Below are 288,358 nucleotides of genomic sequence, written 5' to 3'. Positions count from 1 at the left end.
TTGTATTCCTTTGGGACAGTTATTACTTCTTGGTAACCAAAATACAATATTTTGTCTCTTGTGTAAGTAAACAAATATTTATTCACTCCAGATTAAACACTCTATATTCTGATTCAATTTTCTGTTTCTTTTTATCACCCATTTCACAAAGTCACCCCAAAAACTTTAATGTTAGAATCAAGAAATCGCCACAGCTACTGCTCACATACAAAGAAATGCTGAACTGAATGTCTGACCTTGGAGAGAGCTCCAGACACTCAGGTACTTTATGAGGCGACCGCACAGTGAGGGGAGGAAGCGCATTGTTGCCACTCATTGCACAGTGGGCTATGTGGCAGCGCTTACTTTGTCCCTGTTCAACACCAGTAATGACCAAAAGCACAGTGCAGATATATGACTCTCAATCCTCTCAGACTAGAGACAGAGTGACAACGGTTGGTTGTTGTAGGTCATGTAACAAAGCATGAAATGGCAGCCCACCCGCCAATTTACATGACAGGCACAATAGTGAGTGGTGGAAGGTGTGTTAAGCAGGACATGGACAAAGCACTTGTTACATCTTTACTTTCTGTAACGTCCTCTACATTCTTTGCAGGCCCCCTGAAATCCTTTGGCAGGTCGCAAGTGGCCCACAGCTCCTATGTTGTGTAGCCCCGCCATAATTTGTCATTACCTATTTACTTTATGGGACCTTTGTGAAGAAAGCATTTTTTAAAATCTCTTAAAGCATTATATGAATGTAGTTTAAATAATAAATTTTGCTAATCAGAAACAAGAGTTGTAACCTCGTAAGTATTAAATAAAGTAAGTCAGTAGTAAGGAAGCATGAGACATAAAAGTAATTTAGATGTATTTTACTGGAGCAAAAGATGACCCTATGGGGAAAGTGGGAGAGTTGCTATTACAAAGTTCAGAAATCCAGTGGCTGTAGGTAGTCAGATTCTGGAGTGTCAAGGGGTTGGACCCTCCTTTCTCGACATGAGCGCTGTCTTTTTTGGGCTAGCAATTTTGTGCCCTTGGTGGCCTTGGTTTGGGACTGCTCCCTCCCTAAGAGTGAGGAAATGACTTGTTCCCTTAACTACTGGAGAAGCCTGCCTATGTTTAAACAGGACAGCGACTGTATACCTGGGGAAGGAGGAGACTGGTACTCCCTCTTTCCTGTGGAGAGTTAGGAAGACTCTCCAGAGCTTGTTCTCTTGTAGCTTGGTGTTTCCTTCCTGTACTGCCAAGTCTCCCTCTGCCAAGGGAATGAGAGTCACTTGAGAGGAATGTGGAGAAGAGTAGCTTTCCTTTTGCCTTGTTAGAGTGTTCTGACAATGTTTGTAAAAGGAGGAAATTTGGTCTGTCATTTTCACAGCGGGATTTTAATGTCTAATCCCATAAGAATCTGCCTAGTTCATATTTATTTCCTTGAGATTTTCCCTCTAGTCCCCTTTGTTCTCCTGCTCAGTTCTTATTTTCTTCTGTTGTGAAGGATAGTCATTTCCCTCACTGTTTTTTCCTTCAATACTTTCTCACCGCCCCAACTGCTTCAGCAGGACCAACTTGCCCTGTCTGGGGAAGTTAAGGCTCTGTTTTGGGCTTTCCCACAGCAATCCTTCACTCTGTCCCCTCCTCCTCTCCCTCTTCTTCTTGCTTGGTAGCTCCTCTTGCCCACCTCTGCCCTTTGGAAAGTGATTTCCCAGTGCAACATCCACAGAGTATTATGTATTGCTGCTCTGAGCTGGCCCTCCTGTGGCATGACTGGTTGGACCAGATGTCTGCTTTCTGCCGGTTGAACAACTGGAGCTTCTTGAGATGTATTCTCATCTTGGATGGACTTAGTGGTAGTTCTAGTGGTTCTTTAGAGGAGAAACTGTGGTTATCTGGGAATCTTCTTTTGGAAGTGACCCAGGGATGAGTATCTTCTTTCTGAATATCTGTTTCCGTCTTTTGAACAAAACAGTCCATCTCTCCCACAGTCTGGTGTTTATTTCATTCTGGCTTCATGCCTGCCCAGTTATTTTCTCTGTTTAATTTCCAGTCACATATTGAGTCTGGTTGGTCAAGGCCCAGATCAATATCACATACTAGGGTAACTAAGTTTGGAAAATTGTTCTGGACTGGTCTGAACTTGGTTATACCTTCCTTTGGGTCTCCCCATTCTTTCAGTCATCCATGCTCCTTGGATGGGTAGGAGAAAATGGATGAAATCACCCTCTGAGCCTGTTTGCTCACAGGAGTTTATATCCTGTGAGGGAAAATAACCCACAGAGAGGCCGAAATGGGACTCAGAGCTACTAATCTCAGTGTGGGCACTATCACTCTGGGAGGATGAGGATGCCATAGTGTCGAAGGGGTCCCACCTCATGGCCTGGGTCTAGTCTTTCAGACCTTGAGGAAGGTCTGAGAAAACAGCAGAAAGTTGCTAATACTTTGCTCCTACTCCTTGAATAATCATCCATTCCCATACTTCCCATGACTGCTATCCCATACTCATAGGAGTTGCATTCTTCATCTTCCAGGCAAAGGAAGCTATTGCCTTCCTTAAGAAACCGATTGTAGTGTGTAACAGCCCTTCTCCCTAGCACGTTCCTCCTGACGTCTTAACCCTGTTCCTTTTGCTGTACTTTCAAAGCTTAAATACAAGAAAAAACAGTTTACATGTCTTTGATATGCCAATCTCTAGTGGGAGACCACATCAAAGAAAGCAGCCATTAGACTTCTGAGTTATTAACTGTGAGGGGCTACAAATCATTTTGGATCCTGAGAGTCACTTCCTCGAAGTCCAACTGTCACACAGCTAAGTTCTGAGACCATTTGGTTCCCATGGCAACTTACTGACCCATGAAATTAAGCAGTAACTCAGAAGTAGGGCCTGAGAGACAGAGAACAAATCATTGAACTGTTAAGCTATGAGGAACTGGTAGAAGGACATAGCACTGATTCTTTTGTTTCTAGCAGTACTGTCCCTGTACCATCCTAGACTTAGTGGTTAGAGTCTCTTCCTCTTCCTTTGAAGAGAGAACCATTTCATTTACTGATGGGGAGGGAAATGGCAGCTTTGTATCCCCTTGGGGATCCCTGCTGTGTGAAGACAGATTTAAATAATTCTAAGATCCTTCAGTTTGAAAAAGTGAAGATTGATACTGGAAATATATATATATATAAGTTGGACAAAGCCTTATTCATTGAGTCCAGAATAGTAGGATAAGAAGACCTTCTTTGCAACCTGAATGAGGTTAGTTTAGGGAAAATAAGAAATGTTACTTAATATTATCGTTTCCTGTCAGAATTACGTTGCTTCAATCAATGGTTTCTTCAAGTGTGTTATCACTAATTAACAAAATTATTTTTTGGCAGAAATTCTAATCTCTAATAATAGAAACAAATGTGCACGTAGCAATTTAAGTTTATAAGCATTTTATTTTTGTCATGTTAATTTTAATTTTAAATTTAATAATTATTAAAAACATTTCAATAAATAAGAACAAGAGAAGTATATGAATCTGAGAGCTTCTATTACATAGATTTTTTTAGAAGTATGTATTATGTATAACAGGAAAGTAACAAAATCTCACAGTTTATGTTCCCTCTGAACTTATTTTTGTTTTTCTTCTATATATTTAAAACATTTTATTGTTGCTCCTTTTTTGTATGTGTGTCTATCACTGTCCACTAACACACTTGTTGTTCAGTTGTTTTCAGTCATGTCTGACTCTTTGTGAACTGATTTGGGTTTTTCTTGGTAGAGATGCTAAGATGGTTTGCCATTTTCTTCTCTAGCTCATTTTCCTGATGAGGAAACTGAGGCAAACAGGCTTAAGTGACTTGCCAGGTTTACACAGCTAGTAAGTGTCTGAGGACAGATTTGAACTCAGGAAGACGAGTCTTCCTTCCTGTGCCTGGCACTCTATCCACTACCCAACCTGACTGCCCCACTAACCCATCTCTTCCACCAAATAGCAGCTTTTCCTTATAAGAAATAAGTGTAATTAAGTAAAACAAATCAATGCATTGACCATGGCTCAGAAAGTGGAACTTGTTCCGTACCTCTAGTCAATCACGGTCAGCCAAGAGACAGGAGAAATGGAGGAATTCTTCATCATCAGTCTTCTGACATAATTATTTGTCACTGTTTTAATGAGAGTCATCATTACAAAGTAATGAAGATTTTTACATGTATTGTTTCATTTGGTGCTGGGAATAGTTTTTTGTGAAGGTAGATAGATAACTATGGGCATTTTTATTTCCCCCGTTTTATAGGTGAGGAAACTGAAGCCCAGTGACGTGTTACTCAAGTTCGGTAAGTACATGTCAGGAGTGGAATTTAAACCCATTTTCTGCTACGTTTTTGCATTTATGCTTACCAGTAATCATTTAATTGAAATCCTTCATGCTCAAAGTGTTACTAGCAAGAGAATGAATTTCATGGTTAGTGTTCCTTCCTGTCATGCTGAAGACCAAATTGTTTTCACTTGGTGGTAGGGAGGAAAGTGATTAATTTTGGTCTTTCAGGGGAGATTATTGTGTAAGGACAGCTTTAAATACATTAGGATTCTTCAGCTGGGAATAGTTAATGATGAACATGCAGGAATAATGTTCAGTAAGTTCAATGAAATCTTGAGATACTAAGATCAGAAGATTAATCCTGAAATTCAAGTGAGTTGAATTTAGGGAAAATAACAAGAAATGTTACTTCATATATCAGATAATGAGGAATTCCTTCTATTGAAAGGATGAGGTTGTATACAGCAAAGTTAATAGTGGTGAAGCAGTTTATTGTATTGGAAAAAGAAGTGAATATGTGCGGAGAACTAAATCCTCATTCTCTCTTACTGCCTGTGTGATCTCAGGACAAACCACTTCTAAGTTAAAAATCCTGTTTGAAAACATCAAACACCAAAAAAAAATGTTGTCTTGGTTTGTGATGATTCAGCATGAGGTTAACTGTCCTATAATTGTTGTTGTTAAATACAGTATTCACTGATACAATTTGGATAACACATTACTTGAAGCCTCCTGGTTAGTTGCTCATAAACTTGTCCCAGAATCTATTAAAAAAAAATCTACCTTTCAAATTTGGAAGTGGATAGATAAATGGCATGTTAACTAACCACACAGTATCCTAATTACAAAAATGTTATGTAAATAGAGAGTAAGTAGCAGACCTGAAATGAGATTTCACATTCATTGCTCTTGTCATTAGACCAGAATTGGATAAAGTGGATGTAGCTGAGAGAATGTGTGTCTTTGCTGCTTATCTGGGTCTCTCTAAGGGCTTCCAAAAGCTATTGATATTGAGTTGTGTGTGGTGGGAGGGGGTTATGAAGAAGGCTTCAGTCCTCTCTTCTGACCCACTCCCACTTTTAAAAGCTAGCAGTCTCAAGAGGGAAGTCTTTCTATTTAAAGGAATCAGAAAAATTTTGATTCTGTAACCCAAATGGATTTATATTGAGTCAGTTTTATGCATTATATTAATGCATGGCATAAGGGCATGCCCAGGGCAGCTAGTTGGTGTCAGGACTGGGATCAGGAAGACTCATTTTCCTAAGGTCAAATCTCACCTCATACACTTATGTATGACCCTGTTCAAGTCATTTAACCCAGTTTGCCTTAGTTTCCTTATCTGCAAAATGAACTAGGAAGGGAAATTGCGAACCAGTCATTCTAGTATTTTTGCCAAGAAAGCCCCAAATGAAGAGTCAGACACGACTGAAACTATTGAATAACATGGCATATATTAAGACGTTAAGAAGACCATAAATATACTTACATTGATAAGTGGGGTGGAGAGGAGGTGGAAAGTAAGCCCTTCTCCTTATCTCTTATCCTTATCACTCACATATTCAAAAACTAGTTCTAGGTTAATTGCCTCTGAGAACATGTTTTGAATCAAAGTGAAATTGGGTCGTATCACAAAACTGATGGTATTCATAGATACAAATTTGAAACTTGATAAATTCAATACATTCCCCAGAACTTCTTAGAATTCTCAATGAACAATCAGTTACCAAGTTTTTATTTACATGCCAGGTACTAAGACACTAGGGATATGAGTACAAAAACCATCCCACCAAAAGGAAAATTTTAGAGGCCTCTGGGTGGCTCAGTGGGTACAGTGGTAGGCCTGGAATCAAGAAACACTTTCAAAAGGAAGATTTTTCCAGTAGCAGAATTGATATTCATGGAAATAATAGAATGGAGATGATATACTTCATAGTGATGCAGAAATGGGTAGGAGAAACTGCTAATTGTAACTGTCAGAGAGAATATTTTTAAATATTCTTAATTCCAAGGTATAGTATGGTAATGAGTCTGACTCTTACTCCTTTTCATTTTCTTTTCTAAATTCAGATGGTTCCAAGTTTGCCCATTGTACGATTAGTAATAGGGAAAATGAAATTCAAAAAAATTTTAGTTTTCTTAGGGCTTTTAGAAAGAATTGAATCAAATTATTATATATTATGCATAATATATTATATATAATTAATTAAATTTAATATAAATTAAATTAAAGCTATTGATCTCTTTAATTGTTTTAAGCATCACTCTCATTTCGATGTACTACTCTCCTTCCTTACCCTCCTCAGCAAGTGATCCCTTTTCAATCAATCCCCAAACATTTATTAAGCACTTACTTTGTGCCAAGCAATGTACTAGGTGCTTGGGAAACAAAGAAAGTAAAAAATGCCACCTTTAACATAAAATAATTTGAATTCTCCTGGGGAGATTATTCTGGTGATTAGGGAAAGCTGGCATGATGGCATGGAATTAGGAGATGGACTGGTGTGTTTTAAGAAACAACAAATATGGGGTGGGAGAGGGGAGAGATGGGGAGAAAGTTTGGAACTCATAATTTTGTGGAAATGAATGTTGAAAACTAAAAATAAATCAATAAACATTAAAAAAAACAGCAGATAGGACAATGCAGTTGCATCTTAGAAGATATGAAGAGGAAGTGTAGAAGAAAACTGGAAAAGTAGGAAAAGTAAGAAGTAATTAAGTAGGTTATAAAGAGCTTGGTAATAGGGAGCCAGAGGAGTTTGAATTGGAAGAAGGAGCTGAACTACATGTCTGGAAAATCATTTTGGCAGTTGAGTAGAGGATGACTGGTATGGCATAAGACTGGTATGGTAGGGAGACCAGTTAGAGGGATATTGGAACAGTCTAGGTAAAAGTAAGAGTGTATACTGGAATTATGGCTATCTCAATAGGGAGACGGGAATGTTATGATATTATGATGGTAGAAACAAGATTTGAGAATAGATTCTGAATAGATTCTATTTGTCCGGGGAGCAAGATTGAACGGTCCAGGAAAATGTCAAGGTTGTGAATCTGAGTGACTGAAAGGACTACCCTCAACAGTCACTAATAAGAAATCTTGGAAGAGAGGACTGGAGAAGAGAGATGATGAGTTCAGTTTTGGACATGTTGAAAGGAAGATGCCTGCAGGACATGTGGTTTGAAATAACCAAATGGGATTGATGCTCAGGAAAAAAACATAAGAAAGGGAGGAAAATTCATTTTGACAAAACTAACCAAAACATCACTACATCTGACATTAGAAACAGTATTCTATACCCATGTTCTCATCCTACAAAGAAAGGAAGGAGGGTCGTTTTTCTCATCTTCAGGGTCAAATTTCGTTACTATTTATTACACATCATTTTTGTTTTGATGGATATTATTTATATATGTATTGTTGTGGTCATTGTGTTTTAGCATTTTCCTCGTTTTGCTTATGTCACTTTACACCATTCATTTGAATCTTCCCTGGTGCCTCACAATTTCTCCTATTTGTCATGTCTTATAGCACAGTAATATTCCATTATTTTCATGTTCCATAATTTGTTTGAATACCCACTCCCATTACTGAGCATCTATTTTGTTTCCATTTCTTAAGGATGAGTTGTTTAAAAACATATTTTGGTTTTTAAGAAATCAGTACAAAAAAATGGAAAAACCTTGTGAGAATCTGCAACAGGAATAGTACTTTTAAAAACATGCTGCGGATTTAATTTAATTTCAGGGTCTTTTGCCATTTCTAGGAGTACATTTTACTACTCATCTTTGATTTGATCATCTTTGATTCAAGGGCTCAGATCCAACTTGACAGCTGAGTGTGTGTGCTTATGTTCCACACATAAGCCAGATACATAAGCAGCTTTGGTATTATCCTTATCTTCTTGTCCTACAGGTATTTTAGATAATAAAGAGATGGCTGTGGTTAGGGCTGTACCAAGTAAGCTCAGTGTCTAACAACTTCTTTATGATGAAATAAAACAATAGAATCAGAAGAGGTCTTTAAAAGTCACCTGGCCCCAGATAAAAATACTATTTTATAATGACCTCTCAATGGATATGTCATGATTTCCTTTGCAACTTAGGCAGATATGGTAAATAATTGTTATCCTCAAACTACTTTTTTTTCTCCAAATGTGATTTTAAAATAATGGAATTTTTAAAAAAAATTCAGTTTTTTAGTTGATATTCGGCTTGCTTGTGGCCACTGGATATGTGTATATTTTCTGTTTGAAAATTTAATTTGACTTCCCATTCTAGTTTTAGTAAATAGAAAGAAAAACTCTGAACCAAAGCCATTTATAAAACATGCTTGGTGAAAAATTTGTAATGTTTGATCTCTTGTTACCTAATAAATAAGCATATTCCTAAAGGTAGTAGGAGCCTAGTTTGGTGGATGTCATTCTGGACATGGAGTTAAGAAGATGTATGTTGAAGTCCAGACTCTTACTAGTATTAACAGGGTCATCTTCAGTCTTAGGTTTTTATCTCTGTGATCTTTGAGGGAGTTTCCACACTGAGAAGACCCATCCCATGACAAAAGTTTATTTTGATTTCTAATGACAATAATTATCTATCTGTATCTCAGCAGATATTGCAAAGAGCCTGAAAAGCGAACCAAGAATTAACTAGAAAAAGGGTCCTCAAACAGGGCCAAAATGAAGGGCCAGTGGATGCTAAGGATAGGTTACTTTTGCATCAGAAAATTTTAGGTTGGCAAGAGACCTTGGGGGTCTTCTAATCTAGAGCTGTTCTGTTTTTCAAAAGAGGAAAGTGAGGTCCAGAATGTTATTCGGTCAACCATTCAACAAGCATTTATTAGGTCAGTTACTTTGCTCGATGCTGGGGATATAAAAATAGAAATGAAGTAATCCTTGCCCACTAGCAAGTGATTTTTTTGGAAAAATACAGCATAAGAAAAATCAGGATTTGACCTGTGATATTAATGGTATGTAGAACTACAGGACAAAAACACTACCAATACAGAGTGTACAACTTCTGCAAATTCATTTAGTCTCAGAAAGTTGCCAGACCACTGAGAAGTTAAGTAATACTGCTCAGGGTCTCACAGCATGAGTGGAACTAGAACCATCTATCATTCAAAAATGTACAAAATCAGTATGAGGGAATTTTCTAGGGTAGACACTTAAGAGCTGGGGAAAATAGGAAAGACCTCACATACGAACCTGAGTTTAGCTTTGAAAGAAACTCGAGATTCTAAGATGAAGACATGAATAGGAAATGCATCCAAGCACATTGAGCAGACTGCAAAGGGATTAAGACAAGAAGGGATATTCTTTGGTGGGGAAGAGTAAAAAGACCAGTATGGCTAGACTGGACAGTGTGAAGGTGTTGGTGAATATAATAAGGTGGGTTGGAACCAGGTTGTGAAGGGCTTTAAATGTCAGGTTATGATCCTGGAAGTTTCAGGGAGCCACAGCATTATACAGGGGAAAGAACAATGAATTTGGAGTTAGAACATGTGTTCAAATCTCACCTGCCATTGTACTACCAAATGACCTTGTGTAAGGCCAATCACAGGAGCCATCTCCTGCACCACAAAGGGAGTCCAGGCATGTCCTTTCCCAAAAGGCTACTCTCATCTGGCAGAATCTCTTCCCTGTCCTGCTTCCCTTGGACCTTCTCCCAGACAAGCCAGGTATACCTTCTCACCTTTCACAGAGGTCCCAGCAGTCCCAAACATCTGCCTGCTCCTCCCTCCTTACCATTCCTCGATTAAGGCTCTCTATCTCTGGACATTTTCACCAATTGTCCTTGATGCCCCCCCCCCCCCCCCCCCCTCACCTCATCCTTCTGGCTCTCTTCAAGTCCCAAATGAAAACCTACCTTTTACTGAAAACCTTTCTCAATCCCTCTTATTTCTAGTACTTTCCATCTATTGATTACTTCCCAGTTATCTTATTTGTTCTTAGTTATTTGTATGTTGCTTCCCCTATTAGGTTGTGAGTTCCTTGAAGCCTGGGATTGTCTTTACATTTCTGTGTAACTTCAGTGCTCAAGGGACAGTGCATTTCCATCTGCCAGGAAGCTGAATCTCAGAGAAGGACCCAAATCATATCTTGCCTCCCACAACAAATCTCCAACCACTCATACTCTTCTGGTTAGCATATTTTCATTCCCTTTTATTCACTCTATTCCAACAATTCTGAAGCCCTGGCTGCCAGTGTAAAAACTCTTCCTTACCTATCCACAAAAATAGTTGCTCCCTTTATCTCACCATAAGTGTTTCAATCCTTTGTTCACAAACAGTGAAATTCTTTTATTTGATCATAATATTTTACTACTCTGTCTTTCTCTATGCCCTGTGACCTGTCATCTTGCCCTTCTATTTCTTCTACCCTCGTTTTATCCCAGATCATTCATATTACAGGCTTTGTTATCTTCCCTTATCTTAGTTTTCTGGTGAACAACTAATATGTGTTAATTGATTGCTAAGAGATAAGCTCCTTTGCTCAATGAGCAAAGAGGAGTGGAATTCTATATCTTTATGGGTCCTTGTGTCATATTCAACCTTGTACCATCTAAAGTGGGCAGCCTTTGGGATCCGTGGTAGTCAAAGGCTGAGGAATCTTCACCTGACAGGAAAGCCTTACCGGCTAGTGTAGGAATTATACCAAATTCACAAGCGCCCAGATGCCTCCGGGATGGGCCTAAATTAGATCAGCCTTTATTTCATTTATCCTTCCGATGATCCAGGTCATTCCTCTGATGCCAAGTGGCATGATTGTCTTCCAGGTTCCTGGGAGCCTAGAATAGAATATGTAATCTGCTTTCCATGCGGCCGGAGTTGGAGGTGGGGGAAGAAATGTACATTGTAACTTTATCCATGGCAACTAACTCCTATGAACTAAATATAAACATTTGTAGGGAGAAAATGACTTTTAATGTAACTACTACTAAGGCAGGTTTGGAACAAGCCTTTAGGGGAAAAAAAAAGGTAATCTGGGGAGTGATCTCCCCCTCTCCATTTTTCATCTCTTCCCCAACCCTTCAAGAGCCAAACATTTAAAATATATTGTTTATAAAAGGGAATATGTTGCAGTTGCAGTGACTGTGAATAACAGATGAGCATGTTGCATGTAGTTAGCAGTGGTGATGGTGGTGGTGGTGGCAGTAGTAGTAGCTGTTAGTGTTAATAGTAATAGACATATAATGCTTCAAGGTTTGCAAAGCTCTGTACCTATTGGAGCCTTAAAACAACCCTGTAAAGTGAGTCCTTCTCTCTATTTAAAGATGAGGAAATTGAGGCTTATAGCAACCAAGTGGCATTGTCCATACACAGTAAGTGTCAGAGCCAGTGTATTAACCCAGGTCTCTTCTGACTCCAAATTTTTTAATTTTTTTAAAGCTTTCTTAGTCCTTTTTATTTTTTAAAACAGCACAGCCTTCCTCCCTCACATTCTTCCACTGAATAGTAATCTCCCTTCAAATAAAGAAAAATAGTTAAATATTTTGCTAACATATGCAGCAGTAGGTCTGTATGAGTCATCTCCTTGTCTTCCCACAACTGTTTCTCTACCTAGAGCAGGTAGGTTCCTATCATGACTTGTTGTTTGGAATCAGTGTGGGTCACTGCATTTAATCTGAGTCATCTAGGACTCACTCTACCTCACCATGTAGTCTTTGGGTGTTCATAAGTACAATAAAAAAAATCCCTCATTTTGACTTTGTGAGTTTGCCCATTTAAAATTTCATGCATAATTCTTATACTTTTTAATAGACTATTGAAGAGGATAACATTTCCACATGAAAATTCAAGTGACAAGCAAAGGTATGACAACTATACAAATACATGCTTTGTTAAATTCTTTATCCCACCTGGAAGGAAGCCTGTCTTCTAGGCCTGGGAAATGATTTTAGCTTTCTTGGATTGTTCAGTTCTGTATCATGGGCTTTGTTCATTGCTTTACCCATTTATTCCCTACCTCTTATTATGCCGTTTATGACTTCTTGGGTTGCCTTCCAACATGATTCTAAGCAGTGACCTAGCTTCTTTGTGACTGAGGGGTAGTGATACCTCTATCTACCTTTCACATTTTTAGCTTCCAGCAGGACCCCAGCCAACTCCAGCTCCATCACTGGCCATCCCTTACTCCTGCCTTTACCTACCATAAGATCATCTTCCTGGGGCCTCACAGGACACAAAACCATCAGCCAGGCTGAACTTTCTGCCTCTGTCCTCTGGTACTTTGCATAGGTTCATTCACCAATAGTTAGTATATTCCTACCTCCTTATATCAACCTTTTGTAATACCAGTGAGCCTCCAAACGAATAAATTCCCAGCTCCCCTCCTAAGTTTCAGTCTTCTCTACCCCACTGTCATATTCCACTCCAGATCTGCCTGCTTCTTCCTCTGTATCCTCATAATTAGCAAATTTCCTTTCAGCTTAAACTCTTTCCTTTTTCAATCTTTACATCTTCTATCATTCATGGGGACTAGCTCCTTCCCGTTTCCCTGGCCATTATTTCTAGCTTAGGCCAGAGAGGGTCAGAATATTCCTTGTTCCTCATTGCCATTTTCAGACCCTCTCCCTTCCACTATCAATCAGTAACCTCTCCTCCTTTATGGTTCTCACTACTCAAATTTATCAGCTTACCTTGATCCTGGTAGCAGTTATCTATCAGCCTCTGTACTTTCTCTCTTCAGTGCCTTAGTTACATTCTTTCTACCCCAATTCCTTCCTTCATACTGTGGGAACATATTTGGTGATATTCCCTAAAATCTAATATCTTAATTAAGAGTGTGAAGGCAGGTAATATGAAATAAGCCTTAAAAAGAAGATTGCAGCCAGATTTTGGTGGTTTTTGAATTGGATCATCTCTTTAAAAACTCCATAAAGAAGGCAGGGCTGATGGTGATAACTCCATTTTGCAGATTAAAAAAATGAGACTAAATGACTTTTCTAAATTCATGACTAGAGTCATGACTAGAACCCATGTCCTGACCCTCAGTTCAGTTAATCAGTTAACAAACATCTATTAAAGATCAACTGTGGCCGGATATTGTGCCAAGTACTGGGAATACAAAAAAAGGGCCTTTCAGGGGGAGACAACATGCAAATATTTTTGTACAGACAAGATATATACAGAGTAAATCAAGGATAACCTAAGATAAAGGAAGATTGGAAAAAGCTTCTTTTATGGGAGGGAGGCAATCAGGGTTCAAGGACTTACCTAGGGTCACACAGCTAGTAAATGTCTTAAGGCCAAATTTGAACTCAGGTTTTCCTGACTCCGGGGCTGGTGTTCTATCCACTTTGCCAACTAGCTTCCCTGGGAAAGACTTCTTATAGAAGGTAGTACTTTAACTGTGACTTGAAGGAAACCAAGGAAAACTGGAACCAGATATAAGAAGAGAAAATTCTGCTAAAGCCAGTAAAAATGCTTGGAGTTAGGAAATGGAGGATTATGTTTGAGAAACAGCAAAGCATCACTGAGTCACAGAATATGCAGAGGAAAACAAGATGCAAGAAAACTAGAAAAGTAGAAAAAAGCCAGTTTATGAAAGGTCTATTTGATTTGTTTGATTAAAAATCAAACAGGATTTGATCGTGGAGGCATTAGAATTCTTTGAATGGAAAAGCATGGGAAGAATGTTGCTCTACTAAGAACAATTTGAAAGTTGAGTGGAAGATGAGTTGGAATAGGAAGAGAACTGAGGAAGTGAAACCAACCAGCAGGCTATTGTAATAGTTTAGGTGTGAGGTGGTAATGGCCTGCACCAGCGTGGTAGCAGTGTCAGAGGACGGAAGAGGGACATAAACTTGACAACGGATTGCATATGGATGGAATGAGGAGTTGAGGTGACACCAGACTAACTCTAGAGGAAACTTTTTTCTTAATTGCAGTATTTATTCTGTTGCCTATCCCTTCAAATGCGGAGAATTTTCTTTGCTCTCTCTGGTCTCATATTTTGTTATATTCTTGTACACTTATGCAATAGCCTAATTTTATTTTTTGCTTACATGTCCTCTATCCCTGTTAATTGTAAACTTCTTGGGGGTAGGCAGTTTTGTCTTGCACATTATGTACATCAGGCAATAAATATTAATTCAGTTCTTGTGCTGTTAGAAGTGATGAACTGGCAGACTTTAGAAAAACCTGGAAAGACTTGAATGAACTGATGCTGAATGAAGTGAGCAGAACCAGGACGACATTGTATACAGTAACAGCCACAGTGTTTGACAACTAACTTTGATAGGCTTATGTCTTCTTAGCCATGCAAGGATCCATGACAACTCCAAAAGAGTCATGATGGAAAATGCTGTCTCCATCCAGAAAAAGAGCTATGGAGTCTGAATGCAAATTGAAGCATACTATTTACTCTCTCTTTTTTTCTTTCTTTTTTGTTTACATTTTCTTTCTTGTGGTTTCTTCCATTGGTTCTAATTCTTCTTTATAACGTGACTAATGTGAAAATAGGTAATGTGAATGTATATGTAGAGCCTAAGTCAAATTATATGCTATCTAGAGACAAGGGCAGGGGAGAGATGGGGAGAAAATTTGGAACTCAAAACCTTATGGACGTGAGTGTTGAAAACTAAAAATAAAGAAAGAAAAATAAAATTAATATTTATTCATAGGGTCATAGATCTAGAGTTGGGAGGGCCTTTAAACAGCAAGTAGTACAGTTCCCTAAATTAGGACCACTCACTGTACTTGTTGGAATGAAGGATTCATGAGTTTAAGGAATTTGACATTTTGAAAATGACCAAGTGACTTGAAAGTTTCTTCTCCCCACTTCAGTTCTTTCGTTTGGCAGTACATGGCTTTCCAAGTGAGCAGTTATGTGGTAGTGCTGTAACCCGGACTCAAGATTTAAATGCCTCATATAAGGAATTTGTACAAAAAGAAACAGCTATCTCAGAAAGAGGAGGAGCCATTCTGAGGGAGGCTGAATCAAACATAGCATTCTAGCACACGTGAACAAAGGGAGGACTGAGCTATGGCAGAGAAGTGGGATTTTGAAGAGTCATCAAGTTCACAGGCATCTCACAGCATAAGATGCAACTGGAGGGAAGCTCCCAAGAGGTAGGCTTTTTACCAAACTTCTCTCTGTGCCTGTCTATCCACAGACTCTATACTATAATCTGCTACTTCATTACCCAAATGTTTCCAGTAAAGTGAATTTTGCCTCAACCACAAAGAGGCCATGGGTTAGCTAGAGGAAGATATAAATGTAAAGTTAGACAGAGTCCAGTCTCCAAATGTTAGGAATTGTTCTAACTGGGGGCTTAGAGTGAAATTTTTCATTCTGAATAAATTCCCTAAAGCTGAAGAGGAGGTAACGGACTGGACCAGGAGATAACTACTTTCTAGATGCTTTTTAAACATTCCATAAACTAATCTTAGTTGAGAGGTCATTTTTTCTACCTTCTGTTAACATCAAGTCCTTTCAGATTGTAAATGGGCCATTTTTCAGTGACCCCCAAGGTTCCATTATATTGCTCTTGCCTAGGCTGAAAACAAACTAAGTTATCATGACAGGGTGTTACATGGTTATCAAGTAACAGAGTCAGAATTCAAACTTAAGGTCACCTGCCTTAAATTCACTTGAGTGAAAGCTGTCTCTCCAGGTTATTGTTTGGACCATATGTATAGTTCAGGGTTGGGAAGTCTTTTATTTTTTTCCTATAAAAGATGTCAAGGATTAGAATAAATCAGTCATGGCTTCAATAGTCATTAAAGTGAGGGGAGGAATTTACCCTACTTGAACTGTCAATAAAGCATCTTGAACTGGATGTACCATAGACATCTTAAACTCAACACATTGCAAAACTGAATTAATTTTCTTTCCCCTTAAACTAACCTCCTATCTTCCAAATTTTAACATTACTGTCAGGGGCACCACCATCTTCCAAGCCACACAAACTTGTAACCTAGATACCATACTCCTTCATTCACCTCCCCCTCTCCCCCCAATTCCTCATATCTCATATCAGATCTTTTGCCAATGCCTGATGATTTTACCTTTGTAACGTCTTTTGCGTATTTGCCTTTCTCTTCTCTTGATACTGTAGACCCTCATCACCTCATACCTGGACTATTGGAATAGCTTGTTGGTTGCTCTCCCTATCTCAGTTCTATCCCAATTCCAGTTCATTCTTTACTCAGTGGTCAAATTAATCTTGCTAAATACAGATCTGAATATGTGATCCAACCACACTTCCACGAATTCAAAAAATTCCAGTGGTTCTACTCAACTGTTAAAGTGGACTTCCTAAAGTGAAGGTCTAACTATGTCCTCCCATTCCCACCTCTACTCAATGAACTACAGTGGCTCCCTATCACCTCCAGGATCAAGTAAAAAATCCTGTTTGGCAATCCACACCTCCACCCATCCACCCCTTCACCCCTTCCTCTTACCTTTCCAGTCTTCTTATACTTCACGTTTCTTGATATATGATTTTCAATCCAGTGACACTGGTTTTCTTGTTGTTCCTCCAAGACACTACATCTCCTGACTTTAGGAATTTTCACTGGTTGTCTTCCATGTTTGGAATATTCTCCCTTCTCATCTCTGCCTCCTAGCTTCCCTGACTTGAAGAAAGTCCTACAATCCTAACTTCTGCAGGAAGCCTTGTCCCTCCTAATTCTAATGCCTTCCTTCTGCTAATCATTTCCAATTTATCCTGTAGGTGTCTTATTTGTTCATGTTTATTTGCATGTTTTCTACCCCATTAGACTGTGTGGTTCTTGAATGTAGAGACTGTCTTTTGCCTTTCTTTGTACCCCAGTGCTCAGACTAGGTTTATAGAAGGTACTTAGAAAGTATTTATTGACTGACTGAGATTTAGTATGGCATAGAGAATTGATCTTGGAGTCAGCAAAACCTGGGATGGAATTTCCTCCCAAACACAGCCATATGCTACTAGACAAATTATTTAACCTCTTTCAGCCTTAGTTTTCCTATCTATAAAATGGGAAAGATCATAGCATCTTAAAGGGGTATTGTGAAGATCAAAACAGCATTAATAGTTTAAAACTGCCCTGAGACTTTTGGGACCTCTTTTCAATATAAAATGTTTTGTAAACTTTTCAAAGTGCTATGAAAATATGAATTTCTATTTCTGTTAAAATTACAAAAAAACAACATACCTATAATAGCATATAATAGCTTGAGTAAATGAAAAACCAAGGAAACAAAATCATTATATTATATATCTATATCTATTGATCTGTCTCCATCTCAGTAGATAGATAGATAGGTCAATAAATATAAAATCTAGTTACAAGATTTGAGTTTTTTTAACATACTTTTTTAAAACTTTGAGTTCCAAATTCTCTCCTTCCCTCTACCCCTTCCTTCACCTATTGAGAAGGCAAGCAATAGGATACCCATTATCCATGTGAAGTTGTACAAAATATATTTCCATATTAGCCATGTTGGAATAAAAGGCAGGGAAAATAAAGGAAAAAAATATAATGAGCTTGGATCTTTAGGTTTTGGTTTTGTTGTTTAGTTATATTCATTCAGTTGTGTCTGACTCTTTGTGACCCCTTTTTGGGTTTTCTTGTCAAAAATACTGGAGTGGTTTGCTAGATCATTTTACAATTGAGGAAACTGAGGCAAGCAGGGTTTCAGGATTACACAGTAAGTTTTTGAGGCCAGATTTGAACTCAGAAAGCAGAATCTTGCTTGTTCCAAACCTGACACTCCATCTATTGCTCCACCTGGGGTTTGTTATGGTCATTTACTTCTGTGTGCTGTGTACCCAATCTCTTCTGTTGATCAGTCCCTCTATTCCTTAGCCAGGACTAGACTGTCTTGTTGATGACTGCTTTGCAGTATAATTTGAAATCTGGTCCTGTTTATTGTCCTGTGATTTTTTTTCATTGTTTTCCTTGATATTCTTGACCTTTGTTACTTCCAGATAAGTTTTGTCAGTATTTTTTGCCAGTTCTGTAAATTAATTCTTTGGTAGTTTGATTGTTATGGCACTGAATAAATTAATTTAGGTATATTTGTCATTTTACTATATGGCTTAGCCTAACCATGAGTAATGAATATTTCTTCAGTTGTTTAGATCTGTCTTTGTGTGAAAAGCCTTTTGTAATTATGTTGATAGAGTTGCTAGGAGTGTCTTGGCAGATAGACTCCCAGACATTTTGTAAGTTATTTTCAATGGAATTTCATTTTCCATCTCTTCCTGCTGGTTTTTTTCTTTTTGGTAATAGATAGAAATGCTGATGATTTATGGGTATTTATTTTATATCCTGCAACTTTGCTACAGTTGTTAGTTGTTTCAATTAGGTTTTTAGTTGATTTTCTGGGGTTCATATCATCTGAAAAGATGGATAGTTTTGTTTTTTCATTTCCCATTCTTATTCTTGAATTTCTTTTTCTTGTCTTATTGCCATAACTAGCATTTCTAATGCAATATTGAATAATAGTGTGAAAATGGATGTCTGTGCTTCAACCCTGATCTTACTGGGAAGGCTTCTAGCTTATCCTCCTTACAGATAATGCTTAATGTTGTAGATAGATACCACTTAATAATTTTAAGAAAAACTTCATTTATTCACATCTGTTCCACATTTTAAAATAGGAATCAGTGTTCTATTTTTTCAGATGCCTTTTCTGTATCGATTTAATCAAATAATTTTTGTTGTTTTTGTAATCAATGTCACTATTATCAATTATGCTGATGGTTTTCCTAATATTGAACCAGCCTGCATTCCTGGTATAAATCCCACATGATCATAGTGTATAATCTTTGTGATACATTGTTGTAACTTCATTTCTAGTGTTTTTTTTTTTAATTTTGCATCAGTATTCATTAGGGAATTTGGTCTGTAGTTTTCTTTGTTTTTGTTTTTTCTGGTTTATGTATTAAAATCATATACAAGGAATTTCTTAGTACTCCTTTACCTATTTTTGAAACAGTTTGTATATTATTGGAGTTAATTGTTCTTTAAATTTTTGGTAGAATTCATTTTTAAATACATTTGGGCCTGGGGCTTTTATTCTTAGGAACACATTATGGCTTATTCAATTTATTTTTCTAAGACATGGTTATGTAAGAATTCTATTTCCTCTTCTGTTAATCTGGGCAATTCATGTTTTTATAAATATCTATCAATTTCTTTTAGATGGTCAGTTTTATTGGCATATAGTAGGGCAAAATAGCTCCTAATAGTTGCTTTAATTTTATCTTCATTGGTGATATATTCACACTTTTCATTTTTCATGCTGGTAATTTATTTTTCTTTTTTAAATCAAATTAACTAATGGTTTGTCTGTTTTGTTGATTTTTAAAAATAAAGTCTGCTTTTGATTTTATTTCCAATGGTTTTTCTTCTTTCAGTTTTATTAGTCTCTCCTTTGGTTTTTAAGATTTTTTTTGGTGTTTAGTTGGGGATTTCTAATTCTTTTTCTAACCTATATGCCCTATTTATTGATCTGCTCTTTTTCTCTTTTACTAATTGTAAGCTTTTAGGTATACAAAGTTTTTCCTAAGTACTTCTTTGACTGCATCCCACAAATTTTCGTGTGTTATCTCATTGTTGTCATTCTCTTTAATGAAATTGTTGGTTTCTTCTGTGATTTGTTTTTTGACCCACTCATTCTTTATGAGTAGATTATTTAGTTTTATCTCCTTAACTTATTTCATATTTATTTTATGATTAGTTTTATTTACTTTTGAAAGGGGCACGTTGAGGTCTTCTACTGGCATAGTTCAGTTGAAAACCTGTTAAGTTGGAGTTGTGCACATAAATTTTTTTAAGGACTTGATGTCCATGCCTATCATCAAAAATTACACCTTCCAACTATGATGATATAGTTTTGGGGTGATATGAAAAAAATCTAGAAAATGGTATCTCACTGAAATGGCAAACTAGCAAAGCATGTTTTTGAAGCCCTGAAATTTTTGCTTTTCTCCTTTATTCCCCCATAAGTTACAGATGCCCAAACTGGAACATTCTGTATAAACCTACACTTCAACTAAGAAATGGCCCGAGTGACCATTTTGGTTGCCTATGGAGAATGAATGGCTGGCATTCATTGAGTGCCAATTCCCTGTAAGCAAAGCCTTGAAAGTATAACATACTCTGGCCTTAGTGAGTTTAATTGTGCTGTCAACATAAGTATAAAAAGTTATTAGACATCACATGGCAAATGTTCCTCTCATTAGTATCTCCATCTTTTGAAGGGTAAACTTATCATTGTGAAAGCCAATAAGTGGCAGCCTGGGGGCATGACACCATAGTAAGAGAGTTGGTTTTGATGCTAGAGTATCTGAATTCCTGTACTGGATCTGCTGCTTACGTGATCTTGCATGTTCTGAGTTATCCTTGATTCTTCACCTTTCCTCATTCTTTTCCTACCTAGTTGTCAAGTTTTTTTGACTCCAACTTCATATCTCACATTCATTACCTTCAGTTCACTCCCACAGCCATGCTCCTCCTTCTTGCTCTCATCACTTCTTGCTGTGACTTTTGTAACAGCTTCCAAATTGGAATATTTAGAGTCTCCTCTCCAATTCATATCACTGCTGAAGTGATATTGCTAATGTACCGGTCAGACTATGTCATTCCTCTTCTCAAGAAACTCTAGTGGTTCCAGGTTGTCTCTAAAATTAAATATAAACCCTGGCATGTAAAATCCTTCACAGTTTGACTCTTTGCCTGTTCAGGTGTGTTACATATTAACTTTCCAGCAAACTAGCTTACTTGTTGTGCCTCATGCACGTTCCATCTCTTATTTCTGTGGCTTTCTATAAACCCTCCCCTAACCCCCATGCCTGAAATGAACTGCCTACATCTTTCCTACATGAGGACTTTTTTTTTTGGCTCCCCAGTGCTACAAGTGTATCCCTCTATCCCAAAATTACTTTGTTTACTTTCCATATATTTATTCATATATACATGTATACATGTTTTCCATTATAATAAAATAGTAGCTAACATGTAGTGCTTATTATGTTCCAGGCACTGTGCTAAGCGCTTTATAGTTATTATCTCACTTGATCCTCATAACCCTGAGAGGTAGGCACTGTTATCATCCCCATTTTACAGATGAGGAAACAGAAGCAAACAGGGTTAAATGACTTGCCCAAGGTCACATAAGTGTATGTGAGGTAGGATTTGAACTCAGGTCTTTTTGATTCCTGGTCTGGCACTCTGTCCACTGCACCACCTAAAATGTAAACTCTTTTGCAGTGGGGACTGTTTACTTTTTATTTTCTTATGCCTAGTCCCTGGTACATAGCAGGTCCTTAAAAAGTGTTTGTTGATTGATTGTGCTTTGGCATGAGGCACTCAGCCTTTTTGGATCTCAGTTTCCTCTTCTGCAAAAATGAGGGACTAGACCTCTGATGTGCTTGCCACTTGTAAATCTGTGATCCTACGAAAAAGTAATAGTCACTTAATAGAGAAAATAACTAAGCAGAGAATAAAGAAAGGCCGAGACAAAAATCACAGAAGGAGTTTTAGGAAATGGCAGGTGGTTAAATGTCCTAACATTTACTCATTTGGATTCTCACTGGCCTTTCCAACTCCACTCGTTTTCTTTTCTTTGATGTTACATCCTATGGTCCTGGGTAGCATATATTCAATCTCTTTCATTTTCCATATGAGGAAAATGGAGTGTAGAGGTATTTGAATTATTTGCTCAAGGTTACACAAGGTATGTGGCAAAGCCAGGATTTGAGCCTAGGATCTCTGGGTCCAAATTAGCACTTTTTTTTAACCATACCATCCATATTGCCTCTGAAGTAAATCGTCTGAAAGCAAATTACATTTACATTTTTATCATAGGATTTTCATGGGTCAGATATTTATTAAACTAAAGACAATTGAAACTGCAGACAACTAGAATGCCCAATGCTTACAGCATAGCTCATTCAGCTTTTACCTAGGTTTGGATTAAGGCAGATCATTAAATCTCTATTTTTTGCAAGAGAGAAATTAGAATTGTTCTGCTTGATTGTAAGTGGCCAGGGCTAAGACTGGTGCAAATTAAATGAGGCCAAGCTTTGGATCAACATTGGAAAAACATTTTAGCAATTAGATCTGTCCAAAAAAAGGAATGGGATGCCTCAGGAGGGAGTGAATTCCCTATCATTAGAAGTCTTTGGCAGGAGCTAAATGACCACTTGTTGCAGATGCCAGAGATGAGATTCATGAACATAATAATAGTTTGTATCCATGTAGTGTTTTGAGATTCTCAAAACACCTTGTGGATAGGGATTCTGAGGTCTATTTAAATTTCAGGTCTTTGATTCTGTCACTGCAAACTCTGTAGTTTACATCTGTATTGGTCCAGATTGGGGCCAAAAATTGTCTGCCTAATCAAAACTATATTATGGGCACTTCTTAGCTTTGTATAAAGCACCTAGCATAATATGTTGGGAACATAGTGGGTACCCAGTAAAAAGTCTGTTGGTTGACTGGACAAGGATGTTAATAGCTGAGAATGTACAAGTTTGAAAGTATTGGAGGCGACTGATATTCATGGACAATTAGTTATCTCCATGATATGATGAAAATCAGATAAAACAGAACAATTTGCAGCCTAAAAAGAATTTGAATTTACCTGCCAGACAAAAGATAAGCAAAAACTGAATCAAGATCTGAGGCTGTTTCAAGGGGAAATTTTTGTCTTTTTTTAAAATTTTTTTTAAACTCTTGCCCCCAAACTGTCTCTTACAGCCATTTAAGATTCACTCTGTCTTTTGGGTTTTTTCTGGTCCTGTTACGTAACGTGCTTTTTAATAACTGCTTGTGCTGACTTGAAAATGCCTTTTCTTTGTGTGTGGGTTTTTTGTTTTGTTTTCTGTGTCTATGATTGTGATCCCAGGAAATATTTTAGATTGTGGAACAATGTGTTGCTAGTTATAAATAGAGTAGTTTGTTATTTGGTAATGATTTTGTCATGTTCTTTTTTTTACCTGACATCCTATGTTTTAATTCCATAAATGCTACGGTGAATAATAAGGATCAATGATCAATTTTGCAGATAACACAAGGCTGGCAAGCTAAAAAAGGTTCCCTAAAAAAATCAGTATTTTAGATTATCATGACACAGCAAACTGACTGCAAACTAACAAGATGAAGCTTAGAAGCTTAGTAGGAATAAATATAAAGCTTTCTATTTCGGGTTAGGAAGCCAGTTTTACAGATAGAAGGAAGGAAGAAGTCTTTTGGCTCCAAATTTCGGTGATATTTCCACACCAATGAGTGGACTACGTTCCTTCTGAGATTTCACATAAAACTAGATTTTGACCCAGCACGAGAAAGAACTTTCTAACAATTAGAGCTGCACAGTTATGGGTTATGCTACCTTATTAGGTAAGGAGTTTCCCATCATTGGAAATTTGGATGACTGCCTGTCAGGGACACTATAGAAGGAATTCCTGGTTAGTGTAGAGTGAAAACTTGATGACTTCTAACGTCTCTCAGATCCTGATGAGTAAATGGTTTACTAATCTTAGAATGAATTTGTAAAGCTGAGTGGGCTTATCTTATAAGGTAATTCCTTTATTAGCAGAGGGCTTTCAAAAAAAAATTTGATAGCTATTAACCACTGCTTGTGTCATTTCCCCTCCCTATCAAGTGATTATAACTAGGTATTGTGAAATCATCTTCATGATTTTTCAAACTTTATGTATATTCCTCCTCTCTTCCTTTCCCTCCCCCACCATTGCCTCATCACTTCAAAGCACACTTGCTTGGTGCTATGTTGAGTGAAAGTATATCATTTTTACTGTTTGTTATAAATAACTTGGATCTTTTGATATGAATACCTTGTGTTCTGTTGGGATTTAATGTTTGTTGAAATTAAGAAACTTCAACTAGAAAACAGGGTCCTAGACTTGTTAGGGACTGTGGAGGCCATCTAGTCAAAAATCTTCATTTCACAATGAAGGAAACTGAGGCTCTTTCTAATGCTAGAGCCATAGTAGCTTTTGTATCTAATTATGTCAGTCCCTTACCCCTCTGACATTGTCTTTCTTGAGGGATATAAAAGGTAGAGGAGTGGAGGGGGAAATAAGCCCCTAGAAAGTCTTCTATTCTTATTCCTAAAGGGAATTCATAAGAGTGTGCCTTGTACACATTAATAAATGAATTGACTTGAAGATGGCATGAATTGTTCATCTAGAATAACCAATCAAACATTGTGCCTTTGAGTCTGAAACCTGGTAGGAGGACAGTCAATCCCAGTCTGGCATTAGGAATTATATATAGATAATTGAATATGATGTTGATTTCAGTTTATTGCTTTTAAAACATCCATCAGTCATCATACTGCTTTGCTTTATCTTTTGAGATATCTATTACTAGGAGCTCAGCATGGTGTTTTCCACATAGGAGGAACTCAAAATCTTTTCTAATACGTTTCTTAGAAAGCTTCAGCTTTATCTTTTTAAATTTTTTATAATTAATTTATTTTTAGTTTTCAACATTCATTTCCATAAGAGATTTTGAATTTTAAATTTTCTACTCCTCCCTCTCCTCTCCCCTTCCCAATATAGCGTGCAATCTGGTATAAGATCTGCTTATACATTCATATTAAACATATTTTCACATTTGTCATGATGTAAAGAAGAGTTAGAACTAATTGGGAGGAACCACAAGAAAGAAACAAAGCAGAACAACAAAAGAAAAGGGGAGCAGTTAGTGTGTTTCCATCTGCATTCAGACTCCAAATTTCTTTCTCTGGATGTGGATAGCTTTTTCCATCATGAGTCTTTTGGAGTTGTCTTAGATCCTTGCATGCTTAGATCATTGAAAATTTAAGTGACTTTTCCCAGAATCCCATAGCCAATTGGCAGGATTCAGCATTAGGTCTTTTTTTACTCCAAGGCCAGTTCTGTTTCTCTTCCCTTCCTTCTGAGTCTTATTCCCTATTATTCCCCTTTGTGTATTTTATGCTTGAGCAAGACTGGGCTACCAGCCATTCCTCAGACTCAACATCTCATTTCTTGCCTTTGTACATTTCACAAGCCATCCCAAGGCTTGAAATGCCCTCTATTTTCTTCGTCCATGTTCCAGAATTCTTATCTGTCAAGATTCAACTCAGGTGCTGCCTTCACTGTGACCTTTTTATTCATTCAGTGGTTTCTTCCTCCTCAAATTACTTTGAATTACAATTATTTATATTCACACTGTATTCTCCCCACCTTCATCCTCCTCAAATTTAAGTTTCTTCAGCATAGAAACTCTTTCATTTTTATCTTCCCCATCCCCAGAGTCTACACAGTGCTGTCTCTTGCACTTATTAGGCATTTCATGTTTATTAAGTTGAATTGTAGTGAACACTCCTTTGTTTAGTGAGTGGTAAACTTCTAAGACCACGCATCATTCACTCTGATACAACCAGCATAACTGGTATTTAGGAGTCGTCCTAGAATCAAGAGATTCTGAGTTTTCAACCCTGTTATGCTACTTTGGGAAAATCCCTGGCCTCTGTGGACCTTATCTAAGGAGACCAGATGAAATGTTCTTAAAAATCTTTTTAAAACTGTAATGTTAAGAACTTCCCTGGCCTGGCCCCCTTATGTCAGTACGCATAGTGAATAGAATGCAGAAATTCTGATGGCATTCCCTATCATTTCTTAATTAGCTTCAATTTCTAAGAATTAAGGGGAGGAAGAAATGATGGAGGGTAGGATGCCGGTCATATCAGCAACTTACATTTACGGAACTACTCATGGAACAAATATGGCAAAGTATTCTGGGGATTCTTTTTCAAGGGTCCCCAAATTACAATGGAACTTTTGTTTGCTAAATGGAAGGAACCAGAAAAGGTGAATTAAAGGGGGGATTTTGGGTATTTGGTAGCATATACAGATGGTTTTAAAGCTACTGGAAATGAAGGTTTTGATTGTTTCCTAATCATCTAATCTAAGCAGATTGTCTGAGAAAGCTCATGTATTAATTTTTAGAAAAGATTTAACTAGCATTTTAACAAATGTTAACTGAAGCATTAACAGAGCAAAATTCCACAAAGCCATTAAAAAGCATCTGTCTGTGGACACTATCCCTTGACAACTAATCCAGTTATACATATTGGGTGTCTCCAGTTTGTAACCTGAATGGCTTAACGTTGAGGCATGGTCTTTTGGTTCCTAAGTCCGAAAGAGACTTATTGGCCTGTTTGGATTCTATGATTCAAAGCCAACTTTTGGCAGACCCAGGAAATTAAGACAGATTGCTTGGGATCCTTCTCTATTGATCATAGTCGTTACGGGTTTTCAGCTTGTCTTTATAAGGTCATTATTGAATAACTGTTCTCTCGGTTCTGCTTATTTCATCCTTTATCATTTTATAAATCATCTGCACTTGAAGGGAGGCACTTGACCGAGTGACAGAGTAGTGATACTAGTTGCTTTTTTTTGATTGAAGAGAAGTAAAGATATGGGTCATAAAACCAGAAGTACATTATTCACCTAAGAGAAGCCCTTTGTAACAGTGGAGGTGGCAAAGTAGTCATCTGATCTAATTGTCGTCTTCTTTTTCTTTCCTATTTAAAAAAAAATTCAATAAAAATCATTTTGAAAAATCATTTAAAAATTTTTTGGAAATCAGTATGTTTTGTTTTTACACTACAGACATTTACAGATTACCTCCTTTCTATGAGATCTCTTGTTACAAAGTAAAATGATTAAGAAAAAATAACAATACAGTGACCTCTTCTGAAAGTGCATGCAACATTTCCACATCTATAGCACCTCTTCTCACAATTAAAAAAAAAATTAACAGAAATTTATTTTCTCTCCTTACTTTCTATCCTATTGAAAAAGAAGAAAAAATTCCTTGTGCCAAATATGCAAACAAAACAAAATCCCTCATTGACAGTATTAATAAAAAAAACTATCTTATTCTTTGCCCTAAATCTATCACTTTTCTGTCTAGAGTTGGATAATATGTTTTATCATTGGTTCTCTGGAATCATGGATGGTCATTATATTTATTATAACTCTTATAGCTTTCAAAATTGTCTTTGTAATGTTCTTGAATAATTGTTCTCCTGCTTCTGTTTCACTCTTCATCAGCTCATAAAAGTCTTCAAAATTGTTTGTTTTTATAATATTAGTGTTAATAGTATAAATTATTCTTCGTTTTCTTCTCCCTGCAGTCTATGGGTATAATTGATTCCAAAGTGTTTTTCAGAATGATTGTACCCATTCATAGGTATCCCTACAGTGCAGCATGTACCTGTTTTCCCATAGCTCCTTTGAACACCTATCATTTTCCTTTTTAATCTTTATCACATGAGACATGAGTTTAGTCTGCGGTATACAATGGTTCTTTTCAAATGAGCTTTTTCCATCTTACCATTTAGTAGAAGGCAGAAACTAAGACACAAAGAGGTTAATATGATCTGTGTGTGTGTATGTGTGTGTGTGTGTATTAGTGGTGTATACAAGCAAAACAAAATTAAAGTAATTTCAAACTTCAAAAGTTTGGGGTTTTTTTGGCTCAAACATTGTTTTGCCACATTAGTGTTTTATGGTTAGCCTATAAGTTTCATGAAGGAGACTTGTGCCTGCGTCTTGAATAGCACGCATTCATTCAGTTAGGATGTCTCAAATTTAGCAGTGCTTGATATAAGGTGTTAGAAAATGTGATAGGGATAGTTTAGGAGATAGGAACTGGAATTAGGAATGGGATATATATTTCTATTGCCTGGCTCTAGTCCTGTAGGATGCAGCAGTTAGTATACTTAATGGTTTATCTGGTAGCCCTATTTTATGTGTATGTGTTCATCCTTCATTACCAAAGAAGACCATGCCAGCAGAGAAATAATGACATGACTTGCACTTGACTTTGCTTTGAGTGAGGGAGGGCTGTACAGGTCACCAACCTCACTTTCCCTCGAGCCATCTGTGTCCAGTGACCAGATATTCATCAGGATGACTGGAGATGACCCAGGATGAGGCAATTGGGGTTAAGCGACTTGCCCAAGGTCACACAGCTAGTGAGTGTCAAGTGTCTGAGGTGAGATTTGAACCCAGGTCCTCCTGACTCCTGCACTGGTGTTCTATCCACTGCACCACCTAGCTGCCCCAACTCTACTTTAACTATTGTGATAAATAGCTAAGATTAAATGAGGAAGAGATAAATAAATGCAATATAAATATATAAAATAAAAATATAAAAAAGTGACATGAAAACCTTAGTGCTCTATAGAAATTAATTTTATTACTATTTTTAGAATAATATTTGATTCCTCCCCCATTACATGTAAAAACCATTTTTAACATTTTTTTTTAGTTTGGGGTTTCAAATTCTATCCCTCTTGTTCCTTCCTGAGAAAGTAAGCAATATGAGATAGGTTATCCATGTGCAATCATGTAAAACATTTCCATATTTTATGCAAGAATACTCGAACAAAAATAAAGGAAGAAAGAAAAGAAAGTGAAATTTTCTCTGCTTCTGTTTGTAGGCAGATACCATCAGTTCTTTCTCTGGAGGTGGATAGCATTTTTTCATCATGAATCCTTTGTGATTTCCTTGGATCATTGTATTGCTGAGAATAGCTAAAATCATTCACAGTTGTTTACTGTGAATGTTGCTGTTACTGTATACGATATTCTCTATGGCACTACTTTCCAATCTTTTCTGAAATCACCCTGCTTATCATTTCTTATAGCACAATCACATTACAACCATATGCCATACTTGTTCAACCATTCCCAAATGATGGGCATCCCCTCCATTTCCAATTCTTAGCCACTTCAGAAAGATCTGCTATAAATATAATTGCTATTTTTAAAAGTGAATTTGCAAGTCAATAGAGCCATCTAGCCTTTTCTCCTCCTTCCTTATTCTTTTATCTTTTCTGAAAGTTTTGGACTTGTCAGAAATTTACTAGAAGGAAGAAAAAGTTATGACACTCTGTCTCTATTTCTGTCCTCCATGGCCAGAATGCATTCCTTCCTTATGTCCCCCTCATAGAATCTCTTTTACCATAAGACCCAGATCAATCATAACCTCTCCTACATAAATGAAGCCTTTCCTCATCCCCCAGTTGCTAGTTAGCCCTTCCCAAATAACTTTCATTTGTTTTTGCACTTATTTATTTGTCCGTCCATTCATTCATTAATTCATTAATTTATTTATTGTATGCCGCATATGCGTATATATGTGCTTACTCTCCCTGTCCCCTCCCATAGAATCCTTGTTCATATAGGTTGCTTCATTATTTATTTTCATATCCCTAGTACTTAGCCCAATGCTTAGCTCATAGGAGGGTCTAGAAATGAAGAACCCATTAATTCTTTATGTATGTCCATTAATATCCTATTGCCTTCTCTTTTTATTTTAAATTCTTTGTTACAAGGGAAAACTCTTTGCATAGGGGAGGAAAGGAGGGGTGTATTCAGAAATGAATGAGAGAAATTAATGGCAAGAGGTCCCCAAGCCTTGCATATTGCACATATTTTCAGATTTTTTTGATGTATTGATTGGTTATGCTGGGTTTTTTTCTCTTCCTTTTTTTTTTCTTTGTCTTTAAAAATATTATTTGTTATATGATGGGAGGCGGAAGAGGGACACTGGTAGAAGGTATGGTGATGCAAAGAAATAAAATACACCAATAAAATTTCTTTAAAAATATAAAAAATAAGATGAATGTGATATAAAAAACAAAAGCACCAATTAAAAAATATGCCATTCTCTGCTATGAACCATTCTCTGTGGGATATATGCTTATCACATATAGATATAGATATGTATCACAGAATATCAGAATTGAAGGAATCATTTCCTCCCTCATTTTATCAGTCAAAAGACTGAACTCTAAAAAAGGAAGGCAACTTACCCCGAGTCACAAGAAGTAAGAGGGCAGTATCAGAACTTGAATCAGGATCTTTTGACTGCCAACCAGGGCTCTCTCAACTACATCAAACTTCCTCATTCCTACTTCCACTTTTTCTACATACACCTTCAGAGGTTCATTGAATTTAATCTGCAAGAAATTTCTGTTAGAAAGTAGCATGCATTGGTATTCCTTGTGTTCATGTGGGACATCTACATTCCCCCTGTGCCTTCCATTTGTTCTGTAACAAAGGAAAATAAAGCGTTCGACAAACTTGTGAAGTTCACAGAAAAGTGTTCACTCATGTTTTCAGCCTTCTTTCCCCCTTCTCTGCCCTCCCCCCCCTCAGTTTCCTTTTCTTTTCTGTATAGGCTCCTAGTACCTTCCTGCCTTCTAATATTTTCTGTGCAAAATGGAAAAGATGCGATCTCAATCCCTAGTATTTATTAAAGAGCTTACATTCTGTCAGGAGAAACCATATGTACACATCTAAGGAAATACTAAATAAACTCAAGGTAAATACACATAGCAATTGAGGAGAATATTAGTAACTGGGGACAGGGTGAGAACAGGAAGGGTTTCAGGTAAGTGGGCTTTGAGCTGACCTTAAGGTGGCTGGGATTTCTTAAGATCCAGAGGTGAGGAAGGACAATTATTTCAGATGTGGATGAGAGAAAGGCAAATAAACTGAGATGTAATGCTACCAATGGGTAATTTCAAGCAGGCCAGTTTGTCATGAAGGGTAATAAAGTGGAAGACTTTCTAAGTGGGAGTCTGGAGCCTGGTTGTGAAGGGCTTTAAAATGCAAAACAGGAGTTTGTGTTGTTTTTTTTTTTTATCTTAATTTGGATCACTTACCCTTTGCCAGCACCTTGTCTACAACATTAGCATTTCAAAACTTTTTATCTCTAATCTGGGAATGAAAGGTTTTGTGTGCTATTAAATGAGCCTTTACGGGCAATTGTCTGCTCTGAGATTAGGAATTAATGCCTTTTGCTCCCCAATTCATACTTAAGTCAAAGTTAAGCATGGCCATTATGTAGTAATGATTCAGTGAAACATCCAAGCTGATAGATGCAAACCTTTTCAGATTTTAAAATTTTGAATTACTTAGTCATCGATAGTTTGTCTATTTGCCTAATAGTAAATACTAGATGATTATATCTCTGTGCATATAATAGATATGTATAGTTTGATCCCAACCTGTGATTTCATTATTTTTTTTTTCTGAACTCCCAAGTGAGGAAACACCTTCACCAATGCAGATCTGTGTGTTTTGCAGCTTAATTTTAAAGAGTTCATTGCTTGGGATACTAAGAGATTAAGTGACTTGTCCAGAGCCTCCTTGACAGTATGTATCAGAGGCTGAAATTGAATTTGGTTCAGTCTGACTGCCACAATGATTCCCTGATGTTGGTGGCTTATGGTCCAATACTTAAATTATATCTTTGTGTATGTGTGTACACACTGAGTGGGATAGGTTTAGTGAAGACTTCTCAGATTGTAATTCTTCTCCCAGGGGTGAGGTAAGATTGAGAGGCTCAAGGTTACTATATTTTTAGAACAGAATAATTCCATATAAGGATATAAAACTATGTAGTACATTAGGGTCTCAATGATTGGATAAAGTTTACCTAATTCTTCAATGTCTTCATTTCAAAAGGGATTGGTTAGATTTTGTGTCTAGAATGTAAGATCATATTCTCAGCTAATGAGAATAATGGTCAGTGGCGGGGGAGGGACTTGCGTTAGAGTCTATATAAATCACTGTCTTTTCTTTGTCTTCGGCTCTCCTACTCCAGGTGAACTGCTGTAGGATTGTCCAGATTCTCGAGAATCGAATACATCTCTTTTCTGTCATCACTTTGAGAGGCCTCTGAGTAATTGATTTATGTAGGGACCTGAACCATCCCACACAACACGGACACATGCATACAGTGTATGTGTCTGTGTGTATAGTTCTGAACTTGACAAGTGCCGACAAAGAGAAGCATTTCCACAAAGAACAGGAAAACAGGATTGCATTTGAAGTAATTTTTATTATTTGTGACTTGTTTTTATCTATATAATATCCTAATATTCATCTGCAAATAGCTGTTATTTTGTCCATGTGGGCATGGATATACATAAAATATAAAGGAATAATAGCAGGAAATCTCTCTTATGCTAAGGCAACTTTTATCTGAATATCCTCCTCCCCACCCAAAAAAAGATGATGAGAATGAGATGCTAATGAGAACAACAAAAAAATGGCATTATGACAACCAAATGATGTAGGTATTCTTATTATCCACATTTTGCAGATTAGGAAACTGAGGCTCCGAGATGTTAAATGATTTCCCCATGGTCAAACACTTAGTAATTGGCAGAAGAGGGGTTCGAACCCTTCTCTAATGCCAGAACTGTGTGAGAGCTAAGTGAGCTGTCTCAAAGTCTTTTATTTTGGCTGGGGATGGAATGGGCCAGGGATGAGAAGCCTACAGCCTTGAGGCCTCCCTCATGTATCCTAGGTCCTTGGGTGCTTCCTTTTGACTGAGTCCAAGTTTTACAGAACAAATTCTTTTATTAAGGGGATTTGTTCTGTGAAGCTTGGATTTAGTCAAAGGACCACACTTGAGGATGTAGAGTGCTACATATGACCTTGAGGCCATAGGTTCCCCACTCCTGGAATAGATTATAGAAAAGTGAGGGCAGATTTTTTTTTTAACGTATTGATATACATAGCTTTATTAAGTTCATTGTGGTTAAAGCTTAATGCGTATGTATAATTACATATCTGTGTGTATATATAAGCTTTAATATGCTACTAAAGTTTAAAACTGAACTAAGACTTTTGGGATACCTTGTATATAAGACATACAAACATACATACATACATACATACATACATATGACCTTGAGGCCATAGGTTCCCCACTCCTGGAATAGATTATAGAAAAGTGAGGGCAGATTTTTTTTTAACATATTGATATACATAGCTTTATTAAGTTCATTGTGGTTAAAGCTTAATGCATATGTATAATTACATATCTGTGTGTATATATAAGCTTTAATATGCTACTAAAGTTTAAAACTGAACTAAGACTTTTGGGATACCTTGTATATAAGACATACAAACATACATACATACATACATACATACATACATACATACCTATATACATACATACACACCTCCATATGTACATATTGTATTGCCAGGATCTAGTTTTCATTTTTTCTTTTTCTTTTCTTTTTTTTAACCACATGAAAATTCAGTTTAATTATGAAATTTTTATTTTTCATGTTTTGATAGGTATTTTTATTTTCTTGCAGTTTTTACTTATCAAGAACAAGTAACAGGGAAAGTTGTCTTAACTAGTGCATAAATTTACCTTTCTAGCCTTATTGCATGTAACCCACATTCAGCTAAACTGGCCTTTGTGTGCTCTATCACAGAAAATGCTGGCTCCTGGCTCTGTGCCTTTGCAGTGGCTGTCCTCCACTTTTGGAATGCCTTTCTTCCTCCTCTTGGCTTCTTAGAATCTCTAGTTTCCTTCAAGATTCAGATGCTATCTTCTGCTGGAAGCTTTTCCTGATCCTGTCTTTCCCCCAGCTACTGGCACCTTATTCCCCTAAATTACCTGCATGTATTATATATTTTTGTATATACCTATACATAAACATTGTCTCCCCTGAAAGGACTTTGAGATCAGCGACTGTCTTACTCTTTTTTGTGGTTGTTTCCCTAGCACCTAGCATGATGCCTGGTACCCAGATGGTGCTCGGTAAATGCATGGCAATTGACAGAGAAAATGTAAAAATCTCCATCTGGTATTTGAGGCTTCCACAATTTGCCTCTAAGATAACTTCACACCACTTGACTTCGTGCAGTCTGCATTGCAGCAAACGTGTATTAATAGTTGTTTTCTTATCTCGTCTTGCCCTCCCTTGTCTCTGTACAGGCTTGGAACACACTGTCTCCACCTGTTAAAGTAGTTTGCTTCTTTCAGTGGCTGCATCCGCATAAGACACTGTGCTTGATCTCTTCAGCTATAGCTCTTTTCCTTATTACATCTTGTATTGTGGTTACTTATGTGTGTAACTATTCCCTGTATGAGTTTTAAAATCCTAAAGGGACAGTGCTTTTATCTCAGTTTCCCAAGTTCCCGACAATAGTGCTCAGCACATGACTGGTGCTTAATAAATGATTGTTGAGCTGAATTAAATTTAATCACACATCTTAAGTTACTGTGAAGTTGCCTTCATCTGCTATCTACATTGTTCCCAGCCAGGAAGTTTTTGCTTATCTGACATGAATATATGAGGTCTTGTTTACATGACTAAAACACAAACTTTTGCTGGCAGCCAAGAACTTTCTTGGAATTATAGAAGTTATAATTGTTATATTGGGTATCAGTAGGAAAAGGCAAGATACGTAGAGGTCTTCTAACATGACAGTCTTACTGCTGTAGAATAAACGTGAGCCAGCTACACATTATAACTAATTATTGCACAATAATATTCCTTTACATTAATAGGTATAATGTTAATTAGATCTTCCCCTCCCATTAATAGGCCTCAAGTACCTTTTCTTAATTTCTAATGAAGCACTGGTTCTCAAGGGTTGTGATACCCTCTGGCTCTGATAAGTATAAACTCTGAGATGAGATTTTACTTTGGGATTTACTCATTGGAATTGTTTGTTTGGCCAGATGAGACTCTGGGTAGCCACTAAGGAGCCCCATATTGAAAACCCACATGTTGATGCTTCTCTCTCTGGTAACTGTGTATGTTCCACCAGACAACTGGAAGCCCTGTCTGTTGATTGTTATCTCTTTGTATTTTCTCTGAAATTCAGGGTGCTGACTTTTTTCCCTTGGAATTAAGTGAATGATATATATGCTTGATTAAAGTAATCATTGACCCCTCGAAAGTTGCTTTCCTTTAGAAAAGCAGATCTAAGAACCTGTGTAGCAGGCCCTCCTGTGTATGTCAGAGTCCTTGCTGATACAAGATGCTAATTTCCTAATTAGTGGACACTCATTTTGTCTCCACTTCTTTATTATCACAAAAAGTATCCCTGTGACTATGTTGGTATATATTGGATGTTTCTTTCTATGTTTTTGCCTCTTTGGGGGTGTACGTCTGCCAATGTAGCTCTTTATCAAGAATGAGTAGGGGATGGTATCCTTTTAAGGTTAGTTCTGTTTTAAGCATGATTTCATTTTAGCAGTTGGAGCCAGGAATAATTATTGCTTCCATTGTTTATCCTATGTGTCCTCAGCGAAGTGCAGCTCCAAATGTTGCTGCTAAGTCTTCCCATGAGAGCTCCATTATTTTTCAGTGGGACTGACACCTTTGGTTTAGCCATTGGCTGCAGGGGAGAGAGCACAGGATTTGGAGACCCAGGACTGGGGTTCAAATGCTGACTCTCCAGCTAAGTGACTCTGGGCACTTTGTTTCCCATCTATGCCACTTTTTTCTTTGTGGATGCAGCACTTCTCACAGTGCTTGGCACATCGCACATGCTTCATCATTTTTTTCAGTAAGCACCCCAACATACACAGGGGGACCTGCTACCGTAGTTTCTTAGATCTACATTCATTAAAGGAAAGGCAACTTTTTAGGGGTTAACAATCACTTTAATCAAGTACATTCATCCTTCCTTTCACCAAGCACATATATCATTCACCCAGTTCAGGGGAGTCAGCACCCTGAACTTAAAAGAAAATATAGAGAAATTAAAGATCAACAGACAGTCCAACTATCTGACCATAGTTACCAGAGAGGGAAGTACCAACATCTGGATTCTCAAAGCTGGGAAGGCAGTGGGGGGGTAGGGGGGGAGCTCCTTTAGCAGCTTCCCAGAGCCCTCCTTTGACCAGACAAACACTTCCTGTCGGTAAGCTCCAAAATAAAACCTGCACCTCAGAGTCTTTATGCACTTTTTAGAACTAGGGGGCGTCACATCCCTTGAGAACCAGTGCCTCATTAACAAAAGGTGTGGACTTTTCTACAAATCTTTCCAGGCCCAACCATGGGTGGGAAAGATCCTCCTTAATCACATTCAAATAGAGGCACTTTACTAAGAACATCTACCTACTTCTCTTCTGGAACTTTCTAAGAATTTGAATACCAGGAAGAAGGTGAGGTGATATGGAATCAGAATAACGGATCAAGTAATCAATGAATAAACCTTTATTAAACACTTTCTTTGTGCTAGGCACTAGGGATACAAAAACAGGCAAAAGTGATTTTGTGAATTCCCTCAAGGAATTCGCAATTTAGTTGGGGAGACTGCAAGCAAATATGTATGAAGGAGTTATATATGGGATGAATAAGAAATAATTAAGAGAGGGAAGCCACAAGAATAAAGGGGGAGAGTCAGAGTCGGGATTGGGAAAGACTTCCTGTAGAAGATGGGATTTTAGTTGGGACTTGAAAACCAGAGATCAAGTGTGATAACGTAGCAAAAGAATATACTTGATAGATGGAATTTGTTGTTTTTAAGTGCATGTAGAGAGAGTATGACCTTTATTTGTACCAGAAAAGCTAGCTGGATATTAAATATAAGTTTTAAAAATAAGGAGGAAGGAGGGTAATTCAACCAAAAAACATTTATTAAGGGCTATGTACCAGGCACAGTGCTAAGTATTGGGGATGCAAGGAAAAGTCCCTCCTCTCCAAGAGTTAACATTCTAATGTGGACAAGCAATAGTCTTTCCTGTGGCAAATATGAGTCTGAATTAGCGTCACACCCTTTTTTATTTTGAGCTCTCATCTCCTGCCATTTCACTTTGCTAAATGTTTCCTGAATTAAACCTTCTCTTCTGGCCCAGTATTTTTGTGGACGAGAGAAATGACTATTTTCTGATGCATAGGTTTCAATACAGTCTGTCTCATGGTGTGTCTCCTTCAGGCTCTCTGTTAGGGACAAAATGACTCTCAGTGAGAGAGGCCCTTCCTGTTGTTTTTGTAACCCTGCTGCCCTGCACCCTCTCGTTTTGTATTTATACAGATGGTCTGTCTCTTCACAGGGTCATCTGAGTTGGTCAGTAAATATTTGTTGAGCCCCTGGCGTGAGCATGAGATTATGCTAAGCAAAGTAAAGCATGAAAGATATTAGACATAGTACTTCTGAGAGCTAAAGTTATAGGCAGTTCAACAATCATTTATCAGAAATGACACAAATGTGAGGTATAGGAAATACACAAAATGCATTTTATATAATATTTTAAAATATATTTTGCAAAGTTCATTTTCAGCTCTTAACCAAATCTTCTCAATTCTAACTAGATTTCCTAGGGAAGAATGAGGGTAGGAAGAGGCTTGGCTAGATAAGTGGTGAGGGTCATAGGATCATAGAGCTAGGACGGGAAGGCAACTAAAGGGCCATCTAGCCCAACACCCTCATTTTACAGTTGAGGAAACTGAGGCACATGGAGGTTAAGTGACTTGCTCCAGGTCACAAAGATAGAATGCCATCAGAGTTGGGATCTGAACCTTCATTCTCTTGACTCAGGCTTCTTTTTAAATGGAGTTAGGGAAAAACACTACTCCTGTTCCCTCACCCTCTTGTGGCTACTATATGACTATGTATATTTTTTTTCCTGTCCCAGCCCATCTCCAACACAATCCATTTCTGTCGCTGTTCAGACCATGTGTAACCAACCCCAGGCATGTGTCCAAAGCAGGCCCCTGGTGTTACTTCCATAGTATCTCTCACTCCTTCCATTTTTCTTAGATGTTTTATATTTAGAAAGGAATTCCTTTCCATTTTTAATGTAACTAGTTTATTGAAGCTCAAATTTCTGTGTGTTTCTCACATATTCTAAGAAACAATTTCATTTCAGCCCTCTTAGAAATATGTTAGTAATATATGGGAGGGTTTCACCCTGTTTTTAGCGCTAGGATGCTACATTTAGGCCAACTTACCCAGTCCATCGTATAAGTGAGGGAGGAGCGGATCCCGCCTCCTCTTGGAGACCTTTTCCTCTTCAGTTTACTAGCCCCTAGGTCTGTGTCTGAAGGTAAATCTAGGAAGGAGCATCTCACTTAAAAAGAGAAATGGAGAATCCAGAAAATAATATGTATTCCTATAAACACTGAATATATAATAGTGGATATGTTCTCTACCCCTCCTTTTCCCCCTTGGTCCCTCCCTGACTGGGAGCCTGGGCAGGCGGCCTGAGTTAAACTTCAGTAAGTCATTCACTGAGCTCACAGCTGAGGAGGGGGAGGTGTCCTGTCAACCCTGGAACCACCACACCCTGGGTGGATTTCTCTCCTTTGGGAAGCTGTTTCCAATTCAAGACTACTCCAAATGGTCATGCCTGAAATACACCCTAAGATGACTAATTACGTCCACTGCACGGACACCTTCTTTCTTAAAGTTATTTGGTTTATTGTAAACTTTAAAATTGTCATCAAAAGCAATCGGTCAAAAAAACCACACAAAAACAAAGGACAAAATCCTAAAGCAAGCCTTTCAGCCTTTAAGAAATCTACCAAAATACTTAATAAACAACAAACTAGAAAGTAAGATGTCATTTTTGTGCATTTCTTTCCAGGCCCACAGGGAATTCTAATATTTTTGGCATGGATTTCCTTCCAGTCTGTATCATCTCTTAAGAATTGTTACATGTTTCTTACTATGTTTCATACCGATTGGCTTTTTTCAGTCATTTCAGTCCTCTCTGATTCTCTGTGACCCCATTTAGGGTTTTCTTGGCAAAGATAGTAGAGTGGTTTGCTATTTCCTTCTCCACTTCATTTTATAGATGAGGAAACTGAGGCAAACTGGATGAAGTGACTTGCCCAGTGTCACACAGATAGTAAGTATCTGAGGCCAGATTTGAACTCAGTAAAAGGAGTCAGAAATTTCTAGCTTCCCTAGAGCATCATCATGTTTCGAGACAATGTGGTATGTCAGAGAGCTGGTCTGTGAGGAAGATCTGTCTTTGGGTCTCTTGTAACAAATACAGTCTGTGAGACCCTGGCCAAGAGGATTTCTTGAGATCCAAAGGAAAGAGCACTGATCTTAGAGTCAAAGTCCCTGAGTTCAAATCCTGGTTCTGCTACTTGTGATCTTGGATAAATTCTCGAATTTATTTGATCCTTAGTTTCTTTGTTTGTAAAATGGGGGTGAGTTGGTGCAATTGAACAGAGTTATAGACTGCACAGTACTTTCACTTTAGGTTTGGATCTGAAGATACAATGGCACACGTTCATACAAGCTTAATAGGCAGCTAAGTTTACTCAACAATACAAATAGTGAAAGTTAGCAATTATATGTATATGTATACATATAATCTAATATATAATAAAGATAGAACAGAAAAAGAGAAGAAATACATCACCAGCCAAGTCTGAGTTTGATCACTGTGGTACAACAGGGGAGGCTGAAGGGGGACGGGGGTGGGAGAGAGTAGTTGGCCAAGGTCCTGACTGGGAAAATCAACAGAAGCACTTCTGAAGCAAAGACCTTTCTCCCATTCAGTCCCTTTATACATGTAGCTTCAGGGGAAAACAACCATTAGAACAGAGAGAGCAAGGAAGGAACTTTGGCCAAAGTTCCACTTGTTGACTTTGATGTATGTGCCCAAGGACTGGTCAGATCCTCATACACAGACACCTCCTCCCTTAATGAGTTTTATGACTCTTAAGATAAGGGTCTTTTGGCTCCGACTACGAGATTCGTTAATTCTTCCAAACTTTATGTGCTGCTTCCTTTGGCACTAACAGTTACGCATATCAACTTTAAGTTACATTCCTTATGTTAGGTCATGTGGTGGTCACTCAAGGTGCTGGGAAGACTCTCCTCAGTTTCCCCCACAGTTGGAATGAGGAGTTTGAACGAGATTTCTAATAATTTAATAAACTCCAGTGACTCCCTCTTGTTTCCATAATCAAATATCTCTGGCTTTTTTTCATCACATGGACCCTTCCTACCTTTCTAGTTTTCTGTGATTCAGTGACAGTGGCCTCCTGTCTGTTCATAGACTCTCCATTTTCACTGGCCTTAATCCAAATCTATCATTTGCTCCGTCTTTTATCACCACCTCTTGACTTACCTGTCTTCCTTCAAAAGTTCCAGCTAAAATCCCACCTTCTACAGGAAGCTTTTCTTGATCCCCTTTAATGGTACTGCCTTAGTTTTAAGATTATTCTTAATTTGTCCTGTGTATGTGTTTATACATAGTTGTTTGCATGTTGTCTCTTCCGCGGCACGGACTGTTTTTTTTTCCCCCTTTCATCTTTTTTTTTGGGACCATATTTGGCACAGAGCAGACACTTAGTTAGTGCTTGATTTGACTTGACTTCTCAAGTCTAAGCTCATCTAGCTCAAAGCTATGATCTCTCAAGTGTCCAGGACAACTCTTTAAGAAAATAAGTTACTGCTCTGCATTGGCAGATAGGGAGTTTCCTTACTGGGAGTTCTCTAGACCCAAGAAATTAGAAATCTAGATTTAAAAAAAACCCAACCAGTTCTACTAAATTAATATTCCATAATTTATTCAACCATCTTCCACTTAAGTGTTAGATATAGGGAATGTTTCTATTTATCTATTTTCTATTCTATCTAATTTTTTTTAGCCATTACAAATAGAGAATTTAGTACAGATAGAACAACTGTCCCCCTTTTTAGCAAAGGAATCAAAAGGTATAAAGTTGCTTTGTGACTCTTATTGCATATCAACATGTTGCTCTCTCCAAAATATTTGTAGCAATCTACTCTTCCCAAGGCCTTGCCGACATTGGAATTCCTGATTTTAAAATTATCTTTGCTATTCTAGTGGATGTATGGTTGCATCTTAATGTTGTCTTGCTTTGTAACCTTTCAAGAATTAGCAGTTTATATTTCTGCCTTTAGAAACTGATGGCATCTTTTAATCCTTTTAATATCCATATTCCATTGTGGAGTATATTAATTTTATAGATATGCATAAATTCGTTACGAAAGTCAGACCTTCAGCTGATATATTTTCAAAATGTTTTTCAATCTACTTTTCTTTTAATTTTGTTTTTGTTGTGGCTCAAAATCTCTTAAGCAAATTCTAAGCAAATACATTGAGTTCTGATTTTTGATACAGAAATATCACTCCTTCACAAGTGAGAAAAGTATTTTCTAGTTTATTTTTTTTTTTTACTTAAGATTGCTTATTCAGTTAAATTGTAGTATATAGTATAAATGTTGATTGAAACCCAAATTTTGCCTGCCATTCATTATTCACCTTCTTTCGAAAAGTAACATCTATGCATTTTTTTTGGATATTTCTTTTTTTATGTCCTTGCTAAACTGTATTTTTCATAAAGTATTTAGACTCTGACAATAGCAGAGGATACTCCCCAAAAGAGAGACGGCTCTGCTCCTAAGGAATAGAGGGTCTTCTTTAGACTTAGACCTTGACATTATTACAATTTATGCAGATTATATAGAAATAGTTGTAATACACAGCTTAAAGAATCTGGCTTTGTTAAATTTAATTTTAAGTTTGTCTTCTAAGTTCCAACCTGTTTTATTCTCTGTTCATGCAACCAGTAATTCTATCTCAGTCTTCCCTGAGGAAAATAAGGGCCCAGCTGGTGGGACGTGAGGTATAGCACCTATGTTCTCCTCCCAAAACACCCTGATATCTGGGAATAGTTTCTTTTTCTTCATGTTCTTGACTTTTTTTAAAAGCTAAGTCCTTTTCCCATTTTGCTTTGCTTACCACTACCTAACCCAGGGGTAGGAGGCCATGTGTGTCATTCCAAGTCCTTGGACACAGCCTTTGGACTGAGCGCAAGTTTTACAGAACAAATCCTTGTATTACAGGAACGTGTTCTGTGAAGTTAGGTCTTAACCCCTACCTGTTTTCCTTTTGGCCTGTGTTCTCACCCATTTCTGGCATGATCCGTTACCCAGTATTCTTGTGTCAGCTAAGCAATGGTATAATGTACCATATGTGTTTTTGTGGAGGAAGCGGAAGGGAAGGAGTTATTCAAAGCACAAATCCTTTCTATTACCTTATTCTTTACAACAATAAAGAATGTATGTATATATGTATCTATCTCTCTATATAATGTATATACACACACATACTGTATATATAAACATATGTGAATGTAGATTTCCATTGTTGGCAACAAGCAAGTACACTTCACACAGATTCTTTATATGCCTTATATCATGGCTGTGAATATTCTATTAAAGAGTAAAAAAGACATTATGAGTTGCCATCATTATTGAAAGTAATAGTATTGGTGACATAAGTATTTATGGATATGGCCCATTTATTTATTGCCATATATCAATATTATGGCAAGTTTCTAGAGGGCAGAGACAGTGGGGGTTTTTTTATTTGCTTTTTGCTCTTATACAAATATTTTTTAAGCACTTGTGAGCAAGCCACTGTGACAGGACTAAGATAATACTGAAATAAAGATGTGGACTCTGTACAACACCCAAGTCAGAACCCCATGCAGGGAGATTTGTTTTTATTCTAGATCAGGCCTAACAGTTCCATTTGTTAGGAAACTCTTGTAGGCCCACTTCTCTGTAGAGGAATATCATGGTCCTGAGGGTAATGCAAAAATGTGGCCTTCTGAAGCACCTGGGACAGAAGAAGTAAGGGGGCATGGGTTCCAGTTCTGGCTCTACCATTTGTATGACATTGGCAAGTCATTTAAGTTTTCTGATTCTTAGTTTGTTAACCCATCAGTTAAGGAAAATAATACCTGACCAACCTACCTCATGGAGCCATTGCAAAGTTCAAATGACATGATGGATTATGGAATCACTTTCAAAAGTAGAAAATGCTGTAAAAATGCCAGGGTCATTTTTATGTACTAAATAAAGCCACTCCTTGATCCCATGTTTCCTACCCAGGAATACCCTGGAAATAAAAGAGCCCCCAGGAGCATATTAGCATCAGTACTCTTTACCTCAACTGCTTCAGTCATCTGAATATATAATGAACTTACCAGCCATATAGAATAGAAATGTACTTTGGGTTTTTTTCCCACTGATACTAAATTAGTGCCTGACAAAAGGGTGGAGTTAAGGGCTCAAGTTCTTTTTACTAAGTTAGAAATAGCACAAGCAGTAATTAGGCCAGTGTTCCCCACACCTCCAGTCTTACACTACCTGAAATGTCTCTCAGATTAGAAATAGGAAAGAAATAGAAAGCTGCTACAAATGGAAAGTTTTTCCTACCCCATTTGAAAAACAGGAATTTGTTTGTAAGGGTTGGGCTTGAGATGTATAAGTATTTCTTGTTCTAGTTTTATTTCTAGTGAAATTTGAGTATTCTTTTTCATATCTTTGTTTGTATTTTATGGATGTTGACTATTCATCCAAGTAGATATTATGGGTTTGAGGGGGGTGGAGTTGGGTCATTTTTAATAACTTGTCAAATTTCTCTATACCTCCATGATGTGTTAGTCTTAAAAGAAAAGGGAATTTTTGCTATTTAACTCCATGGAGTCAAGAGATTGAAGGAACTTCAAAGATAGTTCTGCTGTCTTATGCTTTGACTCTTCAAGGATTTCTTCAGGTTTTTAGTTTTTCACTTTAAAGCTTGACATTTAAAATTGTGCTCCCCCTCTTTGCACCATCCAACAACACATTTAACTGGGCTCTAAGCTTGGTTTTACCACTGAGTCGCTATGTGATCTTACTCCTCTGTGCCCTAATTTCAATTGGAGGTAGTATTTGTATGGAGAAACTTCTGTTTACCACAACTACGTGTCATTTGTGAAGCTCAAAGGGATAGGCCCAAATAGCTACCCTTAAACTTTTACAAATTCTCACAGACTCATAGAGACATAGAGTTTTAAAGATGGAAATGTCATTAGTCACAAAATCATTCTAATGTTTTCACTAGGGAAAAAAATCCAACAACCTAGGATAATCCCCTTTTTAAAATTGATACCCAGAAAGGAGAGTTTATTACCCAAAGCTGAACAACTAATTAATGGTATCACTGAAAGAGGAAGAAAACTTTATAGCCTGGCTATGTTGTCAGCCCACATCCCTATTCAATGTTTCAGGACTTCCCTATTTGAAAAGACTCAACTAACTTCATTCATGAATCCAACACTTTATCTCCATCTTGTCTGAAGAATTTACGTGTCATCCAAGTCTGCTTACTTAAGATATTGTGTGCCATCTCATTATAATGACTACATCTATTTCAAGTCATATCAGAACTCCTCCACCTAGCACAGATTAATAAACTTTTACTTAATTCGATGTATATTAAAATCCATGTGAATTCAGTAACCCTGACAGAACCCTCTAAAATAGCTATTCTCAAAGTGTGGTCTTTGGGCCCCCTGATAAAGTCAAACTATTTTCATAATGATCCTAAGACATTGTTTACCTATTAAAATAATCCTCCTCTTTCTAACTGCATGTGTGTGTGATGCCGAATTTTCTCCATATACTTCACAGCCAAAACAACACAGATTGAATGCAAAAGCAGGTATGAGAATCCAATTGTTTTTCATTAAGACAGGCATTAAAGGGGTTTGCAAAAATATATAAAACAATTCTTCTCACTAAATTTTTTAAGAAAATTTTTTAGAAAGTAGCTATTTTTTATAAAAATTATGCTAACATGGAATGAGTTTATAATTACTTTTAAATTAATACATAAATATTAAAAATTTTTGACAATTTTAATTTCTAATATAGTAAATATCAATAGATGCAACCCACAACCAAAAGCTTTTCAGTAATTTTTTTCAGTAAGAAATATTTCTTTACTGCAAACTTCATGCAAATCACTTTACTAGGCAATTATAAAATATAAAATTTAGTTAAAATAGATTATAAGCTCCTTGATTGCATTTATTGTTACATTTTTGTGTATATACATAGTAGGCACTTAATAAATGCTGATTAATTGATAAATTATCCTTTACCTCACAGAACTTATATCTTACTATAAGATACAACAGACAGAATGGTGTGTGTGTGTGTATATATATATATATATATATATATTTTGCACTCAATAGTATTTTTTTCACTTACATATAAAGATAGTTTTCAACATTCATTTTTGTAAGACTTTGAGTTTCAGATTTTTCTCCCTCCCTTCCTTCCTTCCCTCAGCCCCAAGACAGCAAGTAATCTGATATAGGTTATACATGTACAGTCTTGTTAAACATATTTCTGCTTTAGTCATGTTGTGAAAGAAGAATCAGAACGCAAAGGAAAAGCTATGAAAAATGGGGGAAAAGTGAAAATGATATGCTTCATTGCATTCAGACTCCATAGGTCTTTCTCTGGATATGAATAGCATTTTCCATGACTAAGTCTTTTGGATTCATTTTGAACCATTATATTGCTGAGAAGAGCTAACTAAGGCTATCATAGTTGATCATTGCACAATGTTGCTGTTACTATGCACAGTGTTCTCCTGGTTCTGCTCACTTCACTTAGCATCAGTTCATTTAAGTCTTTTCAGCTTTTTCTGAAATGTGCTCATCATTTCTTATAGCACAATAGTATTCTTACAACACAGTACAGTATTCATATGTCACAGGTGGTTCAGCCATTCCCCGATTGATCAATATCCCTTCAGTTTCCAATTTTTTTGCCACCACAAAGGGAATAGTATAACAAGGGTTAGAACGCAAAGTGCTGTGTGAGTCCTTGAGGGGAGATCGTTACCATCCGAGGGATCAGAGATATCTTTACCAGATGTACTTTATAAAATGAGTAGGAATTAAGCAGTCAAAGGAAAGGCATTCTAAGTGTAGAGAATAACATGGACAAAAAGCAAGGAGATGTGAGAATGCAGAATATGTCCCAGGGCCAGAAAGCTTTTCCATTTGGTTGGAGTATAGATTACATAATGATATCCTGAAAGCAGTAGGAGATGGGAGCCTAGAGAGCAGAAGACAGATAAGCAGTGGAGATAAAGATTTGAGAGCCATTTTTATAGAGGTGACAGTTAAAACTGGGGGGAGTTATTTTCCAGAAAGAGAATATAGAGAAAGAAGAGAATGAAGGACAGAGCTCTGACAACCAGCCACCTTACCAGAACTAGGAAGGGGAGCCATTCCTGGAGTCATTAGAGAGGGAGGGAGAGAACATGGGGCATGTGATATTTGTAACTTCAGAGTGGATACTCGATGAAGTAATCACCAGCATCAGAAACCACAGAGGGGTGAAGGAGAGTAGGGATTGGAAAGAGATCATTGGACTTGATGATTACATTGATGACCTTAGAGAAAGCAATTTCAGTGGAGTGGTTCAAGTGCCAGTTCAACTTGCAGTGATTTGGGAGGGTAGCAAGAAAATGGAGGCATTCTATAAGACAACTTAAGAAAAACTACCTCTACCAGCTTATACAACATTCACTGCCTGTAGTTAGTCTACCACCTCTATACCAAGAGGAGAAGGTTCATTCCACCTAAAACCCTGATTAGTCATTGCTTTTAATCTGATTTCTAATTGTAGATGACTTTTCTAGAAATTTATTAATGAAGGGGAAGAAAAGATTGGAGGAATAGCAGCTGGATGATTTAGAATGTTCAGCAGAGGCACTCTAGAATTGTGGAGAACTAAGCATATTTGCAGACAGTTGGGAAAGAATCATTGGTGAAGGACAGACTGAAAATGCATGAGAGTGAGAGAGGAGATGATGCCTTGAGCAAAAATCCAGAAGATGGGAGTGGAAAGGAAAAGCATAGGTGGCATGAAACATCTAGTTGGAGTAGTGAGCAAAGTGCTGGACCTTAGAGTCAGGAAGATTGAGTTCAGATCCTATCTCAGATACCAGTTCTGTGACCCAGGACAACTCATTCAACCTCTGTCTGTCCTAGTCTCTTCATCTGTAAAATAGGGGCTACAATAGCACCTACCCTCCAAGGTTGTTCTAAGGATAAAATCAATCTCTGCAAAGAACTTTGCAAACAAGGCACCACATTGAGGCACTAGTCATTACACTTAGGGAGAAGAGGCACTTAGGAGAGAGGCATAAGGTTTGAGGAATAGAAAAAGGGAAATAAAGCAACTTGCAGAAGGTGAACTCATTTTTCTAAGAAAAGTAGGAGGTTTAAGTCATCTGTTATAGGTGTGGGGATAATAATATCATTGGTAGCAAGAAATGAGAAGATGTTTGGCTTTTGGGGAAGCCTTTACCCCCAAAAGGTATAGTTCAAAAAAGAAAAGGGAAGGAACTATCAACAACTCTATGAAAAATGCTTTCAAATCACAAATAGTGAAAGAAATGTAGACCAGAGCAACTCTAGAAGGTTCATCTCACAGCCTTCAAGTTGGTAAAAATAATTAGACAGAAATTAGTCAGTGCTGGAGGGGCTGTGAGAAGGCAGGCACACTAAAACACCGTTGTTGATGTGAATTGGTCCAACCATTCTGGAAATCAATTTGCAGTTGTGTAAGAAAAGACAGTACATTGTTTGTATCCATATATGACCCAAGTTGGCCAAAGAAAAGGGACACAGGTCCCATTTATTAATGAAGAATTCATAGCAGCCCTTTTTGTGGTAGCGGAAAACTGGAAGCCAAATGGATACCCATCAAGTGGAGAGTGATTGAATAAATTGTTGTACATGAATGCATGGAATATTATTACAACACAGGAAGTGGTGATAGGGAGAATTCAGAGAAAATTTGGATGACTTGTTGAAAAAATGAAGTGAAAATAAAATAAATGTAAAAATTATGACTAAAATAATGCAAATGAAAATACCAGGAGATATCAGAATGCAAATTAAATGCAATGATTCTGATTCCAGAAAATTGATGAAACATTCTCCCTATCAGATGCTTTTGCTGGGACACTTTATCTTTCTTGGCTGCTTTTCTTTGTTACAAGGAAAGGTTCAATGGGGCAGAATTGTAGGAATACACAGGGATATAAAAAATACAAAAAAAAAAATATTACTATAGCATTTTTTAAAAGTGTTACTCCCCAATAGGTTAGTGCTGAAAAAACTATGAGTATATAGTTCTCAAAATAACTATAAACTGTTAACAACAGTATGAAAGAAAATTCGAAGTCACTAATAATAAGGGAAATGCAAATCAAAACAACTCTGAGGTTTCTCTTCATGCCCAGCAAACTGGAAAAGATGGCAGAAAGATAGAAACAGGCAAAGTTAGGGTGCTTGTGGAAAAACAGGCACATAATGCAGGAATTGTGAATTAGTGCAAGCATTCTGGGGGAAAAGATTGGAATGATGCAAAACATGTTACTTAACTGTTACCCTTTGACTCAGAGGTCCCACTAGTAGGCATATACCTTAAGGTAATTAATGACAAAAAATTCTCAGTGATTTTTAAGAGTATAAAGGGATCGTCAAATTAAAATGTTTGAGAACTGATGCCCTAAAACAGGGGTGAGCAAATTAATGCTCAGCCCAGAAAGAGGGACAAGTTCTACCACCTGTTTTTAGACTGCCTTAGAGCTACACATGGTTTTTATATTTTAAAATAGTTTTATTGCATTTTAAAATGTGAAAAGTTGGGTGGTTGGCTAGTTTTGGACTAGATTGTGGACTCTTGCCCAAAAATGTTAAAAATACTTAATAGTTCTATATGTTACCAACTAGACTGAGATGTTGTGTATAGCCTAGTGAATAGAATGCTGGACTGGTCAAGAAGACCTAAATTCAAATTCTGTTACAGACCTGGGCTCTGTATGACAGGGCAAGTCACTTAACCTTTTTCAGCTTCAGTTTCCTTATTTGGAAAATGGAGCAATAAGAGCTTCTGCCTCACAAGGTCAACTATTACTAGTAAAGCAGTACTAATAAGAGTCATCTGTGTCTCCTCCTGAATCTGATCATTATACTTGCAAATAGCATGTGGTCTTTAATAAATATTTATTGAATGAACAAGTGAATAAATGACCTCAGGACTTCTCCCTTAGCATAGAGACTTGAAAACTGAAATCGTAATTTGTCAAGGAGGCGTTGATACTTTTCTGAGTGCAGTTAATAACCCCATCATTTTTTTTTGTTGTTTCAGATCCAGATTTGACTTCATTCCCCACTTGAGAAACTAGAAAAATGATGAGTGATGCCAGCGATATGCTGGCAGCTGCTTTGGAGCAGATGGATGGTATCATAGCAGGTAAGATCAGTCTCCAGCTTCTAAAATCCAGACTCAGTGATGAGTTGTTCCTGTGAAGGAGGAGATTATATTGGTTTGATCAGTTTCATCACACCCTCATAGTAGCTTATCTTGGACATATCAACTCCCATCGCTAAATCTCAGTTTTCCCATATATATGTAAATATGTATATGGGGGTTGGAAAATATCAGTTCCCTTCTTGCTTCCAAATCTTATAATTGATTGATTGACCATTGCAAAGTAGTGTCCATTTGTGGACACTAAGAGGGATTTTGAAAATCTAGAAGAGTTGTTTAGAGGAACGTGTCACAGTGGTGAGATGCATGAGGCAGCCATGCCCTATGAGAAACAGTTAAAGGAAATGAGAATGTTTGGTCTGTAGAAGAGGAGACTTGGGGAAAGAAGGAATGTGATAACTGCCTTAGAACATTTGAAGGGCTGTCTGTCGTATGGAAGGATCAGAGTCAGACTTAGTACACTAGAACAATGACTGGTTCTTTGACTTTTTGGTCTTAGGGCCCCCTTTACGCTCTTTAAAATTATTGAGATCCTCGCCTGCCCAATGAGCTTTTGTGTATGTCGGCTATATCTATCAGTAGTTTCTTGTTAGAGAAAAGAACTTAAATATATTGTATAAAATATTATTATAATGATAGTTTTGACTTCAGCGACTTCCAAGAGCTCCCAAGATCACACTTTGAGAACCAGTTTTAGAATCAGTTCTTCATCAGTTCTAGAATCAGTAGATGAAAATTAAGAGAAGATAGATTTCAGATCAAATTGAACAGTAGTAATCACTCATATTTCTCCAATGTTTTTAAGTTTTTTGCAAAATTGCACTCTCACAGTCTTGTAAAGCAGGCAGTATGAAGATTATTATTATTCTACAGATAAAAAAGCCAAGAGGTTCAGTCCCTGGGTTATAGAGGTAGTTATTGTTGGAATTAGAATGCAAGCTCTGTTCTTCTAACTCTTAAGATCAGTATTTTCTTTATTACATCATGTTTTCCCCAAGTCCAGTTGGACTTTGTTATGGACTCTCTATTCTGTAATTGTGGAATCTCTCTTTGGGGCTGTTTGGCCTCAGAAGTTATTTAGCAATGTTACCATTTCAATACCATACTTATTTCCCCCGTCCCAGAGAATGGCAAATGTCCTTGCTTCATAAAACTTCCTCTGGTGTATCTGGCTGGGTCAGAGGAGGTGTGTATCCCACAGCATCTCCAATTCAGGCTAGGCCTTCATTTTTCTTACTCTCTGCTAGTGAGGAAGAAAGAACTATTTTCTTCAGTGAGCTTTTGAATCTCCTTTTCCATTTGGCTAATTCTGCTTTTGAAAGCATTCTTCTCCTCATTGGCTTTTTGAACCTCTTTTGCCAATTGAGTTAGGCTAGTTTTCAAGGTGTTATTTTCTTCAACATTTTTTTGGGTCTCCTTTAGCAGGGAGCTGATTTGCTGTTCATGCTTTGACTTCATGTCTCTCATTTCTCTTCCCAGCTTTTCCTCCACCTCTCTAACTTGATTTTCAAAATTCTTTTTGAGCTCTTCCATGGCCTGTGCCCATTGAGTGGGCTGGGACACAGAAGCCTTGATTTCTGTGTCTTTGCCTGATGGTAAGCATTGTTCTTCCTCATCAGAAAGGAAGGGAGGAAATGCCTGTTCACCAAGAAAGTAACCTTCTATAGTCTTATTTCTTTTCCCTTTTCTGGGCATTTTCCCAGCCAGTGACTTGACCTCTGAATATTTTTCTAGTGAGGAAACAATATAAAAATGCATTAACTGAGTATAAATCTTTTTGGTGGTGAGCTTTTAGAACTCTGCAGATGTTCTAGGTAAACTACATCCAAAGCATTCTCTCATCTACTATCAAAAAAAGAAATCTGATCAGTTTGGCATGGCTTGTTCTCTATAAAATTGTGTTGGTTCTTTGTAATTACTGCTTTCCTATCTAGATATTCAACAATCATCTCTTTATCTGATCTAGAATTTGACCAGGAAGTGAAGTTAAACTCATCGTCCAAAATTCTGGAGGGTCTGTTCTCCAATATTTTTTAGGCTAGAAGGACTACATTGGGACAACATTTGCCAGTCTCTCCAAACTTATGAACCACTGTTCTAGAGGATACTTCTAGCTTTCCATGATCTTTCAAATATTACTGACAGTAGTGTAGTTTTTGTGTCTGTCAATTTTTTTTTTTTTTTTTAGAACCTGTGGATGGAGTACATCTGGGTCAGGTGATTTGAATTCATCAAGGAAAATTAACTCTCTCCTTATTTATTATAAGTGTCAGCTCAGTGTTAGTAATTTTATAAATAAATTACCTAGGTTAGATTTATAGGACAGTAGATGTTTATTTGATATGAGAAAAAATTTCCCAACAATTAATGTTTGTTGGGGCTATAGTGGAATGAGCTCTCCTGAGAGATAATAAGTGCCCCATCAGTGAAAGTACTCAAGTCAAGACTGGATAGCTACTTATTGGGTCTGTGGTGTGGGGATTTCTATATCAGATTGAGAAGAGATAGATGATAGATTACACAGAGATGAACTCTGAAGTCTTTTCCAACGCTGACATTTTCATTGCCTTATTAGAAATTTATTATTTGCTAAACTGCCTGTCTCAGGGAGTATGGCACCATGGTGGTATTTACAGTATCTAATTGCTTTAGCTCATGAGTTTCACAGCAATTCTGATAAAATGGTTTCCCAGCAAGGCCATAAATATAGCTTTTCTTTTGGCTTTATAAGAACTGGATTTATGTAAACTTCATTGCTTTCATTTCACTTTTTCTAGGCTCTAAAGCCCTGGAATATTCCAATGGGATTTTTGATTGTCAATCTCCAACCTCCCCATTCATGGGGAGCTTGCGAGCCTTGCATCTGGTGGAAGATCTTCGTGGCTTATTAGAAATGATGGAAACGGATGAGAAGGAAGGATTGAGATGTCAAGTCCCTGATTCAACTGCAGAAACTCTGATTGAATGGCTTCAGAGTCAAATGGTAGGGTACTTGTATTTTAATTTAGAATCTTTTATGATCTCAGTAATGGGGAACTTGGCTGATTTCATTTAAAAATTTTTAGAGACCTTTGTTTAGCAGCCTCACTATATTGTTTTCCCACCACTTAGCAGACTCTCTTGAGTTTCTTTTACCTATAATAATAATTTATCATTGTAATAGCTGCATTTCACTAATACCAACAAGCCATTAGATCTCATATATAAAATTCCTATGACCAGACTCTAGCAGAGTGATTGAATAGTTTTTATAATTATATAATATTTGAGAAGATAAGGATTTTTGAGGTTCAAAGATTTGAGAATTAAGTAAAATTTTGCTAAAAGTCAATACATGTTAGAAGATTCATGGTGAGGAAACTTTGCTTAGAAATGTTTCATTTATTGATGGTTTTAGTGTTCTAAGCACCATTGCCATATATCAGTAAACCCGCTAAGGTCTGAATGTCTGTCAAACATGTAAGTTGCAAAGAACCCAGGAAAGACGTAAATCAAAATAGAAAAGATACATGGCATTTACTTTTATTGACATGATAAAACTTCCTAAAAGTTTAAAAAATATTTTTATATATTCATATATTTAATTTTTATTTATTTATTCTTAAATATTTATTGAATTTGTTAATTTTTTAAATTAACTATATTTATTTTAGGTTTTGTTTATTTATTTTTAAATACTTAAATTTCAACATGATAAAACTTCCTAAAAGATTTGATTTTTAAATATCAATAAAAAATTAGGTATACTCTATAAAAATTGGATTTTTAAATGTCAAAATTTTAAATGTTTAAATATCAAATACTGGAGATTACAGCCTTTCTGGTGCAGCTGAATTAGGAAGTGGCATGATGGATCTGGTTTATGACCACATCTGCAGATCAGCATAGGACAGGAAATCACACTGGTCACATTGCAATGACATGTCCACCTGGCTGTGAGTCAGTTTTACTCCTATTCCCCACTGATTCAGTGATGTCACTAAGGCTGTGGGCTTTAGCAGGACTAACTGTTCTTGAGATGAGGATGTTTACATGAAATGTAACTAGAACTGTACAGAATAGGGAGTTTCCATTTGACCCTCAGGGTTCAAAAAATAAACTATTATAATTTCCATAATAATAATATAAATTGCTGCTGGATTATGTTAATTCTGTATTGTAATGATCTAAATACCACTTAGCATCTGTTGAGTCTTATAACTGTATTTTCCATTACCTGTGAGCAGGAAACATTGAATTCAAACTTTTTTGGTGGTGGATGCTGCAGCCATATAGCCTCTACCCAATGATCCTTATTCTTTACTGAGTCTTTGAATTAAACAGATTGATTAAGCTACTTGGGGCTTTTCAAGTTTACTGAAACATCATCAATCTACCAAACTCCTTCTCAGGAACCTAATATGCCAACATGGTTAGAGGAGCCAAACATGTTTTATGTAAAACATTTACCAGCAGCCTGCCTGATATGAATAGCAAGCGATTAATAGGTATGACTGTAGCTTTGTCTGATACCAAAAAAGCCACATCACCACACCCGGCATTCTTAGCACATCACACTGAATGAAAAAGAACATTTGTCTGTTATTAAAGCAGCTGCCATTTGGGGGCCCCAAGTTGTTTACTTGTCTGATTCCTCATAGTCACCTACTGCATGACATTTTTACATCAAACTCAGGCATGTTAAATTCAGGTAAGGAAACCTAGAATGATTATATAAAATTTTAGAGTAGTTAGACTCATTATGATCTTACATTTTTCTCCCTTGTTCCTGTTATGCATCTTGTTGTATGACTTTGGGAAATTCTGCCCAATCTATCCTACAATTTCTTTAACAGTAAAGTGAGACTAATACTCGTTATGCTTCACTAGTATATGTTTGGAGCATATATAAGAACTTCTTAGAGTACTCAGAACATCTTAGATTGCATAAATTCTAGAAAATGTGACTATAAAATAAATTGACATTTCAAGTATGTTTTAGGTATTTTGTTATTTTCTCTGTCGTGAGAATAATTTCTACTTACTAGCAGTAATTGGTAGTGACATGAAAAGGCAGCTATCAATAGCCATGGAAATAGTACTTATTAGTTATTATGTGTGTGTATGTGTGTAATGGGGGTAATCAGACTTGTGATTTCATCAGTGTAGGGAAGTTAAGTAATTTGCCCAAAAGCAAGTAGATAATATATGACAGTATTAAAACTTGAAAGCATATCCTTCTGATTTCCAGACTAGCCCTTCTCCATTATGCCATGCTGCATCTTAGGTATACTCTATAAAACTCTTAAGTACACATATCATTCTGTGTGAAGCCAGCAATGATTAATTTCCTGTTTGGATCTGGAAATTGACTACTTTCCTAATCCTTATTCAAAAATGAGTTCTGTGCCAACACTTAGAAGTTCTATGGCAATCCTTTAATTCATGACAAAAATTACTACCACTTGTTCATTTAAATTTTCTTTTTGCCCCTTTTTCCAAAAAAAAGATTTCTTTCACTTTCTTCCTTATCCGTCTTCTCTTTCTTTGTACTTTAGAACCTCATTCTCTGATTCATCATGCCTATAATCATCTGGTCTCTCTTTTCTCTGTATTATTCATACACTCAAAGTTTCTGAGGTATCCATTCAAGACTTTTCTTTCTAGGTACTTTTTGTCACTGCCTTTTAGGACTTATCCCATGGAATCCTTTCTTCCATTGTGTCTCATTCTCAGAACAATGTTAATTATTGTAAATGTAGAAAGGTCACTACCCTATATTAAGTCCTTTCCCCCCACTATTGATCTATACCCTCTCTTGTTGAACTGTTTTCTACATTTGCTTGGAAATCCCTCTGTGTCCATGCCCTTCTACTCCTCCAGGGGCTAGTTGCCCCCTGGGGTTCCAACTTTCCCCCTCCCAGGACAAGTAGACTTTTCAGGCACCAAGTCCCACAGGTCTCCAGTGCAAAGTCCTTATCTCCTTTCACGTGTAAGAGTATTCCCTAGTGAAACCTCTCCCACTTCCAAAGTAAGACCTCCTTTCTTCCCCTGTCCAATAATTTCTTCATCTTCTCCACTGCCCTAAGACTGCAGAGGTCACCTTCTTCTCATTCATTGCTAGCCCTTGATTTGACCTAGCGTATAATACAATCCTCTATCCTCCTGCTCCCCTCCCCTTCCCTTTCACTTACCTTCCCGTGTTGTAATGTTGTCCCACAAAAGAAACCTTTACCTGTAGGTGGGGTATCACTAGGCGCTATCCAAACTGCCTCCATCTGCCTCTTCACCATTACCTCTGTCAGATTTCTGCTTTCACCCCTTAGCTCTTCATGTACATTTAGAAACAAGTTTCTGTAGTCCCTGTGTTGCTGTTGCTGTCCTTGCCTGCTGCGTTTATTCACTCCCATATTTCCTTTCCCTCTGAAGTATCCCCTTGATTCTTGAAAGTTTGTGCAATTGTGAAAGACATAATAGAATTGGGTTCTTGTTTTGTTTTCAAAGGCACCATCATTTCATGTAAATATGCTTTAAATGGTGTAAAATGAAGAATTCTAGTTAATTTCCCTCTACAGGGTCATAAAAACATCTCTTTGTTCTGTCATTGTATATGCAGGAATCCCTTATGAGTCGTTGATAGACTAGAACTGCTAGCAGAAATGTTGAGAGTAGTGAATGGTCCATGCTGGCAGTGTAGCCACTATATGCACTCTGTAAGACTATTAGTCTTGTGTTTGTTATGTATTGTTCTCGGGATCAACAGTATCTTCTTTCTCCATTCATATCCAACATTCTTTTTTGAAAAACTCAGTCTTTTCTGGTCTTCAAAATGAGAATGAAAGCTCTGTTGGCCACTGATCTGTAGATGTCCTTGGTTATTACAGAGTGGAAGCTGGCATCCTTAGTGTGTTTATTTATATAGATGGTGATAAATTTCCCTACCTCCTTCAGCTTTCTGAAAAGAAGGATAATTTCCTCAGGGCATAAGAAATAAGATAAAAATCTTTCTTACTGACTCCATTTGAAGAAGTTGGTAGTGAACCAGATGGGTTTTTTTTTTTTTAACAGATAAATATGATGAAAGCTATTTTTAAAATTTCATGTTTGAGAGTTTAGGGTAGTTCTATTTATTGGCCTTCAATGTATGCTTATTTAATCAAGCATTAATCTTCAGAGAGATCATTTTAATTATTTGAATTTCCTTTCTATTTAAAAATTCTTTATTAAACTTTTTTCATATTAATTTGTTTTGCAGAAAGCAAGGCTATTTATTGAGTAAAAAGGACTTTAGCTTTATTTATATAACAATTTTTTAAAAAATGAGTACTATAATCAATTTCAAGAACTTATGTTTGAAGTGCCAATATTTCCATTTTACAGGCCAGGTTTACTGCCACAGTTTTAAAAAAAAAATTCCTTTGAAATTTTTAGGATACTGGGAATAAAAATTCCTCTTCCAGATGCCTTGAAGTTCTTTTTGTATGACCTTCTTGATTCAACTGATTACAATGGAAATCTTTCATCTAACCTTTCAATGAAGACATTCCATTTGATTCCAATGATTTCATTGACCTTTATGCCATCATGAGAATATAGCCATCCTGCCACATGCAAGAATCATCTTTTCCATATTTGTTCCTTTAGCTCTGCTCAGGACTACCATGACTTTTGCAATAAAACAGAAATTTTTAACCTTCTTGTGTCAGGGACCCTTTTGACATTCTGGGGAAACTATGAACACCTTCTCAAAATAATGTTTTTTTTTGAAATTCATAATTGAAGAAAATGCTAAACTTTATAAGTGAATATATAAAATAAAGATGGTATTTTTTCCTTATCCAGGTTCACAGCCCCCACAGTTCCTAAGCTAAAGAAAACAGGCTTGAGAATGTAACTAAGTACTCAGACTACGGAGTTACACTCTCCGAAAAACAGAATGCGAAAAAAAAATGTATTTTTATCATTTCTCATCCCAGTAAGGAAAATGGTAGATTTTAGTCATGACGAAAGATATCTTACTGCTGAAGAATGTAAAAGTCATCCCACAATATGTTTAGAAAGACAGAGGAGCAAATTCAACATTCAGAACAAATTCCTAATAATTATTCATAAAACCAATTGCAAGAATTAAAATTTCACTTATTTTTGGTGATTTCTAACTTGAGTGTTTCCATACTTAATGCAGACCTCCCTTGAGATTCATCTTTGTTTTCTCATATAAAATTCAATTCCTCTTTGCTGGTTGGAATGTTTGGTTTCTGACTAACTTCTGTTATTTCTTTAAGAGACTTTGTATCATGAAAAACTTCACAAGTTAAATGGCAAATAATTAAAGACAAGAAGATTTTACATGAAAGAATATTAAACCTCAAGGCTTCAACCTTGAACCTTGAAGGTTTAAGGTTCTATCTAGCCTGTAGGCTTATAGTCTTCATAAAGCATCAGAAGTGAAATTTGAGTCTAGACCATCCAGCTCCAGAGCCACAGCCTGTTGGCTTGATTTATCTCGATGAAGTGATCTTGATTTATCAAGATGAAGTGCCTCTATGTGCCAGGCACTGTGGCTCAGCACTGTGGATATAAAGACAAAAGACAGCTTCTCTTAAGGAGCTTACAGTCTTATGGGGGAGACAATAAGCAAACAAGCTATATGCAGGATCAGTAGGAAATAATCAACAGAGGGAAGAAGGAGGAAGGCACTAGAATTAAGAGGGATTGGGAAAGGCTTCCTATAGGAGGAGGGATTTTAGCTGTTTTTGAAGGAAAGCATGGAAGCTAGGAGGTGGAGAGGAGGAGGGATAGCATTCCAGGCATGGCAGATAAGCAGAGAAAATGCCCTGACAGGATGTTGTCAGAGGAATAGTAAGGAAGCCAGTGACATTGTGTTGAAGAGTATGTGGGAGGAAGACTACATGGCGGAGGTGGGGGCTGTAAGGTGTAAAAAGACTGGAAGGGAGTGGGGTATGTTATGAAGGGCTGTGAATGCCAAGTGGAGAATTTTGATCATAGAAGTGACAAGGAACTATTGGAGTTTATTGATTTGGGGTGAGGAGTGGGGAGGGAGGTAGTATGGTCTGACCATTACTTTATAAAGAAACTTTATGGAGAATGAACTAAAGTGGGGAGAGACTTGTGTCAGGCAGAGCTACCAGCTGGCTATTGCTTTGAACCTTAGTGCTACGATTCCCTACCTGTGTAACTTTGGGCAAATTATTTCCCTTCCTCTGCACCTCAGATTCCTTACCTTTAAAATGAGGAGGTTGGACTAGATGCTGTCTAAGGTCTCTTTCATTTCTAAGTACTCCATCTTGCATAAAGTTGTTTTCCTAAAATGATAGTAAACTCTGTTGACTCCCTATCATCTCATATAGAGGATCAGAATCCTCTGTATGACATTCAAAGCTCTTCATGACTTACTCTCTCCTCTTTTCAGTCTTCTTACATCATATATTCAATAAATCTAGCTATTTTTTAAATCAGTATAAACACTGGGGTTTAAGGTTAGGGTTATGACCTCATAGTTGGATCCAGCTCCTGACATTTAACAAAGAACTAGTTAGAATGACTAGATTTTAATATTCTCAGTTTGCCTCTGCTGATTACTTATTTTATAACACAAATTATTTCACTTTTCTGAGCCTTGTTTCTTTCTTTCTTTCTTTTTTTTTTTTTTTGGTAAAAATTCAGAGTTTCTCTGGCCAACCTATGGAAGACACTTTATTAAAGTATTATTTATGTACTTAAAATTCTTTTGAGTCAAATAAAGAATAAGCCATTTTTCTTTCATTGAGATCATTCCCACTATATATACTCTGATGGGTCAATCTGGCATACAAGTGATCTTGGATTTCTAAGGATTATGCTAGAGAAAACAGAAGTTGTAGTGGGACCTACCAGATTAGAAGAAACAGTGGTTCACCTAGGCAGGCTCATTTCTGATAGGCTAATCACCAGAAGACTCAATGTTTTCATCCACTCTGATCCTTAAAGATTATTTAGTAAGGCACTGCCATGCACACTAGTGAGAAATAATGCCATGAACTGGTTAGATATTTAAGAACTTAATTGTAGCAAATGTGTCTTTTGGGAGCAGTGACAAAGTAGAGAGCTGGATGCCAGCCTGGGTGTTATACAGTGGGGACTTCATGTGACCTGGGATTATAATGAAACTATGATACCTTGTCATTGTGATAATGGTTGGTCCCAAGAGTCAAAGAATTCAAAGGGGAGTCCCAGACAGGATTGTAGACTGGCCCTACTCAAGACAGTCAAAAGGATAAGAATTCCTGCCTCTTCCTCACATTCACTTACAGCAAGAAGGGAAGATACCTCAGAACAAGTTGGAAATACTTGTATTCTACCTGCTGGACATACTCCAGTGCAAATTGCATTGATCACTAATGTGAAATAATGTTCACATTAAATGGATTTAAGATGAAGCTCATTATATACTAGCACAGTATCATAATAAGATTAAAAGTAGATCTTATTAATTATACACAAGAGTATAATGGCAGAGCCAGTGTTTGAACCCAGATCTTTGATTCCAGGTCCTTTACTCTCTGTTAAACCATGTTATGTCTGAAAGAAATCATTTAAGATGAAAGCTGTTTTGCACTTATCCTTCAGGCAGCCTGTAATGAAAAATTTCCTCTGATGCTTAACTGGTCATCTCCTAGGTCATAAAGACCTTAATTATCTCCCGTTGAATTCTCATATGCAGGTCAATCCCTTTGGTATAATAAGAGAGGTTCAGATCTTATGGGATTCCCAAAGGATAGATACTGCTCAAGTTTGTTTCAAGAGATGACTCCCTTTAACTTCCTACAGTAATAGTAACAGGTGAAATTGGAAGAAAGGGATTATTAACTCTTAGACAGCTTCAAACTCTTAAGGAGCTCCTGTTCTATCTCTAGATCTGGGAAACTTTAAAATTCATGCTGGTAGGGTAGAGGTTGGGTCCTTGAGCTGTTGAGACATAGCCAGAGATCCTCTGAATGACTTCTTTTTTCCTCTTCTTCTGTTTCCATAGCCCTTGTCCCATAATTTTAGAAACTTTTCAAAGAGGAGTTGTATTTTGGATAGCCCCTGGAGCCTCATCCCCAAGCAGTATTTCATGTTTAGATTAAGTGAGGATCATAGTGTGATAGACCTAAGACAAGAAGGGACCTTAATGGTCAACTTGTCCAAATCCTTCAATTTAAGAAATGAGGTACATGAAGACCAAAGTGGTAAGGCAATTTTCCCAGGGTCATCCAGGCAATAAGTCGCTGAGCTAGGATTTTAACTCAGGTCCTATGACTCCAGATCCAGCTTGCATCCAGTTGTGGGTGTAATGAGTGGGTAAATTTTATCTACTCTGAACTAATGCTTTGCTGGTGGAAATTGAGGTGTGGAAATGTTTTTTTTTTTTTTAAATTTTTTAAATTGTTTTCGGTTTTCAACAATCACTTCCATAAGTTTTAAATTTTCCTCCCCTCTCTCCTTCCTTCCTGAAAATGTATTTTTTAAGACATTTTTGCCAGCACCTATTCTTCACAAAGCCAGGAAAAAATCCCCATCTCGACTATTCTTGTCTTTTCTTCGGATGAGAAACCTGGTTCCCCTTTCTGCCTAATTCTACCAACCACTACTGTAGCTCTAATATAGATACCACCTCTTGTGAGCATGGGGATGGATATGATGCTAGGCTTGGTTCCTATTGCCTTTATGCTACAGTTATTCTACCTTATGTTGGACATTGGTAAACTGAATGGATAGAATGGTCTTCTTGATTAAAGATAGAATATATTTTTTAATCCCTTACATCAACTTCATACCTGATTATATCCTTCCACCCTCCCCTCCCCAATAAACTGTATCTTAAGAGTAATAAAAAATAAAGGTGTTGGGGGGAGGGTGTAGTTCATACTAGCTAACCAGTTTCTCAGCTCTATCCAACTATATATGCAATCATCCACACCTCTAGTTTTCCACACCTCAAAGAGGGGAGCTCCATATTCTCAGTTCTTTGAGGCAAAATCTGATCAGTATAAGTACACAGCATTCAGTTTTGGCTATTACTGTTTTTCTTCCCACTTTTATTGTAACTGTTGCATATGTGTGTGTGTGTGTGTGTGTGTATACACATAGATGTTTATATATGTATATACGCATAGATGTTTATATGTGTGTATATATACACACATACATATGTTTATATGTGTATGTGGTGTTTGTCTCTGCTTACCTCATTCTGCATCAGTTAATATGAATTTCCCATAGTTTTTCTGTATTCTGAATATTCCTTGTTTCTTAGGGTACTTCATTCATGTTCTACAATTTGTTTTAGCCATTCCCCTATTGATGGGTATCTATTTTGTTCCAATTCTTTGCAACCACAAAAAGTGTTGCTATGAATATTCTGGTGTACCTTGGGCCTCTCTGTCTTTGACGTGCTTTGTGTTGGTTCCAAGTATGTTACCAATTAGATTTCTGGATCGAAGGGTATGGAAATTTGAGTCAGTTTCTTAACATAATTTGTAATTATTTTCTAGAATTCACAGCTCCATTAGCAGTGTATTAGTGTATCTGTCTTTCCCCTGGCATCTTTTGTAATCTGCCAGTTTGCTAGGTGAGAAGTGAATCCTCAAATTTTTTTTGAAAAATATTTTGATATCATTTCTCTTGGTGATTTGAAACAGTAATTATGGTTATTAATAGTTTTCAATTCTTCTTTTGAGATATTTGTTGCTACTCTTTGACCAATTTATACATTGGGGAATGGTTTTTTTTACCTTCTTTATTTGTGTTAATTCCCTATATATCTTGAATATAATACCTTAATTAACAAGTATTTATTAAGCAAGAATTTATGGTGTGCCAGACATTGTACTAAGTGTTGATAATACAAATAAAAAACAAAAACATTATTAAAATAATTTGTGCAGAAATATTTTCTCTAGTTGATACTTTTTCTTTATTGTAGGTTCACTGCAATTTCACTTTCTATTTCATCTTTTTTGATAACCTCCCCCTATGTAAAGTTTTAAAATTTATGTATAGTTAATAATATAATTTATTTTTTTTAAATCATGTGGCCTTTATACAGGATATCTATCCCAGAAGTCTTAGTTCAACTCTTCAGGCTGTGTGTCCATTTTTATCTTTCTGTTTTTTATGATATATTTGGTTTCTTATTTGACTGTGTGACCCCTAGCAAGTGACTTCTAAGTCTTTTAGTTTCCTCATTAGGAATACCCCATACTGATGGCATTTCTTCCACTAACTAGAGATAACATAGTAAACCAGAGGTCTTTGCAGTCTGACTGTATTTTACCTTTTCTTTCATGATAGCGACTTTTTAAAAAAAGAAGCACACAGAATTAGGGAGGGGAATAGGAAACATTTTGAAAATTGGTTTAGGAAGAAGCGTAGACATTTTTAAAGTATATTTTTATTAAGTGAGGTATAATTGATAGGAAATATGGACCAGTTTAATTGCATCTTAACATTTTTAAAGTATCATTTGGTTTTTCATCTAATACTTTACTTTCCTCTCCCATCCCTCTAACCCTCATCCTTATCTCTTCTCTTAACAACCACCATAGCTTAGTTGAGAACAGCATTTTCTTTTTGTTGTTTTGTTTTGCTTTTGTTTTTTATTTTTTCCCACTTAACATTATTTTATTTTTTACAATTACATGTACACATAGTTTTCAACATTCAATTTTATAAGATTTTGAGGTCCACATTTTTTTTCTCCCTTCCTTCTCCCATCTCCACGCAATCTGATATAGGTTATACATATGTAATCATGTTAAACATGTTTCCACATTAGTCATGTTGTGAAGGAAGAATCAGAACAAAAGGGGTAAACTATGAGATGGAAAAACAAGAAAAAAGATAAAATAGTATGCTTTAATCTGCATTCAGATTCCATAGTTCTTTCTCTGATGTGGATAGCATTTTCCATCTTGAGTCTTTTGAATTGTCTTAGATCATTGTATTATTGAGAGGAGCTAAGTCTATCAAAGTTGGTCATGGCATAATGTTGCTGTTACTGTGTACAATGTTCTCCTGGTTCTGCTCACTTCACTTATGTAAGTCTTTGCAGGTTTTTCTGAAATCTACCTGCACAACAGTATTCCATTATATTCATATACCACAATTTGTCAAGCTGTTTCCCAATTGATGGGCATCCCCTCAATTCCCACTTCTTTGCTCCATAAGGAGAGGTACTGTAAATATTTTTATATAAGTAGGTCCTTCTCCAACCTACCCCCCCCTTTTAAAAAATATTTTGGGGTACTGACCATCTATTGCTGGATCAAAGCATATGCAGTTTGATTGCCCTTTGGGCATAATTTCAAATTGCTCTCACAAATGGTTGGATCCATTCACAACTCCAACAGTGTAATTTTCCTACATTCCCTCCAACATTTATCATTTTTCTTTTCCGTCATATTTGCCAGTCTGATAGGTGTGAGATAGTGCCACAAAGCTGTTTTAATTTGTATGTCTCTAATCAATACTGATTGAGAGAATTTTTTTTCCATGTGACTAAAAACAGCTTTGATTTCCTGTTCTGAAAACCCTCTGTTGATACTTTTTGGCCATTTCTCAATTGGAGCATGACTTGTATTCTGAGAATTTGATTCAGTTCTCTGTATATTTAAAAGATGGGGTTTTTATCAGAGACACCTGCTGTATAGATTGTTTTCCAGCTTTCTTTCTAATGTTGGTTGTGTTGGTTTTGTTTTGTGTGAAACATTTTAAATTTAATATAACTAAAATTATTAATTTTATATTTTACAATGCTCTTTGTCTCTTTCTTGCTTGGTCATAAATTCTTCCTTTCCCCATAGATTTGACAGGTAGACTATTCTTTGTTCTCTTAATTTGCTTATGATATCACCCTTTATGTTTACATCATGTATGCATTTTTTGACCTTATCTTGGTATATTATGTAGGATACTATCCTCTACCTTGTTTCTGCTATTCTGTTTCTGGTTTTTCCATTAGCTTTTGTTATTGTGAGTTCTGAGTCCAGAAGCCAGGGCATTTGGGTTTATCAAACCTTGGTTACTATGATCATTTACTGCTGTGTCATTATTATTTTTCTAGCTCTAGAAAATACATTTTTTGTAGTTTGGTATGACATGAAATGGGTAAATTAATTTAGGAAGAATTGTCATTTTTTTAATATTGGCTCAGCCTACCCATGAGCAATTGATATTTTTCCAGTTGTTTAGATTTAATTTTATTTGTGTGAAAAGCATTTCATAACTATTCTCATATAATTCCTAAGTTTGTCTTGGCAAGTAGACTCCCAAGTATTTTATATTGTCTACAATAAATGGAATTTCTCTTTCTCTCTCTTGCTGCTGGGCTTGGTTGGAAATGCTAACAATTTATATACGTTTCTTTTATATCCTGCAACTTTGCTAAAGTTAATTATTTCATTTAGTTTTTTATCTGATTCTCTTGGATTCTCTGTGATAATTGTTTCCTCATTGCCTGTTCTAATTCTTTCCATTTCTTTTTCTTCTCTTATTGCTTTAGCTAGCTTTCCTAGCAGAATATTGAATAATAGTGGTGACAATGAGTGTCCTTGCTTTACCCTTGATCTTATTGGGAAAACTTCTAGCTTATCCACATTATATATAATGCTTGCTGATGGTTTAATACAGATATTATTCATCATTTTAAGGAAATCTCCTTTTATTCCTATGTTCTCTAGTATTTTTTAATAGAAATGGGTGCTGTATTTTGTCTAAAGCATTTTCAGCATCTATTGAGATAACCATGATTTCTGTTGGTTTTGTTATTGATATAGTCCCTGTATTCCTAGAATAAATCCTCCCTGATCCTTGTTATGATCCTTGTGATATATTGCTGTAAATTGTAAAGCCTATTGATAGTATCATATTTAAAATTTTTGTCTCTCTGTTCGTTAGGGAAATTGGTCTATACTTTTCCTTCTGTTTTAGCTCTTCTTGGTTTAGGCATCAGCACCATATTTGTGTCATAAAAGGAATTTGGTAGGTGTCTTCACCTATTTTCCCAAATAGATTATATGATATTGGAATTAAACGCTTGCTGAATTCACTTATGAACTCATCTGGCCTAAGAACAGTTTCTTCTGAAAGTCAATATGCTTTCCTCTAGTATAACCTAAAGTATACCAGCTTGCGGCCGAAGGGATGGATTACTAACTTTCGATCTTCAAATGTATGTATTACTTTGAAGTAAAATAATAACATTATCACTAAAGGTGTTGAATTCTCATACACTGACTTTTCCTGACCCCTTTTCCACTGTGATTATTGATAGTATACTAATGAGTTAGTTAATTCTACTTTGAACTGCTTTTGGTGGAATTAAGTGTGATAAGAAAAACTGGGTACTAAATAAGCATGAATGTTCTCAAATTCATTAAGTTTTTGAGAACATCAGGTCAATTCATCAAATACCTAATGTATAAAGTGCACAAGTGCTGAGCTTTGGGAGAAATCCAGTGCATAGCACAGCACCTGGCACATACTGGGTGCTTAATAAATGTTTACAAAATATTTATCATGAAATTTTAAGTGAGATAATATGCTTTCATGAAACTTAGTCTAGTAAAGAATATGAGATTATTAGATAACTATATTAGAAAATAACATGAGTGCATTAGAAAAATGGGAACAGAATACCGCATGAAGTCAGGGGGTAGATTGTTATTGATGCGGGAGGAAGAAGGATTAAGCGAGGCTTCCTCAAAGAGGTGGAATTTGAATTGGGCTCAAAAATAAAAAATAATGGTAGGGTACGTTTATGTGGTTATTTAATTTATACAAAGATCTAATTTGATTTTCACAGTTGCCATCAAGGTTATATCAGTATTATCACCTTCATGTTATGGATGAGTTAACTCATGGACAAAGCAAAGTGAATTGAGGTTATGCAGTAAGTGAGACTTCCAGGACTTGACCCTATATCTGTTATTCTTTCTGGTACTCCATATTTTTGTACCTCTACAAGGATTATGAGATCTAGAGTCTCTTCCTTCTTAAATTCACTTCCAGATTATAATTTTTGGGAAGACACATTCACAGAAAAATTTGCTTTGATAGCGTTTTTTTCTCACCTTGTTATGTCTTTGTAGTTTTAAATAAATTCTTATTATCTTTTTGTTTTTTTACATCACCAGATTTTTCCCTTTACTTCTACTCTCTCCTTGAGAGCCATCTCATATAAGAAATAATATTTTTTTGCAATTCAATTTTTTATTCTTAATAAACAGAGAAGATAAGCATTTCCATTTACAGAACAGAAAACAAGGGTTGTACATAAAGCTGTGCGAAATAATTATTTTTTTAAAAAATTCTTTAAAAACCATTATCATCACTGTTATTCAGTATGATACTAGAAATATTATCTTCAAAAGTAATAGAAGAAAAAGAAATAGAAAGAATTAGAATAGGCAAAGAAGAAACTAAGTTATCACTCTTTACAGACAATATGATGATATACTTAGAGAATCCTAGAGAATCAAGTAAAAGAATACTTAAAATAATAAACAACTTTAGCAAAGTTGCAGAATATCGGATAAACCCATATAAGTCATCTTCATTTCTATATATTACTAACAAAGCCCAACAGCAAGAGATAGAAAGAGAAATTCCATTTAAAGTTACTGTAGACACTATAAAGTATTTGGGGGTCTACCTGCCAAAACAAACCCAGGGACTATATGAACACAATTACAAAGTACTTTTCACTCAAATAAAATTAGATCTAAATAATGGAAAAGCATCAGTTGCTGGTGGGTAGGCCAAGCTAATATAATAAAAATGACAGTTCTACCTAAATTAATTTACGCAGTGCCATACCAATCAAACTACCAAAAAATTATTTTATAGATCTAGAAAAAATATGAAAATTCATCTGGAATAACAAAAAGTCTGGAATATCTGGGGAATTAATGACAAGAAATGCTAAAAATGCTAGGTTGCCTAGCCCTACCAGATCTTAAATTGTATTATAAAAAAACAATCATCAAAACCACTTGCTACTGGCTAAGAAATAGAGGGGTAGATCAATGGAATAGATAAGGTACACAAGAACAGTAGTCAATGGCTATAGCAGTCTACTATTTGATAAACCCAAAGACCCCAACTTCTGGGATAAGACCTCACTATCTGACAAAAATTGGTGGGAAAACTAGATAACAGTGTGGCAGAAACTGGCCCTACACCAATGCCTGATGTCACATATCAGAATAAAGTCCAAATGGGTACAATGATCTAAGTGTAAAGGCGAATACTATAAACAAACTAGGGGAGCAAGGAATAGTTTATTTGTGAGATTTATAGAGAATGGAGGAATTTATGACCAAACAAGAGATAGAGAACATTATGAAATGCAAAATGGATAACTTTGATTACATTAAATTGAAAAGGTTTTGCACAAACAAACCTAATGCAACCAAGATTAAGATTAGGAGGGAAGCTGAAAACTGGGAAAGAATTTTTACAACTAATGTCTGTGATAAAGGCCTCATTTCTAAAATATGGAGAGAACTGAGTCAAATCTACAAGAATACAAGCCATTCCTCAGTTGAGAAATGGTCAAAGGATATGAACAGGCAGTTTTCAAAGGAAGAAATTAAAGCTATCTATACTCATATGAAAAAATGCTCTAAATCACTATTGATTAGAGAGGTGCAAATCAAAACAACTTTGAGGTACCATATCACATCTATCAGATTGGCTAACATGACAGAACAGGAAAATGATAAATGATGGAGAAGATATGGGAGAATTGGAACACTACTTCATTGCTGATGGAGCTGTGAGCTGATCCACCCATTCTGGAGAACAATTTAGCACTATGCCCAAAGGGCTACATAAGTGTACCTACCCTTTGCCCCAGCAGTACTGCTTCTAGGGCTATGTTCCAAAGAGATCATAAAAATGGGAAAAGGGACCCACATGTACAAAAATATTTATGGCAGCTCTTTTTGTGGTGGCCAAGCACTGGAAACTGAGGAGATGCCCATCAGTTGGGGAATGGCTGAACAAGTTGTGGTATATGAATGTAATGGAATACTATTGTGCTATAAGAAATGATGAACATGCAAACTTCAGAAAATCCTGGAAAGACTTACATGAACTGATGCTGAGTGAAGTGAGCAGAACCAGAAGAACATTATACACAGTAACAGCCACAGTGTGGGAGGTCTGTGTTTGATAAACTTAGCCCTTCACAGTAATGCAAAGACCTAAAATGTTTCCAAAGGACTCTTGATGAAAAATGCCATCCATATCCAGAGAAAGAGCTGTGGAATTGGAACATAGAATGAAACAGACTATTTTCTCTTTTGTTATGTTTTGTTTTGTTTTTCCTATGGTTTCTCCCATTTATTTTAATTCTTCTGTGTAACATGACTAATGTGAAAATGTGTTTAATTAGGAATGTATGTGTAGAGCCCATATAAGATTGCATACCCTCTTGGGGATGAAGGGGGAGAAAATTTGGAACTTATGGAAGTGACTGTTGAAAACTGAAAACAAATAAATTAATTAATTTTGGGGGAGAAATTCTTTAAAAAAAAAAGAGAGAGAGAAAAAACCCCAGCATCAGAAGTTTGATAATAAATTCAATATACCACACTAGTGGATGTCCCTCCTGCAAAGCAGCTGGGGAGATATCTTCTCATTTCTCTTCTTGGGGACTATTATTAATTTTAATGATGCAGTGTTCATTTTTCATTGTTTTGCGATTGTTGTTTCTTTTACTTTACGTCTCTTCATTTCCTACCTGGCTGTACTCCTTTCAACTTCTCCATCCTGCCCCAATGCTGGAATACCTCCCCAGGTTTTGTCTTTTTTTTTTTTTTTTTTGGAGTGTTGTCTTCACCATTAGATTACATTGCAGTGTTCACTTTCGGTTGTTTTGTAATCTTTCTTTTACATTGTGTAGATTGCTTTCATAGATCTGCTTATTTCACTTTTCATCAGTTCATACAAGCCCTTCCATGCTTCTCCCTACTCATTACATTCATAGTTTCCTGCAGTACAACAATATTCCATTACATTCGTATGCCGTAATTTGTTTAGCCATTCCTTAAATCTGTGGGTATCTACTTTGTTTCCATTTCTTTACTACCAGGAAAATTGCTGCTATAAGTATTTTTAGTGTAAATGGAGACTTTCTTCTTGCCAGTGTGTATAAACCTAATAGAATCTCCGGATATGTACACTGTTCACTCATTGTGGTACTTGTAACATGAATATAATACTGGATACCATGATGGAAATCATATGTAGTAGTAGCTGCAGATTATTCCCTCTTCTCAGCAAGACATTTCCTTATTTCCTATTTCTTTGAACTTCTCTATCATGCCCCACCCAGGGATCCTTGCATCCTGCAAGTTCATAGTACCTCAGCAGTAGCATCTACTCCCAAGGCCCCTCTACTTGGAGAACAGAGCAGAGGTATCTTCCTGGAATCTCCTTTTCATGAGAATGCCCAGGTCAGGCATCGTCTGGCTGCACACCTTTTGACTTTTCCATCATACCCCAATGCTGTGTACCTCCCCAGTTGTTTTTTTTTAAGTGTTATCTTCACCATTAGATTATAAGCTCCTTGAGGGTAGGTACTACCTTTCTTTTTGGTGTTTGTATCCCCAGTGCTTTGCATGGTGCCTGGCCAATAGTAGCTATTTAATACATGTTATTGATAGATGGTTTTCTTTGTTGCACAGTGACCCTCTTTTTTGTTGTAACGTTATCATTATTCCCCTTTCCCACCAAGTCTTCCTCCCCATTAAAGATACTTTCACCCATTCTCATAAAGTTGGAATATCTTTTTAATAATTTCCTTCAATCAGAATGAAAGATTTCTGTTTTTAACGGGACTTCCATGTCTTATAAAAAAAAAATTCCAGTGTAATGTGTCTATTCAGAAAACGTGATTCATGTATTTTTTTAAGATGGCAATTAATGCTTGTAATTAAAACTAATCATGCACAACTATATTTAACACATCTGGGCATATTCTCAAATTAAAAACTTGTTTCACATAATCTGGTTCTTTTTCGCAGAGCAAATCCCAAGAGAGACATTTCTCATTTTCTTGGAAGCCCCTAGAGATAATACTTATTCAGACCGTTCCAGGAAAATGCTGAGAATTCAGATAATTTAATTCAGGCCATTATAGTTTTTTTAGAAGGACAAAATTAAGTTGTAATAACTGAAAGGGAGTGTGCTGACAAGTAGTTAGTCCTGATAATTTGATCTCCAAGTACTTATCATATATTTACTAAATTAGGACCTAACTTTGTGAGCTCTTGTCAATTATCATGTAATAGTATTACATTACCTTTTAGAAATATCCTGAATTCATGTAATGATGTAGACAAAAATCTTGGTAAATGTTTTAAAATAATATGCAGAGTATTTCATACTCATGACATATATTCAAGACCTCAGATTTTGTCCTTATCACAAACTTAGTTCATATTTATAATATTAGGAAAAATGACATAATAATATAACTCTTTTTTATGAGACTTCTCCTTAGCAATATTTTGTTGTTTTGTTTCCGTTGGTTATAAAGCTTGATGTGTTCTGTCCTGTTTACTTTTTTGGGGGGGGAGTCAGCGGAAGGGGGTAGCTAGATGGCACAGCTGCTAGGGTGCCAGGCCTGGAGTCAAGAAGAACTGAGTTCTAACCACAGCTTCAGACACTTACTGTGTGACCCTGAGCAACTCACTTACCCTGTTTACCTCAGTTCCTCATCTGTAAAATGAGCTGGAGAAGGAAATGGCAAACCACTCCTGTATCTTTGCCAAGAAAAACTCAAATGGGGTCACAAAGAGTTGGACATGACTAAACAAAATTTAGCTTTTTAGTTATTTTCCAAAGGATTGCATTGGCTGCACCTACCAATTCTGTACTTACAACTCCATCTGGCTTCCATGATCTGAATGGAATTGTGCCTGAATGGAGTTTAAGATGGCATTTATTCAGGAGATGGAAAATGCTAGGTGAGCTCATGTGCTCTATGGAAAAATGTCATATATCATGGTGTATTTGGAAATGTGTGGCATAGTGAATAGAGGGCCAGACTTATAATCAGAAAAATCTGGATTTAAGTCCTGTCTCTAACACAGACTGGCTTGATGTTCATGGATAAATCACTTAAACTTTCAGTGTCTTGGGAATTTAAGGCACTAGGATATTCTCGAGGACTCTTAAGTTATAGAGGAATTGCTGTTCCACATCAGTAGGGGCCATTTCCACAATGGGAATTCCTTCCATTGAAAAAAAATCAGATCATAGTACTCCCTCCTCACTCCAGATGTATCTGAGAAAGTCTTTCTTAGTGATTTTTATTCATTTTCATGAGCTGTAGTCATGTGTAATTGAAAAACAAAACCATAGTTGCCTCACCAAAAGTGTTTTGAAGCCAGATTAATTATTAACACATTTTCTGAACACCTTAAATTCTTGTGATTCTGTGCTAGACATGATGTAGATTTCATTATGAACAAGATATAAACAATGAAAAATATTAACTGTGCTAGTCAAGGGCAGTGATGACTTATTGGCAATATTTGCTTCCAGAAATCAGAGGAAGAAGAGTAGTGAGACTGAGGTGGGTTCGTTGGAAGGTTTGATAGAGGAAGGAGTTAAGATGAGCCTTGAGGGTGGATGAGATTTAGAATTGTCAGGTGATAATTGATGGCCTGTGGGTGCCAGCCATCCTTTTCTTAAGGAAAAATTTCATAAGATTGAATATGAAATTAATATCTTGGTTATCATCTAGATAGACTTAGTAGCAGTACAAAAAACTTGTGGTTTTTAGAGATGACAGCTCACATCTTGCCTTTTCCAAGAGGTCTTTCCCAGTTGTCCCCATCCTCATCCCACCAGAAGTGTTAGTGCTTTCCCACTGAGATTACCATCCCATTCATGGCTTGGCACATCACCAACCCAAATCTTTTCTTAAGTTTCCCAGTCCAATTGAAGCATATCAAATAGAATTCAGTATGACAATGAACCCAATAATATAAGGATTTGAAATCTCCCAACATGTTGCAGAAAATAATCTGCTAGTGCTTGTTCTGTCTCCATGCTTGTTATACTATATAGAGAGAAAGAAAGGTGAGGAGAGGAAAAGAGAAAGGAGGGGAGTGGAGGGGAATAGTATGTATGGTTATTTGCATGTTGTCTTCCCCATAAACTGTAAGCTTTTTGAGGGTAGGAGCTGCTTTTCTTTGTATCCCTAGTACTTAGCACACTGCCAGGCACATAATGAAGGACTGAAAAATGCTTGTTGACTAACTGATGGAGGGGATACTCTGTTAGGTATGGAATAAGTCTCCATGTAGACCTAGAAGAATAATACTATTGCCTATCAATAATGATCAGTAGCAAGGAACGGTTATTAATGTTGGCCAAATTTTTCTGCTTCAGAAGAAGCTGCTTAGACTGGTGGGAAGAAAAAAATTAAATCCTTGGCATGTTTATTCATGCCAACAGAAGCTATTTTGAAATCAAGGGTGTGATGAATCAACTTACACTCCTGTTTGTATGTATTTTGGGTAATGCCAGTAGCAACTGTGTTGCATTTTATTTGAGGTCTGGTTATTCACATTGTGTCACTTTTGAAGGGTCTTCTCCTCTAATCATTTTTTCTCTTTCAGACTAATGGACGTATATCTGGAAATGGAGATGTGTATCAAGAAAGGCTAGCACGTTTAGAAAATGATAAAGAATCTCTGGTTCTTCAGGTAGTAATTTTATGTTAAACTTTTCTTTTCATATATTCACAAAGATTTCATTTTCATTTAGTGCCCAGCTTTCTAGTTTATATTTAGCATATATGTATGCTTATGAAAGTATGTGCACCACGTGTAGTATATAGCATATATGCACACATATAGCCCGTATTTGTAGGTGTATGTTTGTACAAAGCATAAGTTGTTGGCAGTAGCTTCCTCTATATTTTAATGGCAACCTTTTGAACTTCTTTAGAATGAAGGAATGAATATATGCATATATATGTACATATATGTGTATTACACACACATAGATATATGCCATGGTATTGTGAGCCAAGTGGATTTAAGTCCTATTATTTGATGTATGAAAATAACAATAAATTCATAGTGCCTTCACTGAACTTTTAGAATGGAAAACTGAATGCTCAAGCTATTTAATTAGGCTCTAAAAAACACACTTCTAAAAACATTATGATCTTTAATTCCATAAAATCTTTTGAGATCTGAAGCAGCCATTAATTTATCTGACTTGATATTTCCTTTTTAATTTAAGTAATGAAAGCTCCTTTTTCATGTATACCATTCACATCGTAATGCTGAATAAATGATATATCATTTTTTTTAATTTAAGGAAATTAAGGAATAATTGTATATTGTTATGAATTGAGTTGAGAAATAGACAGAAATGTACAATTCTTTTTCCCTTGTATTTTATACTTTGCAGGTGAGTGTATTAACAGATCAAGTGGAAGCTCAGGGAGAAAAGATTCGTGATTTGGAGTTTTGTCTTGAAGAGCACAGGGAGAAATTAAATGCCACAGAAGAAATGTTACAGCAGGTATGGAGAGAGAAATCAGTGAGAGCAGAAGATTTTCTGCTAAATGTGGGGAGAGCGTAAATCTGTTGTGTTGCTGGGTGTGTTGGTATACTGAATTCTATTTGATGTGCTTTAGTTTGCCTACTAAATCTTGAGAAAAGATTTAGGATTGTTGTGTGCCAGACCTTGAGGAAATGAAAAAAGAGGATCTTAAAATAGAATTCTGTTTATATTTTGAAAAATTCTAATTTGTGTATATACTTTGTTTCCTAAATTGTCATATTATTTTCCTACATGGGGATTTTAAAAAAGAATCAGTTATTTTTCTCTTAACATTATCATTTGACAGATCTCAGCTGTTTTGCTAGAGGTTAAATAATTGCAGCCCATCTTCAGAAAGGAACTTTAGTTGATGAAGCAGAGGGAGAAGTTTGGGTCAGTCTTCAACAGCAAGCAAGGAGAGGAATCCCATACAGAAAGAATTCCAAGCCAGCCTTTTCCCATATTTTCCTGTCCATACCATTTATTTAGTCCTCAGTGGTAGAGCCTTACTTGCTGTGTTTTTTGAGGTTAGATAAACCCTTATGGTAGGAAAGGAAGGATGATTGGATTTTAGAAATATAGTTAATCATTACCCAAAAAGTTTTCTTGATAAAAGTGCCCAATTTTAATCTGTCTTAGAAAAATGCTTTATTTTGAGACATTCTTGGGTATACAGCATAGAACTAAATAAAATTGTTTTAAGTATTAAAATGTTTCTTTCTTTTATCAGGAACTTCTGAGTAGAACATCTCTAGAAACTCAGAAATTGGACCTCATGGCAGAAGTATCTAACTTAAAGCTAAAATTGACTTCTGTAGAGAAGGACAGGTTAGACTATGAAGATAGATTCAGAGATACAGAGGTGAGTATACCAATACAATGTATTATTACAAGTCCATTTATCAACTCATTTTAAAGTATCTATTTGGTCTTCAACTCTTTTTTTTTTTAACCTAAGGCATTTATTATTAGTGTCCCATGGCAGTTTTCATTGAGACATTAATTTTTTAGTCATTATTAGATACACCTGGAGTTCACAGCATCTGTGGAATTTTTAGATAATCTCTTATATGCAGTGAACTAATTTACCTTACTTTCTGAATAATGAGTATCAATTTTATTTTTTCACTAGTAGGTAGATTTCAGATAAGGGGAAGAATGGAGTAGCAAATAGAGGACCACCAAGTTCAAGTCTTGCCTGATAAATATTCAATGTCTATTTTCTCCCCCACTTCCACCTTTAATTCTGATCTAAACTAAGTCCCTTACACTATAGTTTTCTATCTTTCCCCTTTGCCCCATCCTACTTGGAGATGGAAATTGATTGCTCAGCATCCTTTCTGTAAAACTGCCTTCATCAATCAGAAAGCTATACAATCATTCCACAGTTCTTTTCAAGGTTAAGTAATTCTATGCCATTTAAATTTAACTTTCTCCTGAGGATTTTATCTTAGAACCCATTAGTCATTTTAGCTCCTCTCTTCTAATTCCTCCTGATGTCATTATTTCACATGCTTTAAATATAAGTTCCATTCCTTCTTTAGCTATGGAAATATATCCCAGCAGATGAGGACAGGATCTATTCCTTTTTTTTCATCTTTGAGTCCCTAAGTACCTACTAGGTGGTTTAATCACCAGCTTGGTTCAGATTTTATTCCACTAGATCCACCATTATCTTTTTTTTTTTTTTTTGGCCACATATATTGTGTTAACTTGATTTTCTAAAACAACTTGAAAAGAAGTAAAACCTCTTCCCAAATTCTTGCCTTCTCCTGGTCTTTCAAAATTGTTTCCTGTTTTCTTCCTCCTTTCATTTCCTTCAACCCCACAGTCACTACATAACTTAATAACAGAACTGAGCCAACAGATGGAGAAGGTGGAGGTGGAACTAGCTCTCTTCCAGGAAAAGAGGTTACGGTATGGGGACCAAGAGGTGACCTTTTGCATTATGAAACAACGCTGGGCCAAGCTTAATCTCTGTGCATGACTACCACTAGATTTCCTGAGGTGCAAAATGAGACTCTAATCAAATGGTCAAACTAAACTGCATTGAAAATGCTTTCATGAGTCCAGTACAACTCTATTGCAACATTTACACTCCTTAAATGTTTGTAATTTTGGTTGAATTTCCTTAACAGTTCTTCTCCACTCACTCAACCTGTCCCTAGTCATATATGGCATGTTCTTTTCCATAAGAGTTCAAATAAACCTAAACTCTTTCAAAATGGCTCAATGAGGAATCGTCCTGCAGTTCTTACTTTAAAACATTTATAACATACTCATGCCTAACAGTGGAGAACTTATGCTGTAAAATAATATAATAAAATATAGAATATAGAATAATGTATCTGAATAACTTTAATAACACATTTCTGTAGTATCTTGAAAGATCCCAACGTAAATATCTATCTATATGAGCTCATTTGAGAAATATTTTTTCCAAATCTCCAGTCAAATGTAAAATAACCTAAGATATTTCTTTTCCTAGTTGTCTCCCTACATTAGAAGCAAAATTGGTTCATGAAAATTTTATGACTCTTAGAACAGTTTGCCTCTTGTGACCAATAGCTTGGGCTGAGGTGAGATGGGAAAAGAGCCGGGTCTGAATTCTAATTTCTGCCACGTTAGCCATAGCAGATAGAAAACCTTTACGATCTGGTAATCTATGAGCTTCTTTTGTTTTTATCATGCACCTAATTTCTCAGAAGATTTTACTTCTGAGTAAGGAAGATATAGAAGCCTAACTATTTCAAAAAACCTTTAGAAAGTTTAGGTTCTATCAGCGTATTTTTAGCAGTGTTTGTGAGGTTGGCTGATAGATGTTTCTTTTCATTGGTCAATAGCTCCACCTGTAGGACAATAACATGAACACCAAAAATTTAGATACTCTTGATAACTTAAAAGAATGAAAAGGCTATGCTAACTTTCATTCATTTATTTATTTATTTTGAGAGAGTCAGCAGTAGGTGAGCTTCCTTAAAGAAATCAATCTTGAAGCAAGCATTTATGAAGCACTTACTCTGAGTCCGTCTCTGAATTAGGGGTGCGAGGGGAGCCATACAATAACTGAAATAAAACAGCCCCTATTCTCAAGGAGCAAATATTATTTTGGAGGTAGATTCCTTTTCCATGGAAACAACTTGCTCTTTAAGGTGCTTTTTTCAGAATTGACCTAAATATATTAAAACATATATCTTGAGATTTATAGGTGTAATCGAAGCTTGGCCTTGATAGAATGTGTTTAAGGATATATTATATAATACTAAAGTCAACTTTCTTGAATTATTTGACCTCTGATAATTTTGTCAGAGTCTTTCTACTTCTAAGGGCAAATGGAATACCACAGAGATATGTAATTTTGTAGCTTAATATATATATATGTATAGAGAGGGTTTATGTATATTAGGGTTTTTAGAGTAAGAGTATATATTTTAACTCATTAAGCACTCATACTGTGCAAGAATAACTACTTTATGTAACACAGTATAAGAAAAACAGTATGATCACAGGATTATACTCAGAATTATGCACTTTAGGTTATGGACTCAGAATGTATTTGTTGTATGTTATTGGTTGTGACCCTAGGCAAATCACCTAACTTTTCTAGTGCCCAGGCAACTTTCTGAGACTATAACTTGCAAAAAAGATGCTGATCTGCATTGGCAGAGATACTCCCTTACAAGAACCTTCCATTACTGATGAAATTCCAAGTCTAATAAGATAGATAGATTGATAGAAAGATGGTACTTTGAGCAATTAGCAAAAAAAAAAAAAGTCTCTTAAAATGGATAGCAACAGCAATGACACAAACACTTAACAAGGCTATGCATTGACAGGCCCAGTTCTCCAGGTTATTCATTTCTAGGCACAGAGAGATACACCTAAATTTATAGAAACTATGTGTTCTCAGGAAACGAATTCCATCAGATGGGGAGAGCTTTACCTTCTTCTTGGTATTAACTTTAAGTAGGATTCTTCACATTACCAAAAGAGGGTCTTAGTGCATTTGCCAATCAGGTGTGGAATAATACATTAAAATTCTACCTATATTCTTGTTCTTGGTCTCCATGACAAAGGGATATGCCTTGAATCACTCAGACTAGTCAGGCTTTTGGTCTTAAGGCTTGGGCAGATTGTGTGGCACCCATAACATTCTACCCCTTGATCTCAGTCCTGGTGTGGTCCCACTAGTACCAAGATCATATTATGAACCCAGTGGAAAATTACCTGGACCTCAGGTTCCAGGTACTAACAGGTGAAATATCCAGAGACAGAAACATGGAAAGCAATCTTAAAACAATCCTAACAAAAACTCCAGCTATCTCCTGAAGTCAGAAAAGTAGTAGTGTTACTAGGGTTATGAAGTGATTGGGAGAACCAGGCGTCAATAAAATGTAGCATTAAGCAGCCAGAAATAGACAACCAGTTACCAGAAGGAGGAGTATAGGAGACAGGGGAGTCCTATGTTCCAAAACATCTGCAAACTTTTATCTGGAAAAAGAAGCTAAGGGTTTATAATGCCCTTGCTTATAACTTGTGCTTTAACATGAGATAATATCTCCCTGCCATTTCTGCCACACATTTCATGTTTTCTGTTCCTTCATAAGGACATGTACTCCTAAGTAAATGGAACCAAATTTTCTGGCCTGTATTTCAGTAATTTCCAAATCTCTCTGGGGTCCCACTGCTCACCTTTTAACTTTGGCCTCTGAGCTGTGCAGAAAGATCACTCAAGCAAAACCTTCCCCCATTTATCACTTCTCCTTTACCCAGATATGCTGGGTCACTTTACTACTCAGAGTCTACTTTCTCTCCCTCCACTTCCAAGCCCTCTTCAGTTTTCAGGGAAGTGGTCTGCCCAAACCATATAGGGAGAAAGGTAAACATGATGTTAGGGGAATGTTTTCCATTTTTCTTAAAAGTCTCTTTTTGCGGTGCTTTCCAGCTCCTAAGGAAAACAACATGGGGACAAATTTTTTTTTCCTAAAATTGTACCAGAACTCTCGTGATTGGTAATTGTAGTAATTGATATTCTTAGCTGGTTGGTCTTCGTGCCTTGTTTCTCCCCCCTCTAGTTCATCCTCCACTCAGCTGCCAGAGATCTTCCATACGCTCCAGTCTGACCATGTTAACCCTCCTTCTTATTCAATAAACTCCAGTGACTCTCCTCTTGTTTTGGCTTTTAAAGCCCTTCACAATTGCAAAGTCTTTTGCTTTTCCAGTCTTCTCATCCTTTACCTTCTACATACTCTATAATCCAGGAACACTGACCGCCTTGCTTGTTGTCATAGTTTGCTCCCTCTCTCATCTCCATGACTTTACTGGCTAGCCACCATGCCTCGAATGTTCTTCCTTCTCATTTGGCTTCTGGCTTTGTTCAAGTCTCAGCTGAAATGTCACCAAGAAGTCTTCCCCAATTCACCTCAAAGACTTCCTTCTGAAGATTACAAAACATACACACACACACACACACACACACACACACACACACACAGCAGGAAGGGTGCAGCAGGAAGAGAGACTGAGGTAGAACTGAGAGAGAGCAGAAAGAGCAGGGCAGCCAGCAATGAGTGAGACAGGGAATGATTTTGCCCAAGGGAGCTTGTTTGTGGGGAGGCTTGATGAGGGGAAGGCTTAGGGATGGCTCCCTTGATTTATGTGTACAAATTTTGTTGTTACCATGGTGGAGTTGGCTTTCTGGTATCTGAATAAATATCTTGTTTTTATCTTTGAGGAAGTTTATATTTTGCAAACATATCCTTTAAGTACGCATGCATATCCATAGCGCTGCGGTGGGTATGGCATTGGCATTACAACGACTCACCATTCACCTCTTTATCTCTATGATCTGGATTAAGGACTGAGCTGGAGAATCACGTAGTAGACTGATGATGGATTAGAGCAGACACTGCCTTCACAAGGAAGTCAGTCCCCTTGGGAAAAATCAGAACCAACAATTAGGTCTTAGAAGTCCATTCTAGTACGCAGTCTATTGGGTTGCTGCCTGAAGGCCAAATCAAAATAAATGCAAGGTGACGTAATGGGATCAGACGAAAAACAAGTAAGATGGATGTAAGGGAAGGGTATTTGTGCAATTACAGTAGTTATAGCTGTAGTGTGCCAAGCAGTCAGAAAGATGTCATTCCCTGAGAAAATGTCAGTGGTATGTGAATTCTGTGGGGAATGTGACAGGACTGGTAGCAACCTCAACAGTCAAAAGCAGTGGCTTTCACCTCATTAGGGGAAAAGGGATAAAATAATCCTGTGCCCAGCAGTACTTAGCATCCCTGCCTCCATGACCAAACTGAATGAGAGACAGAAATGGCATGGGTGAGTTTGTTCACAGCATTATTTCATCCCACCAAAAGACTTGTCTGGGCATTGGGGAGAACTAACATGACCCACTAAAATGAGCAGAGTTCTACCACTGGTCCTGCAGACTCCCAGAAGAGTACTATTGATGGTCCAGTTCTCCACCACTGAGCAAAGCCCATAGCAACAGTCCAGGAATCCCCTATAAATGATGATTTGCTCTTTTTCCATATGTAAGGCAGTGCCACAGATCTATCTGAGCAGCTCAAAGTTCAACCCCCATGTGAATTGCCTGGGGCCTTGGAAATTGTGTTAAGCATGATGGAGAATCAGTGAAGAATCGTAATATGCAAAGCCAGGTATCATGGGTGGATTGTCTGGAATGTTAAAATTCTGCTGTTTCTGTTTATAAATGGGGATAAGCTCACCAGATAGGTAATATGGGTACTCTAAAACCTAACAAGGTAACTGAGCATTTACCTCCCTTATTGACCCATTGACAGGCTTTTATCTCACATCATGTTAGGCATAGACTGTATGTGCCTAATCCACTGGGTCCCCCCTGATCTTGAGGGCTCCTCTGTATTCTGAGGGTAAAGTCTTTCCATCCATGAGACTGGAAATAGGAGACAGCCACCTGTATAGCAGTAGGTAGTCTCAGAAGAATCTCTAGCCACCAGGATGCCATCCATCAGTAGAATGACAAAAGAAAACTTCAGGGGATGGGGGAAGGGTTCACCAGAGGTATACTATAAAAGTATATTGAAGGCAGCTAGGAGACACAGTGGATAGAGAGCACTGGGCATAGAATCAGGAAGACTTATCTTCATGAGTTCAAATACGGCTTCAGATACTTACTAGCTGTGTTCCTCTGGGCAAGTCACTTAATCCTGTTTGCTTCAGTTCCCTATCGGTAAAATGAGCTGGAGCAGAAAATGGCAAACCACTCCAGTATTTTTGCCAAGAAGAGTTGGACGTGACTGAAACAGTTTTAACAAATAAAATATATTAAGTGCCTTTCCATATGAAAATGAATTGTTCTTGACAACCCTGTGTGTTGGGATGGAAAAAACCTTCATTCACTAAGTCACTGACACTGGATCAAAAAACTGAGAAATAGCTGATATCCTTAAACACTACTGCCATATCAAGGAATGGGGAAGTGATAGGAGTGACCACCTTCAATTTCTTAGGCACCAACTCTCATTGATCTTCCACATTGCATTGTTGGAGAGAGAGGAAGTGTCTTTTGTATCTGCCACGATGGTAGAAATTTCATATGATACTGCTGTCCATTGACAGTATGGAGTATGAGCATGGATCATCCTCTCATATTGTCTTAATTTAATCCCATAGGGTGGCTCCCCCCAAACCTCTTACCTCTTTAAGGATTCCTGCTAATCTGAATACAGTCTACAGGGATGGTAGTCATCTGACTTACTGTATCTAACAGACCAATAAACTATCATCTGGTGGCCCCATGGTCTCTGATCTACTTTCAGTCCAATGGTAAAAACATAGTAGATTTGGGAAACTTGCCCCCACCCCTGACAAGTCTAATTTCTGAAGGCCCTACATTATTTTCCTTCCTCTATTACTGATAATTATTAACCAAGGTGCTAAGAGGACCATCAAAATCCCTCTTAGTAAAGTTCTATTTTAATACCAGGTCCATAATGACCACCTAAACAAGGCTTCTTCTTTGCCTGTCTTGTCAACCTAGGCTACCTGAGAGGGCAGTACCTCTTGCATCTTACTTTTTGTTATCAATCGTGAAAAACTAGGAGGGAGATTTGTTATCCAGGAGTACCTGACAAAGAAAGGGATAATTACTTTTCACTTACCTTTTATATTTTATAAATTTTAATATTATTAATAATTTGTGACAGGGGTTGGTAAGATTTTTTTTTTAATTGAGGGAAAACAGATTAATTAAAGAGGAAGATTTTCCCTTCATAATATAACTAGTATCATATTCAGTACTGTAGAAAAGTTAAGAAACAGGACTGAAAATAACTTAGCCTTATAATAGCAACTAGTATTCTGGAAATATATGCTGCCTTATTTCAAAAGATGACAAATCAAATGTTATTCAAAAGATAGAAAAACTAGGTATTTTTGGTGCTTTTTGTTTGTTTGTTTAATTTATTGCTCTATTTTGTGAAATTTTAGAAATCTGTAGCTATTAAGAATCAACAGTAGATAAAATATGGTCTGATTCTCTGAGATCTCTACCAGAAGGAGTATGTGGGCTGTGATCTGCCCAAGGGTGAAATCAAGAAACTATTAAAGTAGTTGTAAGCTTCACAAATAATAGATTCATTTAATTTTAACATAATTGAAGTATTTATTGTCACTTTATACTCTGGTTTGTGTTTCTCTTTTGCTTTGTTCTGTTTTCTTGGTATTTCTTCACCTTAATTTTCAAGATAGACTTCAAAATTAATCATTTTTCCCTCCCTTCCTCCCTTCTTTTTTTATCATAAACTTAATAACTGTCAGTAAATAAAAGAGTATAGTACAATGGAAAGAGATCTAAATTTGGAAACAGTGGATTTAGGTTTAAAATCCAGTTCTGTCATGTACTAGCAATGGGCAAAATTATTTAATGTCTCTGGACTTCAGTTTCTGTTTATGTTCAATGAAGGGATTGGTTGGAGTAGCTGACCTCCAAGGGCCCTTCCAACACTGTTTGTGCCTAATGATAACCATATATAGAATGTGTCAAAATTTTGATACAAATCCTTAGCTTTTAACAAGGCAAAACCAAATGAATTAACAAATGCATTTGTTCTGCCACTTTTGACCTTTCTTTTTCTTTCTTCCTTGATCGATGAATTTTACTTTATTGCTTTTCCATATTTTTTTTTTTTTGTGACAGGGTCTAATGCAGGAAATTAATGACTTGAGATTAAGAGTTGGTGAAATGGACAATGAGAGACTTCAATACGAGAAAAAGCTTAAATCTACCAAAGTAAGTGACTCTGACTAGTTGTACACAGTCCTAAAATGTGTTCATCCAGACCTCACCTTTCCCCAATAATATAAAAAATGGATAATGAAGAATAATGTATGTGAAAAAAAGTTCCCTCAAATGGGAACCTCCTAAATAAAGTTTCCCCTGTGGCACTGAAGGAAAACCGGAATCTGATTTATCACAGAAATCCTAATGTGTCATTTCTCTGATTATCTAACTTCCTTATACACGGATTCTTTTCTCTAAGCTATTTAGCTTTGTTTTTTTTTCTATCTGTAGTTTTCTTTCACTGCTCTATCTCTGTTACCAGTCTTTAATGGCCAAACTTTCTAGCATGAAAATCAAGGTGGGGCAGATGCAGTACGAAAAGCAACGGCTGGAACAAAAATGCCAGACATTGAAGGTGGAGTAGACAATGGATGGTTGGACCTTTGTGTTTCCCGTTAAACTGTGTTTTTGTCTCCATGTGACTGGCATGCTCTCTTAATGTGCATTAATTTTGCTTTGTGCCATGTAGCCTGATTATTTTTAAAATCATAAACTACTTATTAAAGTATTCTTAAGCATGATCATATCCTACCTTTTTCAGAAAATTTTTGGAACAAAAATTAAAGCAGTAACACGTGAATAAAGTTGGGGGAGAGAAGAAGGATGGAAGATAATGAATTTGAAAGTTAACTGTAACTTAAACTTGAATTAGACCTAACTTCCCAGTTGTTAGGTTGTTAAGCCATAAAATTTTACCTTCCAAAGAAGTGCATTCATCTTTACAGTAAATGACATTTGTTTCTACCATCTGTGCAACTTGTTGAAAGAGGAAAAAGGGGGGAATGCAGTGTGGGAGACAGGTTAGATGCTCTTGGTCTGACAAAATTATTTCATACCATAGAGAATGGCATTCTTTTTCTTTCTACTCTCTTTTAACCATTCTTTTTCTATGCTCCTGCTATTACCTTTAATAAAATTAAAAAAAAAAATTAAACCGGGCCTTCTTTGAGGGGCTCTGAATATCTTCTTTACCTTGATTATATGAGGAGTGTCCCATTACGTATACCTACTGGGTACTCAACAAAAGCACTTTCCTATCAAGAGGCTTTTTCAAAGTGATGAATATAAAGATAAAGCTTAGTGTCCCAAGTTTCAGTTTTTGAGTTTAAATTTCCTCCCCCACCAAAAAACTACCCATCAATCTTAGCGTTAATAGAGTCCAGTTTAAGAGCTTTTCCCTAAAATGCTATACAAAGGAAACAGTCAAGCAGGTGAGAAACTTGAGAAGTGACCACTTGCGAAGTGCTGGCTGTCATTTTAACCTCGTTTTCTTTTTAAAAATACATTTTATTGATATTTTTAACATTGCCTAAATTTCTTCCAGTACCTTCTCCCTTCTCAGCAGTTGTCCCATATAACAAAGAACATTTTTAACAAGAGAAAATAGAAGAAAGGAAAAGGGGAAGCAGAGGAGTGAAATCAGTAAAACTGATCAATACATCAAAAAAATTTGAAGACATATACAATGTTCCATTGCCCATTAATTATCATTATTATTATATTTTCTCCATTGTTATGTTTGCTTTTATTCTTTTGCTTTGGTTATGAGTGTTAATTGGTCTCATGTTCTGATGAAGTTGGCCTGATGTGTGAAAGAGTGCTGTTTCTGTATAAGTATAGATGTCACCTTGTTCTGATGAAATGGCATGTACATTAGCATCTGTCGATTATATTTTGCCTTCCTGACTTAAAAATCAAATCTGTTTATCTTTTCTTACCAAAAATCTTTTTTTCCCAAAAAAATAAACCTTTATCCAGTATGAGATTCAAACTTTGGAGAGACCTGATCTATCACTTTTATTTTCTCTGTCTCCCATTTGATAAATCATTTTGTAAAATTGTAGCTATATTATCTTTAATTGATCATACTTTAATTGGCCTGTCTTTTATGCAATTGACTGGCTTCTGAGATTTGACTTTAATTCTTGGAAAGTTTTCATTTGAATATAATATTAAAACATATGTGATACATATTTTTAAATAATCTCTAAGACGTATAAATACAGGTAAATAAAGTTAAAGAACTTTAGCCAAGTTACTCTATATTTTATTCAGGATGAACTTACATCTTTAAAAGAACAGCTGGAAGAAAAAGAATCTGAAGTGAAACGATTACAAGAAAAACTGGTTTGCAAAATGAAAGGAGAAGGAATTGAAGTGATTGATAGAGGTAAGAAAGAACTTTTAGAACAGAAACTGGAAAAGACTTTCAGAGGTCAGATAGTTCTGTTCTATCATGAAATCCTCCAAGGTATATAGAGCCAGAGAAATGTGCCAGAAAAATGTTTAACAACAGGCTCCTAATTTTAAAAAAAAGATATGCACAACACACTTCAATTTAATTTATTAACATTTTCTCCATCAGTTTCTTAAGATTAGAAAATTGCCCACACACACACACACACACACACACACACACACACACACACACATACATACTTGTGTGTGCATTATATATATAATATACACATGCATATATATATATATATATATATATATATATATATATATATATATATATACACTTAAAAATCAAGGCTTGATTATATTTTATATATATTATATACATTTGTATATTGTGTGTGTATGTGTATGTGTATATGTATCATTGGTGCATATATAATACAAAACAGTGTTAAAGGGCTGGAGACTGTTATCGTGCCTCAAAATTGTTCCTAGGGGTGCAGAACCCTCTTCTGTCCTTGGGGAAGAAAGTACAGATATTCTTCCTTACCCTTGACAATCCCATGAGCCATTTCTGGCTCATTGAGTACAACTTGGCAAGATGGAACCAGCCTGACTTAGAAAAGGTGATTATTGCACAAAATAATGCCTTCCAACTGTAACATGTTCTTTGTTCATTATGAACAAATCATTGGAAGTTCATAATGCACATATAAGCTGTATGAGAATGATCAAGTAGAACGTTCAGTTAATCGAACCATCCCATTTCCCAGCTTTTCTTGTAAAATGTCAGTTTACTATACCTTCTATTGTGACTTGTTTAGAGTTGTGCTGGAGATACACCCACACCTGGGAAAAAGATACACATGCATATGTATATGTGTATGAAGTTTATCCCACTTCTAAGAGAGTTTACCAAATCATGGAATGTTAAATCCTTAGATGTCATGTCATAGAACCCCTTTCATCATATAGATGAGGAAAAAAAAATTTAGTGATTGATTCCAAGGCCAATGATCTTTTTACTGTGATACATTGAATGATATTTTGGCTGCCCCAGGACTGAAGTGTTGGCATAGAACAGACTCATGGGATAGAAGCAGATAAGAAGTTAGTTTGATTGAATTTAGTGTCATGTTTCTAGTACTCCCTAGAAACTGATAATGGTCACAAAATAGAAAAGGCTAAAAATCCAGTTTCCTCTTATAACTTGAGCTAATTTCTAATCCACTGGGTTTTCCTGTACAGATGAAAACTGTAAAAAGAAGCTCAAAGAAAAAAGTAAGGTTTTTGGAATTTTTACATCAACATTTACCCATTTCAGAAGTGCAATCCATATAACTTTGCATGTGTATTAAAATGTTGCTTGTACCAAACTTGTCAAATTGCTTCATCAATAAGCTTTCTGGGTCTTTGTAGCATTAAACAAATAAACCAGAACATAGAGAATTGTTGTGTACGTTCAAGCTCATCTTTTTGTTCTGCCTCAGGAATGTATGATTCACAATGAACCACCACCACAATAACTAACTCATTTATAATAACACTTTAAAGTTTACAAAATAGATTATTAACCCCATTTTATAGTGAAGGAAACTAAGGTCCAAAGAGGACTTTGGTTCTCAAACTCGGACTCCTACTTCAAAACCCAGAAGTCTTTCTGGTACTGAAACTCCTTTAGATAGCAAATCATACTTGACTTAAGAATTTGCCTGAAAAAGACAGATTTGTAAGCACCGCATATACTCTTAACCTCATCATTCCACAAGAGCAACATACTCCCTTCAGGACTATTATGGTTGTATGTATAGGGAAGGACACTTAGAATGAAGACAAAATGATAGGAATGGGTCTAGGGACTGGATGAAGGCTAGACCTGGAATGTCTAGCATCTAGGGAGCTCCCAGGTGAATAACCTCCACTAATTCAGGTTGATGCCTAGTCTTGCAAGACTGCATAGAGCAACAGAGGTTATGTGAGTTACCTAAGGTCACATATCCATTATGTTCATAGGCAGGACTTGGACCTAGGTGTCCCTGGCTTCATGGCCAGCTCTCCATTCATTACATCATATTGCCTCAGGCAGGAAGATTTACTGGAAAAAATACAAAGATTAGAATGAGGAGAACAGGATTCAGATCCCAGCTTGGACACTGCCGGACAGTAGCTAAATCCTTCTCTGAGATTAAGTTTCCTCACCTATAAATGGGGCTAATAATATTTGCCCTTTCTATCTCATATGAGAGGCACCAAAAAGGATGATTATAGAGTTAGGAAAACTTGGGTTCAGGTTTTTGTCTCTGACGTATATGAGCTGTGACCATGAATAAGTCACTTAGGCTTTCAGTGCCTCAGGTAGCTGAGTTACAGACTAGTTGCCAGTTGGTATTGGTGGAGGGGTTTCTGTGCTAGTACCAATAAAATCAAAGGTTAAGACCCCATCCACAACCCTCCGAAATTTATATCATTGTATTGTTATAGAAAAAAAGCACTTTGTAAACCTTGAAATGATACATACATATGAACTATTTTTGTGGTAAACTTGGAGTGCTGGAAGCATCTGCCCTATTTACTTTGATCCTTGTTCTTTAAAATCTTTTTAAATAGTCTGGAAGTTTATAGATGAAGCAAAATATTTATTATCTTTTTCTATGGAGCATTAATAATAGTTCACTTTTTCAAGAAATCATCATTCAGCATGTATGTTTATCTCAGTGCTCACCTCTCCCACTGCACCAAGCTGTCATTCATATGTTTGTGATGGTTATGACTAAAAATCATTAGCCCTTAACTTCATCCTGGACACAATCCATCACCTTCATCCATTGCCTATTACAGATGGCTTTGCTTTCCGGGGGGGCTTAAAAAAACAAGTCTGTTATTGTTGTAACAGTTGAAGTTTGTTTTCATTCTTTTGGGTAGACTTTTGTAGCTCTCATGTTTTGGGAGAGGCAGTAATAGATGGGGAAGGAGGGAAGGGACGTGGGGGGGTGTGCAAACTGAATGTATTCCTTTTTTGACTTTTCAGATTTTGTTTACCATAATGTGTGTATGTATATATTTTAAGCTCAATTTTTTGTAAGTCAAAGGAATCATTTAATAGGTTTATATTAAAACATTTTCATCTGAAAGCTGAAAAAGTTGTATGTGTCTTGTTTGCCAACAGTCCATCCATATTATAGTAGTAGGACCTAGATTGACGCTTGGGATATTTGTATATTTCCAGATGTTGAAGTACAGAAAATGAAAAAATCTGTGGAATCCCTGATGGCAGCAAATGAGGAAAAGGTAGATATGGACAAAATTAAATATTTGTTTGATGCCATTACAAGTGCCTCCCTTTTCATTCACAGTATTCTTTTGTACAAGTGAATGACAGGATATACTTGAAGCTTAGTCAGAGAAACTAACTTTTATGAGTCAAACTTGGCCGTATCTCCAATCTGATGTTAATTTTTTTGAGTGCAGAAAGATTTGTCATAAAAATCTACCTGTTAACTGAGAGATTGAGCAAAAATAACATTTTAAAGCACAATATGGCCAGCATGCGACGTAATTTTGCTAATCTTTGCTAATTTTTTTTTTTTTGCTAATAAACATTGAGTTGGTCATATTATGTTTTATCTTGTATTTATCTTATCTGTTTCCAATCTATTTATTTTCTGATTCTTGCCTGTTCTTTCATTTTCCTCCTTAATTTTTCTCTTACTTCTTCATATTCACAATTTTTATTCCACTGAAACAAAATGAGCTATTTTTCCTTTCTTACGATGTCCCATTTTTCTTCTTCCTACTCTTCTGTTGCCTCCTAAGTTATTTTGGCCATTGACTGAATTCACATACGATGCTTGCATGTGTGCATACACACAAACATTTTTTTTTGTGAAGATTTAATAAGCCTTTATTGAAAAGTATGAATAACTGTCCAAGTTCACTCCTTAAATAGGGCTTTAGTACCATACATACTCTTTCTCATAGTAACAAAATTGCCAATATTATTTTCTCACAGGATCGAAAAATTGAAGATCTTAGACAATGTTTGAGCAGATACAAGAAAGTACAGGATATGGTGATACTGTCTCAAGGGAAAAAAGGTAGAGTATTTTCTAATATGCTTAATTAAAGGTGTTTATTACTATCTTATCTATGCATTTTGCCTCAGTTCTTTTGATTGCCTATGTATCTAGAGAGTCCCTAGTTGAACACATTGAATACTTCCTGTGATGGGGAGCACACTGCCTATCAAGGTAGCTTATTCTATTGTTGGACAGCTTAGAAAGCTCATCTTCAAATTGATCCAAAATATGTCTCCATATAACTTCTATTCAGTATTTACTATATGGGGAGGGAATACTAAAATGCTTTCTTAGAAGCCATTTGACAGCACTTGGCATCTTTCGTCTATGAGTTCTTTCTCTGCTTTTAGGACTCAGCATCATACTCACAATGGATATTTATTTGGCTTCAAAGGTGTAAACTATTCATTAATCTCTTAATCACAGATTTATAAAATTAGAGAGCTACAAGATATCTAGTTTACCCCCACATCTGCCATATTTTCAGTAGGATTCTACTCTTCTTGAATTTAATCATATTAGATTTGGCCCATCAAAATCTCTTTATGTCCTTAGTCTTTCATTTAACATCTCAGCTATGCCTTTCTACACTTTGCCAATTGTACATTTTATAAACCATCTGTGTTATGCCTTCAGTCACTGATAAAAGTATTAAATAGCAGAGGACAAAGTAGAGCTTCCTGGGTTTTCCTAAGTTGACATCAAACTGTTAATGACTACTCTTTAGTCCAGGCCATTCAAAAAGTTCTGATCCAAGTGGCTGTACTGTTATCTGGCCTATATGTCCCTATCTTGTCCACAAGGTTAGAGAATATTTAGTGTTTTTCTGAAATCTAGATAAATTTTATCTAAAACTTTCTCATCTACCATTCTAGTGCCATGTCAAAAAAAAAAAAAGCAAATGAGGTTATTTTGGTATGAGCTGGTTTTTTTAAACATTTTTCTTGTTTCTTTATTAATATAGAAAAGGGCCCCAAGATGAATGAGCTGGTACAAAGCATCAGGTACAAATACTATTGAAATACATGGCTAAAAGCAAAAACATGTAAAGGCAGGGGTAGATGGAAGATGCTCTGCATTAAGTAGTCACTCTCATTGACACTACCTGCCATCCCAGGGTAAGGACCTACATCAATACTCCCTTGAGACTTGTGATGTTGATAGATCAGTAGCAGGACTAGACTGGCAACATGAGAGGCTTCAATGCCAAGGCTCAGATGGAAACTCCAAGGCCTCCAAGAGAATATTCAGAAGGAAAAAGCACAACACTGGGCTTAGTCTGTGGTTTAATAGCGAGATGTAGTGGAACAAGGAGGGAAACTGATGCTCATAGGTAGGGGTTGAACATTGAGATGTGAATAAGCTGATAGATGTGTCCATATGTATGTCAGCTTGACCAATTTCATTCTACAAGAATTTTGAAAATTGGATATATAGACTCACAGAGATACTCGGAGACCTGGTCTCCTAGTTCCCACTTTTCCACCAACTTTATGCTCTTAGATGTCACTTTATTTAGGCCTCAGTTTCCTCCTGTATAAGATAAAGAGACTAGAGTAGAATAGAAGAGTTTATCATTCTGAGGAACCCAAGGAAATAAGGATTTCAGACTTCAGGATAGGTTCAATGTAATGAAAGTATGTCTGTGCAACAGGGGACCCAGAGAAAAAGGTGAGAAAATATGAAGAAAGGAACCTATTCCATACAGGGCCTATTCCTAGACATAGTCAATCTTCTCCTTCCGTAAAAGACTTGCTAACTCTGTATTATGTGTATTCTGTTTCTATGTTCTAGATGAGGAGAGATGACCCCTATCCTTTGGCACAGTATGTGTAAGGAAAGTAGAGAGTAGAATACATTAAGAGATCTTTGGGTTTATGCAACACTTAAAACCAACTCGTTGCTTTGGCATGAGAGAACAAGATGGGATCTAAGAGCCTTTATGGAACTCCCTAGGGTAGGGAGCTCAAGATCACTACTGCCTGTCATCTCTAGGTTGTGTTCAGCAGGGGCTGTTCATGACCGTTGTCCTACCCCATCCCTCTGAAGAATATGAAGACTCTTACTAAGTAGCAACTAATGTTGGTTAGGGTAAGGAGAGAGGGAAGCAGAGAGGGAAATGAGGGCTGAATCTCTGTGCTCTCTTTTTCCCTTCCTCTGAAAATGGCAGCTCAAGTCAACTGATTCTTCCACCATAGTATTGAAGATGTGTGGTTGGGCAATAGAGATATGGTGTGAGTCTCCCTCCATAGCCACATATCAGACTTAAAAGCCTGAAGTTTTACTTTCTCATGTTGACCCCATAGATCATAGTAATAGACACATGTTTCCAAATTAGGTGAATTTGCTCCAGCATGGGGCCCATCCAAAGGACTCCATCATGCTTTTTCACCCCTTTGATTCTGGGCATTACAGTGGTATATATACTCTGATGCTACCATCATTAAAGAAATCAGCAATCTTGTTTAAAGTCAGGATGGAGTCACTACCAGGCTAGGCCCCTAGGCTCTAGCCACCTTTAAAACAGTTAATGGTTTGGAATGCCTACAGTTTCCCACCAGGTCTCTGATGAGGTCACAAACTCATCCTCAGCACTCTGGGCACAACAGGGAAAAAATGGTCTTGAGCTTCTCCCAAAGCCCAGTAGGTTGTAGGTTTGCAAGTGTACTCAGTGTGCCAAGTACTCAGTGAGTACATGTTTGAGCTCCAGAGAATCATGCCACCCCCAAAACCATGCACTATCACTAAGGATACGTAGTCCTCCAAGTCTCTGGACTCACTGTAGTGGTCTAGATCTTATTATGATTTGGAAGGAATCTTGGACTGCTGTCCAAGAACTTATTTTGGAGACTCTGTAGGATGCTGGTTCCCCCATTCTACAGCTGAGATATGGAAGTTGGATGCCACATAGGTATCCAGCTACTCAACCCGCCTTGAGGCTGCTGCTTCAGAGCATTGGCCCTAGTAAACTAGTCTGGCAGGGTTTTTGGTTATCATTGATTGCTTTTCTAGATGCTCACTAATAATACTTTGTAGAGATTTCCTAGGAATCTAAATCAAACTCTCTGGCCTATGGTTTACAGAGTCCATTGCCGTTTCTGCTTTGAATATTAAGACATTTGTTCTTTTTCCCAAACTAAAGTACCTCTCCCATTCTCCACAGTCTCTTTCAGAGATTATTGATAATGCCTTAGAAATCTGATCTCTACGATAGTTTTACACACACACACACACACACACACACACACACACACACACACACACACATACACTGGAAAAGAGAAGTATGAACAAATCATTTAACATGCAATGTACACATTTTATGTATGAAATACATGTTTTATATCCGTAGTCATTTTTCCGTTTCACAAATCTGGTCACCTTGCTAGTATAGGATGATTAATGTAGTGTATATGAAATGCAACTTTAGAAAGAAATAACAGGCTAAAATTGTGGTGCTATTATGTGTACTGCATATGAATGTTTTTACTGTGTCACCTATGTGTAAGCCTTTCTCAGGAGTCCAACATTATTCCAATGTGAAAAAACTCACACATTCCTATTTAATTTTACTTTTAAATGGAGGAAGTAGGTTATAGTAGAAAGTCAGAAAGTCTGAATTGATGTTGCCTCTTATTGTCTGACCTTAGTCAACCCATTTAATCTCACAGATCCTCAGTTTCCTTATTATAAAATCTGAGGATTGCCCAATCCTCTATGTTATCTCTGATAATCCTTTTCAGCTCTAAATTTAGGATCTTAAAAATATTCCTGATAATGAAATTGGAATACTCATATTTTAATGAGGTAGATTGCCACCCAAAAATGGTAGGTGTTTGCTTAGGGGGGTTGGGGCAAGAGGGAATATTAACTTCTCATTGATATTTACACTGATAACTTTCACTTTATATTTTACTATCCTTTTCATACAATTTCAGAAAACTCAAGTTGTGTTTGTTAAGAAGCTTTAGGCATAGACTCAAATAGAACAAATGTTTTTTAGTGTAAATCTATTCACTGTGTGTAGAAGGGATTTATTTTTTAATCCAACAAGTTAGCTGAATGACTATGGGGGAGATACTTCACTTCTCTGGTCACAGTGCTATGTCTTCAGTAAGCAGGAGTTAGAGTAGATCCTTTGTAAAATTCCTCCCACCTCTTAACTTCAGTGAGTGTGATTCTACAGGAGAGTCTCTAAGATGGAAAGGATGCAGTCACTATTGCAACTGAAAATACATTTGCATGTCCTTTAGTATGCTAGATTTAAATAATTGCATGGCTCCACTGTTAGTATAGGGCAGCTGTGTGGTACAGTGGAGTGCAAGGTCTGGAGTCAAGAAGACTCATCTTATTGAGTTCAAATCTGGTCTCAGACTATAGCTGTGTGACCCTGGGCAAGTCACTTGACCCTGTTTGCCTCAGTTTCTTCATCTGTAAAATCAGCTGGAAAAGAAAATGGCAAACCATGCAAGTGTCTTTGCCAAAAAAAACCCCAAACAAAAACTATTAGTATAGCTCACAGGTTATAGTTTCAATGATCACTCTTCCCTTTTGTTGAGTAACTTTTCTAATATATTTCTCTTAGGTAATTTACTGCTTAACCCTGGGCAATTCTGGGAAAATTTTGTCAAAAAAAATGTTTTACAGTTTTCCCAAATTGTTTTGATATTTGTATTTGACATTTGTATGTTTAAAGAATTGACTGTTTCTTGGATCACAGACAGAAACAGACCATTTTCTTTTATATTATGTTATCTTTTGTTTTGTTTTATGGTTTCCCCCATTCATTTTAATTCTTCTATGCAACATGCATTTAATAGGAATGTACATGTAGAACCTATATAAGATTGTACACCGTCTCAGGGAGGGACTGGGGAGGAGGGGGGGAATAAGAGGGAGAGAGTGGGAAAAATTAAGATATATGGAAGTGATTGTCAAACACTGAAGACAAATAAAATAATTCTATTAAAAAAAATAATTGACTGTTTCTTTTTCCAGTTTCATATTTCAAAATTTTGAAAACATCTTCAACTCTTTGCCCTGGTCAAGGTCACCCTTTTTGGTGTGATCCTTGTTTCTTGCCTTTTTAGAAATCTCTTAGAGAGGGGAAGGTCCTCAATTTATTGGAGCCCTTTCTCTTGTTCTTTTAATATACTGTGGATATCCCTCTGACTCTGTTTGCTCTCCCTCACTCTTTCTGTGGTGACAAGCTCAATGGTGCCTTTTCTGCTTCTATCACAGTGACATCTTTTGGCTCACAGAAAGCGCTGCAGAGCGAACTGACTGGATTTAGAGAACTCTGTTTAACCTTCACCTCCTATGACTATTCTGTTTCCTCAGCCTCGCTTTCCTCATTTATCAAGTGATAGGCTTATCCTTACAGATTTAGATCTCTAATCTCCCATTATTCTCGCTTCTATTTACCATACATTCCCCTTTCCTTCGGGATTGCCTGTAATATTTTATTCTCGATATTATATGATATATAGCCATAGCAGTTATGAAAATTAAAAGATTTTTAATAGAATAATAATTATTTCTTAGAGTTTGATATGTTCTCAGTCAGTATATTATGTCACTTTGAGGTGAATGCTGATTAGTTATTTCTAAATAAAAATTATAGATCAGTCTATACTCAAGGAATGTTTAGACTCAGGTTCTTCACTTGTTTGTGTCACATACCCCTTTGGCAGTCTAATGAAGTATGTTGTTCACTTCTCAGAATGTTTTTATTATTGTAATTATTTAATTGAAGAAATTGCCAAATTTCACTTCAAGGTTAGGGAAAATAAAAATGTAATTTTTTTTCCTTCATTCAATTTCACAGACACCCTGAAATCCAGCCATAGCATTTTTGGAGGTTTGTGGACCTCAGGTTAAGACCCCTGGTTTAAACTGAGTTTGAAACTCGTAAGGTACCCAATCCTAAAATATAAATGTCTTTTTCAAAATCAAAATTGCCCATTCATGATAATAAAACTTACGCAATGGATAGAGTGCCAGACCTGAGTCAGGAAGACTCATCTTCTTGAGTTCAAACCTGAACTCAGATACTTACTAGCTGTGTGACCCTGGGCAAGTTACTTGGCCTTATTTGCCTCAGTTTCTTCATCTTTAGAATCAACTGGAGAAGAAAATGGCAAACCACTCCAGTATCTTTTGCCAAGGAAACTCCAGAAGGGTACAGAGAGTCAGCTATGACTAAAACCAACTGAACAATGACATGCAGAATAGGATCTCTGTCCAAAGATCATAGCACTATGCTTTGTTCCAGCTATTGTGAAGTTTTCATTCAGTGCCAAGAAATGTAGACTCTTAGAATTTGGGAAGTTGGGTAAAGTTTTCATCCTCCTGAAATGAAGAGAGGCAACATAGCTCAGGGGATGAAGGGCTAGCGTGTGTTTTCATCCTTCATTGCCAAAGAAGACCATGCTATCAGAGAAATGATGACATGACTTGCACTTGACTTTGTTTTGAGTGAGGGAGGGCTGTGCAGGTCACCAGCCTCACTTCTCCTCCAGAGCCATCTGAATCCAGTGACCAGATATTTATCAGGTTGACTGGTGGTGACCCAGGATGAGGTAATTGGGGTTAAGTGACTTGCCCAAGGTCAGCTAGTGAGTGTCAAGTGTCTGAGGTGAGATTTGAACTCAGGTCCTCCTGACTCCTGCACTGGTGCTCTATCCGCTGTACCACCTAGCTTCCCAGAGGGCTAGTGGAAGAGTTGGGAAGCCATGGCTTCATGCCTTCTTTCTGAGGTACCTTTCAGTACCCCAGACAATTCTAAGATAAAAATCACAGAGGAGTTTCTATTTGCATCTCTGGAGGGATGTTGCACACTGGAAATTCTAAGCACTAATGAAATCCTAGATCTAGGGGAGGAAAAAGTTGAATCTACAATGATTATTTTCATCTCTTTTATTCTTCCTCCAGGAATTAGCAGTCATTTATTTAAGTATTGACCTGAAGTTATGCTTTGTCTTTACGCAGGCAAAGAAGGTGAATATGAAGAATTACCTAGCTCAATTTCAGCCTTGCTGGAAATGCAGAGTGTCAGTGATCTGGAGAAAAGTTCACCTTCTACTCCAGTTACAGGATCTCCCAGCCATGATGTATTGAACACAAGTGATCCAGAGGAGGTATTGTTTTTCAAAATATCATTTAGCATAACCTGCCTTTGGAGCTGAGAGATTTAGGGGAGGGGCTGACTCACAAGTTCCTCCCTCAACCTTGGAAAAAGGAGTTTTGGGAGAAATGGAAGAAATTAGGACAAGGCAAAGAGGAAGAAGGAACTAGAGCTGGGCATTCAAATATACAGCTACCCCAGAGACTAACCATGAGTGTGTAACAGAAGAGCCTTTCCCTTTTCTCATTAGCTAGGTATGTAAATTTATCAGTTCCTTATCTGTTGCTTTCAGATAAAGATTCAGATGTAGATCTGATTTATCAACTATAAAATCCTGTTAGCCTGCAGAAATGCTAAGCTATTTGTGTATTCTACATGTGCGTGTGTATGTGTTTGTCCTTCTTGCCAAAGAAGACCGTGCCATCAGAGAAATGATGACATGACTTGCACTTGACTTTGTTTTGAGTGAGGGAGGGCTGTGCAGGTCACCAGCCTCACTTCTCCTCCAGAGCCATCTGAATCCAGTGACCAGATATTCATCAGGTTGACTGGAGATGACCCAGGATGAGGCAAATGGGGTTAAGTGACTTGCCCAAGGTCACACAGCTAGTGAGTGTCAAGTGTCTGAGGTGAGATGTGAACTCAGGTCCCCCTGACTCCTGCACTGGTGCTCTATCCACTGCACCACCTAGTTGTCCTATGTATTCTATGTAAGCTTAAGAGAAAGAGCAAAGACATTCTTTTATTATAGGGAAACAAAAGGTGTGATCAGCAGGAGAAGATCTGGGGGAGCAATTAGGCCAAAGTATTAAACTCTACAATTCTGATCTATGAATTAAATTATATGCTGGTGAGATCAGCAACCTTATATGATAAAATAAAAAACAAATTTTATTTCATTTTAAAAATTATTCTCCTTTACTTTCAAATCAGTTTTCATGTGTTTCCATTTAGCATTAGTTCTAATTTTCCTTTTCTTAATATCTTTGTATACTTTTCTCTCTATTGTACTAATGCTTTCAAAAAATAAACCCCCATTTATATATTTTCCATATTCCCATTTATGTATATTTATGTGTGTATATATGTGTGTGTACATATATATACATAAACATATACACATACACATATATATACATATACATATATGTGAATTAACTTTCATTTTTTGGCAGGTTAGCTTCCCCTGACTGGGAAGGGAATGGAAAGAAAGCTATACTTCCACAAAAGAGGAAGAGAAAGAGGGCTTTTCTCTTCCCTCCATTCTCCTCCACCTCCAGGGTGGAGAAGCCAAGTAGGCTTTGTTCACTAGTGCTACTTGCTGTCTGCAAAAGAGGGGCAGGGAGAAGTCCTTTCCTCCGCTGTGGAAGCATGGTGTTCTTTCATCTCCCTCCTCCCTCAAAAGAGTAAAACCCTTTAAACCCGGCCCATCCACCCTTGGCTGGAAACTGAAAATCTGTCTAGTACAAGGAACACAGGAACACACTCTCTCTTATCCTCCCTCTCTATTTGTTTGCCCAGAATAAAACATATATACACACGTAACATTTCTGTTGGCCAACTGGGCTTTAGAGTAGGCAATTGAGATTTAAGTTGACAGCGATAAATAAGGAACTGATAAACTTGCAGGCCCAGCTTAGAGGGAAAAGTGGCTAGGAGGTAAAGGGGAGGTCACCATCTCTCATTGCCAGGAAGGCGTGGATCCTGGCACTCTTTCACTTGGATCATACATAGCACAATCCACATCTCCAGGTTGCCTTTCTCTTGTTACTTTTTTCTCAGCAACTGTTTACTTCTATACTTGGTTCTCAAGCTCCTTTGCCCAGTTATCATGTCCTGATTTTCCCATCTTCTCCCTATTATCTCCTTTTTCTAAAAATTATAGTTGGAGTGTGAGGGTGACAAACCAATACCTCCCAGAAAACTATGGTCCCAAAGGCAAGTTTATTTAGAATGTTTTTTTTCAGTTTTCAGAGGTTAAGGGACATCAGGTATGGTAGAAAGCATTTGGAGTCAGAAGACTTGAGTTCAAATCTTACCTCTTGTGAGGTTGGGCAAGTCACTTAATTTCCATAGGCCTCAGTTACCTTGTCTGTAAAATAAGAGGTTTGTACTTGATAACCTCTGAGGTGTTTTTCAAGTCTGGAGCTAGGATTCTATGACTTAAGTAAGGGAAGTCTTATCTCAGTTCAGTTACTGATTTGCTTTACAATCCTAAATCTGATCATGATTACTTTGATTACTTAATGTTTGTTGAACACTTAATTCTTCATTTTTTTTTAACCTCTCAAAAGTTTTTGTACTGTTTACCAAAAACCAACTGTTGATATACTATGGGATAATGTTTATGCATGCATTAATCAGCAGGAGCGTCATGTCCACCAGACAAATATTTCTACTATAAAATGGCTCTTATTATGAATTATTATGAATTAATAAGTTTGTATAACATTCACATCAAAGCAGATACAACCTCTTAATGCATCTCATTCTAGGTATTATTCCCAAATTTTAACAGCACAGCTTTATAATGTCTTTGAAAATTATAGTGGTGGAAACTTTTAAGTCAATATAAATATAATATCAATATAAAACAATCTTAGGAACATTTAGAATATAAAATGTAAAGTAGAACTTATTGCCATTAATCCAGTAACACTAGTCTTACTGAATGTGTCTCAAAATTATCTACATGGAAAGATATCCATCATACTTTTTTTTTTTCAATCCATGGCAGAATGCCAATATTTATGAAGTTAAGCTTGAAAATCATTACAAATTTCTTAGCACCTTGGAGAAGAGTCTCACACACACCACTTCCATTTTGATCTTTTCAGTTTTCTGAATCTTGGAATTCAGACAGGTTCAAATTGTTATCTTTTTTTATTTGAAAATATGAATATATTATACAAATTACTATATTTTTCCTTTAAATTTTATCTCATTTTTAAGTATACTGCTGATATTGTTCTGCTTTACTTTCAAATCAGATTTCATGTATTTCCATATAGCATTAGTTCTAATTTTCCTACCATTCATCTAAATTTTTTTTGTATTTTACTCTCTATTGTATTAATACTTTCAAAAAATATGCCCTCCACCATTTATATATTTTCCATATTCCCATGTATATGTATATACACATATATATGTGTGTGTGTATATATGTGTACACACTCACATAAATAAAATTAACCTCTATTTTTACATAGCGCACGCTCGTGCTCTGGCTATACTACATTATGGAAAATGTGTCTTGCAGAATTTTTTATCAGCTATATAATTTTGTGTTTGAGTTTTCAGAAGTGAAAACTTGTGGGAGATTTCCAATCAAAATTTGCCTTTTCCACCTAATTACATTTATGTGCTTGAAGAATTACAGCTAGATCTGTAAATTCTTTGCTTCAATTTTCTAAATAAGGGCATTCACCAAAAATCATTTGTTGAGCTGTCTGTCTTCTGGAAGCAATTGAAAATTCTTCCTACTATTAAGTATATAGTCACATTTTCCCAGTCACCTCTTTCCCTATGGCAACTTTTAAGGATTTAAAGAAGGATAAATTGCCTTGATTATAATTTGCCTAAGAGAAGACAAAGCCTTTTGCTGCCCAGGGCTTAATCTGTACAGAAGGCGTCTCTATCAAATAAGAGATGAACAAAGTCAGTGCAAGGACTGAGGAAACTTCTGTAGCCTACAGTCTCCATTGATAGAGAAATTAAAAGAATGTTTGTAAGTGTTTTCTTAATGACCAACTTTAAAATCTTTAGTAAACCCAGAGAAACTTCACTGTGAAGATTCAGTATAAGCTTGATTTTTGTTCCCATCATAATCTACAAGTATATAATTCAAAAGATCATATTTGATTTGGTATATTTTCTATTTCTATGTAGTCAGAAAAATACTGTGATCTTTTTTCTACAAATTTCAAACACAAGAAAGATGGTTTGTTTTTTGTTTTTGTTCATGTTCATTATCTTTGTCTTCTAATTTCACCAGATCAGAGGGAAAGGGGAAGGAAAGAAAATGTTGAAAGTAAAATTCAGTTTTTGAATTGAAGCAAGTTTCTCGGAGCAAGATAACATTTTTATTAGTAGGGCTTGAACCTACCAAGAGAGTAGGTCTTTGACTGCCTCAGTTTCTAGGCCAAAGACTCTGAGGTGAAGCTTTAACTCATTTTTACAAGGTTAGAATTAAGAACAGAGCAGCACAGGGTGACATCATGGGGCTGAGGTTGTTGTTATGTTTGTCCTTCATTTTCGAAGAGGACCATGACAGCAGGGAAGATGGTGGCATGACCTGCAGTTGACTTTGATTTGAGTGAGGGAGGGCTGTGCAAGGTCACCAGCCTTTGTCCTCCAGAGCTATCTAGGTTCAGTGGCCAGATATATTCATCAGGATGCAATGGGAGACCTTGGCCATTTTAGGCTAAGGCCTTTTCAGGTTCTCACTTTGAGTGAGGTAATGCCCATTCTGTGAATAGACCTCTTTAAGAAATGAGTCAAGGGATGGTCTCTTTAATTAAAAAAAAAAAATCAAACTGGGAGGGGAAACCCTCATAGGTGCTGGCCAAAAGAGAGTTACTATTTAGTTTTTACATTCTCTGTGCCAGGAGGGCAGGAACCTACTGTTGTCTAATCTGTGAGTTCTAAGACGGAATTGGGTTTAAGGCTTCGTCTTTGAGAAAGAAATCTAGCCAGTCAACCCCAAGTTAATGAGATACCTTTCAGCCAAAAAAGTGTACCTTCTTTTGGGCAGAGCATCTTCAAGTGAAGAGAGGTAGAGGGGGAGGGTGGAGACTCATATTTACCAAGGAAAACAGATTTTTTTCCTTGAGGCAAAAATCTAACAATGATTAGTAAGATAACTGGATTTCTAAAATTATTTCATTACAAGGCCAGATGAATCTGAACTAAGTTCAGAAACAAAGAACCATGACTGAGGTAATTACAGGATAAAATCATATTATAGGACAAACTGTCAATGGGATCAGTGATGCAGAATCAATTTTAATTCTCTTAGAAACAAGCATTTATTAAATACTTCCTATTTGCCAGGTATTGTATTAAGTGATTTGAGTCCCTATCATATGAAGATCAATTAATTTAGCCTAAAGAAGGGAAGACATAGGGAACAAGATAACTGTCTTTAAGTATTTGAAGGGCTATCACTTGAAGAAGATTTAGACTTTTTCGGGTGTGGCCCCAGTGACCAGAGCTAGGAACAATAGGTGGAATTTTCAGAGAGGCAGGTTTTGGCTTGATGTCAGGAAAAACTTCCTAAGAATTAGAGCTATCCAAGAGTGGAATGGCTTTCCTTAGGAGGTGGTGGTCTTTGGAATTCTTTAAAGAGAAGCTAGATGACCTTTTGTCAGGTACGTTACCGTTCCTTTTACCAATGGTTTGGATGGGATCACTGCTGAGGTTCCATTACAAGTCTCAGATTCTGTGACTGCTTTGGCCACAGATGGAATATAATAAATGTTGATGACTAAGCACTTATTTTTTTATTGATATAGACTGCTATATTTTTATTTACATTTTTTTCTTTTTTGTGATTATATTGCAGCTCCATATGAGCGTCTTACAAGTTTCAATGCCTTCGTTTTCATCAGTATCTAAAGACTTAGAAACATCTGACAACTCGAAATCCCCACCCAAATCAGAGACTTCGCCTGATGTGAAGTATGTCACCTTTAAAGTACACTTTAGATTATAAGTCTACTGGTATGGTGATAGACTAGGTCATCCAAAGGTTGTGTTTCATTTTTAAAGTGCGAAAGAAACAAATAAGGTTATTTTGTAATATGTTTCCAAATAAAATTATTTTAAAAATTAAAAAGTAAATTTTTAAAAGTAACACTATACTTAGGAATAGAAATATAATTTATGTATCATGCAATTAAATTTCCTTTAAAAAGGTGTAAAGATTATTAGCATTTCAGATCTCTATAAAAATGCCAGTTTAGAGGTGCTGGGAGAATTCTTCAGCCTGGAGATCCTAAGATCCTCCTGGGGAGTAATTTAGTCAGTTAGACTAGAGGTCAATAAACCCAGACTCAAGTTTAAAAGATAAAATGTTAAATTAGCATCAGCCTTTGCCAGGTGGCCATCTCCTCTTCAAAATAAAGAGAGATCCACACATATGTAGGATTTTACATAGCCTTAGGACAATGTTACTGTAAAAGAGTCTATCAAGTGTGGCTACTCAGCCATTTTCCTTATTTGGGAGATTGAGTAATAGGGGGTGCCAGATGATTTGATTTAGGGGGTGGGGAAGAAGAATAACAACCTTGGGGTTGTAATTTGCTAAACTCCTCTCAGGAGTTGCCAAAGATCAGGTGTATTCTGGTGGGGATATTTATCTGTATTTAATTCCATCAGACCTTGGTGGGGCCAAGAAGTTTCTTGTTAATCTCTTCAGAATATCTAGATGAGATGGTGGAGACCTACTTGAATCAGTGGGCTGAGCCTGTTATTGAATAAAATAACAACTGAGGGTCTGTCTACTTATTCTACCTTGTAGCTCCCTTTCTTTGTTTTAATGTGGTGAAAGTGTTTCTTCCAAAATCTCAGAACAGATTTTATCTATTTTCTCCACAGTTTGATCTAGTTTGTGACCTGAGTCAGAGGATTCATTAATAATCTAAAAACTATTTTCCTTTCAGTGATGGAAAAACAATTGATGCTGCTTTAGAGGTGCAAATGTGTGATAATCTGTTGTAAGTAATACATTAAATTAATGCTGTTTTATTAGAGGAAATATATTTTTCCCCTCAGGTCAGACATTAATACAGATAAGAACTTGATAATTTAACAGTGAATATTTTTTTGACCAAGTAAGTTAGTAGTCACAGAGTTTGAGTAATTGTTTTACAGGCCTGGTTATCAGGGACAAATATATCTTCCTGTGTCATTGCCAGTTGCTGAGTGATAATGAAATATGTAACCACCCTGCCAGCTCATTGCAAAATAAATATATCCATTTGAGATTCATTATTATATGATTTCATTTTAATCTGAATTTTAATCATCTAATTTTAAAATGTGAAAACTGCAATGAAAATATAAAAACCTAAAGCAAATTGAGATTTGTCAAAGGGATATCTTTTTCCAAAGACAGAATTCAATTGTCAAACAGGGTGATCCATTCATGTGCTACTCAGTCATAGAAAATTTAATACCCTGTCTTCTGCCCTTGACCTACTAAGTAGTATGACATTTATCCCACTTCTGAGTTAGGTTAAGCACCTTGCTTTGGGGTTTCTCAAATTTTCCTTTCTGAGTGCTAGTTTTGTTGCAATTCAGGAAAAGCTGAGTCAATTCCCCTTCCCAATTCCCTCCCAGCCAAACAAAAGTGGCTACGTTTCACCTATCTTCCAAGCCATGTCTGTCCTGCAACAGTAGACACTGTTAAAGAATGTGGCTTATAAACCAGACTTGGTGCTTCCCTCCTTTCTGTGTCTCCCCCCCACTACCCTCGATTTCACTTTCTCTCTTTGTCTCTGTCTCTACCTCTCTGTGTCTCTCCTTCTGTTTCTCTGTCTCTCTCTGATGTTTCTATGTAGTTAGCTCATGGACCTTCTTGGTGGGGCCCAAGGTCTCCTGTTAATCTCATCAGGATCTCTGGAGGGGATAGAGATCTCCAAGATAGTGGAGATCTCCTTGAAGATAGAATCTGTAGGCTAATTTGTCTACTCAACTCTGTAGTTCCCTTTCTTTGACCTGGTATTCTTTCCAGCTATTAGTCTTCCAGTGCTCCATTTTGCCTTCTGGGTGCATGCTGAATGCTTGTCCAGAATAGTAGTCACCCCCTTTGTGGATATCCAGGGACTGATTTGCAGACCAAATTATTCCCTTAAAATGGTTTAGTATATTAGAAAAGGAACCATTCAAATGGTCTCAAAATAGACTAAAAAAAATAGAGTCAAAAAAAGACTCAAATAGAAGACCTTGGTTCTATTACTGGCTCTGCCACTTCAAAGGTTTATGAGCTTGGTCAATTTGAAGATGAGTATATCTACCTGTGTGCTGCATGGATATTGCTTGGACAGCTATAAATAGATATATTCCTCTGACATCACAAAGTATTCCTTTGAAAATGTGACATTGGGTGAAACATTTCAGGAGATTTTAGTTCCATAGGAAGGCTGTTTGGGCAAAAGTAGACAGCCAGCACTGTGGTCAGGGTCACTGGGGCTCAGTTTGTGCTCTTATGGTTGCTCTCCATTTGATTTGTATCATCAGTGACTAGGAAAAACATCACAATTGGGATTCATAAGATTAAGGATTTTTTAAGATAAATCCATTCAAAATATTATTATTAATAATAGCTCACTTCTCACACTCTAGACTTTTCACAATTATTCTGTAAAGTAAGGGGAATTTGAATCAATGAAACAATATAATTTCAACACTTAGGAATCTTCTTCCAATTAATATTTATTAAGCATCTACTATGTACTAGGCCAGGCACAGTGCTAAGCGCTGTGAAATAAAAGATAGTCCCTGCTCACAGGGAGCTCGCAATCTAATGGGGGAGACTACATACAAACCAATATATACAAAGCAAGCTATGTACAGATTAAACAGAAAATAATTAACAAAGGGAAGGCAATAAGAGAGGTTGGGAAAGCCTTCCGATAGAAGGTAGAATTTTAGTTGGGACTTACAGGAAGCCAGGGAAGACAGTAGGGAGAGAAGAAGAGAGAAAACATCTCAGACATGGGGGACAATCAGAGAAAATGCCCAGAGCCAAAAGATGGAGTATCTTATTTATAGAACAGCAAAGTGACCAGTGTTAATGGATCTGAGTACATGGTGTGAAGTGAGGTGTAAGAAGACTGGAAAGGTAAGAAGGAGCTAGTTTAGAGCATTGGAATTTGAGTGGGGTTGGGATGGGGCATGATTGGACCTGCTCTTTAGGAAAATCATTTTGGTGACTGAATGGAGGATGGATTGTGGTGGGAGAGACTTGAGACAGGCAGATCCACCAGCTGGCTATTGTAACAGTCTGGGTGTGAGATGATGAAGTTGGAAGACAATGTCAGAAGAGATAAGGGAAACATTCAAGAAAGGTTCTTGGTGGTGCTGACAGACCCCCTCCTTCCCTCTCCATTCTCTCCTTTATTCTCCTTAGCTATTGCTTCTCCTTCTTCTGACTTCACAGCTAAAGTTTTAGAAATGATGCCATCACCCAGAAGCCTGAGAGCAATCTGTGGATGTTCTCCATTACACAAATGATGTTTAACCTCTGCAAAGCTTTCCAGTCTTGGTGGAGACTTGACATGCCCTTGTCCCCTTCTGGTGGGTAAATGCTGTGTTGTTAGGATCAAGGCTGGCCTTCTTTCTGGAGGGCTACCACTCCTGTCTGAAGGCCTGAACTGGTCAGGAGAATGAACTTTCCCCAGTGAGAGACAGTGCAGAGACTAAGGTGATCTGGGTATGTGCTCAGGAAGGCCCCTGGGGGCCTGGCCCCTTCTTCAAGCCCAAGATGGTATTAATCTCCTCTGGTCCTGGGAAGTGTGGGGGTTCTCTGGGCAAGCTGGGCTTTCCTACCCAGCCATTGCCCTGGTCTTTTCTGAGCCAGGTTGGCTGGGAATGTTGCAGTTTCTTCTTCTTTCTTACCTTGAACCTCTGCCCTGTTATTTAATTGTTCTTCGTTTCAACACTTTCCTTCCTGGGAGGAGCTGTGTTCTTGGGCCCACCAATGTGCTGAGTGCCTCCTGGGTTCAAAGTCCCATTCTGCTATTGCTAAATCCCTTCTCCCAACTCACTTCCCTAGGAGATGTTGGTAGAAGCTGGCAAGCTGAAGTGGGAGGGGCATTAGGTTGGTAATGACCTCACTGCACAGTTGGTTATGCTTTGCAGTTATCCTGTCATATCGTACAGTGGTATAGAGCCATGTTAGGCCCTTCTGCCACCTGGCCTGTGGTTCATTGAGGACCTGCTCTGATCTGCACCTAATACTCTAGCACCTTGTCTATCCACCCTTGCTCTCTCTTTTCTAGCCATCATATTGTTGAGAGTTCATCTGAGCAGAAAAAGGTTCTCTGTGCAATGTCTTTCTCATGGGTTAGTCTGCCTCCCACATTCCACAGGCACGGATGGACAGACAAGGATGGACGGATGGATGTCACTCATCAGCATTAGGAAGTTTTTCTCCCCAGAAGCCAGAGTTTGCAAAGCCGTTTGTCTGTTCCTACCCCTGCTCTCTGTGGTGGAGCCGAATATCCTCCAGTCCTCATGATGGCATTTCAGATACAACCATCCCAACCCACCCTCCTTAAGTCTTTATTTCTGTAGGCAAAACAACTGCATCCTGGGCTATCTCCAGCCATCCTGATGAATGTCAGGCCACTGGACCCAGATGGCTCAGGAGAAGAAAGTGAAATTGATGACGTTGCACAGCCCTCCCTCACTTCACTCAAAGTCAACTGCAAGTCATGTCATGACAAAGGTGAAATTGACTGGCCGTGGCAACAGATTGGATATGGAGGATATGGAGACATAGTGAAGAATTAAAGATAATTTCTAGGTTGTAAGCCTGAGAGACTGGGAGGATGATGTTTGGTTTTGGGCAGGTTTAGTTTAAGAAGTCTACTGGACATCCAATTAAAGATGTCTGAGAGGCAGATTGGGGCAGGGCAGGTAGATCTGATGACAGTTTGATATGGTAACCCTGTGAGACAGGTAGTGCAAACTTTTATCAGTTTTGATGAAGACACCGAAGCTAGGGCAGGTTAAAGACATTGCTTCAAATCACCAAGCTTCAGGTAGAACTGGGACATGAACCCAGGTCTTTTGGTTCTAAATTCAATCCTGTCACTCAAATGGAGATCATTGAAGGTGTTCTTTTTGCTCTCTAGAATCAAATGATTTCTATGATAAATAATGGGGGATCTCACTTTTTAAGAAAAGAAACGAATGAGCAAGATATGGAAGGAGGTCCACATTTTATACTGCATAACTGTATAAAAGGAAAACGTATTTGTGAGGAAATCCAACAAATCAGAGGATGGAAACATGGAAGGAGAATAAATGGGTGAAGATAGAGGAGGTAGAAACAGAAGTGAGCTTGTTGTCAGAGTGTGCTACTTAATACTTGACCAGAAGAATAAAATTGATGAGGTGTTCTGGAAATGTACATAGCAGAACACATAAAGGGACTTGTACATGAAACTGAATTTCTATTTCATACTGCTTACTTAAAAAAAAACAAAACCATACAATAAATTACCCACATTACTTTCAAAACTATCCTACTCATCAGTGCTTTTCTCTGAACTTTTGTCTCTTCTATACATTTTAAAAAATGTTTCAATGGTCCTCTTTTTTTCATGCGTATTTCTATTGCTAAATCCCTTCTTCTCCCAACTCCTCTTCCAATTTGAAAAAAAACCAAGAGGAAAGAAAAAAATACCTTGTAACAAATAAGCATAGCCAACAAAATTAATCCACATAGTATCCTTGTTGAACAATGTGAGTTTTGGGGTTTTTCTTTTTTGTTTTTGGGGTTTTTTTTTTGGTTACACCTTGAGCCTATCACCTTTCTCTCAGAAGGTGGATGACATGTCATTATACGTCCTCTTGAGACATGATTGGTCATAACTTGATCAGTTTCTTTACAATATTATTCTCATATGAATTGTTCTAATTCTGCTTATTTTACTGCAGCAGTTCATCCTATCTAAGATTTTCTGCAATCATCTCTTTCATTGTTTTTGTTCATTTACCTCAATTTGTTCAGCCATTGATGGATACCCCATGTAAATTCTAATACTTTGTTTTTTTTTTCTTTTTATGCATAGTTCCCCTTTTAGAGGCAGGAAGTTTGTTTTGCTTCCTTCACTGGAATTATCCTCCATTTTAGCTTCCCTCTCCCATTCTCACTTGTTTCTCTGTTAAGTTTGGTGTATTTCTATACTAAACTACATTGTTCAATTATTTGCTTCAAATAAAAGGAAGGTTCATGTAATACTTTCTCCCTCCACCACTTCTTCCATGTTTATTTATTCATCTGGCCTCAGACACCAGCTGTATGGGCAAATCACTTAAATTCTACCTCAGTTCCCTCAACTGTAAAATGGAGATAATTGTGACACCTATCTCACTGGATTATTGTGCAGATCAAATGAGATAATAATTTATAAGGTCCATAAACACAGTGCCAGGCACCTAGGGTGTGCTTAATAAATGCATTTTTTCTCCTACCCCTTTCACACTCTTATATGGAGAGCAAATTCTACCCTCTTCTTCATCCTTTCTATACAAGTGAATTCCTCAAAAGAGGAAGAAATCCACCCTTGGGTTCTCTTCATTCCTGGTCCACTCTTTTATGCTTCAGATACATTTAAGATCAATAGAAATAATAATTGTTTTATTACTAGTTTACTTCTAGATGTTAACACTGGAAAGGTTACCTTGCAACAAATAAGCATAGTCAAGCAAAATTAATCCACCCAGTGGCCATGTTGAACAATGTATGTTGTTTTTTGGGTTTTTTGCTGAAATTCTGACTATATGATTCCACAAATCACTTTACCTCTCAGTGCCCCCAGGCAGCACTCTGAGAGCATGTTAAAGAATAGCTGGCCATCCACAGAGTACCTTTTCCAGACATTCTGAAACGTGCATGATATATGAGACGTTTGGCAGGAGGATTTTCCAACCAGTCCTCGTTAGTAAGATGCTTAAAAAAAAAAAAAGCTAAATGTTTTAACTAAATTAAATATGTAGTAAATTCCCAATTTCAGAATTTCTCTAGCCCACATACAATTTTAAGGTTTTTTTCCCCATGTGATGTTTTACATGAGAAGAGGAAAAATAGATTTATTTGTTATTGATCTCTTCTCTTTGTAATTTTTAGATCTTCAACTCTGCAAAAATCCAGCAGTCTGGGCAATTTGAAGAAAGAAGTATCTGATATGGTTGGTTCCTGAGTAGTTTCTCTTACTTCCTGAAAAGAGGAATATTTCTCCCATGTTACAAGTGAAAGTTACAAGGGGTATCTGTAGTGTTACCACTCTATCTTGTACCTGAGTTGAGGAGAGGGTTGACAAGTATGAATATGGAAAGTCACTCATTTATTTGGAAGGGAGGGAAGTTGAAAGCAATCTCTCAGCAGGCTTTCTTACCCATTGAAGGGAATGTTATTATAACATCTCTTCCAGGCACTTCTTTAGAAACTGTGCTGGGATTTTGTTGACAGGTAGCACAGAGCTATAGAAGAGAAGTTTTATCAATGGGATTCTATACAATGAATGCTGACAATTGCATGCTTTTTTGTAATACTATTTGGTTTTTTTTCTCATACAGGAAAAGGAGCCTCCTCAGAAGCCTCCAGAGGTGATTTTATTTCTGGCTTAGTATAAGTGATAACTAAAGAGATTAAATCAGTAAACTTGAAAGAGTCAGGAGGCAAACACTTTTGTCAGAAAGTAAAATTGGGGACAGGAGAGGGGGGAAATGATCTTGACCTTGGACATTTTTAAATGTCATGATAGAAAGCAAACACATACTCATGTCATCGTGTTTAGATTGAGCATAACTGGGCTTCCTTATTTTACAAACCCCTTCACTACCCCCAACCCCTATCCCTTGTATGACCATCTTCAGTAGAGATATTCCCAGAGTCCATGTGTCCTATGCTTATTAAATTTAGCTGTGACAAGTTACTCCCTTTCTAGTTTCTCCCTGATGTTAATCTTTGGTCCGTTAGTATTCATAATTGTTTTTAAGAAGGCTTTATATAGTATAAGGTAATCTTCCTATAGAGCTCTTTATATAGTGTAGAGCAATCTTCCTAGAGAGCTCTTTTTCCTGGTTTGACGGAATGAAGGATTGTGAAACGAGTCATTTTTAGCAGTGAGGGGAGAGGGTAGTGGAAAAAGGTTAGAAGCAGCTGGATAGGGGAAGCTTGGGAGTAGCAGAGTGGTGCCTGTCTGCAAAATAGGAGCAGAAGTGTTATGGGGAAGGTGAATGAATAAATGATTAAAGCATTTATCAAATGATTACTATGTGCAAAGCACTGTGTTAAGTTCAGGGGACACAGATAGATTGTCCTTGCTCTGAAAGAGCTTATATTCTGATGGGGTAGACAACACATGTGAACTCTTTCCACTGTGTCAGATAGAAAAGTTTCATGGTCCTTGGGGTCTCTTTCTGATGCTGAACTACTTGACAGTGCCAAGTACTTTGGTAGCAAGACTTTTCTGGCTCTTCAGTAGCTATGACTGGTACCACTGGAGTTGCCAGGCAACATCTCAGGTTGCCTTCCATGGTGATGGCTGAAGGTTCTAAATGGAAAGCATAGCTATTCCCCAAGTTGACAGTCATGGGCTAACTCCACTGGGATCTAAGAAGGTGGTGGTCAGCATGGTGATGTTCATTTAACTTGCATGACACGTGCTGCCTCCTGTCTAGTAGTGCCTTGCCAGCTTGGCTGGCTTGCCTATCCTCTGTGTCTCAGTTGGCAGAAAATGCATTGATCAGATGGCATGGAAGAGGAAAGGGAAGTCCCAATGGCTTTGTCAGCCAAAGGGGAATGATTTGGATGTTGATATGGAAGCATAATTTGCTGAATTGGAGTATATTCAAACATTGAATTGTGTGCTAGTATCCCAATGTAGTAGAATAAAATATTATCATGGAAAGAAAGTTAAATACTTAGCAATTTAAGGTACAAGTCAGTAGCTATCTTTATTGCGTTTGTAGCTATAATCCATGGCATAGAGAAACATCAGGTAGTCCATAGAATAGGAAAGTCTTTATAGAGCAAGCAGGCTTCTGAAGACAAGCCATTTTCCATTGGTTTTTGTAATATACAGAAAAGTTTATATTAATATTCAAATTACAAATAGCCAATGGCTTTGGGAGCATTTTGTTGTATTCCAGGAGAAAGGATAAAGATTTCCTAATCTAATCTTCTGTTGACCTAGGGGTCCAATAACACTGAAGTGGAAGTTAATTCTAAAATGGAATTTTTAACGTCAAGAGAAGGAAAGTACAAGGCTCCTCCCTTTCTGTTACCACAAAATCCACACAATATCTAAGCTACCCCCCAAAAGCAAGAGAAATGAGATATATGAAAAGGAAACAAGTCATTTTTGTGCTAACTAAGCATTATAACATACACCAAAGCACAACAAATTCCTTTTCCACATGCAATCAAAATATTTCTACAAGTATGTTTTTTTCCATAATATTATAGATGGTCTTTGTTACTTAGGATGATGATCCTAAGGCACTTGTGTAGGTCTCAAAATGACTTCTGAGTCACAAAAGATTAAATATGTTTAGCATAATTTCATTTTAAGCATAATTTGCTGTATTCTAATTATTTGAAAAGTAATAATCCATAGGTGGTGTATTCTCAGCAAACATGAGTTGGCAGTACGTGTCTGTAGATTATAAATCTTTGTGATAAATAAAATGGAATTATTTTGAAGTGCAAAACTGTCACACTTACCTTAGAAACTATTCATATTAGAGTGATTTTATTATATTTTGCTTTTGCTTCAGTAATTGAAGGACAAACCTTTGTGATGAGTTGTTATAGCAACCAAGATTCCACCATTATATTCACCCGTGTGTTATATTTTTGCCAGAAGAGGTGTTATGAGTAGATAGGGTCAGGAAGACCTGGGGGTCAAGTAGGGCCTCTGACCATGTGACTCTACAAATCATTTAATTAATGCTGTCCCCAGGCAGCATTCTAAGAGCATGTTAAAAAATAGCTGGCCATCTACATTATTAGTAGGGATTTCCTGACCAGCAATACTAGATACCAGTGAAATCAGGGATCCAGATCCCACCTCTCGATAATTAAAAAAAAAATCTATACCAAAGTATTTTTAAACCCTACATCCATTGTGTGAGACATCCTGGAAAAAGTAATAACCCATCTGTATTCTGGAATCCAATGAAAATAACATTGTTTTCATTGGCTTTCAAAATTAGCTTTTTAGAATCTTAGCCGTATATTTGACATTCCATATTAGTGAGTTTGAATTTGTTTTCTTGCTTCTTTAGACAGTGCCTCCTGTGCAAATCAGCAAATTTGGAAGCCTTCCTCCCAAAGTCCAAGGACCTGGACCTTCAGCAGATGACAATGCCTTTGGCACTCGAAAAGCCCGATCCTCCTTTGGACGGGGCTTTTTTAAGATTAAAAACAGCAAGAGGACAGCAAGCGCACCAAACCTGGGTATGTAGTGGCTAAATACACACCTGTTCCTGTCCCTTGTTTGCATCTGTGGATGTTTGGGTCACCCAAACCTGACAGTATGTGAGGAGTGAGGTTTGATTGATATCGATTGCTTATAAATCACAGTTCTTTCCAAATGGACCAGTCCTCTGCCCAGAGACTCTTTCCTTAAACCAAAGATGAAAGAAAATTGTTCAGCATAGGCAGAAAATAAATGCATCCACCATGACGGAGGACATATTCCACACCCACAATCCCTCACCTCTTTAATGAAAGGAGAGATACTTTCCTGCCTCTTCTCCAGGACCAAGCTTGGTCATTACAATTAAACAATTTTAAGTTTATTTTCCCCCATTTACATTGCTGTAGTAACTGTGTATATCATCTTCCTAATTCTGTTTACTTGACTCTTAGCATGTTTCTCTGAATTCCTCATATTCATCATTTTTAATGGTAGAATAGTATTCTATAACATTCATTTACTGCAGTTTGTTTTACCATTCCCCAATTAATGGACACCTGTTTTGTTTCTAATTCTTTGCTACTACAAAAAGTAGTTACTATGAATATTTTGGTATATAGGGGATCTCTTGATATTTATAAGATGTGATATATACATACATACACACACATAAGAAGTATACAAAATGGGCAGCCAGGGACAAGTCATTTAACCCTGTCAGTTTCCTCATCTATAAAATGAGCTGGAGAATGAAATGGCAAACCACTCCAGTATATTCACCAAGAAAACCCCAAATGGGGTCACAAAGAGTCGGACCCCACTGAAGAACAACATACACATTCATATACGTAAAGGCTATGTGTGTGCGTGTGTGTTGTATGGCATATATACATACACACACACACACACACATACATATGTGTAGGTATCTAGATCTCTTTGGGGTATATGCCTAACTGTTGCCCTGCAATTTTTCTTTAAAGTTATAAGGCAGTGAGTATTTCGATACAATATAATCTTTATAATTAGCCCAAAATAGCACAGAAATTCAAATGAAATAGTTGAAGTAGAAATGAATAGTTGAAATAGTTGAGATGTTTGTCGATCAATCTATGCTGAAAGACAAAGTGTTGCTCTTTTAAAATGTCTGTAGAGAGATACTGTGACAGTTCAGCAGTTCATAAGCTTTATAACCTACTTCCTTCTTTGTGATTTAAACTTGACATCAAATAGAAGAAAAACATACCTAACAGCTTTTTCTCTTTCCATCACAAACCCATTTCACATCCATTTTGGTGGTAAATAAAATAACCTCACATTGTTAATCTTAACAATCTTCTTATAACATCAATGCTACATGGAGGGTGGGAGAGAGCCAGTGGGCATGCATTTATTGTATCATTCTTCCCATGGTATGAATTTCTCCAGTAGGAGTTTTGATTTGTATTTTATTTTGTTATCCCTCGTGCTCTCTGCCATTGGGCTGCGTGTGATTTTATGCATTGTTGGGATCACTGAAGATCGTAGCCGAAGTGCAAGTGCACCTACGTTAGGTATAGTACTTCTGCATGCCAGCCTGTGCCAGTGCCGTGCCTTTGAATGTAGCTAACCTCTGATTTTGGCCAGTGCAATTGCTAGAAAGTAGGCTGGCAGTAATCAGAAAATAAGATTCTTCGTGCTGAAATTTTTATTTCTACCCACCTCTTACTAAAAGGAATTTTCTATTTAACTCTCGCCCACAGCTTCAAGCCTACTCTTCTGTTCCATTATAACCTATACTAATGAGACTTCTTGTGAGTGTACCTGTGATAACTTAGAAGCCCACTCTTCTTCTCAGAGGGTGGTAAAGTAGGATGGTAATGTACATTAGGTAGCCTTTACCAGCTTTATCTCCATGTTTTCTTCATCTGGGTGCTTAATATCTTAGATATCATTATGCATTTGTGACTGTCACCAAAAATACTCTTCCTTAATGAGAAGAGAAATTCTTAACTGTTAAACACTCTACCTCCCTGGCTCTGTGATCTTTTCCATGTGTGTTTGATTTCCCAGAGGAATATTGTCACCTGAAGAGAGAAGTCTTTGGAAAATCTCACAACTGATAACTTTTAGATTTATCTCAGATCTTTCAGGGGTTGAATTATTGCAGTATATTTGAGGGATTTTTGAAGAGAGCTTGTGATATGAGTAATCAACTTACTTCAGTGAGTCTGAGAAGATTAGAATCCAAATTCTTATATAACAAAAATAAATGGAATTGGGGAGAGAAGAGAATGAAAGCTACCTTGACTCTCAAATAACAAGACACTACAGAAAGAAAAATAAAGAATAAAAATAAGATTGGCTACTATAGTTGAGAAGGGCAAAGGCAATCTGTTCCAGGGGTACCCTTTAACCTAGTTCAGCTGCAGAGGAGGAACTAAAAGTTTTCTTTATTTTTCCCTAGGATGTTCCCATTTTCATATGTAAACATTCTGATTTTTGTATGTTGATCAGAGAAGTTAGAACATAAATACTCAAAGAGACTCCAAAAGACCTATCTGGTGCTGTATTTTTTAGTAGCCAAACTGAGCATTGCTGCATGTGTTGGGGCCAGAAGTCTGAGAGGAGAGAGGAAGGCACCAACCTGACCCCCTTTTGCCATCTATTTTCAAATGTTTTTGCCCCTTTCTTTACAATACATTCTGGTTTTGCTGAGAGGCATATGCTGCTTATCCATAATAACCTTGCCATCAGAGCTTTGCTTCAATAGAAAATGAACCCCTGCAATCTCTCTGATCTTGTTCAAACAGCTATTGATGTGTTTTCTGGATATTTTCTTTCCTTTGTAAAATGTAAAGTATTACATTGAAGTAGCCATGCTCCTTATGCTCATATGTCTGAAACTCTATTCCACTAGGAGTCCTAAGGCCACTGGGATTGCTAGCATAAGAAGTAGTAGGATGGGTTGCCTTTCCCCAGGCACACGTGCTAGATGTTCACCTTTCCAGTTAACCTTTTATCAAAGGCAAAATCTTGCTTGCATAAGTCAATTTCAAAACAATCCAAGAAATGATTATTTGTATCATTTCAAAGTCTATAGAAATATCAGACACTATATTTCATAGCAATGGTTTATAAGTTAGAAATATGTTGACTGAGAGTTTTCCAGTGAAAAATCACAAATCCAACTGGACCCCCTCCAAAAAACTGCAACAATCAGATAATAGAATTGAGCTTTACTGAAAAATTACTTTTTACATAATTTTTTAAAAGAATATTTTTCAGGAATCATTGAATATGAATTGAGTGGCTGTTAATATGTGAGTCACAGTGGTAGGTACAGGAAGAGTGATAGAAAGATGAAAAAAGGCCCTTGATCTAATAGAAGAGAATAAACTCGTTAAATGCTAGATGGTACAGTGGGTAGATTGCTGGGCCTGGAGTCAGAAAGGCCCAAGTTCAAAGGCAGCATCAGATACTTAACTAGCTGTGTGAACCTTGGACAAGTCACTTAACATCTGTGTGTCTCAAATTCCTCTTCTGTAAAATGTGGATAGTAATGGCACTTACCTCCTAAAGGTAGTTAAACCTCCTAAGGTGGTTGTGAGAATCAAATGAGATGGTAATTGTAAAGTGCTTAAAATAGTTCCTGGTACAAATTCAGCACCATATAAATATTGTGATGATGATACTACTTTCTGCTGCTATAAGGCATTTTATGATAAATACTGTAAGTACAAAGTGCTACAAAAATTAAAGAATTGACTACTTCTAATTGAAGGAATTGACTTTTGGAAGAAGTAGAATTTGAGCTTGGGTCTTAATATATGGTGGCAGATAGGATTCTGGGCAACATGATGTGTCAGCAAAATTGTGGATATGAGAAAGTTCAAGATGTGTTCAGGGAATGGTGGTTGTTTCATTTGGCTAGTGTATATATGTTAGAAGATTAGCCTGACAATGTAGGTTGTACTTATGAATGCCAAGTTAAGAAATTCATACTTGACTTGGTAGGCAGTAGGAAACCGCAGGCTTTTAAGTTAAAGGAGTAACATAATTAATTAGAGCTGGTGGCCTTGGAAGATCCATTTAGGAAGCTACTGCAGTAGTCAGGTCACATGATTAGTGGTAGAAGAAGGATTTGAACCAGGTTCTCCTGATTCCTGGTCCAGTTCCTTCCACACTATGTCATGCTGGTCATCTCCAGTCATCCTGAGGAATATCTGGTCACTGGATTCAGATGGCTCTGGAGGGGAAGTGAGGCTGGTGACCTGCACAGCCCTCCCTCACTCAAAACAAAGTCAAGTGGAAGTCATGTCATTATTTCTCTGATGGCATGGTCTTCTTTGGCAACGAAGGACGAATACACACGGTGGTTAGGACAATAAGTATAAAGCCTGTGCACCAGGGTAGTGGTAGTGACAGCGTTCTGGAAGGGATGAATTTGACACATATCAGACCTAGTATTGAAAGGATTTGGTGACTGATAAAAGCAGCAGAGCCATGGGAGAGAAGAATGAAAGGTGATACTAAGGTTTTGTATAATAGCAATGTTGTTAACAGGGTTGGAAGTCTGAGCTTGTTTTGGGGAGAGAATGAATGAGGGTGTGAGGGTTTGGAACATTTGTTTTTGAAGGATCATGGAAGGTTATTGAAGTACAGACAACTAGGAGGAAATTGAAAATGTGTAAAAGCTTAGAGGAATAGTCTGAGATAGAGGTGGGATTTTAGACTTAACAAAGAGTTGATAGTTGATGCCATAGAAAAGAATGGGATCATTAAAGGAGAGAATAGAGGGGAAAAAGGAAAAGGAAAAAAAAAAACAAAAAAACAAACCCTCAGAACTCAACTTTGGGAATGTCCACAAATGGGAAATAGCAGGAGCAAGAGACAAAGGAGAAAAAGACAGGGCAGTCCAAGAGAAAGGGACGATCAGAATAATGCAATGTCAGGGAAGTTTCCCCAGGAGTGATTTTTGCCAGTAATTAAATGTTGCAGAAAGGATAAAGGCCTAGAAAAGACCATTAGATTTGAAAACTAAAGGAAAGCATTGATGATCTTTAAGAGCACATGGCACCTCTGTAACCCTTTTCATTTAGGGTTTCTGGGTTATTTTCATTTTTAAACTAATTTACTATTCATATGTCTTGTTGACTCTAGATAAAAACTCAAGTTCTTGGTTCATCTTTTGGTAGCTAGAGTGTGGGATGCCAGCAGGAGAGATTGTTATATGTTCCTGAAACTAAATAAACTAACATTGACTGAATTTCTTCCTCAATTCTAAATTCAATGAGTCTTTTTTGTTTTGCTCTTGGAATAGCTGAAACAGAAAAGGAAACTGCTGAGGACCCAGCTCTGGCTGGTTTATCTTCCCTAGGAAAGGATGCAGAATGCACCAGTCCCTTCCAGTTATCACCACCTTCTCCAGACTCCAAAAAGAAATCCAGGGGTATCATGAAGTTATTTGGAAAGTAAGTGAAAGAGGGAAGTTTAGGACTCCTCATGAACAGCTCCAGAACTCAGACTTTTCTATTTCTCCTGAATAGCCAAGAAAATATGTTACATATAGTAGAGTCTCAACAAATATTTGCTAATTTGAATAAGAAAATCTATAAATGGACAATTTAGCTGAGGGTGGATGGGGTAAGGTACCATTTTAGGTGACTTTGAAGCATATTGGAAAAGAATATAGTGGCTTAGAACTCAACCCATCTACTCTCGTGAGCAGCCAGATTTCTAAGTATGCAAAAGAGAGAGGAAGCCACAAGGCACAGATTAATTAAAATATTTTTCTCGAGATCTGCAAGCTGCAAGGACTTGAGACATTTGACATAATCATTATTTGTGTTGTTGATTATTCAGACTGAGGAGGAGCCAATCTACCACTTTCAATCCAGAGGATATGTCTGAGCCTGAGTTCAAAAGAGGAGGAACAAGGGCAACTGCTGGGCCTCGTCTGGGTTGGTCTAGAGACCTGGGACAATCCAACAGGTAAGAAAAACAAGTAGAAGTAGTTCTTTCCAGTCCTGTTCATGAGCAGGTAGGTGGTGCAGTGAATTGAGCACTGAGTCGGGAAGACCTGGGCTCAAATACTCACTAGCTCTGTGACCCTGAGCAAGTCACTTACTCTTTGCCTCAGTTTCCTCTTCTGTAAAATGGGGATAATTATATTCCTACTCATGGTGTTGTTCCAAGGATCGAATAAAACAATAATTGTGAAGTGCTTAGCTCAGTGCCTAGTCCATTATAAATGCTTTATAAATGTTAGTGAGGATATTGTAAATGAATAGAATGTTGTCTTCGATAGCTTTGAAGACATTGTTCAGTGAAGTGGGTGGTGAAATATCCATTCTTACATGCATCATCTTTCACCTATTTCTCTTTGGAGCAGGGTGATAAGAAACTGTGAAAAGGATAAAGATAGTGTGAGCTAGTCCAGGGACTCAGGCTGCCGTAATCAGTGCCCCAAGTATTGGAACATCTCATTGTATGGTACAGTACATTAGCTACTGAAATCTGTGAAAGCAGGAGGATTGAGAGCTTTTTAGGTTCCATAAATTTCTCAACGAGTAGTTCTGTGTCTTTTGAATATTGTAAGGCTGATTAGTTTCTTATACTTCCATTATGGTTCAGGATTCTTTCTTGGGCTATTTAATGGGTTTATTGCAAAAAGAAGGGTGGAATTGGCAACTGCCTGGTCCAAGACAGGAAAACAAAAAGTTTAACAGTGGCAACAGACTAGAAACTCCTGTATTCTTTGTCTCCTCTATGCTTTGTTATGTTTTGTGAGTTGTTTTTTTTTCCTGTATTTAGCACAAGATCTCTTTGTGTTATAAAGGTCCTCTGGTATTTATGGAGTGCAAGTGTACCATAGAAAGAAAGTCATCTTTAAACTTTTTTTTAAATAGGAATTCTATTTGTAAATTTAAATATGTTAAACAAGAATTAAAATATTCTTCCTTGTTGTTCCTTTAAGTGAATATTGTTCTCTTCTAATTTAATTCTTTGTCATTGATGAATATCTGGAGAGGAAAACAAAATTCTGCTAAAGTTGTCACAATTGGATTTAGGTGTATTTCAATCTTCTGAGGGATTTATTTGTTCCTCTTGCTAAAACTCAAACAAGAAATGGAAAGGATTGAGAAAATACCACTCATTTGCTTGACTGCTTTTTTTAAACGATGTGTTTGGCGGCACCACACTTAACTTTCACTGTAACCTATATTGCTTCAGATTTAAGTGACTAGTGTAGGCATAGAAGGCAACTTCTAATTCTACTGGTGCACTTCCTTCCCAAATATGGAATCACATTTTGTTCTTTACCTGGCTATATTACGGGAGTCATAAAAGGGATGCTAGATCATCAGCAAAGATATTGTTTGTGTGCGAACATAAATTTGAAGCTTTTAAATTTGTGATATTTTCATTTTCCTGTTAGTGATTTGGATATGCCATTTGCCAAATGGACAAAAGAGCAGGTTTGCAACTGGCTCGTGGACCAAGGATTAGGTTCATACATGAATTCAGGCAAACACTGGATTGCATCTGGGCAAACTCTCTTGCAGGCTTCTCAGCAAGATCTAGAAAAGGTAAACTTGTTTTATTATTTCATTTTTGCTTACCTGAATTATTCTTTGATTTGTGTGTGTGTGTGTGTGTGTGTGTGTGTGTGTGTGTGTGTGTGTGTATAGGTCCTACCAAGCTGGAAAAGCTTTTTCTATGTGCTCAGTAACCATACCTACAATTGTTCTTTGTCTGTGATTATTGGAAGAAGAGCATTCTACCTAGTGATTTTCATAAAATCCTGTGACCAGAAGAGTGGTTACTAGGTGTTTGTAGGTCACTAAAACATCTAGTAAGGCAAAGAGAAGTTGTAATCTGCACAGGTGGAGGGAGTACCCTTACCAATGAAATCAAATTGAGTAAAATAATGAGGAAAATTTCCATTACATGCATGATAGGTTTTTCTCTGTGAAGGAGACCTAAATAGAAATGAACATCTAAAGTACTTTAATCCTGGTGGGCTTGGTTTTATGAAATATCTTTCTAAGGGCTGAACTATCTGATTCTGTGTAGGTCTGGGATTTTGAAAACTTCACTTTGGGGAAAATGAATTTTCATTCTTTGCCGCAAAGATCCAATTCTTGCAGCTAGAGCTGTGAAGTAAATTTGTTTATTCTTCTAGGAACTTGGAATTAAACATTCACTTCATCGAAAGAAGCTACAGCTAGCTCTACAAGCCCTGGGATCTGAAGAGGAAACTAATCATGGAAAGCTTGATTTCAACTGGGTTACCAGTAAGATTTTATGATTCTCATAAAAGCTCTTGCTAATTTTGTTTCTTGAATTTCAGGGAAGTAGACCTTGTTATACAAATCCTTATTAAATATCACATAGTTTTGTAAGGAAGAACTAATAGTATTGATTTGTTTGTTTTAGGGTGGTTGGATGACATTGGTCTTCCCCAATATAAGACTCAGTTTGATGAAGGAAGGGTAGATGGTCGGATGCTACATTATATGACTATTGTAAGTAATTCTTCCTTTTTTCACCAGCAAAGCTGTCAAAGCCCATTTTGTTATCCTCTTGATACCATTCATTATAGGACTCTTTTATTTCTAGACTTTAGCATTCCTGACATCCTCAAAGAATTATCTTACTCTTTTTAATTCATATTCTGTGACTTGCCCTTGTCTTCATTTTCCACGTGTCCTTTGTGGAGTTTTCTTCACTCCCATGTGAGTCTTTTTAGACAACTCCCCCTTTTTCTTCTCTCTTAGAATTGTTTGTATCTATGTCTTTGTTCTTGAGAGTGGCATATCTCTCGATTCCTGTAGAATACTCCTTACAAAATTTTAGGTTGAGGAATTTACTCACTGACAGTTTTTAATGTGTAATGTTACTTTACTTTAATGGTACTTTTTCCAGTCTGTTGCTCTTGAATAATATATGCCATTTCTTTCTTATAATCTAGTAAAGAGCCACATCTCATCAAGTCTCAATGTATCTAAGGATAACAGATGTACTTCCTTACCTTACATCCTTCTGACAGCATTTAGTAAAATAAAAATAAGGGGATAAATTATAATGTCTTGCCATGGATAATAAAGTCCTTGACTTTGCTAAACGTGCTAAATGTATTTTTGTATATTTATATCCAAATACTATCTTTCAAGAAAATGTATCTTGTTAAACCTAGAATTTCCTTCACTGACAACCACAGGAATTGAAAATAATTGTCACTGTTCCATGCTCTTTCCCTTTTTTTTTAAATATAACAACCCTAAAGCAGTTTAAAAGCTTATTTTCCTCTCCTTTTTACCATATTTGTTATCAGTAAGGTGTGCCTAGTATGACTTTTTCCTTTTCATATACTGCAGGTGTTCTGGGGTGGGTCTGGTGCACTGGCTTCAAAATTACCTTACCTGAAATAAAGTCTTTTCTGTGGCATCTACAATAACAAACAACAACATTTTAGGTCTCTACCTAACTATTATCGTCATCATCATGGCTAACATTTGCACACAGCTTTAAGATTAGCAAAGTGTTATCATCCAGTGATTAATTGACTCATGTAGAGGACATTTTGATAACTTTGACCAATTCCTCCATTCTTCCTAAAGTCTTTACCCTACTTAGCACTATATTTCTAAAATTGTTTCAAAGTGTAGCATGAAAGATTAGAGCCAGATTCTTCAACAGATCTCTTGTGGATTGAATGGGAGGTGGCAAATAGCCAAAAGTGTAGGGGATTTTCATGGAGCAGTGGTAGCAAGCAATAGCTATTGAAATCTTCTTTATCTCCACTAGTTAAGAAATGCCTCTCATTAGGGAATTTCAAAGTATGGCAGTGGACACTCCACTAACTTGAAGGACTTAATTTTGTGAGACAAGAAGAAAGTGGAGAGTTTGACTTTAAAGTCTGATTTTCCTGATAAAGAAAAGATTCTTATTATAATCTAGCATATGTGCTAAGTGTTTCTTCCCCTTTTTCCTCCAAGGATGATTTGTTGTCTTTGAAGGTGGTTAGTGTGCTACATCATCTTAGTATCAAAAGAGCCATCCAGGTGCTAAGGATAAATAACTTTGAACCCAACTGTCTACGGAGGCGACCATCAGATGAGGTAACATTTGAAAAAAAAAAAACTCCAGTATATCTGCTCTTTCAAAGCTTATAAGAAAAAAAAAATCATCATTTTCTCAACTCTATATATAATGGATTTGAAGTTAGAGGACCTAGGTTAGAATCTCAGCCATGCTACTAAATGCCTGTCTCACATATATCACTTAATTTTTCTGAGCCATCTGTAAAGTGAGGATATTGGGAAAGATGACCTTTGTTGTGTTTTCTAACTCTAAATGTATGATCTTATATGACTCTTCTCCATGATGATACTTTAAAAAAAAAATCTGTTCTTTAGAACAGATCATAGCCTGTCATAGATTTTAGAGCTGGAAGAGAGCTTGTAGGTTATCTAAACCAATTCTTACTTTACAGATGTAGAAAATGAATTTACCTCCCCGACCCCCCCAAAAAATCAACTTTTTGCTTTTAGAATATTGGACTAGGGAGTCAGGAGACTCCCTAGGCAGTACTGGGCAATTTCTTTTTCACTAAAGCAATATGTTTAAGAGTAATGATAATGTTCTGCTATAATCTTATACACAGATATGGGATATGTATGTGATGAGTGAAATAATGTGGAATATGTACATATAAAAAATATATAAATATATATAATTTTTAGTAAAGGGAATTTAAATTATCTGTGTCTCTAAAATGCTTTAAAAGATACCTACTTTAATCTTTGTTCGAAGTAGTAAGTACATTTGCAACCCAAAGAGGATGTGTGTCTAGATGTGGGAACAGGGTGGGGATTATTGACAAAATAGGAAGAGTTAATTAGGGCTGGAACCTATATGTAAACCACTAAAAATGTCAACGGTTGCTTGTTCCTGTAGAATAATATTACTCCCTCAGAAGTTTCCCAATGGACCAATCATCGAGTGATGGAATGGCTACGCTCTGTAGATTTGGCAGAGTATGCACCAAATTTGAGAGGCAGTGGTGTGCATGGTGGACTCATGGTAAAGCTGTGTTTCAATTTAACATGTATTTGATATATTTGATGAACACAAACACTAGACATTTAAAAAGTTACCTACATAGCATGTACAACACATTTCCTGTGTTTTGATCGGTAGCATGGTTTGCTAACATGCATTTTCATAGTATTTTAAATCACTTAGTTGTCTATGTTTCTGCTCTTAGGGAGAAATATGACCACTTATCTCAGACAGGTTTTCAATTTTTAGAGATCTTCAGGAAAGAATCATAGAATCTTAAGAGTTGGAAGGGACCTGAGTCTAGTCCAACCCACCATTTACTGAAGGAATGCATGGCCTCTACCCCAGACTTGACAATTGCCATCTGAATGAAGACCTCCAAGGAGAGGAGATCCACCACATCTCCTTGCACAAACTGACTTTGTCTCCTACGTTGCCCTGGCAGACCCTGTCCAGATATTAGAAATTGTGCTGACTCTTAGATTCCTAGAGTGCACCAGGGTATTTACCAGTCAAGTGCTTCTGCCCTCTGCCTTTATCTTCTTGGAGCATTAGGGAGCCAAGGAAGGATGTTTTGGTCTGAGAAGTCAAAGGGAAAGTGAGTAGAATAGTGCCCTTTCCAGAAATAATGCTAGCCTTGATTTGATTGCAGGTCCCAGATGTTATAAATTTCCTTATTGGTTATTTTAGTGGGTAATAATCTTTTACTCTGAAGATGCTCTTTTTATAGCTAGTTTATGTAATTGTAATATAGTTTAAATCCATTTCCTTTTCCTGTCCTATGTGGATCTAGCCACCTTTCTTCATGTAATAATCTTTGCTGTATTTGAAAGCGTTTCTACGGATTATGTATGTATAGATGTTGCACCTTGAATGTTGGTTTTTAGTGCCATTGACAAAAATGTGCTTACAGGTTCTGGAGCCTCGTTTTAATGTTGAAACAATGGCTCAGTTGTTAAACATTCCACCAAATAAAACACTGCTAAGACGACATTTGGCCACCCATTTCAACTTATTGATTGGTGTTGAGGCTCAACGTCAGAAGCGTGAGGCGATGGAGTCACCAGATTATGTACTTCTAACAGCTACTGCCAAAGTGAAAGTAAGTTTAGGTTCCCACCAGTGTGTGTAAGCAACCAAGAGTCTATGGAACCACATCAGGGCATCCTGTTAATAGGACCTTACTCCTTTCATGAGAGAAGAAAATGTTAATCTGTAATTGAGTTACCTAAATAATACATAGAGTGGCATTTGACAAATGTGAATCACCAATCTAAGATCCTTTAGATTGACTAAGATCAGTCGATTAAACATTTGTTATTTCACCAGAATTACAGTGTACAAACATTAAGGGAGCGCTTTTTAATTTCTGTATTGTTAAAGAGGATACTGTATAGCTTAGTACAGAGTATTAGATGATTTCCAGTCTCTTACGTGGACGTATCCAGAAGATAAGGAGGGTGTTTCCCTGTTTAACAGCAGCTGCTAGATGGACTAGTGAACCATCTGTAAGGTTTCAAGAGGCATCAGTGAAATGAAGCGATGCATTTATATTGGAGGAAAGCTAAAAACTATTATAAACTAAAAAACTGTATTAGGAGTACCTGCCAAATTAGGTGGATTTTTAAATGATATCAGATTCATATCCACCCATTCAGGCTATTTCTTTCTCTTCTTATTTTCCAAACAAGGTATTTTAATAAACTTAAATGGAGGTAAAGATCTAATAACAAACCCTTCCTGCTTCCTTGTTTTCACCCCCAAAAGAAAAAAAGATATATCAGATGTTTACCTTGCCCATGTCCATCTAAGGATTATTATGAGATTTATGACAAAAGCTTATTTTTTTATCTTTGGGTGCATGAAGTTAGGGACTTCAGTCATTCTTTTATTGGACCCAGGCTTAATCATCAATTTTCCTATTTGTAAATGACTCATAATTAAATAATGAACCTATCAGGTCTTATGAGCCCCTAAGTGGTTTTACTGAATTACTGGTTTCACATTTTTCTTTTAAAGCCAAAGAAACTTACCTTCAGCAATTTTGGGAATCTAAGAAAAAAGAAACAAGAAGATATGGAAGAATATATATGCCCTATGGAATTGGGACAGGCATCAAGAAATGCAGCCAAGAAGGGATATAGTCCTGGTTTGGATATGCGTCTGTACGATGATGACGATTTGGACAGACTAGAACAGGTAAATGTGAATTGTTGTTGAGATACTAACTGGAATATGAGTTCTAAGATAAGAAGTTAAGATGATATTTATGTTTTGATTAGAGCCGTTAATGACATTTCTTTTGTATCATAATCACAGATCATAATACTACTACTAGCAGATATTATTTCCAGGATAAATCTCAAGGTTATTCTCTCCATCTGACTAAGTTGGTAAATTTCTTGAGATGGCAGCTACTAGGTGGTACTGTGGATAGAGCACTGGGCCTGGAGTCAGAAGACCTGAGTTCCCATCTCACCAGAGACACTTACTATCTGTGTGTCTTTGGGCACATCATTTAACCTGTTTACCTCAGATCAGCAGAAAAATGGGGATAATAATAAGGTGGTTGTGAGAATCAAATGAGATATTTGTAAATCACTTAATATAATGCCTAGAAACATAGTAGAAACTATATAAATGCTATCATCTTCATCACCATTATCATATGATTAGAAATTAAGGGAAGCCAGAGATATTCAGGCTATATCCATGACCTTTTCAGATTAAAATTGAAAAATTATGATCACCCGGCCAAAAAAATAATCTTTTTGGTGTCTGTCGAAGACAGAACAATAAAACAGCGAGTTGAGTGGTCCATCATTCTAATCTTCTTGACTTTCTTATTTATTGATACTTTTCATATTAACCATGTTTTTTTCTAAAGATATTCTTCCTTATATCATTGTGGATAGAGTTTAGGTCCTTTTCCTTATTTCATATTAACCGTATTTTATTATAAAGATATTCTTCCTTATATCATTGTGGATAGAGTTTAAGTCCTTTTCCTTATTTCATATTAACCATATTTTAGTATAAAGATATTCTTCCTTATATCATTGTGGATACAGTTTAAATCCTTTTCCTTTTCCTGCTCTACCTATACATAGCTGGTTAATAGTTGGCCACCTTTCTCTATGTAATGACCTTCACTCAACTCAGTAAACATTTATTAAGTTCCTACTCTGTGCCAGGCACTGGGCTACGTGCTTGGCACATGACTATATTTAAAAGTTCTTCTTAGGATACTAATTATGTGTGTGCATGCGGATGTTTATAGAAGTGATTGCTTGCTGTATGTTAGTTCCAGGAGAAAATACTTGCGTGTTAAGGTAGAGTTTGCTCCATTTGACATTATTATAACATCTTCTGGACCCAAGTATATTGTCATACCTACACCTATTCATTAAGTATAATATGTAGCTTTTCTACTTAGATTATTGGTAATTGCTGCATTTGTCTGAAATCCAAAAAACCTCTGGATGATTTGTTTTATGCAGATGGAAGATTCAGAAGGGACAGTAAGGCAAATCGGAGCTTTTTCAGAAGGCATCAACAATTTAACAGTAAGTATCTAAAATGCCTTTTGGATATCCTGAACTCACCAAATCTGTCTAAGATTATACAGTTCTTGAGCTTTTAATTAACAATATGTATAACTCTCATTCTTTGTTTTCCAGCACATGTTAAAAGAAGATGACATGTTTAAAGACTTTGCCACTCGTTCTCCTAGTGCTAGTATTACAGATGAAGACTCCAACGTGTGACAGTGACAGCTGGGTACCCGTTAGGAGTCCTCTTTTCTGTCCTATTCAGAAATACATTCAGGAGATGTGCTGGGCTACAGATTGTCCTTTCTGTTAGGCTCACTTCTGCTTGTTTAGAAGTGATTTTTTTTTTTCAAGGGGACAAGGGCGGGGTGGGGGAAGGGCCTATTCTGAAGTTGCCAAGAACAATGCAACACTGTTGAGTGGTAGTATAATGGTTTTTACTCTTATTTAATGTACAATTCTGTGACATATTTAAAATATTGCTTTTTAAGGGATGTTACTATAGTATTCCTCATCATGTTAATGGGAGACTTTGGATGAAAATGAGCTATTAAGTAAAGTATTCCATTTTATTTACTGTGGCTTTTTTAAACAAAAATTAAGTGATCAATGCTACATTTCTCAACATCAATCCATAGAATTCCTTCACTATTAAATGTGTTCACCTGAATGTCACAGTTATGTCCTTACATGCCTTTTTACTATTTCTCTCTTATTTTTGTACATTTTTCTAAGCATGTATACACATTTAAATATATTAAGTCATAGCAAATAGAACTTTTATTTTATGCCATAGGAAGATAATGAAAAAGATTGTTGTTTTGTAAACGAGTGTGGATTACCATTTGCATATGTACCAGCTGGTTCCTGGAAAGATTAGACTTTTTGAACTCGGGACTTTCTTATCTTACCAAATGCTGACAGTGTTGACCATTGTGACAAAATTAGTTACAGGTTAAGTTAGTCAATCTGAAATCCCCAAGAATTATTTTTCTACCATGGGTTGGAATATTATACTATTTAAGATTTTGACTTCAAATCTTGGATTCTTTTACCTACAAAGACGAACTTAAGGGCAATTTTTTATTTTGCAACTAGAATAGTTTTTTTTATTCCAAAGGATTCATTTAAAAGGAATTTTAAGAAAACTTTATAGTATTAAACTCCTTTTTTTCCTTCTGTAAGCATATTACCACATCAAAACTCTTTATCAGTAGGTTGCATAGTATATATTAATTGTAAACCCTTCCTGCTACCGATGAATGGAGCTTTTAAAACAGATAACTTCCCTGAAGTTTTATCCCAAAATAAAGTTCCATCCAATCAGTTTAGTATTCTTATATGGAAAAGCAGTTTATGATGCCAATTTCCTGATGTTAAATGGAGCTGTTCTGTAGTCCAGTGGGTCCTATATGTTCTTTGGAAAGAGAAGAGAAAACTACAAATAAAACTATTGCCTACCATGATATTTTTTTTAAGGCTTTTGGAAAGTTTTTGAACCAATAAGGTATGTACATAAATTGTCATTCTAATGAGTACACATTTACTCTTTTCCTCAGTAGGACAACTTAGGAAGTAGTCCTGCTCAAGAATTTTAAGAGAGTTCATAAATACTATTAGGATACGTAAATTGTAAAATTTAAATATCAGAGACACAAATTTTCCATTTGTCGCTAGGAGATACTTCCTAGGTCTTGTAGTTTTAGGTTATTTATTTATACCTACCGTGAGTTGATTAGAATATTGTTATGCTACCTTTAACCCTACCACTCATTATGTGATAATGGCATCAGAAACTGTTATTAATGTACTGTGTTCATATTTTAATATAAATACAAATGGCCATGCATTTTGGAAAATTCCTTATTGGAAAATTCCTTCCCAACTCCCTGTTATGGCCCTAAATAATAATATCTGGAGAATAATATAAATGCCATTTTAGCTTCATTTAGTACAATCTAGCTAACAATTTCTTATGACACTGTTTTTAAAAAGAAAATTGTCAGACTGCGTGCACTACTGGGTATTTCTATGTAATAAAAAAGTCAATTGGAAATTTCCATGTATTCTGATTCTTAATCTTTTTTAAAAAATTGTTTTTTGACAACGTACAGCCTACTCTGACAGCAGTAGAGACATATAATACATGCCAAAGAACAGAAATGTGAGACCATGACTTGGAATGTTTTATTGCCAGTAATAAAAAGACTGTGGACACCTGGGCTAATGATAGGTGGTCATAGTGCAAAGTGGGGGGGTAGAAATAGGACAATAAATTTATTGGCATCACCTGCAATTTCTCGAAGTAAAAACAGATAACTATGAAAGGAAGAGTATAAAAGCAATCAAGGTGCTAATTTGAATTCAACTAAAAATTTGAAACTGTTTAGGAAGCAAATATTAAGAGGATAAAGTAGAAGAAAGCTAAATGTGGAATTCTAGGGAAGACTGGATGCTTTGTGTGGATGTAAGTTAGCAAGCCTTGTTAAACCAGTTTGAGTCAATCCAAACAGAATACACCCAGCTGACAAACCAGGAAGCATAATTTGTTTATCTACCTATGCTAGGCTATATATATAGACCTTTAGGGTTGGAAAACAGATGACCATGTATGATAACAGCGGCTCTAACGACTATCTACCAAACTTATTTTGTGAAAAAGAATCCATCCTGACTGCATCTCATTCTGGAAATTTTGAAGTCGTTATAGATTGCCAATAAGATGGGCCAAAAATCATCATCTCAAGAAGTGACTCGGAAGGACAAGCCTGATCTCATTGTTACGTGTGACATTTTCAGTCGAGCTGTGGTATATGCTGCTCAGAAACTGAAGGACTATGTTGGGTTTGAAGATCCTCAAAGTAAACTGTCCCCAGATGCCAACACACTGAATGAGATCTTTTTAATTCATTTTATTAGTTTCTGCCATGAAAATGGAATGGACGAGAAAATCACTACTAACAAAATGACCAAGAATCAGGCCATGTTGTTTGGGGCTGATTGGATCTGGACTTTCTGGGGATCTCATAAGGAAATCCTGTTTCAGCTGGCTGTACAGACTTTACAGATGTCCACAGCTCTCCATCTTGAACCTAATCCTGGTGACCAGCTCAGCAAGGAAGCAGTACTAGACGTGGGGGGAAATCGGTTTGAGAAGATGGAAGAATTCTGTAATTTGATTGGTGAGGACTGTCTGGGTTTACTTATCATCTTTGGTGTGCCAGGAAAACCTAAAGACATCAGAGGAGTTCTTTTGGACAGTATCAAAACTGAGAAAATTCAAAACTTCTTGTCAGGAGAGAAGGCTGTAAGACATTTTATCTTAAACACAAAGAACTGTCTGTCTACCAAAGAACTGTTAAAGAACTACCTGTGTAAAAGTGATAGTCTGAATGAGATGAGCAAGGTTTATATTAATTTTCTCTGAATTTTAGATAGGGAGGTAAGCCAAGAAAATATAAACCCATATGTCAAGGCAAAGGATTTTATTCTTTCAAGCAGAAGAACATTATTTAACATGACAGCATTATTTAATGCATTTAGTGTGTTAAATGGGTTTAGAACAGCATTGTATAAACTGATAGATGCACTTCTTTTAGTGGCAAAAATTAGCTAAGCCATGCGCCAAATGATTGTACAATTGTGATCAGGAAAAAGAAAAAAGCCATGAAGAAACCTTCAAGGGAAAAAAAACCTCACATTTCCATGCCATATAGCTTTTGTTCATTTGCTTAGGAAGCCAATAAAACAACCCTGAAAGTTTGCTTTGCAATGAAGGTGTGTCTGTTATTTGAAATAAGGTTAGAATTGTATCTAACTGTTAAGTATGTGTATTTGTACTTACTTTGTGGGGAGGTAGGGTGGGTAGTGTGAAACTAGAGCAGGTTTTATTTTAAGAAAAATAGACAAACCAGTTTAAAACTTGGGTTTCCACACAAAACTAGGCAAAGACTTACTTTCTTCCCCCTGTACACCCTGACCTACCCATCGTCAACAGAATGGACCTGGGAAAAGGAGGAATATATTTTTTTGAGGCTACTTGTCTAATGCCTGTGTCTGTTATGCAAATTTAGTAATTTCATTTAATAATGATTACCATAATCATCATAAAATCACAACTCTAGAGCTAAAAGAGAACTTAGAGGTCATCTAGATCAACCTCCTCATTTTACAAATGAAGAAAATGAGGCCTGCAGAGGTTCATTTCCTTCCCAAGATCACACAGGTAATTAGTAACAAGAGATGGAACTTGAACTCAGATCTTGTGACCCCAAGTTCTGGGCTCTTTCCAGTGAACTATGGTATGTAAAATGATGTGAATTTTTAAAATCTCCTTAATACAGATTTCAAGATCTCTGCTTTAAGAGGAATAAGCCAGGACAGCTCTAAATTTGATTGAGAACGAAATGTGAACTCCAAGACCCAAAGTTTTCATAGAACTCCTGAGTATTGTCTTACTTACATCACAGATCTCTGATTTACTCTATGGTGATTTAAACAAATAGCCTAACAAGACTGTAGATCTTTTTATCTTGGTTTAAAAAAAAAAATCTTGAATTATATTCTGAATATTACATTTTATATTTTATTACTTTTGTATATTATATAATGTACATTATGTAATATTATTCTTCATACTCTCTAAATAGGGGGAAATTTTTTATAAATACATTCAATGAAGCACAATAATAACTTGAATTAACCTTTCTTGAATAATGTCCCCATCGACAAGGCCACAGTTTAAGTAATTTCATGTGTCCATATAAAGTAACTTTAAGTGACTGGCTGTTAGAAGTGGTAAATAGCTTGATTTTCTTGCAAAGCTTTATTTATTTGTTTGTTTAGCTAGTAGCTTAATTGCCATGACAGATTGGATCCCCAAGTCCTATAATTGAGTTATCTCAGATCTTGTCAGACATTTTGAAGTGAATCAACTAAGCAGTTAATCATTGAAGAGCCAGCCATATGACTGGTGCTGTGCAGGACATTAGGGACACAAATACAAAAATGAAACATTTCTGTCATTTAACAAGTTCACATTTTACTACTGGGGAAAGAACATGGTATAGTGGAATTGTATAATGGATTTGGAGTGAGTTGCCTTTGTCCTTCATTCTTGAAGAAGACCATGACATTGAGATGATGACATGACTTGCAGTTGACTTGGATTTGAGTGAGGGAGGGCTTTGCAAGGTCACCAACCTCACTTCTCCAGGGCCATCTGGGTCCCATGGCCTGATATTCATCAGAAGGACTGGGAGATGACCCAGAATGCAATGTGAGACCCTGGGCCCTTTAGGGTAAGGTCTTATCACATTCTCACTTTCAGTGAGATACACCCATCCAATGAGTAGGCTTCTTTAATAGTTTCTCAAGGGATGTTTAATAAAAAAAAAAAAAATCAAACTGTAAGGGGAAGACCCTCAGGGTTCCTAGGTAAAAGAAATAGTTACTATTTAGTGCTTGAAGTACTTGCATTCAGATATCAACTCTGCTACTATGTGTATGCTTAAGTAAATCATTTATTCTCTCCAGGCCTCTATAAAGTCCCCTCTAGCACCAAATCTATGATCTTATATTCATAGATAGCAAATATAGTACAGAATCCATACAAAATTAATACAAATAGGGGCAGAAGGAACTTTTTTAACAACCTGCAGTCAGGAAAATCTTCTTAAAAGTAGTCATTTGAATTGAGCCCTGAAAGGAGTTAAAGGTTCCAAGAGGTGTGAGTACAGATTGTGCAAAGGCACACAGTGATAGACTTGTGTATGGGTAACAGCAAGGAGTCCTATTTGACTAGAATATAGAGTGGGGTAAGGGGGTGGGGGTGGGGAGGACTAATAGGTAATCAGTCAGCGTGTGAAAAATTTTAAATGTCAAATGGAAAAAATCGTTTTTTACCATAGAGACAATAGGAAACCACTGTAATAGCATGACCAAACCTGTGCTGCTAGAAAGTGAAATCAGAATTTTTGTTGAGGTTCATTTAATGTTGGTAGTATAGTAATCTTTCATGTTTGGAGGCATCTGGGGCCAGGAGTGAGAGTGGGAAGGGGGATGTCTTAAAGGGGCAGGAAATAAGTGAATTGAGCTAAGGTAATATATTAATGAGAATATTTCTTTTGTCTGTGATCTTAGCAGTAAAGAAATTTTAAGTACTGAATAAAGTGTTTATTACTGAATGTCCTCATCCCTGGAAAACCAAAAGTCAAGTGGCTTTTTCATCAGACCTCCCTTGTCAATACTGGGTTTCATTCACATCAGCCTAGGAGACCTCTTTCTAAAGCTAGTATCTTATATATAGATCCAGCTGTGAAACTACTACAGAGGAAACGAATATAAAGAATAATAAAGAATATAATACACCACGCATTTCTGAGAAGTGAGTGACTGTTGCCTGTTAGCATTATAGAAAAAGAAAAGGAAGGGAAAGTGTGGATTTCAGTTCTTGCTAACCCATAAAACCCCAATAAATAGACCAAAGTTCGTAAAAAGTTGCCTTGAAACAGAAGTGCCATCTCATGACTGTCAGTTTAGAAGTCACAATATCTGCTTTTTTGTGCAGTGGAAAGGCTTTACAAAGCATTTTTTTAAGTATCACTGTATTGATCGTCATAACTCTGTGCCTAAACAAGGCACATTTCCAAAACAAAACCAAAACCTCAGAGAGGTTGTACCTTATCCAAGATCAAGGAAGTCAAGGTCTAGGAAGTGGCATCAATTTTTGATTTTCATGTCCGCTAATTATATTATTATTACTTACGATGCTATAATTTGTCAACGAAATCAAAATGACCACATTGTAGAGCTAAAATGAGCCTTAGGGACCAGTGCAAAACCCAGCTTGACATAGGTACATAAAGTGTCACATCACAATGTGGTTCAGATGAAGGAGCACAGAGCAAGTTCTGAATTCCAACTCTGAACAAATACAGGCTGTGTTCTAGGGGGCAAACGACTTCTCTTTAAACCTCAGTTTCCTCATCTATAGGATGAATACCTATAGTAACTGCGTTATGGAACCATTGTGAGAATCAAATGAGATAATGTGTGTATAGAGATTTGTAAAATTTAAAGCCATGTGTAAAAGTTAGTTTGGATTAATTTTACTCATTTCCTGGGATAAAGATTATGTGAGGGACCATTGATTAGGGTACTGCTGTCAATCACAGTCAGTGACAGATATAGTTAACCACAGTTTTATTCCTCTGATCTCAGGCTCATCTGATTAGACACAAGTCAGTGAGCCCAGAGCATCAGTTCCATCAACCTTATATAAAATGGGAATACATAAGCAGGATGGGTACAGCAGAATTTTACAAGAAGCAGGAGGGGAAGATAAAGGTGTGTGTGGACATAAGTAAAAAAGAAGGGAAAAATAAGGTGGTCTGCATTGGGAAGGTCAGACACTAATGGTCAAAACTGAAGTTGTGGTTTGTTTCCCAGCCTTGGGATTTTTTTCAGACTATAGCAGGGTGGTGTGACCAAGTTTCTAGCAACAATGTCCAGAAGTTCAAGCTAGAGACAGGGGCAGTGTTTTGTTGGGTATAAGGGGCCAGAACCCTTAGCCAGAATTTCTCATTAGGTAGCCAGTGGTAGAATCAGGTCCAGAACTAGGATCTACTAGACCAGTATTCTTCCCATTACATTGCTTTTAGAAATAAATAATACTAAAACTGTAAAGGAACTTCAGCATATGATTCAATTTCTACATTTCCAGATAAACTGATTGAGAAAGATTTGTCACCTCTCCTATGAATTCGTGTACCCAGTACATAGTACTCTCTATAAATTTTTGTCACTGTAAGTGTATTTATTCACAAATACATTGTTTTTGTCCTCTGGTAACATAAAATTAGTTTTATTATTTTTTTATATAATAGGAGAAATAGTTCTGCAGCAAATAGGGAGCCTTGGAACCTGGAGTACTTGGGTTCACATCTCTTACTATGTGACATTGGGTAAGTAAGTCACTTTTTCTCTCAGGAACCTCTGAGAGCCCTCTAAAGCTTCTAAGTTGAAGAAGAGGAGCTCATCTGCTTTAGTAGAGTAATTTCCTCACCAGGAACTCCTATACCAATGAAAGCAGTAATTGATGTAGAGAAAAATAATAGTTGAGTTTATATGGAGCTTAAAGGGTTTCTAAAGTGTTTTATACACATTATCTTATTTGATCTTGACAATTCAACAAAGTAGATATCTTAATTTTACACATGAGGAAACAAAGGTTCAGAGGAAAAGTGACTTCTCCTGAGATCATATATCAAGTGTCACGAGCAAGATTTAAATGGGAGACTCCCATAATCTTTCCACGCTGATGTCAAGAAACAAGCAAATATTTGTTGAAATGAAGTAACATGTTTCTTCCCTCTTTCACCCCATCCATCCCAACTGTCAATCCAGAACATAGTTCTCTGTACAGCTGATAATTAAGACTTGGGCTTTTGTCAGTAATGTATAAAAATGCTAATGATTTAGGTGGCTTTAGTTTATAATACTGAATAACCGTGGTAATAATGGTCACTCCTGATCTTACAGGGAATTCTTCAACCTTATCTCCGTTACATATAATGCTTTCTGATGGTTTTACATAGATGTTACTTTGACATTTTAAGGAACACTCCATTTAGTCCTATGCTCTCTAGTGTTTAATAGGAATGGGTGTTTTATTTTGTCACGCTTTTTCTGCATCTATTGAAATAATTGTGATTTCTGTTAATTTTGTTATTGATATGTTAAATTATGCTGTTAGTTTTCCTGATATTGAACAAAAAATATACGTATATACGTTGATCTGGGAATCAGCTATTTATAAAGATAGTGGCTTAGAGTGATTATCAATAGTAACAGTTTCTCTTTCCCTCTCCGCTTGATTTATTTTTTTTAGGTATTTTTTTTCTTTTTGCTATAAGGGCCATCCCTAACTACTTCTTAAAGAGGCCTATTCACTCAATGGGTATTACCTCCCTCTAAGTGAATACCTGAAAAGGCCAAGTTACCCTAATGCATCCTGGGCTGTCTCCAGTCATCCTGATGAATGGTCACTGGATCCAGGTGGCTCGGGAGGAGAAAGTGAGGCTGGTGACCTTGCACAGCCCTCCCTCACTCAAATCAAAGTCTGGTGCAAGTCATGGCATCATTTCTCTGATGTCATGGTCTTCAAAGATGAAGGACGAACACAGCAACATTAACAGCGACAACAACAATGAAGACAGGGAAAAGAAAGTAATGAGTCAGCAAGAGCAGGAACATCATTGGGAGGGGTGCTTTGCTCTGAATCCATTTGTAGCTGCCCAGAAAAAATGAACCTCAGAGAAGGAAATTAATTTATTCAAAAGAATTGAGATCCATCCCAGAGATTCAAGTAAAAAATTACTTGAATTAATAAACAACTTTGGCAAAGTTGCAGGGTACAAAATAAACCCACACAAATCTTCTGCATTCCTATATATTAGCAACAAAGTCCAACAGCAAGAGATAGAAAGAGAAATCCCATTTAAAGCTAGGGTAGACAGTATAAAATACTTAGGAGTCTACCTGCCAAAACAAACCCAGGGATTATATGAACACAATTACAAGACACTTTTTGCACAAATAAAGTCAGATTTAAGTAAGTGGAAAAACATTAGTTGCTCATGGGTAAGCCGTGCTAATATAATAAAAATGACAATTCTACCCAAATTAATATACTTATTTAGTGCCATACCAATTAAACTATCAGACAATTACTTTCTAGAGCTGGATAAAATAATATCAAAATTCATTTGGAAAAACAAAAGGTCCAGAATATCAAAGGGACTAACGAAAAGAAATGCTTGGGAAGGTGGCCTAGCGCTACCAGACCTCAAACTCTACTATAAAGCAGCAATTATCAAAACCACTTGGTATTGGCTAAGAAACAGAGAGGTAGACAAGTGGAATAGACTTGGCACTCAAGATGCAGTAGGCAAGGAATATAGCAAACTTCTGTTTGATAAACCCAAGGACCCCAGCTTCTGGGATAAGAACTCATTGTTTGACAAAAATTGCTGGGAAAACTGGATAACAGTGTGGCGGAAATTAGGCATAGACCCATACCTGACACCGTACACAAGAATAAAGTCCAAATGGGTACATGATTTAGGTATAAAGATTGATACCATGAATAAACTGGAGAAGCAAGGAGTAGTGAATTTATCAGATCTATGGAGAAGGGAAGAATTCTTTACTAAAGGAGAGATAGAAAGCATTATGAAATGCAAAATGGATAACTTTGATTACATCAAACTGAGAAGTTTTTGCACAACCAAACCCAATGCAACCAAAATCCAGAGGGATGTAGTAAATTGGGAAAGAATTTTTACAGCTAAGCTCGGGGATAAAGGCCTCATTTCTAGAATATATAGAGAACTGACCCAAATGTATAATCATACAAGTCATTCCCCAATTGATAAATGGTCAAAGGATATGAACAGGCAATTTTCAGAGGAAGAAATTAAAGCTATCTATAATCATATAAAAAATGCTCTAAATCACTATTGGTTAGAGAGATGCAAATCAAAACAACTCTGAGGTACCACATCACACCTATAAGATTGGCAAACATGACAGAACAAGAAAATGATAAATGCTGGAGAGGATGTGGGAGAGTTGGAACACTAATTCATTGTTGGTGGAGCTGAGAGCGCATCCAACCATTCTGGAGAGCAATTTGGAACTATGCCCAAAGGGCTACAAAAATGTGCATACCCTTTGACCCAGCAATATCGCTACTAGGACTATATCCCCAAGAGATCATAAAAATGGGAAAGGGTCCCACATGTACAAAAATATTTATAGCAGCACTCTATGTAGTTGCCAAAAACTGGAAGTCAAGGGGATGTCCATCAATTGGGGAATGGCTGAATAAATTATGGTGTATGAATGTAATGGAGTACTATTGTGCCATAAGAAATGATGAACAAGAAGACTTCAGAGAGGCCTGGAAGGATTTATATGACCTGATGCTGAGTGAAAGGAGCAGAACCAGGAGAACTTTATGCACAGCAATGACCACAGTGTGTGAGAGTTTTTTCTGGTAGACTTAGATTTTTGTAATAACACAAGAACTTCTTACCAAAAAAAAAAAAACCCCAATGGTGGATCTCAAGGCAAAATGCCTTACACACTCAGAGAGAGAAATATGGAAGTCACTCACATAATGTAGCAGATCATGTTTGTGTATGTGTATGTGTTTGTGTATCATGTTCTGATTTGTTATACGATTTCTTTCATTTATCTTAGTCTGACTACATAGCATGACTATAGTGAAAATATACTCAATAGGAAAGTATATGTAGAATCTATACAGAATTGTATGCAGTCGTGGGGAGGGAGGGGGGTAGTGGGGAGTAGGTGGGGGGGATAAAATCGCAATTGTATGGCAGTGATTGTTAAACATTAAAAAATAAAAAAAATAAAAAAAATAAAAATAAAAAAAATTTAAAAAAATTAAAAAAAAAAAAAAAGAATTGAGATCCAGAGTACTGTCCTCCCCAAACCACATTACCATGATACATGATACTAGCCTTCATCAGTAGATTGCTATTCAGAATCACTAGGATTAGAGGAGCCAGAAATGCATATTTGCTAGCTATAGTTTTTCAAGTGGTTCTTGCTGATTCACAACCTTTTAGGGGTCCTAGGATGATGGGAAGTGGCATTGGGAAGGTATTACCCCTCCAAATACTGGGAAGTCGAGAGGGGTGGTCTGTTTCAAATTTGGGTTGAAGTCAGTCTTTGCAGTATCAGGCATGGGGTTCAGTCCATTAGACATCTGAAGTCCTTTATCAAGATGTCACACAATCCAGAATCACAGACTCCATTCTGAAGAGCCCTCAGTTCAAACTATGGCAATCTAGTCCACACTATACCTGAGCACCCCCCTGTTCTCTGCAGGAAACTTATTAGCCCCCACCCCTGCATTTACATAGGTGTACATCTTGCTGGGTCCCGACCCTGGCTTTCTCCTAGGCAGAAATACAGTTATCTTCACAGAATATGATCTGCTGCTGGAGAAAACAAAGAGATTATTGCAAAGGTAGCTTTGCACTTAAAGCCGTATGAGATTCAAGGCAGGGTTTGAGTCAGTCGATTCAAAACCACAGCTCCAAGTTCTGACCAGTGCTTCTCTTGGACCAACTGGAGAACTCATTCGTTCAAAGCAGAAAACATTTCCTTAACTTGCACAGCAATAGAGAGAAGCAAAAGCTCTGGAATCTCAGGACAATAAGGGTAAAAGTTAGGAATTAAAGATGAATAGCACTTTTCAACTTTCAATTATAAAATAGTAATCATATCTCTTTAGTACTGGTTACAAAATCAAAAAGTATCAGTGGAATACCCTGGATAAGAGGGTTATTTCTTGGCCCTCTGCTGCCATCTGCTGGCCTCTCATCTAATTGCAGTTACTATGCATCCTTTTCCTCCAAGGGCCTCCTCTTCTGGCTGTTAGCTTATTTGTGTGTATTCTATCCACAACCAACAGAAGCATTTAGGCTTAGGTTAATTCTATATTTTGGACCCTTTTTATTCTTTCCAAGCTGCCATTCTGCGAAATCTCTAATCTTTAAGGAATATTATTTCTTTCAACACCCGTAGCGTCTAAGTGCAATTCACCTTGGGAGCTTTATTTAACAAGACAGGTAAACAGTAATCTCTGAGAAGGAGCATCAAGTTAGCAGGCTGCTTCTCTGAAGATAACCATGAAGGTCTAATGAACATTCTCATAAGGCTAACTGCCCATTTGGAACACTAGAAGAGAAGCAAGGTCACAATAAAGAAGAGTGGGGAATGCACAGGCAAGAGGCCACTCATTCCATGCAGCTGGAAAGGCGATAGGATGTAATAGCAGATAATGCTGTATAGGAGAGAAGCACTAGGAAAGCCTGAGGGAGAGAGGAGGCAGCAAGCAAGGGCTAGTTAAATCAAAACACCATTGTTACCTTAACTGCCATTTCACCTCAGATCATGGTGGAGATAGTCCAGGACCCTGAGCCCAAGAGACCAGGAATAGTAATATCCTCCAGTCCGTAGAGACACGTCCATGATTGAGGGGAGAAATCTTTGTGGAGGGGGACCCACCCTACCCACTGTCATCAAAGGGTAGCTGCAACCCATCTGTCACCAAAGGTAGTATGAATGTAGGAGCCCTAGGGGTTTCAATATCTCTCAGACCATTAGTTCCGCTTCCAGCCCAGCTTTCATGGTCATCATCTGGGGAGGTAACTCCTATGGACAAAAGGCCAGCCATCCCCATACTTAGGGCAGACATGTCAGCCTAGATGGAGCAACAAGTCACCCTTGGGGAGACAATGTGCCCTGCATATCAAACCACCACTGCCCTCTTGATCACAGTCTTGTACCCTCAGCCATTGTCTTGGGAAGCAACCCCTTGGGAGATGCAACCTGGAAACTTCCTCTAGGTGCTACAGCCCCAGCTATTTAAAACCCACAAAAGAAAGTGCTTGTCCCCAAAGTCCTTTGGCAAGGAACATAGTAGGCACTTAATAAATTTATATTGACTTACTGGCACTGTCAATTGATTCAACATCAAAAACTAATATTATGCATTATACGTTGCCACTGCACCCTAAAGACCATAGGATCTTTCCGTCTGATTTGCAGCTGAAACCTTCCAGAAGTATTGTCTCCTTCATTGAGGGCCATCTCCAATGGTTTGTATCTTGCCACTGGACCCAGATAGCTCAAAGGAGAGAATGAGGCTGGTGACTTTGCATAGCCCTCCCTCACTTAAATCCAAATCACTTGCATGTCATGGCATCACTTTCCTGATGTTATGGTCTTCAACAACAACCTCCCTCATTGGAAAATGATCTTCTTTGAAACAGGGACTGTCTATTTTTGTGTCTCCAACACTTAGCACAATGCTTTTGTACACAGCAAGCACTTAATAAATACTTCATTCATTTATGGTGAAACCTCAAAACTAGAATTATATGTGAGACCACTATATGATTTTCGAAGAATGCTGCATGAGTCTGATGTTCCTGGGTGCTTGCCCCATGTCTCAGTTCTGCTTTGCTCTGAATTCACTGGGTATCAAAGTTTACATTAGCTTAGTCAGGAGGATCTTGTCAAGCTCCTCATATACTTTTTCTTCTACACATAATTATTTTCATGGTGCTCATTATGCTTATCTTGCAAGGCAAGATGACCAAGTTTTCCATTAAATATCATTATTATCACCATGCAAATCATGAACACATACATATATAGGCTGGAAAGATGTGTATATGCACAGATACACACATAAATGGATGGATGGATGGATGGATGGATATTGCTAGACCTAGTCTCTCTTCTCTGTTCCAGTCCCACATTACCATTCCAATCAGACATTTTAAACTGTAAGCTCTATTGGCATCTCAAACTCAAGATGTTGAAAAGAGAACTCATTGTCTTTCCTCTCAAACCCACCTGTCATCTGAACTTCCTTGTTATTGACAAGGGCAATACCATCCTTGCAGTCATTTAAGTTTGCAACCATGGAGTCATCCTTGACCAGCCACTCTCCTTCACCACATAGGTCTCCCAAAGCCCTGTCTTGGACCCTCTTTTCTTCTCCTCACTCTCTTGCTTAGTGATCTCTGTTGGTTTCAACAATCACTTCTATGAAGATGATTCCCAGATTTGTATCTCCAGCCCTACTCTTTCTCCTGAGCTCTAGTCCCTTATCACCAACTATCTTTTGGGCATCTTAAATTGAACGTCCTATAAATATCTTAAACTGTATATCCAAAACTGAACTTATTATCTCAACATCCCTCTCCTTCACTCCCCACGTACTTTCTCTCTTTTCTGCTTTCCTATTACTGTTCAGGGTAATAGAGTAATGTCTCATTTGAAACGGGTCATGGAGGTAAACTGAGGCAAATCTCCAAGTAAGACATTGCTTATTATGAGGGGCATGTGACCTGGTAATAAAGGATGGGTCAAATGGTTCTGCTTCTGGCCAAGAAACCCTGAATTGAGGGTGTAATACATTTTTATAAGCATAGGACAAAGAACAGAAATCATCTAATTGGCTAGCATCACAGAGATCAAAGAGCGCTATTGGTTGCATCAAAGAAAGTGGGTATAGCCCCCAAATGTCATGAGGACTACCTCTCATTATCTCTAAGGAATGCCTTTGTAAATTTGCAGGTCCAAACTACTCCCTGAGATTCCTGATACGGGAAGACTTACCGGCAAATGGGGAATTCAGTAAGACTCTCAATTGTTAAAGCTGGGGCAAGGTCAGGTTGTGTAAGCTTCTCAGGAATATCCCACAAACCATGTAGGAGATGCTGAGACTATGTTTTATGAGAGTATTGAAAACAGAATTTTTCTTTAACTATCTGACATGGGGCGTGGGGTGGCAGAGGTTTGGACCTTAGCACACAATAAGCTTCACTACTCAAACGTGAGAGAAGAGGCTTCAGATTTAACAGCATTGTTATAGTATAAAATCAAATGTAAGGTACAGGATAAAAAAATTAATTCCCTCTGTAATAACTGTCCGAGTCACTCAGTTTGAAACCTTATTGTCATCCTTGACTCCTTACTCTCCTTACATTTCCATTTTTTTTTTTTGCTAAGTCTTGTAATTTCCAATTTCAACACATCTCATATATATCCTTACTTCTCCACTCATATAGCTGCCATCCTGGTGCAGACTCTCATAACTTCCTTCTTTGACTATAGCCTCCTGATGTTATCCATCCCTCAAATCTTCTCTATTCCAGTTTATCTTCTACTTGGCGGCCAGGGTGGTTTTCCTAAATCACAGGATGAACCATACCACCTCATACTCAATAAACTCCAGTGGTTTCCTAATGCCTTCAGGATCAAATATAAAATTCTCTCTCATTTGAAGCCTTTCATAATCCTTCAAAACCTCCCTTTCTACATCTCCAATCTTTTTACACTTTCCTCCCTTCCGTGTACTCTACAATCCAGCCACGCAGGTCTGTTTGCTATTCCTAATCCATGTCAGGATTTTGAGCCTTTTCATTGGCTGACCCTCATGCCTCACCTCCATTGCCTACCCTCCTTCCAGAGTCAGTTCAGAGCCTTCTTTCTGCAGATGACTTTTTCCAAGCACTCCTCCCTCTTCCCCCGTTGCTAGTGTCTTCCCAGGGATTACCTTTCATTTACTCTGCATACAAATTATTTCTATGTATGCAGTTATTTGCATGTTGTCTCTTCCACTGAGATGTGTGCTCCTTGACGATGGAGCCTGATTTTTGTCCTTTCCTCTAGCGTATGTGAACTTACTTATTAGTCATTGGACAAGGATTTCACACTTAGAATGTCTACAGTTTAATAACAATCTCAACATTACCACCATCACTTCTTAAGCAGAAGCACAGGACTGAGAGACATTCTTTTCTCTCTTCCATAGGTTGCCATGACTAAAGGTGTCCTCTCACCACCTAGGAGAAAACCTTCGAACAAACAAGCCTGTAGGGGCTTGACTAGTATATAACTCAAAATGCAGACATATCTTGTCACCCAGAAGCTTTTCTGGCTTGACTGACCTTTCCAGTGTTCTCTCCTGAAATAGCCTCTGCAAATACACTCCATGAAGCACTGGAGAATTTTTATTTTAATATAGAAAACCAGAAGTTTCATAAAAGGAGATGGTGCTTTCATCTAAACAATCATAGAACCTAAGTACCTTGAGAGTTGGGACTGTTTCATTTCATTTTATTTTTTGTATTTGTATCCCCAGTGACTGACACATTAAATAGGCACTTAATAAAGGGCAACTAAGTGTTGCAGTGGATAGACTATCAGGCCTGGAGCCAGGAAGACTCATCTTCCTGAGTTCAAATCTCACCTCAGCTACTTATTAATTGTGGGACCCTGGGCAAGTCACTTAACCCTATTTGCCTCACTTTCCTCATCTGTAAAATGAGCTGGAAGAGGAAATGACAAACCACTCTAGTATCTTTTCCAAGAAAACCCCAAATAGAATCAAGAAGAGTTGGATGATGCTGAAACAACAGATGCAACAATGGTATATAGTATAAAGAGCTCTGGAGTCAGAGTATCTGCATTCAAATACTGCTTTTGAGGCTTACTGCTTCTGAGATCTTGGGTGAGTCACTTCAATAGCCCAAGTTTTCTCATCAGCAGAATAACAAGGTTTAACTAGAGGACCTTGGAGATCCTTCTTCTAGCCCTAGATTTATCATGCTATGGGCAGCTAGGTGGTGCAATGGATAGAGCACCAGTGCAGGAGTCAGGAGGACCTTAGTTCAAATCTCACCTCAGACACTTGACACTCGCTAGCTGTGTGACCTTGGGCAAGTCACTTAACCTCAATTGCCTCATCCTGGGTCATCTCCAGTCATCCTGATGAATATCTGGTCACTGGACTCAGATGGCTCTGGAGGAGAAAGTGAGGCTGGTGACCTGCACAGCCCTCTCTCACTCAAAGCAAAGTCCAGTGCAAGTCATGTCATCATTTCTCTGATGGCATGGTCTTCTTCGGCAACGAAGGATGAACACACACAATATCATGCTATGCAATGTTATTCTCACTTTTGCTGCTCTCATACTTTTTTGGTGCTTTTTGATTTGATTTGATTTTTTAAAACAATTTTAAATCCAATTTCTCAAACTCTTTGATCTCTATTTTCCTTTTCTTATCCCTTGATGTTGTTTTTTGTTTGTTTTGCCATGAACACCTTGCCTTGCCTCTCCTCTCTCTAGCCTTCTTCAATACTTTCTCCCCACCTCTCCTCTTCTCTCTGTGTCTCTCTTCCTCTCTTTTTTCCCTCCTTCCCTTCCTGTTCTTCTCTCCTCCTTTCTTTATCTCCCTCTCCCTTTTTTCCTATTTCTCTTCTCCTTCTTCTCTGTACTTCTCTTTCCTCCCTTGCCCCAGCCCCGTGTCTCTCCCTTCTTTCTGATTCCAGGGTTTTCATATGCACAAATGTATTATAAACATACATGTACATATATATGTATATATACACATACACGTATACATCTGTGAATATGATGAGGGCTGAAAAGGGGGTGTGAGGCCCCCACAAAGACTGGGGTACCAGGGGCAGGTCGTCTGGAGAAGAATTAAGGAACGTAAGCATTGTTGAAGTCAATTAAAGATTTATGACGCTTTTCGGCAGACAAGAGTTCTTAGGGAACCTGCAACCTTAAAGGGGTACAGGGAAAAGTTTATGTAGAATATTCTATAGTACCACCAGTGCCAAATATGCTAACTAGGTGTTTGGGGCGGGATTAGGGAGTGGTTAAGGAGTGGTCAGTTCTTAAAGGAACATGCACTTCTGTTATCTGCTGCACAGGTATTTTACCCAGAATTCTTTGGGAAATAGCCCAAGGGGGACTACCTGGAGGTGTGATTTTAGGCCTGAAACGTCACTAAGCCAATCCACGGTCAGCGCCTCTTCTGCCGGTGTTCCCACGGCGGGTCTAAGCTCCGCCCCCCTTCGCTTTGTCCCTACGTGTGTCCCTCACGGCTTGCCGTCCCGGCACTGGGAGAAAACTATGGCGGCGCCCGTGCTCCCTCTGTGGCCCGGCGTGCGGCCCCGGCCCTGGGCTCTGCGCGCCTTCGCCACGGTCGTGTCTCCGGCCAGTGACCCGCACGTTCCCAACACGCGTGAGTGCAATCTCCCTCCCCCCCCAACTCCGTCCCCTCGCCCTCAGTCCCTTTCCAGGGCTGGCCCCGGGCTGGGTAGGGGTCGGGGTGGGAAGTCCTAGAGCAGGACCCGGGTCCGGAGGGGCACGCTAGAGGGCCGGGCCGGAGCTGGGGCCCGGAGCCGGTCAGGCAGCCCCCGCTGTGGCCCGGGCACGGCCCTCCGACGGGAGAGACGTCGCTGCCACAACCACGCACCCGCGGGGTGCGCACCCCGGGCACCCCGGAGGAAGGCGCCGAAGTGGAGCAGGACTGCGGAAGGCTTCCTTCCCGAGAGTGGGCTTGGGCTTGGGCTGGAGGAAGACGGCCCGCGCTCCTGGGGTTACCGACTGCGGTGCCTCCCGTGCGGCGGAGCCTTCGTGCTGGGCCGGAGCGCCGGGGAGGCTTCACGAGGCAGGAGCGTAAAACCCCGGGGAGGGACGGTGTACGAGCGCGTGCGGAGCCGCCGTACCCCGGAGAAGTAGGAACGAAGGAGGGCAGACAGGAAAGGCTAGCCATTGGATACCGGCTTGTGGCTGGGGCTCCGAGGAAGGACGAGAAGTCGGCAGTTAGAGCGCGGCGTCCGGAGGTCCTGGGCCGGCGGGGCTTCGCCGCCGCTTCCCAGCCCTGTACGCCCTCGGGCGCCCGGCAGGCCGCCGGGTGAATAGACTCCGGGGCGCTGGATGAGGGTGGGGCGGTGCGGGATCCGGCCGGAGTGAATCCGGTGCCGCACGTTTTCCTTGCTTTTTGTTGACACGTGTAAACAGCTGTTTAACCTGAAGTTTTGAAAACGGGGCTGGCAGAATTGGACTTTTTTCGATCAAAATGTGTTTGGCGGCCTATATGTAAGACTACTCCTTTGGAGTTCAGTAGGAAAATACGTGAATTTGCAATTCTATTGATGTGGATGTTTCTCTAAAGAATGCAGATGGTAAACCATCCGTGAGTGTCCGTCATGCACTCTTGTTGCTCTTATAAGTTCAGTGCAGGGAAGTCCTCCCAGTGTTATGGATAAATAAGGAACTGATTCAAATCTGTAAGAATAAAGCTGTTCTTCAGTTGATAAGCAGTCAAAGAATATGAAGAGGTTAGTTTCTAAGGAATAAATCCAAGCTATCAATTGCCATGTGAAAAAATGGTACAAGTCACTAATAAGTAGAAGAATATAAATTAAAACCATATTTGTCCATTTTCCTAATTCCAAAAGTGTCTCTGGACTCCTGGGGAGAATTAAACATTGTTCTTTCAAGGGCTTCCACAAGAGGCTTAAGCTAAAGAATCACAACAAAGGCTGTGTGGCAAAATTTTGCCACTAAGCTGGGCCTGAAGTGAGGAAGACTTATCTACCTGAGTTCAAATCTGGCCTCCAGTACTCGCTAGCTGTGTGACCTGGGCAAGTCACTTAACCCTGGTTGCCTCAGTTTGCTTATCTGTAAAATGAGTTGGAAATGGCACACCACTCCAGTATCATTGTCAATAAAACCCCGATGGGGTTACACAGAGCCAGACATGATTGAACAAATTTCTCAATTACCAAATAAAACAAACTCAGTTTATTCCTTTAAATCAATTATTAGGTCACTCTAAAATTCTAGAGATTTGCCTTAGTTTGCATTCTTTTAGTGTTGGGGTCCCACATGCCACTAACTCATTATAGCGCCTGTCTTTTTACTATTGTAGGACTGAGGACTGCTTGTTTAGCTGCAGTGCATTTTTAGAAAAGCCATTCACAACCAAGCAGTTCTTTGCCCATTCACAAATACTCCCTCCTTTAAAGTTGGAAGAGGCCTTCTTTCCATAGTTTTCCCACTGAGAACTTAGGTGATAACCATTAGGATTTCAAAGTCATTAGGTCCTTAGGCACTCTTCCTGCATTTGCCTTTTCTATTTTCTATTCCTTTTGTGTTTTTCCTAATTAGAATATCCCTGTTCTAAAGGATTGAAAATATCTTTCATTCCAAAACATCCAGTTCCCTCCTGGCTGCTTTGTAGGTAAAATGATTTCTGAGGAGATCCCAGGGTAGAACTTGGAGGAGGCTTAAATGACCAAGCTAGTAGGCCAGCACAGCTGGTCAGCCTTAAAGACTATCAGTTATCTTCAGGGTGTCATTCTCATCACATTCACATCAGACTCTGCTTGTTGAATAGCCATAGGCAGTTTCTGCTTCATTCTCCCAGGGATAGGGCAAAGGCACTTCATAGTAAGCCACCACCATCTCTGGAGGCTTTACCAAAAGCACCACCAAAAACATAAACTTCTGAACTGACCTTCTGCACTGCTCATCATCTACTTTGGTAAGATCATTCTGTTCCAGTCTTACAAATTAAGCCAACTGTTCTGGGCTGAACCTGACTCAGGCCAATCCTTTGGTAATCTAGTTTGGATATTGGGATAAAATAAGATAATCCTAGGTCATTCAGCAGTTAACAAGAGGAAATTTACTTAGCCAGAGCAGGAGGATGTTCAACCAGGACAGGCCTTGAGGACATCTTGAGTTCATTCACCTGAGTGAGGTTCCTGTGCCTGAGTTTCTCATGGTTCACCAAACATCTGTTTTGTAGTCAGGTAACCAGGAAGTGATGGCAGCAGTTTGAACTTTTAGTCACCTGAGCCAATCAAGTTTCAAAGGACACTTTTTTTAAAGAAAATAGCTTACATGGAGGAAGGGTTAGAATATTGCACTTACCACACAAGTCCGTTCTTTCTACTTTACCGTAACTACTCCTGCAGTGTACTATAATTATGTTGCAGGTAATTACTAAAAGACCACTGGATTTGGTGTCAGCAGGCCTAGGATATGAATCCACTGACACTATTTGTATAGCTCTCTAGTCTTCAGTTTTCTCATCTGTAAAATGAGAGTGGAAGTTAGAAGAGATGACTTCTATTATCTTTTCCAGTTTTAAATGTATGATTCTGTATGAACAAGAGAACATTTCCTATCTTCCTTTGACTAGATTCCCTCACTAGAGTTTGTGAATTTTAACTCTTGCTCCCAAAGATAATTAACAAAAAACTTTTCCCTTCCTTTAGCTTCCCTTCCTCCAGCTTCCCTCTCCTTTGGAAGAAAAAGAAAAAAGACTCTTGTAACAAATATGCATAGTCAAAACAAATGTCAGTAATAGCTATGTCCAATAAATATATGCCTCATTCTGTACCCTGAGTCCATCACCTCTGTGTCAGGAGATTGGTAGATGTTTTATCATCAGTCTTCTAGATTCCTGGTTGGTTATTACACTGATCACTAGTTTGTTTTTAAATATTGTTATTGTATAGATTTTTCTCCTAGTTTTGCTCACTTTTCTCTGTAATAGTTCATATGCATCCTCCCCAGTTTCTTTCCCTAGGAGAGAGATTAGGGCAGCATGTGCCAGGTAAGGTGGACCACCATCACCACCTTGACCCCCATCTCCCCTCTGATCCCTAAGGAGATGGCATCTGACTCTGAACCCAAAAGCCTTGGGAATAGCTTTGTCCCTCAGATTGCTAGATCTGTTTCCAGTCTAACTTTTACACCCATAATTGAGGTGAAAAATCATTGTGCAGAAGGAGGCCCACATTTGTCATCCCCACCAGTAACAGTTGCTGACCAGTTGCCATCAACAGGCAAATTGTTGCAGAGCCCTGGGAATGGCAGCACCAGTAATCATGCTTCTGACCTAGCCCTTATGGCCATCTTCCAGGGAAGCATCTCTCTTGTGGAGAAGGGACCAGCCATCTTCACCAACTTGCCAACCAGCTGCTACTCTCAGAGCCTTGAGAATATCCGTGCCCCCCAAACTATCAAGACCTACTTCTAGCCTGGCCCCCCCACAGCCATCATTGACAGAAGAAATTATGGAAAAAGGGCCCTTTTCCCCACTGTTCTCATCCCAGTCACTACCACCAGCTTCAGACCAACTAATATGAGCATAGGAGAGCTGGGAGTGGCAACCCAACCCCCAACTACCTGCTTCATTCTTGATCTTAATAGGCATCATCGAAGGAAGCAACTCCTATGGAAAAGGAGAAAACCATCCTTAGCAATTGCCAACCAAGGCACCCTGAGGGAGAAACAGGAGGCAGCATGTGCCAGGCAAGTCAAACCACTACTACCACCTTGAGCACCATCTTATGTTAGACTTGAATGGAGACATTGCAGGATCTGGAGCTGAAGAAAATAGTGAGATTTCCAGCCCTGTACCCTCAGCCATCAACCTGGAAAGCAAGTCTTATGGAGATGCAGCCAGGTAACTGCTGCCGATGCTGCAACTACATCTATTGAAGATCCAAAAAAGAAAATACTTGTCACCAGTCCTTGGCACTGTGAAGTGGTTCAACATCAGAAACTGATGCGCTGTTTTATGCATTGTGTGGCTACTTTAAGTGAGAGTTCTCATTTTATCTTTCTCCTGTTGAAATAAAAAGATGCTGGTAGTTTATGCAGATTTATTTTATATCTGGAAACTTTGCTGGTGTTATTAATTACTGGAGTTAATTTTTAGTTGACTGTCTAGTATTCTTTAATCATATCTACAAAAAGCCATAATTTGGTTTCCTCTTTGCCCGTGCTTATTGGCTTGACTTCTTTTTCTCGTCTTATTCCTGTAGCTTGCATTTCTGTCACTTTATCCAATAATAGTGGTAAAAAAGAACATCCTTGCTTTACTCCTTATCTTATTTGGAAATGCTTCTTGATTTCTCTTGGTTACGTTTAATCCTGGCTCTTGGTTTAGATAGAAACTACTTACAAAATTAAATAGAAACAGCTGAGTTGGTACAGTGACTAGAGTGCTGAACCAGGAAGACCTGACTTCAAATACAGCCTCAGATTCTGGGCTAGTCCTGTAACTCCTGTCTGCCTCATTTTTTTCATTTGTGAAATGGGGATAATAAATAATACCTACCTCTTAGGGTTGGTGTGAGAATCAAATGAGGTAATATTTGTAAAATGCTTTACAAACCTTAAAGCATTATATATGCTAGCAGTTATCATTACTGTTGTTCATTATAATAATGATCCATTTATTCGTAGTGTTTTGAACTGAAATGAGTATTTTGTCAAAAACTTTCTGTATCTCTTGATATAATGTGATTTTTGTTGTTGGCTTATTATGTTATAATTTCCCCAATACATCCTGGTTATTATGCAAAATCTTTTTAATGTGTTGCTGTTGCTGTAGCCTCCTTGATAATTTTTTATTTTAGAACTGTACATCAGCACTCGTTGAGGATGTTCGTCTACTATTTTGTTTCTTTATTTTGACGGCCTTTTTTAGGTATTGATATGATTGTATCATAGAAGGAATTTGGTGTTTTTGCATGCAGTTTAAATAACACTGGAATTATTTGTCTTTTGAATGTTTGGCAGAATACTTTTGCAAATTCCTCTGTCCCTGCTTTTTTCTTTTTTGAGGTGGGTGGGTGGGAATTCATTTTTGGTTTGCTCAATCTCTTTTTCTGAGATTAGGTTATTTAAATTATACAGTTTTTAGCCTCTTAATTTGGATGTTTTATATTTTTGTAAGTATTCACTCATTTCCTTTAAGTTTTGGTTTTATTTTTTTTATTGTATTTTAAACTGAAAAGTCAACACAAATGCAGAATAGAGAAAAGAAACAAAAAAAATACCATAAACTTAAATACAAAATTAAAAAACAAATGTCATGTGCATAGCAAAACATGAGAGGATTCAAATTATGTAATAATATATTTTCATTTCAAGAAAGTCTGTGTGATAAATACTTAATGTTGAAAATTGTCCATCTTTTCTTTGCGTCCTTGTGAGTTCTTTTGTTCTCTGCTGTGCACTTTTTTACATTATTCTTTGTTCCCGTTGCCCACCGTCTCCTCCAAGGCATAAAGTTTAGACATGTTGTTCTATGCCTATAGGTACATATATATCTACGTATATGCCTACATATATAGACATACTTTCCTGAACCTATTCCACACCTGATCTTTGGTTTTTATGTTTGTGCGTATCTCTTGTTTCCTATCCCTCCTGCCTCTTCTATCTACCTTGCACTACCTTGCCCTCCTATTACTTGCCAACCCCCTTCCAAGGATCCCTCCCCTATCCTCCCATTCCCATAAATCCAAATACCCTTCTCTTCCCCTTTGTTACCTGTTTCCTCACCTTCCCCTCTAAAGATCCCCTCTCTTGTCCTTTTCCCCCTCCCTATGCCCATACTGTTTATTTTTTCTGAATTTAGAAGATTTTTATATTCTTCTAAGCATCTATCTAGATATCTAAATATCTGTGTATTCCCTCTTAAACCCATTCCCGATGAAAGTAGGTTACCAGAACTACCGGCCCTCCTCTCCCATCTAATTTCTCTATATCAATTCTTCTTGTACCTCATTTGCATAAAATAATTACTCTTTTTAACTATTCTTAAATGGTTTTACTTTTAAAATTAATATCATAGTCAGGTTTGCCCCAATCATTGTTTTGAGCTACCGAATTATTAATAAGAGTTTTAGATATACATTTTACATGTATAAAAGACTGTTTAATCTATCAGTCCCTTATAATCAGTCTTTTGGTATATACTTTATATTTTTCTTGGTTTTGTATGTCAGATCTTCTGTTAAGTTCAGGATTTTTGTTAATGAAGTCTTCAAAGTCTGAGAGTTTATCAAATGTCCATTTTTTTTATTCCGAATAATACTTAACTTTGCAAGGTATGATATTTTTGGCCAGAGCCCCAGTTCTTTTGCCTTTGGATATATTGTGTTCCAAGACAATAATATCTTTAATGTCTCTGCTGCTAGGTCTTATGTAATTCTCATTGTGGCTCCATCATATTTAAATTGTTTTAATCTTGATGCTTTTAATATTTTATCTTTGAGCATTATTCATATTTTGTTTTATTATTTCTTGATCTCATAATTTCACTGGCCCGATTCTAGTTTTCAAGGTGTCATTTTCTTACGATTCTGGATCTCCTTTTCTAGTTGATTGAATTTCCTTTCATAACCTTGTTTTTCTTGAATTATTCATGTATTTTTTTAGTTTTTCCTCCATCTGTCATTTGATTTTTAAAATCTTTTTTTTTTTTTTAAGATCTTCTGTAGGGGCAGGTGTGTGACCTTGGGCAAGTCACTTGACCCCAATTGCCTTGCCTTACCCCTTCCAAAAAAAATGTTTAAAAAAAATATCTGTGAATTGTTTTTGGGCTGGTGACCATTTGACGTTACTCTTTAGCAGTTTCTTTACTAAAATACCCTTGCCTGAAGATGAGCCCCGTCTTCTCTATGCTCATAGTAGCTTTCTATGGTTGGAGCCTTTCTCCTTTGCCTGTGCATTTTTTGTGATTTAACAGCTTGATTTTTGTAATCACCTCTGGCTCTGAGGTATGGGAAATGGTGCCTCTTACCCCAGGTCTTCAGTTATTTCTGCCCCTTTGCTCTGCACTCACTGCTGGTTCCTTCCCCCCCAGGACTCTTCACAGCACAGCTCCACCTGGCCTTCCTTATCTGCCAAGGTTCTCTCTATCTTCCCAGACTCAAATGTCCAACTACCCCCACTAACTGGGGGTGGGGGTGGGTGTGTAAAAATTCCTGGGGGCTGATGCAGCCTCCCAAACCTAATAACCCTAGGGCTTGCTTCTTGTGTTGAAAAGGAACCTACCCTATCCTGGAGGTGTTTACTCTTCACTAGACAAATCTTCCTGGGATTTTTCTTCAGATCATCTCTCATTGTCCCAGGAAAACCCCTATAGTGCCCCATTCTTATAAATCTCCACCCACTCTTTGTTCGCTCCAAGGTGTTATTTTAACTCTTGTGAGGGAAAATCTTGAGAGCTTGGAATTTTCTGACCTATTCTGCCGTCTTCCCAGAGCCCTCAGTCTAAGTTTCAGTTTTAAAGGCATGTCGATGGGTAAAATGGTTTCTAATTATTTCCTTGAATCTTGTGAATTCTTTTTCACTTTTAATAACAGTACTTTGATTAATTCATGCCGAGGTCTAAATTACCTAACTGCTGCTTTCTGCTTTTCCTTTACCTTGCCCACTGCCTACTCTCATACCTTCCACCTTTAAGGTTTAGATTGCCTCTTCAGTTGGATCTGTGACCCATCTCTGGGGTACAAGCCACAGAGCTGCCAGTTGACACCTGTTCTTGCCCCCTATCAGACTTAACGCAGCTGGATTTGAGGACTACTTCTTATCCTAGCATATAGTCATAGGTTCCAATTCAGTCTTGGTGCTAGGAAGCTCTGCTTGACCTCTTCCTGGCAAGATCCAGTCCCCACTGCCTTCAGACCTCTGTCTGCCTATGCTGATTTCAGCCAGAAACATGACTCCTGATCTTTTCCTTGGATTTCACAATCATATCTTGATTTGATACTCTTTCTAAAATCTTTGTTGTAATGGGTTAGGGAGGAATTGGCTACATTGCCTCATTTCACTCACCATCTTTACTGGTGTCTGCTGCCCTTGAATTTTAAATATTAAGTAACTTTGAGTTGCCATTATGAATTTATAGTTAAAGTTAAGCTACATTAAAAAATGAATTTTAAAAATTCTTCATTTTGCCTTCTAGTTAAAACAGAAAGCAGTAAAACACCAAAAAATGGAAAGCACAGAAAACAGGTAAGCAATATAGGTAATGTTTACCAATAAGTTTTTAAGGAATAATTTTGGGAAACCGAAACGTTTACATATTTGTTGATAATATGGTTACTTCGAGGATTGACCTCCTTGCCTCAAGTAAAGGAAGCTATAACAAGCTAATTGCTAAATATGTTTTCCATAGTGTGAATTAATGAGTGGAGAGGAGAAGGGAGTGAAAGTGAAGCCCTCTGCTTAGGGTTTGAGAAGACAGTGGAAATGTACTTAAAAGAAGTATTTTTCCTCAGTGGGATGGATGAATTCTGATACATTGATTTAGAAAGGCATGTGGTACCTCTTATTCCACAAAATTCCTGAAACTAAAACTCAGTTTACTTCTCTCCATTGCAAATATTTCACTTTACTTTGTTATTGCTTTTTTTTACTTAAAAAAAAAAATGAAACATGAACAAATATACCCTTGTTTAAATACTTATGTTTATTCTTTAGGTTCCAAATCCTAGGACAACAAAAATGACAGTTGATCAGGACTGGATGAGTGTCTACCCTGCTGCAGCACCATTTAAACCCTCGGCAGTGCCTCTTCCTATTCGAATGGGCTATCCTGTGGAAAAAGGGGTGCCCATGGCCAAGGAAGGAAATCTAGAACTTTTAAAGGTAAAATGAATTTTAATTCTATTGGTTAAAGAAAAGAAAAAAAAGCGATTTTCACTTGCATTTAGTAACTGAACTAAGGTATAATATTCACACATTTAATTTTAACATGTGCCCATGTAATAAATGCAATACATTCTTAATTATGGGAGGTAGGGCCAAAGGAATCCAAGTTCAATAAATGGAGTTGCTACCTGAAATACTTATCTAAAGCTATTGCTTTAGCCGTGGGACTAGAAAAATAAAGTATGCAGAATTAAGAAGTTTTATCAGAGACAGTATGAAAATTTTACTCTCAGTCCAGATAGTTCCCTTTTTCTCACCCTCTAGAAAGACAGTAGAGTATTGAAGAGACAAGCAAGCCCCACCTTCTTCAGTTCTGAAACAGTGCAAGGTTCCACACTAATAATCTGGTTAATAGAAAACTATAATATATGAGCAGATCCTTTATTTAATGATATGTGAGGCATAGGATTTTTTATTTTTGTAAAGGGGCTAGGATACTAAGGTGATTGATATTGGAGACCATTTCTTATAAATATTATATGTAACTAACTAGTCTTACATCTGTTATTCCACTAAAGTGGCCCAGCATAGAGCATGTACTTGGCATTGAAAGCGCTGGAATTGAATCTCGCTTTAAATAGTTCATACCTATGTGACCTTCAGTAAGTCATTTCACATTTCATAGCCTGTTTCCTCATTTATAAAGTGGGGATAATAATACTTGTACTATATACCTCACAGGGTTATAGTGATGAAACTTAATGCACTATGCAAATGTGAGTTGTTGTTAGTATTGTTAAATGAGATTCTTTTTGGCTCTTAGAAAAAAAGTTGGCTGAAGGAGAATGCTGGAAATGAACTGTGGAGAAAAATTAATGGTAATTGTTCTGGAAAATTTTGGATTGACTTTTTAAGAGGGAATGTTTGAAGGAATCTAAGGAAATGACATTAGAACTAAAAAATTATAAATGCTCCTGATGACAGGAGAGTTTGATAAGATTTTTTTGCATGTATATGCATATTGGAGAGTATGAATAATGAAAAGAAGCATGGCATAGTAGATAGAAAGCTGACCTCAGAGACTGGAATAGTAGAGTTCAAGTCTTGCCTTTGACACATATTGACCATGTGACCCTGACCTCTCAATGCTGTAGAAAGTGCTCTAAGGACTCTAAACTGAAGAGAAGCTGCTGACTTGCAGTGGGTGAGGGAGTTGCTTCATCTGGGATTTCCCTAGATAGTGAAATCACAAGTCCAGTCCCTGTGAATAGAAATAGATAGGAAATTAGCTTGAACAAGGGACCGGGTGGATGTAACAATAATTAGCACTATATGTAGTGAAAACAGGTGTGACTGCAACTTAACAAGGTTTTCATTTTTAAAACAACATACCGGGATCCATCTGTCATATCTCTCAGGTAATTTGTCACCTTGGTAGACCATATGTTTTATTCAAGTGATGCTGCCGTTGCTGAAAACAGTTTTCAGACATTTCTTTTGGAATTGCCCTCAGAGAGACATTCTTTGGAGTACCCTTAGGGGACAAGTTTTTGCTGTTTGTAAGTGCTTTTGAATTTTACAAATAATCAGAAACAATTTGGGCTGTGTCTGTTGAGAAAGATGGGTTTGGGTTCCTTTGTTCCAAACTGGCTCCACAGATAGTGTTCCATATGCTACAGCATTGGCATTGTGAAGAAGCCAGTTGTGGGTCACAGGTGAGCCTCTTTGTATCACTCAGTATTCTAACTGCTTCAGAATGTTTATTGATGGTTTGATCTAATAGAATAATTTCTACACAAAAGAAGGCAAAAAAAAGCTGTACTAGATTTACCATCTTTCCTTTTTTACCAGGGTTGCCAGACTGATCAGTCATAGGAATGCTGTAGATACAGAATAACTGAATTTCAGCAAAGCATTTGATAAAGTCTGTCCCCATTACCTTGTGGGATAGGTTGGGAGTATCAGGTAGGTTCTGATTTGGTTGAATGACCTAACCCAAACAGTAGAGATTGGGAGCATCTTGTAGGAGAAAAATTGTTGTTTATCAGAAAATTCATTGAGGTAGTATGCTTTAGTTTCCACAAATCTTTAAAAATCTTTTAAAGATATTTTATTAACTTTCTTGAATGTGGATTAATTTCAGATTCCCAATTTCTTGCATTTGACTCCTGTAGCAATTAAAAAGCACTGTGCAGCTCTTAAAGGTGAGTGGTTATTTAAGAAAACAGTGACCTTAATGTTTATGTAAACAGTACAAAAAATATAAATTTCGTAAGTGTAACACATTGTAGAACCTTCTAGCTTTTCTTCATTTTTGTTAAACTTCTCCTTTTCTTTTGATTTGATATTATTTCTCTCATACTTCTTAGCAGTCCTTTATAGTTGCATTTAATGAATTATTGGATGAGGTCTAGATGGCACAGTGGGATAGAGGATGAGACTTGGAGTCAGAAAGACTTGAATTCAAATCCTGCCTCTGATACTTAGCTGGCTGTGTGACCCTGGACAAGTCATTTATCCTCTCTCAACCTTAGTTTCCTCACCTGTAAAATGGGGATAATAATAGCACCTACCTCCTAGGGTTGTTGTGAGGGTCACTTGAATGTATAAGTCTGGAAAACACTTGGAAAACTTGAAAGCACTAAGTGCTTATTATTGTTGTCATTCTTATTAACCACTATTTACTATAGTGTTGTGTTCTAGACCCTGTGAAGAATAAAAAGCATTAGAAATCATGATGCTGCCTTAAGGAAACTAACAGTTTAGTTGATTTAGAAAACCCATATGTGAAAAGGAAAAATACAATATTTAGAGAGTAGCATTACTAAATAAAATTTAACATAGTACAAACTGAAGAAATTGTCAAGGAACAGTCAATATTTAGGCTAAGTGAAGCAAGAATGAAATATTTTGAACCTTCCAAGGGGACAAGGATGTCCAGGTTTAGTTAGTGGACTGGTTATACCCAGGGGGGAATTTGTGAATGGCTTTTGAGAGAAATTGAATTCAAGGATGGTAAAAAATAAAATGTAGTTGAGTTGATAACCAAGTGGAATGACTAGAAGGAACCACCCTTTAGAAGAGCCTGAGGAGCAAAGACCAGAACAAAGCAGAACTTCAAGAGGCAAGGTGTCCTCTTCTCACCTCAGTCTGGGGCAGGCTTTCACTATGGGATTCTGACTTCTCATTGGCTATGATCAGTAGTTTAGGCCCTAGGCCAAACATATCCAGAAAGTAGCACAAAAAAGGACAGAGAATAAACACACTTTTTCCAAAGTTCTACCCTTTCTGAAGGGAAGATCTGGCCTGTAGCTGGAATTTCAACTTTGAAAGGTAAGGAAATGATTACAGGGAGGTGCCTGGAAGAGGCTCTTGATGCTTTAAACCTCTGCCAAGTTAACTAAGCCATGTAAAATAATACTTGTATGCTCCTTTCACTATAATTAGTTTTTATCCCAAAATGCCCGCACAGTCTTGTAAATATTAATTGTGTCCTTGAATTGACTGTGTATTAGACTGTAATTGACTGGGTGGTGGGGAGAAAAGGAAGCGTAAGACTAGGAATGAGGAAAAAATTAAGAAAGGCCATGAACAGAGGGTGAGAGCTCAAAGAGAAGTTCTTTAGCTGAAAGAACACAGAACTGTGAGCCAGGAGGTTCTGGTCAGGGCTCTGCCATTAACATTGCCCAATGAGTAAGTCATTGAATCTTCCCAAGCTTCATTTTCATGGTTAAATGGGGAGAACATCGATTCCTTTGGCTTTCTCACTTCATTGTCCTCATCATCATTTTTGTAGTACTTTAAGGTTTGCAAAGCCTTTTAAATACATTATCTCATGAGTATCAAATAAGATCATGTATATGGAATTATTTTACAAACCAGGTCACTCTTTTATTTTTGCAGTTTGGTAAACTAAACAGTTGGAGTCTAGTGGGGTCTCCATGTTCTCTACATAACCATATTTGAAATAAATTTACTTTAAAATTGCCAGATTTCTGCACTGATTGGCCAAGTGCCCTGGACAGTGATGAGAAATGTGAGAAGCATTTTCCCATCGAAATTGAGACAGCTAATTATATTTCAGCAGGACCATCTCTTTGTAATCCCAAAGCAAGAGTTGTAACATTAAAGGTAAGAGAACTTTTAGAAAAAAATACATTCGTTCCCCCCATCTTATGCTTGTAAAGTTGCTTCTTTTGAGTACAAGTATAAGATTACCTTTATCCCAATTAAATGTTCTCTTATATTCAACTCAACATTCTAATCTTTTAAGATTGTTTTGAAATAACTATCCCTCCCAGGTTTATGTCATTTGCTACGTGTGTGTGTGTGTGTGTGTGTGTGTGTGTGTGTGTGTGTGTGTGTTACATCAGCCATTACACAAATCATTGACAAAAAAATTAAAGAGTAAGGGCCACCCACATATCACTGGGATACTTCAAGACAGACTTTTCTCCTACTTGAAATTTACCCATTCATGTCCATTTTTTTTTTGGTAATTGAACTAGTTCCAAATCTACCTCACTATATTATTGTCTACTCCACATCATTGCATCTTTTCCACTAGAAGGACGTCAAATGCTGTCCTTAAATCTAGATAAACTTTTCTGGATGGCAATTTGGAATTATTTTTAAAAATAATAAAAGTAACTTTTTAAAAAGTGTCTAAGATACTCATACTCAGAGATCTCCCTGCTAGGTACATATATTAGAGAGGTCAAAGACCTCCAAATAAAGATTCCATATACACCAAAATATTTATAACAGTACTTGTGATAACAAAGGACTGAAAATAAAGGATGCTAGCTAGGTAAAGAACAGCTAAACAAAGCGTTGCTTGTGGTAAATGAAGATAAAGCAGTATTACTGTGGTATAAGAAATGATAAATATGAAGAATTCAGAGAACCATAGGAAGACTTATATGAGCCAATGCTGGAAAATATGAATCAATGCAGGGAAATAAGCAGTCAGCCAATAAGCAAGTATTTATTAAACACCCATCGTGTTCTGAGCATTTGAGTAGGCTTTAGAGATACAAAGACAAAAATGAAACAGCCCCCATACTCAAGGGCATTCAGGGACTTGAATTTGGGGCTTGAGACAGGATGGGGGGGGTGGAGGCTACATGTACATATGTTATTAAATGCAAAATGTATACAAAATAAATGCCTTGTAATTTTGGAGTATAAGACACAAGTGTCTGAAGGGATCAGGAAAGACTTCATGTGCAAGGTGATGTTTGAGCTGAGTTCTGAAGGAAATGAGAGCTTCTAAGAGGCAGAGGTGAGTTGAAAGAGCAGCTTCCCGACATGGACATAGAAACAGAAGGCTGTATGTAAGGAACAGAGAGAAGACCCAATTTGGCTATACCATGTGGGAAGGGGAATAATATACAATAAAGTTGGAAAGGTATATTGAGGATAGGCTGTAAAGGGCTTTAAAAACCAACCAAAGAAACATATCTGACCCCAGAGACAGTAGTGAGCCATTAGGTTTTATTGAATATGGAAGTGACATGGTCAGACCTGGGCTTTAGGAAAATAATTTTGTTGTCTATGGTGAGAAAGGACTGGGAAAGAGAGAAACCTGAGGTAGGGAGACCAGTTAGGAAGCTATTGCAATAATCCAAGTGAGTGGTGATTAGGGCCTGAACTAGAATGGTGGCCATGTGAATAGAGAAGAAGGGACAAATGTGAGATGTATTGTGGAGACAGAATGAAAAAGTCTTGTTAACTGATTGAATATGTACATAACATGAATACATCAATGTTAATGGAAAGAACAAAAAAAAAAATGAAAGCTTTGTAATCATAATAACCAAGAAGATTGGCCTTTGACGGAGTTGAAAAAATCCATTTCCTTCCCTAGTTTACAGAGATGGAGAACCTGTGGGTATTAAATATTATATATACTGTTAGACTCAGTTGATTGGTTTTGCTGACCTGCATTTTCCCCCTTTTTAAAAAAATTCTGTGATACAAAGGATTGCTTCGTGTGTGTGTGTGTGTGTGTGTGTGTGTGTGTGTGTGTGTTGGGGGATGGAGGGGTGGGGTGAGCTACGAGGTGCATTGAAATGAAGGTGATATAAAAAAACAAAAGATACCTGATGGCATTCTAGTGTTGTTTTACTTTACATTATTGTGGTCCTTGGGTAAATTGTTTGAGTGTTTTGACCTCTCTTCTCTTTAGTTCATACGAGTTTTCCCAAGTTTCTATGAATTTTTCATATTTTGTCATTTTTTTTGGCACAGTAAACGACCATTTCATTCCTATGCCACACTATGTTCAGCCATTCATCGGTCAGCGGCCACCCACTTTGTCTCCAGTTCTTTGTTACCACAAAAAGTGTTGCTACTAATATTTTTGCATACATAAGTCTTATTTTGGTCTTTGACTTCCATGTGGATTTATGCCTAGTAAAGCTATTTCCAGGGCAAAAGAAAGGTACATTCAGTTTTATGACTTGTCTAATGTAATCTAGATTGTTTTACATACCCTGCATATAATATTGGGCATTATTATATTGATTTGTTTTGCTGATAAGTATTTCTCTCTTTTTTCATTCTTTTTTAAAAAGGGATGATTTTCTTGGATAGGGAGGAACTTTCTGGGTGATATAAAAACAAAAGATATCTTTAGGCATGGGGATGCATGACTATTCATGATGCATGGCAATCCCTGCTCTTAGGGAGGAGGAAACTGATGGATTACTTGAGCTTGAGAGTTCTGAGCTGCAGCAGGGCTAAAATCTGCACTAGGTATCCGTATGAAGTCCAGCATCATTATGGTGAGCTCCTAGAAGTGGCAACACCACCTAACTGTTTAAGGAGGTGGCAAGCCAACCCCAGGTTGGAAATGGAACAAGTCAAAGTCTCTGTGCTAATCAGTAGGGGGCTCAATCCATGAGTGGCAGCTGCAGCCTGAGCAAGATGTTGAGACCTAATCTCAAAACAATAAGCTATCAATAATAAAATTAATGAATCATATATAATAATATGGAAAAAGATGGTTGGGGAAGATGAACTCCATTTTGGACATGTTGAGTTTAAAATGTCTTTTGAACAACCAGTTTGAAATATCCAGTCGGCAGTTGGAGATGTATTACTGGAGCTTAGGAGAGACTAGAGGTTTGAGGATCATTTGCATAGAGATGAAAAATAAAGCCCCCAGAGCTAATAAGGTGACCAAATTAGAGAGAGAATTAAAGTGGATTGAAAACAGTTCCCAAGGGAAAACTTACAGTTAAGGATCATAATATGGATGATAAACTATCAAAAGAAACTGAAAAGGAGAAATATGACAGGTAGAAGAATTCAAGAGAATACATCATGAAAACTCAAGAGATAAGAGAGTCAAGAGAGAAGGTGGTCGCCAGTGTCAGGTGCTGCAGAGTTTGAGAGGGATAAGGATTAGGAAAATGAGGTCTGTCAGCAGCTCCATTTGTACTGTGTATGGGAAGCAGCAGGCATGCAATTCCCAAAACCTGATCCTTTCAGACAGGATTTAGTGGTGGCACTACCACCACTGGGAGATGTCTGGAAATGTGGCTGCTAAATATGCTAATGAGAATAATGGTAAAGAGCCTCTGGATACTTCTTTTATACTTAGTCATTCTGAGCATTTCCAAACATTACTTGATGCTGATTTATTGCAGAAAGTTGCTTTAAAAAAAAAAAAATCGAAAAACTGCAGAAAGTTGCTTTAAAAAAAAATTGAAAAACTAGATGAAATTTATGTTGCAGGTTTAGTTGCTCACAGTGACCTAAGTGTTGAAGTTTTAAAAGAATTTTGTGAAGAAGATGCATTGGCACCATTTCAACAATTTAAAGACTGCTCTCATATTTCTCAGTGATGTTTAGGACAAAAATACCATTTTATATGGAGTCATGGAAACACATAAGTACAGAGAGCAATAGGGAACCAAAATGGCTGATTCTAGCCAAGGATTAGATCTGATAAAAAATTAAGGCAGTCTTGGAAAGACTAGGCTACACAATTAATGTAACCACTGGATAGGGGATCCCTTTTAGATTCATTGTGTTCTGGACAGCAGCCTTTTATTGACTTATAACTGTTTGAAGATTAACTTGTTCCATTATTGGGGAAAGCTAGGCCTCTTTAGGATCTGTACTTAATGATGGATCCCCTGAGTGGTCTAAATAGAGTATTTACTTTTGTAGCTTTCTGTGTGCAAAGCAACTCAGGAAGCTGTTAAACCATATAATATTAACGAAATTTGCTCTGGAAAACATCAGCATTTGCATCTCAGTCCCCAGTAATGGACTTCTTGTTGGATTTATTCCCAAGAGTAAATCTAAGGAGTAGATTCCTGAAGGATTTCTCAAATTACAGAGGGCCTTAGAGATGTCAATTTGTGCCACTGATGGGTTGACAAGCAGAAAGAACCATGAGTATGAAAATCACAGAGTTGTGAATGAGGGACAGATGGGGGCACAGTCTGGATAGGCTTGAGCCAGCTCCTAAAAGGTGAATGTGCTATTTGTATGCATCTCTGCCAAGAAGATGGAAAAAAACATTTTATCAGTTTGGGAGACTGGAATGAGTGAAGCAACTAAAGGATTATGCATTCATTCAATTTAGGTGAGTGAGAGATGGTGCCGTAAAGACAAGGAAACAAATGAAACAGAGGTAAAGGCAATGAAAGCAAGAACAAAGAGGGGTGAAAATGCTGAAATTGTTTTTGCTAAGCCATTTCACAGAAGGTAAGAATGCACAGCCCAGCAGTAAGCAGCTAAAAAACTTGATGGTATATATGATAACTTCTGTTGTTACAGTTCACTTCATATGCTCCCTTCAGTGAGAGGTCAATGCTATGGAGGCAGGGCATGAAGGTATATCCTTCAGGTTATTATGGATATGAGAATTGTTGTGATTATTTTGGCTAGGATCACCATAACTGTCATGGTGGATATGAAGATCTGTACTCTGGCCATGAAGATGTTCAAGTTGGAGATAGAGAAAGGGGTATTAGAAGAGCCCTGGTGCTGCTCTGTGCGGAGAGCAGAGCTGAGAGAGATGGTCCTGTATCAGCAAGGTAGCCAGCAGGAAAGAGGCCCCTGGGCATAAGAGGTCAAGGCTGACCCTCATTTGTTACAGTGAAGCTGGCTTGCTGTGTGAGATTACATCAGAAGCCTGAAGAGGAGGAAAGAGGAACATATACAGATGTGGAAGACCTTTCGTGAAGATCACGAAATCACACAGTGGAACTAATATTTCAACTTTAATAGGAATTTCTTTTAACAAGTTTTTCTACAATGCAAATTATTAAAACTAAAGCTTCTTTATTTTCCCTATGTGTTCTAACACAATTCTTTAAAACATTTTACTGGAGAATAATTCTACTTTAAAAAAAGTCTTTGGTAACTTTGAAAAGAATAGCTTTAGTTGAGGATGTTGATGATGATGACAATGATGATGAAATCTAGATCACAAAGAACCAAAAAGAGAGAAGGGTGAGTAGTTTTTCCAAGAGTTTGTACAAGGAAGGAGAGACATGGAATTTGAGGGAATGATAAGGTAGAACCAGGGTTTATTCTAGGATTGGTCACCTTGGCTTTTTTTGTAAGCAGTAAGAGAGGACCTAGGAGATAGGAAGGGCCTGAAGATTAGTGAGAGGAATCAGTTGTTATAGAAAACAAAATCCACTGGAGAAGATAAAAGAGGATTAAGAGTATACATAATGAAATCTGGCTTTAACTGCTGCATATCAGAAATCAGTAAAGGAAGAATTAGGAATGATACCAAGGGGCTTTCAGAGGTAGAGCTTATGGCAAATGGTCTTGATTTTCTCAGTAAAATATTAGATGAGGTCTTTGGCTGAGAGTATGAGGGTAGAGTGTGGGAGACTTGAGGGGAGAAGAAAAATTTAGAACTATCCCTGTGCTCATGGGATAGAGAAACCATTAGACAGAAGTAAAAGGAATGTCTTTTAAAAACGAAGACCCAGTTGAATTTAGATAACACAAATTTGGGCAGCTAGGTGGCTCAATGGATAGAGCCCTGGACTTGGAACCAGGAAGACTCATCTTCCTGAGGTCAAATCTGGTCTCTGACACTTACTTACTCTATACCCCTGGGCAAGTTCCTTAATCCTCTTTGCATCAGTTCCTTATCTGTAAAAAATGATCTGGAGAAGGAAATGGCAAACCATTCTAGCATCTTTGCCAGGAAAACCCCAGATGGGATCACGAAAAGTTGGACGGGACTGAAATGACTAAACAAAAACAACATACGTTTGTAGTGGACCCAGATGGCACAGCTGCCTGATTTCCTCCAGCTCATTTCACCAGCAGTAGGAGTAAAGCAAGCAGATGTAATAATACAGGATTGGGGTTTGGAGAGACATAAGCATAAAAAAGATAGGGGCAAGGGATTCAAGAGTGGAGGACAGTATAGAGTTGAATTGGTTAACTGTAGGGTTGAGATTAAAAAGAAATGTAAGGGATGTTAGAGCAGGGCTGATGACCCAGAAGAAGACTGAAGGATGGAGGAATTAGTGATCCAGGTGAAGTCAGATCACCTAGGTTTGGGAGGGTCTGTGTATAGGAAGAGATAGAATGATAGGAAGATATGATGTGATAAAGGGATTTTCTAGTTGAAGTGAAATTCTTGTGGATATGACAAGGATGTCCCCATTCCTGTGTTTGACTGAGGTGGAGAGGAGACATAGATCATAGCAGTTGAGGACAATATAGCATAAGGATAGACACGTTGGGGTCCTGAATTATCTAAGAGGCAGAATGACCTGAGAGAAAGATAATTACCATTAGGATATGGATTGTGAGATGGATAGATAGATAAATGGATGGATGTAATAGATAGATGGCATTTATTAAAGACTTGCTCTGTGCTAGGTACTGTGCTAAGTGCTAGGGGTTGTGAAAACAAGAAAACACAGTCCCTGCTCAAGTAGTTTATGTTTTAATACATTGAAGACAAAACATAAAGGGGAGCTGGAAAGCCTGGAGAAGAGTGGAGGGTTCGAAGATCAGGCCATAGGATGAGCTTGAAGTGTAACAGCAGGGCTGGCTGGGCCTTTTCATGATACGACTGTTCATGGAAGGGTCTCACCAGTCACTGGCTTCAGGGTGAGTCATCCAGTGGTGTGAATCTCAAAGAATGGCAGGTTGCTGACTGGTGACAGCAAAAGGAGTGTGAGGAAGTAGCAGGGGAGCAAGAATTCTGATTCCTCCAGGATGAAGATGTCTGGGGAGATGAAAGAAAATGTAGTCAGTGCTGGGTGAGAGTGACTAAGGCTGAATATGATAATGAGAAGATGGAAGGTTCCTGAGGACAAAAATGAAAGGGATTTTATTATTCATGGAAGGGGAGTTCCAGAGTGGTCAATGGAAGGAGTGGGGCGTAGGAAAAGTAGGATTGAGGTGAATGGGATTGAGAAACTAGAGGTGGAGGTTGGGGAGGGGTATGGCTTATTCATCCACTAGGAGGGTGAAGAATAATGTTTTTAAGTGCATAAAATTAAATAAAGAGATTGTAGAGTAAACTAATTACAATGAAATACAGTTATGAAAATATTTTTAAAAATAAGTTCCCAGTCTCCAGTTTGAGACAGTATCATTGTTAGGAACCTGTTGTTGGTAACTACTATAAATAACCCTTGAAACATTAGAACTGTTACTACAGAGGAAGTAATAAATATCTTGTTTCTTAATTCATTCCCTTGACCTTCTGAGTTTTATAGGAGTAGCCTAGAATCAACAAGAAGAAATAATTAAAATATTTTAGCTTTTGTTACACACACACACGTGTGTGTGTGTGTGTGTGTGTGTGTGTGTGTGTGTGTGTGTGTGTGTGTGTGTGTGTGTAGAGACAGAGAGAGATTTGTTTTTCTACATCTTGCTGAATGGCTTTTTTGAAAACAAACACCTGTGTGTATCAAACTTGAGAAGAGTTTGAATGTTCCATATTACCTCTTGTATAATACTAATAAATGAATTTTTATACTCTGAAATAGAGGAACTTTAAAAACTTCTTTGGGAGTAGTTTTGTTAAAATAATGAAAAAGAGATGCTGCCAGTGTGTTCAAGATGAAAGTGATTTTGCAGTGTCTTTTTGTGCCAGCAGGTGGCGTAAGTGTGCCATGAAGCTGTTTTGAAATGTTTATGAGCTTATGGTATAAACTTTATGCAGTTTTGCTGAAACCTTAAAATGTTAATGTGGACATAAATAATACTGTGATAATAAGGATTGCAGCTATACATATACATTTTCTTTATATTTCTTAGATAAATACCCAAATTATGGTGTTTATTAAATATTTTTTTAGAAGTTTTATATTTTCAAAATACTTCAAACATATTCATTGTTCTTGGCTGGCAGATTTTTTAAAGGTCAATATTATTAGTAAGTCCCTTTAAAAACTTTTCATTTTGCCTTTTTTTGTTGTTTCCCCCTTTATTATTTTAAAAGGTGTTTCTAATAAAACCCATTTTATTTAGGCAGTTCTTAACAAACCAAAAAATGTATCCCATCTCTTTTTTAAAATAAAATCTACTAAAACGAATGAAAAATGGTTCATGAAGGTCTAGAGAAGGGCAGTCACTTAATCTTTTTTCCCTTCTTCTACATAAACGTTACCCAAGCCATTCTAGATAGTTAGGAGTCTAGTTTGTTTTTAAAAAATCACTTTGTAAGAAGAATACAGTTGCATTTAGTATCCTTTTCCCAAAGTTTGTCCATATGTCCTCACCAAGGTTTTTTATAGCTTTGAGGCTTTTTTGGTTGGTGTTCAGCCATGAATAGAGAATGACCATATATTTATAAAAATAGTGAGGGTGCCCTTTCTTCAGATTGTTACACCAAGTCTTTTGACTTTTTTCCCCCTTTAGGTTCTATTTCTGACCTTCTTCAAAATCTCACCTATCCTTAAGTGAATGCCTCTGGACTAGATACAGTAATATAATTCTGATTGTCTGGTAATCCGTCAGAGTCAGCAAGCATTTATTAAGCTCCTATGTGTGCCAGGCACTGTGCTGGGGATAAAAAAGCAAGGAATGAAACAGTCTCTACTTCTAGGTCTCTATTCAGAGGACTTGGGTTTGAATCCTACCTCAGGTGCTTATCACTCGTGTAGCCTTGAGCAAATCTCTTTGAGCCTCAATTTCTTCACCTGTAAAATTCGGAAACTGGACTAACTGGCCACTGGGGTCCCTTTCAGTCCTCATTGTATGATCCTGTAACCATGGAATAATGGAACATTTGCTTTTACATATTACCTTTTACTGCTGTATCCTAGTCTTACTGTGCCACCCATGAGAATTAAGTAGATTAACTTCCTGAAGGAAATTCTCAATTTCCTAGAAAACCTGACATTTGATCTTTTGGGAAAAGTACCCAATGCATAGACTAGCCAGAAAACTTAAGGAAACTTGACATGATTTGGCTGTGAGTAATAGGATAAACCTATTATTATGTGCCAAGAGATGATTTTATTTTCGGAACAAGAGTCTGACTGATTCCATTCTAGTTGATTTAAAAATCTAAATCTACTCTTGATTGTTGTTGGTGTTAAAAATATCTAAACTAGTTTTTTCTGAATATATTCTCTCTTGGTCATTTCAGGTTAAACTTTCCAAACTGAATTTAGACGACCATGCAAAGAAGAAATTTATTAAGCTCGTTGGAGAGCGGTACTGCAAGGACACAGATTTGCTTACCATCACTACTGACCGGTAAAGGCAACAACTTCACTCTATCAGCCATTTGTAGGGCTTTTCCTTTCTCCACCAGAAATAATTGTGGCACAGTCATTTTATCTTAACACCAGCCTCAGATTTAGGCTTAGCTAGTACTGCTGTTAATTTGAAGTGTATCTGTTTATTATGCATTAGTCAGTGGGAACATGTTCATTTCATGAAAATGAAAGTAGAATTTATTGGTCATTTTAATTTGTACACTTTTTTCAAAGACAAAAAAATGTAAGAATCATAAAATTTTAAATATATGATAATTTATAAATGTGCCTTCTTGAGGTAATAAAGGATTCAGGGCCAGAATTAAAGTTTTTATCAGCAGTGTTTCTTTTGGCTGAATAAATTTAACTTAGATCAGTTTTGATAGGTAGAAGTAGGGTCAAAGTAGAAGTGATTGTAGTTGATCCTAGAAGGTTTGAATTCAGTATGAAGGTTATGGCTACATTCTGCCAAACATTTGGGTTATAAAGTAGAAAATTGGTCCTATCGTCTGGATTTTTCTGTCTTAAGTCACCAAACATTTGCTTATTTTCAATATGTAGACTAAAGTTGTTAATGATTAATTTTAAAATTCGTGTATGTAGGCATTATAGAAAAAAACTTTTGTTCAATCTGAACTAAATAAAAATATAAATCTTGTGTCACAAATATAAAATAGTCAAGTTTTCTTACTTAAAGTTATTTGAATTTATCATTGACTCATTTTTCTTTGTTAGGGGACATGAATATACAATTAGCTTTGAAAAAGACATCAAAGTATTATTATCCTAGACTGTCATATTGGGAGTACTGGCTAAGGAATGGTTATGTGGCGGATTTTTATTGTATGCTTCATTATCGGCAGTGATTGATTCGTGATATTTTATTTCTGTTTCCTCTCTTGAGGAAAATAAATATGTAGTTATTCATCTTGAATAACTTAGAGAAAAAATTCTTTGAGTTTTAGTGATTAAGTTCTATTAGCTTAATGCTGTATTATTGTGTTTAACGTTACTTTAGTACTTCAAGAATATAACATTTCATATGGGGAAGAAGGGTTGAGGGGTTTCATTCACTGATGCATATATACCAGTCCTTGCCATACCTTAGTAGAAAATCTGTGTTAGTTGTTGTAGTCAGAGATAATCCCTCAAATGATGAATCTCTCCAAATTTAACTAGGCTAGTGTTTGTACAAGAGATGCATAAAGGCCTGTAAGTGAAGTTTTTCTAGCCATTATCACTTTAGCATGATGGGAATATCAGTGTGTTTAAGATTACAAACAAATTATTTGTTTTTCAGTCATTTTTGTCGTGTCTGACACTGTAACCCATTTGAGGTTTTCTTGGCAAACATCCTGGAGTAATTTGCCATTTACTTTTCCAGCTCATTTTTACAGATGAGGAGCTAAGGCCAACAGGGTTACATGACTTGCCCAGGTTCACACAGCGAGAAATGTCTGAGGCTGAATTTGAACTCAGGTCTTTCCTGAGTCCAGGCTTTGCACTCTACTCACTACAACATCTAGCTGCCCTCCAGCATAAATTGTGACAAATTATTTATGGCAATAATTATTTCCAGTAGAAGGCTGTAAATAAACGGAGTAGAGTGATACTGCAATTCAAGCAATTAATTATTTGAGCATAGTGGGCCTCACAGTCAGCAAGACCTGCATTCAAGTTTTGCCTCTGCCATGTACTTGCTGTGTGACCCTGGGCAGATCACTTGCTCCCTCTGTGCCTCGGGCAGTTTTCTTAAGACTGTAAATTGCCTGAGTATTGGTAGGAGGATTATCTTCATCAGGAGTTGTCTACACCAAGAGTGTCAAACACCGCATTTGGCCCACAACACTCCAGAGTGCTGCCCAGACCAGATTAAAAGGTAATTGGGAAATACTTAACAAAATAAATTAATTAATAAAAAAAGAAATATATAAACATAAGTGGTTTTTAAAGTCAATATACAGCCCACAGAGATCCTTAGGTATGGTCTGGTGGTCCCCGTTTCTATTTAAATTTAACACTACTGCTCTACACCAGTGAAACCACAGGCCTGGTTTAAAAAAAAAGTTACATTTCTATTTTTAAATAAATCAAATAATAACTTTATTTCTTTTTCTGTATTGCTTTCTTATACAAAGTTTAACAGGACACACACATCTCGAATTTATGGAAAGGTTACCTAATCCTTGATGGTTATCTACACTACAAAAAATAAGATTATGTATTCCAGTTAATTTTTTAAAGTTAGGTTTGAGGAAAACAATTTTTTTTCAGTATTGAAACTATTAATGGATAGAAGTTTAGTGAATTCACCAGTTTACTCATGTAATTCTGGAGGCAGCCATCACTGAGGAAATGAATGATATGGAATTCCATTTGGAGATTTTTTTTTTTAATTCCATTAAGTCTAAAACAATTACTAGGCAGAGCAGTTTCATTAAAGGAGGAAGCAAGTAGATAACTCTGAATTAAATGACAATAACTCAAGTAAGGAAATACTTTGTCTTATACATAGTATAATAAGCCATATATATAACTATGTAAGAAGTTTCCAAGCACAGGATTGAATTTTAAAATGTTGATGAGGAATAAGAAGTGTAGATTAGTACATACACAGTTGTAAAAATTCAGCTTACTGAGATTTTAATCACTATTTTCTTACTCTTTTAAAGGTGTCCTTTACAGAGACAGAATTATGACTATGCCATGTATCTATTAACAGTTTTATACCATGAATCATGGGTAAGTTATTCTGTTTTGAATATTTAACATTTTAGCAACATTTTAATCATGTTAACTTTTCACAAAGCCTTATAAAGAAATACTCAGTTAAGTGTTTTATGAATATTAATTAACACAAATGTGGTACAAAATTAGTAGCTGTTGCACTGAAAGTAAGGTAGTTAAAACATGCAGGTAAGCCAGTCTACCATGTGAGAGGGGGAGGGAACTAGCATTTATTATGTGCCCAACTTTGCCAAGCACTGTGCTAAGCACTTTTCTACAAATATCTCATTTGATCCTCACAATAACCCTGGGAGGTAGGTGCTATTATCCCCATTTCACAGATGAGGCAAACAAGTGAAATGACTCATTGAAGGTCACACAACTAGTGAGAGTTTTTAAACTCCCCTGGATTTGAATGGCAGCAAAAGTGAATTCTACTCTTGCTTGAGTTATCTTAAAAGTTATCTGAAAAGTAATTTTGGCTTGAGGAAGTAAAATTCCTTTCAGGACTTATAGTATAGTGAATAGAGCTCAGCCTCAAGTTCAGACTAACTCAGAACAATAAATGGCAAGTGGTTTTGTGCCTTTCTCATTTTGCCAATAGTCTATAAAGTAAATTTGTGTCAAAGGAAGTGACTGGCATAAATGCAGTGAAAGTTGACTCAGCAGATTCTTTCTCTGGTTCTCCATCCTAGAATCCAAATAAGCTTGCATTCTGGGTTCCCTTGACAAGCTTTTGATTGAAGGTTAATTGCTTTGGTGCCAGAGTAGCAACATAAGACTGGAGTGAATAGATGGAATTGAAGAATGCCTGTGTTAAACTTGGCTCTTGATCCTTTCTAAGCAAGGTCCATCAGTGAAGAGGCTTTGAGCTGGAGAATCCAGATGAGCCATGAAAATATGCAGGTTAAACAGCATTTTTAATGAATTGAAGTCTTTTCTTCCTTTACTAAAGTGGAATTCCTATTTGAAATTCTATGGCATCACCTAGTATTTGATGGAGAGTCTTGTCTTCTTGTCCTTTTCAATTCATTTTGATGTTTATTCTTAATTGTGTTATCAGTCAATTAATCAGTAGGTCTTTATGAAACACCCACTGTGTCCTAAGCACTATAAATACAAATAACAGTGAATGAATCAGTCCTCACAAGGAGAGTATTTCTAACAGGGGAGACAGCCAGTTGTCTATAAATATACATAAAATAAATTTGAGGAGAGTAAACATAAGTAAATTTATTTACGTATTTAAATAAGGGTAATGTGAAAGGGAGAACATTAGCAATTGAGGGTATGAGCAAAGCTTCATTGAGCAGCTATTACTTGAGCTTTCTTCCAGGAAGGGAGAGTTTTTCTGAGGCAGATGTTAAGAGGATGTACCTTCCAGGTGTGGGGACAGCCAGGTGATGGGAGATGGAGCGTGTATAGTGTATGTTCATCCTTTGTTGCCAGAGAACATCATGTCATCAGAGAAATAATGACATGACTTGCACTTGACTTTGTTTTTTGAGTGAGGGAGGGCTGTGCAGGTCACCAGCCTCACTTCTCCTCCAGAGCTGTCTGAATCCAGTGACCAGATATTCATCAGGATGACTGGAGATGACCCAGGATGAGGCAGTTGAGGTTAAGTGACTTGCCCAAGGTCACACAGCTAGTGAGTGTCAAGTGTCTGAGGTGAGATTTGAACTCAGGTTCTCCTGACTCCTGCACTGTTGCTCTATCCACAGCACCACCTAGCTGCCCCTGGAGTGTGTATAAGGAACAGAGAGAAGGCCAGTTGGACTGGATCACAGAGTTCAAGAGGGGGAATGATTATAATGAATGACTCTGGAAATATACATTTGGACACATTAGTGAAGGCCTTTCTTTATAAGCTAAACATGGAAGTTTATATTTGATCCTAGAGGCAACAGGGACTGACTGAAGTTTTGGGAGTAAGAGAGTGACATTGTTGGAGCTGTACTTAGGACAGTCATGTTGCTACAAGTACAGAAGATGGAACAAAGTGAGGAAAGACCGGGAGGTAGGAAGACCAATTAGGAGGCTATGAAAGTAATGTGGGTGAGAGATAACAAGTGCCTAAACTAACATGTTAACTGTATGAGCAGAGAGAAGCTGTTGGATGCAAGAGATGTTGTAGAAGTAGGAAAAATAAGATTTAGTGATTTTTAAAACGTGAAATGAGAGGGGATAAAGGGTTAAGGAGAAGGCTAAGGTTCTGGACATGCAAGAAGGAGAAACGAGCTCTTCTTGAGAAGTGTTGAGTTTGAGACTTCACTCAGCGTGGAATTGCAGTTAGAGAGCCAGCCTTGAAATCTGAAAGATTTGGGCACGAGTGTCACCTCTGACGTTTACCAGTTTGGTCACCTTGTGCAAGTCTCTTAACCTTTCAGTGCTGTGGACAACTCTTGAGACTTTAAACTGCAAAGAAGCTGCCAGCCTGTTTTGGCATGGTAAGTGTCGTCTCCCGGCAGTTTGCATGTCAGTGTAATAAAAGGTCCAAGCTCTATATACTCTCCCTGAGACATTCAATAAACATTTAGTGATGTGAGATTAAAGCTCAAGGGAAAGACTGGGGCTAGATATACAGGTCTCTTGAGTCATCTGCACAGAGTTAATAATTAAAACCTATAGGATCTGATGAGTTCTCTGAGAAAATAGAGTAGTGAGCATAGGAAGAACCTTAGAGAGCACCCAAGTTAGAGTTAAAGGGTGTGACATGGATGATGTCCAGTCAAGGAGGCTTACAGAGCTTTTAGGCCCAGGAGAGAGCAGAGTCCTGAAAATCCAGAAAGAAGAGACTCTTAAGGAAGCAAGGGTGCTTTTGTCAAATGCTACAGAAAAGTTGATAAGGACTGTCATATCTAACAAGAGATCGTTGGTAACTTGAGAGCATTTTCAGTTAAATAATGAATGAGGTTGGCAGCTAGATCACAAAAGAGTATGAGGAAAGGTAGTGAAATCAACTGTTTCTAATTGTTTGACAGAGGGAGGGAAGGGACACATGGGATGATGGATTGAGAGCATCAGTTGATTCAGCAAGTTATTTATTAGAAGCTGTTGTGTGCCAGGCATTGCTCCAGACTCTAGGTCTACAAGAAAAAAGAATGACATAATCTCTGCTCTCATGAGCTTGCACTCTAATGGAGAAGATAGTAAGTACATATGAAAATCTATACAATCAACGTAAATATAAAGTCAATAAATACAAATATATTAAAAATAGTTAAATATTAGGTAGTTTGGGAGGGAGGGTACTAGCAATTGGCAGAGATCAGGAAAGGCTGTATGTAGAAGGTAGTACCTGAGATGCATCTTAATGGAAGAAAAGGCACCAGTAAGGGTGCATTGCAGCTGTGGAGGATGGCCAGAACAGTAAAGGGGGTTGGCATATGTGTGGGTGGGTATGCTCCTGTGTGAAGAACAGAGAAGGTCAGTTTGGTTGGCTCACACATAGGACAGAGGGATACAGAATTTGAGAGAAGACCGTACAGAGTTAAACTGACTGACTCCAGGGTCGACATTGGAGAAGGGAGGGAAGTAAAATCAGAGTAGGAAATGACCAAAGAATGAGGAGTGGAGGGATTTGAGGTCATAGTGAGGACTATGAAAGGGTTTGGGAAGATGAGGCATTTAATTAGGGAGAGATTTAATCAGGGAAGAGGAACATATGGGTGGTGGCTGGATCAAGGGTGTGACCATGCTAGGTTGAAGTGGAGTCTCAGAGTCCTAGCTTTGGAGGAGACTCAGGAATTAACAGGTTAGACAGTTTAAGAGAGTATCCACTTGGATGTTGAAGTGCCCCAGTCAGGAGATGGGGAGGAGAAGAAAGTGAGTCAGATGCTGAACTACTCAAGAAAGAGTTAATAACCTGGGACACAACAGCCACCATAAGCGTGGAAAGTTTTGATACTGTGAACCTCTAAGGAGGAAGGCTGCTGAGTAATGGTGGTGAAGGGAGTCTGAAAGTAGAAGTAGGCAAGACTAGTGTGTTGGGTGTGTGAGTGTGAAAAGTCAGCCAGGGCAAGCACAGAACTGGGGGTGTGGTGGGAAGGGGAGAGAGGAAAAGGAACCAGGGCTCAGTGAGGGCTAATAGGTGAAATGAGTGTGAGAGAGGCCAGGATGAAAGGAAATTTGTTCATTTGGAAATGAGAATTTCAGAGGATCCGGTGGCCAGGTTTGGAGGAGGATATGTGTGAGAGAGTATGGAGGAGAATGAAGCTTAGAGAACAGGAGGTGGGGGTTGAGGTTAGTCTTCTCTTAAGTGATTGATTAATAAGATAGATACAGAGCAATGAAATACATTTATTTTGTAAAGGGGGAATCTGTTTATTAACACAAAATTAACCTCCATTTCACTTCAAAACATTATGTAAGAGAGCCATAGTGTCTAGAATGATAGTTCTCAGATTATTTATGGTCAGGGCACAGTATTCTTTGTCATGAGGTACCACAGCAGTCTGAACTGTTTAAGTTGGGTAAAGAAAAAATGAGTTCCCCAACAGTGTGGTGTCCCCACCCATCACCCAGACTTTGAGATTGTTCCTCTCTTCCTTTGCTTCCCTTTCTTCTTGCCCTTTTTTCTTTCCTTTCTTCAACTAGACCCTCATCGAAGATGGCATTCCTTTTTATTCCTTCCTCATCCTTCCCTCCCCACCTTTTCTCTTCAAACTTCCCCTTCCTATCATTCTCTTAGCTGAGAATTTCACCTCTTAAACTTCAGCAGAGAAAATTGAGGCTTGTTTATGTGAGCTTCCTTTTCAAAACCCTTCTCTTTGTCTCAGAACCTTAAATATTATCCTCCACTCTGTCTTCCTTTCCTTGCCAAAGCCAAAACCTCTAAATGTGCTCCTCCCATCTTTTCCCGAAGACTGACCCCTCAATCCGCCCCTCCCTCTTTGTAATCTTCGTTCTCTCTCTTTCCACACTGCCTTCAAGCATGCTTAAATTTCCCTCATCTTTAAAAAACTTTCACCAGTCCCTACCATTCTCTCAAGCTGTTTTATTATACTTTTCCTCCCTTTCTCAGCCAGACTTCCTGGAAAAAGCTTTTTATGCTTGCTGATTCTGTTTTCCCTTCCTCTTGGGCTTCTAACCTCCTCACTGAACTGGAACTGCCCCTTTCCAAGTTACCAGTGGTTTTTTAATTGCCTCATCTCATGACCTTTGTTCCATCCTTCTTCAGCATTAGACAGTGCTGTATACTCTCTCTTCCCAGAGACTTTCTTCTCTGCCCTTTACTGACCCTCTTCTCTTCTGACTCTCCTGTTACCTGTATAGTCATTCCTCACTCTCACTTCCAGGTTAATCATCTATGTCACACCCTGCTGTGTGTGTTTCAGCCTTTCTCTACATTCTCTGGGTCGGTACTTTGTGTTTATTTTGTATTTATTCAGCACATCCTTATATATGTACATGTTGAATGTAAGCTTCTTTAGACACATTGGTTTTACTTCTTCCTGTGTGCCCAGCATAGTGCCTGGCACATATTGGTGCTCAGTAATTATTAATGCTTATTAATGAATTGGTTGGTTGATTGATCATGTTGGACCTCATCCAAGGTTTAATTAGTAAAATGGGCCTTCTTAGGTTTTACTTTTAAAAATTATTATCAGGGTTTGTAAACTATTATTACTGTTATAACATCATGACATTACTCTTTCTCAAAGGAAGTGAACCTAGAACTATTGGCATAAATAATCTGATGTTCCGTGCTAACATATACATAATAACAATATAAAATATAACTTAATATTTCATCTTTTCCCAGTGTTTTAATTTTAGCCTTAAATAAAAAATTTTCAAAGACTCTGTCTGCATCCTAAGAAAGAATATTACAATTATATCGGCAGTAAAGACTAAAGACAAGAAAATTCTGTAATATGTAAAAGTTATTTTAACATAACACTTAAGAGATTGGCAGCATTTCCCAGCCAGCTATGTGTTGCATCCTAACTGATCCAGTTACAATCCCTTTTTGTTTCAATGTTGTTACTAGTAGAGTGACAGTACTACCAAGGTTAATTTAGAGATTTAATGCTATGCCAATCCAATTACCAAAGGAACCTTTTATAAATCTAGATGTAATAACAAAATTCATTTAGAGGAACAAAAGATCTAGCCTGTCCAAGGAAGTAATTGAAAAAAAGGTAGAAATGATGGAGGAACAGGATTTTCAGTCTTCAAACTTACTTTGAAGCCACAGTCATTTAATCTGTTTGGTGCTGGTTAAGAAATAGAAAAATAGGTAATTGGAACAGACTTGACAAGGAAGAATAAGAAATATCTATCTTTTCATCTATCCATCTATCTATCTATCCATGTATCCATTTATGCATCTATACACCTATTCATCTATCCACCTATCAATCTATCCATTTATCCATCCACCTATCTATCTATCTATCTATGGAATCTATCTACCTGCTTCCCTGCCCGCCGACCTGCCTCCCTCCCTGTCTGTCTGTTTCTCTATCTAATCTATCTTACTCAGTAACTCAGTAACCCATAAACTGGAAAATACAGATTACCAAGGAAAGAACCCTTTGCTTGATAGAACTTGCTAGAAAAATGAAAAGTAGTTTGGCAGGAATGAGTCTTAGATCAACATTTTAAACCACATTCTACAATAAATTCCATAATGAATTCAAACTGTGCCATAACCTAAAGTTAAGGTCACAACATAAAAAAAATTAGAAAAGAATCCTATGATATGCCTTTTACTTCCATGGTAAGGGGATGAATTTTTTTGTTTGTTTGCATTCAAGGAAAACTTTTATTTTCAAGTGTATCCACAAAACAAGTCAATATTATAATATTTTACAAAAAATATTAAAGTTTTAGGCTACCATTGTTCAGTTTTAAAAATTGTGCTAGAGATTATTTTTTTGCCAGCTTTCATTTTTGGTTAGGGTAAATTCCACATTAAGATTTTAGAGATGAAAAGTTGATGGAAAAATTTTGTTTAATGTATAAATTTGATTTTCTCAACAAGTTTAAAACTATATAACCATTTAGAAAGAATACATATTAAGTTAATATTTAATTTCTTTACTATACAGATGTTATTACAAAGGACTGTTCCATTCACTTAAAACCTAATGAAAACCAGAATCATTTTCTGGTGTTTTTTCTTTAACAACGTTAGTACATAAACATAATTGTGTTACCCTTTTTAAATGCTTAGAAAAATTGCAATTTCATAGTTTACATAAAGCCCTTTAAAATATGGTATCACAAATTTATAGAAGATAAGGGAAAATAATATGATGGCACTATTCTTAAATCCATTTGATAGAAAGATTCAATACTAAGTGGATAATATGAACATGAAAAATCATAATTTTTAGGACCAGAATTCCATTGTCCATTTGCATTAAGTTTTTCATCACATTTTTTAAAAACTAGCTTGAATTTCAGCAGATAACATAGCATAAATTAAAATTTTCATGATTTATTCAGGTAACAAAGTTAGAAACTTCATAAAAGGATGAATTCTTAACAAAATCATAAGAGGCAATTCTGAAAGGTAAAATAGATTTTGATTACATGAAATTGAAAGATTCTTGGTAATAAGGGAAGCAATTGAAAAGAATAAAGAATAAGAAAAATCTTTCTGTCAGAAATCTGTAATAAGGGTTTGGTATTCAACATACTGACAATGAACAGAAATGTGAGACTAAAAGCCATTTTAGTCTTATTTGGTCATTTTCTCCAATAGGTGAGAACAAAAAAGTTTTCAAAAGAAGAATTGCGAACTATTAGGAGCCATGTGAATGAATGTGCCATATCACTAGTACAAAATACAAATCAAAATGACATTTTTTCCATGAAGATTTCCTCTCATGCCCAACAAAATGCCAAAAATGACGAAAGATAGGAGTAGTGAGCAGTTGGACAAGTTGTAGAAAGATAAACACACTGATATTATTGATGGAGGCGCTGTTTGGCTGGTACAGCCATTCTGGAAAGAACTTTATAATTATGCAAATAAAGTAACTAAAACATCCATGCCTTTTGACTTGAGATCCCACTACTAGGTATATAAAACAAATAAAAGCCTTATATAAAATGAAATGTTTGTAGCAACTCTTTTGGTAGCAATGAAATAAAACAGCAGATGTCTATTGATAGGGAAATGAATCATCAAATTGTAATACATAAATCTAATGGGATATTAATATGCTATAATACAAAACAGGTATAATGAGTCCAGAGAAGCATAGAAAGACATATTTGAACTGACGCTAAGTGGAGTTAGGAGAGCCCAAGAAAAGTATGTAGTCAGTGACGACAGTGTTGTGGAATGAACAGCAACCTCAAATCAATTGAAAATAAACATAGCAGTATTATAAAGAACAAACAAAGGGGATATGAGAAATACTCTTTCTGCTCCTTTGCAAAAATCAAGGTCCAAGGTGGAATATTTCAAATAGCATCAAGATTTTTTTTTTTTTTTGGTGTGTTGATCTATTTTGCCTGGCTTTTTCTCTTCCTTTGTTAAAAAAAAAAAAGTTTTTTTGTTAAAAGAGGAGGCTCTCTGGGAGTTGAGAAGAGAAGGAATACAAGGGGAAATCTATGTTATATAAAAATAAAAGATACCTATAAAAACCTATTTGAAAAAAATGTTACAGATTAAAAAGGAAGAGAGGATTTTTCTTAGAAAAGCCCATAATGATTATACTTTTAACTTTTCTCAGCTGAAAAGCCTTAGAGACTCAAAGATGTCTAAGATTTCACAATGATCTTTTTGTTGAAATCAGGACATGACTCCAGAAAATAAGGATAAAATTTGTGTTCTAGTTGTGGCCAGATGCAGCAGTTAGTTTCTATTATGTGTGAGAAACACTATACCTCTATGAGATGCTTGTTGTCTCCATGTCTTGATTAAGAAAAGAAATTCATTTGCCCAGACATGAAAAAGCTGTATGAGATTGTTGGCAGTATCTTAACAATTTTTAAGAACTAAAGTTTGGCAGGGAAAACTGTCCCTAATTTGCAATTTGTGTATTGCATTTCAGTGTGATAGGAGGATAATTTATAAAAAGAAGTCAACTTCTTAGAAGTGTTACCTCAGAACGAAAATGAATAAAGATTTCATGCCAAGTTTCAAACACATTGTCAAGGCTACCAAGTTTCTCATTCACATATACCTGCATTGACTTGGTTATCTGATATCACGTGAATGCTCACCTGGAACATTCTCAACATTACCAGTGCCTCTTTTTCCCTGTTGTCCTACATAATTATAGCACTGAGGCTGGATGACATACAGCCTGGAGGTCATTTCCTACTTCTAAATTCACCCAAAGAATTGTAGACCCTTAAACTTTCCCTCATAGCCACTCTTGCAATGGGTGTGGGAGAGACTGGTAGGAAATCTCTGTGAAAGGGCACACTTGTGACTTTATTTTCTCCTTTCAGTCCCGTATTGCCCCAAGTTTCTGACCATGATAACCTTGGGAGGTAGCTAGTAGAGGTATCATTACCATCATCATTATAATTACTATTATTATCCCCACTTTAAAGATGTAGCATGGAGTTGAAGACTATGCCAGTCATGTGGTCTTTCTTCCAGGTCCTAGCAAGCTTTCAGTTCAGTCCTTGTCAGTTGACTTTATAGGCATGGCTTCAGCACCAGCCTCACCAAGTTAGAAGCAAGACTTGCTGCAGGGTGACAAACTTTTGTCCACATTATTCATAAGAAACATATAATATATGTGGGTGCTCATCCTGAGAGTCACTGATTTTTGAAATACTGTAGCAATACAGATGAGGGAAACTATGGTTCAGAGAGAGATTAAGTGGCTTGCCAATTTTCACAGAATAAGTTTTAAAAATCTGCATTAAGGAATTTTGAATGTTCATAACTGTTTTCTTCCAGAAAACCGAAGACTGGGAGAAAAAGAAGACTGAAGCAGACATGGAGGAATATGTATGGGAGAAGAGTCGCTCAGAAAAAAATATCCTGAATATTCTTCTCCAAATTAAAGCTTCAGAAAAAACTGGTGGAGTTACACAGGAGGAGCTCCTTCATTCTGAAGAAGTTGGGAATTACAAAAAGTCTGTTGTTGCGCTTAAAAATGAGGGTGATACTGAAAATAACCTTTCTCAGTATAAGGAAGCAGTGAAGAAGCTATTGAATTTGATGTGACTGCAATGTTGGGGGGGGGAACCTCTTGCTTACTCATAATGTGTTGTCAGATATTGGGTGGTCTGATCTCTGTGATGATGTATACAAAATTTTAAATAATATATTAAAAACTACTCCTGTATTCTAGATATAGAATTACTTTACACTTTTAGTTATTTTTTTCCTTTAAAAAAAGTTTATTTTTAGTTTTCAACATTCATTTCCACAAAATTTTGAGTTCCAAATTTTCTCCCCATTTCTCCCCTTCCCTCACCCCAAAACTCTGTGCATTCTGATTACCCCTTCCCCCAATTTGCTCTCCCTTCTATCACAGCCCTCCCTTCTCTTATCCCATCTTCTCTCTTTTCTTGTAGGGCAAGATAGATTTCTATCCCTCATTACCTGTATTTCTTATTTCCCAGTTGTATGCAAAAACAATTCTCAACATTCATTCCTAAAACTTTGAGTTCCAATTTCTCTTCCTCCCTCCCTCCCCACCCATCCCCACTGAGAAGACAAGCAATTCAATATAGGCTATATATGTGTAGTTTTGCAAAAGACTTCCATAATAGTCATGTTATATAAGATTAACTATATTTCCCTCCATCCTATCCTGCCCCCCACTTATTCTATTCTCTCTTTTGACTTTGTCCCTCCCCTAGAGTGTTTACTTCTAATTAAACTACTCCCTCCTCCCATTTACCCTCCTTTCTATCGTCCCCTACCCCACTTATCCTCTTCTCCCCTACTTTTCTGTAGTATAAGATAGATTTTCATACCAAATTGAGTGTGCATGTTATTCCTTCCTTAAGCCAAATCTTCACTTTTTCCCTCTCACCTCTCTCCTTTTCCCCTCCATTGAAAAAGCTTTTTCTTGCCTCTTTTATGAGAGATAATTTGCCCCATTCCATTTCTCCCTTTCTCTTCCCAACATATTCCTCTCTTACCCCTTAATTTTATATTTTTAGATATCATCCCTTCCTATTTAATTCACCCTGTGCCCTCTGTGTATATGTGTGTGGGGGTGGGTGGGTGTGTGGGTGTGTGGGTGTGTGTGTGTGTGTGTGTGTGTGTGTGTGTGTGTGTGTGTGTGTGTGTATAATCCCTCCAACTACCCAAATACTGAGAAAAGTTTCAAGAGTTACTAATATTATCTTTCCATGTAGGAATATGAACAGTTCAACTTTTGTGAGTCCCTTATGATTTCTCTTTCCTGTTTACCTTTTCATGCTTCTCTTGATTCTTGTGCTTGAAAGTGAAATTTTCTATTCGACTTTGGTCTTTTCATCAAGAATGCTTGAAAGGCCTCTATTTCATTGAATGACCATTTTTTCCACTGAAGTATTACACTCAGTTTTGCTGGGTAGGTAATTCTTGGTTGTAATCCCAGTTATTTTGACTTCCAAAATATGATATTCCAAGCCCTTCGATCCCTTAATAAGAAGCTGCTCAATCTTGTGTTATCCTGATTGTATTTCCACCATACTTGAGTTGTTTCTTTCTAGCTGCTTTTGCAATGTTTTCTCCATGACCTGGGAACTCTAGAATTTGGCTACAATATTCTCAGGAGTTTCTCTTTTCGAATCCCTTTCAGGAGGTGATCGGTGGATTTTTTCAATATTTGTTTTGCCCTCTGGTTCTAGAATATCAGGGCAGTTTTCCTTGATCAGTTCATGAAAGATGATGTCTAGGCTCTTTTTTTGATCATGGCTTTCAGGTAGTCCCATAATTTTTAAATTGTCTCTCCTGGATTTATTTTCCAGTAACTTTTTACAGGTATTTTATTGGCTGTGGTGGAGCTCCTACAGGTTCATCTTTCTACCTACTTCACACTTTTAAAGATATAAACACTTAGCTAATTGTAATGTCCCGTAAGTAGTAATAATTACAAGTGAAATTGTTATCCCTAATGTTAACTTACATTTCTTCATTATTATTACAGATTATTACCTTTGCAGACTTTGCAGATTACATTTCCTGTCCCTTTATGTGATGTATGTTGCCTGCTTTTGACCTGTGTATTTTTTAAGCTTAAGCTGTTGTCTCTGCCGAATAGTAAGTAAATGATAGAAGGGAGAAATAGTAACTGTATCTAAAATTTGGAATTCAGTTAGCCAACAAGCATTTATTAAGCACCTGCTGTGTGCCAGGTACTGTGCTAGGAGCTGGAGATGCACATAAACTGCATGAAGAGACTTTAACCACTGATAGGAAGAAGATAGAGTTGGTGAGAGACTGTATTTTTTAAATCTTTGAGTATTTCTTGCAAATGCAAAAAAAAGGAGAGTAAGAGTAAGAATGAGGTACTTGTTGACCACAGCCCAGATCTCAGATCTTAAGTATTTCTGACAGAGGAATAGAAAAATGCACAGAAATCAAAGGGGTTTCCAAAATAATTGACCTTAAGATTCATATAAAACGAAGATTTAAGTTGACAAGCTGCAGTTTACATAATGGCCCTGTATTATGACACTGTGCCAAAAGGAGAAAAAAATCAGCACTATATTATATTCCATTAACTTATGTACCACTTGTAAGATAGGATAATTACTTGCCTTGGGTTATATTTTTAAGTAAAATTTAAGAAATATTACATTTCAAAATTTGAAAGAAAAATTGTTAAGTGGTAAAAAGAAGAAATCAAAGGTTTAGAAATAATATAGAAAAGCAAAGTACTGAAAATTGAAAAATTGATAAAAGAACCCAGGGATTGGTAGATTATTATATGATTAGTGCACATACAAGCACACATAGTAATGAATTGATTATTCAGGCAGTACTAATTGAGACTTAATGGGAATTATTTCAAGCTTACAAAAATCATTCAAGATATCCTAAAGAAGGTAACCAAAGTGGCAGGTTCTAGGTTGCATTTGCTAGCAATTAATAGTTATAGTTTCAGGAATAATTAGTTAGTTCATGTTTAAATGTGAAACTCTTATTTTAGAACCTTGACCCTTTAAATATTGTAACTTTGAAACTGAGATCAGATTGAATTGAATTTGGAAAATTCATTGATCCTAAATGCTCACTGCTGCAAAAGCCAATATAGTGACCAGCAAAATTTCCCTAAAGTTCTCCAGCTGTGAATTTTGGAATTCTGGGTTGCTGGAACAATCAAAATTATAAGTAGTACAAAAGACAAAAAAAACCTAGGCATGAGAAGTGTCATAAAGGACATCACTAAAGATGTGTATGATTGAAAAGATTCATCGTGTTTTTGAAAAAGCAGGAATATAATTTTAAGTCCAATATAGTGGGAGAAAAGTTGTGACCTTTATATTGGACCTTTTATTGGGAAGAATGGATTTCAATAAGCTTTTTGTCATTCAGGCTGAATAAGTGAGTTTTTTGCTAGTGAAATGCAAACATTTCTCACATAAATCCTTAATAATTATTGCCTGAACATTTAACATAGTTGCATGGCTGTTGGATAATCAAAACACATAGGAAATATAATCTCCTTAACATAAGTAACTTATGTTTATGCTTAGCATATAGTATGCGCTTAGTAAATGCTTACTGAATCTAATCCAGATAGAGCAAATCATAAAATTTATAATCTGTTTTAATTCCAGATGACACAGAAGTTCTTCATCTGATTTCCTTACGAAAGTTGATAAGCAGGTTTTTTTCTTAATAAACAAATATTTCTTAAATGCCTACTATGACATTGCATCATGTGCTAAGCATACAGATACAAAGATGAAGTAATGCCTGTCCTCAAGAAGCTTACATTTTAATAGGAAGATACAATTCATATAAGGAAGTGATGACCAGAGAAGGGATTTTTAGTTAAAGCAATCAGATTCTGAGTGGAACCATCTGGCGGTAGATTGTCACAAAGTAAAGTAGTAGTAATAGTGATTTGAATATTGTTCTCCAGAACTACAGCTTGGTGGCAGTGCAAGTAACAAGACAGCACCTGGTCCTGCTGTCCGGGTTGGATGACTAGATGGGATATGAACATTGTATGAGCTTGACTAGATGCATAGTGGGTTAGGTGACTTTTCACTCACTCACTCACCCACTAATCACCTACTAGTGTCCTGAAGTGAAGTGGACTAATTCAGAGGAACAGTGAGGTCTAGTCTCTATGAAAGGTCATTTCTTGGTGTGAAGAAAGGTGAAAACAAAGCAGATGGCAGAGTCAAAAGTTAGACTTTTTTTGGTAAACTTTTTTTTAAGTAAATAAATGCCCGACTAGGGAAAATTTTAATTTCTCACTAATAGTTCAGATTGGAATAGTAGCCTAGCCACTTAATTTTAACAATAGTTAATAGTAATGTAAGATAGGAGCTTTTGTACTCCAACTTCTGGCGGGTTCACTCTTGATCTGGACAGCCAGAAGAATGACAGCAGAGACATAATAAGGGGTTAATTACTTTATTCTCACAGAGGCAGGCGAGACATTGATTGGGGCTGGTTGTCAAGACAAGCATACACATTCCACAAATCTCCCTAAGCCTCAATGTGGGCTGGTTGAGGCAAGCACAGCATTCTAGCTTTAATTCTCCACTTACTGACCAGAGCTCACTGGATTTGTAGAGGAACAGACAAAGAAGGCAATTTGCCAGCAATAGCCTCACAAGTGTACATTAACTTTAGCAATATCGTGGTTACTTAACATAGCCCAGGCACAGTGTACTGCTTACAAGTTAAACTGAAATGTTTATATTATCTATGATACACCCGCCACAGTAAGGTTGTTTACAGGCTATGATCCTGGGGACTTGTAGATTGTTTATGGCCGTGGATCCTGGGAACTAGTGTCTTTAAAAAAAGAAAATAAATCTACCTTACATACAAGTAATAACTAGCATTTACATTATTCTTTAAGGTTTACAAAACACTTTACCTATATTATCTCATTTGATCCTCACAACAACCTTGTAAACTAGGTATTATTGTTTGTATTTTATAGATGAGGAAACTGAGCATGAGAAAAGTTAAGTAACTTGCCTCTCTGAGAAAGAATTTCAGCTTAGGTCTTTCTGTCTCCAAAGCCAGCATTCAGTCAGAGGTGTCAGAGAGGTGGAAAATTGCAGCTGTCAACATTCCACCTAGATTAAAATGTAATTGGAAAATATTTAATAAGAAAATACAGTAGAACATAGATAATGCTAACTATTTGAAGGGAATTATTTGAATGCATAGGAAACACCAACCAACTTAGTTTTTTTAAAAGCATGTATGGAAGACATAGGGAAGAGAAAGGAACAAGCATTTATTAAGCACCAGTAGTGCCAGGCACTGCGCTAAGAACTTTACAGATATCTTGTTTGATCCTCACAACAACCTTGGGAGTAAGTGCTATCATTATCTCCATTTTATATAGTTGGGGAAACTGAGGAAGATAGCAATTAAGTGACTGGCTCAGGGTCACATAGCTAGTAAATGTCTGAGTTCAGATTTGAACTCAGGTCTTCCTGACTACAGGTCCAGCCATTTATCTACTGTTGCCACCTAGTGAGGGCAGGTAAAAGAGATTGAACCTAAGAGCAGGATTCAGTGAAAATAGAGTCAGGGGGGTCAAATCTCAGAATGAGCAAGGGAAGCTAAGGACAACAAAAGAAATTGTTCTCTTTATAAATATTGGGGAAAAGAACAAAGAAAGGATAGGACCAAGGGATGATGAGGAGAGGCGAGTCAGAGCCATTGAAGTCTTTTTGTTTCTGTTTGAACTGTTCAGGAGAGTGATCTTTGCACTGGAAATGACAGGACAAAAATGACTTAACAAGGAAGTGATACCCAAGATGAGTAAGGAAATAAAAAAGCACCTACTTGCCCTTCTTAAATTCATGTCCCCTGGAACATATGAAAAGCATCCATGAGTCCTGAAACAACTGGCAGCTGTGATTGCTTAGCCACTTTCAGTGATATTTGGAAGACCATGGAAAATGGGAAAGGTACTGTGGATGGGAGGGGGGGAAATGTCCTAATTCATACACACATGGACCTGTTCCCACCCATACATCTCCCCTTCAAAAAAAAAATTTAAATGAAAAGGGAAGAGAACAGAGTGGGGACTACAGGCTAGTGAGCCTAACTTCTACTCTTGGGGAAATTCTTAAATGAATCACAAAAGAAATGATTAGTGAACATTTAGAAATATCAACTATAATTGTAATGAATCAGGCTTGATGAAGAGCAGACACCAATTTATTGTCTCTTTTTCTTCTTTCATTCCTTCTGACAGTTACTAAATGGTAGATCAGGAAAATACTATAGAGGTAGTTTACTTAGATTTTAGCTAGGCATTTGACAAAGGCTATCATATTATTCTTTTATTTTCTTTTGTTTGTTTTTTTAAATTAAATTATTTTGTTTTCAGTGTTTGACAGTCACTTCTATATATCTTAGATTTTTTTACCCCTCCCTCCCCCTCACTCCTCCATCCTTCCCACTCCCTTCTTGAGACGGCGTACAATCTTATAGGTTCTACAGTACATTTCTATTAAATCCATGTTTCAGTAGAGGAATTAAAATGAATGGGAGAAACCATAAAACAAAACAAAACATTAATACGAAAGAAAATGATCTGCTTCTATTTGTGATCCAATTCCATAGTTCTTTCTCTGGATGTGGAAGGCATTTTGCCTTAAGACTCCATTGGAAATTTTTTAAGTCCTTGCATTGCAATAAAGTACTAAGTCTACCAGAAAAATTCCTCACACACTGTAGTTGTTGCTGTATACAAAGTTTTCCTGGTGCTGCTCCTTTCACTCAGCATCAGTTCATATAAGTCTTTCCAGGCCTCTCTGAAGTCTTCCTACTCATCATTTCTTATAGCACAATAGTATTCCATTACATTCATATACCACAACTTGTGCAGCCATTCCCCAAGTGATGGGCATCCCCTTGATTTCCAGTTTTTGATCACCACAAAGAGAGCTACTATAAATAATTTTGTACATGTGGGACTCTTTCCTGTTTCTGTGAACTCTTTGAGATAGAGTCCCAGAAGTGATATTGTGGGTCAAAGGGTATGCACATTTTTGTAGCCCTTTAGGCATAGTTCCAAATTGCTTTCCAGAATGGTTGGATCATCTCACAGCTCTACCAACAATGAGTTACTGTTCCAACTCTCCCACATCCTCTCCAACATTTATCATCTTCCTGTTTTGTCCTGGTAGCCAATCTGATAGGTGTGATGTGGCACCTCAGAGTTGTTTTGATTTGCATCTCTCTAATCAATAGTGATTTAGAGCATGATTTCATATGATTATAGATATCTTTGAATTTCTTCCTCTGAAAATTCCCTGTTCATATCCTTTGACCATTTATCATTTGGGGAATGACCTGTATTCTTGTACATTTGACTCAGTTCTCTATATGTTGTAGAAATGAGGTCTTTATCACAAACACTAGTTGCAAAAATTCTTTCCCAGTGTTCGGCTTCCCTCCTAATCTTAGTTGCATTGGGTTTGTTTGTGCAAAAACTTTTCAATTTAATGTAATAAAAATTATCCTTTTTGCACTTTATAATGTTCTCTATCTCTTATTTGGTCATAAATTTCTCCATTCTCCATAAATCTGACAAATACACAATTCCTTCCTCCCTAATTTGTTTACAGTATCAATCTTTTATACCTAGATCATGTGTCCATTTGAACTTTATTCTTGTGCACGGTGTCAGGCATTGGTCTATGCCCATTTTCCACCACACTGTTATCCAGTTTTCCCAGCAATTTTTGTCAAACAGTGAGTTCTTATCTCAGAAGCTGGGATCCTTGGGTTTATCAAACAGTAGAGTGCTATATTCAATGACTACTGTGTCTTGAGTACCTAACCTACCCCACTGGTCTACCCCTCTGTTTCTTAGCCAGTACCAAGTGGTTTTGATGATTGCTACTTCATAATACAATTTGAGATCTGGTAAGGCTAGGCCACCTTCCCTAGAATTTCTTTTCATTAGTTCCCTTGATATTCTGGACCTTTTGTTCTTCCAGATGAATTTTGATATTATTTTTTCTAGCTCTGGAAAATAATTATCTGGTAGTTTGATTGGTATGGCACTGAATAAGTAAATTAATTTAGGTAGAATTGTTGTTTTTATTGTATTAGTTTGTTCTACCCATGAGCAACTGTTGTTTTTCCACTTAGATCTGACTTTATTGGTGTGAAAAGTGTTTTGTAATTGTGTTCATATAGTCCCTGGGTTTGTTTTGGCAGGTAGACTCCCATATATTTTATAGTGTCTACCATAGCTTTAAATGGGATTTCTCTTCGAATCTCTTGCTGTTGGGCTTTGTTAGTAATATATAGAAATGCAGATGACTTATCTGGGTTTATTTTGTAACCTGTAACTTTGCCAAAGTTGTTTATTATTTCAAGTAGTTTTTTACTTGATACTCTGGGATTCTTTATCATCATATCACCTGCAAAGAGTGATAACTTAGTTTCTTCTTTGCCTATTCTAATTCCTTCAGTTCCTTTTTATTCTCTTATTGCTTGCTACAGCTAGCATTTCTAATATCATACTGAGTAACATTGGTGATCATGCACATCCTTGTTTCACCCTTGATCTTACTGGAAATGCATCTAGTTTATCCCCATTGCATATAATACTTGCTGATGGTTTTAAGTAGATATCTACTGCTCATTATTTTATGGAATGTTCCATTTATTCCTACGCTTTCCAGTATTTTCAATAGGAATGGGTGTTGTATTTTGTCAAAAGCTTTTTCTGCATCCATTGAGGGAATCATGTGGTTTCTGTTAGTGTTGTTGTTGATGTGATCAATAATGGTAACAGTTTTCCTAATATTGAACCAGCCCTGCATTCCTGGTATAAATCCTACCTGATCATAATGTATTATTCTTGTGATAGGTTGTGGTATTCTTTTTGCTAATATCTTATTTAAAATTTTTGCATCTGTATTCATAGAGAAATTGGTCTATAATTTTCTTTCTCTGTTTTGGCTCTTCCTGGTTTAGGTATCAGAACCATATTTGTATCAGAAAAAGAATTTGGGAGGACTCCTTCATTTGCAATTTTCCCAAATAGTCTATATAGTATTGGAATTAACTATTCTTTAAATGTTTGATAGAATTCACTTGTAAATCCATCTGACCCTGGAGATTTTTTCCTAGGGAGTTCATTGATGGCTTGTTCAATTTCTTTTTCTGAGATGGGGTTATTTAAGTATTCAACTTCCTCTTCTGTTAATCTGGGCAATTTATATTTTTAAAAATAATCATCCATCTCATTTAGATTGTCGAATTTATGGGCACACAGTTGGGCAAAGTAATTTCTAATTATTATTTTAATTTCCTCCTCATTGGAGGTTAGTCCACCCTTTTCATTTTTGATATTGATAATTTGGTTTTCTTTCTTTTTTTTAAATAAAATTGACCAAAGGTTTGTCAATTTTATTGTTTTTTTTTCATAAAACCAACTCTTAGTTTTATTTATTAGTTCAATGGTTTTCTTATTTTCAGTTTTATTAATCTCTCCTATGTTTTTCAGTATTTCTAATTTGGTATTTACTTGGGGATTTTCAATTTGTTCTTTTTCTAGTTTTGTCAGCTGCATACCCAATTCATTGGTCTCCTCTTTTTTATTTTACTCATTTAGGCATTCAAAGATATAAAACTTCCCCTAAGAACTGCAGTATCCCATAAGGTTTGGTAGGTTGTCTCATTATTACCATTCTCTTGAATGAAATTGTTGATTGTTTCTATAATTTGTTGTTTAACCCACTCCTTCTTTAGGATTAGATTGCTTAGTTTCCAATTAATTTTTGGTTTATATTTCCATGGCCTTTGATTACATGCAATTTTTATTGCATTATATCATATTATTCTTGTGGAAAAGATAGATATGTACTACATTATAGTACACTGAGGTGGATTTATAACTGACTGACCAACTCAAATAGTTTTAATGATTCAATGTCAATAAACCAAAGGCCTACAGTGTAATACCTGTAGAGAGAGCAGGCATGATAGAAGTCAATAATAGAATGACACTTGCTCTTATCCTTCTCTTGGTGTTAAATTTGTTCTTATTAATCAGTTCCCTGAATAAATTCCCTTTTCTGCTTATCTACATTTCATCACCTGTTGATATCATCACCTGCTCTCTGCTTTACTCTCATCTGATGAGGAGGTGACCCTTCTCACTAAAGATAAGCCCCTGTTTATATGCCCTTGAATCCATCCAATTCCATTTCTCTTGGCAAGTTGTTCATGTGATTGTGACCCCCTCCCTATTCTTCAGTCTCTTCCTATCTACCAGCTCCTTCCCTGCTGTCTATAGACACAGAGTTCCTCCATACTTAAAAAAATGTCCTTAAGGTATTACCCCCACCTCTCCCTTTTGTAGTCAAACTCCAAAAAAAGATATCTCCACTCATCTCCATTTTTTATCTCCTACTTTTCCCTCAGCCCCTTGCATCAGTATTGGTTTATGGAAGCTGCTCTTTCCAGTGTCACCAAGGATGTCTTTATTGCCAAGTTCATGACCTTTTCCTAGCCCTCATTCACCCAGACCTCTTTGCAGCATTTGACACAGCCACCACCTTGGTTCAGTCTTTCATCACTTCTTACTTGACTATTGTAATTAGTCTAATTGGTCTTGCAGCCTCAAGTCTTTCCCCACACCAATTCTCCCACAATAATTTATCCTCCACACGTGCTGCCGAAGTGCTTTTCCTAAAACTCAGTTCTGATCATGCTATTCCAGTGCTTTATAAACTTTAGTGAAACGCACACAGATCATCAGCATTTCTTTATATTTCTGACAAAACCCAGCAGGAAGAGATAGGAAGGAAAATCCCATTTAAAATAAATACATACAGCATAAAATATTTGGGAGTCTACCTGCCAACATACACAGAGCAACTATATAAATACAATTACAAAACACTTCACAAAAATAAAGACAGAAGTAAATAATTGGAGAAATCAATTAATCATGGGTAGGTTAAACCAATATAATAAAAATGATAATACTATCTAAATTAATTTACTTATTCAGTACCATCCCAATCAAACTACCAAAGAATTACTTTATAGATCCAGAAAAATGACAATTCATCTGGAGGAACAAAAGGTGAAAAATATCGAGAGAATTAATGAAAAAAAATTAGAAAGGAGGGGGTCTAGTAGTACCAGATCTCAAACTATACAACAAAGCTGTAATTGCTAAAACAATTTTTTAATGGCAAAGAGATAGGTTGATCAGTGGAACAGTTTAGGTACATAATATATAAAAGCAAATGAGCACTATAACCTAGCATTTGATAAATCCAGAGTTTCCAGCTATTAGGACAACAACCCATATTTGACAAAACCTGTTGGGAAAACTGGAAAGTAGTCTGGCAAAAACTAGGCATGGACCAACATCCCATACAACTTACCATGATAAAGTCAAAATGAGTACATGATTTAGGCTTAAAAGGTGATACCACAAGCAAATTAGTGGAGTATGGAAGAAATTACCCGTCAGATTTATGGATGGGGGAAGAGTTCATGATCTGATGGGTTCACAAGAGGTAAAATAGATAATTTTGATCATGTAAATTAAAAAGTTTTTACACAAATAAAACCAGTGCTGCTAAGATCAGAAGAAACGTAGGAAACTTAGGGAAAAACATTTTTGTAGCAAGTGTCTCTGACAAAGGTATTTTTTCAAAAAAACTTAATGAACTGAATCAAATTTGCAAGAGCTATTCTCTAGTGATCAAAGGATACGAATAAGCAATTTTCAGACCCATCAGGTTGGCTAAGTTGACAAAAAAGAAAAATAACATATTGGAGAAGATATGAGAAAACAGGCATGCTAATGCACTGTTGGTAATGCAGTTGTGAACAAGTCCCACCTTTCTAAAGAGCAATTAAGTAACCATACCCCAAAAGCTATTATAGTGTGCGTACCCTCTGATCTGGTGATACTACTACTAGGTCTTTGCCCTAAAGATACCAAAGAAAGGAAAAGGACCTGTATTTATAGTAGTTCTTTTTGTGGTGACAAAGAATTGGAAATTGAGGGCATGCCCATCAATTGAGGAATGGCAGAACAAGTTGTGGTATATGAATATAGTGGAATACTATTGTGCTACAAGAAATGATATGCAGACATTTCAGAAAAAGCTGGAAAGACTTAAATGAACTGATGCTGAGTGAAGTGAGCAGAAGCAGGTGAACACTGTACTTAGTAAGAGCAAATTGTACAAAATGAAAGTATGATGATTGATAGCTATTCTTGGCAGTACAGTGATCCAAGGTAATTTCAAAGAACTCATGATGAAACGCGCTATCAGTGTTCAAAGAAAAACTAATGGAGCCTGAATGCGTATCAAAACATACTATTTTCGCTTTATTTTTTTGTGGGGTTTTTTTCTTTTGGTCTATTTTCCTTCACAACATGACTAATATAGAAATATGTTTACATGATTGTATATTTTTAACCTATATCAGTTTGCTTACCATCTTAGGGAGGGGGGAGGAAAGAGGGAGGGAGAAACTTTGGAACTCAAAAAAATTTTTTAATTAATGTTAAAATTTGTCTTTACATGTAATTGGAAAAATAAAATACTATTTAAAAAGAAAAACAGATTTGGAAACTTAGAGGAAGCCCATCAATCGAAGAATGGTTATGGTATGTGGTTATGGTATATGAATATAATGGAATACTGTAGGAAATGATGAAGGGAATGGGTTCAGAAAAACCTGAGGAAACTAGAATGAACTGATACAAAATGAAGTGAGCAGAATCAGGAGAACAGTTTGTATAGTTACAATATTGTAAAGACACTGTGAAAGTCTCCAATCAATAACAATGACCAACCACAATTCCAAAAGACTCATGATGAAGAATCCTACCCACCTCCAGATAGACAACCAATTGACTCAGAATACAGATTGAAGCATATTTTCTTCTCTTTCTTTAAAAAATTTTTTTGAACATGGCTAGTTTGAAAATTTGTTTTGAATGACTATACATGTTTGTTTTTGTTTTTCTTCCTTCTCAACAAGGGAGGGAGGAGAAAGAAGGGAAAGATTTTATAATTGAAAATAAAATAAAATTGAATTAAATAGCAATAAATTTTATTCTGTTTGGCACTTATGACCTCACCCCTTCTTTCCTCTCCAGTATTCTCACATCTTCACTAATGTCCTTGCTTTACTGATCTTCACACACAGTATACCGTGTATGTCCTGTTTCTGTGCTTTTGAACTGGCTGTTCCCCACACCTGGGGTGTTCTCACTTCTTAAAATACTTGGTTTTCTTCAAGAATCAGTTTAAATGCCACCAACAGTTAGTGCCTTTTCATCCAAGGTTACCTTGTTTCTGCTTTTTATATACCTTTTAATCTTTACAATCTCTCCCCCCAGTTAGAATTTAAGGATCAATCAATCAGTCAGTAAACATTATCAGGCATCTACTATGTGCCCAGCACTGTGCCTTAGCACAATCAAAATGAATGAATGAATAAATAAATAAACGCAGGGACTTTCCTTTTTTCTCTCTGTATCCCTAGTGCTCTGCGCACTGCTTGTCATATAGAAGATGCTTAATAAATGCTTGTTGATTGAATGGTGGTGATCTCTTATGACTACTGAGTAATCTGGTATCAAAATATATATGATTTAGTTTGGAGGACTTGGTCAAGTTTTTTATAAAATTCCTCTTTTTCATGTATCGGTAACAAATGTTGAGGACAAAAAATGCAAATATGTTTGTGGTGGCCTTTTTGTTTATTCCTAAACAGTACTGAAAACTGCAGTGTAAAAATGAGCCAAGCATCCCCATGAAATGACTATTATGTTTCTTTTTGAGTGCATAATTAACAAACTCCTCCAACTCTTATTTACAGCTTTGAAGAGAAATGGTAAACTATCCTTTCATTTTGTTGTAACTGCAATATGTCTTCTGTTCTTGTTTACCAAAACAAAATATCAATATTACCATTGTTTAATTCTTCATGCTGACTCATTGGCCCAACCTCCTGGTGAAAATTCTTTCCATATATAGTTAGATTGGTGCTTGGGCAACAAATCCATACTTGAAGGCTTTCTAACTTGGTCCTATCTGCCTGTCATTTGAAAGTACCGTGTCATCTCCATGACATGATGAGAAAAGAGACTATGTCTAAAACTCTATTTTTAGCACTTTAGTAGTGAGATTTTTTATTTCCCTTGAAGCTCACTTTGTCTTTTGGTGGAGGTACAAGGGGTCACATTCTATAAGCTTCTTCTTGGCTCAAATGCCTCAATGGTAGCTCATCTGTCCCTTAGATTTATTCATATCTAACTGGTAATGTTGTTTATATACAGCCTAAACTAGAGACAAAAGAAACTGGTTTTTCATTTGCAGTTCCTCCTTTGGGGCTACCCCCTCAACTCATATGGGGGTATGTTGAGACTCTGGGATGGGGAGATACTGCTCCTCAGTTTCAAAAGTATTCTGGGTCTGTACAACTAAAACTATAACTGATGAGCTTATTTACCTTTAATAGCTGATGAGTTTATTTATGAGCTTATTTGCCTTTAATAGTCAGCCACTAGACACAATTAGTTCAAAGCAGGATAAGACTAGTGCTGGCCACAACTTCTCTAGCTTAAAAGATCAAAAAGAAGAGGAATGCTAAGGACTTGGTCATTGGGTGCAATGAGATGATGATTCACAGGAAGTTCTGTTTAGACAAATGTTGCCAATGGCGTGGGATCCTCATGAGGTAATTACTCCAGCTCAGTATCACACGCCACCATTGGAGTTAGGACTGAACTGGTTCACTGAACAGAGCTGAAAATAGGAATATCACTTTGGGGTGAAGCAGGGTGATGAGGAAAGGAAAGCAGAAACTGAGGGACAGCACCTCACCTGCTTTTTTAGCTCACAGAACCCTGCATTTTGTATTGTGTCTGGTAACTTGAGAAGTGGCTCATTTTTCCAGAAGAATGAACCTAGCTCCTGCTGTTGCCATATTAAGAGGGTGAGAAGAGCCTCAACACACACACACATACCCACCTACACACACGAATTGAGTTATACACACACAAACATATATGTATGTATATATTTCTTGAATAGTGAATGAACAAATAGAAAACCCAAGAGCTTTACTTCTAAATTCTAAAGTTAGGAAGCACTGCTATTTGGTTACTCCTTATTGGTTAAGATAAATCAATTGAGAATGGAAAAGAAACATGGAAACCAAATCATTGTAGAGTACTTCAAAAAAAGAATGGGATATGGAATCATTCAAGCTGTTAGAAGATCTATGCCAATTATAAACAACTTTGACAAACATTTATTAAGCATCCACATTGTATCTTATATTGTATTAAACAGTAAGAAAGATAACGTAGATTATATAAAATATATTTCCTGCTCCAACAGAAATCACAGTCTAGTCAGGGTTGCATGCACACACACACACACACACACACACACACAAATATATAATATATATGTATAATAGAAAGTAATGCATCTGTAGCTAAATAATGTTAATTAATAGATCTATGTCAACCTGGAAAAAATCTCTAGTGGGTTGCCATAGGAATCAGGCTCCTGTTCACTGTTTTTATCCATGGGTTGGGTAAAAACAAAGAAAATATTTTTATCCAATTTGCCAAATATACAAAACTTGGAAAGAGGGCTGACTTGATGACAGAATCAAGGTTTTATCTCAATAATTCATTTTAACAAACATTTATCCATACCATACTGAAGGCTAGACTCTGGGTTAGAGAAAGTTTAAGATATAGTTCCTTCCCTCATGAAGCTTATAGTATAGTAGAGAGATATGGTCTCTCACAGATGACTATAATACAAAAGTTATGTGATAAGATTATAAAAGAGATGTCTATAAAATATTACAGGATATCTGAGCAAGGAAAAGTATAACTGAGAGGATCAGTAAAGCTTCTTGTAGGAGGTGGCATTTGAGCTGGCTTTAAAGCATGAGTGGGATTTCAACAGGGAGAGAGATTGGCCTTCTAGACCTAGGAAAAACAGCAGGGGAACACATAAAATAGGGTAATTTTACTTTGATTAAGATATAAACTCAGTCACCTAATGGACTTTTCTCCCTATCTTTTCCCTGTTTATTGGTAAAACATGGATTTTTAATTATTTTAATTTTTATAGAAGGAATATTTAAAGCTTTGATTGGTTTCGTTTTGTCTTACCAAAAGAGCCATCACTTTAGAGTATAAAAGAGTACCTCTGTAACTTTAAGTTGTGGAGAAAATACCTATCTGCATTGGGTGTTCCTTGTAATGAAATCACGTGTGGTGAGAAAAAATAATTAATGTGATGACTGATAAATTAATAAGCAGGATAATTGGATCAGAGATTTAGAGCTAGAAGGGACATCAGATTTCAATGAGTCCAATTACCTCATTTTACAGATAAGGAAACTGAAGCTCAGAGAGAAAAAAATATTTGCCCACAGTCATACACCTAGCAAATATCTGAAGCAGGACTCAAACTAAAGTTTTACTGACTCCAAATCCAGCATTCTTTCTACTATCTCACATTATGTCTCGCCAATACTGACAATGAAGTAAACTTGAAAAGTTTTTCATCATCCCTGTACCCTTAACTGTTGTCACAACTTTCCCTTTTCAGTGGTGCGTTTCATTGTGTCTTGGCTTATAATAGCCTTGTCGTTTTTGGCAACATCCTAATGCAAGGAAGACCAGACAAGAGCAAAGGAGGATGATGGATGTACTGAGTGCTACAGGAACCAGCCACGTGTTTGAAGCCACAGATTCCCCAACAGTCCTCTCTTCTTGATTTTCAGAAGTGTAGTTCTTGCTGTTGTACCATTTGGTTTCATTCAATAACTGTTTGCTATGGTTGAGATGCTGTGGAATAGGTATATGTGAAAGTATTTTTGTTTCTACAGACTTAAATGCTGGAGAAATTGTCCTGTTACCTGGTCTGTTGAGGAGGTCAGGACTGGGTGAAGCCGTATTTATCTGTGTAGTAACTAAGTCTTTCAGTGGGAAGGATGTCGTCCAAGAGTCTGTGATTGTGGCATTGGAAAAACTGATATTGCTGGTATTTACAACAAGATCTTGATATATGCTTGAAGCTGGAGCTTCTACGGACAGTAACATGGGGCTTACCATAGTAGTTTGGTGTTTTTCTAAATTAGTAATTTTTACATCGTTTAGCCTGTTCCGTCTATTAAATGAAGAACGTGTATTTGGATCTTTGGTAGATGATTTTTGAAAAACAAGCAAATCTGGATCAATACCTGCAAGGCAAATAAGATGTCATTAATTGTCTTTCTGACTCAAAGGAAGAATTGTAGGAGTGTTAAAAGTGGAAAGTTTCTTAGAATTTATCACTGTGTAAATTTACCATTGTGTCTAAAGCTATTTGCAAGTTGCAACTTAAATTCTAAAAGGCTAGAGACATATTGATGAAATTTGAATTCATTGTAACTTATGGAATGATTCCCACATCATCTAAATGCCTCTTCAAATTCAAGTTACCAGACTTACGTGAACTATTATATCTGTGCTGAAAGACCTAATGAATATAATTGCTCAACAACTACTGGTGATCCTTAAAAAAATCATAGAGAGGTTTCACAGGACTGGAGATAGACAAATATTCTGATTTTCAAAAGAGGGAGAGGGCAAATCCTACAAAATAGAAATTTCAGAGCTTGACTTTGATTCCTGAAAAAAAATCTAAGATTTTTAATCTATTAATATTAGGGATGGTTTTTGAGCATTTAGAGAAGAAAACCAATTATGAGTCCCAGCATAGGTTCATAAAAAAAAGATCATATCAAATTAATCTGATTTAATTTTATAACAAGGTTATTAGTAGACTAAAGTAATGCTGTAGTCAGTTTAATGTATTTAAATTTTTTAAAATAATATTTTATTTTTCCTCAATTACATGTTAAAACATTTTTAAACATTTGGATCTTTTCTTAAGTTTTGAGTTTCAAATTCTATTCTTTTCTGCTCTCTTCCCCCACTCCCCAGATGATAAGCAATCTGATATAAGTTATACATATGCAATCATGTAAAACATTCCCCTATTTGTCATTTTGTACAAGATGACTAGAAAAGAAAGAAAAAAAAGAAAAATAGTATGCTTTAGTCTGTATTCAGACAATATCAACTCTTTCTTTTGAGATGGATAGCATGCTTCATCACAAGTCCTTTGAGAATGTCTTGGATCATTGTTTTGTGGAGAATAACTAAGTCATTCACAATTCTTCATTGTACAATATTACCGTTAGTATGTACAATGTTTTCCTGGTTCTGCTCACTTTATTTTGCATCATTTCATATGTCTTTACAGGCTTTTCTGAAGTCATCCTGCTTGTCATTTCTATAGCACAATAATATTCCCTCACAATAATATGCCACATCTCTTTCAGTCATTCACCAATTGATAGGCGTCCCATCGATTTCCAGTTCTTAGCCACCAGTAGTGGTATTTCTGGATCAAAGAATATGTACAATTTTATAGTCCATTGACCATAGTTTCAAATTTCATAGTTCTCCAGAATGGTTGGATCAGTTTACAACTCCGCCAACAGTGCATTAGTGTCCCAGTTTTCCTACATCCCCTCCAACATTTATCATTTTCCATTTTTGTCATATTATATATGTGAGGTGGTATCTCAGAGTTGTTTTAATTTACATTTCTCTAATAAGTAGTGATTCAGAGCTTTCTTCATATGACTTTAGATAACTTTGATTTCCTTATCTGAAAACTGCCTCTTCATATCCTTTGACCATTTATCAACTGAGGAATGGCTTGTAAGTATATCTTAATACAGCAGTTTACCTAAATTGTAGCATTTGAGAAAAATTTCTCATGATATGCTTTTGATCAAGATGGAAAGGTCTGGACAGGATAGAATATAGTTAGGTGGATTTGAGGTAGTTCAATAACTGGAAACAATGAGTTAATGGAAGGGAAAGCCCTATTAATCTGTCTGTTTTTTCAACATTTTTATCATTAACTTTGCAAAAGGCACAGATAGCATACTTATGAAATCTGCAGATTGGCAAAACAGAAACAGATTTTTAGTCTCTTAGAAAATAGAATAAGGAACCAAAATCATCTTAACAGCTTAGAATATAAAGTCAAATGTATTAAGACAAAATGTAAACAGGAAGAAAAAAAGATCAATTCCCCAGCACCTGTTGGGGAGGCCTTAGTTAGACAGTTCATGTGATAAGGATCCAGGTGGGCTTAATAATATACCTCCCATTTCTAGAGTACTCTGAAGGCTTGAACATTTAGGAAAGAAAATAGTGATTACTAAGTACCAGAATGGACTTATAGGTGTTTTTCTTATAATAATTCATTGAAGTCAGCAGTACAGACATTATGAGCCCCATTTAATAGATGAGTAAATAGGCTTGGAGTGACTTGTACAGGATCAAATAGCAGGCAGGATTCAGACTCAGACCCTCTGATTCCAAATCCAATGTCCACCCACCCTCCTCCTAACACTAAAGTTACCTTAGTGAACTGTGAGCTTAATATGAGTAATCAGTTTTACATAGCAGCCCCCAGAAGGCTACATTCAGAGAGATATAATACTTAAAATGAAGAAGGTGACCATTCTGACATATTCTGTTCCTGTCAGACTCCATCTGGAATAATATGTTTAGTTTTGATATCCACACACCAGGGCATATCTAGAGGAAGGCAAACGGTGATGAGAAGACTGGAGACTCTGACATACTGGAGGAAAGAACTGAGCTGCTTAGCCTGAATATGAGAAGACAGTGCCTCAAACTGCCTGTAGGATCCAAGGATCATAAATCATAGGATTATAGATTTAGAGCTGGAAGGAACCTTAGAAGCCAACAGGTTCATCTCTTTTATTTTACAGTTGAAGAAACTGAAGCTGAGTGAAGTTAAGTATCTTGCTCAGGATCACACAACTAGTAAGTGACCGAGATAGGACTTGAATTCAGGAAACAAAGTTCCCTATCTGCTGTATCATCTCATACTGAATATATCCCAACTCAGACTCTTCCTCTATATTGTCCCTAACTCTCACCACACCCAAGACAATTTTCTCTACAAATTTTTCTTTTTAGATAAGTTATCATTACCACTATTCTCTTAGTCATTTAAAACTAGAAATTTATGGCTTATAGTTTTAAAGGTAGAAGGGACCTTATAGGTCATTCCGTTCAACATATTACTTTCTTACAAATGAAATGAATTTCATTCTTAAGATAGAGTAGTATCCTAGGATGAAGAACTAGAAAGGACCTTGGAAATCATCTCTTCTAACCTTTCAATTTAATAGATGAGGAAAAGTACTTTTAAAAATCCTAAATAAGAAAATGGTCTTCATACCATGCCTTCTTGACCTATTACTGATGAAAATTTCATACTTGACTGTGGATACCTTTTCTAAGAGTCTTTCTGGGGTCCATGCTCCAAAGGAGTTCAGAAATAAATCAGAGTAAATAAATGAAAAGGTCTGTGAGTACAAGACAAGACTAGCTTTCACATCTTTAATTCACAAATGATTCATGATTAAAGAATATGTTGCCTGTGTTGCATGGTCTCTACTTTACTTGCGTGTAAAATAAGATGATGTGAGGCCTATGGTGAAGAAGCATGATGAAGTGGAAATAATACTAGAATTAGAGTTAATGGATCTGAGTTCAAAACCTGCCCATGCCACCTGCCAGCTATATGACCTTGAATGAGTGAATGAAAGAAAGAATGAAAGTTATTTTACATTCTCTGGTCTTGAGTTTCTTCATCTTTAAAATGAGAAGGGTTGGATTAAATATTCTCTAAGATTTCTTCCAGCTCTAAATCTATGATTCTATTACATTCCTTCTTATAAGTATTGAATATGAAATATGTCAAAATAGTTATATGTAGAAATTTATTCAATGAACCTAGGCAAATTTCCTCTATTTTGCTCCAAAGTTTTCTCCCCTTTATTTATAGCCTGGATAGTAGTATAATTAGATAGACTCAAAATGGCTAAATGGATGGTCAAGATTGGTTCAGTGGTAGTTTGACAGGAGGTTTCCAATGGAGTACCACAAAGATCTTTGCAGGCATATCTAACTGCGTAGGTGTGCTGTAGGTGGCTACCCAGTATGTGCTTCCCTTACCACTCTCAAACAGCACCGAGATTTTCTCATGGAACCCTTATTTTCATTACATCAAAAAGAAGGGCAAAGGACATTTTGGGTAAAGCTGGTGTAGAATTCCCTATGCCCGCAACATTCTACCTTTCCAGAATTATGGTTTGGATGTTCTACATCCTTCAGAATATCTGTTCAGTTTTTCAACTTGAATTACTAAAATTACATTTAATAATTTAATTAAATGATGATCTAACTGGTTTACTTCCCTCCACCTAAAATAGTTTCTGAATTAAGGTGTTAATAAAATCTTTATCTCCTGCAGTAAAAGTATCAACTTTGGATTTTGTTCAGCTCATTTAGTATAAATGGAGGAGGATTTTATGATTTTAACATTTTAAGCTTTGGAGGAAGAATGCTAGTTGAATATAAGGTTATACTTCAGTGTTTGTGATTTAGTCTTTAAACCTAGCATGGACTTTTTATCATCATATTGAACAAACTAAAGGGAACTTAGATGTTTGATTAAATGCAGTCGTTATTCATTAATTTTTCTCCCTGGATACCTCATAGTTAATGCTTGCTTTAATGGAAAGTAATTCTTTGGAAAACTGTTTTAGGGACACTCTACCACCAGCAACAGTAACCTACTACTATGGTCTCACCAATAGGTTCTTAAAATCAAGAAATACCCTATAAATCTTTACCTGCTGTGATGTTATACAGAATAGCACTATGCCTAGGCTGTAAGATGCAACTCTCCAGGGTCGGGCAGTAAACATGAAGGCAGTTGACATTGTCATGGATGGGATCATGGAAGAAAATAGCCAGATTGCAGGGAGCTGTTTAAAAAATAAAAGAAAAAGACTAAGTATTTGAAACTTTCCTTTATTACCAAAAAGACTTTGACTATAGCCCTGTTTATGCTGCTTCAAAGAACAAAGGATAAGCTCATTTATATAGCAGAGCTCAGTTATTAATGACAGTATGAACCTGATTCTTGTCATAGCCATATTTCTGTGGACCTGAAAGATAAACAAGCTGTTTCACCTTCAAACCTCAGGTTTCTTATCTGGAAAATGAAAGTGTTGGACTATATTTTCTCCAGATTCTTTTTTACATCTAAAGTCTGGCCATCTATGACCTGAGATCACTTTAAGGGGACTTTTAAAGAAATTCTCTAATAAGCTCAGAGAGAAAATGTTCCCCAAATGATGAGTCCTAGGTTGCCTGAGGAAAGAAACAAGAATAGATTAAGCACTTTACAAATATTTCGTTTGGTTCTGCTTTTTTTTCTGCATCAGTTAATACAAAATCTCCTTATGTTTAGCTGAATTCTTTCTATTTGTTACTTTTTAACTCTTTCCAGTTGCAGAGTATTTACATACATTATCTTATTTGAGCTTTACAACAATCCTGTGGTATGTATATTTTCCCATTCTGTATATGGAGAAAATGAGGCTCAGAAAAGCTAAGGGACATATTCATGGTCTCACAGATAGTGTCAGTGGAAGGATTTGAACATAACCCTCCAAGTCCAGCACTCTATCCACTATGTCAAAGCATAGATATGCAAGAAAATTAATTCACTTCAGTCAGTGATGAGTCTACCTTTTTTGGACAAACATTTTTTTAAAATGTCACAGACTCTTATGATTGGAAGGGCTCTTAGGGACCATTTAGTTTATAGTTCAACTTATACTTGACAAAAAATCCCCATACAACATGCCTGACAAGCAGTCATCTAGATGTTGCTTGAAGACTTCCATTGGGAAGGAAGCCGGTTCCTTTGGAATCAGCCTACTCTACCTTTGAATAACACTAAATGTGAGAAAGTTTTCATTTGATCATCCCTAAATTTGCCTCATTACAACTTCTAACTAGTGCTTCTAGATCTACCCTTTTCCACTTGACAGCCTATAATTCCTCCCTCCACAAATCTCTTCTCCAGGCTAACCTCATTAAATGAGTCACCCCTAAAGTTCAAATCTACTTCACTTGAGATAAATAAAAAACTGTCATTCCTTCAATGTAACACAACTTTCTTCCTGTGGCACTTTATCAACCATGCACAAAGCATGAATATTAAACAGGGTAAACCAGAGGTCCTATCACAGGAGGCAAGTTTGATCTCATAGATATCACTTGAGACTTGGTAGAATGGAACTCATGACTAGAATATGTTTTTTTTTCCAAAAGGAGAAAAACAGATAAAAAGAATGCTAGAATAAGACTATATATGAAAATACATACATATACATACATACATACATATATGTATACATATACATACACATAGGAAATCCAGGAACCTAAGGAAAGAAACGTGATAAAGAATATTGAGAGATAGAAGATTTATTCCTGTTAAAGTATACTACACATCACCTGGACTAAAGGAGAAACTAGATGAGCTGAGGAAACATGACAAACTTGTTACAGAAGCATGACATTGCATTAATAGAGGACTCCAACCATCTGGACATCTGCAGGGACTCTCTTTACCAAAAGCAAAATAAACAAACACACTACAATAAAAAACAAACCCTCATAAATTGATTACCTATCCTAATGACAAATTCAACTTTCAAAAGTTGGAGGAGAGGAAAAGGGGAGGTGACATTCCATTGAAGAACTTATTGCAGAAATGAAAAAGCTGAGGGTGGTGGTAAGGGGTAGTGGTGGTAGTGTGTGAAAACTCAAAGTGCATAATAAAGAAGAGGAAGAAAGCTGGACATAGTATGTACTCTAAATTTGTAGATTTCAGAGGATTCCAAAAAAAAGAGAATCTAACGGCCTAGTTAAGAATGAAATCCTGAATATTTTCTGAGATCCTAAAGGAGAAATCAGATGAGGAAGAAAAGATGAGGAAAACTGACTAAAAAATGTAGATTCACAGGAAATTACTGCCCAACTTATATTTTTAAAAGACATTTGTTGAAGATGGGAGCAAGGATAGCAATTGAAAATGAGTACAGAAAAGTAGTCAAATATTTAGAGCTCAGAATAAACTGAGTCTGATTAGTTATTTTTTTAAACTGTATTTGGGAAAAGAAGATTAAAAAAAAAGAAATGCCGTTGCTTGGGGTGAGTGTGATAATCACAGTCGACATTCGTGAGAAGCCTGAATCTCACCATCTACCATAACTCCCTCATTCTTAAAAAAACCTTCACTTGATCTACCTTTCCTACCAACTCCAGTGATTTCCTGTTGTCTCTGACAAACTGTAAACTCATCTGTTTAGCTTTTCAAAGCTCTACACAATCTGTCTTCAGCCTGTCTTTTCCAGTTCAGTTGGACATTACTACTTCTTCCTTATTCTGCATCTAGACAAACTGACCTCCTTTCTATTCCTCACACGGGACACTCCCTCTCCATGTACCTTTGCAATAGCCACCCCCCAAGGCTGGAACTCCCTCTGCTTAACTCTGCTTTATCTCTACCTCTTATCTTAACTCTATCTCTCTTTTCCTTTAAGATACAAGCTCATCCACCACCTTCTGCATGAAGCTTTTCCCCAATCTCCCCAACTGCTAATTACCCTTGTGCCAAACTTTGTGTTTAATTGCTTTATATTTATTCACTTTACATTAATGCTTTATATATTTTTATATGTGCTTATCTCCATCATTCGAATGTAATTGTAATTTTATCCCTAGTGTCTAACACAGTGCCTGGCACATAGTAGACTATTATCATATACTTCTTCATAAATTGATTGATGGTTCCACTCCAAGCTATCATCTTATGTCTTACTCTTTTTCTCAGACAAATTCCTAGGAAAAAAACCCATTTTCTCCAGTTCCTTTCCTCTCACTTCTCAACCCTTTGCAATCTGGCATCCAAACTTATGGTTCAACTGAAATTGTTCTCTAAAGTTATCAGTGATTTTTTAACTGTCAAACCTGATCTTTATTCAGGTCTCATCTTTTTTACCTCTCTGAAACACTTAACACTGTTGACCACCCCCTCCTTCTGAATTTTCTCTCTTCCTTGGATTTTTATGACTTTACTCTCTCTTGATTCTTTTCCTATCCATCTCACCATCATTATTAGTTTCATTTGCTGATTCATCAACCATGTCATATCCCACCCCCAACTGTGGGTATTCCCCAAGGCGCCATTCTGGGTCTTCTCTCTCTGTACTCTCTAACTTGATGTAACTTGATGACCTCATTAGTTCAAAATGGTTAAATTATCATGTCTACGCAGATGGTTCCCAGATCTATGTATTCATTCCCAGACTTTTTCTTGAGTTCCAATTGCATCACCAACTGCCTATTGCATATTTTAAACAAAATGTTCCATGGACATTTTAATTTCAATGTGTCCATCATGATCTTTCCCCCAAACTCCTCTTTGGAACTTCCCTATTTTTTTCAAGGGAACCACTATCCCTCTAGTCTCCTAAGTTTAGTGTTATTCTTTACTCTTCACTTTCTCCCCTTCCATTCAATTAGTTCTCAAATCTTAGGAATTCTCTTTCCACTATATTTCTTGCATCCATTCCTTTCTCACCATTCACTGAGCTGCCACTTTCCTCCTGCCCTTTATCACTTCTCATCTACATTTTGCAACGAAATCCTCACTGATCTCCATGCCTCTTCTTTACCCACAACTAATTCATTCTCCATGGCTGCCAAGAGGATTTTGTTTAAGCACAGGTTAACTATGTCCCTCCCTTAACCAATAAAAATTAGTGGGTCTTTGAATAGAAGCAATATAAACTCCTCTGGTTAACTTTTAAAGCCTATCACTACCTGCCTCCAAACTACTTTTCCGACTTTATTTTACATTGCTTTCCAGTCACTATAGAAGCCATGCCAAAGTGAGGTTCACAGACTTTGAGGATCCCTGAGACCCATTCAGGGGATCAGTAAGGTCAAAACTATTTTTATAATAATATTAAGATGCTATTTGCCTATAAAAATAATCCTGCCTTTTCCATTTATGTATCTGTGTGAGGCTGGATTTTCTTCATATTCTACAACTGAAGCAATATATTGCTTCAATATATGCAGTGCAGAAGCAATGTAAAGGGTTCATTATTGTTATTTTGAAATACATTAAATAGTTTTAAAAGTTGCCTATTTCCATTTCAAATATGGTAACTATAGATAGATAGAACCATTATTAACTAAAGCTCTTTGGAGTCCTCGGTAATTTTTATAAGTCTAAGGGGGTGCTGAGACCAGAATGTTTGAGAACCTCCATTTTACAGACCAACCAAACTTGCCTTTTTGGTGTCAGTATCCCTCACCCTTGACAATCCACTTCCTATCTCTGCACCTTTGAAGTGACAAAGTTCCACATTCCTGGGAAGGATTCTGTCTTTGCCATTGTCTTGAATTATCCCTTATTTCTTTCAAGACTCAGCTCAGTAACTACCTTTTACATGAAACTTTTCTTGATCCCCAGATGCTAGTGGCTACCTTGAATTTATTTAGTATTTATTCTGTATATACCTGTATATGTATGTATTGTCTCCCTCAATAGAATATAAATTCCCTGAGAGTATGGACCATTTCCTTTTGCTTTTTGTATTCCCAGCACCTAGTACAGTTCCTGGAACGTAGCAGGCACTTAATAAATGCTTGTTTATTGATTTATTGCTACCTGTAGATGGCTGGCATTTGGATATGAATTCCCCACTTTGATTTTGCAAAGATGCAGTCTTCTTCCTCCTTCCATAATCTTCTAGCTAAGTGTATTGCAATTAGGAGTACTAGCAAATGAAAACTGGAGGCGTGATTCTATCTATTTTTGACTTCACAACTTGGCATTCTCCTCTTCATCTAAAAATAATCCAGAATTTTAAAAATCCTCATAAGTTATATAGCAACTATATTTATGAGGAACTATCTATTTTCTCTGTTCACGCATTCTACCCACACTTACCATCCTTTGTAAGACAACAGTTCCTCCCACACTTCTGGCCTGTGCTTTCTGAGTAATACTTTAGAAACCGGGCTCCAAACTTCTGAGATTCCTCCAGGTCAATTAGGAAACCTGGAAAGCGTCGGATCCAGCAATCCTTGTAAAACACAGTGGGTGAACAGAGGGCATCTGAATGCCACACCACACTCAGGACCAGCAGCAACTTTGCTGCTGCTGCTTCCACCAAGCCACACATTTCCTCAATATGAAAAGTTCAAGACAAGTCTTTTTTCCAGCATAGAAAGATGTGACAAGTCTTAGTTCAAGAAGGAATTTCTTGTGTGGTAGGGCCACTGCTAAGAAAGGGAGAGTTTCTCTCAGACTTTTCTTGATGCGTGGCTGCCAGCAAGCTCAGTCAGTTTGGGAACCTGCACTTGGTTTTCTTTCTTTCTCTCCAAAACGAACTCCCAAGAGAATAGTGTATTTCCTGCTGTCTCTTTCTGGATAGTTTTCACTTTCGTGTTCTCTTGATGCCTTGTTTTTGACTCAGTCGCAGAGAAATAGAGCCTCTCCTGTGTACTCCCTCTTTCCCTGAAATTGAACAGCCAGAGAAAACCTTTACTATGGAAATATAAGGACAAATGAGGAACACTGGAAAGCTTCTCTCGGAATACGGTATTTTGCTGACTTGAGCTTCAGATAACAGAATGGTCCTGGTGAGATTTCACTTCAGACAAAACGGATGAACTGTCTCTAGTTTTCTGTTTTTCCTTTTGGCAGATTTATTAGCCTTATTTTCTTCCTTGAATTTGTTGCTGTCTCTGCCTTTATAAGTGACTGGGTTTGTTTTCTGCTACAAAAAAAGCACTGCTATCTCATTTATTTAAACAAATGCAAACCAAGAATGAAAAAGCTGACTGTGAACTTCACTCTCTCCAGAGACAACAAACCAAGAAGTACATGGTTCTGTAGCCTCATGTAACAAACCTGCTGAAATGTCCACAGTTCTACAAAGAGGAGTTGTTACTTACCTTGAGAAATGAAGGGAAAGGCAGATTTCTTAATGCCTCCCCATGTGCATTGGACTGCATTTTCTTAATGCCTGCCTGATTTCTGTGTCTGCTGGATGCTGGAAACAAGAGAACAGTACTCCTTTCTTTAGTGCACGCTCATACTTTGGTAGGAACATGGCATATTCCTGACTGAAGAATGAGAGGCCAAAGGCAGCAGGGGAATTAAATTATTATTTAAATGTCTCCTTATTAACAAGGTTTCAATTACATTTTCAAAGGTCATAGGAATGGCCTTCCATCTCATGGTCCCCAAAGCTGATGAACTATAAAGCACTAAAAATATTGCTTTGTTAGTTTCCAGTATGTCTAATAATGATTATAATTGGAATTTTGTTAGTGCTTTAAGATTTACAAAGAGTTACATGCATTATCTCATTAGTGATGCCCAACCTTTTTTTAAAAAATGAGAGTACAGATGCAACATTTTCTCTCTAACCTCCCGTCTAGTGATTCATTTATTCAGAACACAACAAGCAGTTTTTAGAAATCATTCATTACAGCATCTTCTTCCTGCTGTTTACTAACAATGGACAAGTTCACATATAGCATATAGATGTGCAATGCAAAAAGGAGTAATGAAGTTAAACATGCCTGTTTTTAGTTTCCTGTGGTTCTTGTGCTAACTACAAGTGAAAAAAACAAAACATGGTACTTTCCTGTAAATATTGTATCATGCTCAATTACCATATAACTACATCAGAATGATAAGATAAACTTTTTACCCCTATGTTCACTTTAAACAAACCTGTCTTACCTGCAGAAGTCAGACTCTTCCACCTGTTTGAAGGGAAGAGGGAAACGGCATTTTCTAAAGGGAAGGCAAAAAGCTGACATTCAAAATTGACTCCCCATTGTTCATTGTTCTCTATGAGAACAGACTTTCCATTTTCTCATTATTCCTACATCTAACATGATTTACCAAGACTAAAAATACTTATACTAAAAGTACTTTCTCTCTTTATAATAAAAAATACACAGAGATACCCAGTTTCTATTATGATAAGAAAACATTCTTCAAAGTTTTCAACTGCCCTGAAAGGACAATGGAACAATTCAAAACCTTCCTAGAGCTCAGTTATTAACCCCTTAGATGTCTAACAGATTAAAATAATAATAAAAAGCTATTTTTGATAGAATATGTAAGTTCCCAAAGACCAGAGCCATGATTAAGAATATAGGCATACATTACACTCCTTATGATCAGCTATGTTGGAAAGAAAGGAACACAGCTGGACTGGGGTGTGGACATAAGGATAGATATTTCAGTTATGGATAAGTATAATGGGTACATCCAATCTCATAACAAACAAATTATCACAAAAAGCAGCAATACTTAGTGATCATATGTAACAAAATGTAGAAACCAGGAAACAAATGCAACTCAGCGCAAATGATTATGTGCAGCTATTGGATCACAAGGTCATAGAATTAGAGCAAGGAGTCTAGTCCAACTCCCTCATTTTACAGTTGAAGAATTGAGGCCTAGAGAGGTGAAAGTCATACAGGTACAGCAATAAGTGTCTGCGTCAGAATTTGAGCCCAAGTTCTCTGACTCCAAATCTGGAATGCTCCCCTACCATATTGCCTCTCTGTCACACTGCAAGGATCCTGAGAAATATATTCAGACTGCAAATTGCTGTTTGTTCTACTGCTATAATAATAATTCCTTATATTTATACAGAGCCTTCTTGGGAAGAATTCAAAGCTCAGAAGACTATTGCTTCATTAATCATCACAATTTTCCTCTGGTAAAAGTGCAGGTTGTAATTAGATTAATTTTGCAGCTGAGGACTCTGTCCAAGGTCACTTAGAAACTGAGTGGTAGGGTTGGGCTAAAAACCCAAGGTTTCCATAGTTAAATATAAAAACCAAAATAGTATCCAGTAGACTGGACTTATGTGAGAAATGTTAACCTAGGAGACTCAATTTTGCAGTCCATGTAGTTTGAGTTGCAGATATTGACATAAATGAAATAAACATCCAGATGATTGAAGTCAATGGAAGTTTTGCCTGGGTGAAGTCTACAAACTCAAGTCAAAAGGGAAAAAATTTAAGACTGAGTGCTAAATGTAATTGACTTTAGAGTTTCATATGATATCTTTTAATTATGAAACTATGTAATTTTTGTGTTTAAAAACAAACTTAGAAATAAAGTTGTCATAAAAATTCCTTTTCAAAGAACAAAATATGGAACTATAATTTTTGGCAAAATATTTGTAATTTGGAATATGAATAGGTACTCTTTCTAGCACAGTTTTTAAAAATCTCATTTTCCCCTAGGGTTTTATAGCATTTTGGGTAATTATTATCCTATTCAAAGTTCAAAAATTCAAGAGTTTATCTTTTCCCCAAACCTTTCCCACTCTTGCTTTTACTACTTCCGTCAGGGACACCACCTGCCCCCTTGCTGTTCTCTCTGACTCTTCTGTTTCTCTCACCTCTCATATCCTGTGTTAAGGTCCTCTCAGTTCTACCTTTGAGATAGCTCTTGTATCCATCTTTTTAGTCTTTCTGCCATCACACTAATACAGGTCCCTGGAAAGAAGAAAGGAAGGAAGGAAAGAAGGGAAGGGAGGGAGGAAGAAAGAAAACAAGCATTTATTAAGGGGCTACAATGTGCCAGACGTTGTGCCAAGTGTTTTACAAATATCTCATTTGATCATCACAGCAACCCTGGGAGGTAGGTGCTATTATTATCCTCATTTTATACTTGAGGAAACTGAGGCTGGTGGAGGTTAAGTGATTTGCCCAGGGTCACACAGCTAGTTAGTTTCTGAGGCTGAATTTGAACTTAGATCTTCCTGACTACAGGCCCAGGGCTCTAACCACTGCAGCATCTTGTACCCAGTAAGTCATAACTATTTACCTTTAATCACTTCCTAAAAAATTTTCTTGCCTCCAAGATCTCCCTTATCCAGTCAGTTCCTCATATCTGCTCAACTAGTTTTCTTTATGCACAGGTCTGATTAGAGTACTCTTCTTTCCCTGAGATTACTTGGAGATGTTGCAGAGGTGAATCAACAAGCCTTGCCACCATATTGGATTGGGGGGAAGGGGTTTGAGAGAGAGTGAAGAGTCCACAGTGACCCCTAAGTTGGGAGCTTGAGGGTCTGGAAGGATGACGTTGGCCTCCACAGTAATAGGGAAACTAAGAAGAGAGGAGAGATTGGGTGGGTGGAGAAAATGAATTCTATTTTGGACATGTCATATATGAGAGGTCTTCTGGACATCTAGTTTGAAGTGTCCAAGATAGAGTGGGGAACACTCTGGATGGAGAGAAAGAACACTTAGAGGGTTACAAGAGGTGATTGAGAGGACTAAAAGTCTTTCAAGGACACACATTTTGTGGCAGACCCAAGGTCAGTGAGGCTCTGCTTAGCTCCAGGTGTGGGCTGAGCCAAGAGCCAGGACAACCAGTAGAAAAGAGACAGAGTGAGGTTGGATGGTGGAAAGGGCTGCCCAATGCAACTAGCTGTCCCAGACATGGTGCAGGGGCTACCACTCCCCAGCTGAGACCAGATCCCAACTTGCCAGGCATGTTACTGTGGGGTCTGGGGAGTGGGACTCTGTTCTGTTGAGGTCCCTTCTGTCTCTGGGGTCCAGTGAACATGGGATTTAGAACTTCAGGGTATCTCAGAGTTGGACCTCCTGTCCAACTATTTCCATTCTGGGGTGATGGGAGGGGCTCTGGCTGGGAGAAGAGAAGGAACTTGGCTGGAGGCACACAGGCAGTAAGGAGTGGTTATTGGTATACAGCTTTGCCATATTTTCATATTCATTCATCCTCTATTCCTGCCTGGTCCCCATCTTCTGCACATGTCCTTGGAAAATTTCACATCACCTTCCTTTTCAAATGAATTCCTTTCCTTTCCCTACCCAAAGACACAAACCTTGGAGCAAAGAGTGAAAAAGAGAGAGGGGAAGAGATTGGCAGTAAAAAGAGCTAGCCTTTATATTGTGCTTTGTATAGATGATCTCATTTGAATCTCACAACAGTCCTGCGAGGTAGGTGCTATTATTTATCACCATTTTATAGATGAGGAAACGTATTTACAGTTAGGATGTATGGGGTGTGAAGAGAGGACTAGCACTTGTGCTGTGAGGGCTTGCCTAGCCCTTTTCAGGGTTGCTTATCCACTTTTGATATCTACCTTTCACCCAGCTCTCACATGTGTCTCCAAAAAGCTAGGTCACACCCCCGTAAAACCATCTGGACAGATGGGCTAAACTAGGTTGAGGATAACTGACAGGTCTCAAACCCGCTGGTGAGTTAGGGGAATGTCTACCTAAGCATGTTAAGACTTTCCCTGGCAGAATGGGCAGACTGAGGACAATTTGTTCCAACGTCCATTAAAGCAACTGAAGCAGGCCCTATGAATTGCTTAGAGCTTGCTCAGACATGAAAGATAGCTTTTGCATCTACTGCATCCTAGACCATCACTAGTCTCTGGAATTTTATCTTGCTGCTGGACCTAGAGGACTCTGAAAGAGAGAGTGAGGCCAATGTCTTTGTATCACGCTGCCTCACTTAAATCCAATTCAACCACCATGACATCCCATGATATCATTGGTCCTCTTTGAAAACAAAGGATGAACAATGACCATATCATATAGAGTGCCGTGCTACTGTCAGATTGTTTTCAGCTTTATTTCATGTTGCTCCCATACATGTACTCTATCCTCCAATCAAATTGGTCTACTTTCTGTCCCATTAAAACCTTGTAGTTTACTCAGACTATTTCCTGTGCATATCTGACCACTTCTCTCTCTGTCTGTTGACTTCCTATCTAACCTTTAAAGCCCTATTCAACAGCTCTCTGCTCCGGGAATTCTCTGACCCCCCATTGGCAATGTTTTCCTCTATCAAATTAATTTGTGCCTCTCATATATTGTCATGTAATATTTCGCTTTATAGTTATTTGAATAGGCATCCTTTCCCTAGTAAGGACTCTGTGGGCCAGACAAATGCAGCGTGGGTAGAACAATGCTGGGAGAGGGAGGTTCAAAATCAGGAGACTGGTGATGGTGTAGGCATCTGGGCCCATGACCAAGATGTGATCAGAACAATTTGGTAACAAATACTACAAGTTGATCAGTTGATTTTTTTTTCATTGTTCTGCCTAGATTCATCTTGCCACCTTAGCTGCCTTTTAGCTTATCAATTATAACATCATATTTATTCTTCCTATTGCTGGAGAATCTTAATTTAAAGTCACTAGCACTGGATCATAAATACCTGTTGCACACTTAATTGTACTTAATTTCCTTCCCCTCTATGATCTGAGAGTTCCATAGATCATGCCTTTGGGTGGGACTGAAGGTTTCCAGGGAGTATGCCATGAAACAATTCTGACAACTTTCAGGATGTGTGGGGGCTGAATGCAGAAAGGCATGTGCTTAGATATAAAGAAGCAGTCCCCTTCTGGTTCACTATACAAGAACAATCCCTGAACTAATGGTTATTTAAAAGGGACTGATCTGCCCTTGGTCTCTCTGTTCTCTTCCCAGAACTCTGAAAATAGTCTTAGGATTATTTGACCCTATCCCCAGAAGGCCTCGAAGGGCATCTTGGAAGAAATGTAGAAATAAACAGGCATACCTGCCTGGGCCTTAGGTCCCTGCCTTCTTCTTTGGTTTTGTTTCCTTCCTGATGTCCAAGATAGAAATGTTAGCTTGGTAGGCAACCTTTTGAGTTTAAGAGGTCCAGAATTTCTAGGTCCATTGATAGTGGTGTAGGGTAGCCTAGTTTGCCAGAGAACATCGACTTAATAGGAATTATTTGGACAGTTCAGAACCAATATGAAATATAAAATGTCTACTCAATAGTCCTAACAATTGGTTTATATGTTGATGGTTTTAAGTCTCAAGCCCCTTGGAAAGGATAAGTCCAATCAACAAGCATTTATTATGCCCCTACAATGTGCCAGACTCTGTGGTGAACGCTGGGATACAAAGCCAGGTGGTTCAGTTGATTGCTGGTCCTGAAGTCAGGAGGACTTGAGTTCAAATCTGGGCTCACATACTTACTGGCTGTATGAACTTGGGCAAATCACTTAACCTCTCTTTACCTCAGTTTCCTTAACTGAAAATGGAGACCTTGAAAGGGTAGTTGTCAAGATCAAATGAAATAACAGTTGTGAAGCAGTTAGTACAGTGCCTAGCACATGGTAGATACTTAATAAATGCCATTATAATTATTCAATGAAGACAAACCCAGTCCTTGCTCTCAAGGAGTTCACAATCTAATGGAGAAACATGAAAACAACTAAGTATAAACAAGATATATTCAGGATAAATTGGCAATAAGCTCAGAGGGAAGAGATTTCCTCTAATGTTATAGGCTTCTTACAGAAGGTGGGGTTTTAGTTGGTACTTAAGGAAACCAAAGAAGCCTCAGGATAGAGATGAGGAGTGAGATAATTACAGACATGAGGCACAGTCAGTAAAAATGCATGGAGATGGAATGTAAGAAATAACAAAGAAGTCATAACTTACAGTTATCTCTGTTGCTTCTTGAATGTTTTTGTCCTTTAAGTGTGAGCTTGTCTTTTGGATTTAACCTGAGGGTCAGATCCAGCTTGGGCCTGTGCTTTTGTAAACCCTTTGTACTAAGAATGATTAAGAGCCCTGTTTTAGAAATATCCAGAAATTTAGAAATATTCAGGCAAAATTGTCCTGAAGGGAATTAGTCTAGTATCAGGTCTTTTGGTAAATAGGCCAGCTAAGGATAAAGACCAGTGCTTCTGTGTGTTTTGACTTCACAATCCTACCTTAACAGTAAATCCATTGTAAGAGCTTTATAAAGGATCTCATCACTTAAGAACCTTCCATTACTGACTGATGTTATCACCATGTCAAATGACAAAAAGCATGAAGTGCCCGTGATACTCATTGTGGGACAAGCACCCTCATCTAGGTTGATCCTGCTCAGATAATTCTAGTTTACTGCTTTTCTAACACAAGTTTATTCACTGTGACTCTTGGTCCATTTAAAACAGGCTAGAAAACACCAGTCAGGGATGTATCTATGATGGTCAGGGAACAAAAGCTTCCATTAATGAGAGATTCTAAAGAAACAAAGAGGGTTCGCTACTTTCTGATGTCCCTATTTAAACTCTGTTAACTAATACTTTTATCTGGGAAAGGTTGAAGTATCTAGTCCTAAAGGGTAACCAGATATTATACTATGGTAATGAAACACATATACACCTCTCTTTATTTTAATCCTTGAGGTTCCTCTGGTGGTTATAACTTTCATTACCTGTCTAATCATGTCATTTCCCTATTCAAGACACTTCAGTGACTATGGCCTCTAGGATAAGATGGAGTTACCCTCTTCTTTAAGGTTGAATTTTTGGGTATATGAGGACCTATTGAAATTCTTTGTAGTGGTCTTTGTTTTCCTGTTTATTCATCTCTTTAGCTTTAGTTCCTGAAATAAGGCTTTGTGCTTAGCCTGGACTTGGATTATCTGTTTTCCTGCTTTGGGCTCTCTTTCCTAGGGTTAGTCACCCCATCCTACCCACCTTAGATTTTTTAGATTCATAGGATTTTTAGGATCTTCAGGGTCCTTTGTGGAGTATTAGAACAGAGTGCTAGGGAGCTCAGGATCTCAGGACCTAGCACAATAATATCTAGTACACAGTAGATTCTTAATAAGTGCTAACTGACTTGATCTGACTGGGATGTGGCCTATCTCAGTCTAAGCACTGTCTTACCTAAGCACGTTGATGATCTCATTCTTTGATGCTTCCATTGTGCCTAATGTAGGCTTCCAATCTACCTTGAAGGGTTTTCAGGGGACCACTGTGCTACTACTGCCTTGGGATACAGCACCTGTCATGTTGGGAGGCTACCATCTTGTTGGCCTCAGCTAGCACTAGAGGCCCTCCTTTTTTATTTCCTGTGGGTTTCTGAATGAATTTTTGTATAGTTTGGGGGCTAAAGGTAATTTACTAGGCAGCTAAATCCCCATAAGTGCAAGTTATGAGTTCTGTGAAGTGGCTGCATTATTTAAATTCACACTATTCAAAGTTATAACCATTTGTAAAATATAAATCTTCCATGTAGAGAAATGGAAGCCAAAGAAGGCCCAGAGACAAAGCTAAGCTCTGGGAGCCAAGACGCTATCTCTTCTCCAGTTTAGCTGCTTTCTTGGACATTGCATGAATGTAGACTGCTAAAGCCTGAAAGGAGTTTCGAGATACATCATTACATGAAAAAAGAAATATACTGCCCCCCTCCCCCCACAACACTAGCACGCATTTAGTAGTAAATATACATGCTCTATTGTTGGGGGTGTAAGCTCAGTTCCATGTGGACAGTCTTGGGCGGGTAAAGGTGAGGACTTCTAAACCTTAGAGTTCTCATGAGGCCCCCCAGGGAACAGCAGGAAATTGAGGTGTGAGACCGTGCATTTCCGCCTCTTCCCGTGGGAAAAATGCTGGGAGAGAGCATCCCCGCCCTCGCCCTCGAGATTGGCCCCAGTCTGAGCACACCTATTGTTGTCTAACAGGCACGGTATTCAGGTGCAAACTATGCGGCAGGAGAGCTTAAGTAGGGTCAGGAAAGCCTGAAGGCGCTCTTAGTGCTGAGGGGCCATTAGAGGACAGAAGGCCCCTCTTCCCTCTCTCCTCTCTTCTCTCTTCCCTCTCCCCTCTCTCCCTCTCTTCCATTCTCCCATTCTCCCATTCTCCCACTTCCAATCTCTTACTGTAAGATCTTTGCCTCCTTGGGAGATTTCTCTCTCTCCTAAGGAAGAGTTCCCCCTGCACATGTAACCAAGACCCTGAATAAAGCCTAACCCTTGTTCGACTCTGGAAAGTCTCTTCTCTCATACGTTTATCCAGTTTGGCCAGCCGAAGACCTGCGATAGGTAAGGTAAGACTCGGGTAGCCCTCAGGCCTCTAGGCTTGGCACTCTATGGGACTACAGACTCTGATACAACCTGTCTTGACGTTTTGTGAGATGAGCTAAACATTTTTGAGGAACAAGGAACCACAAATTCAGTTTTGTTGCTTTCAAAATGATATTGGGGAATTTCTCAACCCCGAGTTCTCTTGAAGAGTATAATTTCTCCCAATTTGGTCCATTTGACTGGAGGTCAGTAAATCAAGAGGCAAGGCTAGAAGATAAAAAATTTAATTAGCATCAGCTGATGGTCAGTTGTCATATGAATAGCAACCTGGCTATTTATTAAGGGTTTTTAAAGTCATAGGGTTATAGTACAGGTAGGTAAAAAGAGACTGAGGCTGCTCAGTCACGTTGCTTTTCGGGGAGATTGAATGGGATTTGGGGGATCTGACAGGATAGCCAATGATTTGGAGAATGTGTTAACCTGGTGTTAGATGTGTTAACCACAGGGTCTTAGAAGTTGCCAAAGATCAGGTTTTCTAGTTAATCTTATCAGATATCTTGGCAAGAAATCTAGAAAAGAGTGGAAGCCTCCTTCAAGATAGAAATCAGTCAGGCTCATCCTGTCTTTGCCAGCCTGTCTTTCTATATATATAATTCCATAACTCTGTTTCTTTGGCCTCAAAGGTTAGTTTTTTGGGAGAGATGTTTTCTCTAAGTTCACAGTTGGCTTCTTCCTCAATGTTATATCATCCCAAACTTTCTTCATGGATGTGATGACTGATTAAGTGGTCTCATATATTGGAAGGCTTCAGTCATCTGGGCTTGGAGTCAGAAAGCAAAAATTTAATCCTGACTCTACCATTTACTGCTACCTATATGATCTTGGGTTTAACCTTACCTCTCTGAAGCTACTTCTTCATCTGTAAAATGAGAAATTTGGATTAAAATTGTCAATGTGATGCAGTGGGAAGATTGGTGGATTCAGATACAGAAAACTTGAATTTAGATTACACTGTTAATTACCACCTGTATGAACTTGGGCAAACCACTTGACTTCTGTTTCCTCATTTATAAAATAAAGGGGTTGGATTAGATGACTCCCATGACTTTTTCCAACTCTAATTTATGATCCCACGGCTAGGTGATTTCTAAAGTTCAGGTCTAACATTTTTACCTATGATTTTTTGATGAAGGCATACAGAGCAAGAAAAGAATTTCCAGACCTTACTTGTGAAAAGGGTGTTCATGCACATATGTACTGGTTCAAGGCAATAAAATAACGATAATATATGGCTTAGTTTCTCTTACTGATCTAGAGTATAATGCTTGTTTTGCATGCTCTTTCTCCTGTGGAGACCCAGTCTTTCCCCAGACCACCTCAGCTCACAAAGCTAAGGAATAGTATCTCTTGTCTCTTTAAAGGGGAAAAATTTCTTCCTCAAGATACTTGCGTTAAATCATACCAATAGGGATTTAATGGTTCAAACTAAAATTTTTTAAAGATGTTAAACAACTGGAATATTATTGGAATTGGAAGGGTTGTACCACTGACAAAATGTGAGCACAGGCTCCTTTTGGCCAGCAGCCACAGGAAAAGGTTTCTCTGCTTTAAGAAAGATCCTATTTTAAGAACACCCTGAAGGACCAAGATGTGCTAGTTGATACAGTACATTTATTTTATCCGTAAGGCAAGAGAAATAGAGATGGGATAAAAATGTTTGTTTCAAAGTAAAATTATAACATATTTGCATCAATTAGTGTACCAGGTGTTTTTAGTGTTAATTCTACTTCCCCATCAAGAAGAGATCATTCAGTAGCCTATTTAAGCTTTTATCAAGCAAAGACATAAGGACTGTGTAGAGTGTCACCTAAGTACTCCTCTGAGTTGGGGGTTGGGAGAGGGTTGCCACTCCTAATCTTCCAGTCAGATGATTAGCCAACTAGATGTCTAGTGGATAGAGTCAGAGACATGGAGTGAGGAACAGCCAAATTCAAATCTTGTCTCTGACACTCTCTAGCTATGTGATCCTAGGCAAGTCACTTAACCTCTGTCTGCCTCAGTTTTCTCATCTGTAAACTGGGGTTAATAATAGCACTTACCTCATAGGGCTGTTGTGAGGATCTAATGAAATAATACATGTAGAGCACTGTGCCATGCAAACCCTAAGGCATTACACAAATGCTAGCTACTATTAATAATAATTACTATCATCTACAAAAGAAGTTCACAAGTCTTGATGCATAGGAGACACAAAGTCAGGGGAAGAGTACCCCATGCTAGGGCATGCTAACACTTTACCTCAGCTCCACATTTCTTGTTAGCCACTGTTAGGGCTCAGCAAGAGGGATTCTCTCTGTCATGACTCTTTCTCAGAGTTCACAGTGTAAGTTGGGGAACCAAAATATGTTGTGGCCTAGGGGTGCTAGGAACCCTGAAATACAAGGGTTTAGGGCAGGGGTCTGCCTTGAAAGAATGTGACCACTCAAACCTTCTTTCAGTCCAAGTAGTGAGTTTATTAAGACACCAGTTGGGTGGGCAAGATTCCTTGTGAGTCTGCCCTTAATAGGATTGAGAATGAAATTCTTATATAAACAAAGGGAAAATGGGTTAGTGAAAAGATCTTGATGGGATTAAGGAGTGGCAAGTAGCCTGGAGTGGTCCAGAGGTAACAGAGAATGAAGGGCTGGGCTGGGTTAGGAGCCACAATGAAAACGGTTGAAAAGATTATACTGGGATGGGCCTGGATGCCTCGAATCTGGACTGTTGAAATTTGTGGTAAAGTTCAAAGACCCTTTTTAGAGGTTCAGGTCCCATACCCCATCATTAGTATATGATTGTGATGGACTACTACTGATGAGGTACAGCCTCTGGGAACCTCCTTGAATTCTCCTTGAATCTTCCCACTTAATCTGGTTTTTCATACCCAAATCCATTACCCTTAATCTAGCCTGGCCATCCATTGTCTGTTACCTCCCAATTGCCTCCGGCTGTCTCCTGCCCTTGATTACATCACTTGTTGCCCCACTTCCATCAAGATCCTCTTTAGACTCTCCTCCTATCCAGATCCCTCCCACAGTCTTTCTGTATATAAGTTCCATCTGGCCTCCATGAAGGCGCTCTCATTCTGTCTAGCTGAGATTCTGTCTGGTCCACATGTCAATACAAGCATCACAAATAGTTTGGCTTAAGAGTCAACCCAATATGGCCAATCTTTAATAAACTTTGTTTTACTTTGACTGAAAGAAGGCTTGAGTTGAATTCATTTGGCAGGACCCAGTGTGTTGGTATTTTGGGGTCCCAAGCACGCCAAACCTCAACATTATGATTCTCTGACCTGGTCATCGCTACTGTGCCATAAGAAATGATGAGTGTGATGATCTTAGAAAAGCAGGGACAGACTTGCAGGAAATAATGAAGAGGAAAACGAGCAGAACAATGAGAATGCTGAACACTAACAAAAACATTGCTTTAAGAACTATTTTGAGCAAATAAGTCATTTTGACTATTAATACCCAAATTAACTACAAGGGACATAGGAAGATGCTATCTGCAGCTGGAGAAAGAACTGATAGATGTGTAGAATGATTTTACACACACACATTGTACATATATACACATTTGTGTCTAATGGCTGCCATCTTTGGGGGGAGAGGGAAGAAAAATGAAAAAAGAAATTTACATAACTTTATTATATATTAAAAAGGAATACCAAGTTGTATATAATAGATTCACAATTTCATGTGCAATTATTTTTTTAAAAATTAATACCATGTTATGGGAAAAATGCTTATTGATTGGGGGAAAAAAAAGAGAATTTACAGGGCTAAGATGAAACTTGCCTATTTCCATGACTTTGGGCAAACGTCTGTGCGGATGCCACAGGCACCCCTGGTGTCCTCTGTCCTGTGACAGTCTTCGCTATGTGGTCTACCAGAAGGCTGCGCCACATAGAAAGGGCTCACCAGACTTGTGCCAGGTTAACTTAGGGTGACTGTGGGCAGTTCTGGGTGATGTTTGGGGGAGGACGTTGACAGGCCGGGGGGATAACCAGGAGCTGAAGGGTGACTTAAAGGAACAAGAGAAGCCAGGGGAGCTCGGGGGATTCTGGCACGTGAAGAGGGGCCAGACTTCATCCGCCGGGTCCGAGGCCAGCGAGGACAGGGCTGGAAGCTGCAGGGAGAGATTTCAGCCCCATCTAAGGAAAACTATTTTTAGTGTTGGCGCCGTCCTAAAATGGAAGCGGGCTCTTCTTCACCAGAGCCTCCGCAAAGGCTGGAGGGGCTTGCGGGGCCTTCCTGGAGGTCTTAGAGGATGCGGAGGGGATTCCCGCACAGCCACAGACTGGCCTGTCCAGGACCCTCGGAGAAACTGTGCTCAAGGACCCAAGTCCTGGGGCTAAGGTCCCGGTTCGGTCCTGCTTTGTGTCTGCCCCCTTGCTACTGCACAGACCCGCGTTCTCTCCGCACGCCCGCAGAGATGCTAGGGGCTCCAGGGGGCACAGTACTGGGCACGCACGCCTGCCAAGGCGGCCCGGAGACCGGAGGCAGACGCCGCAGAGCCCTGCGGGGCGGTGCCAGCTATGAATGGTGCTTTCTCGGGGCACCGGCTCACGGGGCGTCCGGAGGCAGCTCCGGGCAGCGGAGGCTCGCCTCCCACAGGGGCAGGTCCGGCGTTTCGGGGCTTGGGCTTGGGGGAGGAGGCAGACGAAGGATGTTCGGGGCCCGGGGCCCGGGGCCGGGGGGAGAGCAGAGCCTGGCCTTCTAGGGAGCCAGGAGATGAAACGAGCGGGGGCGGGAGCGGCGGGAGGAGGCCGAGCGGGGGAAGGAGGGGCGGGAGGAGGGGGCGGAGCCAGGCGGGGAGGGGCCCCTCCTCCCCCTCCTCCCCCCACCTCCCCCTCCCCGCCCCTTCCGGGCGGAGCCTGGGCGCTCCCGTGCCCTCCCCCTCGCCGAACCCAGAACCGGGCGGGTGGGGGGCGCTGTCGGGGCCCCTGCCTCCCCCGGCCCGCGGCGGGCGCCTCGGCCATGTCTGCGGAGGAGGTGGTGCAGATCCTGCTGGAGGGCCGCTGCTACCCCGTCAGCAAGAGGAAGCTCATCGAGCAGAGCGACTACTTTCGCGCCCTGTACCGCTCGGGCATGCGGGAAGCCGGGGGGCCGGAGTCGGGGGGCCCCGAGGTGCAGCAGCTGCGGGGGCTCAGCGCCCCGGGCCTGCAGCTGGTGCTGGACTTCATCAACACCGGAGGGACGGGGTCCGGCTGGTCTCTGGGCCCGCAGGGAGACAAGGGGAGTGGAGAGGAGGAGGAGGTGGAGGAAGGCAGCTGGCTGGAGGAGCTGGTGGAAGTGGCCTCCTTCCTGCAGGTCACCTCCTTGCTGCAGCTGCTGCTGTCCCAGGTGCGCCTGGACAACTGCCTCGAGCTGCACCGCCTGGCGCAGGTGTACGGGCTGCAGGACCTCCAGGAGGCCTGCCTCAGCTTCATGGCCGCCCACTACCACCAGGTGCTTCGCAGCCCCCAGTTCCACCTCTTGGTCACCTCCCCTCAGGCTCCGGGCGAGGCCGATCTCAAGCAGAAGCTGAGGGAGGGCAGGATGAAGGGAAAAGCCGTGCTCATCGCCCTGGGAGACTTCCTGGGGGGCCCTCTGGCCCCGCATCCCCACCAGGGAGAGCCCAGGTCCATGCTTAGGTACGACGAGGCCGCCCTGCGCTGGCTGCCTCTGGCCAACCAGCTGCCCCCCGACCTGGTGAACGTCCGGGGCTACGGCTCTGCCGTCCTCGACAACTACCTTTTCCTAGTGGGAGGCTATAGGATCACCAGCCAGGAGATCTCTGCTGCCCACTGCTACAACCCCTGCAAAAATGAGTGGAGTCAGGTGGCCTCGATGAACCAGAAGAGGTAAGCACCAGGTGCAGGGCTCCCACAAGACCCTTCCCAGCTCCCAGGTGATGCTCTGGAGGTGACTTGGGTCCTGGGCCCTGGCAGCAACACGCTTGTCTGTTGTGACTGCACACTGCCTGTGGGCCTCCAAGATCAGGAGTGTTCCCTTACCTTGAGGAGGAACAAGCCAAGGGCTGCAGGACAGAGGAGCTGAGCCAGCTAGGCAGTAGGACCTTTAATGTTAACGGGTCTTTCCATACAAGGTGGCACCTCGCCACTTTCTAAGAAGGACGGTTCATGAGAAAAGTTTAGATTTTCCTTTGATTCAGGCCACTAAAGCCACCCATGATCACTCTAATCCGTTATATTTATCTGAAATTCCCAAAGGGATTACTTCCATCAATTCAGGATCCTCCTAAAGCCTGAACGTTCAGTTCATGGGCTCATAGATTTATATGTTAGATAGGTAAATAAATAAAACGTGCACAATCCCTTCCCTCAAGGAATTTACAATCTAATACAAAAAGGCAAAACATAAAAGAGGAGCTGCCAAGGGATGGAGGCAAGGAGCACTGGGGAGGGAAAGGAAGGCAAGGCGGTGGAGCAAGAAGCAAAGTGAGTCATGGGGCTGGAGTTTCCCATGATACATGGTGCCTCTTGGCTGGGACTCACCAGTTAGTGAGTAGGCCTTAGGGTAGTCATTCTCCAGGGAGGTAGAAAGGACTAGAATGATTTAGTTCATTTTACAGGTGAGGCAACTAGATCCTAGAGAAGTTTAGTGACTTGCCTGCCTGCAAGTCAGTCATACAGGTTTGGTAGTAAGTGGCAGTGGGGGTTCAAATTCAGATCATCTAACTCTCCTACATACCTCACTGTTGTTCTGTCCTGTCTGACTCTTTGTGACTCTATTTGGAGTTTTCTTAGATACTGGAGTGGCTTGCCATTTCCTTCTCCAGCTCATTTTACAGATGAGGACACTGAGGCAGTTTTAAGTGACTTGCTCAGGGTCATACTTCTGAGTTTGGATTTGACCTCAGGAAAGTGTGTTCCTGACTTCCAGGCCCAGTAGTGTATTCATTGGGCAACCTAGGTGTCCCAAATATCCCACCATGCTTACTAGGAAATACGTTAGAATTTTATTAGTTACCCATATTGATGTCTTCTGTTTTTGACACCATTGTAGCTACCCCAGCATCTCTCCCCTTTCTTCTCCCAGAGACCCATTCTATATAACAAATAATATTTTTAAGAGCCCTCCCCCCCCCCAAAAAAAGGGAAACAAAGACTGGGAGACAAGGGAAATAAAGAATAAGAAAAAAATTAGAATTGATTAACATATTGACAAAGTCCCAAAACATGGACAGTGTGTACCTGTGGACCTCCCACCTCCACAAAGAGGTAGGTTGGGGATAGTGTCTCATATCTCTTGATTCATATCATGCTTGATGATTATAATTCAGTTACATTCATGTTGAATTTTTTTGTGTATAGTTCTCGTCATTTATATTATTCACTGTGTATATTGTTTTCTTGGCTCTACTTCACCATATATGCATTACTTCTTGTCGATCTTAATATACTTCATTGTATTCATCACATGTAACATTTCTTGAAGCACAGTAATACTTCATTACCTTTACATACCACAGTTTAGTTAGCCTTTCTCCAATCAGTGAGAATCTACTATGTTTACAATTCTTTGCTATCACAAAAAATGCTTTTATAAACATTTTGGTTTATGTGGAGATCATCTTTTTATTAATGGCTTCCTTGGGTAATAAACACAAAAAAGGAGTCTCTGATTCATAGGATATAGACATTTTAGTCACTTTATTTTCATAACTCTAAATTACTTTCCGAAATGGTTGTACCATTTCACAGCTCAACTAACAATGTATTAGTATATACATAACCCCTTCAACATTGACTATTGCCATTTTTTAAAATTTTTGCCAATTTACAACTTATGGTTGTTTTGATTTGCATTTCTATTAATAATTTGGAGTATTCTTTCGTGTGATTGTGAACACTTCACAATTTTTTTTTTTGGAGGACTGTTTGTTCATAGTCTTTGGCGACTTATTTATTGGAGAATGGCTATTAGACTCATGTTTGTTGTTTGAGTGTCTTGGATACCAAACTCTTATTGGAGAAATTTGATACAAAGATTTTTTTTTTCCCCATTTGATCTCTTCCTTTCTTATTCTAGGTGCATTAATTTTGTTTGTGCAGAAGCTTTTTGGTCTCACAGGATCAAAGTTATCTATTTTCTCTGTTGTAATTGCTTCAGTCTCTTGTTTGATTCAAAATACATCTACTGTCTATCGTTGTGAGAGGTAGAGGTCTGCTTCTCTTCTAGTTTTTTTTTTATGGGATGATTTTTCATAATGTCATGTATCCATTTAGAATGTATTGTAGAATATGTTGTGAAAGTGTTGATCTAAGACTAATTTTTGCCAGATTGCTTTCCAGTTTTCCCAGAAATTTTTATCAAATAAGGAATTATTTCCTTTAGTAATTATGTTTTTCACTTTATCAGACACTGGGTTACAGAGTTCTTTTCATCTTTCTCTCAGTTTTTGAACTAATACCAAATGGTGTTGATGAGTATTACCTTATGATAATAGTCTGAGGCCTAGGAGTGCTAGTTCCCCTTTATCACTACTTTTTTTCATCATTCCCTTGACATTCTAGATCTTTTGTTTTACTAAATGAATTTGGTTATTATTTCATCAAATTCTATAAACCATTCCCTTGATTATTTTATTGATATAGCATTAAATGTATAAATTAACTTTGGAAGTTTTGCCATTTTTATTATATTGGCACAACTTAGCCATGAGTACTGAATATTCTTCCAGCTCTCTAGATTATTATTTTTTCTTTAAGTAACACTTTGTAATTGAATCTATACAAATCTTTTATGTACTTTGGTAGATCAATTCCCCTAATATTTTATGTATTTTGTAGTTATTTAGAGTGAGATTTCCCTTTATATTATTGTTTCTTGTGTTTTGTTATTATTATATAGAAATAGTACTGATTTTTGAGGGTTTATTTTGTAGCCTGCAACTTTGACAGCGTTATTAATTGTCTCAGTATTTTTGATGATTCTTTTGTATTTTCCAACTATACCATCATTTCAACAAACAGATAGTTTTACCTTCTCTTTATTTTTTTAATTTCTTTCTCTAATCTTTTTCTCTTGCTGTTGCTAGCATTTTCAGAACTATATCAAATAATAGTAGGGAAAGTGGGCATCCTTACTTTACTCCCATATTTAAATGGGAAAGGATCTAGTCACAGGGCTGGGGAATCTGCAGCCTCGAGGCCACATGTGATCTGCTAGGTGCTTGAATGTGGCTTTTTGACTGAGTTCAAGTTTTATTTTTTTTTTTAAATTTATTTATTTGACTTTTAACATTCATTTTCACAAAATTTTGGGTTCCAAATTTTCTCCCCATTTCTCCCCTCCCCCCACCCCAAAACACCGAGCATTCTGATTGCCCCTATCACCAATCTGCCCTCTCTTCTATCATCCCTCCTTTCCCTAGTCCCCATCTTCTCTTTTGTCCTGTAGGGCCAGATAACTTTCTATACCCCATTACCTGTATTTCTTATTTCCTAGCAGCAAGAACAGTACTCGACAGTTGTTCCTAAAACTTTGAGTTCCAACTGCTCTTCATCCCTCCCTCCCCAGCCATTCCCTTTGGGGAGGCAAGCAATTCAATATAGGCCATATCTGTGTAATTTTGCAGATGACTTCCATGATAGTCATGTTGTGTAAGACTAACTATATTTCTGTCCATCCTATCCTGCCCCCCATTGCTTCTATTCTCTCTTTTGATCCTGTCCCTCCCCAAGAGTGTTGACTTCAAATTGCTCCCTCCTCCCATTGCCCTCCCTTCCATCATTACCCCCCCCTCCCCGCTTATCCCCTTCTCCCCCACTTTCCTGTATTGTAAGATAGGTTTTCATACCAAAATGAGTGTGCATTTTATTCCTTCCTTTAGTGGAATGTGATGAGAGTAAACTTCATGTTTTTCTCTCACCTCCCCTCTTTTTCCCTCCACTACAAAGTCTTTTGCCTGCCTCTTTTATGGGAGATAATTTGCCCCATTCCATTTCTCCCTTTCTCCTCCCAATGTATTTCTCTCTCATTGCTTAATTTCATTTTTTTAAAGATATGATCCCAACCTATTCAATTCACTCTGTGCTCTGTGTCTCTCTCTGTCTGTGTGTGCATGTGTGTGTGTGTGTATGTAATCCCTCCAACTACCCAGATACTGAAAAGTTTCAAGAGTTACAAATATTGTCTTTCCATGTAGGAATGTAAGCTGTTCAACTTTAGTAAAGTCCCTTATGACTTCTCTTTGCTGTTTACCTTTTCATGCTTCTCTTCATTCTTGTGTTTGAAAGTCAAATTTTCTTTTCAGCTCTGGTCTTTTCATCAAGAATGCTTGAAAGTCCCCAATTTCATTGAAAGACCATTTTTTCCTGAAGTGTTATACTCAGTTTTGCTAGGTAGGTGATTCTTGGTTTTAGTCCTAGTTCCTTTGACTTCTGGAATATCATATTCCAGGCCCTTTGATTCCTTAATGTAGAAGCTGCTAGATCTTATGTTATCCTGATTGTATTCCACAGTACTTGAATTGTTTCTTTCTAGCTGCTTGCAATATTTTCTTCTTGACCAGGGAACTCTGGAATTTGGCCACAATGTTCCTAGGAGTTTCTCTTTTTGGATCTCTTTCAGGCGGTGATCGGTGGATTCCTTGAATACTTATTTTGCCCTCTGGTTCTAGAATATCAGGGCGGTTTTCCTTGATAATTTCATGAAAGATGATATCTAGGCTCTTTTTTTGATCATGGCTTTCAGGTAGTCCCATAATTTTTAAATTGTCTCTCCTGGATCTGTTTTTCAGGTCATTTGTTTTTCCAATGAGATATTTCACATTATCTTCCATTTTTTCATTCTTTTGGTTTTGTTTGTGATTTCTTGGTTTTTCATAAAGTCATTAGCCTCCATGTGTTCCATTCTAATTTTGAAAGAACTATTTTCTTCAGTGAGCTTTTGAGCCTCCTTTTCCATTTGGCTAATTCTGCTTTTGAAAGCATTCTTCTCTTCATTGGCTTTTTGAGCCTCTTGTCAATTGAGTTAGCATGTTTTTCAAGGTGTTATTTTCTTCAGCATTTTTTTGGGTCTCCTTTAGCAAGGTGTTGACCTGCTTTTCATGCTTTTCTTGCATCTCTCTCATTTCTCTTACCAGTTTTTCCTCCACCTCTCTAACTTGATTTTCAAAATCCTTTTTGAGCTCTTCCACGGCCTGAGCCCATTGAATATTTATTTTGGATGTTTGGGATACAGAAGCCTTGATTTCTATGTCTTTCCCTGTTGATAAGCATTGTTCTTCCTCATCCGAAAGGGAGGGAGGAGATATCTGTTCACCAAGAAAGTAACCTTCTATGGTCTTTTTTTTTTTCCCTTTTCTGGGCATTTTCCCAGCCAGTGACTTGACTTCTGAGTGTCCTCTTCACACCCACCATGCCTCCAGAGCTGCCCAGCCAGCGCTTGGGGTCTGAGATTCAAATGCTGCTTCCCAGCCTTAGGGCTTTGGCAGCGGCAGGGCTGCTATTCAGTGTGAGATTAAGTTCAGCTGCTTGGGTGGGGGCAGGGCCACCACACCGGACTCAGTTCCCTCAGGGGGTTTGTGTGGAGACCTTCAACAATGGATCCAGACTCCTGCCTGCTTTGGGAGCCCCTGTCTGCTGCCGCCTCTGCTGCTGCCTCCCAAGGGGGCCTGAGTTATGGGGACACCCCGTTCCCCTCTCGGCGAGCCAGAAAGACTCTCTCACTGACCTTTGCGCCTGTGGGTGGAGGGACCTGTGCAGCTGCTGGAGATTCTGTCCCTGAAGCCTGCTCCGATCTGCTCCTCTCAGTGTGGCGCAGCCAAGGCAGGGCTGGGCTCTGCTCCGGGTCTGGGGCGTGATTGACCTTTCATGTCGGTTTTTTAGGTCTCTCTGTAACAGAAATCTCCTCTGCTCCATTGTTCTGTGGCTTCTGCTGCTCCAGAACTTGTTGGGAGCTCTTCTTCACAGGTATTTTATGGGCTGTGGGTTCGGAGCTAGTATATGCGTATCTTTCTACTCTGCCATCTTGGCTCCTCCCCTCTGAGTTCAAGTTTTACAGAAAAAAATCCTTTTAATAAGGGAATTTGTTCTATGAAATTTGGATTCAGTCAAAGGGTTACACTTGAGGACCTAGAGGGCCACATGTGGCCTCGAGGCTGCAGGTTCCCCACCCCTGAAATAGATCCCCATTGGTTTTACAAAGAGGCTTTTTATGATATTAAAAAAGGTAACCTCTGTGCCTATATTTTGTAGGTTTTTAAAATATATTTAATTAGCTTATTTTTTTGTTTTCAATATTCTCTTCTAAAAGATTTTGAGTTTTGAATTTTCTCTCCCCCCCCAACCTCCCTGTGCAATCCGATGTCACTGCCTCCCTCAGTTTGTCCTCCCTTTTATCAACCCCCTCCCTTTTTTTCCCCTTTACCCTTACTACTTCTTCCCTTTCTTTTATCCACCCTCTCCCTTTTCCTTTTCCCCTCCCACTTCCCTATAAGGTAAGTTATATTTCTATACCTAACTGATTATGTTATTCCCTCTTTGAGCCAAATCTGATGAAAGTAAAGTTCAAATAATGCTCTTCTCCTTCGCCTCTTTTGTGCCTTTTTATGTGATATCATTTACTCTTGTCTGCCTCCTCCTTTCTGCTTCTCTTAGTATAATCCCTTTTTACCAGTTAAGTAGATTTTTTAATCATTACATCAAGAGTCAACTTATACCCATGCCCTCTGTCTATGTGTACCCCTTTTAAATGGTGTAATAACAATATAGTTCTAAAGAGTTAGAAGTGTCATCTTCCCTCATAGGGATGTAAGCAGTTGTGTTTTTTTATTTCCTGTTTACTTTTTTATGCTTCTCTTGAGTCTTGCATTTGAAGATCAAATTTTCTGTTGAGCTCTGGTCTTTTCATCAGGAAGGTTTGGAAGTCCCCAATTTCATTGAATATCCGTCTCCTGCCCTGAAAGATTATGCTCAGTTTCTCTGGGTAGTGGATCTTTGATCCAAGGTCCTTTGCCTTACAGAATATCATATTCCATGCCCTCTGATCTTTTAACGTAGAAGCTGTAGGTCCCTGTGTTCCATTGGTTTCATGATATTTAAATTGTTTCTTTCTGGTTGCTTGCAGTATTTTCTCTTTGACCTGGTAATTTTGGAATGTGGCTACAATATTTCTTGGTGTTTTCAATTTGAGATCTCTTTTAGGAGGTGATCAGTGAATTTTTTTCCATTAAAATAAAATGACAGATTAGATAAAAAAAAGCCTACAATCCATTGCTTACAAAAACATGTATTTTTAAAACAAAATAATACTGTATTACACATCAAATGAATCCAAAAAAGCAAGAGTTGCAATTATACTGTCTGACAAAGCAAAACAAATATTAAAGTATAAAAAAAGGATAAACAAGGAAACTATATTACACTGATAGGAACCATAGACAACAAACCAATACCAGAAATAAATGTATGCTGCAAACACCTTAGCATCTAGATTCACATAGGAAATATTAACTGAACAAGAAGATATCAACAGTAATAGTGACAGGACACTTCAATATACCTCTCTCACTTCTGAATACCTAACAAAAAGATAAACAAATATGAAAATGAGGTGCTGGAGAAACTAGAATTAAAAGACTTATGGTATCTTGTAAAAGGGACTACAAAAGAATATAAATATTTCTCAGCAGTACATGGAGCTTTTACCAAAACTGACACTGTGTTAGGGCAGGGGTAGGGAACCTGCACCTCAAGGCTGCAATTTTTGTAAGCAACAGATTGTAGGCTTTTAAAAAAAATCTAATCTGTTACTTTATTTTAATGGATTGTTTCATTAATTCACATTTAAGGTTTGAGAATAAGTTTATATTTTCCTTCATTTGTCTCTAATATTGTTTTTCTGAAGCTACGATTTTTTTTCTCTTCCACAGTAACTTCATTAACTCCCTTTATTAACTTCAGCTTAATCTTTCTTTAAGGCAGCCTTTTTCTTTCTAGCTCTCTTGTCCTCACTCCTGATCTCCCATTTGTTTCCCTTTGGAGTTTTGCTTATTAGTTCTTTTTTCTTTTCTGTTTTTATGTGGTTATTTCATTTTTTCCCTTTTTTCCCTTTAGTTAGTCTTGTTCATTAGGTTTTTCAGTTTCATTTTTGTACCCCTTTCCAAAGAGGATTTCTTCTCACTTTCTCCATTATTCATCTTCTATCTATTCTAGACCCTCATTCTCTGCTTCATGCCCTCTATAATAATCTAGTCTCTCTGTATTTTCTATATTCCTCCTGTAACCATAGTTTCTGAGATATCCATTCTAGGCTTTCCCTGCCTTTTAGAGCGTGTCCCACAGATTTTCCCTTTTCATTGTGCCTCACTTCTCAGAGCAATCCAAATTCCTGTGGGTAACAGAGAGGACACTGTCCTATAGTAGGAACCCCTCCCCATTATATCCTTGATTATGTGGCCTACCACTCTTCTAGATCCTTCTCCTAGTTATCTTCTTCCTGCATCTGCCTCAAAATCTTCTCCCTGTCTTTTTGCCCAGGTGTCAGTTGCCTCCAGGAGTTCCAACTTTCCCTTTCTCCCCTTTCCTGCTTCCTGAGGTAGAATAGATTCTTTTTTCAAGTACTAAATCTAGACAGTGCCCAGCACAAGATCCTCATCTCCCTTTGTCAAGAACATCTTTCTTCATCCATAGGAGCATTCATCAGTGGAACTTTCTACCACCCTCAGAACAAGAGCTGTCTCTTCCCTTCCTTCCCCCTTTTTGATCCTTCCCACTCTTCCTTACCTACTCCTCTGAAGGCTTCCTGACAGTCCACAGGAGTAATCTTCCCCTCTTTGTTAGCTGTTGATTTGATCCAGGGGCATAACCCTTTCCTCTTTGCTTCTCAACCCTCTTTCATGCACCCTCCCATTTTATGATATAACCCCACAAAAAAACAGGCTCACCTGTAGGGAGGGTGTCACTAGGTTCTGTCTAGCCATCTCTACCTGATTGCTGCATTTACCCATGTCTCCTTTGTGTACATTTGGAAAGAAGTCACTTGTCTCTGTTACTTTCCTTGGCTGTGCATTAGTGCACTTGTGTTGTCTGGGGTCTTTGAGAAATACATAATGTCTTCAGGACTGGTTTTCTTTCTAAGAGTGTTTCAAATGCTTGTTTCAGGGTGGGTCACTCAGGGGTTCCATTGCCCTTCAAAATATATTCCGTTCCCTATTGCATTTTCTGATGGACCTACAGTCGTTTTGCATCATTCGAATGCCCTTTCCTCTTATGTTTGAGTGCTTTCTTTTTTGCAAAATTTGTTGTTTCTGAATTGTCATTAAATAGAACCACAGTATGTCTTGGAAGTTGCAGGCTTGGGTTTTTTTCTGGAGGTGACATATGATTCTTTGAATTCTTATTTCATTTTCTGTGTTCAGAAGTTCTGGATGGTTCTCTTTTATTATTTACTGAATTATGGTGTTAAGATTTTTTGTCCTATCTTGTATTTCTGGGAGACTCATGAACCAAAGGTAGTCTCTACACATCCTGCCTTTGAAATCAGTAGGTTTTGCTTGGATAGTGAGCAAATTTTTAAATATTATTATTATTTCCTCTCTTCTTCTAGACTGTTCTCCACTTCTGAATATTTGCATTCCCGATCAGTTGTTCTCTTTTTAGTTTCTTTGGTGAGACTCAAATTTTTCTATTCTGCCAACTTTTTATTCTGTAGGTCATACATTCTGCTTTCATAATTCTTATTTCTTTTGTGGCCTCACATTCTCCTTAAGTTTCTCAGGGGTCTTTGTCTCTTCAAATGTTGGATCATTTTTCTTTGTTTTGCAATATTTATTCATAGATCCCTGAACTCATTTACTAGATCTGGAGGCCTTGTTTTTTCTTTTGATTTAGCTCCTTACTTTTAAGGTCTTTGAGTTAACTTCTTCCTGATAGCTTGGATAGTTCCATTCTTTTTTTTTCTTGATTTTTCCTAGTTGCATACTTTCTGACTCCCTTCCCTGTGAGGGTGATTTCCCTGGAGGCTGAATCTCACAGTGTGTCAGCTTCTTCTGATGCTGGGCAGTTCACCAGCCCCAGGAAGAGGGAGCAAAATAGGAAAAAGAGACATAAAAGAATGGAGAGATAAAAAGGTCTACTTCCGGACTGGCTCACACCAAAGTGAGAGAATTCAAGTCATCAGAGACTTGTCAGGCAATACCCTTCCTTTGTGATCCCCTTTCTCCATGTTGAGTACTGCTGTAAGTCCCTTACCCAGAAGCCAGGGGTTGTGAGTATGGCAGGGGCTTGTATCCTAAATGTTCTTGGACAGGTCCTTGTTGGAAAACACCTGGTTTTTTTCTGCCAAACTACAAAATTAGACCTTTTGAAACATTCTCTTTAAACTCAGATGCTAATACCTCAGTTGGGCAATAAAAATGCATAAAATAATCTCAGATGTGTTGAACGTAGAGTTGTACTACCACACATTAGCCACACACCTTCAACAAAATTAATGGGTCACAAGGTATTTTCTTGATAATTAAATCCCATATGTTATATATTGAATAGAACTTGGAACCTTGAGTGATTATGATGCTGTAATCAGAGGGTCAATAATTCAAATAAGCTAGAAATCACATAATTCTTCATAATAAGCTATCTTGGTCTAGAGGGAAGGTGGTCTCGCTGGGCTCCACTGGTGTTTTCCCTTTCATCTGACAATAGGGTTATTGAACTCAAAGTAGCTGATTTCCCCCAGGGATCGAACACATTGCAGAAATCCTAGGAATCTTAAAATAACAAGGTAGCTTGTTTCTACCTGGGTTGGTTTGGACATAAAATAAGGTGGCTTTCATCAAACCCTTTGCACCCTGGAAAAAAAGGTGGTATGAATCATACTTTTCCAGGCATGGCCAATGTGTTGATTTGTTTTGATGGCTTGTGTTTAATTTGTTAGGAGGGAGGGCTCCATGTCAGAGGAGGAGGACAGCAAGTTATTGGGAAGTGACGGTGATGTAAAAGAAGGAAAGAAAGACCACCAGCCAAACACAAATGTGTCATATAACTAGCCATGAATAAAGATTTTTGTGCTATGTAAATTCCAGCTCAAAATCATCAGTATTTTAAGTGTACAGTTTCCTTTGAAATGAATTTTCTCTGCCCTAGCAGGAAGCTCTGCATAACAGGTAGGCAGCACCGCCTAGTGGCCTGACTGTGGATCGGAACTCAGAAGAACTGAGTTTATCATTAGATTATTTTGTGTTTGCTTTGTAAACCTGCTCGCTTTCTTCCTTACTACTTTAATTGGGAATCATCTTCACAGATGGTATTGTTTCCACATAAGATAAGCCTTTACACACAGTCATAGAATCTCAGAGTGGAAATTCCCCCTCCATCCACCAATCACCTTTTCTTCACTTATACACGCCCAGGAATCCCCCCCTGCAACACTCCCAACTGGATCATCCAGCCCCCACTTGAACACTTCCATTGAGGGAACTCCTACTATCTCCTGACCCAGCTCTAATTGTTAGAAAACTCTCCCTTCCTTCAAGGTAAAGCCTGCCCCCCTGGAACTGGTTTCCCTCCCTGAGGCCAAATCAGATGCCTTTTTCACATGATGGCCCTTCAGATAATGGAAGGCAGCTGTTAATTTGCTACTTCAGTCTTCTCCGGCTTAAACATCTCTAGTTATTTGAAAAGCATGGTCACTATCCTGCTTACTGGCCTGGTCAAGTTCTTCTGGTAACTAGAACTACTTCTTTTAGATTAAATTTTATATTTTTCAGTTTTATTTTTTCTCCTACCTTCTCCTTTTCTCACCCCAACAAAGAAAGAAAGAAAAACAAAACCCTTCAAAATAAATATACAAAGGCAAGTGAAATAAATTCCCACACCAGCTATGTCTATAAATGTGTCTCATTTAGTCCATCACCTGTCTGTCAGGAAGTGATCTTCAGTTGTCTGAAATAACGATTCTTGTGTTCTTCAGCATTATGAATCAGGAAAACATATACTACTACTTTTTAATTCTTTATTCTTGGGGCCATTGACCTTATCAGTTCATCACCGTCACTATTGCCCAAAACATTTGTCTCTTCAGTAATATTGTGCTAAAGAAATTAAAGCCCTCAATGTAGTACTTGCCTTACTGTCTAAGACTTCAGGGAGACTGAGAATTCCTGTTGGATCTCCAGTTTTTCTCATTGTTCTGCACTGTAATGGATTTGGTGTTAGGGTCAGAGCTAAGTAAATTAACCTAAACACACACCACGCAAGTATATTACTCTTAACTCTGCCCATTAGAGAATTACTGCTTAATTACATGGACTATTTTCGTATGGTAGAGTTCATCTTAAATCAAATTTGACAACTTGAAAAAGCATTTCATAAGAGGCCAAAGTGCACTTGAGCATTTTAGGGGCTAGGTAGAAGGATTGTTTATTTTTTGGCTGCCTTTTAATTCAGCTTTGAAAATAACTACTCACCTATTTGCCCAGGGCAAGTGATTCTGCTGGATGAGTAATAAAATGTCTGTTAATTTTATTTACTTTACTGCCAGTGTACCTTTGGGGAGTAGAGAGTAAAAACAAATTGTGGGCTGGTAAAATCTTAAGCTTATTTACAAGACTGCCTTAATTCTTTCAGTTCTCTATTTTTCATGGACAAAAATGACATCATGATCAGGTTTTATGAATCACTGGCATCAGAAAAATATGACCAAAATGATGCCAGGGGACCCCCTACTAACTAAGCCACCCAGGTGAAGTGTAATGACATACAAAATTGTTCTCAGGGTCTAAAGCACAATATGCAAGTCCCAGTGAAGGGAATATTCTCTTTACTGATTTCTAGGAAACTTAACCCTATTTACACTTCATTATTAACTGTCTCTTAAGTCTGCTTTATAATTTTCATCAGTGCCCTTTTACCCACATGCTTAGTTGCTAACTAGTTCTGCTATGTATATGCATGTGTATATGTATATATATATGTACATATACACACATATATGTGTAAATAGGTGTATGCACACACATTTATATACATGAGTGTGATATATATCTCTGTGTTTAAACTGGTGTGAATGAAGAGATTGGTTTTAAAGCAGAGAGGAAGGAAATTTCCCCCGTCAAACATACTCCCCAGTGTGAATGGGGAGAACTTAGCTCAGGAAGTTCTAAATGAATTTACATAGCACAAAAATCTTTATTCATTGCTAGCTCTATGACACATTTGTGTTTGGTTGGTGGTCTTCCTTTCCTTCTTTTACGTCACTGCCACTTCCTGATAACTTGCTGTCCTCCCCCTCTGATGTGGAGCCCTCCCTCATAACAAATTGAACACAAGCCATCAAAACAAATCAACACATTGGCCATGCCTGGAAAAGTCTTCAATGGAACAGGCAGAATGCTGAATTTTGAGTTGGAAGACTTGGGTGTTCTCTCTCTCTGTCTCTATGTTTATGTTTGTATGTATGCATGCGTATAAATGCTAGCTATTATTATTATCTGTAAAATGACAGAGATAGAATAGATGGTTGCTTCCATCTCTCAATCTATGGCATTGTGGCCCTATGATCTTTAGCATAGTACTGGAGACATAAAAATGTTCAATAAATACTTGTTGAAATGATGCCTTCAACTGTTATCTTTCAGTAAATGTTTTCAGAAATATTACTTGGAGATATTCCTTTTGGGCAGGGAAGGAGCTTAAAGAAATCAGCCAGTTCACCTTTCTCTTTTGAGTTAGGATTACCCTCAGGCTGTCACAGAAAAAAAGAGCCTTTTCTTAAAATCCCAAGAGGAGATTCCAGATTCTGTCTTAGTCATACATATATTCCTGTGTATCCCAGATCTTTCATCTCTCTCTTTCAGGTCAAGCTTCAAGCTTCTGGCTGTGAGTGGAAAACTGTATGCCATTGGTGGGCAGTCTGTTTCCAATGTTGAATGTTACAATCCTGAGCAGGACTGGTGGAATTTTGTGGCCCCGTTACCAAATCCTTTGGCTGAATTCTCTGCCTGTGAGTGTAAGGGAAAAATTTATGTCATAGGAGGATACACTACCAGAGGTAAGTCAAGTGAGCCAGGTGGTTAAAAAAAATAGTCATGTGTAAGAACCTGTGGCTTAGAGAGGGGCAAAGGATGCCAGCAAGAAGTGTCTAGATGTGCCCAAATGTTTGCTTGCCAGTCAAATTGAAGGAATAAAAATATTTATTATGGACCTACTGTGTTCTATTCACAGTTTTAGGTCATGGAAATGCAAAGACTTAAATAGGGTTAGTCTGTAGGGCAAGGTGGTGATAGTTCCCTTATAAATAGGGTCAGAAATTCTATAGAACAAGCTGGGCATTAACTGGGGACGTGTGGGGGAACCATACTTTATGCCTATTTCCTCTGGAAACTATCAGTACATACAGTTAGGTTCCTATTAATGCAAATAATGAATCCTGTGAATTGGTTGCATGTATTTGAATTTGTACTATTCTAAGTTATAATTATGTAAAATGTGGTCATTGGTTCTAGTCCAATGGAAATGTGCATATTAGTAGAATAATGTGACTGGCCAGCTAAGTGGTGCAGGGAATAGAACACTGGTCCTGAAGTCACGAAAACTTAAGTTCAAATCCATCCTCAGACACTGGGTGACCCTGAGCAAGTCACTTAACCCTGTTTGTCTCAGTTTCCTCATCTGTAAAATGAGATGGAGAAGGAAAAGGCAAACCACTCCAGTATCTTGGCCAGGAAAAGCCCAAATGGGATCACAAAGAGTTGAGCATGACTGGAAAATGACAGAACTAGGGAGTGATTTAAAGATCTGGGAATCATCAGCATTAGGTGATAGTTAAACCCATGGAGGCAGATGAAGTCTCCCAGAGTAAGAAGAAAAGAGGGCCCAAGGTAGAGCCTTGGGGGATACTCACCCCTAGGAGATAGTTCCCTAATGGAAGATGAATGGAAAATATGAAATTGATTACTTCTCTGACAAAGGCAGTACTTCTTTCTGGTTACATGTCATTGGAAGACAAAACTCACTGAAAATGTACAACTGGACTGTTAGGACATTCAGAGGTTTGGTCATAGAGGGAGGTCACATTTGACATAAACAGAAAAAGAGGACAGAACACCTTCTTAAATGTTTCATGTGTAGAATAGATAGAATAGAAATGCCATACTAATGGCTTATCTTGGTTGTGTGTGACAACACTTTTAGTTAACTTGCAGTTTTCCCAATGGATAGTCAGCAAGTACTATCGAGCATTCTGTGTGTGGAACACTGTTCTGTGTATTTGTCTTTTCACCAAATAGGTGGGAGAAATTGTGCTGCTTGCCTTAAAAAGTAAAGTTTTTTTGTGGAGCTTTTTTTTTTTTAAGAGGAAAAAATTGTCTATTTTGTGAGCTTCTTTTCAGAGTTGGATTGACATTTCTTGGTTATGGAGAAGAAATCCTCTGAAGTAAAGATCCTTGGAAGAGCTTAAAATGGTTTAGTTGTGTGAATATGCAAATGTTTGTGTGTCTTGGGGAGGATAGTGGGATGTGTGTATGTGTATTTGTGTACTGCAGGGAGGTGGGCGTCAAAGACCATATATTAGCAGTAAAATTGTTTCCTCTCTAGTTTATCAACAGTGTGGTCCCTTCCTTTCATGAATCTATCCCAGGTGTGTTGCATTAGAAGGAGTGTGTCTTTGTACTGTAGAGAAGAAAATTCCCAATTTTTCTTTTATATTTAATTCTAAAATACGGTGCCCAGTGCTCACTCATTTTACCTCCAGCTTAGTTAGGGGGTAAGGTTGCACTAGTCATCTCTGTATTCTAAAAACAGTCCATAGCTCCCAAAGGATTCCTGCAAATGTGTTTTCATGGGAAAGGGAATACTCAGAATCATCCATGTAAGTGAATTTCCAAGAATTCTAATTCCTTTCAAGCTGAGTTCCAGCCAGCAATGCATCATATGCGAATTGGAAGAATGCAAACATTGACACTTAATCTACATTTTCCTAAAGTGATGTCAAATATTCTTCTTTCCTTTTGCTAAATATGTCCATAAAAATATAAGATGACAGGCTAGCACTAAAACTAGGCAAATGATCCACTGAGACATTTCTTTTCTTTCTTTTTATTTTTTTCCACAACCTTGGCTGAGCAAATGTCCTTTAAATTTGACCTGGAAAACACTTGCTAGTGTGTTTCTAGCTTCACACTGCTTCTGCCAATGTACCTTTAGCTTCCCCTGGGCCACCCACTATGATTTCGGTTTTGGAAATTCCAAGCCAGAACACCCATTGTGGGCTGGTTTGGTGCTGTGGATAAATATGTGGGGTTTGAATACAAGTTTGTGAAGATGACAGGGTGGGGTATTCTCTTGTACTCCTTCAGAAATCTCTTCTGCTTAGTTGTTCTTCCTAGCAGGTCTGGTAGTTACCTGCACTTAACCAAGAATTATTAATTATTAAAATAGTCCTTCATAGAAGAGCAAAACTGTCAGCATCTGGAAGTTTGGTTCATATCCTGCTACCTTTTTACGCTGGATGAGACTTTTCAGCAAATTATCAGTAATCCATTCTCTTTTACAATATGTGATTAATTTTCAAAACACCTTTTTGGAGACTCCATATTTTTCTGGATCAGATCTCTTCAGCAGACTACAGGATACACTAAGTTCTAGAATTGAGAAGTATAATGTACCTTTGAAATTCCTTTTATGAGAAGCAATCTTATTAATTAAGGAGACCTTTTGGGCACATTAACAATTAATCTACCTCACATGAGCTCCCAAAGAGAGCTATCTTATGCTGTATTATTGAGTGACTCATAAGGAGACTGGAAAGATAATGTAATCTAAAAAACTGGAACAACTGGGAAGTTTTTCCGTTGAGTTTTGTCTAACTCTTGACATCATTAAAACACTTGTTATGACTTGGTCTCTTTTTGTTTCTCCCTCTATAATTTTAGCATGTAGTTTCCTGGGGACTGGGGCATTTATATGGAAGAACTATATCACAGAAATGTCTTCTGTGCATGGGCCTTGCTTCCATGGTATAATTTCACACGTTTTGTTACCCACTGAATCAATAAGCACATATGAAATGTCTACCAGGTACCAGGCCACCATTACTAGGAAGTAGGGCTAGAAAGGAAAGAAAGAAACCGTCTCTGCCCTCAAGAAGCTTACATTTGATCAGGGGATATGACATATACATAGATAAATATATACAAAATAAATCCAGATCCAAGTTAATTTTTTTGGGTAGGGAGGTGGAAGGTACTAGCAATTAGGATAAGGGGAATCAGTAAATATGCTTCATCTGAGTTTTGAAGGGAGCAAGGATTCTAAGAGACAGAGCTAAAGAGGGTATGCGCCAGTACTTTCCAGACATGGGACATAGCCAGTGAAAAAATATGGAAACAGAAGATGAAGTGTTGTGTAAATGTGTTCAGTAAGGTGGCTAGTTTGGCTGGACCATGCACTGTGTGAAGAGGACTAATTAGTATAACAAGTTGGGAAAGTAAGTTGGAGCCAGGTTGTGAAGGAAATTTAATGCCAAAACAGAAGAATTTGTATTTGATCCTAGAGAAAGTAAGGAGCCAGTGATATTTATTGAACAAGGGAATGGTAGCCATAGTGGTTGCTACTGAGTGTGAGTACTGAGAAGGGTATTGATGCAAGAGATGTTGTGGTGGTAGAACTGACAAGACTTGGCAACTGATTGATTACGTAGGTGGAAAGAGAGGGAAGATTGTAGGAGTACCCTGAGGTTATGACCTTGTATGACTGGAAAAATGGTGATGCTCATGATTGAAATAGGGGAAGGTAATTGGAATATGGCAGTCGAGCTCAGGAGAGATTCTAGGAATGGAAATATAAATTTGGGAGTCATTTATCTAGGAATGGAAATATAAATTTGGGAGTCATTTATCTGGGGATGATCATTAAACTCATGGGATCTGATGAAGTCATCAAGAGAGAGTATAGAAAAAGGAGAGAAGAGAAACTAGGAGAGAATTTGGAAGTTCACCTGAACTATCTACCATGTTTGAAGTCAGTGGAGACAGCACCACCACTTTCACTACAGCTTCTCCTCAGATTCCATTGTAAGCAGCCAAGGACCCTGAGCCCAAGAGCCCTGGAAATAGCAGTTTCTCCACTACTTACTCCCCACCCAAGACCACTGGCCTTACTACCAGCCTGGCCCAGATAGCCACTATTCAGAGAATCAACCCTTGTAGATATGTGACCTGGCAGCTTCTTTAGAAGGTGTCTTCAGCCTTCTCATTAGCTAAAGTGGCTGAAGACCCAGGAAAGAAGGTTCTGTTTACATAAATCTTTAACCTGGTTAGAAGGTTCAACATCAGAAATTGATATAGTCTTATCAGTAGAAGTAACATTAAAGAAATTGTATTACCATCTGTTTTGCTGTTAGATCCTAAGAACCATGGAGGCTTTTGAAACCTTATATGTATTATTTCCTCCTATTAAGTCAATTAACTAATTATTTACTATGTGTGTGGTACTCTGCTAAGTGCTGGGGGTACAAATACAAGCAAAAAGAACAAGAGTTCTTACCTTCAAGGAGCTTATATTCTTTTTTTCCCAATCAATTTATTTTTAGTTTTCAACATTCACTTCCATAAGTTTTCAATTTTCTCCCCTTCTCTTTGCTCTCCCCCCAAGACATCAGGCAATCTGATATAGGCACTACACATACATTTCTACTAAACACATTTTCACATTAGTCATGTTGTATAGAAGAATTATAATGAATGGGAGAAACCATGAGAAAGAAAACAAAAAAAAACAAGAAAATAGTCTGCTTTGCTCTGCATTCCGACTCCTTAGTTCTTTCTCTAGATGTGGATGGCATTTTCCACCCATTTTTTCCATCATTAGAAGGAGCTTATAGTCTAACGGGAAAGACAATGCATAAAAAGAAGCTAAAAACTTGAAGAGTGGAGGAGAGTGTGGTGGCAAAATCTGGAAAGTGAGTCATGTATGGTCTGGTTGCTTCCTCAAAATGGAGGTTCAGGAAAGAACTCAGCATTGGAAGAAGGAAGTTGCAGGAATGAAGGGACAGTGTAGCTGAAGCAGGGTCTGGATAGTAAGGCAGTGAGAAAGGTCTGGGCCTTTTTTAAACATGGAGGTTCATGAAACTCACTGTCTCAAGGAACTGAATTCCTTGAGACAGGGGCTACCTTATTTTTCTTTTTGTACCCCAGTGCTTTGCAGACAGTAAGTGCTTAATAAATGCTTTTTCATTCATTCATGATATTGGTGATGACTGAGCAAAGGGCACCAAGAAAGAGCAGTCAGATGGGAGAACTAGGAGACAGCCATGTCATGAAAATCTAGAGAGGAAAAATTGTCCAGAAGAGGGAGGTCAGCAGTGTTAAATGCTTCAGAGAGATCAGGAAGGGATAAGTATTGAGAAAAAGCTATTGGACTTGGTAATTAATAGATTATTGCTAACTTTAGAAAGAGCTTTTTCAATTAATTGATGAGGACAGAAGCCCACATCCAAACTGTTAAGAAGTAAATGAGAGGAGAAGAGGACATGATAAAGGTATCTTTTTCTAAGGGTTTTGTTATGAAATTGAGAAGAGAGATGGGCCTTACTCAGTTCATGGAACTCTTATGACTCAATATAATCTGTTTTTTGTTAATACTTAATAAGAATTCTTTGGACTAAGTATATAAGTACTAATGATTAATTTCTTTTTCATAACAAATTTTTTCTTAAATATCCATTTCTTGTGAGATTAAGGGACATATCCGGAGTTTCATGTTCAGTTTAGTAAAAGTCAGGTCGTCTGATTTCTGATCTAGTGCTTTTCATCTAAACCACCAAAAACTGTGCTTTGCATGCTGTCCCCATCATGTAAGACCTGGCTGTCATAGAAGAATCATATCCAAATATTCAGCTTGTCTTAAATGAGAAGACTTCTTATACAAGAAAATTTAGTATGAAAAGAATATGTTAGCTTTGTTGCTGTCTAGTGCTGTCTAGCTCTTTCGGATCCCTTTTGCGATTTTCTTGACAAAGATGCTGGAGTGATTTTGCCATTGCCTTCTCCAGCTCTTTTTATGTATGAGGAAACTGACATAAATAGGTTAAGTGACTTGCCCAAGGTCACATAGCTAGTAAATATCTGAGGCTAGATTTGAATTCAATTTCTCCTGACTCTAGGGCTAGCACTCTATCCATTGTATCATCTACCTGTCCCTAATATGATAGCTATCTTGAAGTAATTGAAGAAGTGTTATGTAAAAAAGGGATTAGATTTTTTTTCTGCTTGGCCCAGATGGAAGAACTAGGAACAGTGAGTAGCATTGTAGAGAACAGATTTAAATTCAGTTTACAGAACATGTCTTAACAGTTAGAACTGTACAAATGTGGACTAGACTTCCTTAGGAGGTGAAGTTCTTGGGGTGTTGTTTGTAGTTGTCCTGACTTCAGGTATCTCGATGAGATTGACCCCAACTTCACTGATAGATCAGGTTCCTAGAAAGCAGCTGGATGTTTCCCCTTCAGGGGTCTAGGGGGACTCTTGGGGCAGTTGGATTTTTCTAATGTTACTGACTTAATCCCCTATTCTCACATGTTTCCTTTCAATATCAATAACTAGTGATTAGTACCCCAGTATCAATGAGCTGAAGTCTCCCAACATTTCTCTCCAAACAACTTTAAAATAACACCTCAAATAAAATTTGGTGTGGCAGAGCCAACAAAAGTGAGAGTGAGACATTTTTCTGACCTAAGAAAACTTAAAGAGGTCAAAGGAAAAGTCTTTGACACTGGGGTAGAAGCCTGTCTGGAGGCCACACATGTGCTGGAAACAGTGACTGCAGTAGCAGCAACTTTGGGAGCTCTCAGTCCAGACATGGTAAGGGGGATGGACAACTGGTCAGAAAGAGATTACAGGGGATGCTTTTTTGTCACTGGGAGTGGCTGGCACTGATTGGCAAGACTGTTGTGCATAAAGTAGTTCTGGGTTACACTTCCAGGGTGGAGAGAAGCGTAGGGGATCAGTCCAAGGGAGTAGGGACCCTTGACACAGTTCCAAGAAAAAGAGAGCACTAGACTTTGGTGGCTACAGAGGACCAGGAGCCCTTCCTGGGTAAAGACTGAGGGCCGAACAGGAAAATGGTGACCACACTTCTCCCAGGATCACACCACCTTGGAAGCACCAAAGACTTGAAGATCCCAAGAATTTTTTCTGAAAACAATAGCACAAAAAACCCTGAAACCTAGGGCAGTGCTACCGCACTCCTAGGTGAGGTTACCCAACTTTAACATAAAGTTCAAAGTCAAGAAATAAACTAGAAAAATAATCAAATAGCAAAAAAAGAATTTGATCACCAAAAGCTTCCGTTGTAGCAGGGAAGACTAAGACATCAACTCAGAAGAAAACAATATGAAAATAGCAACAAACAAAGCTTCAAAAGAAAAATGCTAATTGGACCCAATTAGCCCAACAAGAATTCCTGGAGGAGTTAAAGAGATGAGTGGTAGAGGAAAAATTGGGAAAAGAAATGAGAATGATGCAAGAAAATTATGCAAGAAAAACAGCTTGGTAAAAGAGACATATAAAAAAATTCTGAAGAAAATAACAGCTTAAAAAATTGGTAAATGATAAATTGGTAAGTGGTAAAAGAGGCACAATTCCCTGAAGAAAAGAACGCCTTAAAAAGCAGAATAAACCAAACGAAAAAAGAGGTACAAGATCTCACTGAAGAAAATAATTCCTTAAACATTAGAATTAGGCAAGTCAAAGCTAATGACTCCATGAAACATCAAGGAACAATAAAACATAGTCAAAAGAATGAAACAATAGAAGAAAATGTGAAATATTTCATTGGAAGAAAACTTGGACAACCCGAAAGCCATGATCAAAGAAAGAGCCTACACATCATTTTTCAAAAAATTATCAAGGAACGCTGCCCACATATCTTAGACCCAGCATAAAAATGAAAAGAATCTACTGATCACCTCCTCAGAGATCCTAAAAATGAAAATTCCCAGTAATATTATAGCCAAATTTCAGAACTTCCAGGTCAAAGAGAATGTTTCAAGCAGTCACTGAGGATCACACAAGATTTAGTGGTTTCCATGTTAAAGGAGTGGAGGCAAAGGAACGAGGACTGCAACCAAGAATCAATTATCCAGCAAAACTGAGTATAATCCTTCAGGGGAAAAAAAAATGAATATTTCATGAAATAGAGGAATTTCAAGCTTTCTTGATGAAATGACCAGAACTGAATAAAAAATTTGACATTCCAACACAAGACTGAAGAGAAGCAAGGTAAATGTGAAAGAGTGATTATAAGGGAGTTAATAAAATGGGAAGATGATATGTGTAATTCCTGAGAATTTCATCATTATTAAGGTAGTTAAAAGGACTTTATATAGACAGAAGGCATGGGTGCAAGTTGATTGTGTTGCAATAATCTCCCCCCAAAATTGAAGGTATAAGAAAGAGGGATGCACTGGGAGAAGGGAGAGGTAGAAAGGGAGAAATTTTCTCACGTAAAAGAGACAGTCAAAGAAGAACTTTTATAATGGAGGGGAAAATCCAGAGGAAGGATGGCAGACAATGCTTGAACCTTACTTTCATTGGAATTTGTTCAAAAAGGAAAGAATATATATGCACACTCAGATGTGTATAGAAATGTAACTTACCCAATAGAGAAATAGGAGAAGGGGATGATAAAAGGGTAGGTGGATTAAGGGAGGCAGTGATTAGAAGCAAAATAGACTTTTGAGGAGGGACTGGATAAAAAGAGACAGGAAGAAACAGAGTATAATGAAATTAAGGGAGAATACACAATGAGTAATTACAACTGTGAATGTGAATGAGATGAGCTCACTCATAAAATGGAAGCAGATAGCAGAATAGAATCCAGCAATATGTTCTTTACAAGAGACAAACTTGAAACTGAAAGACACACAGCTAAAATAAAGGGCTGGAGCAGAATCTTATACCCTTCCTCTGAAGTAAAAAAAAGTAGATAATTTCACAATCTCAGACAAAGCAAAAGCAAAAACAGATCTATTTAATAATAGATATATAATATATATTATATATCTAATAATAGATATGTAATATATATCTATTTAATAATAGATATATAATCTATTATATCTAATAATAGATATATTAATAATAATACTATATAATATATATTTAATAATAGATAATCAGGGAAACTACATTTTGCTAAAAGGTACCACAGACAATGAAGTAATATAAATTTACAGCAGGTTTCTCTGATAGACTCATTTCTCAAATATATACTGAGTATAGAACTGAATCAAATTTAGAGCCATTCCCCTAATTAACAAATAATCAAAGGATATAAACAGGCAGTTTTCAGAAGAAGAAATTAAAGCTATCTATAGTCATGAAAAAATGCTCTAAATTACTATTAATTAGAGAAATGTAAGTTAAAACAGCTCTGAAGTACCATCTCATACCTATCAGAAATGACAAATATGGAGAAGTGAACTGGTCCAGCCATTCTGGAAAACAATTTGGAACTATGCCTGAAAGGCTATAAAACTGTGTGTACTTTTTGATCTAGCAATACCACTACTAGGTCTGTATCCCAAAAAGATCAAAGAAAAAGTAAAAGGACCTATATGTCCAAAATTTTTTACAGCAGCTCTTTTTGTGGTGGTGAAGAATTGGAAATCAAGGGGATGCTCTCCATTTGGTGAATGACTGAACAAATTGTGGTATATGATTGTGATTATAGCACTGAAATCACGGGGGGTGATTTCAGAAAAACAAGGCAGCAGCTAGATGAACTTATGAAAAGTGAAATGAGAAGAACCAGGACATTATTGGGCATAATTAAAACCAACTACGACAGTCTGGGTTACTCTGATCAATACAATGATCCAAGGCAATTCCAAAGGACTGATGATGAAAAAATGTTATCCACTTTCAGAGAGAACCGATGAACTCTGAGTGCAAACTGAAGTATATTTTCTTTTTTTAATTTTTCTTCCTTTTTTTTTTTTTTGCAATGGACATTTCTTTTGCAGGATTTCACATTTATAACTGACATACTGCTTGCTTTCTTAGTGGGTAGTAGAGGGGTAGAAGGGAGGAGATTTGGAACTCAAAATTTAAAAAGAAAAGAATGCTAAAAATAAATAATAAGCATAAACCAAAAAAGAACATGAAGAATTAAAAGCAAGTCATGGGGCAAGTAGGTATTGCAGTGGATGGAGCACTGACCCTGGAGTCAGGAGCACCTGAGTTTAAATCCTGCCTCAGCCATTTCCAAGCTGTGTGATTCTGGGCAAGTCACTTAACCTGACTGCCTCCAAAAAAAAAAAAAGTGCATCAGAAAGACATGAACTCATGTAGAATGCAAAAAGTAGAACCAGGAGAACAGATTAGAGGACAATCACAATAATGTAAACGATGGCCTCTTTGAAGGACTTCAGAACTCTGAACCATGCAGTGACCAAACGATTTCAGAAGACCTCTTGACAGAGAGGTGTAGATTTGATGCAGAATGAGACATCCATTTTTCACATATTCCCAATACTTTGATCTCTTTTGTTTGACTTGTCTTATCTGAGACAAGGAAAGGCTTCTCTGGGGGGTTGGTAGGTTAGTGAGAATTAAAAGGGGTACAAAAGAGAAAGAAGGAGAAGAGCGTCAGTAAAGAAGGAAAAAAGGACATGGAAAAACCCTCAAAATCATAAAGAAACACATGATGATTTTATTACTTTTTAAATAGTTTTTAAAAATAGGTTGTAATAATAGTATGTAACAGAAACTCATCATTTCAAATAAAATCCTCTTTTTATATATAAAATTTTGGAATATTTGTGTTGATTATGTTCATAATGAAAAGAAAAAATGAAATTCCTGGTATTATTTGTCTTTGGCATGCCAATTCTTCTCAGATATCTAGTTCAAACAATAGATGTATGGCTATTCATTTCAGAAAGTCAGATCATTCTAACAAGCACAGTCAAGTTCTAGATTGCTTATTTAAATTTATTTTCATTCTGAGGCAGGCATACTCTCACAAATAAGGAGAGCAGGGTGGTTGGAATTAGTGCAGTAAGTGTCCAGCTGTTCATGCAGACCCTGGGATATCAGTGCCGTTGCCCTCAGGGTGCTCTTCACATGCCCCACCATCCCAACACCACTCCCTTTTAGCATTGGAAAACGCTAAGGCTCCAATGTGTGGATATCCTTCCCAGACTCAGGCCCAGGCTCTTAGGGAGTGGAATAATTGATGAAGCTCCAGGACTGAGAGGGTTTCCAACACTGAGGAGATTTGGGTGTTAGTGTTCTAGGCTAAGTAGCTGCAGTTAGCTAATTAAAACTGTGGTTCTGCACCTTGAAAGAAAAGAAGAAATTGCTATTAGAGATCTTTGAGCAACACAAAGGAGTCACTTAACATGGTTATGATTGAGTCATTTTAGTTGTATCTGACTCTTTGTGACCCCATTTGGGGTTTTCTTGACAAAGATACTGGAATAGATTACTATTACCTCCTTCAGCTTATTACAGATGAGGAAACTAAAACAAACAGAGTTAAGTGACTTGTCCAGGGTCACACAGCTAGTAGTTATCTGAGGCCAGATTTAAGCTCAGGAAGATGAGTCTTCCTCTGATTCCAGGCCCACTTAGCTGCCAGTTAACATTAATGGACTGAATTAGGTCCTACTACATAGTTTATTCCTAGTTTTTGTTTATACGGTATAGAAATGCCTATAACTTCACGGAATTATTTTATATTCTGCTGTTTTATTGAATCTCGTTTCTTCCTGATTGCTAATATTTTCAAAATATGCCCTCATGTCATGTCATCTGCAAATAGGAATAATTTTATGCAGTGTTTATATCTCTGATATTTGTATAATGGTGTACAATACTAATGGTGAGTAGAAGCATCTTTTGCCACTGTTTGTACTAGGGAAACATTTAATGTTTCTGCATTACAAATAATGCTAGGTCTTGGCATTTTATATATGCTTTTGATCATATTAAAGAAGGCCTCTTCTATGTTTATGCTTTTAAGGGCTTTTAACATGAGTACTATATTTTGTCAAAGGCTTTTCTTGCATCTATTAAAATAATCATATGGCTTTTGTTATTTTTATGGATTATATCATGAATTATGCTTGCCAATTAATGTTGAACGACTTGTAAATCCATCTGGTTCAAAGTTTTTGCTTTGGTAGTTCGTAAATGGCTTGCTTTATTTCCTTTTCTAAGTTTGGGTTAAGATTTCTATTTTTTGCTTTGTTACTTTTGGTATTTTATGTACATATTCAACAATTTCCTTTGAATTCTAAGTTTCACTGGTGTATAATTGTATATAAAATTTTCTGATAATCCTCTTTATTATTTCTCTGCTCTGAATTCCCATTTTCATTTTCATTTTGTAATTTGGCTTTCCTCTTTCTTAGTTTCCTTGGTTAGTTTCTTTTCAAGTTTCTCTGCTTTTCTGATTTTGAAAATTCTTTCCTTTGTGATTATCTTAGGGTTGCTAATTCATTTTTCTAGTCTTTAAAATTATATTTTGAGTTAATTGTTTTTTTTATTTTATGTTTTCAAAGAAACAAATTTTCTTTTTGAAGACTACTTTAGTTATGAACCATAAATTTTGCTATATTGTCTTGTAACTAAAATTATTTTTAGTATAATATTTTTCTTTGTCACTTATTCATCATGCAAGATGCCATTAGTCTTTATTTAGATCTGTATCTTTTGTTCATATATCTTGAATTAATTACTATTTTTGTCTCTAAATAATATATATTATTTATGCCTTTTTACATTTGCTTCTGATTCCTTTGTGCCCATCATGTGATCAATTTTTGTAAAGGTACTATGGATTTCTGGGAAATATATATTATATATATATATATATTTTAAAAAATGTTTCTGTTTATTAGTCACTATAAATCATTAGACAAATCTAATTTTTCCAATAATTCTATTCCACTCTACATTTTATCTTTCTTATAGATTTGTTTAGTTCTACGGGGGAAATAAGAGTTTCCTCGTACTTTTTAGCTGGAGCTATGTAGACTCAATAGTGAACTAACTAGATTCGCATTAAGTTACTCTAGTAACTTTAAAGTGCTGTAGTACAGAGAGATGGGGATGTGCTGTGGGTGGTGAGCAATGTCTGTGATGTTTACAATTTTGCTTATTCTTTTATTTTAGATAGGAATATGAACATTTTGCAGTACTGTCCCTCTTCTGATGCCTGGACTGTTTTTGAAGTATGTGATGTCCACATTCGCAAACAACAGATGCTGTCTGTGGAGGAGACCATCTACTTGGTGGGAGGTTGTCTCCATGAACTTGGAACCAACAAAAGGACCAACCAAAGCGAGGACCAATTAACAGTGCAGTCTTACAATACAATTACCCGGGAATGGCTCTATCTCAAGGAGAACACATCCAAATCAGGTCTTAACTTGACTTGCACCCTTCATAATGATGGAATATATATTATGAGCAGAGACATTACTCTGTCAACTAGCTTGGAACACAGAGTTTTTCTCAAGTATAATATCTTTTCAGAGAGTTGGGAGCCATTTAGGCGTTTTCCGGCTTTTGGACAGAATTTACTGATTTGTTCTCTGTATTTGCCTAGTGAAACAGAAATATGACTGCATTTAATTTAGCATTTTAGAAAATTGAAAGAACCTAATTAGAAAAAGTAAAATCCCATTACAAGAATGATTGGCATTTGCCCAAGGGGATAATGCAAGCTACTTTAGGCCACATATTTAGCATTTATAAATAACCTCACTACTTGAACTTAATTCACTACTTTTAAAGATTTGTGACTTCAATGACATTTGTACTCTTTTCACCAACACTGATAATCCACATCTTAGTAAATAAGTTTTCATTAGTTGCTTTGGACAAAAAATTTATCACCAACCTCTAAGTAGCCTAAATGTCAAAATATGAGTAACTCGGAACTTCACTGGGCTAAATGTTAGGCTACAGACACATATCTGCCTGCCTCCTGCTCAAAGCTGTGGGATCATCCTGGGGATTCCAGAGTGAGTTTGGAGATGTCTTGAGTTCTCTTTATCAATAAACAAGCATTTTTAAAGCACTTATTACATACTATTCCCCATGTTGGGGTTTGGAAATATAATACAAAAAGTGAAACCATGCCCCAGTTAGGCACTGAGCTCCTAGAGGACAGACTTCATGTGTATCTCCAGCACTTAGCACCGTACTTGGTACATAGTAGGCACTTAATAAATGCTTATTGACTGAGAAAAAAAATTCTAGGTTGGAGTTCTCCTGCCTAGGGCTTCAATCTGGGATTTTTATTTAAGTTATTAAATGATATTAATCCCTTTTATTAAGGGTTAGGAAGAAGGAGGAAAGACAGTTGACTCAAGGTTGGGGGCAATTGGGACAGCCCAAAGCCTGAATATACCCATAAGGGAAGAAGTGCCACAGTCTGGTAGATTTTTGAATCCTTTACACCAGAAGAGAGTTTTCCAGCATTACGAGGGGCTCCTGGAGGGATACCAACATCCCTATCAGTCACAATTAAGTAACTTTAAATTCAGACTTCATTAAAGGATGCCCTGGGGCCATCATTCTTCATGGCCAATAATAGCTTTCCATTTGCTGGTCTACCATCATCAAGTTTGGAAACCAGTGAATATAATTGTTAACAGATGAAAAGTTCAGGGATTTGTTAAAAGGAAGAACAACTAGTTTAGATGACTAAATCATTGCACCTCAGTAGGATTTGCTTTTTGGAAATGGGAAGGGGGCATGTTCCAATTTTGAAACAGTGAAGTCAACAGTAAGACCTTGTCTGTGATAAACATGGTACTTTTCACATACTTACATATCTGAAGACATTAATTGTACTTGACCCAATACAACCCTTTTGGGGGACATTGCTGTGTTTGTGTCTAGAACCTTTCTTGTAGGATAGGACCTGCTGGACTTCAAACCTCTCTGACATAGCTTCCAAGAACCCAGGGATACTTCTATGCCAAGTTAAGTTATCACAATAGGACTTTAGTGGAGGCTTACTTGAACTAGTTACTTGAAAATTTAAAAAAAAAAGAGAAACCAACTTTTTAAACCTCAGGGGAACATTCCTGAAAGTATTTTTTATCCAAACATGACATCCATGATCCAATATATATTTTAAGTAATGCGACTAACCAACAATGATTAACTGTGTTTTTTGCTTGATTAAGGACCAAAGTCAATGAAATAACATAAATGACATAATATTTAAATTCTTAAGGCATCTGAAATATTATTAGTATCTTTGAATAGTGACAATTTTCACATTTTAAGCATCCTATTTAAATAATTCCATTCAATAAGAAATTAATTGCTTCCTTTGTACTAGTGGATTCCTAGAATTTGCTAAATTCTAGGAATACAAAGACGAGAAAGAAATAGTCCCAGCCATTAAGCAGCTTACATGAAAGATGTGTTCATGTAGTTGGAGAAGGAAATGGCAAAACACTCCAGTACCTTTGCAAAAAAAATTCCAAATAGGGTCACACAGAGTGACAGAACTGAAACAACTCAACAGCAATTCATATAGTCCCTCAAACATCCAGTCTACCCAAAAGTCTGCCTCTGAAATTCTTAGCTCTGTTCTTTGAGTCTTTTTTTTCCTTTTGCAACTGTGAATTTATTTAAAATGATATAAGTTTTGGTTTAATTCACATAGTAAAATCTTGCCTATCAGATAAAATGTATCCTAAGGTGATTTTTGTTATAAAATAAAAGTGGATATATAAAAGAAGGGTTTGTGTGTTTGAACTTTGCCCTCAAACTTAAAAATGGGGGGAGGGAAGGGGGGAATTCTAAAGAGAAAAATCTTGCCTTGAAATCTTATCATTTTGTTTAGTGTATTTGATGTGGTTCTTATTTTAAAGTTAAAAAAAACCCGAACCCTGAGGTGTAATTCAGGCAGCTTGATGATTTGACCTTTTCCTCTTAATTGATTCTTTATTCTTGTTGGCTAAAGTGAGGACAGCTGCAAAACACATGTGCCATTGAAAAGCTGAGAGGAAGCAGTTGCCTAAAAGTAATAGTCTCTAGTGGTGTTTGCAGTAATAGGAAAGGTGCTAAATTCTTGCCTTGGTTATCTCAGATGGAACATATCTTAATTTAATCAGATTCCTAGACAGTCATTTATTTTTCCTGTGAGAATTCAATTATAAGTTCAAACTGCAGCCAAGGATAGCTCAACATTCTCAAAAATTAGACCACACATACTTTTTTAATGCAAACTGGATTTTGATTGACTAAAGGCCTTCAGTAAGATTGTCCTTTGACACTCCAGGGGAAGCAATAAATTAATAATACAGTGATTGTACAGCTAACTGCTATCCCTTGCTTTTACAGATGAAACCATTCCAACAGCTGTGGCTTACTTTAAGAAAACTTGATTATATCTGTAAAATATTTGCGAGTCAATCTATTTACCAGGGTACACTTGAGACCTATACAGATACAATCTTTAAAGAAATAAAGTATGACTTAAGTAAGTGGAGAGATATTTAGTGTTCATGGTGAAATCACAGCAATAATGAAACTGACTAAACTGTCTAAATTAATTTACAGATGTAGTGCGATAGCCATCAAAATATCAAGGGGATACTTGATAGGGTTAAAGAAAATAAACTTCATTTTGAGGAACAAAAGGTCTAGAATTTCAAGGGAAATTTTTTGAAAAGTAAAAATGAAGGGGAAAGAGCACTCCAAATCACAAGTTGTACTATAAAGCAGCAGTAATAAAAAAAAAAAATAGAAAAAACCCTTTGATACTGGTTAAAGAATAGAAAAGTTGGTCAGTAGAACAGATGTGGTAAGGAAGAATTAGAAACAACTTAAATCAGTTTTTGATAAACCAGAGAATATAAATTGGGGAAGAATTCTCTATTTGCTAATTACTTCAAAAGTTGAAAGAAATCTGGCAAAAATTAGTTTTAAACCAGTGCTTTTATGCCATATGCTACAATGAGTTCAAAATATAGCCTACATATTAAAAGACACACCAGTAAATAAATTAGAAGAGAACTAGATCAGATACCTTTCACAGCTTTGGCTAGGAAGGAAATTCTTAACAAAATAGAGGCTATCACAAAATGTAAAATGGCTTATTCTAGTGCATGAAATGGAAAAGCTTTTGTATGAACAAAATCAACACAATTAAAATAAGATGAAAAATGGTCAAGTTGGGGAAAAATGTTTACATCAAACACCTCTTGTAAGGGACTGAGAACCAAGATATGTAGAGAACAAGCATAATACATAAGACCAAAAACTGTTCTCTGTGAATAACGGGACAAAGGATGTGAACGAATGGCTTTCAGAAGAACTGAAAACTATAACAACCCTATGAAAGATTGTTGCAAATCACTAATAAAAAGAAAATGCAAATTAAAGCAGTTTTGAAATTTCACTTCATATCTAACAAATCAGTATAAATAACAGAAGTTGGAAACAATGAATGTTGAAGAGTTTATGGAGCAAACAAGCACATGCTGTTGGTAGAGATGAACTGATCCAGCAGCTTTGGAAAGTTATGCTGAGAAAGTTACTAAACTACATATTTTTTGACATAGAGATACAGCTGTTTGGTGTGCATTTGAAGAGGTCAGAAATAGAAAAAAGACCCCATGTACATCAAAACATTTATAGGAACACTTTCTGCAATAGTAAAGTATTGGAAATAAAGATACCTATTGATTAGTGGAATGGCTAAGTCAAATTGAGTCAATAAATGTCATTTACTGACAATAAATATTTATCAAACTCCTACTGTGTTCCAGGAACTGTGCTAAGCACTGAATAAATGAATTTGGTAGAATGTTATTACACTGGAAAAATGACAAATATGAAGACAAGTAGAGAAACATGGGAAAACCAATATGAACTTGTGCAAAGTGAAGCACTATCAGGGAAGTAATATGTAGAATGGCTGCTGCAGTGGATAGAACACCAGTGCAGGAATCAGGAGAACCTGAGTTCAAAATCTCACCTCAGACACTTGACACTCACTAGCTGTGTGACCTTGGGCAAGTCACTTAACACCAATTGCCTCATCCTGGGTCATCTCCAGTCACCCTGATGAATATCTGGTCACTGGATTCAGATGGCTCTGGAGGAGAAGTAAGACTGGTGACCTGCACAGCCCTCCCTCCCTCAAAACAAAGTCAAGTGCAAGTCATGTCATCATTTCTCTGATGGCATGCTCTTCTTTAGCAACGAAGGATGAACACACACGTAGAATGACTGCAAACAATGTAAATTGAAATAATGTAATGACCAGTCTTGGTTCCAGAGAAGAGATGTAACGATAACTCATCTTCTTTTCTTTGCAGAGGTGGGAATCACTTCATGTGTAATATTTCATGTAATGTTGAACTTGGTTGAAAGTTTTTCTTTTTCTTTTTTTAAAGCTTTGTTATAAGGGATGGTTCACTTGCTAAGTAATATAACAACAACACTTAAAAAAATTCAAAACCACATGTTTTTGCATAAATTCACAAAACAGACTAATCACAGGGAGGATGAGGGAAATTGTTTACAAAAGGATTTTTTCAATATGTCAAAGGTTTTTCCACATAGTTCCTTTAAATAAAAAGTTCTAGTATGTGTAAAATATGGTATTATTCACAAAATTCAATTTTCAAGAAATGATACATTTATATATTCATTTTGGAAAAGAAGTTGCATCATCAGAACTTATCAGAGAATCCCATTTGTATGCCACTTTCTTCCCTCTTCCCTCTTCCCTCTTCCTTCCTTCCCCACAATGATACCATCTTCTTAGGGGCCTAGCTAGTATGCTTGAAAATGAAATCCTTAACTCTTAGATTGGCCCACTGCTTAACTGAAAAACTGCTGAAGTTTCTCCTTTTGTTTAACATCCTCATGAGTTTGGTTAGCCAGTGAAGCTCTTCCTTTTTTAATCCAATTAAAGAAGGATTTTTCACCTGATGAAGGGATCAGAGGGTGATCTGTGGTGTGGTATCATTGCAGAGTAATTACTCTTGGTTTAGCCTTGGTAATATAATTAAAATGACAATACTTCCTAAATTAATTTGTAAGTTCAGTGCCAATTGAAGACAAAATTATAAGCATAATTTATCTGGAGCAACAGAATATCAAGAATTTCAAAGGAGATAATGAAAAAAAGTCAGAAGGAAGGAGTCCTAGTACATTACAAAGCAGTCATCAATGGAACATTTAAAAATACATAGAAGAAACAGGAGATGCAGGTGAGCAGAGTGATGGTGGTACTATTAGGTTAATTTTTAACATTAAATTTTAAAAAGTCAAAAATCCATGTAATAAATTGATAGTCTGTCTTCTCTCCAATTACCTGTCTTCCTTTTGTAAGGGAAAAGGTTCTATACCAAAATGGAGCCAATCAACAAGGTAAGTTTTTTAAATGTATGAACAAGTACATTTATCGAGCTCTTACTACTCACTAGGCCCTGTGCTATAAGCACTGGGAAGTGGTTTTACATAAAATCATCCTGTTTTGTCCTTCTTTAAATATGTAAATGTTCATGTTGGTCTGTGATTTTCTAGCACAGGATAAAAAGAAAAAAAATAAATCTGGAGGCACCTTTCTGGCTTGCATGGCTTTTATAGTTGCCAAGGACAGAGGATCTAACGTCCACAAGTCCCTCCATATGACTGTAGATATAACCATAGGCAGAAAAGAGAGTAGGATTCTGGGGAGTGGTACCAAGGGTTGATTCAATAATCTTAAAATTATTTAAACCTTAAATTCCTTTTAGGCCTGCACAATCTCCCTTCCCTTCCTTTTTTGTTTAGTTTCCGTAAGAACTTGTGTTGGTAGGGAAATTTGAGATTTGAATATTGGTAAACTATCTTGGAAAGCTTTGGATCAAACGGCGATATGTTTGATCAATGAAGGAGAGGCTGTCAATGAGGAGAAAAGCATAGGTCATGATGTTGGAACTCTGGGACTCCCCTGCTAATACTTGGAGCACAAATCGATGTTCTGATGAGTTAAAACTTTGTCCTGGGTCAGCTTATTTAACAGTATACTAAGTAAAACATTTTACTGCTCTCTGGGGAGAAGTGCAGTATACATTTCTTAAGCTATACCACCAAAGTAAATGTCCTAAGTCATTTCAGGTTCTCTACAGAGCATTGTGAAAGGAAGGCAAGATCATAGCTTGGGAGAAATAAAGAGGAGCCAGGATGATGATTTGGGAGCTATGTTGTATAAGGGATTTCTGTTCAGGTGTGGGCTGCACTAGATGGTCTCTGAGGTCCCTTCCAGTCCTCAGTCTGTGAGTGTGCAAACAACATGTCTGTGGGTACCTCTCAGTGTCTAGTCTCCTCCACAGGCCTACGTTCTGCTAGTTGGAAGAACTAGAGGCTAGAGAGAGGCACTGTAGCTCAGGTGGTTTGTGGTCGGAGGTATTTTTTCTTTTAAATCTGTCTGGTAGACGGGGCAGAGTGTGTTTGCCTGTCTTGTTTTACCTAACACTCTAAAAGGCAATTATTTTGGGAGCCAAGAAATGTGTTCGCTGAAAGGATGGGGGGTGGGGAGGGTACTGAAGCTTGTTTAAGAAACTTTATAAACCTACTACACAGGGTTGCTCATTTAAATGGGCTCTGTTACATTAAATGGGGCCTATTTTGACTCGGCCTGCCTGAATAATGTGGTGAAGTTTAACGCTTTCCATGTGGCTGGGGGAGCAGGGTAGATGAATTCTGCTTTTCTGCATGAGTAGTCACACCTGTGATTTATGGCTTTCAAGTGAAATGCAGGTTTCTTTCCCCCGAGCACCTGTAGTTTGCAGCATTCCTTAGATAACGATTCTGAAACCAGATGCCAGACATCCAATCAGACAATTGTGGAAGCAGCTCTATTGATTCTACCTCCATAGCATCTCTTGCCTTAGCATAGCATCTCTGTCCCGATGGCCACTACTTTAGTATAGTCCTGATCTTTTCTCATCTGAACAATTCCAAGAAACGTCCACTTTCCTCCAGCTGTTCTCCTTTCCAGTCTGTCATCTACACACCTACCAAAATGATATTCCTAAAGCAAAGGTCTGGCCATATCACACCCTTACTAAGGAAACTTCATAGGTTCTTTGTTGCCTCTGGGCTCAAATAAAAACTACTCTGTTTGGCACATAAAATCCTTCAAAATCTGTCTCTAGCCTATCTTTCCAAAATTGTTTACTATATGGGCAAACCACACCTGGCACACAGGAGATGGTTAACAAATAATAGTTGACTGACTGCTTGCTGTTTTCAAAATAATACGTTCCAATTCGTTGCCTCCATGCTGTCCTCTGTACCTAGAATGCTCATTTCCCTTTCTTGGAATTCCTGGCCTCCTTCAGGGTTCAACTCAAATTCCATCTCCTTCAAGATCCTTCCAGCTATTAGTGCTCTCTCACCTCAAATTATCTAGTGTTGTATTTACTTATTTTTAATACCTTGTTTACCACCAGTAGAATGTCAGATCTTTGAGGTCAAGAACAGTTTTAATTTTGGTTTTTGTGTTAACAGGGCCTAGAATAGTGTCTGGCACATAGTAGGCACTTAATAAATTATTGTTGAATCGAATAAGAAATTATTGTTGAAGTGAAGAAGATGCCCTTAGGTGTTGTCCCCATTGAAACAGTATTTTCCATGGCACATACATCATGAGGCAGTATGACATAGTGGATAGAGTTGGAATTAGAAAGTTCTTGGGTTTGAATTCCACTTCATACACTTACTAGCTATGTGACTCTGGGTAAATCACTTAAGCTCTCTGATTCTCAGTTTTCTCATCTATAAAAGGGAGATAGTAATAGCACCCACCTCACAGGGTGGCTGTAAGGATCAAATGATATAATATGCTTTTAAAAACTTGAGGCACTACATAAATGTCAGTTATTTTTATTATCCTAAAAACCAATTTAGTCAATTTTTTTATCATGTTTCTGACTCTGTGACCTTATACTTAATGATTATGTAATTTACAAAAAAAAGTCTATAAATCCAATGAGAGAAAGGCTTACTATATTTTAGTACAAAGCCAACTCCATGATTATTGATTTCATTCATTCTGTATCTGAGGATATTGAGGAAACTATTTTTAAAAAAATTCTGATAATAATGAAGAAGCATGTTGCTTTCCCAGGAGCATTTATCCCAATAAAAACAGACTAACTCTCAACAGTTGGCAAACTTGATGAGTGTGGGAGCTCATGCCTGTCGTGCTGCTAAGGAGACTGAGGCTAGCAGATTGCTGGAGTTTGGGAGTTTTGAGCAGTATAGAGCTAATGCTCATTTGGAAGCACAGCATCTGGTGAGCAGAGGGTCACCAGGCTGCCTAGGGAAGGGGAAAACCAGCTCAGATTAGAAATAGAGCTGCCACAGCTTCTGTTCTGATCAACAGCGGCACTGGCTGGCACCAGTTGGGGTGAGATAGGAAGTCCAAGTCTCAAAACAACCCTCCCCGCCAAAAAAAGGCATATTTCAAATCATATTCCATTTCTGGTAATTCATATGGGTACAAATGATAGTACCTGAAGGAATCTGGAAATCATGTCAAAAAATTAAGTCCTAGGAGAGAAATTGGAGACCTTAGGGCAGATTTCATCACTGTTAATGATCAAAGGCAAGAATTTTAGAAGAAAAAGTGATATTTTGAAAACAAATAGCTAGTTAAGAAAGTGTCCGAGAACAGGATTTGGATTTCTGGACTATGGCTTAAAATATATGAATGACATGCTTTTGGTTAGAGATGGGATATACCTAACAAGAACTACCAACAAGACTATATTGACCAAGTTTCATGCAAATCTTATCAAAAGGATTTTAAGTTTAAAAAGGAAGAGGGAGGTCAGACACTGTAGAGAAAAACAAAAATATAGAATGGAGACTAGCAGAAGAGATGCCTAGAAATTCATAGGAGACAAAACCCAAGAAAGAAGTCCCCAGAATCTCAGTGGCATCAGTTTTCTTTATACAATACACAAAGAATGGTTAGGAATCAAGGGTATCTAGAGACCCTTATGTAAAGAGGCAAATTTGACCTTGTAGGTTTTCCTGAGAGTTGGTAGAAATACGAATCTGGAAGGCTATACTACTTTCAAAAGGAACAGAATTGGTATGGCATATTAAGATATATGAGAAAGAGAGGGAGAAACATAGTGTGGAAAGTATTTGGATGGAGATCAACAGAAACAGAAACAGAAGTAGCATTATCATCAGAGTATACTGTAGACCACCAGGACAGAGAGGGAATAGATGGGGAGTTTGGGAAACATCACACCCCTGGCCTGGTGCCATTGTGTAGTAGTTATGGGGGACTTCAATTACACATACATCTGTTGGAGCTTTTTCTCTGACCAGAGCAGATCAGCTAACAATTTCATAGCTTGCCTTAATGATAATTTTATCCTTTAAGAAGTGGAAGAAATCAATGAGAGCACGTATACCAGAAGATGGAAGTAGGAACAAGTGATGAACAAGGATGAAAAGGAATATATGACACTACCCTGGGAAAAATTGGTTTCAGGAGTACTGAAGCTTAGAATGTGCTGAGGCTAATGAGGAAAGTAAAAGGATAACAAAAAGATCTTTTAATTTATACTAAAAAGATGAGAATCAAAGGAAAATAGGACTGTTGCTCAAGGTGAATGGGACAATGATAGAAGAGAAAGGGAAATCAGAACTGTTTAACAATCATTATGGTTTTTTTTATTCTTCCAAAGAGACTTTATAAAAATGGCTAATGGAGTTTATGCCCAACCTAAGCAAAGGCACAGAGTGCTTAGCTCCCCTTGATGAGTTCACTGGTCATTGTAAAGCATTACTGCAAAAACAGCATCAGGAAAAATGGACAGAATAATTGGCAGCTATACAATTAAGAGATTATATCAATTCTACATGGACACTTGGTAAGTTGGTATGTTGGCATGTCAAAGTTTGAATAGCATCTCTTAGTGTCTCAGATTAGATCTGTTAAAGTTTGGGTGTGAAGAACAAGCTGGTATTTTTTCTCATTTCATTTAAAATTTTTTTTAAAAAATTAGTTTTTCAATGAACAGAAATCTATTTTCTCTCTTCACTTCTCCCCACCCTAATTGGAAGATGAAAGAAAAATAAAATTTTGTAACAAATTCAAGCAAAACAAATTCTGGCATTGTCCATGTCCAAAAAATATGCTTCACCTTCACACTGAGTCGATTATCTCTCTGTTAAAAGGTGAGTAGCATATTTCATCATTAGTCTTCTAAAATCGTATTTGTTCATTTTATTCATCAGAGGTCTTAAGTCTTTTCAAATTGTGTCATCTTCACAATGCTGCTGTTGGTTAAATTGTATAAATTGTTCTGCTGGTTCTTATTCACTTCTCAGTGCATCAAACTGGTTTTAAAAATTGTTTTTTTTTGTCTAAGTCATTAATGAAGCAGGTGGAAAAACTGAGTCTGATTATACCTGTGCAAAAAAAGCACATTTCTCATATTTTTCAAGGAAACAAACTTTCTCTACCTATCTCTGTCTTTCTCTGACTCTGTCTTTTTATCTCATATATACATGTTTTTCTTTTATTAACCCATCCCTCTCACTACCTCCACTCCCATTCAACATAAAAAACAAACAAAAAATTAAGCCCTTAATACATACATTCATAATCTTGCAGAGCAAATTCAAATTCTCACATAGCCAAATCCCAAATTGTATATATGTCTCTGCATTTGAAGTTCATTACTTGTTACACACATGACTCCATTTCCCTACTCTACATTTTCATAGGCTGTGCCCTATGCATGGAATTCTCTCCTTTTTCATCTCTACTTCCTGGCTTCTTTGAATTTCTTCAAGTCTCAGCTAAAATTTCACCTTCAGCTACCACCTCACTCCTATCAGATGGGCTAACATGATAGAAAAGAAAAATGACAAATGCTAGAGGGAATGTGGAAAAATTGGGACACTGAAGTGCTGTTGGTAGAGTTTTGAACTGGTTCAGCCATTCTAGAGAACAATTTAGAACTATGGTCAAAGGGCTATAAATGCATTTTCTTTGACTAACAATACCATTGTCAGGTCTGTATCCCAAAGAGATCAAAGAAAAAGGAAAAGGACCTATATGTATAAATATATTTACAGCAACTGTTTTTATGGTGGCCAAGAATTGAAAATTGAAAATCAAGTAGAAAGTGGTTGAATGAATTATGATATATGATTATGATGGAATTATTAGAAATGATGAACAGGATGGTTTCAGAAAAACTCAGTCAGATATGAACTCCTTCTAAGAACTAGGAGAACACAGTAAGAGCAATATTTTAATGATGATCAACTGTGAAATACTTAACTACTCTGATCAGTATTATAATCTAAGACAATATCAGAGGGCATGAAGAAAAAATGCTATCTTCCTCTAGAGAGAGAACTGATGAATTCTGAGTGCAGTTTGAAGTATAATTTTAAAACATTTTTTCTTACTTTTATTTTGCAACATGGTTAGTATGGAAATATGTTTTGAATAATTTCATATATATAATTGATGTCATATTGCTTGCCTTCTTAATGGGTAGGTGAGAGAGGGAGAAAATTTGGAACTCAAATTTTTTTTTAAAAAAGAATGTTACTAATGAATAATGAATTTATTTTTAAAAATTAAAATTTCCCCTGCTGCAAGAAATCTTTCCTGATCCTTCTTCATGCTAATGCCTTCACTCTGAGATTATCTCCAATTCATCTTGTATTTATCGTTTGTATACATTTGCTTGCATGTTTTCTCCCTCTTTAGATTGTGTGTGTTCCTTGAGAACAGGGTCTGTTTTTGCCTTTCTCTGTATCTGCAGAACTTTGCACAATGCCTGATGCATCATAGGTGCTTAATGAATGTTAATTGACTTGATTTGTTGACTTTCTTGTGAAAAATGAATAGTATTTTTATCTTAATTCTTCTGGGCCTGCAGTTTATCATTGCGTTGATCAAAGTTCCAAAGTCTTTTAATTTTTTTCTCTATAATAATAATATTTTATAAATTGGTCTTCTAGGTCTACTCAATTTACTCTCTTCATTGCAGTCTTTTCAGTTTCCTCAAAAATATCCACTGCATTATTTTTTCTGGCATAATAATATTCCATTGCATTCATATACCATAATTTTTTAACCATTCCCCAGGACACCCCTTTAATTGCAAATGACTTATTGTAAAAAAACAAAACAAAACAAAAAAACAACAAACTGCTCTGAATATTTTTGTATATTGAAGTCCTTTTCTTCTTTCTTTGATTTCTTTGGAATATAGGCCCAGTAGTGGTATAGTTGAGTTAAAGGGTATAAACATTCTAATAATTTTTAGGGGACAGTTCTAACATGTTTTTCAGAATGCACACAATTCACAGCTTCACCAATATAGCACTAATGTACCTGTTACACTTACTTGTAACTGTACCTCCAATATTTGCCACTTTCCTCTTTTGTCATATTTTGACAGCCTGATGGGTGTAATATGGAACCTCAAAATTCTTTTCCATTTCTCTAAATACTAGTGATTTAGAACATTTTTTTCATGTAGTTGTTGATAGATGTATTTTTCTCTTTGAAAATTGTCTATTCACATACTCTGACCTTTTATATATTGGGAAGTGGCCTTTGTTCTTATAAATTTGAATCTGTACCTTATAGTTCCTTACATAGCTTGGAAATGAAACCTTTTACTAAAGAAACTTGCTGCAAACATTTACTCTATTTACCAATTTCCCTCATCGTTTTAATTATATTTGTTTGATCTTTTTAAAAATTTATTTATCTTTAGTTTTCAACATTCATTTCCACAAGATTTTGAGTTCCAAATTTTCCCCCCATCTCTCCCCTCTCCCTCCCCCAAAACTCTGCGCATTCTAATTACCTTTTCCCCCAATCTGCCCTCCTTTCTATCACACCCCTCCCTTTCCTTATTCCCATCTTCTCTCTTTTCTTGTAGGGCAAGACAGATTTCTCTACCCCATTACCTGTATTTCTTATTTCCCAGTTGCATGCAAAAATAATTCTCAACATCAGTTCCTAAAACCTTGAGTTCCAACTTCTCTCCCTTCCTCCCTCCCCACCTATCCCCACAAACAATTCAATATAGGCTATATATGTGTAGTTTTGCAAAAGACTTCCATAATAGTCATGATGTGAAAGACTAACTATATTTCCCTCTATCCTATCCTGCCCTCCATTTATTCTAGTCTCTCTTTTGACCTTCTCCCTCCCCTAGAATGTTTACTTCTAATTAAACTACTCCCTCCTTCCATTTGCCCTCCTTTCTATCATCCCCATCCCACTTATCCTCTTCTCCCCTACTTTCCTGTAGTGTAAGATAGATTTTCACACCAAATTGACTGTGCGTGTTATTCCCTCTTTAAGTCAGATCTGATGAGAGTAAGCTTCACTATTTCCCTCTCACCTCCCCCCTTTTCTCCTCCATTGGAAAAGCTTTTTCTTGCCTCTTTTATGAGAGATAATTTGCCCCATTCCATTTCTCCCTTTCTCCTCCCAATATATTCCTCTCTCACCCCTTAATTTTAATTTTTTAGATATCATCCCTTCCTGTTCAACTCACCCTGTGCTGTGCTGTGCTGTGTGTGTGTGTGTGTGTGTGTGTGTGTGTGTGTGTGTAATCCCACTAACTACCCAGATACTGAAAAAAGTTTCAAGAGTTACAAATATTGTCTTTCCATGTAGGAATGTAAACAATTTAACTTTAGTAAGGCCCTTATGATTTCTCTTTCCTGTTTACCTCTTCATGCTTCTCTTCATTCTTGTGTTTGAAAGTTAAATTTTTTATTCAGTTCTGGTCTTTTCATCAAGAATGCTTGAAAGTTCTCTATTTCACTGAATGACCATTTTTTCCCACTGAAGTATTATACTCAATTTTGCTGGGTAGGTGATTCTTGGTTTTAATCCTAGTTCCTTTGACTTCTGTAATATCATATTCCAAGTCCTTCAATTCTTAATGTAGAAGCTGCTAGATATTGTGTTATCCTGATTTTATTTCCACCATACTTGAATTGTTTCTTTCTGGCTGCTTGCAATATTTTCTCCATGACCTGAGAACTCTGGAATTTGGCTATAATATTTCTAGGAGTTTTTCTTTTGGGATCTCTTTCAGGAGGTGATCAGTGGATTCTTTCAATATTTATGTTACCCTCTGGTTCTAGAATATTAGGGCAGTTTTCCAAGGCTGGACAGTGCTCTGCTCTGAGCCCAGTGCAATAAACCTTTCCTGTTGGCCTTCCAGGCTGTCTTGGGCTGGAAATCTCTTTCACTCTGTTGTTTTGCGTCTTCTACTACTCTAGATTTTGTTTAGAGTCCTTTTTTTTTACAGGTATTTTATGGGTTGTGGGGGGAGAGCTTCTACAGGTCTGTCCTTCTACTCCACCATCTTGTCTCTGCCCCTATTTGTTTGATTTGTGCAAAAACTTTTGAAATTTTTGTAATTAAAATTTTGATTTTATCTTGTGCGATCCTTTCTGTCACTTATTAAGTCATGAACTCTTCCCCTATCCATATGACTGAAAAGCATTTTATTTCTTTCTTTGCTAATTTGTTACTGATGTGACCTTTTATATCTAGGTAATATAATCCATTTTGAATTTATCTAGGAATTATGGTGTGAGGTGCTAGTCTAAATCTAATTTCTGGCAAACTGCTATCAGTTTTTTCCCCAGGAGTTTTTGTCAAACATTGCATCAGTATACCAGTAACTGGGTCTTTGGGATTATTGAACACAGTGCTATTTTGTTTTCTTTGTTTCTGAATGTGTGCCTAAGATGTTTCACTGATTGACCTGTCTCTCTTCTTAAAATAGTTCCAAATTGTTTGGATGATTATTGCTTTGCAGTAGGCTGGGATCTGGTACTGATAGATTCCCCTTCTTTCTCATTTCCCCCCATTATTTCCCTCATGATTCTTGATCCTTTGCTCTTCCATAGAATTCCATTAATATTTATCCTAGCTCCATAAAATATTCCCTTGGTAGTTTGATTAATATAATACTGAATGAATCAATTAATTTAGGTAGTATTGTCATTTTAATAATATTAGCTCAAACTTACCCCTGAGCAACTAATATTTCTTAAAATCTGTCTTCATTTCTGCCAAGAATGTTTAAAGTTGGATTCATATAGTCCCTGGGTGAATATTAGTAGATTTACTCTCAAGTATGTTATGACTTCTATAGTTATTTTGAATTGAATTTATCTATTTCCACTGTTTTGTTTTTTATATATAGGAATTCTGATGATTTATGTGTTTTTATTTTATAATCTGCAACTTTGCTGAGGTTATCAATTATTTCAACTTGTAATTGACTTTCTAATGCTCTTGAAATCTACTATCATATTATCTGCAAAAAGTGATAATCTTATTACCTCCTTGCCTGTATTTATCCCCTTAGTTTCTTTTCCTTGTGTTATCACTATTCCTAGCATTTCTAATACTGTGTTAAATAGAAGTGGTGATAATGGACTGATGCTTTGTCCCAGATTTTGTTGAGATGACCTCTAACTTTTCTGCATTATATATAATGTTTGCTGTTGAATTTAGGTAGATTATTATTTAATGTAATGAGGAAAGTCCATTTATTCCTATAATTCCTATGATTTATTCCTATAATTACTGATCTAATCATGTGGCTTTTATTATTTATATTATTAACAGTTTATTATATTTATTCCTTATGTTGAAGTAAACCTGCATTCCTGTTGTAAACCCAACATAGTCATAGTGTAAAATCTTTCTAATATCTAAAATATTCTAATAGGTCTAATTGCCTGTATCTTATTTATAGTTTTTTAAAAAAATACTACCACTCATTAGGAAAAATTGATCTGATTGGTCTCATCCTGATTTAGGTGTAAAGACTATATTTGTGTGATAGAAATAAATTAGAAGAAGATCTTTCTGCCATCTCTTTATGTAATATTGGAACTAATTGTTCTTTGAATGAATTATCTTGTATTCTTGTAAATATTCATCTATTTCCTACAAGTTATCACTTTTGTCAGCATGTAATTAGGCAAAACAATGTCTGATTAATTTCCTTTATTTCATTTTTCTCTTTCTTTAAATCATATTAGCTGTTTATCTGTTTTATTATTTTTTACCTCAAAAGATCAGCTCCTAGTTTTATTTACCAATGCAATAGCCTTGCTTTTAAGTTTAATTACTCTTTTTTAATATTTTAGAATTTTCATTTTGTTATTTAGCAGGGGATTTTTGATTTATTGTTATTCATGTTATTTTAATCTCATATCTAATTCATTTATTTGTTCTTTCTTTTATCAATGAAAGCATTTAGAGATATAAAGTTTCTCAGAATTGATTTAGCTCCATCACATAAATTTTGTTATGCTATCTCATTATTATAATTTTCTTTGTTAATACATTTTCTGTTGTTTCTATACTTTGTTCTTTGACATACTGGTTCTTTCCAAATATACTATTTAATTTTTAATTACTTTTTCTCTCTTTAGTGGACTTTTGTTTAATATAATTTTTTCAGGAAAGAGACTATCTTTTGCCTTTTTGTTTTCTCTCCTGCTCCTTCTTCTACCCCTCCATACCCTGCCTCCCCACCCCATGTTTCCTACAATACCTGGCACATAGTGGGTGCTTAATCAATGTTTACTGTTTGATTATTTTCTAATCCATTCTACTATCCTCTTCTTTTTTTTTTTTATTATTAAATTTATTTATTTAACTTTTAACATTCATTTTCACAAAATTTTGGGTTACAAATTTTCTCCCCTTTTATCCCCTCCCCCCCCAAACACCAAGCATTCTAATTGCCCCTATGACCAATCTGCTCTCTCTTCTATCATCCCTCTCTGCCCTTGTCTCCATCTTCTCTTTTGTCCTGTAGGGGCAGATAGCTTTCTATACCCCTTTACCTGTTTTTCTTATTTCCTAGTGGCAAGAACATTACTCGACAGTTGATCCTAACACTTTGAGTTCCAACTTCTCTTCCTCCCTCCCTCCCCACCCCTTCCCTTTGGAAGGCAAGCAATTCAATATAGGCCATATCTGTGTAGTTTTGCAAATGACTTCCATAATAGTTGTGTTGTATAGGACTAACTATATTTCCCTCCATCCTATCCTGTCCCCCATTACTTCTATTCTCTTTTGATCCTATCCCTCCCCATGAGTGTCGACCTCGAATTGCACTCTCCTCCTCATGCCCTCCCTTCTATCATCCCCCCCACCCTGCTTGTCCCCTTATCCCCCACTTTCCTGTATTGTGAGATAGGTTTTCCTACCAAAATGAGTGCACTTTATTCTTTTCTTTAGTGGAATGTGATGAGAGTAGACTTCATGTTTTTCTCTCACCTCCCCTCTTTATCCCTCCACTAATGAGTCTTTTGATTGCCTCTTTTATGAGAGATAATTTGCCCCATTCAATTTCTCCCTTTCTCTTCCCAATATATTTCTCTCTCACTGCTTGATTTCATTTTGTTTTAAAGATATGATCCCATCCTATTCAATTCACTCTGTGCACTCTGTCTCTATGTATGTGAGCGTGTGTGCATGTGTAATCCCACCCAGTACCCAGATACTGAAATGTTTCAAGAGTTACAAATATTGTCTTTCCATGTAGGAATGTAAACAGTTCAGCTTTAGTAAGTCCCTTATGACTTCACTTTGCTGTTCACCTTTTCATGGTTCTCTTCATTCTTGTGTTTGAAAGTCAAATTTTCTTTTCAGCTCTGGTCTTTTCATCAAGAATACTTGAAAATCCTCTATTTCATTGAAAGACCGTTTTTTCCCCTGAAGTATTATAGTCAGTTTTGCTGGGTAGGTGATTCTTGGTTTTAGTCCTAGTTCCTTTGACTTCTGGAATATACTGTTCCATGCCCTTCGATCCCTTAATGTAGAGGCTGCTAGATCTTGGGTTATCCTGATTGTATTTCCACAATACTTGAATTGTTTCTTTCTAGCTGCCTGCAGTATTTTCTCCTTGACCTGGGAACTCTGGAATTTGGCCACAATGTTCCTAGGAGTTTCTCTTTTTGGATCTCTTTCAGGCGGTGTTCTGTGGATTCCTTGAATATTTATTTTGCCCTCTGGTTCTAGAATGTCAGGGCAGTTTTCCTTGATAATTTCATGAAAGATGATGTCTAGGCTCTTCTTTTGATCATGGCTTTCAGGTAGTCCCATAATTTTTAAATTGTCTCTCCTGGATCTATTTTCCAGGTCTGTTGTTTTTCCAATGAGATATTTCACATTATCTTCCATTTTTCCATTCTTCTCTCTTTGTTCTGTGATTTCTTGGTTTTGCATAAAGTCATTAGCCTCCATCTGTGCCATTCTAGTTTTGAAAGAACTATTTTCTTCAGTGAGCTTTTGAATCTCCTTTTCCATTTGGCTAATTCTGCTTTTGAAAGCATTCTTCTCCTCATTGGCTTTTTGAACCTCTTTTGCCAATTGAGTTAGGCTAGTTTTCAAGGTGTTAATTTCTTCAACATTTTTTTGGGTCTCCCTTAGCAGGGAGCTGATCTGCTGTTCATGCTTTGACTTCATGTCTCTCATTTCTCTTCCCAGCTTTTCCTCCACCTCTCTAACTTGATTTTCAAAATTCTTTTTGAGCTCTTCCATGGCCTGAGCCCATTGGGTGGGCTGGGACACAGAAGCCTTGATTTCTGTGTCTTTGCCTGATGGTAAGCATTGTTCTTCCTCATCAGAAAGGAAGGGAGGAAATGCCTGTTCGCCAAGAAAGTAACCTTCTATAGTCTTATTTCTTTTCCCTTTTCTGGGCATTTTCCCAGACAGTGACTTGACCTCTGAATATTTTCCTCACACCCACCTCACCTCCTGATCCTCCCAGCCCGTGTTTGTGGTCTGAGATTCAAATGCTGCTTCCAGCCTCAGGGCTTTTGGCGGGGGCAGGGCTGCTATTCAGTATGAGATTATGTTCTGGTGCTGAGGTCGGGGCAGGGCCACCTCTCAAGCTCAGTTCCCTCAGGGGGTTTATGCACAGACCTTCTGCAATGGATTCAGGCTCCCGCCCGCTTGGGGAGCCCCTGTCTGCAGCCGCCTCTCAGCTTCTACCTCCTGGGGGGGGGGGCCTGAATTATGGGGGCACCCCACTCCCCTCTCGACCTGCCAAAGAGACTCTCTCACCCACCCCTGTCACCTGTGGGTGGAGGGACTTGTGCGGCCGCTGGAGATCCCGTCCCTGAAGCCTGCTCGGATCTGTTTCTCTCGGTGCCGCAGCCGTGGCCGCAGCAGGTCTGGGCTGGGCTCTCTTCTTTTTTTATGGGTGAGTTTATTCCATTCACATTCAGTTTGATTGTGAATTGCTTATCTCCCTCTATCAAGTCCTCTAGTACTTTTCTCTCTTGTTGCTCTCATTTCTCAGCTTGCAAATAAGAAGGTGGCAAAAGAGAGGGAGTGTGCTTTCACTTGTGATCTTATAAATGGCACAACTTGTTTCCTCTCTGTTGTAACTCTTCTTTTCTCCATACTTTGCATTTGAGTATATTTTTACTCTTTCTTCCATTTGTTTCAATCCTCCTTCATGTTCTTCTCCTTTAAAATTGAGTTTGTGTTTCTTATGACCATTCCCTTACCTATCCCCTCCCTTGTCCCTGCCCTCCTCAATTTTCTTTTTGAGTTTAATGTATTTTTTCCCCAAATCTTTCTCTCTCTGTCTGTCTCTCCCTCTCTCTGTGTCTCTCCCCCAAATCTCTCTCTCTCTCTCTCTCTCTCTCTCTCTCTCTCTCTCTCTCATTATGTTCAGTTTTCCTTAATCTAGCTCATGAAAGTGAGGCCTATAAGTTGCCATTCTCTTCACCTCTTCCTTTATGACTCTATACTCTTAATTTTATGCATTGGTTATTTCTCTCCCCTTCTTCCTTCTTTCTTTCCCAGTGTAGTCCCCTCTTGCTCTCCTTTTTGTCTTCTATGACCCTTACAACAGAATAAAACTATTCATAGAAATTTACTTTTTTTCAAATCACATTCTATTTCTCTTATCTAGCTCTGAACATTCCTTTGAATCAGAATTATTTCACCATTAAGGTTTGTTTTAACATGGTCTTTTCCCCCTTTTTGGAAAGGCTTGCCAATCAGCAAGTATTTACCAGACAACAACTATGTGCCCAGTACAAATATAAAATAGGTTCTACCCACAAATAACTTATTTAGCTGGGCAAACACGTCATATAACATAAGATCACTAGTGAATGATAGTGACCTATGACAGCATTACATATACTTTTATAACAGAAAACTAAATTGTGTAGTATAAAAAAATTAGAGAACATCAGTATATAACATGCTAATTGTGTGTTGTAGACAATAAATCTATGTGGAGTTAGAGAAAGGGCAGGAATGTAGACTGGGATTGTCAGTGAAAGTTTCACAGAAGAGGTGAGACTTGTTTTGAAGGATGGGTGTGAGATAGATAAAAGGAGAGGACAGAGGACTTGGCAAGTTAGCATGAGTTAAACACATAGGTGGGAGTGAGTTTGGGGCTCAGAGTAGACAGGAAGGAGACTGGCCCCACTAGTCTTGACATTGATAAGTAGTAAAAAATGAGGTTGGAAAAGTAAGGTGGGGCCAGATTATGGAAATATTTGAAAACAAGGCAGTGGAATGTACAGTTAATGCTATAGGCAATAGGGTACTGTTGTAGGTGCTTAAGTAGGGAGTAGCATGGTAGGAGAGGTATTTTAACAAGATTAATTCTTCAGTTAGTGAAATAACATAGGGTGACAGAAAGACTGATGAGGAAGGAATCAATTACAGTCGTCTCCATGTAACATGACTTCTGGATCAAGTCCCTCTTTCGCCCCAGACCTGAAAGGAAGGTTTACTAAGCTAAACTGGAGACTTGGATTTGTTGCTCAGCTTCCTAGCCAAGACCTTGAGACTGTGAAGGATTTACTGAGTTCAACATGAAAATGACAGAAGTTGTGAAGAAGGAAGAAGCTTTGTTGAGGCCATGGTAGGGATGAAAAGCTGAGGACATTGATATTTGGGACTATAAAGGCCCCCCACTAGCCTCAGACTCCTAATGTAGAAGAAAGGAATTCTGACTGTGTTTGCAAGGATTTTGGAGAACCCCTGGGCTTGTTATTTTTCTAACTTTCTTTCCCCCTGAAACAATCTGTTTGCTGAATCAAGCAAACCTTTAACAATCTATTCTCTGATTATCTTTTGGGTAGCTTTTTATCCTCATTGTCTTTTTTTATAAATATTTATGGTTGATCTCAGGCAAGTATATTTCATCATGTATAGTTTAAAAAGCAGGAATGTAACTCTTCAGGTGGTAAAGGATGGAATTCTCTTTTCTCTGGCCTTGAATATTTGTAACAATCACCTGGGGGCAATATTGAGCCAGCTTTGATTTTTACTTTACTCATTAACAGTCTGGTAGATCTCATAAAAAAGCTGAAAATCTGAAAATGATGTCCAGAACCTTTTCTTTCTAGATGGAACACTTAGAGTCTCTAGCATGGTTAGGTACTGGTGGCTGAGCATTTCCCATCCATATTCCTTCTAGACCCTCAGTTTCCAGAAGGAGAAAGTTAAACAGAGGAAAGAGTGAGGTTCTAGGACTAGAAGAGGAAATCCAGCTCCAACTTGTATAGGAGGCAGTCAGGCTTGTCTGTGGAATTTTCTGTTCCTTTTCTTTTTGGTCAAGGTGGGAGTGAGGAGGACACAGGCTACTAGAAGGACTTCAGGACACCTAGAATTTCCACAGGTATCAATCTATCAATACACACTTCTGTTGTTTATTTATGATCTTACAGAGAATGCTTCAACCTTATCCCCATTACATATAATGCTTGCTGATGGTTTTAGATAGATGTTACTTATTTTAAGGTCCACTCCATTTAGTCCTATGCTCTCTAGTGTTTAATAGGAATGGGTGTTTTATTTTGTGGAGTTTTTTCTGCATCTATTGAGATAAATCATGATTTGTTAATTTTGTTACTGACATGTTAAATTATGCTGTTTTCCTAATATTGAACAAACAGAACAAGCAGAATATACAGGGATACATTGATCTGGGAATTAGCTATTTATAAAGATGATAGTGGCTTAGAGTAATTATCAATAGTAACAGTTTCTCTTTCTCTCCCAGCTTGATTTAGTTATTATTTTTTATTTGCTCATTAAAGGGCCATTCCCTGACTACTTCTTAAAGAAGCCTATTCACTCAATGGGCATTACCTCCCTCTAAGTGAATACCTGAAAAGGCCAAGGTCCCCCACTGCATCCTAGGTCATCTCCAGTCATCCTGATGAATATCTGGTCACTGGATCCAGATGGCTCAGGAGGAGAAAGTGAGGTTAGTGACCTTTTGCAGCCCTCCCTCACTCAAAACAAGGTCTGGTGCAAGTCATGTCATCATTTCTCTGATGTCATGGTCTTCTTCGAAAATGAAGGATGAACACAACAACAACAACAAGCACTGCAAAGTCCTGGGGAATGAAAAGAAAGACAGTTCCTACCTTCAAAGAGCATAAATTCTAATGGGGAAGATGTCATGTAAATAGGTAACACAGTATTTATTATATCCAGAGTAGATGAAAATGGATGAAAGTGGGAGGGGCATATTAATAGCTGAGAGGAATTCATAAGGATGTGGACTATATGGTAGTCAGTCTGGACAGGAAGACATAAGTCCCTAGACATCATGAAAGGAGTGGAAGGAGGAATTTAAAGATGAGAAGTTAGGAGTGGCATAATTAATGGAAATGGAACAATTGGGAAGGCAGTGTTATTTGGTGGGGAAGGTTGGCTTTTTGGTGTCTTGTGGAAGAAAAACTGTTCCCTGTATTTTTAGCTAATATCTGTCAGAAACAATCTTTTGCTATCCAGGAATTCCTGTTTGGAGAAAGAGATCCAAAGGAACCTAATGTCCCACTAAATCTCTCTGTCCCAATCAATGTTTACTTGTAATTTATGATAATAATGAAACAAAATACAAAATTTTGTATTGTATGTACAAAATGCAAAAATACAACAAGATAAAATCTAGGTACAAAGTGAAATATAGTCTCTGCACTGAAGGAGTATACATTCTGATAGAGAAGACATGTAAATAACTAGTGAATACAAGCTATATATAAATAGATGAAGGTAACCTTGAAAGGAAAGGCATTATTAAGCTTTTGATTTATTTGAACAGAATAACAATAATATCAATATCAAAGAACCTTGGAAAAATAACTCCCCCAAATTATGACTCCCTCTTAAACAACTCTCTCTAAGGATTCCTCTTTTAAAAGGTGCCTCTGAATTTGGTTGGGTTGTTGTCCTTCATTTTCCAAGAGGACCACAATGACATCACCATGATGAAGTGAAGTTTCAGTGTGTCCGACTGTGACTGATCAGACCAGTACGAGCCAGGTTGGGCACAGATAGTCCGTATGAACATTTGGGGTGGATGCTCCAAATTTGCACATCCTATGTTTACTTTGTGCTATCTCGATTCTGCTTTGCTCATAGAGCACAGCACCTTTTCTTGTGTGGGCATGCTATGCTGAGCTGTCCTGTGCCAGTGTCTCTCATGTTGCACAGTCAAATCCAAAGTTCTTGGGAGAGACCTTGAGAATGTCCTTGCATCACTTCTTCTGACCACCATGTGCTCTGCCCCATGTGAATTTTCCATAAAACAGTCTTTTTGGCAAGTGTATATTTTGCATTTGAATAACATGGCCACCCCATCGGAGTTGCGTTCTCTGAAGCATAGATTGAATTCTTGGCAGTTCAGCTCGAGCAAGGACTTCAGTGTCTGGTACCTTATCCTGCCAGGTGATCCTCAGAATCTTCCTAAGACAGTTCAAATGGAAGTGATTCAGTTTCCTGGCATGGCTCTGTTAGACTATCCATGTTTCACAGGCATACAACAATGAGGTCAACACAACAGCACATGGAACCATTGATTACAACAAATGGAGAAGTTTTGAATGCTGTGGATAAGTTCACTTACCTTGGTAGTATACTTTCCAGGGATGTACACATTGACAATGAGGTTGATGCACGCATTGCCTCTGAGTTAAAGAAGACATTCCCACTCTTCCTAAAGACGTCTAAGTCTTTTAGTTTCAGGGAATCAAGGTCCCTCCCTGTAATATATTAAGTCTTCCTTCAGAAACTGATTAGGTCTTTAAGTGAAACAAAGAATTTTTGAGAAGCAATAATATCATTTCTTAATATTTTCTCAAAAGACTGAGACCTTAATGGATGTTTCCACAGTTTGAGGGATATTTTTTAAGGTAGAACAACCCATACATGGCTGAAGATAGTCAGTTGATCAACAGACATTTATTATTATCTTACTATGTGTCAATTGTTGAGTTGAATCATCCATGACCCACTCTTTGTGATCTCATTTGGGATTTTTTTTTTGGCAAAGATATTGAAATTGTTTGCCATGTTTTTCTCTAGCTCATTTTACAGATGAGGATCTGAGACAAATAGGGTTAAGTGACTTGGCCAGGGTCACACAGCTAGTAAGTATCTGAAGCAAGATTTGAAATCAGGTAGATGAGTCTTTCTGACTTCAGGTTTGACACTCTATCCACAGTTCCACCTAGCTGCCCTGCTATGTATTAGGCATAGAGTAAATACAAGCAAAAAAACAGTCTCTGCTCTCAAGGAGTTTATGTTTTAGTGAGGAAGACAATACATAAAGAAATCTGAAAAGGGGAGGGGGATTAAAAAATGGCTGGCCTGTGCAGCCTCCTTAAATGAAGATTCAGAGAGGAACTCTCTACCCTCCAATCTGAGGGAGGGTACCCCATGGACATAGGGTAGTTCTGAGATGTGAGTTCCCAGACTGAAGTGATCTTCCAGGACAAAGAGGTTTCTGGGGCATGATGGAGGGTAGTCTGTGGGAACTGTAGAATGGAAGGAACCTGTAGAGAGGAGGATACTGAAGTTGGTAAGGAAAGAATGGTTTATTAGAGAGGCAAAGTTCTAGAAGTGGTCAAGAGTATAGCTGAAACCAAAATGAAACTTGAACACTGGGAGGCACCTCTTCAAAACTGGTAGGAAGGAATGAAGGGAGAACAGTTACAGAAATGAAGTGAAGTTGAGAGTCGTTGAGGGGACCTGAATCTTTGACCTTAATATTTTCAGGAAAGTAAGTGGCATAGTTATCTATTGCAGGGGAGAGGGAGGAGAGGAGAGATGGAATGATTGATGACAAAGGAAAGGATAATTGTCATGAGAAGAGAACTGGTAGCATCAGACATGAATGTCATGTCCAAATGGGAGCAAATGCCAAGTGGAAGTTATAAAGCATAACCTTGTAAGAACTAAAGCCTGATCACTTAGGTGGCTTCCTTTAGTAGATTTTGGTGGCTCTGTAACAGAAGAGGAGAAAAGAAGAAGCTATCTAAGATGGCTGGTTTTGGAGAGGGTGAATGAAGTTAAAACTGGTGGAGGCAGGTGATGAAGAGAACCCTCCTTGCAGGTCCAACTTGGAGTTACCCGTGGTTGTCAGGGCTGCGCTCAAGGCTTTTCGTTTTCCCATCTAGATTATAAATTCAAATCTCACCTCAATTCCCTCTTACTTATGTGACCTTGAGCAAATGTGGACAAACCTCTCTGGGCATCAGTGTCTTTATCTCCAAAGTGAAGAAATTTGCCTTCTTAAAGGAGTCTAATGGGTAATTTCAATACATTAAGTACTGAAAAATATGTTGTTTTTTTGTACCTGTTCATGGGATTACTCTGCAGCATATATGTATATATATTTGTGGTGTGTATGTGTGTGTGTGTGTAAGATAGATACATAGAGACAGAGAGACAGAGAGACAGAGAGAGAGAGGCAGAGGGAGAGAGAGAGAGAGAGAGAGAGAGAGAGAGAGAGAGAGAGAGAGAGAGAGAGAGAAGTCATGGCCAAATTCAATTTGATTTAAAAAATGTTTATTAAGCACCTGCTTATTCTCCCCCCCTTTTGAATTTTTATTGGTATCTTTTGTGCTTATATAAGAGAACCAGAGAGAGAGAGTGTGTGAGCAAGAGAGAGAGATAGAGAGAAAAAGAGAGAGAAAGAGAGAGAGAGAAATCCATACTTTAATGAATTTAGTACTTTGAGTACCAAGAGTTGGGGACCCTAATATGCGTATTTGGGGAAACAGAAATGAATTTTATGCCATGGGTAAATTTAGGGCTTTTCCTGGAGTACACCACTTGGGGGAAATGAAGCAAAGAGAAAGAATTAACCTTACTTGGTCAGCCCCTAAGATCAGACCCAGTTTGGCTAAGACTAAAGCCTTTGGATTAAGATCAAATGAAATAATATGTAAAGTGCTTAGCACAGTGCTTGTCACATAGTAGGTGCTAAATAAATGCTTATTCCTTTTTTCCCTTGCCCTGGACAGCTCTGACACAGAAGTAAGCGGAAGATCTGCTAGGTTGGTTAATAATCTTTGTATTTGATTCAAAATAAGATTTACACAGACTTTGAGTTAAAAGGTTTGGTAATTAGGTAAGAGAGGAGTCAAAGAAATAAAGCAATAGTTTCTTGATGAAAAAAGATAATATTGGGGGAGAATATAGCACTTCTAAAATCATAAAATTGGAAGGAATCTTAGAGGTTATTTAGTTCAATCAGTTGACCAATAAGCCTTCATTAAGCATTTACATCTATGAATTCCTTCTATACCATCCTATACTGTGATCAGCCTCTGCTAAAAAAGTTCACCTGGTGAAGAACTCACTGCCTCATAAAGTAGACATCATTTTCTGACAGCCATAATTTATTAGGAAGTTTTTCATTATTTTAAACTAAACTCCACTTCCCTGTAACTTACACCTTTTGGTCCCATTTTCTACCTATGATAAGTCTTCATGTATTTGAAGACAGCTATCACATGCCCTCTAAGCCCTTCTTCCCTAGTCTTACTATCCTTATTTTCCTCAGTCCATTCTTATATTTTTACATAAATTACTCTCACCTTTCTTGTCAATCCCTTTTGGACATACTACAAAAAATTCCTTCTTGAGGAAGGAGGAAACATGCAAAAAAGATTCATGGGATCAAAGAATTCAAGGATCTAAACTCTTTCATAACATGATACAGGTCACATTATCTTCAAGGAACCAAAAAAGTATAGGCAAATCTGAGGGGTTCATCCTTCTTTCCTTCCTTCCTTCCTTCCTTCCTTCCTTCCTTCCTTCCTTCCTTCCTTCCTTCCTTCCTTCCTTCCTTCCTTCCTTCCTTCCTCCCCTCTCTCTCTCTTTCTCTCTCTCTCTTTCTTTCTTTCTTCCTTCCTTTCTTCCTTTCTTTCTTCCTTTCTTCCTTCCTTCCTTCCTTTCTTTCTTTCTTTCTTTCTTTCTTTCTTTCTTTCTTTCTTTCTTTCTTTCTTTCTTTCTTTCTTTCTTTCTTTCTTTCTTTCTTTCTTTCTTTCTTTCTTTCTTTCTTTCCCCCCTCTATCTCTCTCTTTCATTCTTAATGTCTAAAGCTCTCACTGTATATGAGAGGAACAATAAGTCAATAAATAAGCTTTTTTTTTGGTGAGGCAATTGGGGTTAAATGACTTGCCCAGGGTCACACACACAGTAAGCATCAAGTATCTGGGACCAAATTTGAACACAGGTCTTCCTGACTCCAAACCCAGTAGTCTATCCACAACACCACCTAGCTGCCCCACAGTAAGAATTTATTATGCACCTTCTACATTTCAGGCACTGTGCTCGGTATTGGAGATACAAAAAAAAAAAGCACAAAAAGATCCTCAAACAAACAACCAGTCCCTGCCCTCAAGGACTTCATACTCTAATGTGGGAGGTAGCATGCAAACAACTTTGTATAAATAAGCTATATACAGGATAAATTGGAGATAAACAACAGAAAGAAAAAACTAACATTTGAAGGGACCAGGAAAGGCTTCTTATAGAAGGGAGGAATTTACTGAGATTTAAAGAAATCCAGGAAAGCCAGTTAGTTCTTTTCCCCTGAGACCAGAATGAGGACAAACAATACTGGGTTGAGATAAAATAATTACACACTTGCATCGCTCTCATTTCTCTTCCCAATTTTTCCTCTACCTCTCTTACTTGATTTTCAAAATCCTTTTTGAGCTCTTCCATGACCTGAGACCATTGTATATTTATATTGGAGGTTTTGGATGCAGAAGCCTTGACTTTCTCTGATGCTATACTTTGTTCTTTCTCATCTGAAAGGATGGAAGAAAATACCTGTTCACCAAGAAAGTAACCTTCTATAGTCTTATTTTTTTCTCCCTTTTTTGGGCATTTTCCCAGCCAGTTACTTGACTTTTGAGACCTTTGTCGAGAGGAGTACATATTCTGGGGATCTGTAAGTTCTCAGTTCCTCCAAGGTGGCATGATCAAGGGAGAGGTGTTTACTCCTCTCCTGACCTGTGCGCTGGTCTGGGAGCAACCAAAAACTTTTCTGCCCAGAATCTGTAATTGAATTCCTTCTCCAGTGCCTCCACCAACTCCACCGCCAGTGCTCCTCCTTACCCCTGATTGGAGCTCAGGGCTGAGAATCAGATCAGTGGCTCAATTCCCCGGGGGCTTTATGTGGAGGTCTCCCAGGGCTGCCACTCAGGGCTGAGATTAGATCAGCCCTTTGATTCTCCCAGGGGCTCTAGGTGGAGAGTTCTGAAAATGGCAGCTACTGGAGCCCTCCCACTGATCTTTGAAGTTGTCGGTGGTGTTTGTGGGTTGAGGAATTTGGGAACTGCTGCTGGTGGCGCCCTGAATCCTGTTCTGGGTCTTGTCCCTGCTGCTCCACACTGGCCTGCACTTGTTGCGCTAGTCTGGTATGCGCTCGTCTTGCTCAAAATAATTACACACTTACATAGCAATTTAAGATCTGTAAAGTGCTGTCCTTACAACAACCGTATGCTTTTTTCATGTGTAGGAAGTAATTTCTTTTGTGAAGGAATCAAACAACTAAAAAGTTATTTAGTTTAGAATGGAGCTGGAAATTGATATATGCATTTATACATTTGTGAATACTTCCATATATATGTGTATACTTCCACATATATATATATTTATATATTCCATATGTCAGTCTTTCAAGTTCTTAAAGACAATTCTCATGTTCTCTGAAGTCTTGTCTTCTTCCGGCTTAGTATCCCCCTTTTCTTCAACTGATCCTAATATGACATAGCCCTGTTCTCTCTGTCCTTTCTAGGTTATCAGTGTCTTTCCTAATATGCAGTCCCCCAAGCTGATTAAAATAATTAAGATGCACATGGGTCACATTTGTCACACTTTGTTCTGGCATTGATATCTCTGATAAGGTGTGAATTCCTTGACTTCTCTTGAATTGCCCTATTGGTATCACTAATTCTCCATGATTAATTGATTCATGACTAATTCTTGCACCTGGGCTAGCTACCCTTGTATACTGGACTTTAAAAGGGAGAATAGAACCAGAAGACTTACAATCATCTCTGGGAGATGAGACAGAAAATGGGTACATATGTTCACATACACATGGCCTCAAGTTTTCTGGAAAGAATTCTGTATATCTTTTCTTCCTCCAGGGAACAAAGTACTCCAAAGAACTCTAGACATTAGGGGATCATTTGGCCCTTGAGATGGCAGTGGACAGAGGGAGGGACAAGAACAGTGAGAATTCCTTTGGCTTAAATGGTTGGATGAGCATTTTGTAGAGGGGATTGTTTTTCAAGTATGAGTTGGACTAAATTGGTGTTGAGGTCCTAACTCTGAAATCCTACGATTTTGTGGCTCTTTATACCTTATCCTGGGTATTCCGTACTTAGTTAGACCCATGGTCACACCTTCCACATTTCTATGTTTATACACACAAACATATGAAATTTATACATATATATATATTGCAAGTATACATAAATATATATATGCATACCTCAATATGTAGCTCCATTTTCAGCTAAATAAATAACTTTTTTAGTTGTTTGATTCCTTCAAAAAAGAAATCACTTCCTACCTTTCTTGCCATGAATAAAGCATATTATTCATTTGTCAGTATGGTCTAATGGAAAGGACACTATACCTGAGTCAGGAGATTTTTGACACTGATACTTACTATTTGTGGGAACTTCAGCACATCACTTAATTTTTTCAAGCATCAGTTTCCTCATCAGTAAAATGGAAATGATAGAATATTTGCATACCTCATAGGGCTGTTGTGAGAACAACACTTTGCAGAACTTAAATTGCAATGTAAATGTGTAATTATTTTATTTTAATCTAACCTTATTTGTCCTTATTCTGGTCTAAGGAAAAAAAAACTAACTGATTTTCTTGGATTCCTTTAAATCTCAGTAAATTTTTCTCTTCTATAAGAAGCCTTTCCTGGTCCCCCTAAGTGTTAGTTTCTTCCAGGCTGAAACATCTTCTTCCAAGCAGAGAAATATCACTGGTAGAAACGTGGAAGTAATAATAGCTAACATTTATACAGGACAGCTAGGTGACTCAATGGGAAGATTGCTAGGCTTGGAGTCAGGAGGACTCCTCTTCCTGAGTACAAATCTGACCTCAGACACTTACAAGCTGTGTGACCCTGGGCAAGTCACTTTACCCTGTTTGTTCAGTTTCCTCATCTGTAAAATGAGCTGGAGAAGGAAACAACAGACCATTCCAGTATCTTTGCCAAGAAAACCCCCAATGGGGTCAAGAACAGTTGGACATGACTGAAATGTTCTAAGCCCTTTACAATTATTATCTCATTTCATCCTCACAGCAAACCAGAGAGGGAGGTACTATTATCCCCATTTTACAGATTAGAAAACTGAGGTAAACAAGAGTTAAGTGATTTGCCCAGGATCATACAGGCTAGTCCCAGGATCAGTGAAAAAGTGAATCAAGCCTCCTGAACCCAACAGAAGAGATCCAGACATCTCTGACTTAATGGGCTGAGCAGGAACTGCTCCTGAAGAATACCAGTGTGGAAGAAAAAAACCTATACAGTTATCCTTTTCAAATTGTGACTTTTCCCATTGTGGTATTGATGTATCACATTTGGGCGTAAGAAATTAAATGGGAATTTTTTGGGAGTTTTGTGGAAGCTGCAGATGACACGCAAAGGCTAGCAGACAACACTAAAAGGTTTAGAAATTCAGAAATGCATAAGATAGATGTATATTATTGTATAATATGAACATATTTTACCATTTAATACCATAATAATTCAGACTTCTTTAGTATGAAGGGAGAGTAAAAATTTTTATACATATTTTCCAGATCGTGGGGGCATTGTGCCCCTAACCCTAATTATACTCTGTCGTGCATCAGGATAGTGAGTTATGTGCTCTATGTAGGCCCAGGATGATGGAATTTAACTCTAGCATCTCCAAAATGTGTTTTTCTTGTGCAAGAGATCCCACTCAGATCTTTAAGTATGGGAAAGTGAATAGTTCCTTGGACAATGTAGCTTCCTAGAGAATTGTCATAACAATACAAAAATTTTGTATTTTTGGAGGGGGTTAAATAAAACCTGTTCTGTATTTGGTGTCTTGAGTGCATTCATGAGCTGATGCTGATGTGATCCATCCATCCTTCCTTCCTTCCTTCTTTTTCCTCTTTCTCCCTTCTTCCCTCTTTCCCTTTCTCCTTCTCTCTCTCTCCTCTTTTTGTTCTTCTTTTTCTGAGAAGTCATTGTAGAGTAATAAAGCAGTAATTTAAAAAAAAATTACATTTTACTTCATTCAGTTAACAAAACCTAATTTTTTCCTTGTAATGAATATTCACATTCAAGAAAAACAAATCTCCACTTTTGACCAGGTCCAAAAAACATATGTCTCAGTCATCCCTGAGTTCAACACCTCTGTGTCACATAAATCTTATCTGAGTTGAAGTTATAAAAGCTTAGAAAAAAACAGAGAGAGTAGCTTCATAGGGCTTTTTCTCTTCTGAATTACCTTAGGATTTACCCAAGTTATTTGGCTTCAGAAAAAAAAATAGTTTAAGGGGTGTGGTATGGAATATCAAAAGTCTCCTCCATTTCCGTTTTCCTAAAGAATATTGTACCTTGAGCAGCATGAGATCCTCCAACACCACTCTGGCTCATGGGTTCTCTACTGAGTCAGAGGAAAGGAGGTCACCTTCTGAGTCATGGTTCCACTTCCTGAGTTTCCTTAGTCACCCATTCTAGTTGAGACCAGGTCTAGCCTGACGGATTTTCATGTTTTATCTCAAGGTAAATTTCATTTCCATTATTTTTTGCTACTTTTGCATTGGTGTCAATAGTATTTGTATATGTATGTAGTATGTAACACTTGTACAGTAGGGCTCAATTAAATAATAATGACTCTGGGTACAGTAATCATAATAATACTAATAATTAAAGATTCATTTGCAAGGTCTAATAGGGAAGTGAGGGGGTCTGGGTTTCATATTAGAAAAATATCCGTCACTAAGGGGAAAGCTAGAAGTGGCATCTAGTTCAGCCCTACAAAAGCCCAATGGCCTTGGTGCCCAATAATAGCAGCAGCACTAGTACCTTAAGCTCAAATGAAAAATTGCCCCCAGCAGCTGTCATGCCGGATTTCTCAGGCTTCATCTTAACTGTGCTTTTGTGGCTGGCATTTCTCATTTTCTTCATGGATCTTACTGAATTAGCCTAGGGCATTGTTAACATGCTTTTTCTTTCCCATGGGGATTCAGGATCTCCCCTTTCTTCACCAGAAAGTCTTTTTTTTTTTAAGACCAAACCTCCACTCATTCTCACTCCAAGCCATGCCAAGTCAAGATTTCAATGGCTACCAACTTTTCTTTTATATCAGTGGCAATAAATTTAAAAGCGATGAAAAAAAAACAGTGCTTTACCACGCTGACCACATGGGCTTTGCAATAGGAAACCAAATAAGTTTTTCCTCATACTCCCTTCCTGATATGAGAGGGGAAAACAGGCTGTGGATATTTTGGATATGTAATGGAGGGGTACTTGTCACTGGTCTTGCCTGCAAACCTATCGCCTTCTGGTATATTCCCTTGATTCTGCTATCCATCATATAAAATGACATCTTGCCAGTGTTGAGTGTGTGTGTGTGTGTGTGTGTGTGTGTGTGTGTGTGTGTGTGTGTGTGTGTGTGGTGTGGCGGGGTGGCTGGGGTACAGTGTGCTGAGGGTGGGGAAGTATCACTCCATTCGCTTGTCCCCCATCATTCTTGAGGCTTGACCAAGATGAATTCTCTTGAATCTTCTTCCCAGAGACATCAATGCTCAATTCCCATAAATAGGTGTGCCCTGGGTTTTCCTAGCCATACTCCCAGACTTCTGAGCTGGGGGCTACTTGTATGCTTTTGAATTTTGGTCATAATGCTTTATTAATTGCATTAGTTACAAACAACTCACTAGAATCTAGACATGTGTGTGTGTATGGATGTGTGTGTGTGTGTGTGTGTGTGTGTCTGTGTACTCATGCATATATGCAGGAAGGGAGGAGAGGAGAAAACATTTTTTTTTTTCAGAAATTTTTATGGAATTTAACCATCAGCTTCTACCTAGGAGCATATTCTCCCAAGATAGGGTTTGCGGCAGACAGGTTATGTGGGAGGCAGGGAGGTGGAGTGGTTACAGCACTGCTATTTATGGTCTCTGTGGAGAACACAGGGCTGTCGTCACTTCTCTCACTGGTAATACGACTGAGAGAGAAAGGAACAGAGATTGAGACAGAGAGCCAGGCAGAGATTTTAAGTTGCTCCTTGAATTGAATTAAAAACACATTAGCGTCACAGATCTTGAATGCTAAAGTGTTCTCAATGAGTTACGGAAAGGAGTTTTTTGGAATGGAAGAATTTGAGAGGACTGTTTTGAGTACGAGGAAGATTAGGCCTTGTCAGCTCTGTGACTCGTCCTGTTCTTTCCTTCTGTAGTCAAAACATCCCACTGAAGTGGGGGATTGGTTACAAGAATGTGTTAACCGTCTCTGCTGTTTTATTTAGTTACTGTTATAGGCTGACTTTGTCAGACATGGGTGGGTGGGCCAACCAACCATTGAAGAGTTGCTTCATTTATCCTCAATATCATGGAAACTAGTTCACAGAAGTTACTTAAAAAAATGTTTGCCTACACATGTCACCTAACTCAACCTGGACTGTCTGTTACATTGGGTCTGAAAACCCTCCCAGGGGCTTAGGATCTGGAGCTCGTGTCCTGCTTTCACTCACTCACATGTTGTCTGGGGTTCTTTTAAGTGGATTGAAACATATTCACTGGAGGCACATGCCAAAAGAGTAAACACAAAATAATAAACATCAGCAGTTCTTTTCAATAATACAGTTGTTCTAGCACCAAAGTGTGTCAATAAGGATGTCTTGAAAGACATTTATTTAACAAAGCCCCAGAGCTAAGTATCTTACCTACCTGGGAGGAAGCAGCCTCTAGCTCCGGATCCACTGAAGCTCAAGACCTGTCTCAGATGCTTGAAAGTCCTGAAAGTGGTTCCTCTGCTTTTGGTTCCCTTGAATATAAAGTGTAGGAATATGGTAATATTTCCTAAAATATTTTTTAAATTTAGTTTAGCTTTCTGTCTTTTTTACATTGAAATGAATTTTTAGCAGAACAAGTAGATATTTAAAACTGCTGCCTTTGCCATGAAGATATTGTTTTCATTTTTATGAACTTACTGTAAAACTTTGGCAACAGTTTGCTTATGAAACCAGAGAGAAACTTCATCTTGATTCTGACATTTTTAATGGTTCAAGAAGGAAGTGTCACAAAAAGTCTCCTTATGAACAGAGGAAGAGGAGAGAGGAGAGAGGGAGAGGTGGGCAGAGAGAGAGGAAGAGAGAGAGAGAGAGAGAGAGAAAGAGAGAGAGAGAGAGAGAGAGAGAGAGAGAGAGAGAGAGGAAAGGTATACAAAGCCAGTTGGAGTCAGTTGCTGAGACGAAGGAGCTTCCATGAAGAATTAGATATAAGCAGATCAGTGAAGAAAGCAGCAGACTCTTTTTTGGGCATGTTTAAGGCAAGGCCACATGTAGATACCCAAGGGATATCAGGACAATAAAGATCATCTGCCAGAAACTTCCAAAAACTAGAGGTCAAGATTAACAACTCCAAAACAGACCTGCTAAGGGACACAGATATTACCATAGAGTCTTGGGTATGGTAGTCTCCAGTTAATGGCAGGAGGGAAGCCTGACAAGAGCTTATTTCTAGGAACTGTATGTTGTTACCCCAAAATCTTGCTGGGACTCCTGGTTCTATCTTCATTCAACAAGTAAGGGCATTTTAGGGTCATGGTAGACCTTGGACCAAGTAGCTCAGGTATTTTATAAGGAGGAATAGGGTCTCTTTGACAGTTCTGATTGGTTCCTACCTCTGAGGTTGAAGGTAAGAGGTGTTGGTTAGTTAGGAAGCTAGAAATTTCTAGTATGGAAAGATCTAGTCACTGAAGAATCCTTATAGTAGATTCCCAAAAAGAGGCAGGGCAGGAAGAGAGGGAAGTAACATTATAAATGACTTGGCTTGTTGGATGAGGAAACACTAGACCACCCTCCACCCATCCACCCCCAAACAAAACAAAACAAAAAACCCAAACCCAAACCAAACAAACAGAATTTCTGGACTACAATAAGGCCTAGCTCTCTTAATTTTTTCCTTTTTCTTATGAACTTGAAAACCATCAACAAACATGAACAATTTTCTACATAATGAATAGAAAAGAATCTTTATTATGCACAACTTGTATTTTTAAAAGTATATAACATATGTATTTTTTAAATAGATAATAACTTTAGTATCAATGCTTTGTAAATCCCCTTTTGAATTTCCTCCTGCTGTCTTCTATGTATTAAAAGTTTCATTAATACTCT

At 37.5% G+C, this 288,358-nt stretch overlaps 6 protein-coding genes, 1 long non-coding RNA gene and 2 pseudogenes across 11 annotated transcripts; 5 read left to right on the top strand and 4 right to left on the bottom strand.

Annotated features, from left to right (window-relative positions):
- Positions 1-839: 839 nt before the first annotated feature.
- C3H12orf71 (chromosome 3 C12orf71 homolog) lies at positions 840-3,080 on the bottom strand. Its single transcript, XM_072654469.1, is given in 4 exon segments — positions 840-1,841; positions 1,843-1,893; positions 1,895-2,077; positions 2,079-3,080. Coding segments are annotated over 4 exon segments (816 nt in total). The 5' UTR covers positions 2,351-3,080; the 3' UTR covers positions 840-1,531.
- A 45,967-nt stretch (positions 3,081-49,047) lies between these two features.
- On the top strand, positions 49,048-131,016 carry PPFIBP1 (PPFIA binding protein 1). Of its 5 annotated transcripts, XM_072654462.1 has the most exons (28): positions 49,048-49,152; positions 51,948-52,153; positions 72,831-72,917; positions 73,633-73,746; positions 74,498-74,629; positions 82,961-83,053; positions 85,160-85,274; positions 86,537-86,569; positions 88,515-88,576; positions 89,298-89,382; positions 96,355-96,503; positions 102,057-102,172; positions 103,156-103,209; positions 109,356-109,416; positions 109,805-109,834; positions 112,520-112,691; positions 114,174-114,206; positions 117,956-118,106; positions 118,498-118,626; positions 120,074-120,224; positions 120,821-120,932; positions 121,075-121,163; positions 122,637-122,759; positions 123,598-123,723; positions 124,616-124,804; positions 125,722-125,901; positions 127,203-127,268; positions 127,383-129,313. In XM_072654462.1, the coding sequence occupies exons 1-28, from the start codon at positions 49,089-49,091 to the stop codon at positions 127,467-127,469; spliced, it is 3,009 nt and encodes a 1,002-aa protein (XP_072510563.1). In that variant the 5' UTR covers positions 49,048-49,088; the 3' UTR covers positions 127,470-129,313. The 5 variants fall into 5 exon arrangements, with proteins under 5 accessions (XP_072510563.1, XP_072510565.1, XP_072510566.1 ...); XM_072654464.1 differs by lacking the exon at positions 114,174-114,206 and having other exon boundaries at positions 127,383-131,016; XM_072654465.1 differs by lacking the exon at positions 86,537-86,569.
- On the bottom strand, positions 91,170-92,454 carry LOC140531070 ((Lyso)-N-acylphosphatidylethanolamine lipase-like; annotated as a pseudogene).
- On the top strand, positions 129,976-131,016 carry REP15 (RAB15 effector protein). Its single transcript, XM_072654470.1, has one exon. It carries the CDS (start codon positions 129,976-129,978, stop codon positions 130,678-130,680), a length of 705 nt encoding a protein of 234 aa, XP_072510571.1. The 3' UTR covers positions 130,681-131,016.
- Positions 131,017-145,611: 14,595 nt separating this feature from the next.
- On the top strand, positions 145,612-181,862 carry MRPS35 (mitochondrial ribosomal protein S35). The gene is made up of 8 exons (XM_072654461.1): positions 145,612-145,902; positions 154,447-154,496; positions 154,965-155,132; positions 157,279-157,339; positions 159,127-159,266; positions 168,739-168,848; positions 171,523-171,592; positions 181,458-181,862. Exons 1-8 carry the CDS (start codon positions 145,791-145,793, stop codon positions 181,725-181,727), a joined length of 981 nt encoding a protein of 326 aa, XP_072510562.1. The 5' UTR covers positions 145,612-145,790; the 3' UTR covers positions 181,728-181,862.
- Positions 159,273-163,731, top strand: LOC140533966 (heterogeneous nuclear ribonucleoprotein Q pseudogene; annotated as a pseudogene).
- LOC140533968 (uncharacterized) lies at positions 166,062-168,479 on the bottom strand. The gene is made up of 2 exons (XR_011977125.1): positions 168,227-168,479; positions 166,062-166,362 (listed from the first exon to the last, which is right to left on the bottom strand). It is a non-coding gene; the product is annotated as an uncharacterized lncRNA (long non-coding RNA).
- Positions 181,863-193,175: 11,313 nt separating the features above from the next.
- Positions 193,176-210,656, bottom strand: MANSC4 (MANSC domain containing 4). The gene is made up of 4 exons (XM_072654460.1): positions 210,479-210,656; positions 208,673-209,242; positions 203,484-203,618; positions 193,176-198,929 (listed from the first exon to the last, which is right to left on the bottom strand). Exons 2-4 carry the CDS (start codon positions 208,905-208,907, stop codon positions 198,292-198,294), a joined length of 1,008 nt encoding a protein of 335 aa, XP_072510561.1. The 5' UTR covers positions 208,908-209,242; positions 210,479-210,656; the 3' UTR covers positions 193,176-198,291.
- Positions 210,657-223,473: 12,817 nt separating this feature from the next.
- KLHL42 (kelch like family member 42) lies at positions 223,474-254,345 on the top strand. The gene is made up of 3 exons (XM_072654459.1): positions 223,474-224,468; positions 238,433-238,626; positions 251,756-254,345. Exons 1-3 carry the CDS (start codon positions 223,603-223,605, stop codon positions 252,205-252,207), a joined length of 1,512 nt encoding a protein of 503 aa, XP_072510560.1. The 5' UTR covers positions 223,474-223,602; the 3' UTR covers positions 252,208-254,345.
- The last annotated feature ends 34,013 nt before the right edge of the window (positions 254,346-288,358 follow it).

This window comes from Notamacropus eugenii, chromosome 3, assembly GCF_028372415.1.
Source record: "Notamacropus eugenii isolate mMacEug1 chromosome 3, mMacEug1.pri_v2, whole genome shotgun sequence".
NCBI classification, from domain to species: domain Eukaryota; kingdom Metazoa; phylum Chordata; class Mammalia; order Diprotodontia; family Macropodidae; genus Notamacropus; species Notamacropus eugenii.
The sequence above is the reverse complement of the archived record's forward strand: the minus strand, read 5'-3'. Positions and strand labels throughout refer to the sequence as shown.

What these genes read in the sequence shown, in the direction of transcription:
- KLHL42 (XM_072654459.1), top strand. Translation starts at nt 223,603, where the DNA reads ATGTCTGCGGAGGAGGTGGTGCAGATCCTGCTGGAGGGCCGCTGCTAC. An exon ending in GCCTCGATGAACCAGAAGAG is followed by an intron (nt 224,469 to 238,432) that starts GTAAGCACCAGG and finishes TCTCTCTTTCAG; the next exon opens with GTCAAGCTTCAAGCTTCTGG. An exon ending in AGGAGGATACACTACCAGAG is followed by an intron (nt 238,627 to 251,755) that starts GTAAGTCAAGTG and finishes CTTTTATTTTAG; the next exon opens with ATAGGAATATGAACATTTTG.
- REP15 (XM_072654470.1), top strand. Translation starts at nt 129,976, where the DNA reads ATGGGCCAAAAATCATCATCTCAAGAAGTGACTCGGAAGGACAAGCCT.
- MRPS35 (XM_072654461.1), top strand. Translation starts at nt 145,791, where the DNA reads ATGGCGGCGCCCGTGCTCCCTCTGTGGCCCGGCGTGCGGCCCCGGCCC. An exon ending in CCCGCACGTTCCCAACACGC is followed by an intron (nt 145,903 to 154,446) that starts GTGAGTGCAATC and finishes TTTGCCTTCTAG; the next exon opens with TTAAAACAGAAAGCAGTAAA. An exon ending in TTTTATACCATGAATCATGG is followed by an intron (nt 171,593 to 181,457) that starts GTAAGTTATTCT and finishes GTTTTCTTCCAG; the next exon opens with AAAACCGAAGACTGGGAGAA.
- MANSC4 (XM_072654460.1), bottom strand. Translation starts at nt 208,907, where the DNA reads ATGTGTGGCTTGGTGGAAGCAGCAGCAGCAAAGTTGCTGCTGGTCCTG. An exon ending in CTGTTGTCTTACAAAGGATG is followed by an intron (nt 203,619 to 208,672) that starts GTAAGTGTGGGT and finishes TTTTTTAAACAG; the next exon opens with CTCCCTGCAATCTGGCTATT. An exon ending in TCTGTATAACATCACAGCAG is followed by an intron (nt 198,930 to 203,483) that starts GTAAAGATTTAT and finishes TTTGCCTTGCAG; the next exon opens with GTATTGATCCAGATTTGCTT.
- PPFIBP1 (XM_072654462.1), top strand. Translation starts at nt 49,089, where the DNA reads ATGATGAGTGATGCCAGCGATATGCTGGCAGCTGCTTTGGAGCAGATG. An exon ending in AGAAAGAAGTATCTGATATG is followed by an intron (nt 109,417 to 109,804) that starts GTTGGTTCCTGA and finishes TTTCTCATACAG; the next exon opens with GAAAAGGAGCCTCCTCAGAA. An exon ending in CTCAGCAAGATCTAGAAAAG is followed by an intron (nt 120,225 to 120,820) that starts GTAAACTTGTTT and finishes TTATTCTTCTAG; the next exon opens with GAACTTGGAATTAAACATTC.